Below are 288,358 nucleotides of genomic sequence, written 5' to 3' on the forward strand. Positions count from 1 at the left end.
AGTTCTCAAAAGAGAAATTATCTTTGGATTAAGAGTGACAAGATGTTTTGGAGAGTCAATGCAGAAAAATTGGTAGTGGAATCTGAGGTTCAAAAGGCCATTTAATGAAAAATAGATCTCACTAGAAAACCTAGCCAGGGACCAAAAATGAGTAAAAACTTTATATGAAATTTATTGACTGACATAGGAAATACATTCTTGAGAGAATAGGTGATTACTACAATGTTTTCGTTACCATGACTAGGGCCTCCCAAGTTAAAACATAATTGTCCAATCTTCAACTAAGCCAACTAAAATAAGGCTAATAAACTTGAGTGAGTTTGTAGGCTCCAAATTCAAATGAATGGACCTTTCAAATGACATTTAAAATCTAATTGTTTCCAAATAACATCAACACTCTAAACAATCCCCAGCATGCATCAGCCGAGCTAGGGAATATTTTGGGCTCGTTTTCTTTAAGGGTTCATTGTCGTTCATACTAATAATTTAGTCACAAATAAGCCAGTGACAAGCATGTTTCTTGCAGATTCTTCCTTGTATATCAATTGTGGTGGAGAGGGTGCAACCATCGAAGGGAAGTACTATGAACAAGATAATAGCACGTTACCTTTCTACATAAGTGACAATAAAAATTGGGCTTACAGTATTTCAGGAGACTTCATTACAAAATCTGCCAGTCCACAGGACTACATAAGGAACACGTCATGCAAAGATGTTTTGCCTGATGTATCTTTATATACAACCGCACGCTGTTCTCCTCTCTCACTCTATTACCATGGCCTTTGTTTACATAATGGCAATTACACAGTGAAACTTCACTTTGCTGAAATAGTATTCACAGGTCACGATGACTATAGCATGCTGGGGACCCGTGTATTTGATGTATATATTCAGGTAATAGGATCTACTTATAATTGAAAAACGGCACAATACTCTTGTTCTAGTGCCTTTATCATTAAAAGTTCTCATTGCAGGGTATCAGAGTACTGACGGATTTCAATATCAAAGAAGAAGCAATTGCAAAGGGGGAAAATGTATTGATTATGGATTTCAACACTATTGTCACAGACCGTCATCTAGAGATCCACTTCTATTGGGCTGGCAAAGGGTCCATATACGTCCCACCTTACATTTATGGACCTCTTATATCAGCTATTTCTATAACTTCTGGTAGAAGATAGTCTCTCTCTGACATTTTTTTATTGTCTGCTACGTAAATATTTGATCTCTTACTTTCCCTTTTCCTTTCATTCAGAAGCTAAACATGGCACAAAGTTATCTCCTGCAATTATAGCTGCAATCGCAATATCTGCAATCGTCATACCTCTTGTGATTTTGGCTATCATTTGGGAAATGGGCTGGCTGAGAAGTAAACAATATGGTGGGAACTTTTTGCACTTACTGATATGGCTACCCAACATTCCCACTATGCACTTAATGATAATTTTTGTTTATTTAACACATTTCCCTTGAAACAGAACTCCAGGGTTCAGAGCTTATAAAAAAATCTATTACCTTTCAACAACTTGCAAATGCTACTCAAAATTTCAGCCCTGCCAATGTGATTGGCAAAGGAGGTTCAGCAACAGTATACAAGGCATTCTTTCTTTTATGGAAGCTTACATCTTTTTAGCCTTTTTTTTGTTCATTTGTTTCAGATATTAGCCAAATGCATCGTTTCCCATGAATGCAGGCTGAATTGAAAGATGGGCTCGTACTGGCAGTGAAGAAACTTTATCAAAAGTCAATGCAAGGATCTCTTGAATTTTTGAGTGAAGTAACTGTCCTTACTTCCTTGAAACACGAAAATCTTGTCCAACTTTGGGGCTGGTGTTTAGGCGATGACCAACTCTTGCTAATTTATGAGTACATGGAAAACAATTCCCTCGCCCATGCTTTATTTGGTAATCTATAACAACCTCTCATGGATTGTTTAGGTGCCCCATGGTTTTTCCCCCATAAAACGTGATGAGTGGAGATTTGGTGATCAACAGATACAGGATCCAACTTGGTACGTGATTGGCAAACAAGGTATAAGATTTGCCTTGGAATAGCAAAGGGCTTAGCTTACCTCCATGGAGAATCAGAACGGAAGATTGTTCATAGGGATATCAAGGCCAGCAATGTTTTGCTTGACAGAAACCTCAATGCTAAGATATCTGATTTCGGATTGGCTAGGGCATATGACATGGAACACATACAAATGACCAAACTTGGCGGAACACAGTAAGTAAACAAATCCTCTTTTTACCACATCAATTTTACATTCGAGCATATCACTTTCATTGTGAAAAATGTAGTCTTACTACTAGCACTTCCCAATTTGGATGCAAGAGTTGTGATTCATGAATACTTCTAATATGGTTTGGTTGTTTCTAGGTTATTAGATATTTCCCCAATCTATTTTATATTGTAATTTTTGTTTTCTCTTGTAGTGGATACATGGCACCTGAGTATGCAATGCGGGGTATATTAACAGAAAAAATAGATGTTTACAGCTTTGGAGTTGTCACCCTAGAAATTGTTAGCGGGAAGAGTAATGCAGTTGAGCATCCAAATGAGGAGACGGAATTCCTTTTGGACAAGGTATTATATTATTAGCAACAAAATATGTTACCATGCTTCGGGATTTGTTAAGTTAATGCAAATGAGTTTCGCTCCCCCTCTACCTAATATATATATTTTCTTATCATGGGTATCCTCACCCTTTGGGTGAGATTAATCCCATGGCCACGCACACCGCCCCTTCGGAAAGTCCTACATGCAATTGGTTGAGTTGATGGTCAACCGGACCCTGGAGGGTGACCCCAAGGAATTCATTACTTCGTGGGGTTTCGAACACTTGACCTACCCTTCTTGAGGAGCTTATCAAGGCTTGGCTTGCCACTTGGCCAACCCCTTGCGGTAACTCTGCCTGATATGAAAACAGCACATCTCACTATATTATTGTAGATATATGAACCACTAATCGGATTATGTTATGGTGTGAGACTACAGGCCTACGTTTTGCGCAAGGAGGGGAAGCTTTTGAATTTGGTCGATGGAGCTGTTGTAGATGGACCGGGCTATTCAAAGGATCAAGCAAGCATGATGTTGGAATTAGCAATGATGTGCACCGATCAGTCCCCTACGCTCAGACCTACAATGTCTGAAGTGGTGACCATTCTTGAAGGCAAAAAAACTATAGTGGAGGTTTCTGCCGCTAAACAATCCATCTCAACCAATCCCCATGATAATCCTTCTCTCTCTACTGGAAAGCCCAGCACTTCCAAGGGTGGAGTTGTTGCATAGAGTGGGATGGAACTTAAGCTATTCCCTACTGATTTGGTTATATATGCACTTGGTGAATCAGCTAGTTGTGCTTGTATTTGTTTTGTGCTTTGATATCAGTTTGTTGTATCTGGTATTGGTAATGTAAGAATATATGGTACCTAAGCAGTTGTTTGTTAAATTGAACAAATAAGTATTCAAAGACTATAATTGTTGAAATTGTATAAGCATTGAATTTAAGTGCTGAGAATGTTGTCTGTCTACCTGTTTGAATAGTGTTGAACTGATTCAAATTAACTGCTAATTCAATCACACATAATGAAAAGAGCATAAATATAAAAGATAATATGTTTTGATATTCTAAATTACTTACATTATTCATTGTACTCAAATTTTAAATTACAAGATCATAACTTTCTCATTCAATTTTAAATCTGTTCATACAACACACACAATCTTCTCCGTCGTAGTAGCAATTGGAGCAACCCACTATCTTATTTCAAAGATGAAAGAACTTAATTTTTGGTGAATAATTTTCGATGGAAATGAATGATGGGTAATTATAAAAGCACCCCGCGAATTAATAAGGGCAACCCAATTATTTTTGTCTTATATAAGTTAAAATTTTTGGAATGAGCCGATTTTTGGTGTGGATGATCTAGTATCGTGGGAGTTGCTCCGTTCTTCCATTTTATTTTGAAATCCTTCTTTAATGAGTCTATATCCTCTTATTATTTTTTCTTTGCTTCCCTACCATCTTTTTTGTTAGTCAGGATCTAGAACGGTGTTATGTTCCTATTGCCCGTTTAGACTAAACACATTGGCTGCGTGCCATATAGAAAACGACTTCATTAGGTGACCAATGTGTTTTAAACTCCAACCCAAACGTGCCATAGATAAAGTTCCTATTCAATAGTAATGGGATACCTTACCCGATCCCAATTATTATTATTATTATTATTATTATTATTATTATTATTATTATTTTAGGATTATATGTTACATTATAAAGACCCACCATGCATCAATGAAGATGCCTTTAGGCTAACTTTCCATCACAGCCCTACTCAGGAAGGCCATGAATAGGTCCCTTGATTCTGTAACCATTTTGTGATAGTTGGTAGATCAAGAAATCTCAAGTTCTACAATACTTTTCTTGCATGAGTTTTGCACCCCAAATACACATTCGGTGTTTTTTAGTAGAAGACATGGGGTCAAGAGAGCAATAAAAAAGAAATAATAATAATAATAAGAGGGGAAAAAAAAAAAGACAAGAGGAAAGAGAGAGACAACTAGGAATAAATACTTGTTCTTGTCCCACTTCATTATCTCACTATACTTTAAGAAATCCTAAATTTACAATACTAAATTTGAATTGCAATCATGGTTTTATAAATAGCCCAAGACCAACTCAGTATCGTTCATGAACAAGATGAGACGTCAAAACTGAGATTTTATTTATTCTTCTTCAATTCTTTTTCTGCATTTTTTTTCCCTTTTTCTAGTTTACATTTTTGTAAATGACTTTAAAAAATTGCTTGACATCAAAATGAGGGGCAAAATCAAGTTATAAAACCATGATGTTTATTTGAATAAACTAGACTCACAAGCCTAATGGGAACAAGTTCAATGACACCATACATACAAATACGAAAGCAAGGTATTTATTAATATTAATAGTGGCAAAATATACAGATGAAAGGTATTTATGCAATTTTTTGTATAAAATTTTATCTAAAATCTTGGCCTCTAGATTAGGAGAGATTCTTCCTTCCTCAATTTCTCCTGAACAAGGTGCTTTTATTAAAGGTAGGAATATCCATGATAATATTGTGTTGGCTCATGAAGTGTTAGATGATCTTAATCTGAAAGCTAGAAGAAATAATGTGGCAATAAAGATCGACATGAAGAAAGCTTATGACAGGATTGAGTGGCCGTTCTTAAGGGTAGTCCTTTCCAAGATGGGGATTTCGGGAGAATTTTTTAAATTGATTAACAGGTGTTTGCAGAGTGTTTCTTATTCGGTGCTAGTCAATGGGTGCTCATATGGATTTTTCGGAGGTAGTTGTGGCCTAAGATAAGGAGATCCTTTATCTCCTAGCCTTTTCATCCTCGCGGAGGAGGCACTAAGTGTGAGGCTGAATCATTTAGTGCAATCAGGAAAAATGGAGAGATTTGAAGTTTCAAAAAAAGGGGTAGCCCCTAGTCACCTCTTATTTGCAGATGATTTGATCATTTTCTCTAAAGCCACTACGAAGTCTCTAAAAGCTATCAAAGATTTTTTGGAATCTTATGAAAAGGTTTCGGGTCAGCAAGTCAACTTAGAAAAGAGTTGTTTTTTTTGTGGCAGATCTTGTCAAGACAATTCTAGGTTTTCCAAAGGGCTCTTTACCAACCAATTACTTGGGTGTTCCACTGTTTACTGGAAGAGTTATGAGAGAAATGTGTGGGGGTTTGGTCTCCAAGATTTCGAGGAAGATGATGGGCTAGAAATCCAATCTTCTTTCAGAGGGTGGTCGTTTAACCTTGTTTTCTCATGTACTCGTCTCCATTCCAGTGTACCTTATCTCAATTCTACCCATTCCAAAGTATATTTCAGATTCTTTAGAGTCATGCTTTGCTAAGTTCTTTTGGGGCAGTGCAGAAGATAAGAGAAAAAACCATCTTCCCGCTTGGCATAAGTGTGCAAACCTAAGCTAGAAGGTGGGCTAGGTATTAAAACTCTTGTTGAGGTCCATAAAACGGGATTAATGAAAACTTGCTGGAGATTGACAAATGAGAAGGGTTGTGGATAGACTACCTCAAAAAGAAGTATGTTAAAGATGGAAATTGGTGGAATCCATAAAAAACAAGGGGCTCAAAGATTTGGAGAACTATTCGAAGTTATCTTCAACCAACAATTAGCCTTTCAAAAAGCTTGATTGGAGACGGTGCAACGACTTCTCTCTTTCTACACAACTGGAGAGGATCAATTCCGTTGATCCACTACTATTCAGATGAAAATAAAAAAATTTCAGTGAAGGAGGTATGGAGCCAAGAGGGCTGGAATGTCTCTAAACTTAGAGATCTAATTCAGGACGGCAATGATGTGGAAGAGATTCTTACTTCAAATATTCAACAAACTAGTTATGATAGAAAAATCTGGATGGTGTCAAATTCTGGCTTATTTTCATCCCGTTCGGCATGGGAATCATTGAGAGAAAGGGGTAATGTATCTCACATCTGCAAGGCAATCTGGAAGGCTCAGGTACCCACCAAGATGAAGACTTTGGCGTGGAAGATCTATCATAAAACATATCCGGTGGATCAAATTCGAAAAAAATGGGGATTATCCATGGCTTCAAGATGTCTGTATTGTGAAGCTAAGGAAGAATCCATTGAACACCTTTTCTTTCAATGTTCTTTTTCAATTAAGGTATGGAACTTTTTTAGTTGCCACTTTCTAGATGAGCAAGTCAGAATAATGATGCCTGGATTACTTATTAAATGGGCCTTATCGAAAAAATCTCAATTTGGAAGTGTCAAGGGAATGATTCCATGGGTCATATGCTGGAACATATGGATCACAAGGAATAGTTGTATCTTTGAGAGCAAGAAGCCTGTTGTCCAGGGAGTTATATATTGCTGTCTGAAATGGTTAAAGGAACTTGAGGAGCATCAAATTTTCAATTTTCCTTCCTCAGATGATGAAATTAGAAAGCTTCAAGACATTGGAATACATAAGAGATTGATTCCTCACCGACGTATTGTCAAAGTCTGCTGGGAAAAACAGCCTACTAGCTGGTTTAAACTTAATACTGATGGTGAGGCAAGAGGTTACCCAGGTCTTTCAGGAGGTGGTGCTGTTCTTCGCGATGAACAAGGAGAGCTTGTGGCAGCAGGACACTGGGTTTTCGGAGAAGCGACAAATAATATAATTGAAATCCGTGCTTTGTTAGCTGCATTGGAGAGCTTTGATTTACTTGGTAAAACAATTATTGTTGAAATGGATTCTGCTATCATAGTGAAGGGTCTTGCAAGTCAGGTTGTTTCTTGGAGACTTGACCAATCGGTGCATAAGGCTCAGACAATGCTTTCAAAAATTGAAGTTAGAGTTACTCATGTTTGGAGAGAGGCGAATGTTGTTGCAGACGCCCTTGCTGCTACAAAAGTCCATAGTCAACAGTCGTTGATGTTCATACGAGTAATGGAGTTACCTCTAAATGTAAAATGCTTACACTGGAGATAAGCTTGATTTGCCTCAATTCCGGCTTGTAAATCACCTTGCTTGCTTAGCAAAAAGAAAAAAAAGGGGGATGCCCCCATGAATTTACATGAGATGAAATGTAGCCATGGAGTGAGATTCATTAAATCACCAATTGAGGCTATTCTACTAGTCAAAGGTAGGTCCCCCATAGTATGATACTCTCGAGATAAACTCAATCAAGATGCAAGTGTTATTAGTGAATCCGCTATTAAATTGCCTTCTAACAAAACATGACAAATAGATCAAAAAGAATTTTCAAACAATCTAATCAAACTCTCATCCATTACTCCACACTCCAAGGATAAGGGTCTCCTTTAATTGGTTCCACTAGTAGCAAAGAATTTCAACTAGAGCTTGAATTTCTACCATATTATTCGATGCAAGACCAAAAAATACTAGCTGCCTACATTATTTTGCCATTTTCATCTCTGACAATGCGACCTCCTGAAAACCTCGTACTACCATGATCGAACAATCAACATTTTCTTTGATATAACCCAAAGCTGCATTAAACCAAAAAATTATTGTAGACCGCATTTGTTTTATGTGATCTCTCAAGTCTAATTTTTAGTAAAATATTTGTTTTTCCACCAATGAGCGTAGGGCCTTTCGATTCAGAGCTGGTTAATCTCTTTCAAATAAAAAAAAAAGGATGATCTAGGAATGACCCCCACATTTTACTGAATATTAGATATGATCAGGGCCTAGAAAGTCGTTTCAAAGGCTTGATTTATAGAGACTTTGGGAATAATTACATGTTAAATCCCCTAAGTAGACATAATGCATTCATAGTCCATGTTTATCATTGTTTTCGAATCATTTGCGGTTTTTGACTTAATTTTGATTATTTATTTATGGCAGGTTCAAAGCATAACGAATAAAAGGACAAAATGGAAATAAAGAGAGAGCACACCATAGTTAGGAGCCCAAAACCAAGACTCAGTCCAAGATCAAGGCCCATTAGAGCCGCGACACAATGAAGGGGTACGGTGGTTAAGGCGGTGTTTTACATCTCAAGATTGTTCCGACATGTCAAGTACGCAAAAGTGGACACAAAATAATTGGGATTTATTTTTGGATAATACTGAGACTTTAGATTTGTAAGAAACCCTAATCTGGCTCTATAAATAGAGATCATACCAGAGCCTTAAGAGATTTCTCTTTCCATCTCTCTCTTCTCTCCCCATTCTCATTTTTTAGCTTTTTAATTTTTAGTTTTTGTTCAAGCTTTGTAATCAGAGGGAGCTAATACTAAGTTTTGGAATAAGATCAATAAAAAAGCATATTCTCCTTAATCTCTTCTATTTTATTTATTGCTTTAATGTCTTCTTTTACGTCTCTTGCGATGATATTTAGCTAGACCTCCATTAAAGAGTTGAGGAGACCATGAGTAAGACAATCTTGTTTAGTTAATCTGTGTTGAGTTTTTGTGCTTCAAAGATTTACATGTGATAATGATTAGATGTTTGATCAGTAAATCCATCCAATGTTATTTTTATGGTTTTAAGTTAGATAAGTTCAAGTAAAATCATTCTCTGTTAAAAATGTGTAGATAGTTCTTTATGATTTTGTTATCTAAAAGTAATCACATCTACTTTGATTAATTATCCATACTTTTAAAGATTCAATCTTCCGATTCAACAACATTAAATTGTTGGTTGAATCGAGATAAAAATCTAGCATAGACAATTAAATAAAGTTGATTGTTCTTAGTGGATTCGACTAATCTAAATCTCTTTACATTGAGATCTCATCTATTGCTATTTTTACTGTTTTTAATTAGTTCAATCTTCACATATGAGTTTTAATTGGTTACTTTAGAATTTTATAATCAACGTTGTCTATGTGTATCGACTTACAATTTTGGAAGGGAAATATCCTTGAGTTCAGTCTTATATAGCATGTAGCAGATTAATGAAAAGTGATTGGTATGCCTATGTCTTTTCTTGCTAAGAGAGATTAGTGTTCAATAAGTAATAAGTGATCAAAGGAGATTTTAAACCTAAATCATGGTGTATATCAAGTGCAATGATTTCTTAATGTATCCTGAGGCAAATGATCTAGTTTCCTATAATGGATATGTTTGTTTTGCTAAAAATTTCGAATAACAATAAATGAATTGAGATGATAAATTTAGTAAAGAGTTAGGATCCCTATCTATGTAATTGATATCAGTATCTCTTTTATGTAATAGTGTGATATCAGTCTAATTTTCGGGATGTGCCCTATCTATGAAATAGACTTTGGATTGAACATTCAATGGACCACATATACAGCACACAAATACAGCAATTAAAAGAGGTATAAACTACTGCACACAAATACAGCAATTAACCCTCCAACACCACACATACACACACAAATACAGCAATTAAAAGAGGTATAAACTACTGCACATAATCATATATACAAATAAAAAACAAATGTGAAAATGTAATGACAAGTAGGAAATCACCAGTATGCCTCGTGGCTATAGGAAAGTGAACAAGGTATAAATCCAGATAGTCTAACAGAAATGCTTTAAACTAGCCTTGGTGATAATCAAAAGGTCCTCTCTTTTCACAAGGCCAGACTGAAATCCTTTAGCAAGTGCTTCTCCAACTTCTACTTCATTCTGGTAATCAGCTGTAAGTAGCAATGGTTTATCAGACTTGTTACTTCATGCAGAATACTCAAAATGTAAATGGAAGAAAGAAAATTATAAAACTACTGGATCAATGAATGAATCCCAATCAAAATAAGCCCCCCAATCATTCACAATTGACTGCATATTACCCATTGGGCATAAGTCAGATCTGAGTCATGTCGAAAAAACAAATCTTAGCTTAATCAGAATCAACAATGTCTCCTTATCACAAATTCACTTGCCCCACATCGATCTCGACTAATTGGCTAAAGGAATCAAATTTTTTGATCCAATGAATAACATAAAGGCCCATCTTATCAACCGAAATATTCTTACAATGCTTCAAAGATACTAAGTTAATGATAAAAAAGACCAAAATTTTTAATATAGTTACCAAATGTTCAAAGAAGTTGTTTCCTAAAATAGCAACTCTCACCAAGCTATGTATTTAGGGGACATGGATTGTGCTCCCAAACAGGGCCTTAAATTTAGATTTTCAGATGATAAAACTTCTATGGAGGCATACGTCACAAGATGACAATGAAACAGCTCTTAGCACTACCAGGGGTGTTGTTGCGTGGGCGTCTACAAATGCTTGTATGTGAACAGTTTCTAATGAGGGGTGTGGAGACAGCGAGGGGGTAATATATTAGTAACAAGGTCATGGTGAATCATTGTGCCAAGGCTAAGTGTAGTAACTGTGCTTCAGTGTGTGCATGTAAGATGTAGGAATGATACGAAACTAGTTTGATTGGATCACAAAAATAATAAAAGATAAAGAAAGATCAGAAAATGATTTCGTTTGAGAGAAATCGAACCTCCTTTAGACCAATTCAAGATGATCAATCTTCAAATCCAATTAGGACTTTATAATCTTCTCTAGATAATCTCTATTAAGTCTTAGTATAGATTTAAATACATAAAAAAGAGGTTGCTAAGTCTAACCCACTTTCCCGTACAATATAGGAATTAGTTTCCCATTAGATGAAGTAACTAATATTCTCCCACATATCTCACCCAGGTATGAGTCCTTCCCATGTTCAAAGTAATTACTCAAAGTAATGATCCCATGCAACACATCTAATTAATTACCTTATCCCATGCTAGAAATTATCTTATACATCTAATAGTGCACCCGAATTACATTACTCCAATTCATAAACATTTAGTAATATAACAAGGAAATTGACCATTTCATTAAGAGAGATGCCTCTAACGTGATATCTAGCCCTCTTTGATAATAATGTTGACTTAGAATATTCTAATCTTAGAGGTGCTATCACCTTTTCATATGGATTGTCTTGCACACTACATGCACAATGTGAAACTCGTACATCTTACATGTGTGATGAGGTACGTGTACAAGCAAGGTTTTCTATGCAATAAGGTGCAAGAGAGTGAGGAGGATAGAAGGGGGAATATTTGGAATTTCAATAGGTTGATTTCATTAAGGACGGAGTGTTAGTTTAGATGCTTTTTTAGTTTTTTTTTTTAATGAATCCATCTATCCTTTGACTTTTTTTTAGTTTTTATTGTATTTTTGTCAATCTGCCCTTTGGCAGTATGTTTTTATAAAAAAAAAACATAAAATAAAATTAAAAAAAGGTTTTTCAGCATGCTGTTAGCATGAACAACAACTTACTGGTTTAACTCGTTGGTGTGCCCCTAGTAGAAACTCAATTTTTAGTGTTAAACCCTTAATGCTTTCATATTGCTGGGAGGTGTGCCAGTAGCAGATCAGTTTTTTCATTTTTGCATCTCCTTCTCAAAAGAGAAAGAAGGACAGCAAAGAGGAAAGGACGTCTCCCTCTCTCTCTGTCTCTCTCTCTCACAAAAATAAACAAGAAAAAACAATGAATCTAGAAGTATTGAAGAAGAGATTGATGACCTTGTATTCAACCTGGATCAAACACAAACGAGATCTTTGGTCTGATTCAGACATTCTTCTGATCTGCACTCCTCCTTCTAATGATGATGATGATCTCTCTTTCCATCCGATTTCCTCTTCTTTCTACCAATGGTAGCTTGGATTCAATTTCCCTAACACGATCGCCATCTTCATGCGCAAAGAGATTCACTCTATCTCCACCAACAACTAAATCCCTCTCTTAAGAACCCTAATCAACTCTACCAAGGAATCAATCGGATCTCTCCTCACAATCCATCAAAAGCCCCAAGGAGATGTTAAGCGCGGGAAGGACGACTAGCTGCTGAGGTTTAAACCCTGGCCTAATGTTCTTGAAAGGAAAGTCATCAAAGAGTTGGAAGTTTGCTCGGTTCATGAACGGGTAAATGCTCATGGATCGCCGGTTTCCTCCAAACCGATGGTTTACCGTTAGAAGAAAAACATCTGAAAATGAGAGGGAAGAGGGAAATTCGCGCGCTTCGATTAGAAACTTTTAGACTGCAACAAGTGTTTTAAACGGTGAAGTGTAGTCGCGGATAAATTTATCCGCTGCAGAAAAACGCACCTACGTACTGCAGCAGAAATATAAATCCGCTGCTATAAATCGACATAATAGATCAGAAAGGGTAGAAAATTTCACTTTGTAGCTGCGGAACATACATTCCGCTGCTGTTATTCGATTTAAAAAAATTTTGATAAAGAGAAAAATCACTAAATTTTTTACATTAAAAAAAAAAAAATTTTGATTTTTAGTGGTGGATTTACTAATCCACTGCTATATTCAATTAAAAAATTTGATAACTTACCAGATATAATTTTTTAGTGACGGATATAATAATCCGCTGCTATATTCAATTTAAAAAAAAATATGATAAAAATACTCATTAAACATAATTTTTATATAAAAAAAATTGATTTTTTAGTGGCGGATATATTAATCCGCTGCTAGATTTAATTTTTTAAAAAAAAATACTAAAGAGAAGAACTCACTAAATATAATTTTTTATATAAAAAAAGGTTATTTTTTAGTGGCGGATATATTAATCCGCTGCTAGATTCAATTTTAAAAAAAATACTAAATAGAATAACTCACTAAATATAATTTTTTATATAAAAAAAGTTATTTTTTAGTGACGGATATAATAATCCACTGCTAGATTCAATTTTAAAAAAAATTACTAAAGAGAAGAACTTACTAAATATAACTTTTTATATAAAAAAATGTTATTTTGTAGTAGTGGATATATTAATCCGCTGCTATATGCACTGAATAAGTAGGAAGGATGAAGTGTGGATATGTGGGAGGTCCCTATAGCGGCGGATATAATTATCCGTTGCAAAAAAGTCTACCTATATAGGCAAATAATATTATCCGCTGCAAAAAATATATATATAACGTCGGATAAAATTATCCGCTGTTATAAACCGTCGCTGTATATAAAAAATGTTGTAGTGTAGATATCATCACTCGAAAAAGAAAAAAAAAAGCGCAAACGATCTCCTATTTCACTTCCAAATAACCTAACAGACCACAAAAGGAAGCACACTCCAACAAGTCATACTTTTATATCAATAAAAGTACGACAAACCCAATTTCTTTAGAGGTTTATGACCGAAGATGGGATGATTGAGATAAATATGCAAAATAGATGAAATCGATTAAATCTATTAAACATAATAAATCTAAAATTTGTGATTAGACCTAATAAGATGAAATCAAAAGGACTATTAACGATCTTCCTAACAAAGCATGATTTTAGCTTGAACTTATCTAAGCCTAAATCATCAAAATCAAGAAAAAGAAACTAGATTTGATGATCCCTACTTAGCAAGTTATCATCACAATTGAACAATGGAATACATATGCAAAACAAATTAACTATCTGAGATAATCTTGTTTAGGTTTTATCGACCTCTATATTTGAGGTTTAGCTAATGATCATTGCAATAATAAAAGAAAACGAAAAAAGAAAATAAGGACAAAAGGGATAGAGATAAAATTGAGAGATGTTTCTTTTATTAATCTTGGCCTGAAATTGGTATGAACTCCTTCTGTTTACAAAGCTTGAACAAAAATAAACTAAAAAAAGCCTTAAAATTAAAAATAAGATAAGTGAGGTAGAAGAAGAAAGAACAAAAGAAAAGTTAATCTTTTTAGCTTTGGTCTGGTCTGTATTTATAGACCTGGATTAGAGTCCTTTAGTGCACCTTTAGTGGTTCAATCATTTCTACTAGTTGTTTACAATTATGATTAGGCTCACATGAAATCCTAAACCCAAAGAATTGAAATCTAGCTATAAAAATAAAATCTAGAGAGCTTCAATTGGCACTGCACACTTGGTGCATTTCTCCACAAAAAATAAATGACAATCTCTAAAAATAGTTGATCTCTCCATATGAACCCGATTTCTCTATTACCAATTATTTTGAATTTGGAGATTCATTTTCAATATGATTATGAAGAAAACAACAAAGAAAATAAATAAATAAACCAAAAAACATCAAGATCTTTCAATAAGAATTCAAAGGAGAACAATACCAAAAATCACCACTCAAGGTTTTAATCCTAAACCTAAGTCCTGAAACCCTTATAGACCCCTAGCCTCTCCATTTCTCTCTCAAACCATAGAAGAATTGACTTAGTATAGAGTACAGCCCAATACCCAAATATATGAGTCAAGATTAAAGATAAATTAAGATTCAAATTGGAGATGGAGTGTAGTTCTAAACCCAATGGGATAGAGGTTGGCTACCACTATCCTAATAGAACGAAGAATAAAAAATAGCCCCTTTGCCCAAAGGAACACCGAAACACGGGACATGAGTTTAAGATACAACGCGGAGAAGGGATATATCCTCCTAAAGCGGAAACCTACTGATATGAACTCAAAAAAGATATTGGAGCTCACCAGCTCAGAAAGGAACCGTGGTGGGGGAACCGAGGCCCAAGAGAGACGAGAAAAAACTAGAAGAAAGTCCCATAAAACTAGCATACAAGAAAATGCTCAACATCAATAGCAATTCTTTATCAAACATGAGGAGAAACAAAATTTATGTTATAATCTTCTAGGAATAATATGGTCTAATGCGACTCGACTCAACATTAAACGACCCGACTGACCTAAATGTAGGTGATGTTTAGTGTCTTTAGTCAAATCTGATTGTTGTTGACTAGAGGCTAGTTTAAATGTAGTTTGTGAGAAGTCTCAAATACCCTTGAATATGAGATGAAATGACATTAATAATCCAAGACAAATTAATGAAATGTCGTTATATTAAAAAAATGAAGATTAAAATGGGTATGATCACGGTGTAAAGATTTTGTATTCTTTTAATCAGTATCAAGGTGTAGAGTTTTAGTTTTCTTCATTGAATCAATTCATCATTTAAGGTTTTGCTCATAAGTTTGGCTTCTTCACTGAATCAAATCATCTTTATAGGATTTTTTTTCGCAATTAATAGCGTTCATTGCAATCATGAAAAAATCAAGTTTAAAAATCTCATTTGCCATTAACTAGATCAAAATCATTTTCAACGAATCCATAAGAATTGATCCAATTTATTTTTTATCGAGTTTGGGTAGAGACCAAAGATCTCGATGATTAATCCATAAAAAAAACTCAAATGATAAGGAAATATATATCATTGATTTCTTCATGCTCATTCCATGTTCGAAGTATCCTTCGTACCAATAAGAATCTCTTCCTTGCATGATTTCTTCTTTATATAGATAGATAAAGGATCTATGAGGCAATTAATTAAAATTACATTTTGTGCAACGACTCTTCCTATTTGAAAGAAAAGGATCCCTTGATCATGTATCGCTCTTACATGGAATTGCAAATCTCAAGTTTGTCTATATAGAGCAGATCTAATTGTATTAAAGTTTATAATGGATTTCTTCTTTGTAATATTAATTGATAGAAGCCTCATTGTAAGTACTATGAGATCTCATGCATTAAAACCCATGGTTAACAACCCATATCCATTAGTATGCAACATTTTCTTTTTCAAGTGAAATCTCCCAATTTATGAAAGACGAAGCAGTGATTTCGTTGTTGTGGAAAACGAAGCCTTTGGATGGTAATGCATGTATTTGGTTTATTTAGACCTATTAGAATAGGAATCACATTTTGGAGAATATGAGTCGAATCAATAACAAAAATATTTTTAGTGTAACATCTTTCACAATTCCTGGACAGATAGTTCACTATTAGACTAAGTGATAAGTAATTTCACTCATTCACATACGGATCATGAATATTTGGAATCCATTTTATCCTAGGAGACATTGTTTTTTGCTAATTCGAATTAAAGGGTGATATCAATTCTATCTATTTTTAGTGTAATATACATAGTTTGCACATTTTTATAACCTCATGTCAAGTTCATCATTCCCATCATCAGTATCGTCAATATCAATATTATTCATAAGATAACACTTCTAGGCTTGTCGTCCAAAAACTTGTTCGAAAATATGGTTATGAAAGGATCATCGGAGTTTGTTGTTAGGTATTAGACCGAATATGATTATCCAATTCCTATTGACCATAAAGTAAAATACCCTTGTAGAGCTAGTGGAGCCAAAAAAAAATTTATGATATGGAAAAATTATTAGCACTACACAAGATTTGTGAATAAGTGATTGTTTGATAATGAGAAATCAATATCCTTCCCTATCACAAACATGATCTATTAAAGTCATCATTACGAAGTCCTCTTTATTAAAGGAAAAAAAAAAGTTCTATTAAAAAAAAAAAAAAAAAGCCGGACTGGTTGGAAAAGTCCTCTTTATTAAAGGAAAAAAAAAAGCCGTACAGGTTGGAAAAGTCCTCTTTATTAAAGGAAAAAAAAAAAGCCAGACTGGTTGGAAAAGCACACTTTATTAAAGGAAAAAAAAGAAGGGTAGGGTTTCGATCACTTGATGGGCTATGTGCATATAATAGCTTGGTTAGTTTTATGTAGACATTGGGTTTAAATACCAAGAAAATGACCAAATCAATGGCTGATAACGTTAATACAAAATGGGTCTAAAGGTATGGCTGATAACGTTAATGCAAAATGGGTCTAAACAAATGATGGTTTCCACTTTCCACAGACAATATATTATTATCTTATGAGATGTTGATATATTTTTATACCTGCTTATGTTATTTTATTTTGCCTTTTTATTTTATGAAAAAAAAAATGTATATGTTTATCTTCTTTGTTTTTCCACTTTTTTTTTTCCTGATAAGCAACCACTAACGTGTTACACTTTAGGGTAATATAGATATAATCTCTGAGTTTTGGGGAATATTTAAGATAGCCCTGTTTTCCAACTACAACAACCTTGACTGTAGTCATCTATGAGGGACTTATATAAAATGATCTAAATACCCTCTTCAACTACTAGCAAAATCGATATATTTGTTCATCCTCAAACTCCTCCATCGATTTAGCCCCTCATTTTCAACTTCACCAAAAAAATCTTATAAATTTTCTCACTAACGGTGTATTTGGATTGAGAGAAATGAAGAGAATAAATATTGTTTCTCCCCATCGTGTTTGATTTAATAGTACAAGAACATAAGTTTGGAGAGAAAAATTGATTCATTTTTCTCTTCACTTTTTTTCTTTTGACTCCCTCACTTAACAATCCAAACAAGAGTAGTAGAGAGAAACTCACTTTTTTTCTTTTCTTTTCACTTTGTTTCTCTCAATCCAAACACACTGAAAAGTCCATTAGTCGCAATCAATTCCCCAAGAATCCTATTTTATTTTGAAAGAGAATCCAAAGCTTTTTGCTTTATGAAAGAAAAATTAGAATGTGAAAAACGTGTAGCCTTGATCTATGGAGGGAATTTGTTCTCTTTTATTTGGACAATTTTACAAATAGAAGACAACGTTTACACTTCATTCCTATTCTGTGTTGTTTATGTAAGGAGCCAAGACTCCCTTCAAACCCCTTAGATGTGGAAGTAATCTCCAAAGAAGCACTCCCAAGTCCCATTTCCTTTGTGAGTTTTAATAGTTTTATTTTTTATGTTCCTTCTTAGCGTTTATTTCTAATCAATTTGAGTTTGGTTTTATTGATAGAAAGAGGTCTCAAAACATCCACTCCAGAGCAACACAAAAGTATGTGACAATATTTCAATTTCTTCCTTCGTATTTGTTTTTTTTGGTTTTTGATGTTGGCTTGGCTTTGTATCCCTAATGCACTAACCATAGCTCTAATCTCATCAGCTCATGTTATGCTAAGAACTTCTTATTTATTTATTTTTTGCTCAAATTTTCAAATTTATCTCATCAGCTCATGTTATTATAAGAACTTTTTTATTTTCAAACTTATCTCATCAGCTCATGTTATTATATCTCAACAAAATGAAATCCAATAACCAGTACACCAATGAATGAAACAACCACCTAGGACTCATGTTAATAAAAAAAATCTTCTAAATGAAAAATGGGATTGGCTAGTTGCAGATCACATAGTACCAATTTCACTCCAGCAATTAAAATTCCTCGTTACTCTCCATTAGTATGATTCCACTCCTTATTTTCATCAAATTATTCTTTTTATTTTTTATCGGGCTTTTTTGTCTTCTATATATAATCACTCGAAAAAAAAAAAAAGTAGCTCTCCATAAGGATAAAATGGGTTTAAAGGAAATCCTTGACTCCTTCTATGAGATACAACTTACGAATTTAAAAAAAAAAAAAAAAAAAAAAAAACCCTAAGAAACCACAAAAGGAAGCACACTCCAACAAGTCATACTTTTATATCAATAAAAGTATGAAAAATGAGACCATATTCTCGAACGGAGGATAGACAAGTGGTTGATGTATCACATAAACATTTGTGTAGGATAGGGTTGTTAATAAATTGGTTTCACATAGAACCTTGATTCTTCTATATAGCTAATCCTTCAAGAGAGAGTTTGGATTCGAATTAGATCCCTCGAATTTGTACAAAATCTTGCTTCCAAATCCAAGTGCTACATACTACTCATTGTTACTCCAACAAACACACTTGGATGTCATCCATATACATCTTCTACTCAAATTTTCAGTCATGAAATAAATGAGTGTCTTGGAAACCTATAGGAGTTCCCAACAATCCGCTCCCAAGGAACCTTGTCTCTTCTAAGAACCAACAATTCCCAAGCTATCTTCATGGAGAATAACCCCTTGGCATTCTTGGTCGAAACCACTCTATCAATGTTCGGCATCGGACAAAGATGATTCCGAAATACACAAAAAGCCGTCCTCATGCTCTCATTCCAAGGATTAGCTAACATCCACCCATCTTCACCTTTAAATTCAGAAACCATGGCATTGGCATGGCTATTAAATTGGGCCACAAGAAATGCCCCTCCAGCCAAAATTTAGTGGACGATCCATCACCGACAAACACCCTCGTATTTTTTGAAGCCTCTTCCTTCGCATGCATTTTACCCTTCCAAGCCCAAGATGCATTATTAGGAATTTAGCAAGACCAAATACCAGAATCCCCAACATAATGAGTTCTTACCCATCTACTCCAATGGGAATCATTTTTCACCACAATAAAAAATAACTTCATCATCCCAGTCATGTTCCACTCCCTTAGCCTCATTATGCAAGATCCCTCTCGGCGATAGGGATATAAACCCTACTCGGATTGATCATATGAAAAGGGGGATCTAACGAAGGACTCTGCCATAAGAAATGGGAGAATAAACACTCGGTCTCTTGGAAAACCAGTTTGGGGATGTTAGAAGGCGTAATTCAATAAACTTGATGGCCAGAAAGGACAGAACAGATAAGCTAAAGGGACCCTGCAAAAGAAAGAAGAACCAATTTTCAGCAGCCCTATATTCTTTTATGGACACGTTCAATCAAGGTATGACACAAAGGGTACCACATAAAAGAAGAGAAAAAAGGAAGTCCCTAATACTTTATTCCAATTGACCCTCCTTGAATCTCAAAGTCTCAAGAATGCTAAATTTTTATTTGAAGAAGAGGAACAGAAGAAAACTTGACTTTCTAGTCACTGACATGAAGGCCTGCCATAATCTGAACTCATTGAGGACCTTCCTATTATTTTTGGCCGAAGACAAACTACTTTTAGAGAAAAATAACACATCATCGGCAAATATGAGGTGCGAAATAAGAGGAACACCCCTCCTAGGTGCAACATCATGGAATCACCTGGAACAAAGAGCACTTGAACCAATGATCACCTCAATTCCATTCTAAGCAATATCAGCCGCAATGGAATTGTACAAAAATCGAGAATTCCTCTCTCCTTTGAGCCAGTGCACCCTCGATTTCTGACAAGTAAATTTCTCATCCACATCTATTCCCTTCAAGACTCTATCCTTTCTTGGACAGCAATGAAAGTATTTAGGATGCGCATTTGCACATCACGGAGCTTCCTCTCACCTTCAGATTTTCTAACATTAATTTTCCTGAATACACCTTTATTCCTCATCTAGATTACAATTTTCACAAATCTAAGCTTGGTCATGATTCTGAACATAGGATTCCCATAAACAAAGATGTTCCCAGCTTTCTCAATTACCTCTTTGGATCCTCGTTGACCAAGCCACATTGAAAAAGAAATTTAGCGGCTTGGGACCCCTTCCTTATCATCCATTGAATTCACACATATAGGGGCATGGTCAAAAATACCCCCAGGTAAATACCTTAGGATCCTCTTAGTTGTAATAGTCTCGTTACTCCAAGAAAAGAAAGGAATCACCATCTTCATTTTGCAAAGACCATTTCTATCAATATATTCATTTAACTCATTCATCAATTTTCGAGGCAAAGGGTGGTCATATATTTTTTCTTCATGGGAGTGCACCGTATTGAAATCTCAAGATAATAATCCAAGGAGATTGAGAATCATCCATCTTCAAGATATGTCTCCATAAAGATGCCCGATCTGAATAATTATTAGCGGCATACACCACTGAAATATGGAAAATAAATCCATTTCTAATACGGGTACCCTGCATAATCTAGTCTGACTTGAACAACTTCTCGAGCGTGTATTTTATTGAATTCCATCCAATACAAACACGACCATACTCATGGGAATTGATATTATCAACAAACTTCTGACTCCTACATATATTCTTTTGAAATGCAAAACTCAACTTTAGTTTCACAAAGGCCAAAGATATCTAAGTTCTGCTTTTCAATAATCTTGTTAACCGTCCTTTTTCTTATTTACGTGGTTTAATCACATATGTTCCAAGTTGCTATAGACATGACTAAGCTATAGCCATTTGAGAGGTTTCCTCATACAAATTGCTCATGGAACATGTTGTTCTTGAGGCCTGCTCTACTTGTTTTTTCTTCCTCTTCGATTTTCCCATTTGGTTTGAGTTTGCACTTGGATTAGAGGTAGAGGCTTAAATAGAGTTGGAGAATGCATCAGAAATGGAGTTTGGTTATTTTTTATTTTTTATTTTTTCAATTTCCATATTAACATCCTGATTCCCTTCCCACCCTCCTTCCAAATTTGATTTCTCATTAAATTCCAAAGCGAGGAATTAATTAGAAACTTCCAGCAGAGTTGTGAATAAAAGAATTACTAATCCATCAGAAATACCCCCCCCCCCCCCCTTGGATATTCACAATCTTAGCATTTTTAGATCCATCCAATATTGTCAACAACCTTAACCCAGTAATGCTCCATTCTTTAATCCTCTTCCCCTTATTTTGGAAAACTTCCAAGAAAGAATTATGGGGATTTAAAATTGCCAACTCCTTACCCAGAAGCACTATTTAGAAAATTTTCAAGCGTTTCAAAACTTTCCTCATTCACTTCTAATCCTGGAAAATCTGTAGTATCTTCAATAAGTAGGTGTCCCTATGAGATTGTTTTTATTGTCTTAGAGAGTCAGGTGTAGATCTAGGAAGATCTCCACCTTTGACCCTTAGCCCCTTTTGAAAGTAAATAAAATATGGTGAGAGCTCATAAGATATGCATGATATGTTCTCAAGGAACTTATAAATGGACTTAGAAAGGGAGATTGCTTCACATTGTGAAGTCTTACTCTCTACCTCCTTAAGCCACTAGAGAACAAAAAGCTAAACTAGGAATTTAAAGTGCTTAGAATGGAAAAGGAATTGAAACAACCACTGTACTTAAAATTAAATGCTTAATAGGAGCTTATTAAGGACTTAGAACTGAGAGATTATGGGATTACTCTCTACCACTTTAGGCCATTTAAACAAAAGAAAGGAAACTTCTGCATTACAAGAATCTAAAAGTGTTTGAAATTAAAGAATGGGAGGAGTTAAAATGGGGAAATTAGAGGGAATTTACTACGTTAAACAGAAATATAAACCTCTTCCCACCTCTGTATTCTTTTCCTTCTTCCTTCTTCTTCTTCTTGGTTAAAGCTTCAAAGATGTATGAGACAAGACTTGGATGGGGCTCTAGAAGACTTAAAGAAGAGAAAATGACAGAATTTTGGGTCTTAGACTTGCCTCTTTCAAAGGCCTTGGATGGGGTCTATTTATAGGCTCTAGGGAGACCTTTTGGGATAAACTTGTCCAATTTTCTTAATTGCCCAATATTCTATAGAAAACCAGAAAGAAAAACTTCAAATACCCTCCATCAAATTGTCCTTAATTGTCTTTTGCACATCTATGAGTCTTACCAATCTTGATGATCAAAGGGTAGAGGTGTCAAAGCACTCAAAGTTGTAGAGAGTTCTATTTGAGGGATAGGAGTGTCAAAATCATTGAGTCAAACTCTAGGGAACAAGCATCAATGGCATATAATTATGAATTTGGATTTTGGATTTTTTGGTCACTTACCTTGAAAGAGTCTCCGACAACTTGAGGATATAATGGTCTTTGTACACAAGTTCTAGAGAATTCTCTTGGTTGGGCAAAAAGGTCATGACCTCTTGAATTTATTTACAAAGAATCATATAGACTAGGCCTTGAATTATGGATTGAAAGAATGGGCTTAAGTGTAAATCCCCCTGATTGAGTCTCAACCAATTGGGGATACAAGGGTAATTGGCCACATGAGGGGATCAAATGAGACTTTGAGTCATAGTTGGTGGATTTGGAGAATTACAAGAATACCTTGGTGAAAATATTCGGAAAAGTCTAATGCAAGGGCATTGTCGGAGGTGGATAGGATTTACTTGAGGAAGAAGTTGGTTTAGAGAGTCATTTCCTCAAGCAAATCTTGAGCACACATGGGCTCATAATTTTCTAACCGAATTGGCTTTAGGTGAGTGAAGGCCAGAGCAAAAATACCTTACAAGTAGGTGAGTGGAAACTAGGGCAAAATTGGCCCGTACAACTACTAAGTAAAAGTCAGTATAAGAGATGGTGTTCGGTGCAAATTATCAATATAAATAAAGAACAAAATAATAAGCCTTGGCAAGCAAGGATCGATCCACAAAGATAACTTTGATCCACAGTTTTTGACTTAAAACGATGAAGATTTATAAGTAACTAAGAAAACCGAACTAACTTTAAATTAGCAAAAATGAACAAAAAAATAAAATCGCAATATAAAGAATTAACTCAGTCAAATCCACTACAAGCAAATAATCTCATCAGTTTATCAATGTTTATTTTTATCTCAATCCAACTAACAAAGCAAATGTGGTTAGATCGGAGAATGATTCTATTAGGTACAATTACAAACTCAGAAAATTGTTATTTAAGTTAATAAGATGAAATCAAATGATTAACATGATATTTCAATTAGCATGATTTAGCTTGAACTTATCTAAGTATAAACCATCAAACCATGAATAATCAAATCAAATCTGATGATCCCTACTTAATAAATCATTATCACAAATAAACATTGAAACACAGATATAAATTAATAAACTGATTACGATGATCTTGCTTATGACTTCATTGACCTCTCTAATGGAAGTTTAGCCACAGATCATCGCAAGAACCATAAAATCATAAATAAAAGAAAATAAGTGATTAGAGATGAGAAGGGGGAAATAATCTTCTTTTATTGATCTTGGTCTGAAACTACCAGTATCTCCTTCCAATTACAAATCTTGAATAGAAAATAAATTAAAAACCTAAAAACTGAAAAATAGAAGAAATGAGGTAGAAGAAGAAGATAGGAGATGATGACCTCAGAGGAGATGAGATTTGGCTATGGTCTAGTCTCTTATTTATAGAGATCAGATTAGGGTTCCTTTAGAATTCGGAACACTTTCATGTTTTACAAGGACTCTGAACCCTAACTTGCTAAGTTACAAATCACGCTGCCTTAACATTGCACAAATCTCGAAACAAAGTTCGCTAACATTACCGCACCGCCCAAGGTGTTCAATCCGTGGACTTGTCTTGGGTCTTGAATCGTAATGTATGTTTTTAATTGTCTTGGTTCATTCTTTTGAATCTCGCGACTTTGACCTATTACAAATAAATAATCATAATTAGTTCAAAAAGTCACAATTTATTCAAAAATAATAATAAACATGAACTGTCAACGTATTATGTCTATTTAGGGGATTTTAGGTATTATTCAACCTTAAAGTCTCTGTAAATAGGGTCCTAGAAACAACTTTCTGGGCCTTGATCAGATGGCCTGCTCTTTAGGTGACCAATGGCCAAGCAAGCTTATGCTTGGCCGTTAGTCTGCAAAGGGTAGGTTTAAATTAAAATTCTGATTATGCCTTGACTTGATCAAAACTCTCTCGAGTTCATCTTTTCCACTGGATTTGATTGAGCTCTCGGGCTTGTTCGGTGAAATTGGGGTGTTTATAAGTATGTTATGAACATTGTCTCGTTGATGATCACCTACCACTCCATTACTGTTCTGCAAATCCTTGATGGGAAATCCCGCATGGCCCTTAATCTTCCACATCCTTGTCATGTTGCCTTCATGCAAGAGAGATACAGTCCTTTACCCACTCAAAACTTCTTTGTTGATGATATCCTCAGGGATTGTTATAGAGCATGTCCCTCTATTGGATGGAAACTCAAATAAATCTCTATATATTCAGTCTTCACCTCCCATGAATAGATTTTCCATGATATCACCATCTGACTAGACGAGGATTCTCCCATGAGTAACTGGCTGGCAAAAGATCACATCACAACTAAAGAAAACATTTGGGAAAAGAGAAGAAATTGATTATCATCCTCTGAGTGGAGAGCAATGGAGTTAATAAAAACCGGATCTTACATAGTTAGGAAGGCAATGTTGAGTTTGTGTTATCTAACTCATATCCCAGGTGTCACGTGCTCATGTGTCATGCCCCCGTTCAACTTGTGACCCTCTTATATACATAGTTGATAGTTGTGCCTTCTCTTAACACCAATTGATTTTAGGTAGGGTTATGTAAAATTGAATCTATCCGAGAGAACAAAGAAACAACCCTATCACCACTTCCTCGATTTCACTCTCAGTTTCTCTCTATAGACAGAACTCAGAGGTTCAATCCATTAATACTCGACCTTTTACCTTTAGGCCAGCAGTTTAAGACTACAACAATTATATTCTATAAAGAATATAAGCATAAAGAATAGTGTCTGCAAGTCCAAAAATCCTCATTAAAAGAAAGAGCAAACATCTTCGCTTCCAAAATATCAAGAATTTCAATCGTAAGTCATAAATGCTGTTGCTCAAACTTTAAATCTCACTTTAGACAGGAAAGCAGTGTAGGAAGGATTTATGGTCATAAGGTCTCTTGTCCTTGGAGTGTTACTAATCACATGCATCCAAAGAAAACTGTGCCCATCAGGACTGTGACAATGATTTTTTTGTGAAATAAAAATCATTCACCATCAAAACTTGTTGAATCTCTTTGTTTAACACTCTTCTGTATAACGAGAAGTTGAAAACTACATCTATTTAACGACTTAACTGTTGGCTTTATTGCTTTGGCTAGAAATTTTACAGGAGAAAATGGCAGAGATGGTGACACAAGCAATAGTTGGAATACTCGTAGAAAATTTGTACACTTCCCTTTTCAAAGAAAGCCAGGACTTTCTTGATTTCCAGATTCATTTCAAGGATATGAAGAGAAAGCTTGATGTTATGCAGTCCTTTCTGACCGACGTACACAAACTTGAAAGGAGTCAACAGATCTACCACACTGTCAAGACGGCCTTGGCTAATCTTCGGGAGCTGATTTATGCTGCTGACGACATATTAGTTGATTGCCAAATTCGGGCTGATATTCGAAAAGATGCGACCATGTATTGCAGATTCTCTCCCAGCGAGATAGTTTTTCGCCATCGAAAAGGATACGAATTGAAGAAGATAAACAAGGAAATTGAGCAGGTGGAGAATGAATTGAGAACCTACCTTACTCCGATTTTAGGCCAAATAACTCAAAAGAGCGGGGAGGATAAATATGTGAGATGGAGTACACAAGATTTCGACCAATCTGAGATGATCGGTTTGACAGAAGATACAGAACAAATAAAACGGTGGATTCTCCCCATCAAAGAGGGACTACATCGTGTTGGAATTGTGGGGACTGGGGGTCTGGGCAAAACAACACTTGCCCAAAAGATCTTCAACGATACAGAAGTAGTCAGGCGCTTTCAAAAGAGGATTTGGGTCTCGGTATCTCAAACTTTTGATTTGAAAGAGCTCGTGAAGAACCTGTTGAAACAATTAGGAGAGAATGAAAGTGGATCTTCTATAGGTAACCTGCACAGAATTCAGGAGAGTCTCAAGGATAAGAATTATCTCATTGTCATGGATGATGTATGGAGCACTGATGGTTGGTGGGAACAGATATCAAGAAGCCTACCAAAAGGGGAGGGACGCAGTAGTAGCATCATAATCACAACAAGGAATGAAGAGGTTGCAAGAAGCATGGGAGCTGTTGAAGGACGGATTCATCGACCTAAATTTCTTGATGACAATGAAAGCTGGTTGTTGTTCTGCAAAGTTGCCTTTTCGATAAGCAAGGAAATGCGTGACGATCCCGAGTTTGAGATAGTTGGAAAGGAAATCCTGAAGAAATGTGGGGGCCTTCCATTAGCAATCAAGACAATAGGAGGGTTGTTGTCGATCAAAACACATTCCCTTGGTGAATGGAAGAAGATAAATGATAATTTTCGTGATTAGTTGGCGAAAGAAGGAGACTCTTCCTCAGTAATTGCTTCTCTGCAACTGAGCTATGATGAGCTTCCAGCTCATCTAAAACATTGTATATTGTGTTTCTCCATTTATCCCGAAGATTATGAGATCAGTGTTGAACAGTTGGTACATTGGTGGGCCGGAGAGAGTTTCGTCACCGGGAAGGACACAAAAACTGCAATAGAATTTGCCTTTGATAGCATATCAGAACTAATCAGCAGATGCCTTGTTGAAGTTGTCAGCAGGAGAGGCTACGATGGAAGAGTCTACACTTGCAAAATGCACGACATGGTACGAGATTTGATCATCAGAGTTGCAAAAGAAGAAGTATTCTGCAGCTTTGATAATGGATACAAGCAAAATTTCGATGAATGTTCCCGCCATTTGGGTTTTACAAGTGAAATAGATGTGAAATCATCAACAAATAACTCAAAGTTACGGGCCTTGTTAGTGATGACAAACTGTCAATTTCATTTCGACTTGCTTTCTGGACTGGGGATGGTAAAGTCCCTAAGGGTGTTGGATCTTTCACGCAATAAGCTAGAAGATGTTCGTATTGAGGATCTATTGAACTGGGTCATATCCCAGAAACGTCTAGCATATCTCAACCTCCAAGAAGTTGATGGCCTAAAGAAACTGCCACATTCCATCAGAAAGCTCCGGAACCTCCAGCTTTTGGTACTAACCAAATGTAAGAATCTAGAAAAGCTTCCCTCATCTATCACAACTTTACGAAAGTTGATTGTCCTGGACACAGGGAATTGCCCTTCTCTTCTTTACTTTCCCCAGGGAACAGGTAAGCTCTCCAATCTTCAAGTTCTGTCTGGATTCAAGCTATCAAGTGCAGGTAAAGATGGTTGTCGCCTCGGTGAGCTAAAGCGCTTGACCGAACTCAGAGTACTACGAATACACATCAGGGGAAAGGATGAAATTGAAGATGACGAACTGGGGGTCCTGTCGGAGCTCGATAAACTTCAAGTCTTATCTATTAACATCGAAGATAGTGAGGAAAAACAAAATCCGCCGAAGCTGGATAGGCTTTCTCCACCACCACATCTTCAAGAGTTGTATCTTCGGAACTGTCATGCAGATGCTACTCCAACATGGGTTAATCCCTCTTCCCTTCCCGAGCTTCAATATCTTCATATTGAGAAGGGAGAACTTCGTGGCATGAGTTCCAATTTCTGGGGTAGAAAGGAACAACCTTGGAAGATAGAAGGGCTGTGTTTGAAATACTTGCCTAGATTACAGGTGAAGTGGGAGACTGTGAAGACTATGATGTCTTTGCTAAGGTATGTGGAGATCAGCCATTGTCAAATGTTGCAGTCCTTCCCTTGTGAAGTTAATTATGTGGGGGTCTGGAAGAAGAAAGAAGCCATAGAGAATGAAAACGAAACGATTGAGGTGATGTGATAAATCAAGAGATACGCCGCAGCATCAGCATGACTTGAGAAGTCCACTGTCCTATTTATTATACGTGATACATATGTTTGTTGAATCTGTTTTACACATTTCGTTTGAGTTTATTGTGCTTGCTTTGTAGGACCAATAAGAGTAATGTGTTCATATTAGTAATTGCCTTGTAATGCATAGGGAAGCCATGTTGTGAATTGATATATAAACTATGAACTCCTTATGAGCTTCAGCATACTATATGATTTGTAGAAGGATCTCTTTAATCACAAAAGTCAATTTACTTACTATAGTTTTCAATTTTACCAAGGTTAACATCTTCTCCATCCATTCATCCCTCTTTATGGATAATCAGAATTTATAGGATAAGAATGGTCCATTTTGGATAACTATTTCCCTAAATATAAGCTAATGTCTCATCCCTAGTAGGTGTCCTTACTAAAGTGGCTGGCCTAACATGTATTTTATCTTGGTAGCACTTCAAAAAAATTGATTTATAGGAAAACACTATGACTAATGCTGAACTGACCTCAAGATTCTACCTCACATCACACATCTTGACATGAAAGTGTGTAGGAACCATAGATTCTTTTAGACTCATATCTCAATAAAAAGCATCTATGGTTCCTACACACTTTCATGTCAAGATGTGCGATATGAGGTCACTCCAACTCAACTCAGACACTATACCAATGAGAGAGAAAAAAAGAAAAAAAGAAAAAAAAAAGTGGTAGTTGAGTTGTCCATGGTGGAAGGTGTCAGTTAGCGTAGTTGGTAAAGTCTATTGGTGATGATACCATAGAATTGAGTTCAATTCCCGCCATCAGAGAGTTACTGATCTTGTTAAAAGTAGGCTCACCTATCAAAAAAAAATAAAACAATAATATTTTGCCCACATGTACAACAACAAAAATATGGACCTAGGTAATTAGCAATAATTGTTTTCTAAAGTAGTGTATATCTTTGATAATTCAACATTCATGATCTGCGTATATTACACTATTAGATTAAAATAAAATTTTAAAAGATGAAAATATGCAAAACCTTCTTCCAGGAAATGTCAAATCCAACTCCGATTACTTCACGCAGAGGTCAACTCCGCTTGAGTGGCCTCTTGTTTGGGTCTTCTTTGCTTAGGAGGAGCATTCTTCCGTTGTTCATACCTTCTATTCTTGTATTTTGAAACCACCCCCCCCCCCCCCCCCCCCCCCTCCTCTCTCTCTCTCTCTCTCTCTTTCTAGATTACTGTTTTTTTTGGGTTTAATATTTTATATGAGCTTAATCAATAATTGTAAACAACTGTTAAAATTATTTGAATTATAAGATTTGTAATGCTTAGATAATAATTAGCCAAATCTCTAATTGGAGTGTGATAAATAATTTAATAAATTTGGGATGTAATAAGTAAAAATTAGGGTGACAATAGGAACGAGTTCGAACTTCGATAATAAGAACCGTGTCTTCAACGCCTCTGGTGCAATTTAGCAAAAGCCACTTTCCTGGCTAAAACAGAACCAAATTTCCTCTCTTTTTTTTTTGTTTTTTTTTTTTGATAAATATGGCATTCAGATTTAAAATCAATCCTCTCTGTTTTTTTATTACTATAAAGAAAATGGACAGACACATACAAACTCTGTTAAATCGACTATCTTGCGCATCCATCACCATCGCCACCTCCACACTCATCTTTCTCCTCACCCAAACTCCAGATACCTGCATCACTGACTCAGATCCCAAGACCCAAATCCGATTCCCTAAATCATCCTGCGAGTCAATTCACCGTGAACTCGTCTCCGTCGAAAGGAAAAGCAAACGTATCTGGTCTACGAAAGATTGGCAAAAAAACGTCCTTTCTTTCACAGAATTCTTCCATGGAATCCAAAATCTAGGGTTTCTCACAAACCATTCGAAGATCCTCTGCGTCTCAGCTGGTGCTGATCAAGAAGTGATGGCGTTATCAAAGATGGGTGTGATCGATGTCACAGGTGTCGAACTCACGGATTCGCCTCCACTGGTTAGTAGAGCTGACCCTCATAATCTTCCGTTCTTTGATGGTGTTTTCGATTTAGGGTTTAGTGCTCATCTTGGTGAAGCGTTGTTTCCGAATCGGTTTGTTACCGAATTGGAAAGAACTGTTCGGATTGGTGGGGTTAGTGTTATTGTTGTTGAGGAATGTTCGGATGAAGAATTGGGTGAAATTAAGGGTTTGTTTAGTAGATCGAGTTTTGTTGGTGCACGTAATGTTACGTTGATTGGGTTGAAAATGACTCAGATTATAATGAGAAACAAAATCCCTCCTTGAATTACAACAATCTTGAATTAATTCTTCAAATTTAAGTTGACTATTTATTTTTATTATTTTTCACTCAAAACAGTGGTGATCCTGATAATTTAGATTCTCTACTGTTATTTGCAATCCACAATGGGGTTTATATAATTCCATATTAAGTTAAGAAAATTTAGTGAGAAGGGGAATGTTACAGAGATTAATCTTAATTCAGGAGTCCAAAAATTGGGGTGGAGCTACACGGATTCCGGGTTGATTCTAAACTAGGAATGTGTCTAGGGATATCAGTTGGTCTTGAGTCTCTTGACCCTCTTCATTAGGTTGTGGCTTACTGTCTTCCATTGCAAGTTTCATATCTAAGCCATGGTTTTAAAAATCATCCCAGGCTCGCTTGTGTCATCTTGGTATCATTTGTGAACAAGACAAGATCATATATCCGAGTTAACCCCTTTTCGTCTTATTTTGGGTTCATGGATCTAAAAATCATCCGTCTCGTCTGAGTTAACGTTATGATTGCTCAGTAACTTATCATGATTGTAGGCGACATTTGCATTTATACAAGTAATCTACCTTCCACTTTCAGCATTCATCTTAGGAATTATAAATGCCCTTTTTTCCTTCTTCCATTAAGAATGGTAAGAGAGGAGCCTTCCTAGTCACAACTCTAGATGATGAGCCCGAGTCCAAGTTTCATTTTGGTAGACAATTTTTATTTATTTATTTTTTCTTCTGAGTTGTATTTTAATTATTTTGTTTGTTAAAGTAACCCATAAATAGTGCCTCTTAGGGACAACACGTTACCATCACAATTAAACAATGGAATACATATGCAAAACAAATGAACTATTTGAGCTAATCTTGCTTAGGTTTTATTGACCTCTTTATCAAAGATCTAGCCAATGATCATTGCAAGAATAATAAAAGAAAACGTAAAAAGAAAATAAAGAAAGAGGGATAGAGATAAAATTGGGAGATGCTTCTTTTATTAATCTTGGCCTGAAATTAGTATGAACTCCTTTTGTTTACAAAGCTTGAACAAAAATAAACTAAAAAAGCCTTAAAATTGAAAATAAGAGAAGTGAGGTAGAAGAAGAAAGAACAAAAGAAAAGATGATCCTTTTTAGTTCTGGTTTGGTTTGTATTTGTAGACCCGGATTAGGGTCCTTAATTCGGAATGTCTCATACAACTCAGAGGAACAAAAACCCTAATTAATCACATAACTGATCAAGTCACCTTAACCGTGCACAAATTTCGAGGCATGATATGCCACCTTCACCATGCCGTGCCTTTAGTGGGCCCAATGGGCATGTTCTTGAGTCAGGGTCTTTGTCTTGGTTTCCCAATTGCAGTGCTCTCCTTCACTTTTCTTTTCTTCATTATTTTATTTCTCTTGTTTTCGGCTTGTCATGATTAATAAACCAAAATTAGGCCAAAAATCAAAATTAACATAAAAATGACAAATAATATGGACTATGAATATATCAACTCTAATTAAGGGGTTTAGCACAGAAATTATCCTAAAGTCTATATAATTAGGACTTTAAAATAGACTTTCTAGGCCCTGATCACCGATTGTTGCACTTGCCTAGAGCTGCTCTTCCCAACACTTTTGTTTAATAGATTATTCATCAAGTAAATCATCGATCCAATAGCGATACCCTTTTAAAGTATAATTGCAATTGTATTTGGAGACCCCAATGCCCATGAGTACGTAAAGGTTTTCCTCCATTTTGTTTTTTTTTCCCTTGCTCTTTTAGGGCCAAGAGGAAATGAAACAAAGATAGGACTCACATAAGATTGAAAGGAGATGAAAAGAGAGGGTTTAGGAGTTTCAAATGATAGGAAGGGAAGGAAAGAGAAAAGAGATTTGGATGTAATCGAAGAGAAAATGGAGGTATTTATATTTACATTTTCTAGGGCGCGCACAATTCCCAAGGCAAAAGCATTACTTTCTAAAATTAGGTGTTTGCTAATATGGTAAGAATCTAAATATCTTAGAGAGCAAGACATTTATGATGATAACATCAGTTATATACTTGCCCCATCTGGAAAGATATGCATTTGGGATGATTTTGGTTAAAATCTTCTTCTTTTATTACATTAATTTAGAGATATACGGGACAAGATATGAAATAAATGGAAAAGACTTTGAAGCGGTCGTCCCCCGCTTCAAGATTTTTAAGGAACCCGTCCCCTTTAGATTACACGTGGCATTTCTAAGGAGGTATTCTAAATATTGACAATGTAGAGGCGTAAAATAATTTCAAAATGCCACCTGTCTTGTAACGAAGAAGGTCTCTTCAAAATTTGAAGCAGGTTGACCGCTTCAAAGTCAGACTCGAAATAAATTCCTGCCTCATCAGAACTTTATTAGTGTATCTCATAGTTCATAATAAGATGTGATTTCACTTGTGTGGGACTCATGACATCATTGCACAAGAAATGCCCCTATGACATTTACATTCTTACCATATTTGAAGCGCCTCTTGTAGCAGGTTAGACACAAAATCTTATTGGTTCTAGCTAGCTGGATAATTATTACCACCAATAAAGTCTCATTGATATTGACCCAATAGATGGCCCACTTGTCTTTGCCCATGATCTATTGTTTGAAAAAAAAATTGCTTATGGGACTTCGTATAGACCTAAGCCTCATGACCAATGTTGCTCCCATGATAGAGACTACATCAAGTCTTTTTAAGGCCCAATAAAGGTTATTTTCTATGACCAAACTTATGGAGTCATCATTTAGTTTATTTTTTTGGTCTATTATAGACCACATTTTTCGGATTAAAGTCTGACAGGTTCTAGTCTAGCTTAAAATCATCTTGGCCCACAGAGGCTCACTCGAGTAGAGCTACTTGCTTTTCCAATTATTCTACATAATTGGATAAATGATTCGTCATCGTCCTTGTAGGAACCAAAAAAATCACACTTCTTGGGATTAGTAAAGTTGCCAAATCAAGGCATTCAGATCCATTCAACCTGATTCAAACCCATTATCTAAATGGTTCGAAAACCCAATGGGTCCGACCCATCAAAAACTCATACCTCAATCCGTTTGACTACAAAGAAATCCGACCCTTTCAATTGTTATTCACAATGAAGTTCGGTGATGCAAGATGATGAGGGGAGATAAGAAACTATGGGGGTTTAGGGAATTCTGGTTGGGGATTGGGTTAAGGATTTGGGCTAGGATGAGCTAAACCCAAAAGTAAAATGTATTGTTTTTACGACTAGATAGATGAAAAGGGTTAAAGGTTGAGAGAATGGAGAAAGGATTATGGATTGAGGTTTGTAGGTTGAGAGAATCGAGAATAAAGAATCAAGAAAGGGGTTTCAAGAATCAAGAATCAAGACTTTAAGCATTCAAGAATCGAGAAAATAAAAGAAAATCAAGAAAAGAGGTTTCTTGATGGATTTAAGAAACTCAGAAAACAATAAATAAAAAAAAAAAAATAGAAAGATAAGAAGAAGATAGAAAAACAGTATCTTGGAATCACATGAAGAATGGCGGAGAACTCACTTCACTCCATGAAAGAAATTTATTCTTCATTCATCAAAATCTTTATTGTTCATTAATAATAAAAAATCCTAGTACAATTTATATAAAGAAAATAAATTAATAATCTTAGTCAAACTAAAATACCAAATAAATAAGCCTAATTTTCGTAACTTTCTCTCTTAATTTTTTAACCCTAATAAAATTAAATAAAAGATAAATTAAAATTACTAAACTGCGCATAAATATTATACTAAGATCATGGACCAATAAAACATGAAAATAAGCCCCAAAAGACATAAAATTAAAACCTTAAAACAGATAACTAAATAAATATCTAATTTAAAATAATCTCAAACAATAAAATGATAAATCTTGACTCAAACAAGTGAAAATCTAAATAATTACAAATTTTCCATTGAAACCTTTGACCGTTGACTTGATTTCCATTTTGCATTATTTGGCCGCCTAAGGAGCTGGTTCCTTCAATCATTGTATAAGATGGTTCAACCTCCTTTAGGACTCCACCCATTCACTAATTGCATAAGATGGTTTGGCCTCCTTTCGGATCCAACCCCTTCACTCATTGTCATAAGGTGGTTCGGCCCCCTAAGGAGCTGACCCCTTCAATCATTATATAAGGTGGTTCGGCCTCTTTTAAGAGCCAACCCCTTCACTCATTGCATAAGGTGGTTCGACCTCTTTTAGGAGCCAACCCCTCACTTCTTGTCATAAGGTGGCTCGGCCTCCTAAGGAACCAACCCCTCCACCCGCGACCCCTTCACTCATTGCATAAGGTTGTTTGGCCTCACTTAGGAGCCAACCCCTTCACTTGTTTCACTAGGTAGTTCGGCCGACCCTTCATCCTAACGTACTCTATGCTAAAAGGTTCGGCCAACCCCTTATCTTAACGAGCTCCTTCACTACATGGTTCGGCCAATAATCCCCTTCACTACCTGGTTCGACCAATGAGCCCCTTCATTACATGGTTCGGCCAATGAGCCCTTTCAATATATGGCTAAGCCAATGTTCCCATTTACACTACCTGGTTCAACAACCCAAGCCAAGGAGAAACCCATGTAGTAACTAAAGAGGCAATCTTATGCCAAGCTACCCAAGTAGCACAAATTACACATGGTGCCCGAAGGAACCACGGTTACCTAACTTGACTGAGTCAACTTGAGAATTGAGTAGTAACCGAGTCAAGACGGTTACACATTTAGGATCATTCTGTATGTAAATTACAAGAATGATGAGGAGTGGGTCTTCATTGCATCAATGTATCATGGGCATTAATTTTCATAAATGCTAGACAACATGGGAGAGAGGTTATAACTGAGTTCATTACCTCCTTCAATGGGTCCAATCTGTAAATAAAGAGACTTCTCCCACTCAAGCCTCAAGGCACAACCCACACAAAATTGTCTTACTCTTGTTCTCTTTACTCTGCAATTTTCATCAAGTACTAACTTGATTGTTGGAGACTCCTTGGTCGGCACTACACTGGTGTCTTTTTAAGTTAAGGTGAAAGGAGAAGACAATCTAGAAAAGGAAGGTTCATTAGAGAAGACGATCGGAAATTTAGTTGATCATCAAAGAAGAGGGTCGGAGTGAAACATTTATTGTAACACATATCTCGAGGAGTGGGAAATCCAAAAAATACCCCACTATCCTATTCAGGCAAATACTATTTATGCTATTGGCAGCACATATTTGGCAAAAGTTCTTCAATGGCAACTCACCTAGAAGAATGAGGCCAACCATTAATATCAAAGATTCACCAACACAAGTGTGGCAATTTGCAAATGACGACTCTTCATAGATTCTTGATAGATATTGATTTTATCAAACTCATGTTAATCGTTGTGGGAGGGAGGGTGTTAAGAGTATGAAGCCATCAATAAGGTGTATTGCGATACACAATATCATATTAGAGATTAGGATAAGATTTAGATCCGATTATGATTATCCAATCTCATTGGTTAGGATTTCTTATGTTTTCTATATAAACCTTCATTGGGGTTATCAAATTTAATCATTTAAGGAAGTCGATTGATCTTCATTCTTCTTCAAAAGCAAGCCTTAGTATTAAGGAAGCGCTCCAGATAATGAATAGGAGCAAAATAAAAAGGATGCTAGCTAGTTCTTTGAACAATTGTAATACATATCCTTTGACATGTTAAACATCAAGATTCCTTTGTTTTCTGGTTTGTGACCATCCACAACAACTATGATAGCCAAAAAAAATAAAAAAATAATAATAATAGTAGTAATAACGAGAATAGATACAATAGAAACGAGTCATCAATCTTAACTTTGGTCCAATACTAGTCATGACAATTGCTGCGCCTGCCAAGCTAGAGTTGCTCCCCAAAACAATCCCAGTTAACACAATTTTTATCAGGTAATTCGTTGATCCGATAGCGATACCCTTTTAAAGTAGAACTACACCTGTGCATGGGGACCCCAACACTCCCAACTAGTATGTCAAGGTTTTTGTCAAAAAAAAAAAATTTCTATTGTTGTTTTTCGGCCAAAAAAGGAATCAGGCAAAGATGTGACTCATATAATACTGGAAGGAGATGAAAAGAAAGAGGTTTTAGGAGTTTCTAAGGAGGAGAAGATGACAAGAGAGATTTGGACATTGCCAGAGAGAAAAATGAAGTGAATCAGGACTTTCCTTCTGTGGAGTATAGGATTCGCTTGTGTATTAGGGCTCAAAGCTGTATAAACAAGTGTTTATATTTACATTTTCAAAAACACAACTTTAATTGCTTATGTATTTTTTTCAAAATAGTAGGTAGGGAGATTTATAACACCACACTGGAGATAAAACGATATCTAGAAGAAAGTATAATTGAATTTTTTTTTTTTTGCACATAGATTCCAGGATCCACCAATCTCATGTGCCCATGTGTATTGAATGGCATCCCCAATTTACAAAATTACCCTTGTTAGGCTTGATGTGGCACGTGCTAGAGAGTCTGAGCACTGTATGGAGAAATTCTGTGTGCAAAAAATCACCTCAATCATTCTAGTTTGACAGTAGTTCCCTCCCTCTCTTTGCAACAACTCAAGCATTTGATACGTCTTCCTTGGAAAGGTTCTGAAAATTAATTTGGGTAACATAATCTTCAAATGTATTATCCATAACGGATACAAACAAGTGATCGATGGATAAATAAAAAAATGTAGCATGCGTCATGCAGATCACCATATCAGACCACCAAACAAATACAAGCTCAAGCATCTAATGTCTTGACTAAATCAGGAACTAACTATATATGATATTAGTTCCATCCCTCTCTATGCAACAATCAATGCATTTGATATCCCATCCTTACAAGTACTTGGGTTTCCATTCGAAAGAGAAAATTAAGTTTCACCATGGTCGATTAGCACGGCAGAAACCTCCTCTACTGTTTTCTCACCTTCAAGAATTCTCACCACATTACTAATTCCAACATCATGCTTGCTTCTTCCTCTGAGTAGTCTTGTTCATGTACAACAATTTTGTTGACCAAAAATCAATGAGCCTCCCTTCCTTGCAGAATACATAGGCCTGTAGTCTCACATCATATATAGCATGCTTTGATTAGTCGTTAACGTATTAACAATAGCTTAGTGAGGTGTGCTGTTGTCATCTTAGTGTACTGGGGATCGAGTATGTAAAACTCTCTTAATTTAATTTGAATATTAGCTAAACGAATCCCGAAGCAAAATAGATTTTTCTAACAATACAGTACCTTGCCCAAAAAGAATTTGTTCTCGTTATTTGGATTCTCAATTGCAATACTTTTCCCGCTAACAATTTCTAGGATGACAACTACAAAGCTGTAGACATCTATTTTGTCCGTTATGATACCTCGTGTTACGTATTCAGGTGCCATAACTGCAGAAACCATAATTACATGAACAATAGATCGATTAGGTGCCATATATCCACTGCAGAAACCAAAATTACATGAACAATAGATCAATTAGGCTATATTGAAGAAAGACACCCAGAAATAACTAAATTACATGATTAGGTTGCTTCATGCATTGAGAATTATATTGTTTGTAAAATAGATGACTACATCTTAATATTGAAATGAAAGACTTGAATAAAACATTAATTTGGTAAGAGAGGATTTGGTAAAAAAACAGAAAAAAATTTAAATTTTTTTTTACCCACCTCCCAACGGAATTATTACTATTTTTAAACCGTTTAGGGGGGGAGGGGGTTTCAGAGTAAATATGAATGTTTTATTTTTATAAGTACCCCACAATGAATTTCATTTTTCACTACTCCAAATTCTCTCAAAATTCCCTCAATCTCTTTAATTTATTTTCATAATGTTGTACTAAATTCTCTAAGATTTTTATTAAATTAAGATTTATTTTCAATTAATTTGAGTATCAAGTGATCAATATTCTTCTATGTGGTAAGATCAAATCATCATCAAAGCGATCAAAATCAATTCTTCATCAAGTGATCAAGATCAAAGTAATCATCAAGTGATCAAATTTTTTCCATGTGGCAAGATCAATCGATCAAATGGACATTTGACATGATCAACCAATCAATAACAATCTCAAAAAATAGTCGATCTCTCCATACGAACCCGATTTCTCTATTACCAATTATTTTGAATTTGGAATTCATTTTCAATATGATTATAAAGAAAACAACAAAGAAAATAAAGAAACAAACCAAAAAACATCAAGATTTTTCACTAAGAATTCAAAGGAGAACAATATAAAAAATAATCACTTTAATCCTAAATCTAAGTCCTGAAACGCTTGTAGACCTCTAGCCTCTCCATTTCTCTCTCAAATCCTAGAAGAATTGACTTAGTATAGAGTACAGTCTAATACTCAAATATACAAGAGTGTAGATTAAAGATCAATTAAGATTCAAATTAGAGATGGAGTGTAGTTCTAAACCCAATGGGATAGTTGTTGGTTACCACTATCCTAATATAACTAGAAAATCACTTTCACAAGAAAACTCAATCCTAAAAGAAAGTCCTATAAAACTAGCATAGAAGACAATGCTCAACATCAATAGCAATTCTTTATCAAACATGAGGTGAAACAAAATTTATGTAATAATCTTCCAGGGATAATATGGTCTAATGCGCCTTGACTCAACATTAAACGACCCGACTGACCTAAATGTAGGTGATGTTTAGTGTCTTTGGTCAAATCTGATTGTTGTTGACTAGAGGCTAGTTTAAATGTAGTTTGTGAGAAGTCTCAAATACCCTTGAATATGAGATGAAATGACATTAATAATCCAAGACAAATTAATGAAATGTTGTTAGATTAAAAAAAATGAAGATTAAAATGGGTATGATCACGGTGTAAAGATTTTGTATTCTTTTAATCAGTATCAAGGTGTAGATTTTTAGTTTTCTTCATTGAATCAATTCATCATTTAGGGTTTTACTCATAAGTGTGGCTTCTTCACTGAATCAAATCATCTTTATAGGAATTTTTTTTCGCAATTAATAGCATTCATTGCAATCATGAAAAAATCAAGTTTAAAAATCTCATTTGCCATTAACTAGATAAAAATCATTTTCAACGAATCCATAAGAATTGATCCAATTTATTTTTTATCGAGTTCGGGTAGAGACCAAAGATCTCGATGATTAATCCATCAGAAAACTCAAATGATAAGGATATATATATCATTGATTTCTTCATGCTCGTTCCATGTTCGAAGTATCCTTCGTACCAATAAGAATCTCTTCCTTGCCTGATTTCTTCTTTATATAGATAGATATAGGATCTATGAGGTAATTAATTGAAATTACATTTTGTACAACAACTCTTCCTATTCGAAAGAAAAGGCTCCCTTGATCATGTATCGCTCTTACATGGAATTGCAAATCTCTAGTTTGTCAATATAGAGCAGATCAAATTGTATTAAAGTTTGTAATGGATTTCTTCTTTGTAATATTAATTGATAGAAGCCTCATTGGTAAGTACTATGAGATCTTGTGCATTAAAACCCATGGTTAACAACCCAAATCCACTAGTATGCAATATTTTCTTTTTCAGGTGAAATCTCCCAATTTATGAAAGAAGCGATTTTGTTGTTGTGGAAAAAGAAGCCTTTGGATGGTAATGCATGTATTTGGTTTATTTAGAACTATTAGAACAGGAACCACATTTTGGAGAATATGAGTCGAATCAATAACAAAAATATTTTTAGTGAAACATCTTTCACAATTTCTGGACAGATAGTTCACTACTAGACTAAGTGATAAGTAATTTCACTCATTCACATACGGATCAAGAACATTTGGAATCCATTTTATCCGAAGAGACATTGCTTTTACTAATTCGAATTGAAGGATGATATCAATTCAATCTATGTTTTAGTGTCATATACATAGTTTGCACATTTTTATAACCTCATATCAAGTTCATCATTCCTATAATCAGTATCGTCAATATCGATATTATTCATAAGATAACACTTTTAGGCTTGTCGTCCAAAAACTTGTTCAAAAATATGGTTATGAAAGGATCATCGGAACAGCTAGGTATTTGACCAAATATGATTGTCCAATTCTTATTGAACATAAACTAAAATACCCTTCTAAAATTATTAGTGGAGCAACAAAAAAAAAAAAAAAAACTATGAGATGGCAAAATTAGTAGCACCTCACAAGGTTTGTGAATAAGAGATTGTTTGATAATGAGAAATCAATATCCGTCTTTTTCGTAAATATGATCTATTAAACTCATAATTCGTTAGATGCATAAATGTCAACTATTTACAATAAGTAAATTAAGACCTATTGGTCCATCATTTGATGAGTCAAACTTAATAAAATTTGATGAATCTTTTTTTTTCCCCCTATCATTAAGGTGGAGAAATGAATCAAGAATTATCTTTCGATCTTCATCATCAATTGAATCAGGTGGATAACACTACATGAAAAAGGGGGTAAACTTGACATTAAGGTCTGTCGAAATTGCTTGGATTTAGTCAAATTTTACAGATCTTGGTGTCGAATTTACCACTTTTTCACGTAGTGTAATTCTAATATCACCAATTTCACAGTGGTATTCCTAAAATCAAATATGCTTTTTTCTTGCGATACTATAGCTATACACTCTAGGACAATTGATGGTTCTCTGCATAACTGAGTGCTTTTATTTAAAAGCACACTGTACTCCTTACGATGTGCTCTTTATTAAAGGAAAAAAAAAAAAAGCCGGACTGGTTAGGAAAGAGAGAGAGAGAAAGTATTTGTTATTAGGGTACAAAGTGTGAATTGTGAGATGCAATAGTTTGGCATAAAGCAATTATATATACCCCACATGTATAAAGCCATAAACCCCACCTGATCCTAAAATCCATTTTTTTTCCCTTTATTTAGAGGAAAATTTTGATATCCTATTAGACATAACCTGAAATATGCCTTTGTGGCCTAATCTTCTGAGTCCTCCTCCAGGGTTCAGTCTATCTCTCTTTCTTTTTTATTTTATTTTTGATATCGCAGGTATCCCCACCCTTTGGGTGGGACTAATCCCACGGTCACACGCACCGCCCCCTCGAAAATTCCTACACGTAATATTGAGTCAAGGGTCAACTGATCAACCGTGAAAAATGAACCCAAAGAATTCATACCTTTTTGGGTTACAATCACTTGACCTACCCTTCTTGATGGGCCTATGTGCATAATAGCTTGGTTAGGTATATGTAGACAATGGGTTTAAATACCAAGAAAATGATCAAATCAATGGCTGATAACGTTAATACATCCACTCAAAAATGGGTCTGAAGGTTTGAGGCCTAGAAAGTATTCCATGACATTAGGAGGCATGGAATTTTTCTGCTAAACAAATGATGGTTTCCACTAGGGGTACAATTTGGCTTGGTTCAAGGTCAAATTGGACTGAACTGCCATAGGTCGGTTCTAATAAATAAGAATCAAAATCAAACCAAATTCCATTGGAACCAAATCTACCCAAATCAAATTAAAGTCGGTTTGATTCTACAGATTGCCAATATTCTATAAATTATGAGTTATATTTTTTAACGAAAAAACAAACATAAAATTTCATACAATAAATCACAAATTTATCATAAAAAGTCATTAGTTTATCCATAAAAAATCACTAATCTATGTCCTAACTCTTAAAATAATTTATAATAATTATTATACACATATATATTTATTTATTGCATAGGGATTCGGTTCTATACAAACTTGATCTGATAACCAAATCAAATTGATTGGTTCTCCATTTTTGTAACCCGGATCCGAACCGCAAGTTATTCCAAACCGAATCAAGTCAACCCAAAGCTGTCGGTTTGGTTCGGTTTTAAGTTTGAACTCGATCAAGTTGCACCCTTAGTTTCCACAAACTATTAATATCTTATCAGATGTTGATATATTTTTACACCTTCTTATGTTATTTTATTTCACCTTTTTATATTATTACAAAAAAAAAAAAAAATGTATATGTTTATCTTCTTTGTGTTTCCACATTTTCTTTTCCTGATAAGCAATCATCAGGGTGTTAAACTTTAGGATAATATAGATATAACCTCTGAGTTTTGGTGAATATTTAAGATAGTCCTGTTTTCCAACTACGACACCCTTGACTGTAGTCATCTATGAGGGACTTATATAAAATGATCTAAATACCCTCTTCAACTACTAGCAAAATCGATATATTTGTTCATCCTCAAACTCCTCCATCAATTTAGCTCCTCATTTTTAACCTCTCACTAAAAGTCTTATGAATTTTCTCACTAACAGTGTGTTTGGGTTGAGAGAAATGAAGAGAAAAAATTAATTAAAAGAAAATAAAAGAAATATTGTTTCTCTCCACCATCTTTGATTTAACAGCACATGAACATAAGTTCGGAGAGAAAAAAAAAAGGGTAGAATTGTAATTTTAAATGTTTATCCTTCTGAAAAAAAAATTTTCCTCTTCAATTTGGGGAGAAAAGAAAAAGAAAAAAAATATATTGATTCATTTTTCTCTTCACTTTTTTTCTTTTCCATCCCCCACTTAACAATTCAAACAAGAGAAATGGAGAGAAACTCACTTTTTTTTCTTTTATTTTCACTTTGTTTCTCTCAATCCAAACACACTAAAAAGTCACAATCAACTCACCAAAAATCCTATTTTATTTTGAAGAAGTGAAGATAGAAGGAGAGAAAATCTTTATCATGAAGATAAGGTTAAAGATTGTAACACTGAAGTTGAACAAGGATGATTTTGTAATCAAGGCATTTAAGTCATTTTATTAATCTCTTAAAAGAACACCATGATCAAGGGGTATTTTATCAGTTTGAAAACATTGGTGTCTCAAATACTCATCAAAATCTGAGGGGGTGTCACTTCCTAAAGTATCCATCCCTTTATTTTATTTATATTTTAAAAAAAAATTTACTCGTCCATGAAAGAAGAGAATTAACAAGTCTACATGACAACTTTCCGTACAATAATCCTCGGCATCTTTCGAAGGAGTGTCCAAAGCTTATTGCTTTATGAAAGACAAATAAGAATGTCCGAAACTTGTAGCTTTGATCTATGGAGGGAATTCGTTCTCTTTTAATAAAGATATTTTCTTTTGTTACTTACAGCTAAGATTGACTTAAGCAATAGTTTAATATTTAATTTTTTATAAAATGGTGCAAATCATAAATAAAGGGATCAAAAAATGATTGGTGATAATATGACTCTCCCATTGAGACTGCCCTGACATGTGGTGTGTCAGACCCATGGACTTTATGCCTTGGGATACGCAACAATACATCTCCATATGCACAACCACACAGATTTTTGGGGATGTGCGGTTGTATATCCTGAGGCATAAAGTCTATGATTCTGGCCAACACAACGTCAAGGAGTCGATTGAGTATGCCACTTGGGGAGTCATATTACCACGACTCTTAAAAAATTGATAGGTCCACTAAACTTGACTAAAAGTTTGTGGGACTGTGAGTTGGATTAGTCTTTCTTAGAGGAATGTTGGCCCCATACTCTTGGAAAAAACTTTGAACCAGTTAATCTGCTTTAATCTGCTTCAAAATTTTGGATGAACCCTCCCCCTACATGGTATCTGGCTTGTCATGTTTTTGTGAATATTTGAGATATGTCTATATTTTGAAATTGGTACACACCCTTGGACATTACGGCCCTACTGGGTCACTACGTCATATTGCGGGATAAACGACTGTCTTGAACAGTCGTTTTTGACAAAAACGACTGCCGCTACAGTCGTTTGCACAGTCGTTTAAAAAGGAGTCGCGATTAGAAAGCGACTGCCGAAAAAAGTCGGGAAAAACGACGGCTTTGATCCGTCAAAAAGACCGTCGAAAAAAACGACGGCTTTGGGCAGTCGTTTTTATGAATTTATAATTAAAAAAAAAAATAATTTTTTGTTTGGTTCGCAGAAAACTGATAGCGTACTTCTGGCTGCAGTATTGTATTAAAATGCTACAGAACTTTGAAACGTTGACTGATGATTAAGTCAATAATGAAACTGAATCTAATTGATGTACCCATCATTTCCGATACGGATAGCACACAACAAAAAAAGAAACCTCCGTCCTAGAAATAGATAGAAGAACAGATACATTGATACACATCAACCTCTACTATACTCACACCATGGACTCTACAAAACCTCCTTCAGCCTTTATTTCCACGAACGGGAATTAGATCTCTTTAACAATAATAAGGGGTGAACACATATTAACACGAAACACGAATCACCGCCATCCCACATGCCATGGTTGACGATTCAACGCTATCAATAGGTACAATTTTACGATCGAAAATCTGTCACTCCATAGAAAAATAAATCCACCTGCACATAGAAAAAGTAAACTTGAAACATCACAATTGAAAAAATTGGATTGATCAACTAAGTGCACAAACAGAACCATCTACTAACAACAATACGAGTGGGTTCGATTTGAGCTTGCCAAAATGGTCCAACTTTGGTGCAGGGCATTGTAAATGATGTCAATGAAATATAAGTGTAGAATTTACATCTGTTAAGAGACTGTCCGAGTAATTAGAGGTTTTGTTCCTGTTGTTCTGTCTCCCGGCTACAATCTCTATCAAAAGTACCCCAAAGCTGTACACATCTGCCTTTTCTGTTAGCTGACCGTGGGCTGGATATTCGGGAGCCATATATCCACTGTAAATTAAATAAATAAAAAACCATATAGTCATCATAAACATAGTCCATTATATACACACATCAGACCTAAACACCTTCATGTAGATAGATTAGTTGTGGGCAGTTCTTGTCTAGGGGCATAAATATGTTATACGTGCATGTGTGCACATAGAACAAATGTTTGTGGAGAAAGAAATTTATCATTCCCCCAGGAGGTTGCATAGTTGCATGATGCTTTCTATGGAAGATGAATCACAAGGATGTTTAAGTTAGGAGTAGTTATAGAGATCAAATCATTCTAACAAACGAAAATTCACTTTACAACTATTCTAAAGGTATACATACTTACAGTGTTCCTGCAATTACAGTGCTGATGTGGCTTTTATCATCTTGGAAAGACCTTGCCAACCCAAAATCAGAAAGTTTAGCTCGAAACTTTGAATCCAATAGGATGTTACTGGATTTTATATCTCTATGAATGATTCTGATCTTTGAGTTCTCGTGCAGGTAGACCAAACCTTCTGTTGTGCCAATAATTATCTCAAATCTCTTCTCCCAGTTCAGTACTCTTCTTTTGTTTGGATCTATTGTAATTATGATAAAAAATTGAAAAGTTTCATTAGTCCTTCCATGCAAGAAACATTAATAATAATTTTTATTTACTTAAGAATCTAGCATAATAAGTAGACTCGGAGATGGGAAACGATAATCGTCCTTGTAGACTAGTAGATTGAGAGTACCCATGAAATTAGTAACTAGAGTTGCAGATTTGGAGGTCGAAATATGCAAAGTTCCAACTAAATAAGTCACCAAATTCATCGAAATTCCATTAACGCAAATCCTCTCAGCAAGTGCAGTACCTGTTCTAACAAAAAAACAGACAAAATTGTTAACTTTTTATGTGAAAAAAAAAAAAAAGACAAGAAGAGTGACACATTAATTAATATTTATAAACTAAAGAAACATACCTAAGATTAGGCCAACTGAAAGCCATCCTCCTGTTTTGGATCTGTCAACTGGATTTCCTCTGAAGAGAACCCATTAGCATGTTTTTTCATAATTACCTTCCTAGAGTTTTGTGGTGCAAAATGAGCCCCAATCCAACACCATCCACTCCTGCTCAAGTCAATTGACAATTAGAACCCAATAATGAAATCTCCTACTTACCCACACACACACATTTAATTAAATTAAATGTAAAGGAAGAACAAATAGAAAAATACAATCCATCTCTTGTCAATGAAAAACTAGCAGCTAACATCAGAGCCAACCAACTACTGGCCAGGCAACAATTACCAGGCAAAAAAAGAAGAACAGGAGAGTCTTTTATAGGACACCCACACTCAACAGGGCAAAACCACCTAAGTGGTCCACCATCAGGCCTAATCAATTCCTTTGCTATATCAAGATAATCTTTCACACTATAACTCCCATACTCATCATTCCACAACACATCCAAATGAAGTAGAAGACAATCTTCAAGTCGTTAAGTAAAATACCTTCCGCCCATGAGTTAAACGCATACGACCTCCAATGGTATGTCTTACCTCTTCAGTTTCAAGTTTCTCTGGAGTTACCTTTCAAACACAATTCCTCATTTTAAACCATTTTGTAACCCATTTGAAGAACCATTAAGTTTTGCAAGCTTGGCCATGCTAGGTACATCTTTAGAAATCAATGGGAACATCTGAAATTCACAAGCCAAAGCACACACAGAAGCCAGAATATAAGAATCAAATGCTGCCACGGACCCTTGAACTATCTGCCCAGTTAATTTCTTGGTTATGGAAGAGCGTTCGTGTGGCTTGCCATGCTCTATTACATGTTGTTACCAACACAAGCAATAAATCAATTGAAAGAACATGTGAACTATATTATTTTAAGCACAAGAAGCGATTTATGATGATTATATTCAACACTCACCCTCTTCTTATCAATTTCTGTTCTTACTTTCTCCATGAGCATTGCCAACACAGCAATGTGATCAAAGTCAAAAGACCCAATCTCGGTACCAGGACATTCCTCTGGTCTTGTTGCAAATATGACAATACTACACCATTGTTCAGCAAAAAGTTCATCATCAAGTAAAGCAAGTAAGAGATCTAATCGTGCACTAGTGGAGTCATTACTTCCATGCAAACACCATGGGACAAAATTTTCCTTGAAAACTTCCGAAAAATTCAATGGCTAAAAACAGGGCCTAAGCAAGCATTAGTGCATTCAAGCATTCATCTAGGCTAGGCACAAAAGTAAGTGTGAAATGATTACATCTTCACATATTGCAAACAAAAAATAATAAACATGTGTTCTTTCTTTTTGAACTATGACCTCTAAGTTGCCTTGAATGTTTCAGTAATGCCTCGAAATGTTTTGGTCGAGACTATTTCGATTTTTCTCCTGACTGAAGCATTGCTCCGGAACAAGGTTTTTAAACCTTGAATAGTAGTAATAGTAGTTGTATCAACAAACAAAAGGTTCACAGATCAAGCATAGAAGAGATGAGGATGCTGGAATAGATAAGTGGAATGACTAAAAATATATAAAATTAGAAATATATGCACTCATGAAATAAAATAGCAGGCTCGATATGTGATAAACTAAGAAAGAGTAGATACATCTGGTTTAGTCATACAAATAGAGCCAAACAGACTTTGCGCCTTACCAAAGATCTGATCAAAGGAAAAGCCTTTGTCACCATAGGTCCTGCTAAGAGCTCCAGAGGCCACGTTTCACCTTTCTGCATTGCATGTTGGTCTAGTAACAACAAAAAGTTCACAATCTGGCCAACATTCTCAGAGGGACTTTGAAAGTGCTCTGCTAGCTGAAATATCTCAAGACAGTTCTTCTAAAGTGTCGCACAAAAGGTGATGACCAAATCACGTTCCTTCAAAGAAGAGTTTGACAGAATCTCAATAATGCATTTTCCCAAATCTTGCATATAGCTCAAAGAGTACTTGATATTCTCCTTATATATTGTTCTCCCTTGAAAAGGTTGGATACTTTCCTCAGATGAGCCGCTAAACTTCCCAGAAACTACTACATTTTTATTTTTTGGGTTAGAAGGTAGTCATGCCACAATAACTTTACAAGGATATTGTCAATAAGACTGGCTTGAAAATGATAAACCCTGTCCATTCCATTAAAATATCTGCACATCAAGCAAGTGACCAAAAACAGAAATTCAAGAAATGAATGAAATGTACCAATAGTCCAATACTATAAGATGCAGAAAAATGTTATGTCTGCTAATTGCAAGATCAACAAAACACAGCAAGACATATATAGCATGGCATGAATAAATATGAGGTGAAAGCTTAGAAGATTCACACCTTGATGCACTATTTATTCCCCAAAGAAAACATTCTTTGAAGGCCTTGAAAAATGCCAGTCGATCCCCATCAGAGGAGTGGGATGGGTTCCTTCCTTCCCATAGGTTCTGGAAGAAATTCAGAAAGAAGTGCTCTCCATCTATTGCTTTAGGAGGTATGGTATCTAAGAACAGAACTAACCATAATGAGAATCCCTTTAAAATTACATATTTTACCTGACCAAAACCTGCATTCATGAAAGCATTAACAAAGGTTGCTGCTAAGTTCTGCCTTGCTGAATCAACACTTGCACCAGCACTTGCTCGGCCATCAATCAAATGCACCTAAGAAAACAAAATGTAAATAAATCATGCAAAGAATTAACCCACACATGCACACCCTCCCATGCACCCACACTCGCCTATGGCTTGTGCATCCACATGTCACCTCTATATAAAATATTAAAACATCCTAAACATATTTACATTTTGAGCAGTAATAAACTAAGTCTCTGGTGACTATTCTGCAATGGATGCAAGTTACAGATGCTTCTCAATTCAAAAAGAACCATACAAAATATATAACCTCTGAATAAAATAGATAAACCAAAAAGGAGAAAAAAAATTTAGAAAGAAAAAAAAAAGAACAAGAAGTATCAGGTCATTATATCAATACTTTAGCTATCTAAAAATTAATCCAAGAAAGGAAAAAAAAATGAAAACCAGAACAAGGCCCCAAATACTAAAGTGCGATTTTAAATCAATACTTTAGCTATCTAAACAGTAATCTAAGAAAGGAAAAAAAAATAAAAACCAGAACAAAGCCCCAAATACTAAAGTGCGATTTTAAATCAATACTTTAGCTATCTAAACAGTAATCCAAAAAAGGAAAAAAAATTAAACCAGATATAAAGCTCCACCAATAGAGAAATAAGCAAACTAGACCTTAAATCCAATCTGAGTGCGCAAACCCTAGATCTGATTTCAATTTCAGATTCGTAGATTTGAGATGCATCTGGGAGCGAGTTCACAAACCCTAGATCTTGGATGCTGCAGAGAGAGAGTGCATGCTAGAGAAAAATATAAAGAGAAAGAGATCGAGAGAATTTGAGAGAGAGTACGAGAGAGGGAGAGAGCGAGAGTGTGATCGAGAGATTTGAGAGAGATAGAGATGAGTGCGAGAGAGCGAGAGTGTGATCGAGAGATTTGAGAGAGACAGAGATGAGAGACAGACGCAGATCGAGCAGAGAGAGAGAGTTGATATAATACAGTTCATATAACTAATAAGTCGTATGTGAGTAAAAACGACGATTAAACGACTGCTAATAGCTGTCGCGATTTACGACAGTCTTTTACAGTCGTTTTTAACCCAATTGTGGAGTCGCGAAAAAAGGAATATGACGTAGTGGGTACACGACAAATCATTTACATTTACAAATGTTTTGCAATACAAATGGTTTACGATGAATGATTTGCTATTGCTTGATAACTATTGAAAAATCTCTTGCCAATCTTTTTTTTGTGATTGATTGATCTTTATAATAAAAAGTTTCTTCGTGATTTTACAAATGATTTGCTTTCAAACACAAAGGCAGTAGTGTTCCTCCAAAACTTTTAAATGACAGCTTTAAAGTCAGACTCCACACAATAACTCTCTTAAGGGTAAAGGCACATGACCTAAAAAACTAGAGGGATTTTCTTTTCGTCCCTGCATTTTGTGTATATTTGATATACCTCTCCACATTTTTGAGCTAATGGCATACCTTTTAATCTCAATCTTCTTTAATATACTAATGAAAGATGATATACAAAACCTTGATTTTTCTTTCTAAAATGAATCATTTTCAATCTTTTTTAGTACAATAGTGGTAATGATAGTAACTTGGGGCAGATTTACAGTGGGGGCACTTACCCCCACAAGAATTTTCAAATTCTATAGATTAGTGAGCTATTGCGACAAATTTTAACGGTGGTTAAAAAATTTGTCAATAGTGACAAAAAACTTAACCACTCGTAGTTGCACCTACAATTATTATTTTTCACTCTTAATTATCCCCACAAAATTTTATCTACTCTTGATTGTCCCCACATGGGCAAAGTGACATGGTGACAATGTGATAATTACAATGATCGTCCCAATGAATATGATGGCATTGAGATCATTATTTTTTATTTTATTTTTTATCATTAGTTGATAAGAGAAGATCGAGTAGGGGTGCACATTGGATTGGGTAAATCCGAGAACCGAACTAATCCGAAGCCTTTTGGATTGAATTGGTTCGGATTGAGTATAGCTTGGTTCGGGTGCGGATTGTATATAAAAAAATCCGATTGATTTGGTTCAGTTCCAAATTAGGGGTATAATGGAACTGAACCAATCCGATAACCGAACTAATCTGAAGTATATATATATGGGGACGGTTCAGCAGCCCTAAAGTTTGCCAAGTTTGGTGTCAAACATTTTTCAAAATATGAGTTAGAAGCTTTGGAATGAGCTGATTTTTTGTGAGGATGATCTCTATGATGAGGAGATCATCCTCACCAAAAATCAGCCTATTCCAAAACTTCTAACCCCATCAAAAGTGATTTACAAAAATTGGTCGGTCCACGATTCTTCAACTTGTAAATTAGGGTTAGAAGTTTCAAAATGGGCTGATTTTTTGTGAGGATGATCTCTTCACCGTAGAGATCTTCCTCACAAAAAATCAGCCTATTCCAAAATTTCTAATCCCATCAAAAATAATATACAAAAAATGTTTGGCACAAAACTTGACAAACTTTAGGGCTGCCGAACCGCTCCCTATATATATATGTGTTTATTTATTTAAAAATAAAAGCCTTTCTTAGTTTCGTTCTTCTATTATCTATTTCTCTCTTCTTCAACTTCATCTTCTCTATATTTTTCTAACAAAAATTCATTAAAAAAAATGTACACAAATCTCTCTCTCAACTCTCAAATGGATTAACCCATTTATAAAAAAAACTTTTTTTAAAAGTTTGATTCCTTGTTTGTTTTTTTTAGAACCTTTATACTATGTTTGTTAGATAAAATATATTAGACGAACCTAGACTTAGATTCGTTAATCTACCAGTTATGGATTATTTTCCTCACTAATCCATCCAAAATATCAATTTTAAAATTGTAATTTTTTTTTTTAGTTTCATTGAACTTCCTCTAATATTCAATTTATATAAATTTTAGTCAAAATTTAATCATAGAATCATTTTCATTTTAAAAATAGGCATTATTTATGATTTGATCCAAAGGATTCCTCTTTTGAAAAAAAAAATTAGTTTTTCTATTTTGAAAGTATTAGAACCGAGAATCGATCCGAACCAATCCAAACTAAAGTTGGTTTGGATTGGTTCGGTTCTATAGGATAATTGGATTGGTTCGGTTTCAAATTTTTAAAACCGATTATATTTGGTTCGATTCTAATTTTATAAAAATCTGAATCAATCCGAACCATGTGCACCCCTAAGATCGAGGACAAGAGGTTCATGCATGCCGTAAGGGTATTTAAAATATTTGTCAAAATATGAAGGAGTATGTCATCATCATCACTGTCATCTAACAATTGCCTATCATCATCAAGATATTCCAGAAGTTGAACGACTGATTTTAAGAAAGAAACCTCAGGGATTTTAGATCATTTTTCACTAGTCTATAAGAGAAGACCAATGTCAATAGACATATCACAGATTTAAAAATATACAAGATTACCTCCAATAATCATAAAATTAAAAATTCAGAGACAGAAACAAATCCCACTTTTTTTCTCTCTCTCTCTCTCTTTCTCTCTCTCTCTCTCGTGACCAATGGTGACGGAGCAATACGAACCTCTTTTTCATAAAAAAAAAAAAGAGCTTTAGTCTTTTCCACGTGTCACTGGAGACAAAAGCAACCAACTCATCTTAGAATATAATAACTACACTTTGCTTCCTCCTATGACGAGTCGACAGACGGTACAGAGTACGGCTTCTCAGAGAGAGAGAGAGAGAGAGTGAGTCATGGAAAAACTTCCTTCCACCCCTTGTTTTCTTCTTTTCTTACTTGTCCTCCTCTCGCTTAGTGTACTCCTAGCTCAGAGACCTCCTGCTTTGGCGCTGCTGCCAAATATAGAAGGTAATAAAACAGTATACTTATCATAATTCTCTATGATTGGTAATCAATCAATCAGTAGCTGATTTTGAGTTTAATTAGAGCTATTTGCTTCATCATACTTAGGTGCTGTTTGTTAAACTGAAAAAAATAAGTGCTGAATAGTATTAAGCGCTGAAACTTAGAAGCGCTGAATTTAAGTGTTGAAAAAGTTGTTTGTTTAGATGCTGAATCATGTTTGTTACACATTGCTGAAACTGATAAATTGTCTTTGTTACCCTTACAATCATATTATACATTGTTTACATGTTTCAAATGCTTATTTATTATCAAACACAATAAAATATATTATTTCTTATAAAATTTAAATATAATTTATTTTTAAATAATAAATAGTACTCAAATCTTCAATTTATAAATAATAATTTCTATTTATAAAAGCCCACAAATTTCAAATTAAAAATAATAATGTCATACAAGTCACCAAAATTTGAATCAACTTTAAAAGAACTTAATTGTGGATGAATAATTTTCGATGGAAATGAATGATGTGTAATTATAAAAGCACCCTATGAATTAATAAGGGCAACCCATTATAGCCATTTTTTGTTTTGTTTTATATGGATTAAAGTTTTTGGAATGAGCAAATTTTTAGTGAGAATGGTTTATATGGTCTAGAGATCATCCTCACCAAAAATCAACCTATTTTGAAACTTCTAACTCGTAAAAATAGTTTTTTTTTTTTTTTTAAAAGGGACAATTTACGGTTCTTGAACTTGTTTTGATAGGGTTAGAAGTTTCAAGATGTGCTGATTTTTTGTGAGGATGATCTCCTCATTGTAGAGATCATCCTCACCAAAAATCAACTCATTCCAAAACTTTTAACCCATATAAGACAAAATAATTTAGCTATGGTGTGGGTTTATTAATTTTTGGGTTGTTTATATACTTATCTATGGGATATAAGAGGTAATATCCTTTTAAGAATATGGGCATACTTGTCCATGCTCAAAAAAACAAAGGGCATACTTGTCCGTGTTGAAAAAAGCGAAGTGCTTACCGCTTCAGCACTTTTTTTCAGCATCAAAATAGTGCTGAATTTTTTTCACTTATTTTCAGCAATAAGCACGAGTAAACAAACGCGCTATTTTGACAAAAGTGCTGAATTTAATTTTTTTCAGCAATAAGCGCTGAAAAATAGCGCAAACAAACACCGCCTTAGACTCACCAAGTATTTGGGTCCACTAAAAGGTGGGCCAAACCACAATTCAAAAAATGGACAACCTAAGTTGCTGAGCCCACTCCACACGATTGTTCGATGGGAAAACAATTTGAAACTTCACCGAAGCGGGAGCAGATCCTCTGTAGTTCAGTCTCCCCGCAATTCTCTGAATTTAGAATTGACGGTTGAGGGAGAGTCAATACATAAAATCTCATTCTTTAAAAATAATAATAATAATAATAATTAGAATTCAAGGACTGTCCACTTTCAAAGTCTTATTGGGCTTAAAAGTTTATCATTTTTCTTTAAAAAAAAAAATTAGATCTGATCTAGGACATGATGGTTATATGATAGAAATGTTAGATTTTCTTTTCAACATGTTTATTTCCATTATTTAACAGTTACTATGGGGAAATTGTACCACAGAGGATCCGCTCCCCACCAAAGCTAAACTTCTCTCAATATTTGTAAATAATTTAATATTTATCATATTTTAAGAAAAATGTTACAGTAACTTCCCACGACATTGCACTGACATGGAGGTGTATTTGAAACCATAGATGCTTTTCTGTGCCGATAAGGTGTATAATACACTTTGAAAATTTCACGTGTGGCACATGTTGAAAAAATCTAAATTAACAAAACATCCTCAAATTCTTATTTCAAATGTGCATTTAATGCATCTTAACGTGTGGCACATGTTAACAAAATCCATATTAAAGTGTTATAGATTGGGGGCCTGTATGCTCTTAACTGTGATGATAATCAATATTTCTGTTATGTGGAAATTCTGGACGGTAAATGCTCACATCGCCTTAAGTTTTCAAATGCAAGTGTCTTGAGATTATTCCGATGATGACCAAAGAAATGGCATCGTCTGTAACCGTGATACTTATACTACAGGGGTTTGCCGATAGAACTGTATGATCTCTCTCTCTCTCTCTCTCTCTCTCTCTCTCTCTCTCTCAACTTCTTCAAGCAATAATCTAATGATAACTTGACACTCCCATGTGACATACTCAAAATACTCTCTTAATGTACAATGTGTCACACTCGTAGATTTTCTTTCATGGGAATACATAATTGTATAAATTTATGAAAATGTGAAGTTGTGTATCTCAAGGTATAAAATCTATGATTCTAGCACATGTCACGTCTAGAGTATATATTGAACATGTCATGTGGAGAATCAGACTTGTATTTTTTTTCCCCTATTAAACCATCGTTAGAGTGTTAGAGTGTTACACTTCTAAGATAAAATCCTAATAGTATATATAACCTTTGAATTTGATGAATATTTAAGGTAGCCCTCTTTTCCAACTATGACACCCTTGACTGTAGTCATCTATGAGGGACTTATATAAAATGATCTAAATACCCTCTTCAACTACTAGCAAAATTAATATATTTGTTCATCCTCAAACTCCTCCATTGATTTAGCCCCTCATTTTCAACCTCTCACCAAAAGCCTTATGAATTTTCTTAGTAACGGTGTGTTTGGATTGAAAGAAATGAAGAGAAGAAATTCATTAAAATAAAATAAAATAAAATAAATATTGTTTCTTTACACTGTGTTTGATTTAACAGTACAAGAACATAAGTTCAGAGAGAGAAAAGGGAAGAATTGTAATTTTAAATATTTTATTCTTATGAATTTTTCTTTTTCTCTTCGATTTAAGGATTAAAAAGAAAAAAGAAAAAAAAAATTGATTCATTTTTCTCTTCACGTTTTTTCTTTTCACTCTCCCACTTAACAATCCAAACAAAAGAAGTGGAGAGAAACTCACTTATTTTCTTTTTTTTTCACTTTGGTTCTCTCAATCTAAACACACTGAAAAGTCCATTAGTTGCAATCAATTCTCCAAAAATCCTATTTTATTTTGAAGGATTGAAGGTCAAAGGAGAGAAAATCTTTATCATGAAGATAAGGTTAAAGATTATAACACTTAAAGTTGAACAAGGAGGATTTTGAAATAAAGGCAATTAAGTCATTTTATTAATCTATTAAAACAACCCCAAGGGGTATTTTATCAATTTGAAAACATGGGTATCTCAAATAGTCATCAAAATCAGAGGGGTGTCACTTCCTAAAGTATTCACCCCTTTATTTTATTTAACAATATCTACATGACAACTTGCCGTACAATAATCCTTCGCTTCATTCGAAAGAGAGTCCAAAGCTTATTGCTTTATAAAAGAAAAATAAGAAAGTTCGAAACTTGTAGCTTTCATCTATGGAGGGAATTCGCTTTCTTTCAATAAAGATATTTTCTTTGGCTCTACTTACAGCTAAGATTGAGTTAAACAATAGTTTAATATTTATTTTTTTATAAGAATAATGATGAATGCATGCGGTCTTGGTGCGGTTGGGTATAAGGCTGATGTGGCAAGGGCACATAATTACACATCTTTTTCTTGTATATCCCGATGAAAACAACCTATGGTTCTATGTCCTTGCCATGTCGGCTGCATACGTACCAAGACCGTGTGTATTCATCACGACTCTTTTTATAAAACAGAAATCATTAAAAAATTCATTAAAAAATTGATAGATCCACTTAACCTGGTTAAAAGTTTGTGGGACAATTGAGTTGGATTAGTTTTTGTTGGAGGAATGTTGGCCCCATTTTGGAAATTTACTTTGAAATGGCTGACCTGCTTCAAAATTTTGGAGGAACCGTCCCCCTACATGGCATTTGGTCCGTCAAGTTTTTGTGAATATTTGAAATACGTCTATATTTTCAAATTGATACACACCCTTGACACTACGCCCTACTTGGTACACCACAAAACATTTGCATTTGCAAATATTTTGCAATGCAAATGGTTTGTGATGAATGATTTACTATTGTTTGGTAATCATTGGGAAATCTCTTGTGAATAATTTTTTATGATTGGTTGATTTTTACAATAAAAAAATTCATTGTGATTTTTCAAATGATTTGCCGTACTTTTTATGTCACAAATTATTTGCTCAAATTTCTTAATCAAGAATTTAGGTGATTTTAGCAAAGTTTTTAATTACAATGCAAATTGTGCATTGTGTAACCAAACACTAGTAAAATTGATTTTAGAAAATCATTTGCATTCGCAAATGATTTGCAACAACCAAGCAGGGTATACGTGACATTGAATTTGCTTGGATTTAGTCAAATTTGACAGACCTTGACAATGAATTCATCTCTTTTTTTCACATTTCTCTTATCAATTAAGAAAAAAATTGTCTAAAAACCTTTGATTTTTGTTCTCAAAACATTAATCTTCAACCTCTTGATGACTCGGATGGTGATGATGATCATGATGAGGGGATTGAGATTGTTTTTCATTAGCCTATAAGAGTGGACCGAGGTCAAAGGAGTATGTAATCATTTTAAAAACATAAGGAGGTAACTCAAATATTCACAAAAGCATAGAGGGCGAGTCCAATGCGGACTCCACGCAATAACTCTATCCAGGGTAACCTAAGAAACAAGTGGGATTTTGTTTTAGTCCCTGCATTTTGTGTATATTTAATATATCTCTCCACATTTTTGAATTAATGACATATCTCTTAATCACAATCTTCTTTAATAGACTAATGAAAGATGATTTACCCAACCTTGATTTTCTTCCTAAAATGAATCATTTTCAATCATTTTTAGTACAATAATGGCAATGACGATTGTGACAATGTGATGATTACAATGATCAAGACAATGAATACGATGATGATGGCATTGACGTCATTTTCTTTTTATCTTTAGTTTATGAAAGAAGATTGAGGTCGAGAGGTTCATGCAGTAACGTATATAAAATATTTGTCAAAATATAAAGGGGTATATCATCATCACATTCAAGAGGTTGAATGACTGATTTTAAGGAAGAAACCTTAGGGATTTAAGATCATTTTTCATTAGTTTATATGAGATTTACTTGACAGACCTAACTATTGCATATTTATTACAAAAACTCCGTTGCAGTTCTGACAACTCCAATGAACCTTGCTTTATGAAGTTTGTTACCCACCAAATCTCATTTTATCAAGTTTGTTACAGATAAAACCCTGGAGTGGGGATTCATATCATAATATTCAAATTTATGTCGTTAATTTGTTACTTAACATACCTTAGAGTGGATTATAGCCACATCAATTTAAAGTAGATAAAATTTTAAAGTTATGTTGGACGATAAAATTATATTTTTATAGATCGATCATTTCAAATGAGGGTTAATCTTGTCATTCAAAATATAATGTGCATTGTTGGGCAAGTTCCAGCAATATAAAAAATAATCAATTTATGATTTTATCTGAACTTTGAATATAAATTTAACTCGTAAAAAGAGATGATTAATAACAATGCTCTAAGGTTTGAGTCACATTTTAATCTCAATGGTTTGTCTTATATTTAGCTTGACATTTATTTTTTTCATTCTCACAAGCGACCAAACGATTAACAAATTCATGTCTTTTCCTTCGACAGTGATTTTTCTAATAAGAAGCTTAATGGTTCGATACCAAACACCTTGGGAGATCTGTCACACCTCCCTCACTTGTAAATCCTTACTAAAAAATTTTGTGTGGTATTATTCTCTTTGATCAATTTTACTATTTCATATAAACATAGATTTTACTCTAATTTACAGGGATCTTCATGGTAGCAACTTGTGTGGCCCCATACCTGACAGCTTCGCTAGTCTAACATCCTTGGAGTATCTGTAAGTCTTTCTCATTTTATATATACATAATAGTGAGTTCTAAAATTAGTATTATTTAAAATTATGATTAATTAATAATCCACCCATTGGTTGTCTAAGTGGTAAGGGCGAGCACGTGAAGTGTGAGTTAGGCGCACGTCACCGGTTTGATTCCCCTCTTGAGTTTTTCTCATGATTTAACTGGGGGACTATGACGATAGGTTGTTGTGGTAGTCTTCCTCGAGATTAGTCGTGGTGCGAGCAAAATGGTCCGGACACTCGATTAGTAAATATATATATATTATAATTAATTGAAGACATTATTTTAAAAATTCAATTCAAATAGATAATTTAGATTTATTACGTGTTGTGTTGTTTAATGTAATGCAAGGACTTCCCGTAATTTGAAAAAAAAAAAAAAAATAGTAACTATTGTGGATTCACTTTGTCGTCCATTCTGAATTTTTTTTTTCTATTTGTCCCTTGTGATTATAATAATAGTAAAGATAATGTAATGTAAGGGCATTTTTATCAATAATTCTACTCATACAAGAATAGAATTAGGAATGCCAGTCATCAATCACAAGTGTATTCATGTGATTGGTGGATCCTGGATTTCTGTGAGCTCTGTTAGAAAGAAAAAATCGGCATTTGGTTATTATGTTAATTGACCCAAAACGTGTGCCACGAGTCATTTTGTAGCCGAGAATGGGGGCACGAAATTATATTCCAATTGTGTATAAGGTAAAAGATTGTGTGAAAGCATGGTTTTAAAAAAATTATAAATCAAGTGATAAAGTCATTACAAATCTCCCATCCCATTTTCTAGGATCACTAGCCTGATATTTTGAAAATCTGGACAAAATTTATGATAACTAGGCTGAGTCAATTGATTTTGTATACAATACCATTGGAAACTATAATTATCTTTTTTTTTTTCACATTTTATCTACAAAGAAATTGTACCTCATCCATAAATGAGAGGTATGATCATCTTTTAAAATTGATTTATCATGACTATATCAACAAAAGATTATGTATAAAATTTAAGTATGAGTTTAATAGTTAAATAGAAATGACTAATAATAATGCTTGCAAGGTTGAGTCACATTCCAATCTCAATGGAGCATCTTACATTGAGCTTTAACATTTGTATTCTCACAAGTGACCAGATATGGACTAACGATTAACAACGTCATGTCTTTTACTTTGACAAGGACCTCTCTAATTACAAGCTCAGTGGTTCGATACCTGACACCTTGGGAGATCTATCACAGCTAGAGTGGCAATCTTAACACAACTTGTGAATATACAGTTGGCAATGGGTCAGATAATACCTGTCTACCCGACTCATCTAACCAGAATAAATTGGATATGACCAACATTTTTCTACCCGATTAAGAATTTAGGTAATATTATCTGATACCCATTTATCTAAAAGTTTTGTAGGGTTAGGTATGAACATACCTCATATCCTAATTGATTATCCATTTACCAGAGGGAAAAATTATAATTTTACATTATATATATAAATAATTACGATTTTTATTATGTAATTTTTTTTCATTAAAGTAAAAAAAAAAAAAAGTTCAAGATAGAAGGTAAAATTTTGGGTGACCCAAGAGTCAGGTATAGTTATCCTCCTAAAACTTGGGTAAAATTCCAGATTTGGGTATTACTCTAAAACTCAGGTAAGAAATAGGGTATCAGTATGTGTATTTCAATTCAGGTATGGAGTCGATAGAGGCCTTATTTGACTCATTGCTAGCCACATGAACATGACTCGAAAACGATACGAAATTATTGGGTTTGAATCAAAATAGTGCCAACTCATCTAACACGATTATTAAATGGGTCGGGTCTGGGTTAGAGGCATTAACCCGTTTAACTTTTTTTGACATATTTAATTATTTTGTCATTAATGTATAGTTTTAATTATATCAATAATTATTTTTTTTTTAAAAATTTGAATGACCTATTTTCAGTCGTAAAACTTGGTTTATGTTCTATGATACTTAATTTATATTGGTAGATATTGATTTATGTTGCGCGACATTATTTTTAGTAATGATATTTTATTTTTTGAGTGGAAATGAAACTTATTTTTTTTCAATAAAAATTAGAATTTTATTAAACAAATTGGGTCAGTCCATGTATACTATTTATAAATGGGTTGGGTTTGTACATGTTCCAATTTGCTTAGTTGGTAAAAATTTTAGCTGATGATATTATAGACTTGGGTTTAAATTCTGCCAACACCGAGTTATTGAACTCATTAAAAACAGTCTTATTGATCCCAAGAAAAAAACAAGGATTGGGTTTAGGTTTAAGTTTGTGACACGATTATTAAATAGATTTTTTTTTATGCAATATCATACTCTTTGATTATATATATAATTGATTATTTGTAAATGTAGAAAACAGCTTGGTTTGAAATCTGATGTATTTTAAACCCTATAGGAAAGGGTTTTTACACACTTGATCCTGATTTTTTAATTTATATTTCATATAATCATGGTTTTACCTTAATCCAGTGACTTCTTGTCTCAGACCATACCTGACAGTTTGGGTAGCCTAAGCTCCTTAACATACATGTACGTCCTTCTGAGCTTACATACCAACTGGGTGGCACATCTGTTTGCAAATGCGTTACAACAAATTGTGTCATTGAAGATTATAATATTATCTTTGTAATTAATTTAAATACTTATTTTAGAAATTTCAAAGAAAAAGTCTAACTTAATAACATGATGTGTTGTTTAATGTAATGCAAAAACTTTTGAGATTTGAAAAATTAACTAATGTAGGTTTTATATGAACCATACTCGCTCTTTCTCGTTGCAATAGGGATAAAGATATAATGTCATACAATTATACATATATGAGACGGATCATGGGATAAGTAAAAATATATGTAAAAACAATGTAATAAAAGTAAAATTTCAAAATATGGGTTAGAAGCTTCAGATTGAGCTGATTTTTTGTGATGATGGTCTCTATGATGAGAAGATCATTCTAAAAAAAAATCAGTTCAAACTGAAATTTCTAACCCCATCAAAAGTGATTTAGAATGTGAATAGTCGATTTTTTTACCAATAATTTGTAAATCACTTTTGATGGATCGTGGACCATCAATTGTTTTGTAAATCATTTTTTATGGGGTTGGAAGTTTCGAAATAAGTTGATTTTTGGTGAGGATGATCTCTATGGTGAGGAGATCATCCTTATAAAAAAATCAGTTTATTCCGAAATTTCTAACCCATATAAGACAAAAATCATTGTCATAGATTTTGTCACAATTATTGTCCCATGAACTATACCTTTTATATATATATATGGTGGCATTTAGAGCACTTAAACATTGTGCCAAACATTTTTTCAATGTATGGGTTAGAAGTTGCGGAATGAGTTGATTTTTGGTGAGGATTGTAGACACCCCAATTTGAATGGACCCCCACTTAAAAAGGCCCAAAAATATCATATTTTCAATAAAAATCATTAACGGGCCTAAAAAGTCCAAATCGACAAAATTCATCATTTTTTATCAATTCATAGGTTCCTAAAACCCCTAAAGGTCTAAAGGACCCACTCAAAAGACTTTGCATACCCCCAACTTCATCGTTTCACTCCCGAAACACAAAATACCTAATTTTCAATCAAATTCACCAACGAGCCTAAAAAATCCAATTTGTCAACACGTAACATTTTGACCAATCTAAGGATTCCTAAAATCCCTAAAAAGATGAATAAAATTAATGAGACTTTGGATACCCACCACCTTCCCTACCCTTCACCGTTCCGCTCCCAAATTGAAAAATACCCTAAACCCGTTTAGGGCTCACAAGCCCTCAACTCTCCTTATCCAACCCAACCTAAACCTAATTTTATATTATCCAAACCCTAAAATTCACATACCCTAAAAAATCCATCATAAATAAATCCTACCCAATTCCAAATAACTCAAAACGCTTCCTAAAACTCAAGCCCAATACACTAAAGCCCACAAACCTTTATTCATATTAAATCCACATTCACACTCATAACCTTAACCCACAAACCATAATCCATATCAACCAATCACCATCTTGATCACTAAATAAGACACATGTCATTACTCTAACTCACCTCCCTCATCCAACTACCTACTCTCATCACCTTTCTCTAACAATCCATCTACCCACATCACTTTTCTCCAAAAATCATCTCAACCCATACTCTTTCCTAACCTACCCACCTCACATTTCTCTAACAAAACTAACCACCCACATTACAATTCATACCCCCTAGTCCATCACCTTTCTTTAAACACCCTCACCAACTCACATCACAACCCACACCTCCCCTCATCATTTCTTACAAAATCACTCTCACAAACCTAACCCACACCCATATTCTTCAATCAAACACCCATTCTCACCAATCAACTCATCTAATCACCTCACCTCCCCAACCCTTTTTACACATGTCATCATCTCCTTAACCCTCTCAAATTCAATCAACCAACCCTTTACACAACTCATTTTCCTAATCTAAACACCTCATCTCTTCAACCTACCTAACACTCAATTAACAAACCCCTCCCTTACACCCCCTATTCTCCCTATTTCACATCACTCATCTCACCTCACCAAACACTCCACCCAAATGATTGGGTAAGATTCAAACCATTTGGATCTAAACATTACCATTTTCACTCATTACACAACTACCCTTATCCCAACTCTAAATTTTATACCTCCTACCTTCAAAACCTATGTCATTCTTTATTCTTCCAACACTTCACCCTATTATATCCCTCAAATAACCACCCAATACCTATAAATACCCCCCTTATATTTCAAAATGGATACCAAGTCTTACATTAAAAATCTTTCCTCAACTCTTTTCTATTGTCATTATCACTCTATCATATTAATCTAAAAGAAATATACTCTCATATTCCAACAATAACTCAAAGAAGAACATATAAAAGAAGAAGAATGAAGAAAGGGTCTCAAGGTGGGTCAAAAGAATTCATACCCCCCCCCCTTTCTCTCTCTATCCTCTCTATAGCCCTCTTCTACTATCTCCTCATCTCTTTAATTTCTTTTTAGAAAGACAAAATGTAATGTTCCCCCTCCCTTATCTCCAATAGATCAGACTTCGATTCGGTTGAAAGTATAGAGGTTGTAACTATTTTCAAAACAAAATCGATTTTTGGACCTTTTAAATCTTTTTTAGGCAATCAATTTTTGGGTCCTTCTCTACTTATGAGAATGAATCCATAACCATCGCTAACACTTTTCAAAATGTGTTATTCCCAAGGCTAAGGATTTATAAGGATCATCTCTTTCAATGAAATGATCTTATAATCAAGCCAAAAATAAATCTCTGCTTAAAGTACAAGTTATCGACACGTTGCACTTTATTTTGACTTTACATTTTCAATTAAAATGATCGAGTTACGTTGAGGTTACCACTACTTGGTGGGGAGAAAAAGATGCCTAACATCTTTCATTTTCTCCAATCGAACCGTTTACCCTGATTTCAAGGTTGATTGGTACCTTATCCATCGAGAGTTTCTAAACGCCAAAAATGACACTCTTCCTATAATGTACATCGGGTGACCATTCACACCTTCTTACAATATGAATGGTGACGACTTCAAACCTTTATGGAGGTGGCACTTGTAATCGAGAATCACGTATCTACAAGGATGATCTCTATGATGAGGAGATCCTCCTCACAAAAAATTAGTCCATTCCGAAACTTTTAACCCTATCAAAAGTGGTTTACAAAAAAATAAATAGTCAATGATACTTCAACTTGTAAACTAGGGTTAAAAGTTTTGGAATGAGCTAATTTTTGGTGAGGATGTTCTCTTCACCATATAAATCATCTCATTCCGAAACTTCTAATCCCTATTTTGAAAAATGTTTGGCTCTCTTTAGGGCTTCCGAATGCCTCCCATATATATATATGGGTTAGAAGTTTCAGAATGAGCTAATTTTTTAAGGATAATCTCTATGATGTAGAGATTACCTTCACCAAAAATCAATCCATTCTGAAACTTCTAACCCCATCAAAATTAGTTTACAAAACTAGAACGATTTACGATTCTTCAACTTGTAAAATAGGCTTAGAAGTTTTAGAATGAACTAATTTTTGGTGAGGATGATCTCTTCACCATAGAGATCATCCTTACAGAAAAACAGCTCATTTCAAAGCTTCTAACCCCTATTTTGAAAAATGTTTGGCACAATGTTTAGCTCTCTTTAGGGCCTCCGAACGCTTCCCTACATATATATATATATATATGGGTCCCGTTTGACACCTTACGTGTTTTATCCTACATGGGTTAGAAATTTTGGAATAGGCTAATTTTTTGTGAGAATGATCTCTATGGTGAGGAGATCATTATCACAAAAAAATTAACCCATTCCAAAACTTCTAATCCCATCAAAAATGAGTTACAAAAAATGGACGGTCCACGATTTTTCAACTTGTAAACATGGGGCTAGAAATTTCGGAATGGGTTGATTTTTGGTGAGGAAGATCTTCTAACCGTAGATATAATCTTCACCAAAAATCAACCCATTCCAAAACTTCTAACCCTATCAAAAGTGGTATACAAAAATCGAAAGATCCACGATTCTTCATTTTGTAAATTAAGGCTACAAGTTTCAGAATGAGTTGATTTTTGGTGAGGATTATCTTTTCATCATAGAGATCATCCTCACAAAAAATCAGCCTATATATATATATGGGAAATGTTCGGCACCCTACTCTTTACCCTACGTGTTTTGTCCTATATGGGTTAGAAGTTTTGGAATGGACTGATTTTTGGTGAGGATCTTCTAACCTCATGTTTACAAGTTGAAACATTATGGATCGTCCTTTTTTTGTAAACCATTTTTGATGGGTTTAGAAGTTTTGAAATAGGCTGATTTTTGGTGAGGATGATCTCCTCACCATAGAGATCATCCTCACCAAAATCAGCTTAATCCAAAATTTCTAACCCATGTAGGACAAAACACGTAGGGTAAAGCATAGGGTGTCGAACGGGACAATATATATGGGGAGGGTTCGGAGGCCCTAAAGAGAGCCAAATATTTTGCAAAACATTTTTCAAAACATGGGTTAGAAGTTTTGGAATGGACTGATTTTTGTGAGGATGATCTCTATGATGAAAAAGATCATCTTCACCAAAAATCAACTCATTTCGAAACTTGTAACCTTAATTTACAAGTTGAAGAATCGTGGATCGTTCAATTTTTGTATACCACTTTTGATAGGGTTAAAAGTTTCAGAACGGGCTGATTTTTTGTGAGGATGATTTTGTCATCATAGAGATCCTCTTCACAAAAAATGAGTCAATTCCGGAACTTCTAACCCATGTTTTGAAAAATGTTTGGCACAATGTTTGACTCTCTTTAGGGCCTTCGAACGCCACCATATATACATATATATGGGTCTCGTTCGGCACCCTACATTTTATCCTATGCTTTACCATACGTGTTTTATCCTACATGGGTTAAAAGTTTTAGAATGGGCTGATTTTTGGTGATGATGATCTCTATGGTGAGGAGATCATCCTTAGAGATCATCATCACAAAAAATCAGCCCATTCCAAAACTTTTAATCCCATCAACAATGGTTTACAAAAAATGGACGGTCCACGATTTTTCAACTTGTAAACATGGGGTTAGAAATTTCGAAATGGGCTGTTTTTTGGTTGGGAGGATCTTGTAACCGTAGAGATCATCCTCACAAAAAATTAGCCCATTCCAAAACTTCTAACCCATTTAGGACAAAACACATAAGACAAAGCGTAGGATAAAATTTTTAACCATAGAGATCATCCTCACCACGTAGGATAAAATGGACGGTCCATGATTTTTCAACTTGTAAACATGGGGCTAGAAATTTTGAAATGGGCTGATTTTTGGTAAGGATGATTTCCTCACAAAAAATCAGCCTATTCTAGAACTTCTAACCCATGCAGAACAAAACATGTAGGGTAAAGCGTAGGGTGTTGAACGGGACCCATATATATATATATATATAGGGTCCCGTTCGGCACCAAACATTTTGCCCAACAATCTGCCCAACATGTTTTGTCTTACATGGGTTAGAAGTTTTGGAATATGCTGATTTTTGGTGAGGACTATCTCTATGGTGAGAAGATCATCATTAAACATCAGCCCATTCCAAAACTTCTAACCCCATCACAAATGATTTACAAAAAATGGACGATCTATAATTTTTCAACTTGTAAACATGGGGTTAGAAATTTTGGAATGGGCTGATTTTTGGTGATGATGATCTCCTCACCATAGAGATCATCCTCGCTAAAAATCAGCCCATTCCAAAACTTCCAACCCATGTTGGACAAAACATGTTGGGCAAAATGTTGGGTGCTGAACATTTCCCATATATATATATATATATATATATATATATATATATGGGTCCCGTTCAGCAACAAACATTTTGGCAAAACATTTTTCAAAACATGGGTTAGAGGTTTTGGAATAGGCTGATTTTTGGTGAGGATGATCTCTATGGTGAGGAGATCATCATCACCAAAAATCAGCCTATTCCAAAATTTCTAACCCCATGTTTACAAGTTGAAAAATTATAGATCGTCCATTTTTTGTAAATCATTTGTGATGGGGTTAGAAGTTTTGGAATGGGCTGATGTTTGATGATGATCTCCTCACCATAGAGATAGTCCTCACCAAAAATCAGCATATTCCAAAACTTCTAACCCATGTTTTGAAAAATGTTTGTTGCTGAACATTTCCCTATATATATATCACAGAGACAAGATGACTTATGTGAGACCACTCTCGTCCATGAATAGATAATGTGAGACCACTCTTGTCCATGAACAAAACAAGTGTCAAACCAAGATTTGAAACCATTGTTTGGAAACAACGTAATAATGGGTAGAGTAATTTGTTAACCATTCCATTCTAATTGAAATTAATGTATAATTAATGAATTTGTTAATAAAATATCAGTGATTTTGCTTTATCAACGATCACATTGGTAATTTATTAACGAATTCATTGATTATAAAAGTGCCGAATTCATTGTAAAAAGCTTGTTTTGAGAATTAAAATGAACAGTGCACCGAAACTGGAATTTGAACATAAGTTGCCCTCGTTTTTGGAAAACCCTAATTTAAAGAGGATTGGTATGTTGTAAGTAAAGGTTGGTATGGCAATACAAATTTCTTTAAATGAAACCCCTCTTTTCCCGCCACAGGGATTTGAGATACAACTACCTTGAAGGTTCCATACCACCAACATTTGGGAAATTGACGTTTCTCCAAATACTGTAAGTAGCGTCTCCTTCCAATGCTAATCTGCGCCATTTGCGATTATTTTCCTAATTGCGCCTACTCGGCAAATATTTGGTTTCATTTGCAGGATCCTCGAAGTAAATCGGTTAAACGGATCAATTCCAGATGAATTGGGAGACATCTCCTCTCTCACATATTTGTAACATCTGTTCAACACTTGAAAAAACGCTTCATTAATTCTCTAATTTTGTTTCAAACTCACAAATTGTCATTTTTTTTTTGAAACCCTTAGTGATGTTGGGGAGAACCAACTTGGAGGAAATCTTCCATCAGCACTCGGAAACCTAAAGAATCTTACAACAGTGTAAGAAAAAAAAATTTCTTCAAAATTCTAGTAAGTCTTTGATCTTTTGCTTCTAGAATGTAGTTAGCTTGCCAAGATAATTTGATTCAGTTGTTGAAATGAGCTTGATTCGATAATTGCAGTGCTGCAAATGGAAACAATTTGAGTGGTTCGATACCTACTTTCATCAAGAATTGGACAAAACTTAGATATCTGTAAGCTTCTATTTTGACATAATTTGGACCTTTTTAGTTTTAAAATCAAGGATGATTTACCAAAATTGGGAAATTCCTGTTCTAATGAACTATTTACTTTAATTCCAAAAATGGTAAACTGACATTTATGATCAACATTTTATTTGGTTGACATTTATGAGATATTTACATACTAAGACAAATTTTACCATCTACGTAAATGTTGTAGTGAATTTACCTTTATGCCCCTTCATTTTCAAAATGTTTTTTGCAGTATTTTAAAATCAAAGGGGTATAAAGGTAAATTCACCAAATTTTTTTACATAGTTGGTAAAATTTGTCTTAGTATGTAAATATCTCAAGAACCTATATAGTTAGGTAACTTGACCAAAAGTTTTATCTGTTTCTGTAATATGTATTTTCAGCTCGAGGTAAAATGGGTTAGAGTTGTAATAATGTTGAGTGTGATTTTGGAAATCCCGCATTCTCATTGGTCCACACGTATTGAAAAACATACCAACGTGATCTAATATGGGTAATTTAGTTATTTCAGAATTCCTTTCAATTCACGTGGACCAATGAGAATTTGGGGTCTCCAAAGATGAATTCATTAATTGCTGGTCTTGTAGAATATTATACAAGTGAAAATACTTTAGAGAGGATGATTAGATTGTGTGTTACACTTCACAGGTTACTCATTGGAAATCATTTTGAAGGGCCTTTGCCATCAGAAATTTCTAAATTGACAGGACTGCAAAAACTGTTAAGTGCAGTTGTTTTTCTGGGCATGGCATAGAAACTCCTTTTTCATTGTATCACTAATCGATTTTGAAATGTACCAGGTTCGTTAGTGACTTAAATGGCAACAAGTATTTCTCTTTGTCACTTTTGTCAGGATTATCAGAGTTGACATTACTGTGAGAGTTCCAATTCATCATGCAATTATTCTATTTATCATGGGCATTCCATTTAAATAAATAAAAATATATATTTATGCCGGGCATGGGTCTAAATCATCCACAAAAATTTCTTATTTGATACATTCCAATTTATCAAATATCTTTTCTCCCAGTAATGATGTGTGCTCTGTTTATATAAGTTTACCTTGCATACTTTTTTGAACTAAATATTTGATAATACATCTCTTTGCGTATCAAAGCAATATTACAATTTGATGGGGATTAGTGTGTCCAAAACACGTAATGTTGGTGTTCGATAGTGACTCAGGTTTTGTGTGTTCAAGCTTTAGAAGCATCACATATTTCATTAATGCACTTACCAATTCTCTCACTTGCCAACTGTTGCTGCAGAATATTGAGGAATTGCTCAGTAACTGGTGCAATCCCTGAAGAAATTGACACAAAATTATTAAAACATCTGTAAGTCCTCTCCAATAAAATACTCATTTTTATGCTTTCTTGTGTGAATTGTCTGTTCCTTAATTCAAACTCTTAGCTGTTAGGGTATTTTGATACTTCAGATTCATTGGCACCACTCATAGATGAAAGATTTAATCTATATATGATCAGTAAAAAGATTGCTCCAATCTTTTGGGAATTGGGAACTTAATCGTCTTCTGACACCAATATGTCCTCAAGTATCTTTCTATAAGACATTGATTTTACATTTTACAAGATTACTGATTGGTGTAGATCAGTTCAGTTACCTTGTTAAGATTTAGTTATCGCAAGTCCATAGCTATAATAAGATCATGAAGATTGTCACTAGGTATTGGAGGGCCAATATCCTTACCTCCACAATGCAACTTGTGGCACCTTGGGATACGATTGTATCTCATTCTCGTTTCACTGACAGATATTGAGCCAGTCGATGAATTCCAACTAGACTCCCATCCCACCAATGAAACTTCTAGGGATATTCTTAAAAATAAACCTTTATCCCGAGTATCATCTGAGACTCCCTGACCGGAGTGACAATAGTGTGCTTCCCTTGAGAAGCCTACTCTGATGACGAAGGGACCTCTTTGCCAACAATTGACATGGCTAATCTCACGCATTGGGAACACAACCAAAGCACAAAACTCGAGGATGTGAGACAACCTGTCAGTAAGTTATGATTCCTACAGGTTGAAATTAATTAAAACAAGGGAGGCCAACACACTAAAATGGGGTAGTATTAAATGCAAAGGAAGATTGGACTCCCTTGTGAACTCCGTTAATTTATTGAATTGTAGATTGACTTGATTTTCGAAGTGAAACCAACCAGAGGAGATTAAACTTCAGAGGGTCGAGGATTTGGGAACCTAACTAGGGTCTGCTTGATTGGTATCTTTGGTCTAAACAGAACATAGACTTTGGGGGAACTTCTTTTGATGACTTTGTTTTTAGATGGAACTCTTTATGTAATTCTTGAAGTTTTATCTTTATCTTTTCTTTTTTTATTTTGTTGCTCGTTGTGAGGCCTCCTCAGCCTCCTTGTACTCTTTTCCCCTTTATCAATAGATTATACTTATCAAAAAAAAAAAAACTAGGGTCTGCTTGATTGGTGGGAGTTGTTTTTCAAGGGAATAAGAAATCCTTTGGAAAATGGTCATGGGAAAATCAATTCCATTATTTGATTGCTCCTAGGAAAATATCAAAAAGAGAGTTCATGTTTACATAGTTTTATAACTTGTTGAGTGAACTTCATGTTTGGTCAAGTCGACCCGGCTTGGTTGGAATATCATGGTGACTCGGCCCCATAATTCAATGGAACCAACTTGCCAACTTTGCTTGGCAATCATCAAGTCAATCGATTGAGTCAGCTCAAAAATGCACCTAGACAGGTGAAACACTCGACATTCATAAAATAAACTAGTTCCACCAGAGATTATTAAAGAAAACCTGATAAGCAATTGCAAATGATTCCTAGGCTAAGTTACAATCCTATAGGTCTACTCCCAAATATTAAAATGAGGGATCTTAAGGAAGATAGCATGTTATATTGACAAAAAAATCAAGAAAAAAAAGGAATGGAGAAGAAGATCAATAAAGGGGAGAAGATGAAGAGTAGGGATTATTACCTTGGAATCACACCAAGAAAAGTAATTCTACCCAAGAATCACATTACGAAGAGCCATGAATTCACACCACACATCCAATCTCTAGAAAACCTTTAAGTTTTTATTCAGTATCTCATAATAATAAAAATCTATAATAATGTCTTTACACTATTTATAGAAGACTCAAAACCCTAATCTAATATAAGTCATTAATCAATATAACAAGACCTATTGGCTAAGAATTAAACTTAAATATAACAAAACCAAAAAATGTCATCTATGTCCCAATCCTGTAATATCTCCTGTGAATTTTCAACATATGAAAACTCACTAGAAAGACATGATATAGTAGCCAAATTGCTCCTAAACATCTATACTATGACCATGGACTAAAACAACATAAAAAATAAGCCTAAACACTAAACATAATCACTAAAACAGAACCTCATAAGAATAAAACTAAATAAAGCAATAAAATTTAATTAATCATTCAATGGAAAGGCTCATAATCTCAGATGTCCTCATCAGAATTTGGAGGTTGATTGATTACAACTTCGATCTTACAGATCAGCTTCACTCTTTCAACAATAATACCAATTACTCTTTTCTTGCAAATGTTTATCTTTTTTTATAATGGTTTTTTACTGGATGCTTGGTATCTTCTCTTGCAGTGACTTGAGCTTTAACAACTTGACAGGAGAAATCCCAAAAAGTCTTCACAATGTAAATTTCTTGTAAGTGGCTATGGGAAAAGGTCACGTAATTGTAATTAATCATTACTTGTCATTTGTTGAGTCAGTTAAAACTGATAAAAGAGGAGTGTTTTCTGTTCAGGTACCTCACAAGAAATAATTTAAGTGGACGAATCCCTGAGTGGGTCCCAGGTTCAAATGCAAACTATCTGTATGTAATTTTTATTTTTATTTTTGATATTTTAATTTCTCTCTAGCTTTGTGAATAGCATTCTCATTATATGTTATTTAGTAGTGTTTGGAGCATTTTGATAAGGTTGACAAGTTGGACTTACTATAGATTGCCTCTAGTTACTGCATGTTATCCACTGATTAGTTTGGAGTTTTTATTATTAAAATTGATTTATTTTTAATAGATTGGAGTTTTTATTTCCTTTGTCAAGTAACTATTATATATTCATTGTTAATGAGTACAAGAGTTAGGGAAGAAAGTTCCTATGTATAATGAGTATCTATGTACACTTGTTGTTCCAAGAAAATCTGCTACTCTGTTGTCCTCTCTTTGAGAAGCTCTTTCTCGTGTTGGCTCAAAATAAATTGCGACCAAGGAGATGTATGCATTTCACTCTAATCACACAAACTCACTGATATACCTATCTTCTTGTTGGCATGGTCAAACATTTAAAAGCTCGATTAGTGGTGAAATGACATACTTAGTCTTATAGAGTTGATTATTCCAAGAAGTGTTTTTCTATTTCCTAGTTTAATCTATTTGACTTATTGTATCCGTTGCTATTAATCTTTCTTGGCGTCCTTACCAACTTGATGTGAAGAATGTATTTTTTCATGGTGATTTGCATGAGAGAAATTTGTACTGACCAATCTCCAGTGATTGCATGTTACGTGGCAATAGTTGCTGGGTTACTCCATACCTTCTCTTTAACAGCTGATGTTTAAAAATTCAACTTGTATAAATTTGTTTCACTTCTCTTCCACATCAACTCTGGTGTGTTGTTGATTTCACGTGCTTTTGTGCTATTATTATATCTTAATATGCAATTTCTGCATAGAAGGAATACTAGAGTTTACGGTGATTTTGTAAAGTTTCCCTTTGACAGGAATATTCCTATTTTCTTCTTCATTATTTTATTAAATTCTTATCTTGCAGGGATTTTTCATACAATAATTTCACAACTGTACCTTCACAGCTGACTAACAAGTCATACATGTGAGAAAAATGCATCAAGCATGTTCTTTTGTGCTCTGTAATTTCTAATTTATTATGAATTTGTCATATATGAATTCTCCTTTATATTCTTCAGGAACTCCTTTGCATGCTGCGGTCAAAATGAATCTTTTGGGTAAGCTCTAAGTCTTTTTTGTTGCATTTTTTTTCATTTTGATTAGTTGAAAAGGGTTCTTACTCATTTTGAAGCTATACAAGTTCAGTGTTTTTAATAAATGTACCTCTCTTTGTAGATTTTCTCCGTTGCAAATCATGAATGAGCAGTGTCCTGGTAAAATGTCGAACTGTAAGTTTATTGTTCTAGAATCCATGCCTCAATGATTATTTTTACATTCAGCCAAGTTTTCTGTTAAAAATGACATTACCAAAGCAAAATTGCTGTCACACAGTATTATTTGGAAGCACAATGCTGTTTGCATTACATTAATTGTGTAGTCCTAACTGAATCTCCTTTCTTATGAAGGCCCATGTGAGACTGCCATAAGTATAAGATCTACATTCTTCCTAGGTTTATAGCCATGTACTACTTCAAATGGACTCATGCCTGTGGTTATATTATTGGAGCTATTATATGCAAACTCATCTATGGACAGTAATGAATCACACGATCTAACATTCTCTCCTATTAGACGCCTCAATAAATTTCCTATTGATATTGACAATCTCAGTTTGACCATCCGTCTGTGGGTGATACACGTTGAAAATTGGAGCGTAGTCCCCATCATGTGCCACAGTGTCTTCCAAAAATAACTCATGAATCAAACATCCTGGTCAGACACTATAGTCCTTGGCAACCCATGCAAATGAACTACTTCCTCAATGAAAATCTTTGCTATGTTAGATGCATTGGAGCCTTAAAACAAGCAATGACGTGAACCATTTTCAGGAAACGATCCACTATCACAAATATGGAATCGTGCTTCTAAATAGTCTTTGGGAGGCCTAGCACAAAATCCATGTTGATGTCTTGCCACGTGGAACGTAGCACTGGCGAAGGGGTATACAAGCCCGTGTTTTGCTTCTTTTGTTTTTCCAGCTGACATGTCCTACATTGCCCTATAATCTTAACTACAGCTTGCTTGAGACTTGGTCAATAGACACGATCCTCAATGAGGGCCATGGTCTTGTCTTGGCCAGAATGATTGGCTGCTCCACCTGTGTGGAGTTCTCAAAAGAGAAATTATCTTTGGATTAAGAGTGACAAGATGTTTTGGAGAGTCAATGCAGAAAAATTGGTAGTGGAATCTGAGGTTCAAAAGGCCATTTAATGAAAAATAGATCTCAGTACAAAACCTAGCCAGGGACCAAAAATGAGTAAAAACTTTATTGAAATTTATTGGCTGACATAGGAAATACATTCTTGAGAGAATAGGTGATTACTACAATGTTTTCATTACCATGACTAGCGCCTCCCTAGTTAAAACATAATTGTACAATCTTCAACTAAGCCAACTAAAATAAGGCTAATAAACTTGAGTGAGTTTGTAGGCTCCAAATTCAAATGAATGGACCTTTCAAATGGAATTTAAAATCTAATTGTATCCAAATAACATCGACACTGTAAAAAATCCCCAGCATGCATCTGCTGAGCTAGGGAATATTTTGGGCTCATTTTCTTTAAAGGTTCATTGTTCGTTCATAATAATAATAATAATAATAATAATAATAATAATAATAAAGGTATTTAGTCACAAATAAGCCAGTGACAAGCATGTTTCTTGCAGATTCTTCCTTGTATATCAATTGTGGTGGAGAGGGTGCAACCATTGATGGGAAGTACTATGAACAAGATAATAGCACGTTACCTTTCTACATAAGTCCGAATAATAGTTGGGCTTACAGTATTTCAGGAGACTTCATTTCAAAATCTGACAGTCCACGACACTACATAAGGAACTTGTCATGCGTAAATGTTTTGCCTGATGCATCTTCATATACAATCGCATGCAGTTCTTGTTGGAATTTAGAGGGTTGAATTGGAAAACCCTTTAATATTCATTTAATTGCAACCATATGGAAAATTAATCTATTAACCATAGGGTATTTAAATCCCATGTTTGCTTTATGCTTTATACTTTATGCTTTATGCTTTTTACTTTATTGCTTTTAGTTTAATTGATAGTTTTGGTTTTGCCTTGAGTAATTTTAGTCCCACATCGACTAGGAGAAGAATTGATTTGCAATTCTTAAGTAGTTGTGCTTCTAATAGCTTTAAAGTGGATAGAAGTAGTGGGCGGGCTCACGGGGGTCCAAGAGGAAAACCCATAGTTCTAGTTGGAATTTGGATCCACCGGTCCGAAAACCTTAATGCGTGTGCGCACGTACGACGTGCGCGCAGGGGGGGTGCAAAATCTAGGATTTACACCTCACGTGGGTACGCGCAAAGGCCCATTTTTGCTTTAATTATCAAGGCCCAAGCCCAATTTTATTTCAAAATTCTAGACGTTTTTTAAATTTAAATTTTGTTTTGAACCAGTGTGTGTACAATCATTTTCTCTTTTATTTATATCAATTGTTTAGTCGATTTAAACTACTTGATTTTCTCTGCTATTATATATTCTCGAATTATCATTAATTTATTATTCGTTGTGAGAGCACACAACATCGTTGAGTTCGAAGTTACGTTCCAATTTAGAGTACCCTTTTGGATATGTGGGTTGTTGAATCTTGCAGAACGAACGCCTACAGGCTATGGTACCGTAGCAGGGGCGAATTTCGTTTTAGGACAGTGCTTTGTGCACACCTCAACCATTTCTTTTTAGGTAATATTTTTCTTTTACATTCAATTTCGAAATTAAGATTTGTTCTAACTTCTTCTCTATTTATCATAAGAAATCAGTATTTAGAAACAACAGTTCTCCTCTCTCACTCGTTTACCATGGCCTTTGTGTACGTAATGGCAATTACACAGTAAAACTTCACTTTGCTGAAATAGTATTCAGAGACCGAGATGACTATAGCATGCTGGGGACCCGTGTATTTGATGTATATATTCAGGTAATAGGATCTCCTTATAATTGAAAAACGGCACAATACCCTTGTTCTATTGCCTTTATTATAAAAAGTTCTCATTGCAGGGTATCAGAGTACTGAAGGATTTCAATATCAAAGAAGAAGCAAAGGGGCAAAAAGTATCGATTAAGGAATTCAATGCTACTGTCACAGACCATCATCTAGAGATCCACTTCTACTGGGCTGGCAAAGGGTCCATACTCGTTCCACCTAGAATTTATGGACCTCTTTTATCAGCGATTTCTATAACTTCTGGTAGAAGATAGTCTCTCCCCGACATTTTTTTATTGTCTGTTACCTAAATATTTGATCTCTTACTTCCCTTTTCCTTTCATTCAGACGCAAAACATGGCAAAAAGTTATCTCCTGCAATTATAGCTGCAATCGCAATAGCTGCAATCATCATACCTCTTGTGATTTTGGCTGTCATTTGGAAAATGGGCTGGCTGAGACATAAACAATTACCCAAACATGGTGAGAATTTTATGCACTTACTGATATGGCTACCCACTCACATTCCCACCATGCACTTAATGATAATTTTTGTTTATTTAACACATTTCCCTTGAAACAGAACTCCAGGGTCCAGAGCTCATAAAAAAATCTATTACCTTTCAACAACTGGCAGATGCTACTCAAAATTTCAGCCCTGCCAATGTGATTGGCTAAGGAGGTTCAGCGACAGTATACAAGGCATTCTTTCTCTTATGGAAGCTTACATCTTTTTAGCCTTTTTTTTTTTTTTTTCATTTGTTTCATATATTGGCCAAATGCATTGTTTCCCATGAATGCAGGCTGAATTGAAAGATGGGCTCGTACTGGCAGTGAAGAAACTTTATCAAAAGTCAATGCAAGGAACTCGTGAATTTATGAGTGAAGTAACTTTCCTTACTTCCTTGAAACACGACAATCTTGTTCGACTTTGGGGCTGGTGTTTAGGAGATGACCAACTCTTGCTAATTTACGAGTACATGGAAAACAATTCCCTCGCCCATGCTTTATTTGGTAATCTTTAACAACCTCTCATGGATTGTTTAGGTGCCCCATGTTTTTTCCCCCATAACGCGTGATGAGTGGAGACTTGGTGATCAACAGGTACAGGATCCAACTTGGTATGTAATTGGCAAACAAGGTATAAGATTTGCCATGGAATAGCAAAGGGCTTAGCTTACTTCCATGGAGAATCAGAACTGAAGATTGTTCATAGGGATATCAAGCCCAGCAATGTTTTGCTTGACAGAAACCTCAATGCTAAGATATCTGATTTCGGATTGGCTAGGGCATATGACGAGGAACACACACAAATGACCAAACTTGGCGGAACACAGTAAGTAAACAAATCCTCTTTTTACCACATCAATTTTACATCTGAGCATATCACTTTCATTGTGAAAATGTAGTCTTAGTAGCACTTCCCAATTTGGATGCAAGAGTTGTGATTCATGAATACTTCTAATATGGTTTGGTTGTTTCTAGGTTATTAGATATTTCCCCAATCTATTTTATATTGTAATTTTTGTTTTCTCTGGTAGTGGATACATGGCACCTGAGTATGCAATGCGGGCATATTAACAGAAAAAATAGATGTTTACAGCTTTGGAGTCGTCACCCTAGAAATTGTTAGCGGGAAGAGTAATGCAGTTGAGCATCCGAATGAGGAGACGGAATTCCTTTTGGACAAGGTATTATATTATTAGCAACAAAATATATATATATTTGCTTATCATGGGCATCCCCATCCTTTGGGTGAGATTAATTCCATGGCCACACACACCACCCCTTCGGAAAGTCTTACATGCAATTGGTTGAGTCGAGGGTCAACCGGACCTTGGAGGGTGGCCCCAAGGAATTCATTGCTTCGTGGGGTTTCAAACACTTGACCTACCCTTCTTGAGGAGCTTATCAAGGCTTTGCTTGCCACTAGCCCAACCCCTTGGGGTTACTCTGCCTAATATGAAAACAACACATCTGACTATATTATTGTAGATATATGAACCACTAATCAGATTATGTTATGGTGTGAGACTACAGGCCTACGTTTTGCGCAAGGAGGGGAAGCTTTTGGATTTGGTCGATGGAGCTGTTGTAGATGGACCGGGCTATTCAGAGGATCAAGCAAGCATGATGTTGGAATTAGCAATGATGTGCACCGATCAGTCCCCTACGCTCAGACCTACAATGTCTGAAGTGGTGACCATTCTTGAAGGCCAAAAAACTATAGAGGAGGTTTCTGCCGCTAAACAATCCATCTCGACCAATCCCCGTGATAATCCTTCTCTATCTACTGGAAAGCCCAGCACTTCTAAGGGTGGAATAACTAATGCCGGAGTTGTTGCATAGAGAGGGATGGAACTTAAGCTCTTCCCTACTTGTTTACCGATTTGGTTATATATGTACTTGGTGAACCAGCTAGTTGTGCTTGTATTTGTTTTGTGGTTTGATATCTGTTTGTTGTATCTAGTATTGGTAATGTATGAATATATGGTATCTTAGGGTCGTTTGTTAAATTGAACAAATAAGTGTTGAAAGATTATAATTGTTGAAATTGTATAAACGTTGATTTTAAGTGTTGAGAATGTTGTTTGTTTACCTGTTTGAATAGTGTTGAACTGATTCAAATTAAATATTGTAACCACAAAATATTGTTTGTTAGTTACTGCTGAAAGCTGATAAAATGACTATATTATCCTTTTCAATCACAATATACTCTATTTAACTGCTAATTCAATCACACATAATAATAAGAGCATAAATGGAAAAGATGATATGTTTTGATATTTTAAATTACATACACAATTTATTGTACCAAAATTTTAAATTATAAAATAATAATTTTCTCATCCAATTTTAAATCTGTTCATACAACACGCATGATCTTCTCTCTCATAGGAGCAATTGGAGTAGTCCATTAGCTTATTTCAAAGATGAAAGAACTTAATTTTGGGTGAATAATTTTTATGGAAATGAATGATGGGTAATTATAAAAGCACCCTACAAATTAATAAAGGCAACCCACACCATAGCCAATTATTTTTGTCTTATATAGGTTAAATTTTTTGGAATGAGCCAATTTTTGGTGAGGATGATCTATATGGTCTGGACATCATCCTCACAAAAAATCAGCCCATTTCAAAACTTCTAATCCTATCAAAACTGGTTTCCAAAAAAAAAAAAGGACGATTTACGATTCTTGAACTTGTTTTGATGGGGTTAGAAGTTTTGAGATGGGCTGATTTTTGACGAGGATGATCTCCTCATCATAGAGATCATTCTCACCAAAAATCAACTCATTCAGAAACTTTTAACCCATAATAGACAAAACAATTCGGCTACGGTGTGGGTTGCCCTTATTAATTTGTGGGGTGCCTATATAAATACTCATGAAGGATAGATGGGGACATGAGAGGTAATATATTTTTAAACATAAGGGCATGCTTGTCCGTGCAAAAAAAAAAAAAAACCAGCGTTTACCGATTCAACAAAAAAATTAAGTGAGCCAACTTCACTTAATTTTTTTCACTTATTTTTCAATCGTAAGTGTCGAAAATATAGAGTAAACAAACATGTTGATTTATTAATAAGTGCTGAATTATTTTCTTTCAGCATTAAATGCTGAAAATAAGACAGACAGCCCTAAGTTTTATGTAAATGCTTCTACTTTTTCCCTTCGTTTCTTGTAGGTGTTAGATTTATTTTCTTTCTTTTTGGCTCCACCATTAGATAGTTCAGTAAGTTAAATCTAGTTAAATAATCCTAGCTGTCGGATTCTTCACATCCTTCTAAATGATAGGAAACATCCAATGTTCACTTGAGAAAATTTCTTTGAATTGAATGGAAGGATCATTGGATTAGGTCGGTTTTTTTATACTGTGCTGAATAGCTTGTATTTTTTTGTCCAAAATGACAGCCCTAATTTGACATCTTGTTTTAAGGATTTGGGGTTGGCTAAAACGAAACAATGAAATTAAATATGATGTTTGGAACTAATTACTATTCTTTTTTTAATGATCACTGCACCTTTTCATTTCTTCTCCACCAACTCCAAGATATTTAGTCATCGTTTCTACTCCGATTGAAAAAAAAAGCTCTAAAGGGACTTCCTATGATGACTATAGTGATCGACTACTAAACAAAGGTTGATTGTCCTAGTATCGTGGGGGTTGGTCGTTTCTTCCATTTTATTTTGAAATCCTTCATCAATGAGTCTATATCCTCTTATTATTTTTGCTTTGCCTCCCTCCCACTTTTTTTATTTTTTATTTTACCTTTTTGAGTTGGGTTCCAAAACAGTGTTATGTTCCTATTAGTCGTTTAGACTAAACACATTGGCTGCATGCCATATAGAAAACGGCTTAGTTTCGTTCAAGTTTCTTGTGCTTGCTTTGTAGGACCAGTAAGAGTGATGTGTTTATGTTAGTAATTGCTTTGTAACGTATTGAGAAGCCACGCTGTGAATAGATACTTAAACTATGAAGCAGTACTCTTTATGAGCTTCAGCATACTATATGATTTTGTAGAAGGATCTCTTTGATCTCCAAAAGTCAATTTACTTAGTATATTTTTTAATGAGCTCTGGTGTAGATGATAATGATTATTAAACTTTGTCTACGGTTGGATCAATAAAAGCTGGTTGCATAATACTCTAAAAGAGCTTTTTTACGCTAGCCGCCACCCAAGATTAATACTAAGGATAACATCTTCTCCATCCATTAATCACTCTTTATGGATAATCAGAATTTACAGGATAAAAATGGTCCATTTTGGATTTACTATTTCCATAAATATAAGATAATGTCTCATCCCTAGTAGGTGTCCTTACTAAAGTGGCTGGCCTAACATACCCACCCTTGATTTCCAGGAAAACACTATGACTACTGGTGAAGTGGCCTCAAGATTGTACCTCATATCGCACATCTTGATGTGAAAGTGTGTAGGAGCCATAGATTCTTTTTGCTCAGGAGAGCATTCTTCCATTGTTCATACCTTCTATTCTTGTATTTTGATCGCACATCTTGATGTGAAAGTGCGTAGGAGCCATAGATTCTTTTTGCTCAGGAGAGCATTCTTCCATTGTTCATACCTTCTATTCTTGTATTTTGATCCACTCCTTTGCTTTGGCTGATCAGTGGGATACTTGCATGGAATTATCTCGCCCATTAATATATGAATCGTGATAATCTAATTTACCCACGTGACCTACTCAATCCACACCCCTGACATGACATATTCAGAAATTGTAGATGTACCCTCCTCAGGATACAAAACTGCACTTCCACATAAGGCAGATCTACAGTTTCAAACATGTCACATCAGGGGTGTCCATTGAGTATGCCACATGGGTAAGTCAAATTACCACGGCTCTTAATATATTTATCTCCTGAAAAGAAGAAAGATATAGGAATGAAAAGAAAGCCACAAAGCGCTACAAAGTTCTAAATGTGAATAAATTTATTTCGGTATTTATGTAAATGGTAAATGATTGACAATAAATACAAGTTGGGGTGCCAATAAAATCTCTCTCTCTCTCTCTCTCTCTCTCTCTCTCTAAATTTCTTGCCTAATCATAATTGTAATGCTTAGATAATAATTAGCCAAATCTTAAATTGGGATGTGATAAACAATTAAAGAAATTTGGGATGTAATAAGTAAAAATTAGGGTGACTATAGCAGCACTCTAAAAAAAATTCCAACAACGCCGCAATAGGGTCTAGTAAGAACCATGTCTTCAACGCCTCCGACTCCCCAAATCTTCCTGCGAGTCAACTCACCGTGAACTCGTCTCCGTCGAAAGGAAAAACAAACGTATCTGGTCTACGAAAGATTGGCAAAAAAAGGTCCTCTCTTTCACAGAATTCTTTCATGGAATCCAAAATCTAGGGTTTCTCACAAACCATTCGAAGATCCTCTGCGTCTCAGCTGGTGCTGGTCAAGAAGTAATGGCGTTATCAAAGATGGGTGTGATCGATGTCACAGGTGTCGAACTCATGGATTTGCCTCCACTGGCTAGTAGAGCTGATCCTCATAATCTTCCGTTCTTTGATGGTGTTTTCGATTTAGGGTTTAGTGCTCATCTTGGTGAAGCGTCTCCGAATCGGTTTGTTGCCGAATTGGAAAGAACGGTTCGGATTGGTGGGGTTAGTGTTACTGTTGTTGAGGAATGTTCGGATGAAGAATTGGGTGAAATTAAGGGTCTGTTTAGTGGATCGAGTTTTGTTGGTGCACGTAATGTCACGTAGATTGGGTTGAAAATGACTCAGATTATAATGAGAAATAAAATCCCTCCTTGAACTACAACAATCTTGAATTAATTCTTGAAATTTAAGTTAACTATTCTTTGTTATTTTTATTATTTTTCACTCAAAACAGTGGTGATCCTGACAATTTAGATTCTCTACTGGTATAGTATGCTACTGTTATTTGCAATCCACAATGGGGTTTGTATAATTCCATATTAATTTAAGAAAATTTAGTGAGAAGGGGCATGTTACAGAGATTAATCTTAATTCAAGAGTCCAAAAATTGGGGAGGAGCTACACGGATTCCGGGTTAATTCTGAACTAGGAATATGTTTTGGGATATGAGTTGGTCTTGAGTCTCTTAACCCTCTTCGTTAGGTTTTAGCTTAGTGTCTTCCATTGCAAGTTTCATATCTAAGCCATGGTTTTAAAAATCATCCTAGACAAAGATGGCTCGCTTGTGCCATCTTAATATCATTTGTGAACGAGACAAGATCATATATCCGAGTTAATCCCTCTTCCTCTTCTTTTGGGTTCATGGATCCAAAAATAAACCGTCTCGTCTGAGATAACGTTATGATTGCTCATGAACGAGACAAGATAGTTTTTCAAGATTGAAAACCATGGTTCAAATGAACTCGTTAAAGAATAACTTATCGTGATTGTAGGCAACATTCACATTTATACAAGCAATCCACCTTTCACTCTCAGCATTCATCTTAGGAATTATAAATGTCCTAACTAGAGATCTAAAGAGTTATCTTTATGATGGTAGTAGCCTTCTGCCCTTTTTTCCTTCTTCCATTAAGAATGGTAAGAGAGGAGCCTTCCCAGTCACAACTCTAGATGATGAGCCTGAGTTCAAGTTTCATTTTGGTTGGCACTTTTTATTTATTTATTTTATCTTTTAAGTTGTATTTTAATTATTTTATTTGTTAAAGTAACCCATAAATGGTGCCTTTTAGGGACAACACAAATTTACTTGGTTTGATCTTCATCAGAAATTTTCTGCAACAATATTATTATATCTCAAGAAACCTCAAATTCCATTACACTTGCAACAAATTGTTGTAAAAGATGTGTTGATTTATTCCCTAACTTGAATTTTTTGGGTGTATCTTGTAGCCGAGGGTGTGTGGGCCTTCGGATGTCATATATATTCCAAGTTCATATTGTATTTTCATAGTTTTCATCAATAAAGAACTATCATCGCCTCCCAGTGGATGTAGGCAATTTTACCAAATCACGTAAATCTCTTGAGTTCTTTGTTTTTTCTGTTTTTAATATTCATAGTTTGTCAATCTTGATCGGTCGTTGGGAGTTTTTCCACAACAAGATGACAGTGAGCCCTAATCTTGTTAATGTCACAACCAAAATTGTTTAAACAATAAAACATAAAGGTTAAAGGCGGGCATCGAAAAATCTTAGAAGATCCTTCTAAACCTCAAAGAAGAATTCTACTTGAGCTTGTGAAAAAGCACTCTACATAATAATATAATTGGTAGCTTTGATGGAGGATATTAGTTGGAGACAAAAGTCTAAAATTAAATGGTTGAAAGAAGGGGATAATAATACGGAGTTTTTTTTCATAAAAAGACTAATTTTCAAAGAAGAAGCAACCATATCTCTAATTTTTCAATCAACAGGTCTTTGGTGGAAGGGGATGAGGAGATTAGGGAAGGAGTGGTTAAATACTAAAAGGAGCTTTATAGGGAACAAGAGAGCATAAGACCCCATCCCGCTAATTTGGATTTCAATATGCTATGCCAGGAAGACAATGAGTGGTTAGAAAGACCTATGAAGGAATAAGATGTGAGATCTATTATTTCTTCCATGAGTGGGGACAAGGCCCCTGAGCCAGACGAGTTTACTGTGGCTTTTTCAAACATTGTAGGGATATTGTTTCTAAGGATTTATAGAGGTGGTTAAAGAGTTGCAAGGGAACAATTGCTTGGATTACGGGTTGAACAGTACCTTTGTGGCTTGATTCCCAAAAGAGTAGATGTGGATAATCTTCGGGGCTTTTGGCCTATTAGCTTGGTGAGCTCGGTTTACAAAATCATTTCGAAGGTTTTAGCCTTGAACAGTACCTTTTTGCTTCATATTGCTTCTAACTAGTTAAGAATAAAAATAAAATATTTAAAAAACATTTACAAAATAAAGATCAGATTCGTCGAAATCCTAATCGGATTTTGTCAAAAACTGGATCAAACTATTGTCCTCAGTAGCAGCGTCAATTTATTCATCGCAGTTTACCACAATAAAAATAAAGAATAAAATAATTACACCTTGGTAAGCCTTGACAAAGACAACAAAGATTCTCGATTCTAACTTAAAACGATTAAGTATAAAAGCAACTAATAAAATTGATTTGAATCAAACTAAATCTAAACTTTTGCAAAAATAAATAAAAAAATAATATCGCAATGTAAAGGATTAGATCGGGCGAATCCACCAAAAACAAATCATCTCAATAGTTTATTTGTTTCTTTATCTCGATCTGATCAATAATCTAATGTGTTTGATCGGAAGATTAAATTTGTTAAACATAATAAATCTAAAATTTGTGATTAGACCTAATAAGATGAAATCGAAAGGACTATTTACAGTCTCCCTAACAAAGCATGATTTTAGCTTGAACTTATCTAAGCCTAAATCATCAAAATCAGGAAAAGGAAACCATATCTGATGATCCCTACTTAACAAGTTATCATCACAATTAAACAATGGAATACATATGCAAAACAAATTAACTATCTAAGATAATCTTGTTTAGGTTTTATCAGCCTCTTTATCAGAGGTCTAGCTAATGATCATTGCAAGAATAATAAAAGAAAACGTAAAAAGAAAATAAGGACAAAAGGGATAGAGGTAAAATTGAGAGATGCTTCTTTCATTAATCTTGGCCTGAAACTGGTATGAACTCTTTCTGTTTACAAAGCTTGAACAAAAATAAACTAAAAAAGCCTTAAAACTAAAAATAAGAGAAGTGTGGTCTGGTCTGTATTTATAGACCCGGTTTAGAGTCCTTAATTTGGAATGTCTCATACAACTTAAAGGAACAAAAATCCTAATTAATCGCGTAACTGATCAAGTGGCCTTAACCTTGCACGAATCTCGAGGCATGATATGCCACCTCTACCATGCCACCCAAGGGGTTCATCGTGCCGCGCCTTTAGTGGACCTAATGGGTCTGTTATTGAGTTTGGATCTTGTAGACATCTCATTTTCGCACTCACCTGATTAATCAACTCATCAACCCGATTACAACAGTTCCCAATGATGGATGAATATTCTAATGTTTTTGTTTGTTACTAGATATGTTCAGAAATTCAAATGAGGTATCTCAAGCGAACAAAACTTTAGAAACTACGTTATGTTAGGAAAATATGACTCAAAAACATATAAATCATCATTTTTAGATAAAAAGAAGCTTTACAAGAAAAATCATTTAAAAAATGATCAAATTACCAAAATATCCCTAATATCAAAACATCCCTAGAGCTTACATTACGCTTAGGAAAACCATTTTGAACACATAAAACAACAAACTAAAATCAAATAAATCGTTTCGCCAATTTTCACAAAATTTGATAAAATTACAAACATACCCTCATATGGTCCATGACCATTTCATGCCAAAAATTCATAAGTGACACAAACCGATATTTCTATTGAATTCCTTATGAAAAACTGATTTCAAAACATCTCAAAACAACCTCGGAACTCAAAAGACCTCTTTGAAGGCAAAACGGTAATTTTTCAACCCTAAAAATTTAAAATTTTGAAATTAAATAATTAAAATATTAATTAACTTAAAGCGAAATCTTAATAAATTGAATTAAAAAATTTAAACAATTAAAACCAATTAATTAAGCCCATAGGCCAAATTTTAAGTAGGGGCCCACCTGACATTTATTAAAAAACCCCTCCATCTAGGGGTTCAAATAATTAAAGATATAATTATGAGGGTTCTTCAAAAAACTTAAAAAATATTATTTTATTGTATGTAAGAATGGAGACCTTAATTTAAAACCCTAATTAAACAACCTAATCTTATCTAAAAGAAACCAAGTTAAACTAAAAAGCTTCCAAAAAACTCTATAAATAGGAGCTTCCATAACCCAATCTCGCAAGTCAAAATTAGCCCTAGGAAAGAGAGGTCAGAAATTTCCTTTAACCTTCCCAAAATCTCAAATTTGAAGTCCCAACTCCCTACCTAACATTCAAACCCTAGTTTCTGCTTAAAAACACTTAGAAATCCTCCAAAAACACCTACAAATTTTTTAAAAAATATCTAAAAAAATCAGAAAATACTCATATCTAGGAAGAAGATACCTCAACTTGGAGATCAGGAACAAATCTATTGACGGAGAAAAAATAAGAAAACTCATACGAAGATGTTCTCTGCCAACTCTAAGGAAATCAATTATCGCAATCACTCAGGTAAAAAATAGTTTTTATTTATTTTTTTAGGTCTTTTTAGCAATATGATTTTTTTTTTAGGAAAGTAGATACCAGCGTTTGCTGGGCGGGGTTGGTGCCTAATACCTTCCAATCCCGTAACGTGATCCCCGGACCCGCTCTTTTTATAGACTAGTGTTTTATATCTATTTAGAGTCAATGTTTCGGTTCCTAGACCATAATAACTAGGTAGCAACTGCTAAATTCTAAAAAAGCAGATTCGCATCCCGCGGATCAAGGGCGCTTTCAGTAACGACTCCACCGGGGACTTTGAGGATCAAACTTGAAAAATCCCAAATATTGGGACATTGCCAAATCGACTTAGTTTTTTTTTATTATTTACTTTGATTTATTTTATTTATTTATTTTTATTTTTTTGTGGCTTGATAGTGGATCGTTTGTTTGGATTTTATTATTGTATTTTTGTTTGTTTTTATTATTATCCAATTGAGGTCATCTTTTGATGACCCTAAACAATGAAAGATTCAAAGTGACATATGAATTGAGGATGAAATGATGGTGGTTGGGATAAGAGTCATGAATTAAAAAAAAAAAATTGGGATGAAAAATTAACACGTAGTCATGGGTGGCGAGTTGTGAAAATAAATTATTTGTATGTGATGCATTAAGAAAAAAAAAATTATCTTTTTTAATGTTGTTCGTGATGAGGAGACAATTCCAAGAAAAAAATCACAAAAATAAAAAAAAATAAAAAATAATAATAATTTGTATGCGTGGTGTGTTGTTAGCAGAAAATGATTTTTTTTTAATTTTCATCTTCTTCTCATATAATTATTTGTAAGTGATGCATTAAGAAACAAAAAAAAAATTGTCTTTTTTAATGTTGTTCGTGATGAGGAGAGAAATCCCACAAAAAAAAAAATTATGCATGGTGTACCGTTAGCGGAAAACAAGTTTTTTATTTTAATCTTCCTCTCATATAATTATTTGTAAGTGATACATTAAGAAACAAAAAAAAAAAAAAAAAAATGTCTTTTTTAATGTTGTTGATGATGAGGAGAGAATTCCAAGAAAAAATCGTAAAAAATGGTGTGCCAATAGCGAAATACGTTTTTTTTATACTATTTTTATCTTCTTTTCCAATGAGAAAAAAAGAGAGAAAAAGAAGATAAACGTCTCTACCCTCTTCATCTCTCTCTCTCTCTCTCTCTATCCTCTCTCTCCCTCTCAATCTAAATCAATTAAAAAAAAAAATCTCCAATGCTTCTCTTTCTGGTATTCCAAAGCTCTATTTTATCTAGATTGCTATTTGAATCGGTGTCATCGTGGCTGAATAAATTTTTTTCAAGAAATGTTCGATCTGTTTATTATCGTTGTTCGATTCAAAATCTAGTTTCCCAAGAGGAAGACAAAAATGTATAAATCATTGATCTCGACCTCTGTATCATCAGAAGTAGTTGGATGTCCAGTTTGTATCATAAAAGATCATCATTGTATAGTTTGGTTTAGATCAATCTCTGTTTTTGGAGGATCCTTTTTATTTTTTTGTTTTTTTTAGATTCAAGAAGAATAGTTTAGAAGAAGGAGAAGGAATCGGCCTAATTTCCTTAAGTTTGTATCACTGATTTTCTCGATCTGATCTCAAATTGAGTGCTGCAATGATGGCACAGATTGTTTGGACACCGATCGACGTTGTAAATTAAAGATAACATGGCCATGATTGATGAACTTCTCTGGTACTATCTCCTTAACATGGATTGAGTTTTAGATGAACTGGAAGAGGCGTTACTTGTATCTGATTTCACAATTAAATTGTGAAAATTTTGCAGAAGGATATATTAGGTGGGAAGCTTAAATCAAAATGTGAGATGAAGAATGCCTTGAAGAAGTTGGTGTTTGATTTGTTGACTAAAACTGAACTCCAACTTGGATTCAGGAAACTAGTTATAATAATTGTAGGTGTGAATGGAGGCAGGAACTTCTTTATGAATGCTTAATAGCATCACTAACCTAGTGAGATTTAATTCTTACTAAGGGTCTTTAGGCTCACCACATGACACCCCGAACCACGTTTCAAGGCCACAGGTTCATGGAGGACGAAATTCTTAGCGCGTTTTTTTTTTTTTTTTTAAAGGGGGGGCATAAAACTTGATGAAAGTTGCTGTTATTAACAAACCAATTTTTACTTGTAATGCACCTATCTATATGTAAACGGCTATTTTATTTTCAAAAAGATTGGTGTGTTGTAAGTAAACAATGTGTGTGCCAATAGTGGTACATGGAAATGACAAGCATTGATTTTTTTCAGTTTCCCCGAGGGAACATTCTTTCGGGATGTGATCATAATTTCATCTTGGAGGTATGCTATTTTCATCTTCGTGGATATAGTTGATTGTAGGAAAAGTGCAAACTACATACTAGATTACATTTCCAGCTACATTACTTTAAATATGATATAAATTTATTAAATACTGTTTACTTTAAATATGGTGCAAATAACGAGTGTAGCTTAGCTATCCAAGAAAAGGTAATAAATTACACTGCAAATGCGGTTTTCTTATGGGAAGTAGTTTTTGACGCCATAATATTAACATGGACTCAGACAAAGTAAGATTTTTGTTTCCTCTGGTTGGAGTTGAGAATCTTGCCTCCATTCATATATTTATCTAAAGGCCTTTTTTCTTATATATGAGGATTTACTTCCCATAGTTGAAAATCTTCCTTTGCAGATGCTTTTCATTGCCAAGATACTGATGAATCTTCTCTTAATATTTTATGTACAAGGTAGGCTGATGAGTATGACGATTCTTTCCTTCAATTATCACCTTACATTGCTGTTACAACAAATGTGGAATGGGAGCATGTTGATTTCTGTCAAGATGAGGCTTGATGGTTCATGAACACTTAACGTTGTTAGACCAAAATTTACATTGTAGGACTGTTCACCCTTTATTTAGACTGATTCACTCTTTTTCTATTTAATAAGGAGGTAGTAAAAAATTCATTAAATTTCTAAAGAAGATCACGATGGGTGGACATCTCATTTTATGTGGGGATAGGTATATTTTTCTTAATGTTTTGTTATCACACTATATATGCATGTTGCAAAGTGTCTAATGATTTCCTAGGAGCCAACTGAGTATGGTCTTGTTATTTGCACATCACAAGAAGTAACAATGTTTTGGTTTCAACTTCTGTTTAGAATTGAGGGATACTCTTCTCATTGTAGCGGTATTATATATTATTCTCTACTCTTTTACTTTGGGTTACTCAAACATGAAATTCATTTACTTTCTTTGTGACATAGGATTATATTTGTTTTTTAACTTGAGGGGGTGGTTTATTTATAGAATAGACTTGTAATGTTTTAAACATCTCTTCAATCTCTCACTTAAGAGCTTTAGAATCTTTGGGATTCATAGTTGAAGACTTTCTTTTCTTACTTGAAACTAGATATTGAGTTATGGAACTGTTGGCACTTTCAGAGTGAGTGCTGAAAAGCACCAAGGACATCCAGTTACCTGGACTACAGAAGACAGGGAAAAGTTCTCAAGAAACCAGGGTTACATTTCCTTCTTGTGCCCATCTCAAAACCAAAAGCAAGCCATTATTTATGAAATTCAGAGAAGGAGGATGGCTAAAATACCCTAATTATAAATAAATAATGCCAAATACAACTTCCAGAACATGAAAAGCATTGGCAATATAAATTACAATTTTGTATTATGCTGTCAATCACACACCGTGCCTGTGAAGCATACTTCCCTTGGTATCTGAACAAAACAAAGGATGATATAGAAAGAATTCTAACAATTCTTCTATGAAGAATTTGTGTATGAGCTCTAGTAGCTGTTTATTGAGTCCTATAATGTTTCCTATTCCCTGTTACTCAATTTTCTATAACATCTTAGTAGCACTCTTAATTTTTTTTTATTTATTATCATCTATTGGGAAAGTTTTATTTGTTGCAAATCTAATATTAGTGAGTTTTTTCACCATTATTTCCTTATTTCAGTCCCAATGTTTCTAAGACATGGATCGAATGTTAGATTGCTAAGAACTAATCTTTGGTCTAGTTGAGCTGACCAAAGATGTGTCCAGTCCCACTTTCCTCGATTTTCATGAGTGGAAAAAGTCATTTTTTCCCCTTAATTTCCAGTTTTAAAACATACGACCACCACCACCCTTGTACAGGTGGCAATCCTTGAGCATGCCACTGTACCAATTTTGTCTGCTTCAGTGGACTATAGGCACACTTATTTGCTAACCATTTATCACATTAAAATTATGATATTGAGAGTTTAAATTGAACTTCAGAAACATTGAATGGATCTCTTTCAGCTTCTAATTTAATAATTTTTTGAAGGGATGTCATAGTGAAGGTGCATGTAGTTTGCTGAGTCACACAAAGGTGACAAATGTAAAGAAAGGAAAAGAAAATTTGCCTTTAAATTGAATTTTATTGAATTAGAAGATGTAGCTTTCTACAAAAGATTTCCTACAATCATGCTAATCTATTCTAGGTAATCTAAGTATAAAAGGCAATTAAACAAATATACAACCAATACAATACATCTGTCAATGAGTGTAAGGAAACTAAACAGATATACAACTAATGCAATATATTTTTCAATGAATGACTGGATATCATTGACCTTCTCAACACTCCCCCTCAAGTTGGAGAGTGAATGTCAAGAACTCCCAACTTGCACATTATGTTGAGAAAGCTTCCTTTCCCAATGGCATTGTGAACACATCCGCAAGCTGATTTGTTGAAGCAACATGTTTGGTTACAATTGAACCATCTTGTATTTTGTCACGGATAAAATGACAATCCATCTCTATATGTCTGGTTCTTTCATGGAAAACGGGATTGACTGCTATATGTAAGGCAGCTGTGTTATCACAATATAACAATACTGGCTTCGGATGCAATATTCTCAAATCTGTCAATAATGAGCGCAACCAAGATAATTCACAACATGTACTTGTCATGGCTCTATATTCGACTTCTGCTGAAGAGAGAGATACGGTTTTCTACCTCTTTGTCCGCCAAGAAATAAGAGAAGATCCCAGAAAAACACAATACCCCGTAGTGGATCTACGAGATACTGGACAACCAGCCCAATCCGAATCAGAGAAAGCTCACAAAGATAAATCATTCTGAGAAGGGAAAAACAAACCTTGTCCTGGACTGCTTTTCAAATAACGCAACACGCGCAAGGCAGCTCCCATGTGTGGTTTGCGTAGTGCATGCATGAATCTACTTAACACATGAACTGAGTAGGTGATATCCGACCGGGTAATAGTCAAATAAATTAGGCGTTCAACAAGTCGCCTATACTGAGATGGATCTTTAAGCAATTCACCTAAATCCAAAAGCTTTATGTTTTGGTCCATGGGAAAGTTCACAGGTTTAGCACCCAAAAATCCACCATCTTTTAAAATTTCCAAAGTATATTTTCGTTGCGAGATGGAAATACCTTTCTTTGACCGAGAAACTTCGATACCCAGAAAATACTTCAAATCACCCAAATCTTTAATTCGAAAATGACTGTGCAAAAATTTCTTGAGAGCTAATATGACATTGATATCATTACCCGTAATAAGAATGTCATCAACATATATCAACAAAGCTGTAAAAGATTTGCCTTTTCGACATGTGAATAACGAGTAATGTGCTTTGGATTGAACAAATCCAGCAGCTTGGATAGCTGTAGAGAACTTGGCAAACCATTGTCGGGAAGCTTGTTTTAAGCCATATAACGACTTGTGAAGGTGACACACTAGATTCTCCCCCTGTCGCCGAAGACCAGGAGGTGGAGACATATAAATTTCTTCATGGAGATCACCATGAAGAAAAGCGTTGTTGACATCAAGTTGGTGAAGAGACCAATTCTGAGTAGCTGCTAAAGCCAATAAACAACGAACAGTAATCATTTTAGTCGTGGGGGAAAAGGTGTCATGGTAATCTATACCTTCCAGCTGTGTGTAACCTTTCGCAACCAAACGAGCTTTTAAACGCTCAATAGTGCCATCCGAGTGTCGTTTGATTTTATAGACCCAACGAAAACCAATAGGCTTTTTACCAAGAGAAAGAGAAGTGAAGGACCAAGTGTGGTTGGTTTCTAAAGCGACTAATTCAAATTGCATTGCTTCTTGCCAATGGGAATGAAAAACTGCTTCGGTATAAGATGTAGGCTCAATATCTTGACTGACAACAGTAGTAAAAGAGTAATGTTGTGGTGAGTAACGATGATAAAAGATAAAATTGCAAAGGGGATATCGCGTACCTTTTTGTGGACCTGATGACAAATGCGACAAATGGTTGGGAGACGTTACTTGATTGCAAACATAATCACGTAAAGCCATAGGAGGGTGATGAGGTCGTTGAGAACGGCGTAAAATGGGTTCAGGAGGAGGCTAACATGTGATGGCTGAAGAGAAACTGGATTCGGTGGTGAGGGTTGTTGGACGGGAGAAATTGTTTCTGGTAGTGGGGTTTGTTGGACTAGTGGGGAAGGATCAGATATAGAAAGAGGAATCACAGGGGCTGAATTTGAGGAAGTTGATAGAATGGACTCATAAGGAAAAATAGTTTCATGAAAAATAACATCACGGCTGGTGAACATTTGATGAATGGCAAGGTCATAAAGCTTGTAAGCTTTCTGACAAACTGGATAACCAATAAAAATACAACGTTTGCCTTGAGGAGCGAATTTATGGGGGACGTACACATCAGTAGCATATGCAAGACACCCAAAAACTCGAAGATGGGAATAAGAAGGAAGCTTGCCATAGAGTCGTTCAAAAGGAGTTTGGCGAGAAAGGAGTGGTGTGGGCAAACGGTAAATTATGTGAACAGCAGTGGAAACACATTCTGCCCAAAAATATAAAGGAAGGTGGGCTTGAAAACGAAAAGCTTTAGCTGACTCAAGAATATGGCGATGTTTGCGCTCTACGACCCCATTTTGTTGAGGAGTATAGACACAAGAATGTTGATAAGTGGTCCCTTTTTGTTTAAAAAATTCCCGCATAGAGAAGAATTCTCTTCCATTATCAACCCGAATGTTGGCTATAGAAACATGGAATTGTGTTTGGACAAATGAGAAAAAATTGGTAAGTAAGTGTTGTGTTTCACTTTTGTGATGCATAAAGAATACCCATGTGAACCTAGAATAATCATCCACAATAGTCAAAAAATATTTTGCACCAGAAAGAGAGGTAATTTTATAGGGGCCCCAAATGTCACAATGAATTAATTCAAAAGGTCGAACAGACGAAATTGAACTAACAGAAAATGGAAGTCGACTTTGTTTTGCAAGTGTACAAACATCACAAGCATTATTGGACTGAGAAAGGAAATTTAACAAATGTTTTGCCATAAAATCTAATCTAGAAGAAGACAAATGCCCCAATCGACGATGCCACAGAGCGGTGGAAGAGGCAACTTGAGAATTTGGTGAAAGGCAAGAAGTGGCTGTTGCGGATGGAGTTTGAGGTTTTGGCTTCTCTGATGCTAATGCAACCAAGTAATAAAGTCCGTCTCATTGTTCACCCAAACCAATCATCGTCCTCATGATCAAGTCTTGCAAAATACAACAATGAGGGAAAAAAGTTACTGAACAATTGAGATCTCTGGTAACTCAACGCACATACATTAAATCCACCTTAAAAGATGGTACACCAAGCACATTTTTTTAAAGTAACAGCAGAATTCAAGGGTAAATTCCCAATGGATGTAATTGGGGCCTGTTCTCCACTTGGAATAGCAACTAGTGGCAAAAGGGTGTTCTTACTGCTGTTGATAAGTAAAGTTGGAGATGAAGTAATGTGGTCTGTTGCACCACTGTCGATAATTTATTGATGGAAGCGCAACAATGTTTGTAACCAACCTAAGGAAGCATTAGCAACATTAGCTTTAGGATTGGTGGATTGTGTTATCTCTTTACCCTGCATGATAGATAAGATTTGCTGGATTTGCAAATCAGAGAGTCCATTTGTCACCGACGACACTTCTTGCATTATTGGACCCTCCTTGACATTGTTGACTGAAGACTGATGGCTATTATTGCGCTTAAAATGAGTGCTTCCTTGATTGGGCCTGTTTGATGCATGTTTAGGGTGTTCTGGTGGGTACCCATTCAGCTTCCAACATGTTTCTCGCACATGATGGTCACGGTCACAATAAGAGCAATGCAAAGGTTTTCGATTAGATGAGTTGGAACGGGAAGAAGAACCTTGTCCATGTCGAACAGCCAGAGCCACTGGTTCGAACAATCATGGTTGAGTTTTCCGTCATTTCACGTGCAGCCCCCAGGCTTCGCTGCTTCTCTTCTTGTACAATGGAAGAGTAAGCCTTGGCAACATTAGGTAGTGGATTCATCAATAGAATTTGCCCTCGGATTGCACTGTAGGACTCATTGAGTCCCATAAGAAATTGCATCAATCTGCGTCTCTTATGGTCTGCCCCACAAGAGCAAACAGTGTCATTATAGGATCCTAGTTCATCCCATAATTTTTTCAGCCTTGTGTAATAAGCCGCAACAGTCATCTGATCTTGAGCAAGACAAGCAATATCCCTCTCAATCTGAAAAATATGAGAGGCATTACTTTGAGAAAAACGATCCCGAAGGTCTTCCCATATTTCTTAGGCGGTGGTCGAAAAAATGACGCTGTCTGCAAGATCCTGTGTGAGTGAATTGAGAATCCAAAAGAGGATCATATCGTTGCATTTTTTCCACGAAGCATAGTCGTCTGGTTTGGCTGTGGCAGATGGTATTGTGGTGGTACTGTCTATGTAGCCTAACTTGGATTTGGCGTTCAATGAAATCGTCATAGCTCTACACCATGTCGAATAATTATCCCCATTAAGGGGTTTGGAAACAAGCACCATTCCTGGATGATCAGAATGGTGGAGAAAATATGGATTGGCAACATCAAGCATGCCTCTATTCAAAGGTTGCTGGTTTGCCATGATAATGGAAAACAGAGATAAAAAGAAGGCAAAAGAAAGAGGGCAGAAAGTTAGGGTATCATTCCCTGCTCTGATACCATGAAAGGAAAGGAAAAGAAAATTTGCCTTTGAATTGAATTTTATTGAATTAGAAGATGTAGCTTTATACAAAAGATTTCCTACAATCATGCTAATCTATTCTAAGTAATCTAAGTATAAAAGGCAACTAAACAAATATACAACCAATACAATATATCTGTCAATGAGTGTATAAGGAAACTAAACAGATATACAACTAATGTAATATATTTGTCAATGAATGGCTGGATATCATTGACCTTCTCAACAACAAATGTATCAGACCATGCACCATTGGAGCAGAATTCACAACTATCCAATGCTGGCTACAGAGTAACCACTTATGGAATTTCAAATTTAATGAATGGAATTTCAAATTTAATGAATGGCATGCATCATCAATTCGTACAAACTCACAAGGCGGTACTGACTATCTACTGGTAATTTCTTTTTCTGTGTATTTCTTTCTCTGAATGATGAGTGAGAGCTGAAAGCCTCTTATATATTCCCAATGAAAAAAATTGATACAAACTGGACGAACCCGATGTATGGTAGTCTATTGTTTTTGGAGAATGTTCCCTTTTTCACTTGTTCCCCATCTTTGCCAAAGGCAAACAGCCAGCCCCCATGTTATTCAGCGTGGGGAGCCTGCATGACAAGAGCAGGCATGGTGCATGGGACCAACCACTTCTTTTTCTCGCCACGCCAGCCACTTCATTCAATCATATGTTCTATTCCGGGACAAGTCCGATTACTTGTTTTTCTTTCTAGTTCAATTGGGGACTTTCTTTCTTAAAAGGCCGGCTTATTACGCCGCTTACTTACCTAACGTATACGCTTCGCTACGCTTACTCACTTTCTTTCAAGACAAAGAGGATAGCGCGCTTCTTACACTACCACTTCTAAGAGACCACTCTTCCACTTTGAAAGCGCAACAGCTAACCGGTTGCTTGGTACCAAGTGGTTGGTTGGCTAAGAATCAGAAGCAAAAAGCAACTAAGCTTTAGATTTGCTTTAGCTGCCGCTTTCTTTCATAACAGAGCCGGGAATAACGGCTGGCATAGAAGTCTCTCGCACGCAAGGAGATGCTGCTGCTGGATGTCACGGTTCTGGGGCGCCATGATGTGTCTAAAATATAGACAATTATTAATTTCCTGCAGAATCACATGTGGTGTCTAGTGTCAAACATCAGCCTACAAATACCCGGAGTTCACAATGTCCTCAATTCCTTAGCAGTAAGTAAAATACTTCCCTAAGTTTCTCAATTTTCATTTTTCTTAATGAAAATAAAATTCAATTCTTCTGGTAAATTTAATTATATTATGTAGCACAACTTCTAGGTTCACAATATTTTCACTCTTTAGTTTTGCAAACTTTGCCGACCTCAATTTTGTGGTATAAGCTTTGATGATGACGACTTTAGTTGGGCTAACGTGCCCTTTTAATCCTTATAACCACTAAGAATAAGTCTACTTTCCATGGATCTATGTTATAGTCATTTTTGTTATTCTGAATTGAGTAATGGCTGCCGTTAGAGCACTGATTAATGATGGAAGTCCAACTAATGAATTAATCAACTGTATTTAATGTTATTTTTTTAGTTTTTTGATGAATGATTGAAGCCAAAGATGACCATATAGGGATACTGGTAGGACACTAGAACGGAAAACTATGGTACATTTAGTTCAGAAATGTTTGGAGATGAAAATGCCATTCACTTCTCCATTATTAATTGTATTGATTGAATGTTTCAGTTGATGAATATTGTATTTTAGTTCCTTTCTTGTACCAAATTTTTGAACCACTATTTGTGCTTAATGTAATGATCCTTTTTTTAAATTATAAATCCAGAAAAAACGACTATAATTAACAGTCGTTTTTGTTGACTGCCTAAAACAATCGTTTTTACTGACATTTATCGTCAATCACAAATTAAACGCGACTCTTTTTAAAACGACTGTCCTAAATAGTCATTTATTGCGCAGTATGACATAGTGGAGGAGAGGCTCAACAATTTTATTTCCCTGACCAGTTTGACTTATTTTATAGAATCGTGTTAATCTGATTACGCCATGTGGCACACTCAATCAATTCTCCTGGCGTGACATGTTTAGGATCGTAGATTTGTACGCCTCAGGATACACAATTGCACTTCCCCATAAAAGTGAATCCTGAGGGAATCGTGTATCCCATCGATTCCTGAATTTGTCACATCAGGAGACTCGATTGAGTGTGCTACGTGGGGTAGTTAGCTTTATAACAACTCTATTTCCAATCAAGCTCAATATTGCCTCTTAACTTTATAGAGCTGTTATAACGCTATTGGCACCTCAATCAAGCTCATAACAAGTAAAAGTTTGGGTGCCAAAAGCAACTCTCATTATGTATCATGCCCCAATTAAAGATTGAAACAGACTTTTCAAATATTACCAAGGTTCGGCTGAAATTATAATCTCAACATTACAAAACATTAATTATAAAAGTGGTTCAAACATCTGTAGTAGTTGTTTACAATTATGATTAGGCTCACATGAAATCCCAAACCCAAAGAATTGAAATCTAGCTATAAAAATAAATAAATAAAATCGAGAGAGTTTTGATTGGCACCACACACTTGGTGCATTTCTCCACAAAAAATAAAAAAACAATCTCTAAAAATAGTCGATCTCTCCATACGAACACAATTTCTATCACCAATTGTTTTGAATTTAAAGATTCCTTTTCAATATGATTACGAAGAAAACAACAAAGAAAATAAAGAAACAAACTAAAAAACACTAAGATCCTTCACTAAGAATTCAAAGGAGAACAATACCAAAAATAACCACTCAAGGTTTTAATCCCAAACCTAAGTCTTGAACCCCTAACCTCTCCACTTCTCTTTTAAACCTTAGAAGAATTGACTTAGTATAGAATACAGCCCAATACCCAAATATATAAGAGTGAAGATCAAAGATTAACTAGGATTCAAATCAGAGATGAAGTGTGATTCTAAACCCAATGGGATAGTGGTTGGTTACCACTATCCTAATATAACTAGAAAATCACTTCCACAAGAAAACTCAATCCTAAAAGAAAGTCCCATAAAACTAGCATACAAGACAAGGGAAGCACATAGAGGGGCACCAGTTCTTTCTAACAGTGATATATGGGCATAATGATAAGTAAGAAAGGAAAAGGGTATGGAGAGAGCTAGAATGCATAGCAGACCACATTGATAGCCCTCGGCTAGTTATGTGAGATTTCAATTCAATTACCTCAGCTGGGGAGAATATAGGGGGGAGGAGAGTGATGAGGGCTGATGTGCATGACCTGAAGGAGTGCCTCCAGAAGACATGCCTCATGGACCTTAAAGCTAAGGGATGTCATCTTACCTGGTGCAATAAACAAGACAGCAGAAGGATTCTTTCTAAACTCGATAGAGTTATGACCAACATCAATTGGCTGGAAGCATTTGAGAGTTCTGAAGCTGAGTTCCACCCATCAGGGATTTCAGATCATAGTCCTATGTCAGTGTCTCTTGGAGATAAGGAAAAGTCGAGGCTGAGACCCTTCAAGTTTTTCAATTTCTGGGCTGAGGATAGAAACTTCCTTGATATAGTGGGTAAAAGTTGGGAGGAAGTTGTGAGAGGCAACTCAATGTACAGAGTTGTTCTCAAACTCAAAAGGCTAAAATCCACATTAAAGTCATGGAGTTCTCACCATTTTGGGAAAGACAAGAAGACTTCTATGAAAGCTTATGAGCAGCTAAAGAGGGTCCAAAAAGAAGTTCAAGAGCAGCCTTTGAACCAGGAGCTCGCTGAACAAGAGAGAAGAATAGCTAAGAGCTACAATGAGATAGTTAGAAGAGAAGAAGCAGCAACTAGACAGCAATCAAGAGTGAACTGGCTTAAGCTTGGTGACTCTAACACAGCTTTCTTCCATAAGTCTTTGGTAGCTAGAAGAGCGAGAAACAGAATATCATCTAAAGATAGAAATGGAGATCAAGTGGAGGGAAATGAAGACATAGAGAAAAATATTATTGGGTATTATAAAAATTTGTTTGGAACCAGATCGGCTAGCTCCATAGACAACCATGAGTTGCAGCTGAAGCAAATTGATGAAGCCTCGGAAAATGAGCTTATCAAACCTGTGACCGAAGAGGAAATCAGATTAGCTATGTTCTCCATGGATGGAGACAAAGCCCCTGGCCCTGACGGATACTCTACTACCTTCTTCCAGAAGTCTTGGGACATAGTCAAAAGCGACATGGTGGCTACTATCAAGTATTATTTTCAGAGGGGGAAGCTGGTAAGGGAAGTAAATGCTACAACAGTAACCCTTGTCCCTAAAATTGATAGGCCTACGTCTCTAGAAGAGTACAGACCCATTGCATGTTGCAATGTGATATACAAGTGCATTTCCAAGATCCTAGCCAATAGACTCAAAAACACTCTAAATGAGATAGTGAGCCCAACCCAATCAACATTCATCCAAGGGAGGTCAATCAGAGACAACCTAATGCTTTCCCACAAATTGGTTAGAAACTTTCATAGAATGAAAAAACCCCCCAGATGTGTTGCAAAGGTCGACTTGAAGAAGGCTTACGATTCAGTTGCTTGGGAGGCAATCATCCACTGCTTGGAGCTGATGAAATTCCCAGAGAATTTTATAGCTTGGATATGGGGGTGCATCTCATCCCCTATGTACTCGATAGCTATTAACGGAAGCTTGAAAGGATACTTCCCAGGCAAGAGAGGGATCCGTCAAGGGGACCCTTTATCCCCCTACTTGTTTGTGCTCGTCATGGAGCTGCTTTCAGCCAAACTGCAAGATATGACCAATAAAGGGAAGTTGGAGTTGATGGACAAATGCAAAGACCCCAAAGTTAGCCACTTGATTTTCGCTGATGACCTGATGTTATTCTTCAAAGGCAATATCATATCTGCAATTGCTATTAAAGAAGTTTTGGAATGGTTCAACATCACAGGGCTGAAAATGAACTTGAATAAAAGCAAGCTTTATTGTACTAGGATTGGCAGCCAAGTAAGAGAGAGAATTTCCACTACCATTCAAATCGCTGAAGCTACTCTTCCTGTCAAGTATCTTGGTTTGCCCCTCATTTCAACAAGACTCAAGGTTGTTGATTGCGAGCCTATTGTTAGCAAGATAACTAGTAGGATCAAGTCTTGGAAAGCCCATTTTCTCTCTTTTGCAGGAAGGATGGAATTCATCAAATCAGTGATATGCAGTATGCAAATCTATTGGTTTAGTATTCTAATGCTCCCCAAGAAGGTGCTGAAAGAAATTGAAAGAATATGTGCTAGCTTCCTATAGGCAGGGTCGAAAATGGGAAACAAAATGCATTGTGTGAGCTGGAAGAGAATGGCTAGGGGAAGAGAAGAAGGGGGGTTGGGATTTCATGACCTCGGTCTTCAAAACAAAGCGGGTATTGCTAGACAAGTTTGGGATATTGCCTCGAACAGGAAAAGCATATAGGTGGAATGGATCCATAAAAATCTGATAAAAGAAAACCACTTCTGGACTATGAGTATCCCAGGTAATGCGTCGTGGATGTGGAAAAAGTTGTTACAGATGAGAGAGGCCTCCAAAGACATGATCACTCATAGAATCGGTGATGGCAGCAACACCTTTATATGGCATGACCCTTGGACTACTGAGGGAGTAATACAACAAGGGAACTCCTATGACACCAGACTTCACAGTGAGGCCAGGGTTAGCAATTTGGTTAGAGGAGGCGAGTGGCACCTTCCAGCCCACCTAGCTACCTCGTTAGGAGGGATATAGGATCAGATCAAAGTTATGGATCTCGACTGCTCGGAGTCAGACAGAGTCATCTGGACAGTTGATCCTAAAGGTACTTATTCTATGAAATTTGCATACAAAGCTCTTAAAGAGCCCATACCTCAAGTTAGATGGCACACCTTGGTATGGTTCCCTAACAACATCAAACGGCATAGCACCACTGCATGGTTTTGCCTAAGCAAGGGTCTGAAAACTCAAGACATGCTCAAGGCTAGAGGGGTCATTCAAAACTCGTGTTGCTGCTTCTGTAGAAACCATCCTGAATCAGAGGATCACTTATTTTTGGGATGTAATTTCTCCCACGACTTGTGGCAAAGAATGCTAAGAAGATCCAACATATCCCAGTCAAATAAAAACTGGAGAGAAGAGGTCGAATGGGCATGCAACAATTTCAAAGGTAAAACTCTTCATGCGGTCACTAAAAAATTGGCATTCAATGCCTTCATACACCATGTGTGGGCTGAGCGATGTAGGAGGATCTTCCAAAACAGCTACAACCCCTCTGAGCTTGTAGAGACTATGATAGTCAGAGATGTTCAAATGAGACTTCAAAGCATCGCAGCCTCTGCGGAAGACAACCCTTCTACTAGAGTCTTTATGGACTCATGGAACTTAAGCCCTCAATATATGGTTAGAGTGCCTCTGAAATGCATATGGACTAAGCCTCCGGAGCACTGGTTTGTACTTAACACCGATGGGTCTCTAAAAGGTGACAGGGGAGGAGAAGGGGCTATTATCAGAGACAGCGATGGCAAGATAGTGAAAGCTTTAGTGGAGCAAAACCAAGGAGAGACAATCTTATACCATGAGCTTCAAGCAATCCTGAAGGGGATGACAATGGCGGAAGAGGAAAACATCAAAGTGCTAGAGATCATAACCGACTCTAAAGTGGCTATCGAATGCATTAAGGGAGAGAGAACAATCCCTTGGAGAGAGGAAAGACTTGTTAAAGCCATTTGTAGACACCCCAATTTGAACGGGCCCAAACTCGAAAGAGCCCAAAAATACAGACTTTTCAATAAAAATTGCCAACGGGCCTCAAAAGCCCAAACCAATCGGAATATGACTTTTTTTGACAAATCAAAACCTCTAACACCTCTCAATGGGTTAGTAGGTCCACCAAAAAGATTTGGCACGCTCCCATTTACCGCACTCCATTCAAAATGTCGATTTTTCGACAAAATTGGCCAACGGGCTTCAAAAGCCCAAATCACTAAAAAGTGATGTTTTAATTAAACCGAGGCCCCTGAGACCTCTCAATGGTCTAAAGGACCCACCAAAGGGGTTTGACCTATCCTCTATTTGTCTAAACCATCACCACTCCGCCTTTGTATCTAAGAATACCCGAATGTTCGATAAAATTCTCCAACAGGCCTAAAAAGCCCGATTTGCCAACACGTGGCATTTTGATTAATTCAATAAATTCAAAAATCTCAAAAAATTAATAAATTAAAAAAATGTGAGACTTGGGATGCCTTCCACCGCTCCATCTCCGAATCCAAAAAATTCTAAACCCACCTAAGGCTCACAAACCCTCAATTCTTCAAAATCCACTTTTCTCACATCCCCCCTAGCCTAAACTCAATCTCACATCACCTAAAAATCTAATACCAACCTACACCCTCAAAATCCATTCCAAAATAACCCCCAACAAATTCCTAAAATTCAAATCCATTTCATAACCCAAGCCCAAAACACTCCAAAGCCCCTAAACCCAAATCTATATCCAATTCATATCCAACCCACAACCCTAACCTATCAACCACTACCCACATCAACCAATCGCCATCTTGATAATCAAAGATGACAAATGTCATCACCCCATCTCACCTCCCTCACCTAACTACCTACCCCATTAATTTACTTTAAATCCCATCTACCCACACATCAACCCATCACATTTTCTCTCAAATCAAGCACATCAGCCCATCACATTTTCTCTCAAATCAAACACATCTACCCACACCCCTAACCTATACCTCCCCTAATCTACCATCATCATTCCCTACAAAACCCACATCTACAACCTAAACCTACACCATCCTCTCAAGTCAAACACTCAACCTCTCCCATCAACCTATCTCAACCCTTCATTTTCACCCACTTTGACACATGGCATCATCTCCCTCACCCTCCCAAAATATCATCAACCACCTATTTAAATCCTTTATTCCCTTAAATCAAATACCATTTAATCACAACCACCATCTTAAACTCACTTCACCAAATACTCCACCCAAATGGGTTGGGTAGAATCCAAACCATTTGGGTCAAAACTCACCCATTTAAACCCCATTCCCTAAATACGCTCTAATCTCCTCTAAATTACACTCACTTCTCTCTCAAACTCATAATCATTCTATCATTTTTCTTCACTTCACTCCATTATATCCCTAAAATAACTCCTCAACATCTATAAATACCCTCCTCCTCTTCCCAAAAATAGCCCCCAACTCTTACTACTAACCACTATTACCAATTCTCTCACACTAATCCTCCCCAAGTCTCACAAAAAAAAATCACATACTACACTCATCTCTCTCATCATCTCTTCTCTACTCCTTCAACCAAAAAAGAGTTGTATTTTCTTAAAATACTAAGGACTCAAGAATACTCAAAGAAGAAGAAAAGAAGAAATAAGATACAAGGTGGGTGCAACAAAAATAATCCCCATCTCTTCTACACCCTCTCTCCCTCCCTCTTCTATCATCCCCCTCCTCTCTTCTCAAGGCAAAGGTTTATAAGGATCATCCCCTTCAATGGGATGATCCTATAACCAAGCTAAAAATAAATCCCTATTTAGGGTACAAATGCACAACACGTGGCACTTTATTTTTCATATTTTTTAAATCAAAATGATCGAGTTGAGTTGAGGTTACCACTATTTAGTAGGGAGAAAATGGTGCCTTACACCTTCAATTTTCTCTAACCGAGCCGTTTACCCCGAATCTCAAGGCTCGATTAGTTCCTATCCATCGAGAGTCACTAAATGCCAAAAATGTCACATTTTCTAAAAAATGCACATCGGGTGACCATTCACACCCACTTACAAAAATGAATGGTGGCGACTCCAAACCATTGTAGATGTGGTCATCGTAATGACGAAATCACGTGTCTACACCATTAAGACGAAAGGGAGCCACTTCCAAAACTGCCGACTTTCTTGCTTCACTCCTTCATTCTTCAGGTAGAGTTATTCTTGAGCATAGGGACCTCCCACAGAGGTTGGTAGACATTATATGTAAGGATGCTTCTGGGCATGCCTATGATAGGTTGTAATCTTGCTTTTTCTGGTTGGGGGTCTGCCTAACCCCCCATTAATCGACAAAAAAAAAAAAAAACATCAATAGCAATTCTTTATCAAACATGAGGGGAAACAAAATTTATGTTATAGTTTTCTAGGGATTAATAAGTCTTTTAGAGATGCATTTTTTGTGGGAAATCCATAGTATCTCAAGAATCTAATTGATTGAGAGTCACAAACCATGGGTTGATGCTAGTGTGGGATCAACACTCCATACACCTTGCCAACCTAGCACTTTGGCAAGACCAACTATCTTTGTTCTATTAAAAGTGGTGTATCTTTATATATATATATATATGAGAGAGATTATATAAGGTTTTAGGTATTTTTCATATATTGGTATAGTTTGAATGTGCATGTTTTTATGTTGTACTCAATTATTCCTTTGCTACATTTTTTATCCATTTGGGAGCCACCCCTCCCCCCCCCAAAACAAGGGTGTAAAAAATGGATCGGAGTTGACACGAAATTCAATTGAAAACCAAATTTAGCGGGTTTGGATGCTTGGAGTCGATACATATATATATATATATATATATATATAAAGGGTCCAATATGGTCTAATGCCCCTCCACTCAACATTTAAACGACCTGACCTGACTGACCTAAATGTAGGTGATGTTTACTGTCTTTGATCAAATCTAATTGTCATCGACTAGAGGTTAGTTTAAATGTAGTTTGTGAGTAGTCTCAAACCACCTTTAATATAAGATGAAATGACATTAATAATCCAAGACAAATTAATGAAATGTCGTTAGATTAAAAAAATGAAGATTAAAATGGGTGTGATCACAGTGTAAAGAATTTTTTTTTTTTTAATCAGTATCAAGGTGTAGAGTTTTAGTTTTCTTCATTGAATCAATTCATCATTTAGGGTTTTGCTTATAAGTTTGGCTTCTTCACTGAATCAAATCATCTTTATAGGATTTTTTTTTGCAATTAACAGTGTTCATTGCAATCATGAAAAAATCAAGTTTAAAAATCTCATTTGCTATTAACTAGATCAAAATCATTTTCAACGAATCCATAAGATTTGATCCAATTTATTTTTTATCGAGTTTAGGTAGAGACCAAAGATCTCGATAATTAATCCATCAGAAAAACTCAAATGATAAGGAAATATATATCATCGATTTCTTCATGCTCGTTCCATGTTCGAAGTATCCTTCGTACCAATAAGAATATCTTCCTTGCATGATTTCTTCTTTATATAGATAGATATAGGATCTATGAGACAATTAATTAAAATTACATTTTATGCAACAACTCTTCCTATTCGAAAGAAAAGGATCCCTTGATCATGATCGCTCTTACATGGAATTGCAAATCTCAAGTTTGTCTATATAGAGCAGATCTAATTGTATTAAAGTTTATAATGGATTTCTTCTTTATAATATTAATTGATAGAAGCCTCATTGGTAAGTACTACGAGATCTCATGCATTAAAACCCATGGTTAACAACCCAAATCCATTAGTATGTAACATTTTCTTTTTCAAGTGAAATCTCCCAATTTATGAAAGAACAAAGGAGTGATTTCGTTGTTGTGGAAAAAGAAGCCTTCAAATATTAATGCATGTATTTGATTTATTTAGAACTATTAGAATAGGAACCACATTTTAGAGAATATGAGTCGAATCAATAACAAAAATATTTTTAGTGAAACATCTTTCACAATTCCTAAACAGATAGTTCACTGTTAGACTAAGTGATAAGTAATTTCACTCATTTACATATGGATCATGAATATTTGGAATCCACTTTATACAAGGAGACATTGCTTTTGCTAATTCAAATTGGAGGATGATATCAATTCAATCTATTTTTAGTGTCATATACATAGTTTGCACATTCTTATATCTTCATATCAAGTTCATCATTCCCATCATCAGTATCGTCAATATCGATATTATTCATAAGATAACACTTCTAGGCTTGTCGTTCAAAAACTCGTTCGAAAATGTGGTTATGAAAGGATCATTGGAATTGTTGCTAGGTATTTGACCAAATATGATTGTCCAATTCCTACCGAACATAAACTAAAATACCCTTCTAAGGCTAGTTGAGCCAATATATATATATATATATATATATATATATATATATATATATATATATATATATAGGGTCAGGTTCAAGGGCCATGTGAGAAAACATGTGAGAAAACTTTCGTTTTTCAAAATAAGGGTTAGAGGTTTTGGATTGAGCTGATTTTTTGCAAGGATGGTCACTATGATGAGAAGATCATCCTCACAAAAAATCAGCTCAATCAGAAACTTCTAAATCCATCAAAAGTGATTTACAAATTAATGATAAAAATTGATAAAAAATCGACGATCCACATTCTAAATCACTTTTAATGGGGTTAGAAGTTTTAGATTGGGCTGATTTTTTTTTTTTTGGATGATCTTCCCATCATAGAGATCATCCTCACAAAAAATCAGCTCAATCCAAAATTTCTAACCCATATTTTAAAATTTTATTTACCGTCGAAAGTTTTCTCACATGTTTTCTCACATGGCCCTTGAACCTGACCCATATATATATATATATATATGGAAAAATTATTAGCACCACACAAGGTTTCTGAATAAGTGATTGTCTGATAATGAGAAATCAATATCCATCTTTATCGTAAACATGATCTATTAAACTCATAATTATGGTGTCCTCTTTATTAAAGGAAAAAAAAGCCGGACTGATTGGAGAGAAAGAGAGAGAGAGAGAGAATGTTTGTAATTAGGGTACAAAGTGTGAATTGTGAGATGCAATGGTTTGGCATAAAGCAATTATATATACCCCGCATGTATAAAGCCATAAACCGCACCTGATCCCAAAATCCTTTTTTTTTCCTTTATTTAGAGGAAAATTTTGATATCCTGTCAGAGATAAAACGTTTGATGTATCTACCTGAAATATGCCTTTGTGGCCTAATCTTTTTTAATCCTCCTCAATGGTTCAGTCTATCTCTCTATCTTCTTCTTCTTCATTTTTTCTTTTTTTTTTTTTCTTTTTTTTTAATATCGTATCCCCACCCTTCGGGTGGGATTAATCCCACGGTCATACATACTGCTCCCTTGAAAAATCCTACGTGCAATAAGTTGAGTCAAGGGTCAATTGATCGACCTGGAAAGTGAGCTTAAAGAATTCATACCTTTGTGGGGTTTTGATCACTTGACCTACCCTTCTTGATGGGCCTATGTGCATATAATAGCTTGGTTAGTTCTATGTAGACATTGGGTTTAAACACCAAGAAAATGACCAAATCAATGGCTGATAACGTTAATACATCCACTCAAAAATGGTTCTAAAGGTTTGAGGCCTAGAAAGTATTCCACGACATTAGGAGGCTTAGAATTTTTCTGCCAAACAAATGATGGTTTCCACTTTCCAGACTATTATTATCTTATGAGATGTTGATATATTTTTACACCTTCTTATGTTATTAGGGTGTTACACTTTAGGATAATATAGATATAACCTCTAAGTTTTGGTGAATATTTAAGATAGCCCTGTTTTCCAACTACGCCACCCAGCCTTGACTGTAGTCGTTTATGAGGGACTTATATTAAATGATCTAAATACCCTCTTCAACTACTAGCAAAATTGATATATTTGTTCATCCTCAAACTCCTCCATCAATTTAGCCCCTCATTTTCAACCTCTCACCAAAAAGCCTTATAAATTTTCTCACTAACGGTGTGTTTGGATTGAGAGAAATGAAGAGAAGAAATTCATTAAAAGAAAAGAAAATAAAAGAAATATTATTTCTCTCCATCGTGTTTGATTTAACAGTACAAGAACATAAATTTGGAGAGAAAAAAAAGGGTAGAATTGTTATTTTAAATATTTTATTCTTATGAACATTTCTTTTTCTCTCCGATTTGGGGAAAAAAAATTGGTTCATTTTTCTCTTTTCTCATGCCCCCACTTAACATTCCAAGCAAGAGAAGTGGATAGAAACTCACTTCTTTTTCTTTTCTTTTCACTTTATTTCTCTCAATCCAAACACACTGAAAAATCCATTAGTCGTAATCAATTCCCCAAGATTCCCATTTTATTTTGAAAGAGAGTCCAAAGCTTATTGCTTTATGAAAGAAAAATAAGAATGTTCGAAACGTGTAGCTTTGATCTATGGAGGGAATTTGCTCTCTTTTAATAAAGATATTTTCTCTGGTTCTACTTACAGCTAAGATTGAGTTAAACAATAGTTTAATATTTATTTTTTTATAAAATGGTGGAAATCATCAACAAACTGATTAAAAAATGAGTGGTGATAATATGACTCCCCCGTGGCATACTCAATCGCAACTCCTTGACATGGGGTGTGCCAGAACCATGGATTTTATGCCTCGGGATACACAATAAACATCCCCATATGCACAACTACACAGATTTTTTAGGATGTGCAGTTGTGTATCCCAAGGCATAAAGTCCATGGTTCTAGCAAACACCACGTCAGGGAGTCACCATTGAGTATGCCACATGGGGAGTCATATTATCATGACTCCTAAAAAGTTGGATTAGTCTTCGTTAGAGGAATGCTGGCCCCATTCTCTTGGAATGGCTAATCCGCTTCAAAATTTTGGATGAACCCTCCCCCTACATGGCATCTAGCATGCTTGAGATGTGTCTATATTTTGAAATTGATTGATCTGCTTACTACACTACAAAGCATTTACATTTGCAAATGTTTTGCAAAACAAATGATTTGCAATGAATGATTTACTATTGTTTGGTAACCATTGAAAAATCTCTAGCGAATCTTTTTTTTGTGATTGATTGATATTTATAATAAAAAAAATTATCGTGATTTGGCAAATGATTTGCTTCCAAATATTAAGCTAGTAGTATTCCTCTAAAACTTTTAAGTGATAGCTTTAAAGTCGGACTCCACACAATAACTCTCTTCAGGTAAAGGCACGTAACCTAAAAAAAACAAGTGGGATTTTGTTTTCGTCCCTACATTTTGTGTATATTTGATATACCTGTCCACATTTTTGAACTAATGACATACCTTTTAATCTCAGTCTTCTTTAATAGATTAATGAAAGATGATATAGAAAACCTTGATTTTTCTTTCTAAAATGAGTAATTTTCAATCTTTTTTAGTACGATAATGGTAATGACAATGACTTGGGGCAGATTTACAGTGGGGACACTTAACCCCCCCCCCCCCCCCCCCCCCTCCCCCCCACACACACACACACGAATTTTCAAATTCTATGGATTGGTGAGCTATTGCTAAAATTTTTAACGGTGGTTAAAAAATTTGCCACTATTGTCACCACATTATTTTTTCTACTTGTAGTTGCACCCACAATTATTATTTTTCTCTCTTAGTTGTCCCCACAAAATTGTCCATTCTTGGTTGCCCCCACATGGGCAAAATCCTAACTTCGCCCTCATAGTGACATGGTGACAATTAGGGGTGCAACTTGGTTCGGGTTGCTTCGATTTAGAGTAAAATCAGAATCGAACCGACCAAGATCGTTCCATTATATGAGAACCAGAACCGAACCGAATTAGTTTAAAACCGAACCAATCCAAATCGACCTTAATTCGGTTTGGTTCGGTTCGATTCCATGGGTTGCTAAGAAATTCCCTCATTTCTGATCGAAGAGGAGAACTTCCATCATCTCTCCCATCGTAAAATTGTTTTACAACTTAAGAGAGAGAGAGATGGAGATGAACCGTCGCTGACGACGTAGTTAGAGGCAACTTATAGTCGCAGGTTGCAGCCACAAGACGAGAGAGATAAAGAGATGAATTGCCGTCGCAGATAGAGAGAGAAAGGAAGAGGCACCGGCAGCCGCAGGCCCAGGTCACAAAGAGAGAGGCACCGACAGCCGTAGGCCCAGGTAGCAAGTAGCAGAGAGAGAGAGAGAAGCACCGAGTCGCAGGTCTCAAAGAGAGAGAGAGACCATTGTAGGTCGCCCCGTCGCAGGGGGGATCGATCGTAGGTCTTAGGGAGGAACCGATCGTAGAGACGAGAGAGAGAGAGAGAGTAAACAGGAAAGGGTTTTAAAAAAAATTATATTTATATTTTAAAATTCTATTTTGGTTCGATTCTCAGTTTGGTTCGGTTATTTACAAACCCTAAACCGAAAATCGAACCGAACTTATAGGTTCTTAATTTTTTTTAATCCGAACCAACCCAATCCAAAATTCACAGATTGGTTCGATTCTCGGTTTGAACCGAATTAAGTTGCACCCCTAGTGACAATGTGATGATTACAATGATCATGCCAATGAATATGATGGCATTGAAGTCGTGTTTTTATTTTTTTATTTTTTTATCATTAGTTTATTAAAGAAGATTGAGGTCCAGAGGTTCATGCATGCCATATGGGTATTTAAAATATTTGTCAAAATATGAAGGAGTATGTCATCATCATCATTGTCATCTAATAATTGCCCATCATCATCATCATCATATTCAAGAGGTTGAATGATTGGTTTTTAGGAAAAAACCTGTTAGATCGGATCACAAAAAATAATAAAAAAGATTGAAATTGATCTCATTCGAGGGAGATCGGATCTCCTAAGCCACCAATTCAAAATGATGAATCTCCAATCCAACTAAGAATTAAATATCTTTTCTCTGCATATTTTCATTAAGATCAAAATGAATTTAAATATAAGAGAAAATAAAACTACTTATTTTTACACTCTTAAACTAACTACTCTAAATTATTCACTCATACTCATTCAAAGAATTACCTCATAACACACCCATGTAGTCTCAACCTCCCACTCACAAAGGGTTATTTACCTATATAATAGTAACACCCTAAACTATCCTACTCACCTTTCTTCTAATAAGTATATAACAAAACCTCAGGGATTTTAGATCATTTTTCATTAGTCTATAAGAGAAGACCATCGTCAATAGACATATCACTAATTTAAAAATATCCAACGTTACCTCCAATAACTATAAAATTAATAATTCAGAGACGTGAAACAAATCTCACTTTTTCTCTCTCTCTCTCACTTTATCACGTGACCAATGATGACCTCACGTTGAATGATCGATGGTGAGGGCAGCAATACAAATCTCTTGTTCATAAAAAAAATAAAAATAAAAAGAACTTTAATCTTTTCCACGTGTCACTATTTCATTGATCAACGAGACAAAAGCAACCAACTCATTTTAGTATATAACTGCACTTTGCTCCTTCCTCTGAGAAGTCAGATTCATAAAAAATAAAAAATAAAAAGAACTTTAATCTTTTCCACGTGTCACTATTTCATTGACCAACGAGACAAAAGCAACCAACTCATTTTTGTATATAACTGCACTTTGCTCCTTCCTCTGAGAAGTCAGACAGACGATACAGAGTACGGTTTGTAACAGCTACAAAGAAGAGAGTCATGGAAAAACTTCCTTCCACCCCTTTTACACTTATTCTCTTACTTGTGCTCCTGTCGTCGATTAGTGTACTCCAAGCTCAGTGGCTGCCAATTATAGAAGGTAATAAAACAGTATACTTATCATAATTCTCTATTATTGGTAACCAATCAATCAGTTACTGATTTTGAGTTTAATTAGAGACAGTTAAGGGTTTTAATAACATGTGCTCTAAATACACTTTGAAAATTTCATGTGTGACACATGTTAACAAAATCCATATTAAAACGTTATAGATTGATTGGGTTATGTATGCTTTTAATTGTGATGATAATTAATATTTCTGTTACGTGGAAATTCTGGACAGTGATTGCTCTTAATGCCGTCGCCTTACGTTCTCAAACGCAAGTGTCTCAATATTACGACCGTTACGCCTGCAACATCAGTAGTGACCAAAACATTGGCATCCTCTGTAACTGCGCTGCAGGGACTTGCCACGTGATAGAACTGTATGATCTCTCTCTCAACTTCTTCAACCAATAATCTAACACCACGTGTCTTATTTTAGATCATGTGGTTCTTTAAGTCATTGATCACCTTTCTTCTTTTTTTTTATGGGGTCCCACTAACCTTACTTGCTTAGCAAGATTTCAACTCTTACGGAGCGTCATTGAATGCACCTTGTGACATCCAAAAACACGATCTAATATCACGTGGTTGTAGAGGACAAAATTCTAAACTATGAACATTACAAAAATTATTATTTTTCATTGTTGAATTTGGGAGTTCTGTGAAAGTTCAATAATCGTCCATTCTCAAAACTTAGGATCAAATCTTTTTTTTTAATATGAGTTTCATGGAATCTAGAAGGTTATAGTGTTGAATTGCCAGTGTAAGTAGTAATCCATTTGAGCTCAACAACTCCTAATAAGAGTTAAACAATATTATACCCCTTGAAGGAGGATTTTCAGATCAAGGCATTTAGGTCATTTTAGTTTATCAGTTTGAAAACATGGCTATTTCAAATACTCATCAAAATCAGAGGGACATCGCTGCCTAAAGTATCCATCCCTTTATTTTATTTATATTTGAAAATAAAAAATAAAAAATAGACAATTTAACGATAAAATACCTTTTCTTCATGACATTAATCCTCCATCTTTGCCAAAGAGAGTCCAAAACTTATTGCTTTACGAAAGAAAAGTAAGAATGTTCAAAACTTGTAGCTTTGATCTATGGAGGGAATTCACTCTCTTTTAATAAAAATATTTTCTTTCGCTTCGGTCTACTTACAGCTAAGATTGAGTGAAAAAATAGTTTAATATTTTTTTTTTATAATAAGAATAATGATGAATGCATGCGGTCTTGGTGCGGTTGGGTACAAGGCAGACCTGGCAAGTGTACAAAACCTCACATCTTTTTCTTGTGTATCTCGATGAAAACAATCTACGGTTTTGTGTCCTTGCCACGTCAACCGTGTACCAAGACCATGTGCATTCATCACGACTCTTTTTATAAAATGGAAATCATCAATAAATTCATTAAAAAATTGATAGATCCACTCAACTTGGTTAAAAGTTTGTGGGACTATTGAGATGGATTAGTTTTTGTTGGAGGAATGTTGGCCCCATTTTGGAAATTTACTTTGAAATGGCTGACCCGCTTCAAAATTTTGGAGGAACCGTCCCCCTACATGGCATCTGGCCCCTCAAGTGTTTGTGAATATTTGAGATAAGTCTATATTTTCAAATTGGTACACACCGTTGACACTACGGCCCTACTTGGTACACTACAAAACATTTGCATTTGTGATGCAAATGGTTTGTGATGAATGATTTACTATTGCTTGGTAATCATTGGGAAATTTCTTGTGAATCATTTTTAATGATTGATTTATATTTGCAATAAAAAATTTCATTGTGATTTTTCAAATGATTTGTGGTAATTTTTATGTCATAAATCATTTGCTCAAATTTCTTAATCAAGAATTTAGTTGATTTTTGCAAAGTTTTTACAATGCAAATCTTGCATTGTGTAACCAACCATTAGTAAAATTGATTTTAGAAAATTATTTGTATTTGCAAATGATTTATAGCAATCAAGTAGGGTACACGTGACATTGAATTTGCTTGGATTTAGTCAAATTTGATGGACCTTGACAGTGAATTTACCTCTTTTTTTTTTCATGTAGTGTTACCTTGGACTTCTCTTATCAATTAAGGAAGAAATTATCAAAAAACCTTTGATTTTTGTTCTCAAAACATTAATCTTCAACCTTTTAGATATGATGATAGTGGTGATGATGAAAAAAAAATGATGATCTTGATGGCTTGGATGGTGATGATGATCATGATGAGGGGATTGAGGCTGTTTTTCATTAGCCTATGAAAGTGGACCGAGGTCAAAGGAGTATGTCATCATTTTAAAAACATAAGGAGGTAACTCAAATATTCACAAAAGCATTGAGGGCGAGTTCAATGTGGACACCACGCAATAACTCTCTTCAGGGTAAAGGCACGCAGCCTAAAAAACAAGTGGTATTTTGTTTTAGCCCCTACATTTTGTGTATATTTGATATACCTCACCACATTTTTGAACTAATAACATATCTCTCGATCACTGTAGACTAATGAAAGATGATTTACCCAACCTTCATTTTCTTTCTAAAATGAGTGATCAATCATTTTTAATACAATAATGACAATGACAGTGGTGACAATGTGATGATTACATGACAATGATGGCATTGACATCATTTTTTCTGTTTTTTCTTTTTTTATCATTAGTTTATTAAAGAAGATTGAGGCCAAGAGGTTCATGCGACAGCGTATTTAAAATATTTATCAAAATATAAAGGGTACATCATCATCATCACATTCAAGAGGTTGAATCACTGATTTTAAGGAAGAAACCTTAGGAATTTAAGATCATTTTTCATTTGTTTATATGAGATTTACTTGACAGACTTAACTATTGCATATTTATTATACAAATTCTGTTAGAGTTCTGACAATTCTAAGAGAATCTTACTTGATGAAATTTGTTACTAACCAAACCTCATGTTATCAAGTTTGTTACTGATAAACCTCTAGGGTAGGGATCCACGTCATAATATTCAAATTTATGTCGTTAATTTGTTACTTAACATACTGTGAAGTAGATTATAACCACATTAATTTTAAAGTACATAAAATTTTAAAATTATCATTCAGCATTGATGGATGATAAAATTATATTTTTATAGATCGATCCTTTCAAATGAGAGATAATCTTGTCATTCAAAATATAATGTGCATTGTTAGGCATGTTCCAGCAATAATGATAGTCATAAAAAATAATCAATTTTATGGTTTTATATGGACTTTGAATATATATTTAACACCTAAAAAGAGATGATTAATAACAATGCTTTACGGTTTGAGTCACATTTTAATATCAATGTTGTGTCTTATAGTTAGCTTGACATTTTTTTTTTTTCATTCTCACAAGCGACCAAAAGATTAACAAAATCATGTCTTTTGCTTCGACAGAGATCTTTCTAATAAGAAGCTTAATGGTTCGATACCAAACATCTTGGGAAATTTGTCATACCTTCAAAGCTTGTAAATCCTTACTATTTTTTTTTGTGTGATATTATTCTCTTTGATTAATTTTACTATTTCATATAAACATGGATTTTACTCTAATTTACAGGGATCTTCATAGTAACTACTTGTATGGCCCCATACCTAAAAGCTTGGGTAATCTAAGATCCTTGACGTATCTGTAAGTCTTTCTCATTTTATATATACATAATAGTGAGAGTCATGTGCATTTCCACGAGTTCCAAAATTAGTATTATTTAAAATTATGATTGATTTAAGAAATTATTTTAAAAATTCAATTCAAATAGATAGTTTAGATTTATTACGTGTTGTGTTGTTTAATGTAATGCAAGGGCTTCCCGTAATTTGAAAAAATAAAAATAAAAAGTAACTATTATGGGATCACTTAGATAGTTGTTCTTGTCGTCCCTTCTGAATTTTTTTTTTTCCTAAATGTCCCTTCTGATTATAATAATAGAAAAGATAATGTAATACAAGGGCTAATGTAATACAAGGGCTTTTTTGTCAACAACTCAACTCATACAAGGATAGAATTGTCTTTACAACAAAATGTGCAATTCAAAATAATAATGAAAAGGTACGTTTTGTAATTTTAAAATATTAATTATGCGGAGATGTCAAGCTCCATCAAATTTAGCCCTTTTTCCACAAGGGTAGTTTTATAATTAATAAGGGTAATTTGATAAATTAGGAATGCCATCCATCAATAACATGTGTACAAGTGATTGATGAATCCTGGATTTCTGTGAGCTTTGTTAGAAAAAAACAAAAAATCGGCATTTAGTTATTATGTTAATGGACCCAAAACGTGTGGGGGCACGAAATTCATATTCCAATTTTTTATAAGGTAAAAGATGGTGTGAAAGCATGGTTTAAAAAAAATTATAAATCAAGAGATATAGTCATTATAAATCTCCCATCCCATTTTCTAGGATGACTAGTCTGATATTTTAAAATTCTCGACAAAATTTATGAAAACTAGGCTGAGTCAATTGATTTTCTATCTAATACCATTGGAAACTATAATTATCTGTTTTTTTTTTTTTTCACATTTTATCTATAAAGAAATTGTACCTCATTCATAAATGAGAGGTATGATCATCTTTTAAAATTGATTTATCATGACTATATCAACAAAAGATTATGTATAAAATTTAAATATGAGTTTAATAGTTAAATAGAAATGACTAATAATAATGCTTGTAAGGTTGAATCACATTCCAATCCCAATGGAACGTCTTATATTGAGCTTAACATTTTTCACTCTCATAAGTGACCAGATATGGACTAACGATTAACAATGTCATGTCTTTTGCTTTGACAATGACCTCTCTAATTACAAGCTCAACGATTTGATACCTTACACCTTAGGAGATCTTTCATAGCTAGGGTGGAAATCTTAACATGACCCATGAATATACAGTTGGTAATGGATTGGATAATACCCATCTACCCGACTCATCATAGACTTGGATTCAAATCCTGCCAGCACCAAGTTACTGAACTCATTAAAAATAGGCTTATTGATCCCAAGAAAATAAAACAAGGGTTGAGTTTAGATTTAAGTTTTTGACTTATAGAGTACAATACTCTTTGATTATATATATATATATATAATTGATTATTTGTACAGTAGAAGACAGCTTGGTTAGAAATCCGATGTATTTTAAACCCTATAGGAAAGGGTTTTTACATACTTGATCCTGATTTTTTAATTTATATTTCATATAATCATGATTTTACCCTGATTTACAGGGATCTTTCCTATAACTTCTTGTCTCAGACTATACCTGACAGTTTGGGTAGCCTAAGCAACTTGACATATATGTAAGTCCTTCTCAGCTTAAATACACTAGTGGGGGCACATCTGTTTGCAAATACGTTACACAAATTTGTATTATTGAAGATTAATATTGTCTTTATAATTAATTTAAATACTTATTTTAGAAATTTCAAAGAAATAGTCTAACTGTGTTGTTTAATGTAATGCAAAAACTTTTGAGATTTGAAAATTATATGGGTTTTACATAAACCATACTCACTCTTTCTTGTTACAATAGGGATAATGATATAATGTAATACAATTATATATGTATATATATATATATATATATATATATATATATATATATATATATGAGACGGATCATGTGACGTATAAAAATATATGTAAAAACAATGTAATAAAAATAATTTTTCAAAATATGGGTTAGAAGCTTCGAATTGAGCTGATTTTTTGTGAGGATGGTCTCTATGATGAGAAGATCACCTTATAAAAAAAAAAATCAGTCCAATCTAAAACTTCTAACCCCATCAAAAGTAATTTAAAATGCGGACTGTCAATTTTTTACCAATAATTTGTAAATCATTTTTTATGGATTTAAAATTTTCAGATTGAGCTGATTTTTTGTGAGGATGATCATAAATATCATTCTCACAAAAAAATCAACTAAATTCGAAACTTCTAATCCATATTTTGAAAAATCATTGTTTTTTACATATGTCCCATGATCTGCCCCCTATATATATATATATATATATATATATAGGGGTGGTTCAATGAAAAAAAATTGTGAGGAAATATATGATAATAATTTTTTTGTAAGTCACTTTTGGTGTGGTTAGAAGTTTCGAAATAGGCTGGTTTTTGATGAGTTGATATTCCTCACCAAAAATCAGCCCATTCCAAAATTTCTAACCCTAATTTACAAGTTGAAGAATCGTGGACTATCAATTATTTTGTAAACCATTTTTTATGGGGTTGGAAACTTTGGAATGAACTGATTTTTGGTGATGATGATCTCTATGGTGAGGAGATCATCCTCATAAAAAATCAGCCTATTCTAAAGTTTCTAACCCATATAAGACAAAAGTCATTGTCATAAATTTTGTCACAATTATTGTCCCATGAACTATACCCTATATATATATATGGTGGTATTCGGAAATCTTAAAGAGAGTCAAATATTTTTTCAATGTATAGGTTAGAAGTTTCGGAATGAGCTGATTTTTTGTGAGGATGATCTATTCACCATAGAGATCATCCCCTCCCCCCCCCCCCCCCCCTCCGAAAAAAAAAAATTCATCCCATTTCGAAACTTCTATCCCCTATTTTGAAAAATGCTTGGTATAATGTTTGGCTCTTTTTAGGGCCTTTGAACGCTTCTCATATTATATATATAAATTGAGTTAAATGATTTATCTCGTTCGAGACAAGATGACTCATCTAAGACAACTCACTCTCATCTATGAACAAAACAAGACGTCAAACCAAGATTTGAAACCATTGTTTGGAAACAATGGAATGAAGGGTATAGTCATTTGTTAACCATTCCATTCTAATTGAAATTTATTATAAAATCTTTGGTATTTTATCACCGAATTCATTGATTATAAAAGTGTAGAATTAATTGTAAAAGCATGTTTTGAGAATTAAAAGGAACAGTGTACCGAAACTAGAATTTGAATGTACGTTGCCCACGATTTTTTTTGGAAAAATCCTTAATTTAAAGAGGATTATTATGTTGTAAGTAAAAGTTGGTGCGGCAATACAATTTCTTTAAATGAAACCCCTCTCTTTTCCCGCCACAGGGATTTGAGATACAACTACCTTGAAGGTTCCATACCACCAACATTTGGGAAATTGACGCGTCTCCAAACACTGTAAGTAGCGTCTCCTTCCAACGCTAATCTGCGCCATTTGCAAATATTTTCCTAATTGCGCCTACTCGGCAAATATTTGGTTTCATTTGCAGGAGCCTCTCTGTAAATCGGTTAAACGAATCAATCCCAGATGAATTGGGAGACATCTCCTCTCTCACATATTTGTAACCATCTGTTCAACACTTGAAAAAACGTCTCATTAATTCTCTAATTTTGTTTCAAACTCACAAATTGTCATTTTTTTTTAAACCCTAAGTAATGTTTTGGAGAACCAACTTGGAGGAAATCTTCCATCAGCACTCGGAAACCTAAAGAATCTTACAACACTGTAAGAAAGATTTTTTTTCTTCTTCAAAATTCTAGTAATTTTAATTGATTGGTTTTATTTTATATGATTTTTCTTATATACGAGATTGTAGGTATCTTTCGGATAACAATTTTATTGGAGAATTGCCGCCGAGTTTCAGAAATCTTATAAGTCTGGAAACCTTGTAAGTCTTTGATCTTTTGCTTCTAGAATGTAGTTAGCTTGCCAAGATAATTTGATTCAGTTGTTGAATTGAGCTTGATTTGATAATTGCAGTGCTGCAAATGGAAACAATTTGAGTGGTTTGATACCTACTTTCATTGAGAATTGGACACAACTTAGATATCTGTAAGCTTCTATTTTGACATAATTTGGACCTTTTTAGTTTTAAAATCAAGGATGATTTACCAAAATTGTGAAATTCCCGTTCTAATGAACTATTTACTTTAATTCCAAAAATGGTTAACTGCCATTTATGATCAACATTTTATTTGGTTGTCAGTGCTCGATGCACTTCGTAAATCAACAATCCATCCAAAATGGGTTGTTTTGGTAAGGATGTTTTATGGCATCATATAAAAGTTTTGGTTAAATTATGTAACCAGATACGATTTTGATTTTGAAATATTTACGTAGACGGAAAAATTTTACCTTCTAGGTAACAAAAAATTAAAAAAATAAAAATTGTAGTGAATTTACCTTTATGCCCCTTCCTCTTTTAAAAAAAATTTGCATAACTGGTATTTTAAAATCAAATGGGTATAAAGGTACATTCACCACAAATTTTTGCGTAGATGGTAAAATTTTTCTTAGTATGTAAATATCTCAAAAACCTATATAGTTAGGTAACTTGACCAAAAGTTTTATCTGTTTCTGTAATATGTATTTTCACCTCAAGGTAAAATAGCTTAGAGTTGTGTTAATATTGCGTGCCATTTTGGAAATCCCACATTCTCATTGGTCCACATGTATTGAAAAACATACCAACGTGATTTTATATTGGTATTTTAGTTATTTCAGAATTCCTTTCAATTCACGTGGACCAATGAGAATTTGGGGTCTCCAAAAATGAATTCGTTAAATGCTGGTCTTGTAGAATATTATACAAGTGAAAATGCTTTAGAAAGGATGATTAGATTGTGTGTTACACTTTACCCGTCCCAGGTCATTCACTGGAAATCATTTTGAAGGGCCTTTGCCGTCAGAAATTTCTAAATTGAAACAACTGCGAAAACTGTAAGTGCTGTTGTGTTTCATGCTGTGATTTTTGCATGGCATAGAAACTCCTTTTTCATTATTATATCACTAATCGATTTTGAAATGTACCAGGTTCGTTAGTGACTTAAGCGGCAACAAGAATTTCTCTTTGCCACAATTGACAGGATTATCAAACTTGACATTACTGTGAGAGTTCCAACTCATCATGCAATAATTCTATTTATCACAGGCATTCCAATAAATAAATAAAAATATTTATAATGGGCATGGGTCTAAATCATCCACAAAAATTTCTTATTGGATACATTCCAATTTATCAAATATCTTTTCTCCCAGTAATGATGTGTGCTCTGTTTATATAAGTCTAGTATAGACCAATTTATGGTTTATCTTACCTTGCATACTTTTTTGAACTAAATATATATTTGATAACACATCTCTTTGCATATCAAAGCAATATTACAATTTGATGGGGATTAATGTGTCCAACACGTAATGTTGGTGTTTGATAGTGACTCAGGTTATGTATGTTCAAGCTTTAGAAGCATCACAATTTCATTAATGCACTTACCAATTCTCTCACTCGCCAACTGTTGCTGCAGAATATTGAGGAATTGCTCAGTAACTGGTGCAATCCCTGAAGAAATTGGCACAACATCATTATACTATCTGTAAGTCCTCTCCAATAAAATACTCATTTTTATGCTTTCTTATGTGAATTTTCTGTTCCTTAATTCAATCTCTTAGCTGTTAGGGTATTTTGATACTTCAGATTCATTGGCACCACTCTAGATGACAGATTTAATCTATATATGATCAGTAAAAAGATTGCTCTTTTGGAAATTGGGAACTTAATCGTCTTCTGACACTAATATGTCCTCAAGTATCTTTCTATAAGACATTGATTTTACATTTTACAAGATTACTGATTGGTGTAGATCAGTTCAGTTACCTTGTTAAGATTTAGTTATTGAAAGTCCATAGCTATAATAAGATCATGAAGATTGTCACAAGGAATTGGAGGGCCAATATCCTTAGTTTCTCTCAGGATCTTTTTTTTAAAGGTCTGTTGAATGATGTTTTCTGAATTTTGGAGTATTGCATGTGAGTGCCTTTTTTATTTTTTTTTGAAAATGTGTTTACTATGGATAAATGTTGTTCATGGATAGTCTCATCAGGAGCCAAAAGGGTCCCACCTCCACAATGCAACTTGTGGCACCTTGGGATATGATTGTATCTCATTCTCATCTCACTGACAGACATGGAACCAGTCGATGAATTCCAACTAGACTCCCATCCCACTCCTCATGAAACTTCTAGGGATAGTCTGAAAAATGAACCTTTATCCTGAGTATCATCTGAGACTCCCTGACCAGAGTGACAATGGTGTGCTTCCCCAGAGAGGCCTACTCTGATGACGAAGGGACCTCTTTGCCAACAATTGCCATGGTTAATCTCACGCATTGGGAACACGAACAGGGCACAAAACTTGAGGATGTGAGACAACCTGTCAGTAAGTTATGATTCCTACAGGTTGAAATTAATTAAAACGAGGGAGGCCAACACACTAAAATGAGGTAGTATTAAATGCAAAGGAAGATTGGACTCCCTTGTGAACTCCGTTAATCTATTGAATTGTAGATTGACTTGATTTTCAAAGTGAAATCACTGGTACACCAGAGGAGATTGAACTTCAGAGGATCGAGGATTTGGGAACCTAACTAGGGACTGCTTGATTGGTGGGAGTTGTTTTTCAAGGGAATAAGAAATCCTTAGGACAATTATGTGACCTTTTATAATGGGTTTTTACTGGATGCTTGGTATCTTCTCTTGCAGTGACTTGAGCTTTAACGATTTGACAGGAGAAATCCCAAAAAGTCTTGAGAATGTAAATTTCTTGTAAGTGGCTATGGGAAAAGTTCACGTAATTGTAAATAATCATGACTTGTCATATGTTGAGTCAGTTAAAACTGATGAAAGAGGAGTGTTTTCTGTTCAGGTACCTCACAAGAAATAATTTAAGTGGACGAATTCCTGAGTGGGTCTCACGTTCAGATGCAAACTATCTGTAAGTAATTTTTTTTTTTTTATATTTTAATTTCTCTCTAGCTTTGTGGATAGCCTTCTCATTATATGTTATTTAGGAGTGTTTGTAGCATTTTGATAAGGTTGACAAGTTGGATTTACCATAGATTGCCTCTAGTTAATGCATGATATCCACTGATTAGTTTGGAGTTTTTATTATTAAAATTTATTTATTTTTAGTAGATTGCAGTTTTTATTTCCTTTGACAAGTAACTATTATATATTCATTGTTAATGAGTACAAGAGTTAGGGAAGAAAGTTCCTATATATAATGAGTATCTATGTACACTTGTTGTTCCAAGAAAATCTGCTACTCTGTTGTCCTCACTTTGAGAAGCTCTTTCTCGTGCTGGCTCAAAATAAATTGCGACCAAGGAGATGTATGCATTTCACTCTAATCACACGAACTCACTGATATACCTATTTTTACAAATGTACTGTTGAATGCCAATGGATCTACACCATTAAGTATCACTTTATGGCATGGTCTAACATTTAAAAGCTTGATTAGTGGTGAAATGACATACTTAGTCTTATAGAGTTGATTATTCCAAGATGTGTTTTTCTATTTCCTAGTTTAATCTATTTGACTTATTGTATCCTTTGCTATTTATCTTTCTTGGCATCATTACCAACTTGATGTGAAGAATGTATTTTTTCATGGTGACTTGCATGAGAAAATTTTGTATTGACCAATCTCCAGTGATTACATGCTACGTGGCAATAGTTGCTGGGTTTCTCCATTCCTTCTCTTCAATAGCTGATTTTTAAAAATTCAACTTGTATAAATTTGTTTCACTTCTCTTCCACATCAACTCTGGCGTGTTGTTGATTGCACTTGTTTTTTGTGCTATTATTATATCTTAATATGCAATTTCTGCATAGAAGGAATACTATAGTTTATGGTGATTTTGTAAAGTTTCCCTTTTACAGGTGATACTTTTATAAAGAAATATTCCTATTTTCTTCTTCATTATTTTATTAAGTTGTTATCTTGCAGGGATTTTTCATACAATAATTTCACAACTGAACCTTCACAGCCAACTAACAAGACATGCATGTGAGAAAAATGCATCAAGCATATTCTTTTGTGCTTTGTAATTTCTATTTTATTATGAATTTTTCATATATGAATTCTCCTTTATATTCTTCAGGAACTCCTTTGCACGCTGCGGTCACAATGAATCTTTTAGGTAAGCTCTAAGTCTTTTTTGTTGTATTTTTTATGTTTCATTTTGATTAGTTGAAAAGGGTTCTTACTCATTTTGAAGATATATAAGTTCAATGCGTTTAATAAATGTACTTCTCTTTGTAGATCTCCATTGCAAATCATGAATGAGCAGTGTCCTGGTAAAATGTCAAAGTGTAAGTTTATTGTTCTAGAATCCATGCCTCAGATTATTTTTACATTCAGCCAAGTTTTCTGTTAAAAATGACATTGCCAAAGCAAAATTGCTGTCACACAGTATTGTTTGGAAGCACAATGCTGTTTGCATTACATTAATTGTGTAGTCCTAACTGAATCTCCTTTCTTATGAAGGCCTATTTGAAACTGACATAGGTACAAGATCTACACGCTTCCTAGGTTTATAGCCATGTACTACTTCAAATGGACTCATGCCTGTGGTCATATTCTTGGAGCTATTATATGCAAACTCATCTATGGACAGTAATGATTCACATGATCTAACATGCTCTCCTATTAGACACCTCAATAAATTTCCTAGTGATATTGACAATCTCAGTTTGACCATCCATCCGTGGGTGATATACAGATGAAAATTGGAGCCTAGTGCCCATCATGAGCCACAGTGTCTTCCAAAAATAACTCATGAATCAAACAACCCGGTCAGACACTATGGTCCTTGGCAACCCATGTAAATGAACTACTTCCTCAATGAAAATCTTTGCTATGTTAGATGCATTGAAGCCTTAGAACAAGCAATGAAGTGAACCATTTTCGAGAAACGATCCACTACCACAAATATGTAATCGTGCTTCTAAATAGTATTTGGGAGGCCGAGCACAAAATCCATGTTGATGTCTTGCCACGTGGAACATAGCACTGGCGAAGGGGTATACAAACCCATATTTTGCTTCTTTTGTTTTTCCAGCTGACATGTCCTACATTGCCCTATAATCTTAGCTACAGCTCGCTTGAGACATGGTCAATAGACACGATCCTCAATGAGGGCCATAGTCTTGTCTTGGCCAGAATGATCGGCTGGAGTTCTCAAAAGAGAAATTATCTTTGGATTAAGAGTGACAAGATGTTTTGGAGAGTCAATGCAGAAAAATTGGTAGTGGAATCTGAGGTTCAAAAGGCCATTTAATGAAAAATAGATCTCACTAGAAAACCTAGCCAGGGACCAAAAATGAGTAAAAACTTTATATGAAATTTATTGACTGACATAGGAAATACATTCTTGAGAGAATGGGTGATTACTACAATGTTTTCATTACCGTGACTAGGGCCTCCCAAGTTAAAACATAATTGTCCAATCTTCAACTAAGCCAACTAAAATAAGGCTAATAAACTTGAGTGAGTTTGTAGGCTCCAAATTCGAATGAATGTACCTTCCAAATGACATCTAAAATCTAATTGTTTCCAAATAACATCAACACTCTAAACAATCCCCAGCGTTCATCAGCCAAGCTAGGGAATATTTTGGGCTTGTTTTCTTTAAGGGTTCATTGTTCGTTCATAATAATAATAATAATAAAAGTATTTAATCACAAATAAGCCAGTGACAAGCATGTTTCTTGCAGATTCTTCCTTGTATATCAATTGTGGTGGAGAGGGTGCAACCATCGAAGGGAAGTACTATGATCAAGATAATAGCACGTTACCTTTCTACATAAGTGACAATAAAAATTGGGCTTACAGTATTTCAGGAGACTTCATTTCAAAATCTTCCAGTCCACAGGACTACATAAGGAACACATCATGCAGAGATGTTTTGCCTGATGTATCTTTATATACAACTGCACGCTGTTCTCCTCTCTCACTCTATTACCATGGCCTTTGTTTACATAATGGCAATTACACAGTGAAACTTCACTTTGCTGAAATAGTATTCACAGGTCACGATGACTATAGCATGCTGGGGACCCGTGTATTTGATGTATATATTCAGGTAATAGGATCTCCTTATAATTGAAAAACGGCACAATACCCTTGTTCTGGTGCCTTTATCGTAAAAAGTTCTCATTGCAGGGTATCAGAGTACTGACAGATTTCAATATCAAAGAAGAAGCAAAGGGGGCAAAAGTATTGATTAAGAATTTCAACGCTACTGTCACAGACCGTCATCTAGAGATCCACTTCTATTGGGCTGGCAAAGGGTCCATATTCATTCCACCTTATATTTATGGACCTCTTATATCAGCTATTTCTATAACTTCTGGTAGAAGATAGTCTCTCTCTGACATTTTTTTATTGTCTGTTACGTAAATATTTGATCTCTTACTTTCCCTTTTCCTTTCATTCAGAAACTAAACATGGCACAAAGTTATCTCCTGCAATTATAGCTGCAATCGCAATATCTGCAATTGTCATACCTCTTGTGATTTTGGCTATCATTTGGAAAATGGGCTGGCTGAGACGTAAACAATTACCCAAATATGGTGGGAACTTTTTGCACTTACTGATATGGCTACCCACTCAGATTCCTACTATGCACTTACTGATATGGCTACCCACTCACATTCCCACTATGCACTTAATGATAATTTTTGTTTATTTAACATATTTCCCTTGAAACAGAACTCCAGGGTCCACAGCTCATAAATAAATCTATTACCTTTCAACAACTAGCAGATGCTACTCAAAATTTCAGCCATGCCAAGGAGATTGGCAAAGGAGGTTCAGCGACAGTATACAAGGCATTCTTTCTTTTATGGAAGCTTACATCTTTTTAGCCTTTTTTTTTCTTTTCATTTGTTTCATATATTAGCCAAATGCATTGTTTCCCATGAATGCAGGCCGAATTGAAAGATGGGCTCGTACTGGCAGTGAAGAAACTTTATCAAAAGTCAATGCAAGGAACTCGTGAATTTATGAGTGAAGTAACTTTCCTTACTTCCTTGAAACACGACAATCTTGTTCAACTTTGGGGCTGGTGTTTAGGAGATGACCAACTCTTGCTAATTTACGAGTACATGGAAAACAATTCCCTCGCCCATGCTTTATTTGGTAATCTATAACAACCTCTCATGGATTGTTTAGGTGCCCCATGTTTTTCCCCCATAACGCGTGATGAGTGGAGACTTGGTGATCAACAGGTACAGGATCCAACTTGGTATGTAACTGGCAAACAAGGTATAAGATTTGCCATGGAATAGCAAAGGGCTTAGCTTACCTCCATGGAGAATCACAACAGAAGATTGTTCATAGGGATATCAAGGCCAGCAATGTTTTGCTTGACAGAAACCTCAATGCAAAGATATCTGATTTCGGATTGGCTAGGGCATATGACGTGGAAAACACACAAATGACCAAAATTGGCGGAACACAGTAAGTAAACAAATCCTCTTTTTACCACATCAATTTTACATTCGAGCATATCACTTTCATTGTGAAAATTTAGTCTTACTAGCACTTCCCAATTTGAATGCAAGAGTTTTGATTCAGGAATACATCTAATATGGTTTGGTTGTTTCTAGGTTATTAGATATTTCCCCAATCTATTTTATATTGTAATTTTTGTTTCCTCTTGTAGTGGATACATGGCACCTGAGTATGCAATGCGGGGCATATTAACAGAAAAAATAGATGTTTACAGCTTTGGAGTCGTCACCCTAGAAATTGTTAGCGGGAAGAGTAATGCAGTTGAGCATCCGAATGAGGAGACGGAATTCCTTTTGGATAAGGTATTATATTATTAGCAACAAATTATGTTACCATGCTTCAGGATTTGTTAAGTTAATGCAAATGAGTTTCACTACCCCTCTACCTAATATATATATTTTCTTATCATGGGTATCCTCACCCTTCGGGTGAGATTAATCCCATGGCCACGCGCACCGCCCCTTAGGAAAGTCCTACATGCAATTGCTTGAGTCAAGGGTCAACCGGACCCTGGAGGGTGGCCCCAAGGAATTCATTACTTCGTGGGGTTTCGAACACTTGGCCTACCCTTTTTGAGGAGCTTATCAAGGCTTGGCTTGCCACTTGGCCAACCCCTCGGGGTTACTCTGCCTAATATGAAAACAGCACATCTCACTATATTATTGTAGATATATGAACCACTAATCGGATTATGTTATGGTGTGAGACTACAGGCCTACGTTTTGCGCAAGGAGGGGAAGCTTTTGGATTTGGTCGATGGAGCTGTTGTAGATGGACCGGGCTATTCAGAGGATCAAGCAAGCATGATGTTGGAATTAGCAATGATGTGCACCGATCAGTCCCCTACGCTCAGACCTACAATGTCTGAAGTGGTGACCATTCTTGAAGGCAAAAAAACTATAGCGGAGGTTTCTGCCGCTAAACAATCCTCCTCAACCAATCCCCATGATAATCCTTCTCTCTCTACTGGAAAGCCCAGCACTTCCAAGGGTGGAGTTGTTGCATAGAGTGGGATGGAACTTAAGCTCTTCCCTACTGATTTGGTTATATATGCACTTGGTGAATCAGCTAGTTGTGCTTGTATTTGTTTTGTGTGTTGATATCTGTTTGTTGTATCTGGTATTGGTAACGTAAGAATATATGGTACCTAAGCGGTCATTTGTTAAATTGAATAAATAAGTATTGAAAGACTATAATTGTTGAAATTGTATAAGCGTTGAATGTCAGTGTTTAGAATGTTGTCTGTTTACCTGTTTGAATAGTGTTGAACTGATTCAAATTAAATATTGTAACCACAAAATATTGTTGGTTAGTTACTGCTAAAAGCTGATAAAATGACTATATTACCCTTTTCAATCACAATATACTTTATTTGATTATTTTAACTGCTAATTCAATCACACACAATGTAAAGAACATAATTATAAAAGATAATATGTTTTGATATTCTAAATTATGTACATAATTCATTGTACCCAAATTTTAAATTACAAGATCATAACTTTCTCATCCAATTTTAAATCTATTCATACAACACGCACGATCTTCTCTCTCGTAGTAGCAATTGGAGCATTCCACTATCTTATTTCAAAGATGAAAGAATTTAATTTTGGGTGAATAATTTTCGATGGAAATGAATGATGGGTAATTATAAAAGCACCCCGCGAATTAATAAGGGCAACCCAATTATTTTTGTCTTATATAGGTTAAAATATTTGGAATGAGCCAATTTTTGGTGTGGATGATCTAGTATCATGGGAGTTGCTCCTTTCTTCCATTTTATTTTGAAATCCTTCTTTAATGAGTCTATATCCTCTTATTATTTTTGCTTTGCTTCCCTACCACCTTTTTTTTTTTTTCAGTTAGCATCTAGAACGGTGTTATGTTCCTATTGCCCGCTTAGACTAAACACATTGGCTGCGTGCCATATAGAAAACGACTTCGTTAGGTGACCAATGTGTTTTAAACTCTAACCCAAACGTGCCATAGATAAAGTTCCTATTCAATAGTAATGGGATACCTTACCCAATCCCAATTATTATTATTATTATTATTATTATTATTTTAAGATTATATGTTACATTCTAAAGACCCACCATGCATCAATGAAGATGCCTTTAGGCCAACTTTCCAACACAGCCCTACTCAGAATGGTCATGAATAGGTCTCTTGATTCTGTAACCATTTCGTGTTAGTTGGTAGATCAAGAAATCTCAAGTTCCACAATACTTTTCTTGCATGAGTTTTGCACCCCAAATGCACAATCGGTGTTTTTTGGTAGAAGCCAATGGGGTCAAGAGAGAAATAAAAAAGAAAAAATAATAATAATAAGAGGAAAAAAAAAAAAGAGAGGAAAGGGAGAGACAGCTAGGAATAAATACTTGTTCTTGTCCCACTTCATTATCTTACTATACTTTAAGAAATCCAATACTAAATTTGAATTGCAATCATGGTTTTATAAAGAGCCCGAGACCAACTTAGTATCGTTCATGAACAAGAAAAGATGTCAAAACCGATATTTTATTTATTCTTCTTCAGTTCTTTTTCTGCATATTTTTTTCCCTTTTTCTAGTTTACATTTTTGTAAATGACTTTAAAAAATTGCTTGAGATCAAAATGAGGGGCAAAATCAAGCTATAAAACCATGATGTTTATTTGAATAAACTTGACTCACAAGCCTAATGGGAACAAGTTCAACAACACTATACATACAAATACGAAAGCAAGGTATTTATTAATATTAATAGTGGCAAAATATAAAGATGAAAGGGGGACGCCCCCATGGATTTACATGAGATGAAATGTAGCCATGGAGTGAGATTCATTAATTCACCAATCTAAGCTATTCTAATAATTGAAGGTATAGTAGGTCCCCCATAGTATGATACTCTCGAGATAAACTCAATCAAGACGCAAGAGTTATTAGTGAATCCGCTATTGAATTGCCTTCTATCAAAAACATGACAAATAGATCAAAAAGAATTTTCAAACAATCAAATCAAACTCTCGTCCACTACTCCACACTCCAAGGATAAGGGTCTCCTTTAATTGGTTCCACTAGTAGCAAAGAATTTCAACTAGAGCTCGATATTCTTCCACATTATTCGATGTAAGACCAAAAAATACTAGCTGCCTACATTATTTTGCCATTTTCATCTCTGACAATGTGACCTCCTGAAAACCTCATATTACTATGATCGAACAATCAACATTTTCTTTGATATAACCCGGAGCTAGCTGCATTAAACCAAAAAATTGTTGTAGACCGCATTTGTTTTATGTGATCTCTCAAGTCCAATTTTTAGTAAAGTATTTGTTTCTCCACCACTGAGCCTAGGGCCTTTCCTTTCAGAGCGGGTTAATTTCCTTCAAATAAAAGAAATAGGATAATCTAGAAATGACCCCCACATTTTACTGAATATTAGAGATGATCAAGGCATAGAAAGTCGTTTCAAAAGTCCGATTTATAGACTTTGAGAATAATTACATGTTCAATCCCCTAATTAGACATAATGCATTTATAGTCCATGTTTATCATTGTTTTCGAATCATTAGTGATTTTTGACTTAATTTTGGTTATTTATTATGGCAGGTTCAAAGCATGACGAATAAAAGGACAAAATGGAAATAAAGAGAGAGCACATTGTAGTCAGGAGCCCACAACCAAGACTCAATCCAAGATCTAAGGCCCATTAGAGTCATGGCACAATGAATGGGTAAGGCGGCTAAGGTGATGGATTACATCTCAAGATTGTTCCGACATGTCTAGTATGCAAAAGTGGATGCAATATAATTAGGATTTTGTTTTGGATAATACTGAGACTTTAGATTTGTGAGAAACCCTAATCTGGCTCTATAAATAGGGATCATACTAGAGCCAAAAGAGATTTCTCTTTCCATCTCACTCTTCTCTCCCCATTCGCAGTTTTTAGCCTTTTAATTTTTAGTTTATGTTCAAGCTTTGTAATCAGAGGGAGCAACTGCCGAGTTTTAGAATAAGATCAATAAAAAAACATATTCTCCTTAATCTCTTCTATTTTATTAATTGCTTTAATGTCTTCTTTTACGTCTCTTGCGGTGATATTTAGCTAGACCTCCATTAGAGAGTTGAGGAGGCCATGAGTAAGACAATATTGTTTAGTTAATTTGTGTTGAGTTTTTGTGCTTTAAAGATTTACATGTGATAATGATTAGATGTTTAAGTAGTAAATCCTATCGTATGTTATTTTTATGGTTTTAACTTAGATAAATTCAAGTAAAATCATCTTCTATTAAGAATGAGTAGATAGTTTTTTTATGATTTTGTTATCTAAAAGTAATCACATCTATTTTAATTAATTATCTGTACTTTTAAAGATTCAATCTTTCGATTCAACAACATTAAATTGTTAGTTGGATCGAGATAAAAATCAAGCACAAACAATTAAATAAAGTTAATTGTTCTTGGTAGATTCGACTAATCTAAATCTCTTTACATTGAGATCCCATCTCTTGCTATTTTTACTGTTTTTAATTAGTTCAATCTTCATAAATGAGTTTTAATTGGTTACTTTCAATTCTGATCGTTTTAAGTTAGAATTTTGGAATCAACGTTGTCTTTGTGTATCGACTCTTGTTTGCTAAGATTTTTATTATTTTGTTCCCTGTTATTTTATGTGATAATTTGTGACAAACAAGATATATCCCCTATATTCTGAAACTAATGACATGCATCCCTTGACCTTAGTCTTCAAAATAGACTTAGGAGAAAAGACTCAAGTGCCCTCATCTTCAACCTCTAGCAAAAATTTCAGATTTTTCTTCTCAAAACTAGTCATTTTCTAGTTCTCCAACCTCTATGATATGGATACCAAAATTTATCTTCAATTCATCGTTTTCAACCAAGGACTAACCCCTTACACAAAGCCATAGATTTTTCTACCCAGAATCCCATCATTTTAATTTTTCAAAAATTATTATTTATTTTTTCTTTCAAAAATCAATTATCTTCAAGCTATTCGACCTCTGGGGTAACTTTAATTTATTCATCCATCAATTTCTACCTTGCCTCCTTTATAGAAAATCCTACATTTTTCTATAAAAAAAAATCATCATTTTATACTTTCTCAAAAAATTGTATCTTGCCTTGAGATTTAAAGGTTGAAGACTTGACGAGGATTCAAAAATTTTATCCAAAAAGGTAAAGGTGATTGCTTTTTAAAGGAAAAATATGGGTTTTTGACTAGATAGAAGTTGAGGATTATGGGATTTGATTCATTTCCGTTTAGTCTATTTAGAAGACTGAGGGCAGGGGATGCATATCAGGGGGTATCTCTAATATTTTGCTAAACATTTTGGGTCTAAATCACCCTAAAAAATAATATTGGACCCCATTGCCAAGGCTTCATAATTGTGGAAAATGAATTTGTTTCGACATAACCACATACTTGGTCAAATTTATGAACAAACTCGTTGCATCACCAAGTTGACCTGGATGACTTTTCGAGCAAGTTCAAAATGAGTTTGAGGACTGGGTCAACTTGAAATTGGTAGAGCCACATTGACTCAATTGAGTTTTGAGCAGACTCAACGAGTTAACATAGGGTCACTATTGACTATATCAATGATATTTGCACTTTTTGGTCAACTGACCTCATGGAATTTTGCCACTCACCGTGATGAATCTTAGAAAAAAAAAAAAAAAAAAAAAAAAAAAAAAAGCAGCCCTTGTAGGCTTATATTATAAGGTAAATTCTTAAATAATTACAAAAATTTTTGATATTTTTAAAATATTACTAATGTTGACAAAATAATCACACAATTTGATAATATTTTGTCAACATTTACCCTATATTATATGATGCTTTGAATGTTGAAGAAAATAAAATTTTGGGGCCATTTTCAAAGATTAATAGATAAATTCTTGATTAATTTATTGATTCGCGGATTTAATCGGCTACTCCTTTCTTTGGACAATTTTACAAATTTTTGACAAAATTTCGAGAATTTTGTGACCATGTTCAGATTCATAATCTGGATCAAGGAAACGTGTACCAATTAAATAGAAGACAATGTTTACACTTCATTCCTATTCTGTGTTGTTTATGTAGGGAGCCAAGACTCCCTTTCTGTGTTACCACTCCAAGAATACATTCCATCTAATTGATTTAAAGTCTTCAATCCCTCAGAAATGGAAGTAATCTCCAAAGAAGCACTCCCAAGTCCCAAGTCCCAAGTCCCATCTCCTCTGTGAGTTTTAATAGTTTTATTTTTTATTTTCCTTCTTAGCGTTTATTTCTAATCAATTTGAGTTTGGTTTTTTTGATAGAAAGAGGTCTCAAAACATCCACTCCAGAGCAACACAAGAGTATGTGACAATATTTCAATTTCTTCCTTTGTTTTATTGGTTTTTGATGTTGGCTTTATATCCCTAATGCACTAACCATAGCTCTAATCTTATCAGCTCATGTTATTCTAAGAACTTTTTATTTATTTTTTGCTCAATTTTTCAAATTTATCTCATCAGCTCATGTTATTATAACAACTTTTTTATCACATATACATTTGTGTAGGATAGGGCTGTTAATAAATTGGTTTCACATAGAACCTTGATTCTGCTATATAGCTAATCCTTCAAGAGTGAGTTTGGATTTGAATTAGATCCCTCAACTTATCAGATCATCTTCTTATTGTATCTCAATATTTCAATCCAAATCCGGTCCAATGATAACTGGGTCAAGTTCGGATTAGATCAAATCTGATTAGATATTTGGGAACAAAACGTGGTTGATCCATACCCGATCCAATGCGTTTTTAGATCATATCCTTCAAAAAACCAAAAACCTCAATCTAGACTCTTAAGTTATCAGACCCTAGCAGATTAGATTTTGGGTATGACATGATACATTGACAATGCTTGTTACAAGGTGTTAACTTGGATACGTTGGTAGGGTTTGTAGAGTTTTTTTCTTTTTCGGAATCGGCAAGCTTGGGGTAAAGGGACCCCACTCTTAATTTAAACCCAAAATAGAAAGCTACATTGTCATGTAATTACAATACACATCTTCCAAAGAAATCATCGGCACAATTAGCTCCCCTGCAATAAAATTCTACAGAGCATTTTTGAAACTAACTGCATAATTTCCAAATTTCACGAGCAGAAAAACACATACTTCCATGATAATTTTTCTCTCTCCATTAATGCTCTTAGCACCGTAGGTTGAATCTGAGGAGATAATAACTCTGTTTATCCCTCACATATGAGCATACTTCAGCACTTCAAACTATTATCTGAAGCTCTATTGAAATAATACCATTCTTTGTGGAATTGCCAAACACACCAAATCCGGAATTACCGATTGAATCCCTCCCAATAAAACCGAACCCAGCCCCTGAACCATACATATTCATCTGTGTTGATTTTTATCACTACTTAAAGGGTATCCATAAGAAAGACTTTCTTGGACAGTTAACCTGATTGCATTTACAATTTCATTGATATAAAACTTCAATATCTCTTCTACTTATATCCTTTCGGATGTCAAATCCATAAAAAACCACTCAGATGTCTTCTAAAATAACCTGAAATAGATATCTCTTCTGCATCATCTTATCATCGAAGATGTGTCTATTTCGTTACCTCTAAATGTGATAAAATAATAAGCTGAAAATGTAAAGCAAAGCATTTCATGATATATAGAAGTCGACAACATCTTCTTGGAAATAAACTACGCATCTTCTAAGGAAAAACCAACCCAGTGACTCCATATGGACTCATTAAGCACAACTTTCCAGACAAGCTTCATAGGGCCTTTATTCAAATCCCTGAACCCTTCTATTAAGTATTCTCAGGTTATTATTTTGTTGGTGGAAACTTTGTATAGAGTTCAAGGGCTTCTTTTTCGAAGAGTTAGTTTATAGATGCAAGTTTTGTTCTGGTCTAGTTAGTTCTTGTTTTGTTGTGAGGTTGGTCACCTCGACCGCCTTTGTACTTTCTCTACTCTTTGAATATATAACTGAATACCACTAGGGACTGACTTATTGAGCTCCAAACAACCTGCAAAAGATAACATATGAGATTTCTATCGTTGACACAAAGGATTAAACATCCTAGAGGAAACTGGAGAAAAACCAAGATAAGATAGGAAGGCTCCCTCATTGAGATTTACGTCTTTATTCTAACAAGAGTCACTAAAATAAATTCTATTTTTTTCAATGTTTGCATGAAGCTAAGACATTGGAAAACGCAACCAAAAGATTATGCGGACTTGAACCATACAATTCTTCATTTTTGCAGAAAACTAGAACATCATGGGCAAAAAAGTAAATGGAAAATAGGAGGAATTCCTAGCTTATAAGGGACACGAATAGCATCACTAAAGATCTTCTTCTCTAAGATACAAAAGAAAGCTTCCATAACACTAGTGAATAAATATGGAGCAAAAGATCCCCTTACTGAAGCCCACCGTAAGACAAAAAAAAAAAAAAAAGAACAATGATTAGATTCATTAATATTAACTGAAAATTTAGGAGTAGCGATACCCTCCATAACCCAAGTATCCAAGAATGACTGCGTTCAATTTGGAAAAGTAGAGACTCGAAAATCCCAACGAACTTTATACAAGAACTTACAAAAAGATATTGGCCTAAATTTAACGAAAGAAGATGCATTAGAATCTTTTGAGATTAGGGAGATAAATTTGGCATGACTTCATTAAGTAGTTTCCCATGGTGAAAAAAATTCTTCATTGTCCCAAAAAAATTCTGCACAAAAGCCATCCAGACAATTGCTTTACATCTAGGGTAACCGAATATCGCATTTTTTATCTTTTCCTAAGAATAGGATTCGATAGAAAATGTCATTGCTCTTCAGAGATAAAGTTTATGAAAGGAATACTACAGCAAGAGACAGATGAAATTACTAGCTCGTCCCAAGCTTTGCAAAAAAATCAACCACCCTATTCGCCTCTCCAATAAAATGCAAGATCACATGACATGAACCGACTTCTTTTCTCTCTCATCTTATGAACCAATGTCTCATACTTCCAAGATGACTCAATTTCCATTAGGATGCTCTCAATAGCATAAGAAGAATCATTGAGTGTAAGAATCCTTTGGAAATTTCTGGCCATTGTAAACTTGAGAGCCTCTTCAATGGCCCGCAACACAGTTATCACAACGTCTTCTCCTTTGCTCCTATCCCACACACCAAACAGAAATTCCCCCCGATGATCTCACCCAATGAAACTAATGCCAACTCCCTCACTAGAAATAGACCCATCCGTGTTTATCTAGATCACACCCTTATCTGGACTCTTCCAAAAGACCAATCTCAGAACTTTGATTTGGAATAAATCGAACAGTTCCAAGCTTTGAAAAATCAATGCAAAATCAAGAACTATCCTTGTCAATCTCTACACTCTCAAAAAGAGCCCAAATCACATCCACAATCATCCCTATTAAAAACTGATTTATGAGTGCACAAATTATCCTATTGCAGTCACTCCAAAGATAGTAAATTGATGTGCAAAACCTAGCACATGGGATATCTTTATTATTATAATGAGATAAGGCACAGTATAAGTGGTTCGGCACCAAGATTTGAGTGGTCATAGATAATCTTATTAGGAAAATGAACTCCATATAGAAAAGATAGTTCTTCAAATATAGATCTCGTTCTAATGCTGAATTTGAACAAAATCTTGCTTCCAAATCCAAGTGCTACATGAAAAACTTCTTGTTTATTGCAAGCCATGAAATAAATGAATGTCTTGGAAACCTATTGGAGTTCCCAACAATCCGCTCCCAAGGAACTTTGTCTCTTCTAAGAACCAACAATTCCCAAGCTATCTTCATGGAGAATAACCCTTGGCATTCTTCGTCGAAACCACTCTATCAATGTTCGTCATTGAACAAAGATGATTCCGAAATACACAAAAAGCCGTCCTCATGCTCTCATTCCAAGGATTAGCTAACATCCACCCATCTTCACCTTTAAATTTAGAAACCATGGCATTGGCATGGCTATTAAATTTGGCCACAAGAAATGCCCCTCCAGCCAAATTTTAGTGGACAATCCATCACCAACAAACACCCTCGTATTTTTTGAAGCCTCTTCCTTCGCATGCATTATACCCTTCCAAGCCCAAGATGCATTATTAGGAATTTAGCAAGGCCAAATACCAGAATCCCCAACATAATGAGTTCTTGCCCATCTACTCCAATGGGAATCATTTTTCACCACAATAAAAAATAACTTCATCATCCAGCCATGTTCCACTCCCTTAACCTCATTATGCAAGATCCCTTTCGGTGATAGGGATGCAAACCCTACTCGAATTGATCATATGACAAGGGGGATCTAACGAAGGACTCTGCCATAAGAAACGGGAGAATAAACACTCGGTCTCTTGGAAAACCAGTTTGGGGATGTTAGAAGGCGAGATTCAATAAACTTGATGGCCAGAAAGGACAGAACAGATAAGCTAAAGGGACCCTGCTAAAGATAGAAAAACCAACTTTCAGCCCTATATTCTTTTATGGACACATTCAATCAAGGTATAACACAAAGGGTACTACATAAAAGAAGATCAAAGAAGAAGTGCCTAATACTTTATTACAATTGCCCTCCTTGAATCTCAATGCCTCGAGAATGCTAAATTTTTATTTGAAGAAGAGGAACTAAAAAAAACTTGACTTTCTAGTCACTGACATGAAGGCCTGACATAATATGAACTCATTGAGGACCTTCCTATTATTTTTGGCCAAAGACAAACTACTTTCAGAGAAAAATAACACATCATGTGCAAACATGAGGTGCAACATAAGAGGAACACCCCTCCTAGGTGCAACATCATGGAATCACCTGGAACAAAGCGCCCCTCGAACCAATGAGCACCTCAATTCCATTCTAAGCAATATTAGCCACAATGGAATTGTACAAAATCGAGAATTCCTCTCCTTTGATCCAGTGCACCCTCGATTTCTGGCAAGTAAATTTCTCATCCAAATCTAGTCCCTTCAAGACTCTATTCTTTCTTGGACAGCAATAGAAGTATTTAGGATGCGCATTTGCACATCACTGAGCTTCCTTTCAGCTTCAGATTTTCTAACATTAATTTTCCTGAATACACCTTTATTCCACATCTTGATTACAATTTTCACAAATCTAAGCTTGGTCATGATTCTGAACATAGGATTCCCATAAACAAAGATGTTCCCAGCTTTCTCAATCACCTCCTTGGATCCTTGTTGACCAAGCCACATTGAAATTTTTTTTTAATGGCTTGGGTCCCCTTCCTTATCATCCACCGAATTCACACATATAGGGGCATGGTCAAAAATACCCCCGAGTAAATACCTAAGGATCCTCTTAGTTGCAATAGTCTCGTTACTCCAAGAAAAGAAAGGAATCACCATCTTCATTTTGCAAAGACCATTTCTATCAATATATTCATTTAACTCACTCATCAATTTTCGAGGCAAAGGGTGGTCATATATTTTTTCTTCATAGGAGTACACCGTATTGAAATCTCAAGACAATAATCCAAGGAGAGTGAGAATCATCCATCTTCAAGATATGTCTCCATAAAGATGCTCGATCTGAATAATTATTAGCGGCATACACCACTGAAATATGGAAAATAAATCCATTTCTAATACGGGTACCATGCATAATCTAGTCTGACTTGAACAACTTCTCGAGCTTGAATTTTATTGGATTCCATCCAATACAAACACGACCATACTCATGGGAATTGATATTGTCAACAAAATTCTGACTCCTACATATATTCTTTTGAAATGCAAAAATCAACTTTAGTTTCGCAAAGGCCAAAGATATCTAAGTTTTGCTTTTCAATAATCTTCTTAACCGTCATTTTTCTTATTTACGTGGTTTAATCACATATGTTCCAAGCTGCTATAGACATGACTAAGCTATAGCCATTTGAGAGGTATCCTCATACAAATTGCTCATGGAATGTGTTGTTCTTGAGGCCTGCTCAACTTGTTTTTTCTTCCTCTTCGATTTTCCCATTTGGTTTGAGTTTGCACTTGAATTAGACGTAGAGGCTTAAATAGAGTTGGAGAATGCATCATAAATGGAGTTTGGTTTTTTTTTTTTTTTTTTTTCAATTTCCATATTAGCATCCTGATTCCCATCCTACCCTCCTTCCAAATTTGATTTCTCATCAAATTCCAAAACAAGGAATTAATTAGAAACTTCCAGCAGACCTGTGAATAACAGAATAATTAATCCATCAGAAATACACCACCCCCCCGTTGGATATTCACAATCCTAGCATTTTCAGATTCATCCAATATTGTCAAAACCCTTAACCCTTGTTTTGGAAAACTTCCAAGAAAGAATTATGGGGACTTAAAATTGCCAACTCCTTACCCAGAGCACTATTTAGAAATTTGTCAAGCGTTTCAAAACTTTCCTCATTCAATTCTAATCCTGGAAAATCTGTAGTATCTTCAATAAGTATGTGTCATTATGGGACTGTTTTGATTGGCTTAGAGAGTTAAGTGTAGATCTAGGAAGATCTCCATCTTTGACCCTTAGCCCCTTTTGAAAGTAGGTGAGAGCTCATAGTGTATGCATGATATATTTCCAAAGAACTTATTAATGGATTTAGAAAGGGGAGATTGCTTCATATTGTAAAGTCTTACTCTCTACCTCCTTGAGCCATTAGAGAACAAGAAGCTAAATTAGGAATTGAAACAATCACTATACTTTAAATTAAATGATTAATAGGAGCTTATTAAGGACTTAGAAAGGGGAGATTATGGGATTACTCTCTAGCTCCTCATGCCATTTAAACAAAAGAAAGGAAACTTCTACATTACAAGAATCTAAAAGTGTTTGAATTAAAGAATTGGAGGAGCTAGAAAGGGGGGAATTAGAGGGAATTTACTACATAAAACAGAAGTATAAACCTCTTCTTGCCTCTGTATTCTTTTCCTTCTTCTTGGTTAAAGCTTCAAGGAGGTATGAGACAAGACTTGAACGGGGCTCTAAAAGACTTTAAGAAGAGAAAATGACAGAATTTTGGGTCTTAGACTTGCCTCCTTCAAAGGCCTTGGATGGGGTCTCTATTTATAGGCTCTAGGGACACCTTTGGGGATAAACTTGTCCAATTTTCTTAATTGCTCAATATTCTATAGAAAACCATAAAGAAAAACTTCAAATACCCTCCTTCAAATTGTCCTTGATTGTCTTTTGCACATCTATGAGTCTTACCAATCTTGATGATCAAAAGGTAGAGGTGTCAAAGCACTCAAAGCCCAAGAGAGTTCTATTTGAGGGATAGGAGTGTCAAAATCGGTGAGTCAAACTCTAGGGAACAAGCATAAATGGCATGTAATTATGGATTTTTTGGTCACTTACCTTGAAAGAGTCTCCGACAACTTGAGGATATAAAGGTCTTTGCACACAAATTATAGAGAATTCTCTTGGTTGGGCAAAAGGGTCATGACCTCTTGAATTTATTTACAAAGAATCATATAGACTAGGCCTTGAATTATGGATTGAAACAATGGGCTTAAGTGTAAATTCCCCTAATTGAGTCTCAACCAATTGAGGATACAAAGGTAATTGGCCACATGAGGGGACCAAATGAGACTTAGAGTCAAAGTTGGAGGATTTGGAAAATTACAAGAAAACCTTGGTGACAATATTTGGAGAAGTCTAATGCAAGGGCATTGTGGGAGGTGGATAGGATTTACTTGAGGAAGAAGCCAGTTTAGAGAGTCATTTCCTCAAGCAAATCTTGAGCACACATGGGCTCATAATTGTCTAACCGAATTGGCTTTAGGTGAGTGAAGTCCAGAGCAAATATACCTTGCAAGTAGGTGAGTGGAAACTAAGGTAAAATTGGTCCGTACAACTACCAAGTAAAAGTCAGTACAAGAGATGGTGTTTGGTACATATTATCAATATAAATAAAGAACAAAATAATAAGCCTTGGCATGCAAGGATCGATCCACAAAGATGACGTTGATCCACAATTTTTTACTTAAAAAGATGAATATTTATAAGTAATTAAGAAAACTGAACTAACTTTAAATTAGCAAAAATAAACAAAAACTAAAATCGCAATATAAAGAATTAGATTGGTCAAATCCATTACAAGCAAATAATCTCATTAGCTTATCAATGTTTGTTTTTATCTCAATCCAACTAACAAAGCTAATGTTGTTGGATTGGAGAATGATTCTATTAGGCACAATTACAAACTCAAAAAATTGTGATTTAAGTTAATAAGATAAAATCAAAAGATTAACATGATATTCCAATTAGCCTGATTTAGTTTAAACTTATCTAAGTATAAACCATCAAACTATGAATAATCAAATCAGATCTGATGAATCATTATTATCATAGATAAACATTGAAACACAGATATAAACTAATTAACTGATTACAATGATCTTGCTCATGGCTTCATTGATCTCTCTAATGGAAATCTAACCACAGATCATTGCAAGAACCATAAAATCAAAAATAAAAGAAAATAAGTGATTAAAGATGAAAACGGGGAAATAATATTCTTTTATTGATCTTGATCTGAAACTACTAGTATCTCCTTCCAATTACAAATTTTGAATAGAAAATAAATTAAAAACCTAAAAACTGAAAAATAGAAGAAATGAAGTAGAAGAAGAAGATAGGAGAGGATGACCTCAGAGGAGATGAGATTTGACTATGGTCTAGTCTCTTATTTATAGAGATCAGCTTAGGGTTCCTTTAAAATTTTGAACACTTTAATGTTTTACATGGACTCTGAACCCTAACTTGCTAAATTACAAATCACGCAACCTCAACATTGCACAAATCTCGAAACAAAGTTCACTGACACCACCGCACCGCCCAAGGTGTTCGATCCATGGACTTGTCTTGGGTCTTGAATCGTAATGTATGTTTTTCATTGTCTTGGTTCATCCTTTTGAATCTCGCGACTTTGGCCTATCTCAAATAAATAATCATAATTAGTTCAAAAATTCACAATTTAATAAAAAATAATAATAAATATGAACTGTCAACGTATTATGTCTATTTAAGGGATTTTATGTATTATTCAACCTTAAAGTCTCTGTAAATAGGACCCTAGAAACAACTTTTCGGGCCTTGATCAGATGGCCTGCCCTTTAGGTAACCAATGGCCAGGCAAGCTTATGCTTGGCCGTTAGTCTGCAAAGGGCAGGCTTAAATTAAAATTCTGATTATGCCTTGACTTGATCAAAACTCTCTCGAGTTCATCTTTTCCACTGGATTTGATTGAGCTCTCAAGCTTGTTCGGTCAAATTGGGGTGTCTATAAGTATGTTATGAAAATTGTCTCATTAATGATCACCTACCACTCCATCACTGTTCTACTAATCCTTGATGGGAAATCTCACATCGTCGATGTCCTCTACCCCATTACATTTAGCCTTCTCCTTTATCCTCCACACTTGATTGCCAATTTTTCTTTTTATCTCCGACGATTTCTTTTTAGAATGATCAAAAGAAGAACCACCTTTACACACTCTAGGCTTCCATTCATAGACATCACTCTGGATATGACATGATTTGTTTTTCCTTTCAAGATCAATAATATCTGGAAAAGAACATTCAGTCCCGTCTTCAATGCAATATCTCCCAAAGGTTAACCTTGATCTATGCGTCATAAACTCATCAGAATGCATCAACTTCCCTATCATGCTACCAATCATCCCTAGGTACGCTGATGACTAGATGTGAAACGGAAATTGGGGAAGCCGAACCCATGTTAGAATAAAAAAGACCATATCTCTTGATGGTTTAGACTCTGGGAATCCTTTATAAAGAGTACATTGTGGTCCACCAATTGTCCATACCCCATACCACAAGATTCAAGACCATTTCATAATCCTCGGTCACATTTAAGTTGGATAGAAAAAAGCCCTTCATCAATCAACATCACATCCACATGGCCCTTAATCTTCCACATCCTTGCCATGTTGCCTTCATGCAAAAGAGATAGTCTTTTACCCACTCAAAGCTTCTTTGTTGATGATATCCTCAGGGATTGTTATAGAGCATGTCCCTCCATTGGGTGAAAACTCAAACAAATCTCTATATGTTCAGTCTCCACCTCCCATGAATAGATTTTCCATGATATCACCATCTGACTAGACGAGGATTCTCCCATGAGTAACTGGCTGGCAAAAGATCACATCACAACTAAAGAAATCATTTGGGAAAAGAGAAGAAACTGATTGTCATCCCCTGAGTGGAGAGCAATGGAGTTATTAAAAACCGGATCTTACATAGTTAGGAAGGTAATGTTGAGTTTGTGTTATCTACCTCTGCTCCTGGGTGTCATGTGCTCATGTGTCATTCCCCCGTTCAACCTGTGACCCTCTTATATACATAGTTGATAGTTGTGCCTTCTCTTAACACCAATTGGTTTTAGGTAGGGTTATGTAAAATCGAATCTATCCAAGAGAACAAAGAAACAACCCTATCACCGCTTCCTCGATTTCACTCTCAGTTTCTCTCTATAGACAGAACTCAGAGGTTCAATCCATTAATACTCGACCTTTTACCTTTAGGCCAGGAGTTTAAGACTACAACAACTATATTCTATAAAGAATAGTGTCTGCAGAGTCTAAAAATCCTCATTAAAAGAAAGAGCAAACATCTTTGCTTCCAAAATAACAAGAATTTCAATTGTAAGTCATAAATGCTATTGCTCAAACTTTAAATCTCACTTTAGACAGGAAAGCAGTACTAAGGATTATGGTCATAAGGTCTTTTGTCCTTAAAGTGTTACTAATCACATATGCATCCAAAGAAAACTGTGCCCATCATTCACCTTGGACTGTGACAATGATTTTTTGTGAAATAAAAATCATTCACCTTCAAAACTTGTCGAATCTCTTTATCGAACACTCTTCTGTATAACGAGAAGTTGAAAACTACATCTATTTAACGACTTAACTGTTGGCTTTATTGCTTTGGCTAGATTTTACAGGAGAAAATGGCAGAAGCAATAGTTGAAATACTCGTAGAAAATTTGTATACTTCCCTTCTCAAAGAAAGCCAGGACTTTCTTGATTTCCAGATTCATTTCAGCTATATGAAGAGAAAGCTTGAAGTTATGAAGTCCTTTATGACCGACATACACAAACTTGAAAGGAGTCAACAGATCTACCACACTGTCAAGACGACCCTGGCTAATCTTCGGGAGCTGGTTTATGCTGCTGACGACATATTAGTAGATTGCCAAATTCGGGCTGATATTCGAAAAGATGCAACCATGTATTGCAGATTCTCTCCCAGTGAGATAGTTTTTCGCCATCGAAAAGGATATGAATTGAAGGAGATCAACAAGGAAATTGAGCAGGTGGAGAATGAATTGAGAACCTACTTCACTCCGATGTTAGGCCAAATAACTCAAAAGAGCCGGGAAGAAAGTTATAAATATATGAGATGGAGTACACAAGATTTCGACCAGTCTGAGATAATCGGTTTGACAGAAGATACAGAAAAAATAAAACGGTGGATTCTCCCCATCAAAGACGAACTATATCGTGTTGGAATTGTGGGGACTGGGGGTTTGGGCAAAACAACACTTGCCCAAAGGATCTTCAATGATAAAAAAGTAGTTAGGCGCTTTCAGAAGAGGATTTGGGTCTCGGTATCTCAAACTTTTGATTTGAAAGAGATCGTGAAGAACGTGTTGAAACAATTAGGAGAGAATGAAAGTGGATCTTCTATAGGTGACCTCCTGCACAGAATTCAGGGAACTCTCAAGGATAAGAATTATCTCATTGTCATGGATGATGTATGGAGCACTGATGGCTGGTGGGAGCATATATCAAGAAGCCTTCCAAAAGGGGAGGGATGCAGCAGTAGCATCATAATCACAACAAGGAATGAAGAGGTTGCAAGAAGCATGGGAGCTGTTGAAGGACGGATTCACCGACCTAAATTTCTTGATGACAATGAAAGCTGGTTGTTGTTCTGCAAAGTTGCCTTTTCGATAAGCAAGGAAATGCGTGACGATCCCCAGTTTGAGATAGTTGGAAAGGAAATCCTGAAGAAATGTGGGGGCCTTCCATTAGCAATCAAGACAATAGGAGGGTTGTTGTCGACCAAAACACATTCCCTTGGTGAGTGGAAAAAGATAAATGATAATTTTCGTGATAAGTTGGCAAAGGAAGGAGACTATTCCTCAGTAATTGCTTCTCTGCAACTGAGCTATGATGAGCTTCCAGCTCATCTAAAACATTGTATACTGTGTTTCTCCATTTATCCCGAAGATTATGAGATCAGTGTTGAACAGTTGGTCCATTGGTGGGTCGGAGAGAGTTTCATCACCGGGAAGGACACAAAAACTGCAATAGAATTTGCCTCTGATAGCATGTCAGAACTGATCAGCAGATGCCTAGTTGAAGTTGTGAGCAGGAGAGGCTATGATGGAAGAGTCTACACTTGCAAAATGCACGACATGGTACGGGATTTGATCATCAGAGTTGCGAAAGAAGAAGTATTCTGCAGCTTTGATAATGGAAACAAGCAAAATTTCGATGAATGTTCCCGCCATTTGGGTTTTACAAGTGAAATAGATGTGAAATCATCAACAAATAACTCAAAGTTACGGGCCTTGTTAGTGATGACAAACTGTCAATTTCGTTTCAACCACCTTTCTGGACTGGGGATGGTAAAGTCCCTAAGGGTGTTGGATCTTTCACGCAATAAGCTAGAAGACGTTCATATTGAGGATCTATTGAACTGGATCATATCCCAAAAACGTCTAGCATATCTCAACCTCCAAGAAGTAGGTGGCCTAAAGAAACTGCCGAATTCCATCAGAAAGCTCCGGAACCTCCAGCTTTTGGTACTAACCAAATGTAATAATCTGGAAAAGCTTCCCTCATCTATCACAACTTTACGAAAGTTGATTGTCTTGGACATAGGGAATTGCCCTTCTCTTCATTACTTTCCCCAGGGAACAGGTAAGCTGTCCAATCTTCAAGTTCTATCTGGATTCAAGCTATCAAGTGCAGGTAAAGATGGTTGTCGCCTCGGTGAGCTAAAGCGCTTGACCCAACTCAGAGTATTACGAATACACATCAGGGGAAAGGATGAAATTGAAGATGACGAACTGGGGGTCCTGTCGGAGCTCGATAAACTTCAAGTCTTATCTATTAACATGGAAGATAGTGAGGAAAAACAGAATCCGCCGAAGCTGGATAGGCTTTCTCCACCACCACATCTTCAAGAGTTGTATCTTCGGAACTATCATGCAGCTGCTACTCCAACATGGGTTAATCCCTCTTCCCTTCCCGAGCTTCAATATCTTCATATTGAGAAGGGAGAACTTCGCTGCATGAGTTCCAAATTCTGGGGTAGCAAGGAACAACCTTGGAAAATCGAAGGGCTGTGTTTGAAATACTTGCCAAGATTACAGGTGGAGTGGGAGACTGTGAAGACTATGATGTCTTTGCTAAGGTATGTGGAGATCAGCCATTGTCAAATGTTGCAGTCCTTCCCTTGTGAAGTTAATTATGTGGGGGTCTGGAAGAAGAAAGAAGCCATAGAGAATGAAGACGAAACGATTGAGGTGACGTGACAAATCAAGAGATACGCCACAGCATCAGCATGACTTGAGAAGTCCACTATCCTATTTGTTATACATTACAGACAATAAACAGCATCATCACTTGTGAATATCCCATGCAATTTGTACATTCTGGTTGTAAATACATGTGAATATACATGATACATATGTTCGTTGAATATGTTTTACACATTTCATTCGAGTTTCTTGTGCTTGCTTTGTAGGACCACTAAGAATAATGCGTTTATGTTAGTAATTGCCTTGTAATGTATTGGGAAGCCATGTTGTGAATGGATATATAGACTATGAAGCAATACTCCTTATGAGCTTCAGCATACTATATGATTTTGTAGAAGGATCTCTTTGATCTCAAAAGTCAATTTACTTAGTATATTTTTCAATTTACTAAGGATAACATCTTCTCCATCCATTCATCCTTCTTTATGGATAATCAGAATTTATAGGATAAAAATGGTCCATTTTGGATAACTATTTCCATAAATATAAGCTAATGTCTCATCCCTAGTAGGTGTCCTTACTAAAGTGGCTTGCCTAACATGTATTTTATCTTGGTATCACTTTAAAGCCATTGATTTCTAGGAAAACACTGTGACTAATGCTGAATTGACCTCAAGATTGTACCTCGCATCGCACATCTTTACATGAAAGTGTGTAGGAACAATAGATTCTTTTTTACTCCTATCTCAATAAAAAGCATCTATGGTTCCTACACACTTTCATGTCAAAATGTGCGATATGAGGTCACTACAGCCCAACTCTGACACTATACCAATGAGTGAAAAAAAGAAGTGGTAGTTGAGTTGTCCATGGCGGAAGGTGTAAACTAGTGTAATTGGTAAAATCTATTGGGGATGATATCATAGAATTAGGTTCAATTCCCACCATCAGAGAGTTACTGATCTCATTAAAAGCAGGCTCACCTATCAAAAAAATAAAATAATAATAATAATAATAATAATAATTTGCCCAGCATGTACAACAACAAAAATATGGACCTAAGTAATTAGTAATAATAGTTTGGTAAAGTACCGCATATCTTTGATAATTCAACGTTAATGATCTGCATATATAACACTGCTAGGTTAAAATAAAATTTTAAAAGATGAAAATATGCAAAACTTCCTTCAGGAAAATGTCAAATCCAACTCCGATTACCTCACGTAGAGGTCAACTCCACCTGAGTGGCCTCTTGTTTGCGTTTTCTTTGCTCAGGAGGAGCATTCTTCCATAGTTCATACCTTCTATTATTGTATTTTGATCCCCTCCTTTGCTTTGGTTGATAAGTGGGACACTTGCATGGAATTATCTCCCCCATTAATATATGAATCGTGATAATCTGACTTACCCACGTGACATACTCAATCAACACCCCTGACGTGACATATTCAGAAATTGTGGATTGCCCTCCTCAAGATATAGAATTGTGCTTCCCCATAAAGGAGGGCAGATTTATAGTTTTGAACATGTCACGGTAGGGGTGTTGATTGAGTGTGCTAAGTGGGTAAGTCAAATTATCACAACTCTTAGGATATTTATCTCCTGACAAGAAGGAAGAAATGGGAATGAAAAGAAAGCCCATTACAGCAGCATAAAGTTCAAAATGTGAATAAATTTATTTCGGTATTTACGTAAGTGGTAAATGGTTGACAATAAGTAAAAGTTGGGGTGCCAATAAAATATATCTCACTCTCTCTCTCTCTTTCTAGATTTCTATTTTTTTGGGTTTAATATTTTATATGAGTCTAATCGTGATTGTAAACAACTGTTAACATTATTTGGACTATAAGACTTGTAATGCTTAGATAATGATTAGCCAAATCTCTAATTGGGGTGTGATACATAATTCAAGAAATTTGGAGTGTAATAAATAACAATGATTTGAACTTCGAACCTTCAGAAATAAGTCTTCAACGCCTCCGGTGCAATTTAGCAAAAGCCACTTCCCTGCCTAAAACAGAACCAAATTTCCTCTCTTTTTTACTTATTTATTATTATTATAAAGAAAATGGACAGACACATACAAACTCTGTTAAATCGACTATCTTGCGCATCCATCACCATCGCCACCTTCACACTCATCTTCCTCCTCACCCAAACTCCAGACACCTGCATCACTGACTCAGATCCCAAGACCCAAATCCGATTCTCCAAATCATCCTGCGAGTCAACTCACCGTGAACTAGTCTCTTTCGAAAGGAAAAACAAACGTATCTGGTCTACGAAAGATTGGCAAAAAAAGGTCCTCTCTTTCACAGAATTCTTCCATGGAATCCAAAATCTAGGGTTTCTCACAAACCATTGGAAAATCCTCTGCGTCTCAGCTGGTGCTGGTCAAGAAGTAATGGCGTTATCAAAGATGGGTGTGATCGATGTCACAGGTGTCGAACTCATGGATTCGCCTCCACTGGTTAGTAGAGCTGATCCTCATAATCTTCCGTTCTTCGGTGGTGTTTTCGATTTAGGGTTCAGTGCTCATCTTGGTGAAGGGTTGTTTCCGAATCGGTTTGTTGCCGAATTGGAAAGAGCGGTTCGGATTGGTGGGGTTCAGACCTCTTTATCAGAGGTCTAGCCAATGATCATTGCAAGAATAATAAAAGAAAAGGTAAAAAGAAAATAAGGAAAGAAGGGATAGAGGTAAAATTGAGAGATGCTTCTTTTATTAATCTTGGCCTGAAATTAGTATGAACTCCTTCTGTTTACAAAGCTTGAACAAAAATAAACTAAAAAAAAAAACCTTAAAACTGAAGGCCTGAAATTAGTATGAACTCCTTCTGTTTACAAAGCTTGAACAAAAAAAAACTAAAAAAAAAAACCTTAAAACTGAAAATAAGAGAAGTAAGGTAGAAGAAGAGAGAACAAAAGAAAAGATTATCTTTTTTTAACTCTGGTCTGGTTTGTATTTGTAGACCCGGATTAGGGTCCTTAATTCGGAATGTCTCATACAACTTAGAGGAACAAAAACCCTAATTAATCACGTAACTGATCAAGTCGCCTTAACCTTGCACGAATCTCGAGGCATGATATGCCACCTTCACCATGCCGCCCAAGGGGTTCCCTGTGCCGCGCCTTTAGTGGGCCCAATGGGCCTGTTCTTGAGTCTGGGTCTTTGTCTTGGTTTCCCAGTTGCTGTGCTCTCCTTCACTTTGCTTTTCTTCGTTCTTTTATTTCTCCTGTCTTTGACCTATCATGATTAATAAATCAAAATTAGGCCAAAAATCAAAATTAATCTAAGTTATATAGTTATTTGTAGTTTATAAGTTATGTAGGTGTATATTTATAAGGTATGTAATTTATATGTATGTGAATATAAGTTATATTATATATATATATACATATATGTATGTATGTTTGTAAATGTGAATTATTATAATATATGTTTATAAATCTGAGTTATTATAATATATAAATAGTTAAAAAGCTTAAAACAATAAGCCTCTTGGCTTGTTAGTAAGGAATTGTGGTGTGTCTTCATTTGTATTTGTATAAAAGATCTTTAGTTCAACTCCTTATAAAACCACTTTTTATAAACTTAAACAAATATATCAAAAAATTGGTTTACCCGAAAATTTACACATATAAACTTGAACCCAAAATTGACTCAAAAGAATCGGTTTGGTCAAAATTTCGGTAGAACCCTCTTCCTAGGGTTACACGTGGCAGGTGTGAAATAAATACAAAAACCTACGTGTCTTGTTGGATGGGCATTGTTGGGACTAGACAAGACAAGATATATAACACAACGTTTGGTATCAAAAGAACTTCAAATCCACAAAGAAGAGAAGAAAGTATTTCAAAATGCTATTAGAAAAGGATACAGAAGGAGAAGCACAACTTCAACCCAAAATTAGGAATCTTAAGATTAGTAGATGAGAGTTCACTAAAAGTGATTCTTTCCTTGGGATTCCTCTTAGTGTGTCAAGGAAGGAAGTAGTCTTGCCTAGCTGCCTTTATTCGTGGGGATGCTTGCAACTTTCAAAGGCATCTTAATTTCATTGGATATATTATATATACATACTATAATTCATATTCGTATAATTTAAAAAATAATAATAATTCATATTCGTATAAGCTTGAGTACTTAATCTGTATTAATTTGTAAAAATCATAAGTATTAGCCTTTTAGGATAACTTATAGTAAGCAAATCATGATGCTCAGTTTTAATGAATTGGTGAATAATTTTTTTTTAGTGTAGTTCTGTTCAATTCTTTCTAGAGTCATGTTTTTGTTCTAACATTTGTGCATTTGCATCTGCTTTCGAAGATTATTTGATTGTGTTTTATAGAAGAATTTAGACAATAACACAAGTCCTCTGTTTGATGGACATGACCTCGATCTAACACTATCAGTGAATGAGAAGATGGGAAATAGTTCATATATATTTGGTGTTTCTTTGGGTATTGAGGGCGACCCTATGAACTGAAATATTTCCTTCATACCTATTTTGGTTGGTATGTTTAATGTGGTTATTGACAATGATCGTTATGGGATTTATGACTCGTCACTTCATTTCCAAGTTATAGCTGGTATTATATTACCTTAACGAACATGATAAGAATTGGTTTATTTACTTCATAGTGTTTGGGATTTTTCTTTTCAAATGCTTCTTTTTTATTACTATAATATAATTCATTCAAGTTGTTTATTTGCATATTTTGATAACGTTTACAGTTTTATCTCATTCATAAGAGATTCCCTTCAACGTAATAGAAGTTTATTCTCTAGTATAGATTATAACGAGGCTTTGTTGTTTCTATATATGATGCATCATATTTACATCTTTCAAAAATATATGGTCTTGACTAGTCAATTCATCATCATTTATGCTTTATCCCTACTATTGGTAGTCGGAAACATGAATATGATTTCTCCGTTCAGCTCAATCTAGAGCCATATCCTTGGTAATGCTACGAGTTTTCGTGTCATTTCTTACTACATCAATCCACTTCAATTTTGGTTTTCATGTCACCCTTTCAAAGCCCTCAACTTGAAGCAAAGCACTCAGTGGTGCTGACATTGGTTCTTAGTTTACATGTCCAAACCACAATGGACCAGTTTGTATTTCCTTTAGGAGCTATTTCCAGACCCTACAAGACATTTTTTATAGAAGAAGTTTGCACTTTTTGTTCGTGTATCGAGTTTTGTTACAAAAATGGAGAACTGATCAATTTGGTTTGGTTCTCGGATCAAGCTTGTATAGAACCGAACCAAACCGAGAACCAAATCCTTATGCAATAAATAAATATATATGTATATAATAATTATTATGAATTATTTTAGGAGTTGGGACATAGATTAATGATCTTTCATGGATAAACTAATGACTTTTTATGCATAGATTAGTGATTTTTTGTGTGAAATTTTATGTTTATTATATGTTTGTTTGTTCATTAAAAAATGCTACTTACAATTTATAGAATATTGGCAAGCCATCGAACTGAACCAAACCAAACCTACTTCACTCCGGTTTGGGTTGTTTTGGTTCCAATGGAATTTGGTTCAGTTCTGGTTCTTATTTAGTCTAACCGACCCATGTCATTTCGATTCCAATTTGAGCTCAAACCGAACCAGGTGATACAACTCAAAACTTATGGGACATGTAAATCCACACAATTGCACAAGTATTAAAAGAAAAAGGTTAAAGGAATAAAAATCAAAAGATTCACAAGCTTAGTGAGACCTTCACCAAGTGTCAAAATTCCTTACAAGTCAAAACATATTTTCTTCTTTAGAAGAACCGCGTGGACATGCATCTCAAGTATCAATGCAGAAAAAAAAGAATGGATTTGCACGCATAAAGTTTCTTTGATATTATCTAATTTCTTAACACTTAAAGTTTTGTTGTTAAACGTATTTTCACGGGAAAATGCTGACCATTTTTTATTTCACTCCTTTATAATTTCTTGCCTTTCTGTGTACTGAATTATTCCTTTATACTTTCTGGAATTCTGTTTTGTTTTACAAAATTGAGAGGAATTAATATTTGATGTTGTTAATGGTACATGGAAATGACAAGCATTGATTTTTTTCAGTTTCCAGCAGGGAACATTCTTTCGGGATGTGGTCATAATTTCATCTTGGAGGTATGCTATTTTCGTGGATATAGTTGATTGTAGGAAAAGTGCAAACTACATACTCTTACATTTCCAGTTACATTACTTTAAATATGATATAAATTTATTAAATACTGTTTACTTTAAATATGGTGCAAATAACGAGTCCAGCTTAGCTATCCAAGGAAAGGTAAGAAATTACACTGCAAATGCGGTTTTCTTATGGGAAGTAGTTTTTGACGCCGTAATATTAACATGGACTCAAATAAAGATTTTTGTTTCTTCTGGTTGGAGTTGAGAATCTTGCCTCCGTTCATATATTTATCTAAAGGCCTTTTTTCTTATATATGAGGACTTACTTCCCATAGTTGAAAATCTTCCTTTGCAGATAGCATTTCATTGCCAAGATACTGATGAATCTTCTCTTAATATTTTCTGTACAGGTAGGCTGATGAATATGGTGATTCTTTCCTTCGATTATCACCTTACATTGCTGTTATAACAAATGTGGAATGGGAGCATGTTGATTTCTTTCAAGACGAGGTTTGATGGTTCATTAGCACTTCACGTTGTTAGACCAAAATTTACATTGTAGGACTGTTCACACTTTATTTAGACTGATTCACTATTTTTCTATTTAATAAGGAGGCAGTCAAAAATTCATTCAAGAGGTTTCTAAAGAAGATCAGGATGGGTGGACATCTCATTTTATGTGGGGATAGGGATATTTTTCTTAATGTTTTGTTATCACACTATATATGCCTGTTGCAAAGTGTCTAATGATTTCCTAGGAGCCAACTGAGTATGGTCTTAGTATTTGCGCATCACAATAAGTAACGATGTTTTGGTTTCAACTTCTGTTTAGAATCGAGGGATACTCTTCTCGTTGTAGCGGTATTATATATTATTCTCTACTCTTTTACTTTGGGTTACTCAACATGAAATTCATTTACTTTCTTTGTGACATAGGATTATCTTTGTTTCTTTATACAATAGACTTGTAATGTTCTAAAAATCTCTTCAAGCTCTCAGTTAAGAGCTTTAGAAACTTCGGGATTCATATTTGAAGACTTTCTTTTCTTACATGAAACTAGATATTGAGTTATGGAACTGTTGGCACTTTCAGAGTGAGTGCTGAAAAGCACCAAGGACATCCAGTTACCTGGACTACAGAAGACAGGGAAAAGTTCTCAAGAAACCAGGATTAGATTTCCTTCTTGTGCCCATCTCAAAACCAAAAGCAAGCCATTATTCATGAAATTCATAGAAGGGGAATGTCTACAATACCCTAATTATGAATAAATAATGCCAAATACAACTTCCAGAAAACATGAAAAGCATTGGCAATATAAATTACAATTTTGTATTATGCTGTAAATCACACACTGTGCCTGTGAAGCATACTTCCCTTGGTATCTGAACAAAACAAAGGATGATATAAAAATTGTTAGAATTCTTTTTATATCATCCTTTGTTTTACAGCTACAGAGTAACCACTTATGGAATTTCAAATTTAATGAATGGCATGCATCATCAATTCATACAAACTCACGAGGCGGTACTGACTATCTACTGGTAATTTCTTTTTCTGTGTATTTCTTTCTCTGAATGATGAGTGAGAGCTAAAAACCTCATATATTCCCAATGTGAAAAATTGTTACAAACTGGAAGAACCCGATGTATGGTATTGTATTGTTTTTGGAGAATGTTCCCTTTGTTCACTTGTGTGTCTAAAATATAGACAATTATTAATTTCCTGCAGAATGACGTGGGGTGTCTAGTGTCAAACATCTGCCTACAAATACCCCGGAGTTCACAATGTCCTCAATTCCTTAGCAGTAAGTAAAATACTTCCCTAAGTTTCTCAATTTTCATTTTTCTTAATGAAAATAAAATTCAATTCTTCTGGTAAATTTAATTATATTATGTAGACGCAACTTGTAAGTTCACAACATTTTCACTCTTTAGTTTTGCAAACTTAGCCGACCTCAATTTTGTGGTATAAGTTTTGATGATGACGACTTTAGTTGGACTAACGTGCCCTTTTAATCCTTATAACCACTAAGAATAAGTCAACTTTCCATGGATCTATGTTATAGTCATTTTTGTTATTCTGAATTGAGTAATAGCTGCTGCTAGAGCACTGATTAATGATGGAAGTCCAACTAATGAATTAATCAACTGTATTTAATGTTATATTTTTAGTTTTTTGATGAATGATTGAAGCCAAAGATGACCATATAGGGATACTGGTAGGACACTAGAACGGAAAACTGTGGTACATTTATCGTCAATCACAAATTAAATGTGACTCTTTGTAAAACGACTGTCCTGAACAGTCGTTTATTGCGCAGTATGACGTAGTGGAGGAGAGGCTCAACAATTTTATTTCCCTGACCAGTTTGACATATTTTATAGAATCGTGCTAATCTGATTACCCCATGTGGCACACTCAATCAATTCTCCTGACGTGACATGTTCAGGATGATAGATTTGTACGCCTCGGGATACACAATTGCACTTCTCCATAAAAGTGAATCCTGAGGGAATCATGTATCCCAAGGCATATATAGATCTACAATTCCTGAATTTGTCACATCAGGAGACTTGATTGAGTGTGCTATGTGGGGTAGTCAGCTTATCACGACTCTATTTCCAATCAAGCTCAATATTGCCTCTTAACTTTATAGAGCTGTTATAATGCTATTGGCACCTCAATCAAGCTCATAACAAGTAAAAGTTTGGGTGCCAAAAGCATTTGTCACACCTCAATTAAAGATTAAAACAGACTTTTCAAATAGTACCAAGGTTCAGCTCAAATTATAATCTCAACATTACAAAACATTAATTATATAAGTGGTTCAAACATTTCTAATAGTTAACAATTGTGATTAGGCTCACATGAAATCTCAAACCCAAAGAATTGATATCTAGCTATAAAAATAAATAAATAAAATCGAGAGAGTTTTGATTGGTACCACACACTTCGTGCATTTCTCCACAAAAAACAAAAAACAATCTCTAAAAATAGTCGATCTCTCCATACAAACACTATTTCTCTATCACCAATTGTTCTGAATTTGGAGATTCCTTTTTAATATGATTACAAAGAAAATAAAGAAACAAACTAAAAAACACCAAGATCCTTCACTAAGAAGTCAAAGGAGACCAATACCAAAAATAACCACTTAAGGTTTTAATCCCAAACCTAAGTCCAGAACCCCTAAACTCTCTGTTTTCTCTTTTAAACCTTAGAAGAATTGACTTGGTGTAGAGTACAGCTGAATACCCAAATATATAACAGTGAAGATCAAAGATTAACTAGGATTCAAATTAGAGATTAAGTGTGATTCTAAATCCAATGGGATAGTGGTTGGTTACTACTATCCTAATATAACTAGAAAATCACTTCCACAAGAAAACTCAATCCTAAAAGAAAGTCCCATAAAACTAGCATACAAGACAACACTCAACATCAATAGCAATTCTTTATCAAACATGAGGGGAAACAAAATTTATGTTATAGTCTTCTAGGGATTAATAAGTTTTTTAGAGATGCATTTTTTTTCGGAAATCCATAGTATCTCAAGAATCTGATTGATTGAGTCACAAACCATGGGTTGATGCTAGTGTGGGATCAACACTCCACACACCTTGCCAACCTAGCACTTTGGCATGACCAACTATCTTTGTTCTATTAAAAGTGGTGTATCTTTATATACATATAGAGATTATATAAGGTTTTAAGTATTTTTCATATATTGCTATAGTTTGAATGTGCATGTTTTTATGTTGTACTCAATTATTCCTTTGATACATTTTTTATCCATTTGGGAACCCCCCCCCCCCCCCCCCCCCCCCCCAAAACAAGGGTGTAAAAAAATGGATCGGAGTTGACACGAAATTCAATTGAAAACCAAATTTAACGGATTTGGATGCTTGGAGTATCTATATATATATATATATATATATATATATATATATATGAAAAGGGTCCAATATGGTCTAATGCCCCTCCACTCAACATTTAAACGACCTGACCCGACTGACCTAAATGTAGGTGATGTTTACTGTCTTTGATCAAATCTGATTGTCGTTGACTAGAGGCTAGTTTAAATGTAGTTTGTGAGAAGTCTCAAATACCCTGGAATATAAGATGAAATGACATTAATAATCCATGACAAATTAATGAATTGTTGTTAGATTAAAAAAATGAAGATTAAAATGGGTATGATCACAGTGTAAAGATTTTTTTTTCTTTTAATCAGTATCAAGGTGTAGAGTTTTAGTTTTCTTCATTGAATCAATTCATCATTTAGGGTTTTGCTCATAAGTTTGGCTTCTTCACTGAATCAAATCATCTTTTATAGGAATTTTTTTTCACAATTAACAGCGTTCATCGCAATCATGAAAAAATCAATTTTAAAAATCTCATTTGCCATTAACTAGATCAAAATCATTTTCAACGAATTCATAAGAATTGATACAATTTATTTTTTATCGAGTTCGGGTAGAGACCAAAGATCTCGATGATTAATCCATCAGAAAAACTCAAATGATAAGGAAATGTATATATCATTGATTGCTTCATGCTCGTTCCATGTTTGAAGTATCCTTCGTACCAATAAGAATCTCTTCCTTGCATAATTTCTTCTTTATATAGATAGATGTAGGATCTATGAGGCAATTAATTAAAATTACATTTTGTGCAACAACTCTTCCTATTCGAAAGAAAAGGATCCCTTGATTATGTATCGCTCTTACATGGAATTGCAAATCTCAAGTTTGTCTATATAGAGCAGATCTAATTGTATTAAAGTTTATAATGGATTTCTACTTTGTAATATTAATTGATAGAAGCCTCATTGGTAAGTACGAGATCTCATGCATTAAAACCCATGGTTAACAACCCAAATCCATTAGTATGCAACATTTTCTTTTTCAAGTGAAATCTCCCAATTTATGAAAGAACGAAGAAGTGATTTCGTTGTTGTGGGAAAAGAAGCCTTTGGATGGTAATGCATGTATTTGGTTTATTTAGAACTATTAGAATAGGAACCACATTTTGGAGAATATGAGTCGAATCCTTCACAATTCCTGGATGGATAGTTCACTATTAGACTAAGGTGGTGTTTGTTTGCGCTATTTTTCAGCGTTTATTGTTGAAAAATAATAAATTCAGCACTTTTTGTTAAAATAGTATGTTTGTTTACTCCATATTTTCAGTGCTTATGGTTGAAAATAAGTGAAAAAAATTCAGCACTATTTTGATACTGAAAAAAAGTGTTGAAGCTTTGCTTTTTTTGACACGAACAAGTATACTCTTCATTTTTTGGGCATGGACAAGTATGCCTTTATACTTAAAAGGATGTTACCTCTTATATCCCATGGATAAGTCTATAAACACCCCACAAATTAATAAACCCACACCATGGTCAAATTGTTGTCTTATATGAGTTAAAAGTTTTGGAATAAGTTGATTTTTGGTGTGGATGATCTCTACAATAAGGAGATCATCCTCACCAAAAATCAGCCCATCACGAAACTTCTAACCCCATCAAAACAAGTTCAAGACTCGTAAATCGTCAATTTTTTTTTTTTAACTGGTTTTGACGTAGTTAAAAGTTTTGGAATGAGTTGATTTTTTGTGAGTATGATCTTTAGACCATATAGATCATCCTTACCAAAAATTGGTTCATTCTAAAAACTTTAACCCATATAAGACAAAAAAAATTGGCTATGGTGTGGTTTGCCCTTATTAATTCGTGGGGTGCTTTTATAATTACACATCTTTCATTTTCATCGAAAATTATTTTCCAAAATTAAGTTCTTTCAATGTTGATATCAAATTTTGGTGACTTGTATGACATTATTATTTTTAATTTGAAATTTGTGGGTTTTTATAAATAAAAATTATTATTTATAAATTGAAAATTTGAGTATTACTTATTATTTAAAAATGAATTGTATTTTAATTTTATAAGAAATAATATATTTTATTGTATTTAATAAGAATTAGGCATTTGAAACATGCAAACAATGTATAATATGATTGTAAAGATTAAAATACAATTTACTAATTTCAGCAATGTGTAACAAACATGATTCTACGTCTAAACAAACTACTTTTTCAACACCTAAATTCAGTGCTTAATGCTATTTAGCACTTATTTTTTCAATTTAACAAACAATACCTAAGTGATAAGTAATTTCACTTCACATACGGATCATGAATATTTGGAATCTATTTTGTTCCAGGAGACATTGTTTTTGTTAATTCAAATTGAAGGGTGATATCAATTTAATCTATTTTTAGTGTCATATACATAGTTAGCACATTTTTTATAACCTCATATCAAGTTCATCATTCCCATAGTAAGTATCGTCAATATCGGTATTATTCATAAGATAACACTTCTAGGCTTGTCGTCCAAAAAATTGTTCGAAAATATGGTTATGAAAGGATCATCGGAGTTTGTTATTAGGTATTTGACCAAATATGATTGTCCAATTCCTATTGACCATAAACTAGCAAGGGTTAGTGGTTAAAAAAAAAAAAAAAATTATGAGATGGAAAAATTATTAGCACCATACAAGATTTGTGAATAAGTGATTGTCTGATAATGAGAAATCAATATCCGTCCTTATCGCGAACATGATCTATTAAACTCATAATTAGGAAGTCTTCTTTATTAAAGGAAAAAAAGCTTCCACTTTATTAAAGGAAAAAAGCCGGACTGGTTGGAAAGGTCCTCTTTATTAAAGAAAGAAAAAAAAAAAAAAAAAAAGCTGGACTTGATTGGAAAAGTCCTCTTACATCCTCTTTATTAAAGGGAAAAAAATAAGCCGGACTGGTGGGACTAATCCCACGGTCACACACACCACCCCCTTGTTGATATAGTTTTACACCTTCTTATGTTATTTTATTTTGCCTTTTTATTTAATTTAAAAAAAAAATGTATATGTTTATCTTCTTTGTTTTTCCACTTTTTTTTTTTTTTTTTCCTGATAAGCAATCATTAGGGTGTTACACTTTAGGGTAATATAGATGTAATCTCTGAGTTTTGGGGAATATTTAAGATAGCCCTGTTTTCCAACTACAACACCCTTTACTGTAGTCATCTAGGATGGACTTATATAAAATGATCTAAATACCCTCTTCAACTACTAGCAAAATAGATATATTTGTTCATCCTCATACTCCTCCATCGATTTAGCCCCTCATTTTCAACCTCACCAAAAAAATCTTATAAATTTTCTCACTAACGGTGTGTTTGGATTGAGAGAAATGAAGAGAAGAAATTCATTAAAAGAAAAGAAAAGAAAATAAATATTGTCTCTCTCCGTCATGTTTGATTTAATAGTACAAGAACATAAGTTCTAAGAGAAAAAAAAAAAGGGTAGAGTTGTAATTTTAAATATTTTTATCCTAATGAACTTTTCTTTTTCTCTCAAATTTTGGGAGAAAAAAAATTGATCATTTTTCTCTTCACTTTTTTTCTTTTCACTCCCTCACTTAACAATCCAAACAAGAGTAGTGGAGAGAAACTCACTTTTTTTTTTTTTTTTTTTTCTTATCACTTTGTTTCTCTCAATCCAAACACACTGAAAAGTCCATTAGTCGCAATCAATTCCCCAATAATCCTATCTTATTTTGAAAGAGAGTCCAAAGCTTGTTGCTTTATGAAAGAAAAATAAGAATGTGTGAAACGTGTAGCCTCGATCTATGGAGGGAATTTGTTCTCTTTTAACAAAGATATTTTCTCTGGTTCTACTTACTACTAAGATTGAGTTAAACAATAGTTTAATATTTTTTTTATATTATAAAATGGTGGAAATCATCAACAAACTGATTAAAAAATGAGTGGTAATGATATGCCTCAACCCCCCCCCCCCCCACGTGGCATACTCAATCACAACTCGTTGGCATGGGTGTGCCAGAACCATGGACTTTATGCCTTGGGATACACAACAGCACATCTCCATATGCATAACTATACAGACTTTTGGGGATGTGCAATTGTGTATCACGGGGCATAAAGTCCATGGTTCTAGCAAACACCATGTCAAGGAGTCACAATTGAGTATGCCATGTGGGGAGTCATATTATCACAACTCTTAAAATATTGATAGGTCCACTAAAATACTAAAAGTTTGTGGGACCATGAGTTGGATTAGTCTTTGTTAGAGGAATGTTGGCCCCATACTCTTGGAAAAAACATTGAAACGGCTAATCAGCTTCAAAATTTTGGATGAACCCTCCCTCTACATGGCATCTAGTCCATCGTGTTTTCGTGAATATTTGAGATGTGTCTATATTTTGAAATTGGTACACACCCTTTGACACTACGGACATGCTTAGTACACTACAAATCATTTACATTTGCAAATGTTTTACAACACAAATGGTTTGCGATGAATAATTTACTATTGCTTGGTAACCATTGAAAAATCTCTTGCGAATCTTTTTATTTTTTTTGTGATTGATTGATATTTATAATAATAAAAATTATTGTGATTTTTTTGCAAATGATTTGCTTTCAAATATTAAGGTATCCACACAATAGCTCTCTTCAGGGAAAAGGCACGTAACCTAAAAAAATAAGTGGGATTTTGTTTTTGTCCCTATATTTTGTGTATATTTGATATACCTCTCCACATTTTTGAACTAATGACATACCTTTTAATCTCAGTCTTCTTTAATAGATTAATGAAAGATGATATAGAAAACCTTGATTTTTCTTTCTAAAATGAGTAATTTTCAATCTTTTTTAGTATGATAATGGTAATGACAGTGGCTTGGGGAAGATTTACAGTGGGGGCACTTACCCCCCACACACAAGAATTTTCAAATTCTATGGATTGGTGAGCTAGTGTTACAAATTTTAACGGTGGTTAAAAAATTTGCCACCATTGTCCCCACATTATTATTTTTCACTATTAGTTGTCGCCACAAAATTTTGTCCATTCTTGGTTGCCCCCCACATGGGCAAAATCCTAACTTCACTCTCATAGTGACATGGTGACAATGTGATGATTACAATGATCATGCCAATGAATATGATGGCATTGAGATTGTGTTTTTTATTTTTTTTTTAACTTTATTAAAGAAGATTGAGGTCAAGGGGTTCATGCATGCCACATGGGTATTTAAAATATTTGTCAAAATATGAAAGAGTATGTCATCATCATCACTGTCATCTAACAATTGCCCATCATCATCATCATATTCAAGAGGTTGAATGACTGATTTTAAGGAAGAAACCTATTACGTGTTTACTTAAATTGAATCACAAAAATAATAAGAAAAAAAAAAAGATTAAGATTGATCTTGTTCGAGGGAGATCGGACCTCCTAAACCACCAATTCAAGATGGTGAATCTCCAATCCAACTAAAGACTAAGTATCTTTTCTCTGCACATTTTCTTTAAGATCAAAATGAATTTAAATACAAGAGAAAATAAAACTACCTATTTTCCTACTCTTAAACTAATTACTCTGAACTACCCACTCATACTCTTTCAAAGAACTATCTCATAACACACTCACGTAATCTCAACCTCCCACTCACAAAGGGTTATGGTCCCATATAATAGAAACACCTTAAACTATCCTACTCACCTTTCTTTCATATAAGCACATAACAAAATCTCAGGAATTTTAGATCATTTTTCATTAGTCTATAAGAGAAGACCGTTGTCAATAGACATATCACTAATTTAAAAATATCCAAGGTTACCTCCAATAATTATAAAATTAAAAATTTAGAGATGAGAAACAATGATGACCTCTCTCTCTCACTCAAGTGACCAATGATGACCTCACGTTGAATGATTGTTGGTGAGGACAGCAATATGAATCTCTTGTTCATAAAATAAAATAAAAAAAAGCAAAGAAAAAGGAAAGAACTTTAGTCTTTTCCACGTGTCACTATTTCATTCATCATGGAGACAAAATCAACCAACTCATTTGAGCATATAACTGTACTTTCTATGTGTTTGGATAGAGTTTCTTGACGACTTCTGCTCTTGCGGGGAATTAGCAAATTTTTGGATAGGTTTTTGCTCTTGGGCGGAGAGGTTTTTGTTTTTGTAAGGAGAGGTTTTTTGCTCTTTATTGAGAAGTTCCAAGAACCTGCTCTTTTGTGGAGAAGTTTTTTATTCTTGAGGGGAGAAATTGAGCTTTTGCTCTTGCGCGGAGAGGTGTATCCGCACAGGGCTTTTACTTCCTTCCTCTAAGGAGCCGACAGACGATACAGAGTACTGCTTGTGACAGCAACAGAGAAGAGAGTAATGGAAAACTTCCTTCCACCCCTTTTTCTCTTCTTCTCTTACTTGTCGTCATGTCGCTTAGTGTACTCCAAGCTAAGCTGCTGCCATCTATAGAAGGTAATAAAACACTACACTTATCATAGTTCTCTATGATTGGTAACCAATCAGTAACTGATTTTGAGTTTAATTAGAGCCATTTGCTTCATCATACTTAACTCACCAAGTATTTGGGTCCACCAAAAGGTGGGCCAAACCACAATTCAAAAATAGGACAACCTAAATGGCTGAGCCGACTCCACTCGATTATTCCATTGGAAAACAATGAAAAGCATCTTTAAATACACTCCAACAATTTGCTCCAAAAGACTAATTTTGTCCATGAAAATTTCAAGTGAAAAGCATCTTAACAGTTAAGGGTTTTAATAACATGTGCTCTAAATACACTTTGAAAATTTCGTGTGGCACATGTTAACAAAATCCATATTAAAATGTTATAGATTGATTGGGTTCTGTATGCTCAAACTGGACAGTTTATGCTCTTGATTGTGATGATACTTAATATTTCTGTTATGTGGAAATTCTGGACAGTGAATGCTCTTAATGACATCGCCTTACTTTTTCGACCGCAGCACCTGATTCAACTTTACGACCCTTCCGCCTGCAACATCAGTAGTGACCAAAACATTGGCATCCTCTGTGACTGTACAACATGGACTTGCCACGTGATAAAACTGTATGATCTCTCTTTCTCTCAACTTCTTCAACCAATAATCTAACACCACGTGTCCTATTATGATCATGTGGTGCTTTAAGTAATTGATCACCCTTTTTTTATGGGGGTCCGACTAGCTTTACTAGCTTAGCAAGATTTCAACTCTTACTAAGGGTCATTGAGTGCACCTTGTGACATCCAAAAACATAATCTAATATCACACGGTTGTAGAGGACAAAATTCTATGAACATTACAAGAATTATTATTTTTCATTGTTGAATTTGGGAGTTCTGTGAAAGTTTAACAGTCGTCCATTCTCAAAACCTTGGATCAACTCTTGTTTTTTTTTTTTTTAATATGGGTTTCATGAAATCTAGAAGGTTCTAGTGTTGAATTGCCAATGTAGTAGTAATCCATTTGAGCTCAACAACTCCTAGTAAGAGTTAAACAATATTATACCCCTTGAAGGAGGATTTTCAGATCAAGGCATTTAGGTCATTTTATTTTATCAATTTGAAAATATGGCTATTTCTAATACTCATCAAAATCAGAGTTCACTACCTAAAGTATCCATCCCTTTATTTTATTTATATTTGAAAAAAAAAATAGACAATTTAACGATAAAATACCTTTTCTAAATGACATGCAACTTTCCTAACAATAATCCTCCATCTTTGTCAAAGAGAGTCCAAAACTTATTGCTTTATGAAAGAAAAATAAGAATGTTCGAAACTTGTAGCTTTGATCTATGGAGGGAATTCACTCTCTTTTAATAAAAATATTTTCTTTCACTTAGGTCTACTTACAGCTAAGATTGAGAGAAAAAATAGTTTAATCTTTTTTATTATTATAAGAATAATGATAAATGCATGCGGTCTTAGTGCGGTTGGGTACAAGGTTGACATGGCAAGGGCACAAAATCGCACATCTTTTTTCTTGTGAATCTCGATGAATACAATCTACGGTTTTGTGTCCTTGCCACATCAATCGCGTACCAAGACCGCGTGCATTCATCACGACTCTTTTTATAAAATGGAAATCATTAATAAATTGATTAAAAAATTGATAGATCCACTCAACTTGGTTAAAAGTTTGTGGGACTAGTGAGATGGATTAGTTTTTGTTGGAATGTTGGCCCCATTTTGGAAATTTACTTTGAAATGGCTGACCCGCTTCAAAATTTTGGAGGAACTGTCCCCCTACATGGCATCTGGCCCCTCAAGTTTTTGTGAATATTTGAGATACGTCTATGTTTTCAAATTGATACACACCCTTGATACTACGGCCCTATTTGGTACATTACAAAACATTTGCATTTGTAATGCAAATGGTTTGTGATGAATGATTTACTATTACTTGGTAATCATTGGGAAATCTCTTGTGAATCTTTTTTTTATGATTGATTGATCTTTACAATAAAAAATTTCATTGTGATTTTTCAAATGATTTGCGGTACTTTTTATGTCGCAAATCATTTGCTCAAATTTCTTAATCAAGAATTTAGTTTATTTTTGCAAAGTTTTTACAATGCAAATCTTGCATTGTGTAACCAAACACTAGAAAAATTGATTTTAGAAAATCATTTGTATTTGCAAATGATTTACAACAACCAAGCAGGGTATACGTGACATTGAATTTGCTTAGATTTAGCCAAATTTGATGGACCTTGACAATAAATTTACCTCTTTTTTTCATGTAATGTTACCTTGGGCTTCTCTTATCAATTAAGGAAAAAATTATCAAAAAACCTTTGATTTTTGTTATCAAAACATTAATCTTTAACCTCTTAGATATGATGATAATGGTGATGATGAAAAAGAAATGATGATCTTGATGACTCGGATTGAGGCTGTTTTTCATTAGCCTATAAAAATGGACCGAGGTCAAAGGAGTATGTCATCATTTTAAAAACACAAGGAGGTAACTCAAATATTCACAAAAGCATAGAGGGCGAGTTCAATGCGGACTCCACGCAATAACTCTCTTCAGGGTAAAGGCACGTAACCTAAACAACAAGTGGTATTTTGTTTTAGTCCCTGCATTTTGTGTATATTTGATATACTTCTCCACATTTTTGAACTAATAACATATCGATCTCTTGATCACAGTCTTCTTTAATAGACTAATGAAAGATGATTTACCCAGCCTTCATTTTCTTTCTAAAATGGCAACGACAGTGGTGACAATGTGATGATTACAATGACCGTGACAATGATGGCATTGACATCATTTTTTTTATATTACCATTAATTTATTAAAGAAGATTGAGGTCAAGAGGTTCATGACGCAGGGTATTTAAAATATTTATCAAAATATAAAGGGGTACATCATCATCATCACATTCAAGAGGTTGAATCACTGATTTTAAGGAAGAAACCTTAGGGATTTAAGATCATTTTTCATTAGTTTATATGAGATTTACTTGGTAGATCTAACTATTGCATATTTATTACAAAAATTCTATTGGAGTTCTGACAACTCTAAGGAAACCTTACTTTATGAAATTTGTTATCCATCAAATCTCATTTTATCAAATTTGTTACTAATAAAACCCTAGAGTGGGGATCCATGTCATAATATTCAAATTTATGTCATTAATTTGTTACTTAACATACCGTGGAGTGGACTATAACCACATCAATTTAAAGTAGATAAAATTTTAAAGTTATTGTCCAGCATTGTTGGATGATAAAATTATATTTTTATGGATCGACCCTTTCAAATGAGGGATAATCTTGTCTTTCAAAATATAATGTGCATTGTTGGGCCTGTTCCAGCAATAATGATAGTCCTAAAAATATAATCAATTTATGGTTTTATACGAACTTTGAATATAAATTTAACACCTAAAAAGACACGATTAATAACAATGCTCTACGGTTTGAGTCACATTTTAATATCAATGGTGTGTCTTATAATTAGCTTGACATTTTTTTTTTCATTCTCACAAGCGATCAAAAGATTGACAAAATCATGTCTTTTGCTTCAACAGTTATCTTTCTAGGAAAAAGCTTAATGGTTCGATACCAGAAACCTTGGGAAATCTATCATACCTTCGTCACTTGTAAATCCTTGCTAAATTTTTTTCAATTTTGTTTGGTATTATTCTCTTTGATCAATTTTACTATTTCATATAAACATGGATTTTACTCTAATTTACAGGGATCTTCATGATAACCAGTTTTCTGGCCCCATACCTGGCAGCGTCACTACTCTAACATCCTTGGAGTATCTGTAAGTCTTTCTCATTTTATATATACACGTAATAGTGAGAGTCATGTGCATTTCCACATGAGTTCCAAAATTAGTATTATTTAAAATTATGATTAATTTAAAATTCAATTCAAACAGATAGTTTAGATTTATTACGTGTTGTCTTGTGTTGTTTAATGTAATGCAAGGGCTTCTCCTTCTGATTATAATAATAGTAAGATAATGTAATGCAAAGGCATTTTTGTCAACAATTCAACTCATACAAGAATAGAATTGTCTTTACAACAAGAATAGTAAGATAGTGTTTAAAAGGAGGGCATTTGCTAGCTGGCGCAGTTCTGAGTTTTTCTTATGGGCATTTAGGAGTGCTTATTTGCTAGGATGACGAGCCCGATATTTTGAAAATCTCGATAAAATTTATGAAAAACTAGGCTGAGTCAATTGATTTTGTATCTAATACCATTGGAAACTATAATTATCTTCTTTTTTCTTATCTTTTTTTCACATTTTATCTACAAAGAAATTGTACCTCATCCATAAATGAGAGAGGTATGATCATCTTTTAAAATTGATTGATCATGACTATATCAACAAAAGATTATGTATAAAATTTAAATATGAGTTTAATAGTTAAATAGAAATGACAAATAATAATGCTTGTAAGGTTGAATCACATTCCAATCTCAATGGAGCAACTTATATTGAGTTTTAACATTTTTTATTCTCACAAGTGACCAGATATGGACTAACGATTAACAATGTCATGTCTTTTGCTTTGACAATGACCTCTCTAATTACAAGCTCGGTGATTCGATGCTTGACACCTTGGGATATCTATCATAGCTAGAGTGGCAATCTTAACACGACCCATGAATATGCGGTTAGTAATGGGTTGGATAATACCTGTCTACCCGACTCATCTAACCCGAATAAATTAGATATGACCAACGTTTTTCTACCCAATTAAGAAATCGGGTAATATTATCCGATACCCGTTTATCCAAAAGTTTTGTAGGGTTGGATATGAATATACCTCATATCCTAACTGATTATCAATTTATCTGAGGGAAAATTTATAATTTTACATTTTATATGTAAATAATTATATTTTTTATTATATAAATTTTTTCATTAAAGTAAAAAAAATAAAATTCAGGATAGAGGGTAAAATTTTGGGTGACCCAAGAGTCAGGTATGGTTATCCTCCTAAAACTTAGGTAAAATTTCAGATTTGGGTATTACCCTAAAATTCAAGTAAAAAATAGGGTATTGGGGTGTGTATTTCAATTCGGGTATGGAGTTAATAGAGGCCTTACTCGGCCTATTGCCAGTCCTACGTGAACATGACTCGAAAATGACATGAAAATAATGGGTTTGAGTCAAAATAGTGCAATCCATCTAACACGATTATTAAATGGGCTGGGTCCCGGTTAGGAGGCGTTAACCCATTAATAATTATTTAAAAAAAAAAATTAAATTACCTATTTTTGATCGTAAAACTTAGTTTTTGTTCTATGATAATTTATGTTGGTAGATATTGATTTATGGTTGTGCGACATTATTTTTAGTAATGGTAGTTTAATTTTCGGGTGGAAATGAAATTTATTTTTTTCAATAAAAATTAGAATTTTGTTAAACAGATTGGGTCAGTCCATGTATGACTATTTATAAATGAGTTGGGTTTGTACATGTGCCAGTTAGCTTAGTTGGGTTTGTAAATGGGTTGGCTTTGGTAATGATATCATAGACTTGGGTTCAAGTCCTACCAACACCGAGTTACTAAACCCATTAAAAACAGGCTTATTGATCTCAAGAAAATAAAACAAGAGTTGGATTTAGATTTAAGTTTTTAACGAATGCAGTACCTTACTCTTTGATTATATATATATATAATTGATTATTAATTTGTACATGTAGAAAACAGCTTGGTTAGAAATCCAATGTATTTTAAACCCTACAAGAAAGGGTTTTTACATACTTGATCCTGATTTTTAATTATATTTCATATAATCGTGGTTTTACCCTAATTTACAGGGATCTTTCCTATAACTTCTTGTCTCAGACTATACCTGACAGTTTGGGTAGCCTAAGCAACTTGACATATACGTAAGTCCTTCTCAGCTTATATACACTAGTGAGTGGCACATCTGTTTGCAAATGCGTTACAAAAATTTGTATTATTGAAGATTAATATTGTCTTTATAATTAATTTAAATACTTATTTTAGAAATTTCAAAGAAATAGTCTAACTTAACATGATGTGTTGTTTAATGTAGTGGAAAAACTTTTGAGATTTGAAAAATTATATGGGTTTTACATAAACCATACCCACTCTTTCTTGTTACAATAGGGATAAAGATTTAATGTAATACAATTATATATATGTAGGGGCGGTTCATGGGACATATGTAAAATCATATGCAAAAACAATGGTTTTTCAAAATATGGGTTAGAGCTTTTGGATTGAGCTGATTTTTTGCGAGGATGGTCAATATGATGAGAAGATCATCCTCACAAAAAATCAGCTCAATCTGAAATTTCTAAATCCATCAAAATTGATTTACAAATTATTGGCCAAAAAATCGACGGTCCACATTCTAAATCACTTTTAATAGGGTTAGAAGTTTCAGATTGAATTGAATTTTTTTTTTTTTTTTTTCAGATGATCTTTCTATCATAGAGATCATCCTCACAAAAAATCAGTTCAATCCGAAACTTCTAACCCATATTTTGAAAATTTATTAATGTTACATTGTTTTTTCATATGTCTCTTGATCCGTTCCCACATATATATATAGGTGGCGGTACAAGGGCCATCTGAGAAGACAAAGGAAAAAACTTTCGTTTTTCAAAATAAGAGTTAGAGGTTTTGGATTGAGCTGATTTTTTGCAAGGATGGTCATTATGATGAAAAGATCATCCTCACAAAAAATCAGCTCAATCAGAAACTTCTAAATCCATCAAAAGTGATTTACAAATTAGTGATAAAAATTGGTAAAAAATCGACGGTCCACATTCTAAATCACTTTTAATGGGGTTAGAAGTTTCAGATTGGGCTGATTTTTTTTTTTTTTTTGGATGATCTTCCCATCATAGAGATCATCCTCACAAAAAATCAGCTCAATCCAAAATTTCTAACCCATAGTTTAAAATTTTATTAAAAACGAAAGTTTTTACATATGTTTTCTCATATGGCCCTTGAACCTGACCCATATATATATATATGGGAAATGTTCAGCAACAAACATTTTGGCAAAACATTTTTCAAAACATGGGTTAGAGGTTTTGGAATGGGCTGATTTTTGGTGAGGATGATCTCTACGGTGAGGAGATCATCATCACCAAAAATTAGCCCATTCCAAAACTTCTAACCCCATCAACAAATGGTTTATGGGCTGATTTTTGTTGAGGATGATCTCCTCACCGTAGAGATCATCCTCACCAAAAATCAGCCCATTCCAAAACCTCTAACCCATGTTTTGAAAAATGTTTTGCCAAAATGTTTGTTGCTGAACGGGACCCATATATATAGGGTGGGGTTCCTACGACTCTCATTACGACTCACATTGCGACACAATGCTTGTCTTATATGGGCAAAAATGTTTGGAATGGATTGATTTTTTGTGAGAATGATCTCTGTGATGAGGGGATCATCCTTGCAAAAAATCATCCCATTCCAAAACTCTAACCCCATCAAAATTGATTTACAAAAATTGGATGGTCTAAAATTTTTCAACTTGTAAAAATGGGGCTAGAAGTTTCAAAATGAGGTGATTTTTTGTGAGGATGATCTCCCCACCATAGAGATCATCCTCACAAAAAAATCAGTTCATTCCAAACATATTTTCCCATATAAGACAAAACACTGTGTCGCAATGTGAGTTGTAATGGGGGTCTACGAAACCCGACCCATATATATAGGGTGGGGTTCCGTAGACACATAAAGCTACTTATAAAGCTACAACGTTTTTGTTTTATATGGTTAAAAAGGTTTGGAATGGGCTGATTTTTTGTGAGAATGATCTCTGTGGTGAGGGGATCATCCTTGGAAAAAATCATTCCATTCCAAAACTTCTAACCCCATCAAAAGTGATTTACAAAAATTGGGCGATCTAAAATTTTTCAACTTGTAAACATGGGGCTAGAAGTTTCATGATGGTATGATTTTTGGCAAGGATGATCTCCTCACTATAGAGATCATCCTCACAAAAATCAACCCATTCCAAACATTTTTGCCCATATAAGACAAAACATGTTGTAGCTTTATAAGTAGCTTTATGTGTATACGGATCCTAATCCATATATATATATATGGGAACGGATCAAGGGACATATGAAAAAACAATGGATTTTCAAAATATGGGTTAGAGGTTTTGGATTGAGCTGATTTTTTGCGAGGATGGTCACTATGATGAGAAAGATCATCCTCACAAAATATCAGCTCAATTTGAAATTTCTAAATCCATCAAAAGTGATTTACAAATTATTGGCAAAAATTGACAAAAAATCAATGATCCAAATTCTAAATCACTTTTAATGGGGGTTAGAAGTTTCAGATTGGACTAATTTTTTTTTTTTCGGATGATCTTCCCATCATAGAGATCATCCTCACAAAAAATCAGCTCAATCCCAAACTTCAAACCCATATTTTGAAAATTTATTTAATGCTACATTGTTTTTACATATGTCCCTTGATCCATTCCCATATATATATATATATATATATATATATGAAACAGATCATGGGACGTGTAAAAATATATGTAAAAACAATGTAATAAAAATAATTTTTCAAAATATGGGTTAGAAGCTTCAAATTGAGCTGATTTTTTGTGAGGATGGTCTCTATGATGAGAAGATCACTTAAAAAAAATTCAATCAAATTTGAAACTTCTAACCCCATCAAAAGTGATTTAGAATGCAGATCGTCAATTTTTTACCTATAATTTATAAACCACTTTTGATGGACTTAAAAATTTCAAATTGAGCTGATTTTTTGTGAAGGTGATCATAAAGACCACTCCCACAAAAAAAAAATCAACTCAATCTAAAACTTCTAATCCATATTTTGAAAAACCAATGTTTTTACATGTCTCATGATCCGCCCCATATATATATATATATATATATATGGGTCCCGTTCAGCACCCTAAGCTTTACCACACACTTTAACAAACGTGTTTTGTCTTACATGGGTTAGAAGTTTTGGAATGGGCTGATTTTTGGTGAGGATGATCTCTATGGTGAGGAGATCATCCTCACCAAAAATCAGCTCATTCCAAAACTTCTAACCCCATCAAAAATGGTTTACAAAAAATGGACGGTCCACGATTTTTCAACGTGTAAACATGGGGCTAAACATTTCGGAATGGGCTGATTTTTGGGGAGGATAATCTTCTAATCATAGAGATCATCCTCACCAAAAATCAGCCCATTCCAAAACTTCTAACCCATGTAGGACAAAAAACGTTTGTTAAAGTGTGTGGTAAAACTTAGGGTGCTGAACATTTCCCTATATATATATAGGGAATGGGCTGATTTTTGGCGAGGATGATCTCTACGATGAGGAGATCATCATCACCAAAAATCAGCCCATTTCAAAACTTCTAACCCCATAAAAAATTATTTATAAAAATTGGACGGTCCACGTAGAGATCACCCTCACCAAAAATCAGCCCATTCCAAAACTTCTAACCTATGTAGGACAAAAATGGTTGGCTAAAATGTTGGCTAAAATGTTTGGTGCTAAACGGAACCCATATATATATATAGGGATGGTTCAATGGACAATAATTGTGAGAAAATTTATGACAATGATTTTTTGTAAATCACTTTTGATGTGGTTAGAAGTTTCGAAATAGGTTGGTTTTTGGTGAGTTGATACTCCTCACCAAAAATCAGCCCATTCCAAAATTTCTAACCCCAATTTACAAGTTGAAGAATCTTAGACCATCAATTATTTTGTAAACCTTTTTTTATAGGATTGGAAGTTTTGGAATGAATTAATTTTTGATGAGGATGATCTCTATGGTGAGGAGATCATCCTCATAAAAAAATCGGCCTATTCTGAAACTTCTAACCCATATAAGACAAAAATCATTATCATAAATTTTGTCATAATTATTGTCTCATGAACTATACCCTACATATATATATATGGTGGCATTCGGAAGTCCTAAAGAGAGCCAAATATTTTTTCAATGTATAGGTTAGAAGTCTCGGAATGGGTTGATTTTTTGTGAGGATGATATTTATGATGAGGAGATTGTCTTCACAAAAAAAACAACACATTATGAAACTTCTAACCCCATCAAAAGTGGTTTAAAAAAATTGAATGGTCCATGATACTTCAACTTATAAACTAGGGTTAAAAGTTTCGAATGAGCTGATTTTTTGTGAGGGTGATTTATTCACCATAGAGATCATACTCACAAAAAATCATCCCATTTTGAAACTTCTATCCACTATTTTGAAAACTGCTTGGTACAATGTTTGACTCTCTTTAAAGCCTTTGAATGCTTCCCATATTATATATATATAAATTGAGTTAAATGACTTATCTTGTTCAAGACAAGGTGATTCATCTAAGACAACTCACTGTCGTCCATGAACAAAACGAGTGTCAAACCAAGATTTGAAACCATTGTTTGGAAACAATGTAATGATGGGTAGAGTAATTTGTTAACCATCCCATTCTAATTGAAATTTATTTATAATTAATGAATTCGTTAATAAAATACCAGTGATTATGCTTTGTCAATGATCACATTGGTAATTTAAAACAAATTCACTGATTATAAAAGTGCTGAATTCATTGTAAAAAACATGTTTTGAGAATTAAAATGAACAGTGCACCGAAACTGGAATTTGAACATAAGTTCCACACGTTTTTGGAAAACCATTGGTATGTTGTAAGGAAAAGTTGGCGTGGCAGTACAATTTCTTTAAATGAAACCCCTCTATTTTCCCGCCACAGGGATTTGGGTTACAACTACCTTGAAGGTTCCATACCACCAACATTTGGGAAATTGAAGCTTCTCCAAACACTGTAAGTAGCGTCTCCTTCCAATGCTAATCTGCGCCATTTGCGAATATTTTCCTAATTGCGCCTACTCGGCAAATATTTGGTTTCATTTGCAGGATCCTCCAAGTAAATCGGTTAAATGGATCAATCCCAGATGAATTGGGAGACATCTCCTCTCTCACATATTTGTAACCATCTGTTCAACACTTGAAAAAACGCCTCATTAATTCTCTAATTTTGTTTCAAACTCACAAATTGTCATTTTTTTTTAACCCTAAGTGATGTTGGGGATAACCAACTTGGAGGAAATCTTCCATCAGCACTCGGAAACCTAAAGAATCTTACAACACTGTAAGAAAGATTTTTTTTTACTTCAAAATTCTAGTAATTTTAATTGATTGGTTTTATTTTATATGATTTTTCTTATACACGAGATTGCAGGTATCTTTCGGAAAACAATTTTATTGGAGAATTGCCGCTGAGTTTCGGAAATCTTAAAAGTCTGAAAACCTTGTAAGTCTTTGATCTTTTGCTTCTAGAATGTAGTTAGCTTGCCAAGATAATATTGATTCAGTTGTTGAAATGAGTTTGATTCGATAATTGCAGTTCTGCATATGGAAACAATTTGAATGGTTCGATACCTCCTTTCATTGGAAATTGGACACGACTTGGATCTCTGTAAGCTTCTATTTTGACATAATTTGGACCTTTTTAGTTTTAAAATCAAGGATGATTTACGAAAATTGTGAAATTCCCGTTCTAATGAACTATTTACTTTAATTCTGCCATTTATGATCAACATTTTATTTGGTTCAGTGCTCAATGCACTTTGTAAATCTACAATCCATCCAAAATGGGTTGTTTTGGTAAGGATGTTTTATGGCATCATATAAAAGTTTTGGTCAAATTATGTAATAGATACGATTTTGAAATATTTACAGAGCCTGAAAATTTTTACCTTCTATTTAAAATAAATAAATAAATAATTGTAGTGAATTTACCTTTATGCCCTTATATATATATATATATATATTTAAAATTTTGCATAATTGGTATTTTAAAATCAAAGGGGTATAAAGGTAAATTCACCACAAATTTTTTACGTAGATGGTAAAATAAACCTATATAGCTAGGTAATTTGACCAAAAGTTTTATCTGTTTCTGTAATATGTATTTTCACCTCAAGGTAAAATAGCTTAGAGTTGTGTTAATATGGGTATTTTAGTTATTTCAGAATTCCTTTCAATTCACGTGGACCAATGAGAATTCGGTGTCTCCAAAAATGAATTCGTTAAATGCTGGTCTTATAGAATATTATACAAGTGAAAATGCTTTAGAAAGGATGATTAGATTGTGTGTTACACTTCACTGGTCACAGGTTACTTGTTGGAAATCATTTTGAAGGGCCTTTGCCGTCAGAAATTTCTAAATTGAAACGACTGCGACTACTGTAAGTGCTGTTGTGTTTGATGCTGTGATTTTTGCATGGCATAGAAACTCCTTTTTCATTATTATATCACTAATCGATTTTGAAATGTACCAGGCTCGTTAGTGACTTAAACGGCAACAAGAATTTCTCTTTGTCACTATTGTCAGGATTATCAGAGTTGACATTACTGTGAGAGTTCCAATTCATTATGCAATTATTCTATTTATAACAGGAGGCATTCCATTTAAATAAATAAATAAATAAAAATATTTATGCCGGGCATAGGTCTAAATCATCCAGAAAATTTTCTTAATTATTTGATACATTCCAATTTCTCCCGGTAATGATGTGTGCTCTGTTTATATAAGTCTAGTATAGACCAATAATTTATGGTTATCTTACCTTGCATACTTTTTTGAACTAAATATATATTAGATAACACATCTCTTTGTGTATCAAAGCAATATTACAATTTGATGGGGCTAACTGTGTCCAACACGTAATGTTGGTGCTCGATAGGGACTTAGGTTATGTATGTTCAAGCTTTAGAATCATCACATATTTCATTAATGCACTTACCAATTCTCTCAGTTGTCAACTGTTGCTGCAGAGTATTGAGGAATTGCTCAGTTACTGGTAAAATCCCCGAAGAAATTGGCACAGAATCATTATACGATCTGTAAGTCCTCTCCAATAAAATACTCATTTTTATGCTTTCTTATGTGAATTTTCTGTTCCTTAATTCAATCACTTAGGCCCCGTTTGATTCAGCTGCCTAAATCTGCTGTCAGCTTCTGTTGTCAGAATCTGTTGTCAGAATCTGCTGTCAGAAGCTGAAACACTGAAAAGCTTGTTTGTTACAGCTTCGTGAAAGTGCTGTGATGTTGACCAGAATCTGGTAATTATTGTTTGATACAGTTTTTATAATCTGCTGTTTAGGGTAAAATGACCAGAATACCTTTAAGGTTGATGGAACACTCAAAATGCATAAAAATTACCAGAATACCCTTATAAATATATAATTACACTAAATATATATAAATATAATAAAATTATATAAAACTTTTAAAAATAATTTTATTAATTTTAAAATATTTATAATTCAAAAAAAAATTATAGAAAATTTTATAATTCTACAGAAATTTCGGCAGCATCTCCTCTTAAAAATGGACATATGAAATTTTCCTGATAAACAAAATACCTACATAATACGCAATTCAACATTTACATTACATCATATATACATAACATATCCACATCACATCATATATACATAACACATCCACATAACTTCTAATTTACATTCCAACATCATTTAAACATAATAATCATAGTTAATATAATAAGTAAAATTGAAATAAATAAAAACATGAAAAATATACATCCAACAAATGCATAAAAAATATATTTTTCATTCTTCTTATTTGACTCTGTTACTTTATCTTGAGGAACATTATCATTGATAATGTCAACTTCATCTGCCTACACAAAAGACCCTGCATGTCTCTATAAAGTAAAATAACACATGAATTAATATCAGTCTCACCAAATATAAATATGCACCCAATATTAATATCAATATCATATTACCTGCCAAGATGGATACCTATAAAACATCCTCCCATAATTTTCTTTTATTTTAGCTGTGATTAATGTCATCACTCGACCACATGAACAACATGGTGGATACGTATAATTTGCCATCAATGCTATTCATCATACACAAAGAACATAAATAAATAAGCATAGAATCTTCGAAATATAATTAAAAACATTATAATCTTTATTCCAACATCGACTAACAGTATTTATAATTACAATACAAAGTAAAAAAAATTTAATATGAAAATGCATCAATGATTGCCAGTAAAAATGACATCAGCTATTGAATCCCTATGCATTTTCATTGTTTGTTGACTCTGAAAACCTACTGATGGGGGAACTGGATACTCTTGATCAATGATCCTGTCTTCTTCCTCTTCCATTGCCCCTTCTTCCTCGAATCGAATAAATTCATCGGCAATCGCATGTTTTCTGATAAAATTGTGCAATGCCATGCAGGCCACAACAATATTTCGTTGTTTGTCCAAATTATAGGAAAGCATCATCTTCAAGATAGGCCATTTTGCCTTCAAAACCCCAAAGGTTCGTTCGATCACATTCCGAAGTGAATGTAAATGATTGAACATTTCTTGTCGATCATTTGCCCATGACCTCCGATAGTCTTATTGATGGTATCGAACATCTCGGTAAGGTACGAGATAACCTTCCATGAGCGGATACCCAGCATCTACCAGATAGTATTTACCTATTATCCAAAAAAAATTTATATTGCCTAATCTTGAATATAAATATATATAATTGACAAACTTTTAAATATAGACCTGGTGGAGGATATGGAAAATTTAAATTGGGAGTATTCAATGTCTCAAGGAAGACCCGTGAATCATTAGCCGATCATTCACAACCAACCACCACATGAGTGAACAACATGTCAAACGAACATGTTGCCATTATATTTTGCGTGAGTCCCTTATGTCCTCGATATTGCATTTGGTCTGTTATTGGTACAAATGCAGTAACATGTGTTCTGTCTATCGCTCCAATACAATCCTACATATTTTTTAATTATATTAATATATAAACATTAATAAAATAAATATATTTAAAGTGTGTATATGAGAAATTACCTTAAAATATAGCAAAAAACGAGGATTGTTACGGATGTGCAGAGAGACTTCATTGAGGTCGGGAGGTACAATCAAGGACATTGACAAGTTCACAATCGCCAAAAGAACTATGTTGAAATACTTGTTAACCATTTCAAGTGAATGAACAAAACGATCTGCAATTACTCTTTGTCCTTGATTATGTCCTATTATCAATAAGAACATCGCTACTTGTTCCTGAATAGTAATATATCGTTGCATTTTTAGCTGACCCCATTCCTCAAAAATAGAACATAGATTCACAAATACATGGCTTTCCATTCTAAACAATGCGTGGCACATCGTATTATCATTCAGTATTTTTCGCACAAAATCAATCCCCTTGAACGGACAATTACTATGTTCCTCCCTATCTAAGACATTCGCACAATAAAATAAAGAACCTAGGATGGCTCCTCTCGTGCCTAAATTTAAAACACTTGACCCAACAGTATTATTGGTATCATCATTTGAATCCATGGTATCAGCAGTATCAATAGTATTTGTGCTATCAACATCTGAATCCATTTGACCTGTTTATGGATCCATATTAGTTGTATATACACCCAACTTACAATACACAATAAAATGATATCCACCACATATAAGAAAACTCATTATCCACAATATTAATCACAATAAACATCCAATAGTGCAAATAATATCCATCTATAGGAAAATACAATATGTCTAACAAAAATTAACATATCCATCTAACATAGTATATTACATCATATTAATGTAAAAAGTAACTAATGTACATTGCACCCTATAGGTGCATCATCAAACCGACATAAATATAAAAGTAACCAAGTATATTGCACCCTATAGGTGCATCCCAAAACCAACATAATATAAAAATAACATGAAAAAATGTCTAATAATCTCTCCCAGCTAGATAATCAGTCATCTCACTCTCCAACCACCTAAGACAAATATCTGTTGATCGTAACCCACAAAAAATCTCTCTGAATTGCTTGTTTTTCATAAACATCTTTAACGCAAAATAATAGAGATCACTGTTGGGGGTTATCTCTGTTAGCTGGTCTAAGAGGTCGATTGACTCTTGAATAGTGCCTTTCTTAACAGATGTCTGATTGATAGAAGCAGATGTCTGATTGTTAACTGCATCTACGAGCTTCACCAATGATTAGCCAATTAGCATAGCAAGAGTCATCTTCTGCCTACGACCCTGAGATTGTAGAGTATCGCCACTTCTGCGTCAAACAGGATCTGTGGGTGGGGGTACAGTAGCGGTAGCATCATCAGGAGTAAAGTCTAGAGGTGTCTGAGACTCTGGGGGCAAGGTTTCCATGACATCTTTTAAATCATTCCCAAGATTATCTGGTTGGTTTACTGATGTAGATGGCATTGTACCAGATGCAGGCGACCACATCCGGCTACTAGTAGCATATGTGCCTCCAAAGATTACATCTAATTGCTTCGCAAACATCAAAGGCTTCGATCGAAATATTACATATTTTGGATGATGCTTTAAAAAATAAAAATTCTAAATTATATATAAAAGAAATAAAAAATTTTAAATAAATGAAATAAATAAGTAAAAAAAATATATACCTCTAACCACCCATCCCACCAATCTTCACTTGCATCTAATATACCCGTCTCAACATTATAAGAGACGCCAGTATTTGTACAAATCTTATTCCAACGTCCCCAAAGTCCTTTTTGTCTATCCCACTTATTTTTCATTTGCCCTCTATCATAATAAACGCCAGTTATCCTTTTAAACTCTTTCACCAATGTTTCATATCCGATCTTATCAAGTACTTTATGTGGTCTCCTCCCCTTTTTAACTAATTCATAGCATATCTCGACCCAAACTTCATGTTGTTTGGGTGTTCAATCTGCTTTCGCACTTTTTGAATTGTTATCTTCCATCTGTCAATGGTAATAACAACAGTAGAGCATGGAACAAAACATGTCATATTCTACTTCAATCTCATCATCAATCTTTTGTAAAATCTTTAATTCACAAACAAAAAAAATAACGAAATAAGTAAGAACAATAAAAATACTATTTTCAGTCCCACGGTGATGGATCCCATATATATTTTGATTTTTGCACAATGTATAATCAAAGAGAGAAACCAGGAGGCAATGTCAGACTATCTTATAGATAGCCGGAAGAATGCACAGTTCTCAATCCCACGGTAAGGGATCCCTGTGTTCTCAATCTTTGACTGTACAAAGTACAGTAATTGATGTGTGTGTGTGCGTGTGTAAGATAAAGAAAAGCATTCATGATTCAAATATTCAAACTTTAAAATTCAATTAGTTGCGATTCAGTTCAAACTTAAAAAAAACCATTACAATTCTATAACATCTAACAAACATGATTGAAATATTCAAACTTTAAAACTTGGTGAGACTGCCACTAAGGACTCTTTTGCTCAAAGCTAAAATCCAATCCTTACTCGAGCAAACCTTACATTATGAATCATGCTACCATTATGAATCCAGCCCTTATTGGAATTTTAAAAACTCTTGAAGCTAACCATTATAATGCATGAGTATTTAATTCAACCATGAATATGTAAATAATAAACACACCCACATAATAAACCCTTAAGAAACTCAAACCCTACTAAGTGATAGACACACCCATATGTAAATAATGCTACCATTAATAATAAACACACCCATATGAAATTTCCATGTTTATAGGTTTAGAAAAATCAAACCCAATTAAATAAAATTGATAAAAAAAAATTCTGAAACTTGCACAAAACTATAATCAATTAGACCCTAAAATTGATAAAAATAAAATTCTGAAATTTCCATGTTTAGATGGTTAGAAAAATCGAACCAAATTGACAAAAAAAAAATTCTGAAATTTGCTTAAATAACAAAACTATAATCACGTAGACCCTAAAATTGATAATTTTTTTTTTGAAATTTCCATGTTTATAGGGTTAGAAAAATCAAACCAAATTAAATAAAATTGATGAAAAAAAATTATGAAATTTGCACAAAACTATAATCAATTATACCCTAAAATTGATATAAAAAAAATTCTGATCCATGTTTAGATGATTAGAAAAATCGAATCAAATTGAATAAAATTGATAAAAAAAAAATTATGAAATTTGTTTAAATAACAAAATTATAATCAACTAGACCCTAAAATTGGTAAAAAAATTTCAAAAATTTCAATGTTTATAGGGTTATAAAAATGGAACCAAAAATCTCGTTTGAAGCAACTGTTTGTCGAGGGAGAAGAGATGAAATTTGCACAAAATAATAGTCACAACTATAATCAAAGTAGCCCCTAAAATTAAAAAAAGAAAAATCAGAAACTTCCATGTTTATAGGGTTAGAAAAATCGAACTACAAGTCCGGTTTGATTCCGCTGTTTGTCGAGAGAGATGAGATGAAGTGGAACTCGGCTACACGTAGATCTGTACGTGGCTCGACAGAGAGAGAGAGTGCTTCGCTACAGAGAGATTTGTGCAAGATCGAGGCCGAACAACCGTGCGCAGCTGTGTGAGAGACCGTGAGATAGAGAGAGAGAGGTGTGATAGAGAGAGCGAGAGAGAGAGAGGTGAGATCGAGAGAGAGAGAGGCGAGATTGAGAGAGATCTGTCGAAGGTTATGTCGAAGAGAATAGAGTAAAGGGGTAGGGGCAAAATCGTATTTTCACCTCAACCGTTTATTCGGTGTTTTATTCCCCCGCAAACGCGATTACAAAAGCGTCTCAATTGAGCTTCTCTAATTTGCGTTTCCAAACGCAATTACGAAACGCAGATTTTAAACGCCGTTTTTAACAAACGGTAATTACGAGTGGAACTGCAGCTTTTCACCACAAACGCAATGAAAGCCGCGTTTTAAAGCGGTAACAAACAGCCACTTAGCTAGCTGTGTTGGGGTATTTTGATACTTCAGATTCAATGGCACCACTCTAGATGAAAGATTTAATCTATATATGATCAGTAAAAAAGATTACTCCAATCTTTTGGAAATTGGGAAATTAATCGTCTTCTAACACCAATATGTCCTCAAGTATCTTAATTTCTTTAAGACATTGATTTTACATTTTACAAGATTACTGATTGGTGTAGATCATTTCAGTTACCTTTTTAAGATTTAGTTATCGAAAGTCCATAGCTATAATAAGATCATGAAGATTGTCACGAGGTATTGGAGGGCCAATATCCTTACCTCCACAATGCAACTTGTGGCACCTCAGGATACGATTGTATCACATTCTCGTCTCACTTACAGATATTGAGCAAGTCAATGAATTCCAACTAGACTCCCATCCCACTCATGAAACTTGTAGGGATATTCCGAAAAATAAACCTCTATCCTGAGTATCGTTTGAGACTCCCTGACCGAAGTGACAATAGTGTGCTTCCCCAGAGAAGCCTACTCTTGATGATGAAGGGACCTCTTTGCCAACAATTGACATGGCTAATCTCATGCATTGGGAATACAAACAGAACGCAAAACTCGAGGATGTGAGACAACCTGTTAGTAAGTTATGATTCCTACAGGTTGAAATTAATTAAAACGAGGGTGGCCAACACACTAAAATGGGGTAGTATTAAATGCAAAGGAAGATTTGACTCCCTTGTGAACTCCGATAATTTATTGAATTGTAGATGGACTTGATTTTCAAAATTAAACCATTCAGAGGGGATTAAACTTTAGAGGATTTGAGAACCTAACTAGGGTCTGCTTGATTGGTGGGAGTTGTTTTTCAAGGGAATACGAAATCCTTAGGAAAACGATCATGGGAAAATCAATTCCATTATTTGATTACTCCTAGAAAAATATCAAAAAGAGAGTTCATGTTTACATGGTTTTATAACTTGCTAAGCAAACTTCATGTTCTGTCAAGTCAACTCGGCTTGGTTGGAATATCAAGGTGACTCGGCCCCATAATTAATGGAACCAACTTGCCAACTTTGCTTGGCAATCATCAAGTCAATCGATTGACTCAGCTCAAAAATGCACATAGACTGGTGAAACACTCGACATTCATAAAATAAACTAGTTCCACCAGAGATTATTATAGAAAACCTGATAAGCAATTACAAATGATTCCTAGGCTAAGTTACAATCCTACAGGTCTACTCCCAAAGATTAAAATGATGGATCTTAAGGAAGATATCATGTTATATTGTAGACACCCCATTTTTGCATCCGCCTGATTAATCAAGTCGTCAACCCGATCGCAAAGGTTCCTAATGATGGATGTCTATTCCAATGCTTTATTTTGTTACCAGATATGTTTCAGAAATCCGGATGAGGTATCTCGAACTGACAAAACTTAGAAACCACGCTACGCTAGGAAAACACGACCCCAGAAACATAGAAATCATCATCTTGCAAACCAAAAAGAAGCTTCACGATAAAAATCACTAAAAATGATTAAATTATCAAAATACCCCTAACCTCAAAACAACCTTAGAGCCTACATTACGCTTAGGAAAATCCGTTCAAACACATAAAACAACAAATCGAAACCAAGTAAACCACTTCGCCAATTTTCACAAAATTTGACAAAATTACGAAAATACCCCTCATAAAGTTCACGATCATTTCATATAAAAAACTTCATAAATGACAAAAACCAACATTCCCATTGAATTCCTTACGAAAAACTGATTCCAAAACATCCTGGAACATTGAAAAATGACTTAAAACGTAAAAAATCCTCTCCGAGGGCAAAACGGTAATTTCACAATTTTCATAATTAAAAAATTCGAAATTAATAAATAAAACATTAAATAATTAAAGTGAAACATTAATGAAATTAATTTAAAAAGTTGAACCTAAAAAATCGATTAATTGGACTCTCAGGCAAAATTGTTGAGGGTTCGTGGGATATTTCTTTAAGGACCCCTCCATTTGGGGGTACAAAGAATTAAAGATATAATAGAAGGGGGTTCTCCAAAAATTAAAAGTAAATCAAGCAAGACTGAAGTCAGGGTATTAAAGTCAATCAAGTGAGACTGAAGTCAAAATTAAAGTCAATCAAGCAAGATTGAAGTCAAGGTACTAATCGAGTCAATCTCATAAGACTAAGGTCAAAACCCTAAATCAAAATCCTAATCTAAATTAATGTAGACACCCCATTTTTGCACTCGCCTGATTAATTAACTCGTCAACCCGATCGCAATGATTCCCAATGATGGATGTGTATTCCGTTGCTTTATTTTGTTACCAGATATGTTTCAGAAATCCGGATGAGGTATCTCGAACTGAAAAAACCTTAGAAACCACGCTACGCTAGGAAAACACAACCCCAGAAACATAGAAATCATCATCTTGCAGACCAAAAAGAAGCTTCACGATAAAAATCACTAAAAATTGAACAAATTACCAAAATACCCCTAACCTCAAAACAACCTTAGAGCCTACGTTACGCTTAGGAAAACCCATTCGAACACATAAAATAACAAATCGAAACCAAATAAATCATTTCGCCAATTTTAACAGAATTTGACAAAATTACGAAAATGCCCCTCATAAAGTTCACAACCATTTCACACAAAAAATTTTCATAAATGACACAAACCAACATTCTCATTGAATTCCTTACAAAAAACTGATTCTAAAACATCCTGGAACATTAAAAACTGACTTAAAACGTGAAAAGTCCTCTCCGGGGGTAAAACGGTAATTTCACAATTTTCATAATTAAAAAATTCGAAATTAATAAATAAAACATTAAATAATTAAATTTAAACATTAATAAAATTAATTTAAAAATTTAAACCTAAAAAATCGATTAATCGGGCTCTCAGGCAAAATCGTTGAGGGTTCGTGGGATATTTCTTTAAGGACCCCTCCATTTGGGGGTCCAAAGAATTAAAGAAATAATGGAAGAGGGTTCTCCAAAAATTAAAAGTAAATCAAGCAAGACTGAAGTCAAGGTATTAAAGTCAATTAAGTGAGACTGAAGTCAAAATTAAAGTCAATTAAGCAAGACTGAAGTCAAGATATTAAAAGTCAATCAATTAAGACTAAAGTCAAAACATTAAAAGTCAATCAAATAAGACCAAAAGTCATAATAGAATTCTAATTAAATAATAACTCTATCTAATAGAGTTCTAACTTAAAAACAATTCTACCTAAAACAATTTGAATTAAAACATGATTCTACCTAAAACAATTCTAATTAAAACACAATTCTACCTAAAACAATTTTAACTAAAACACAACTCTAATTAAAAGATCTCTAATTAAACACTAACTCTATCCAAATCAACCCCTAAAAACATCTATAAATAGAGGTGCTCACACCCTATTTTCGTATAAAATCATAAACCCTAAGAGAAGTAGGTCTAGAAGCTCCCCTAGCCCCCCATAAACCCTAGTTTTGGAGCCCCAACTCCTTAGCTAACATCCCTCCTTCAATTTTAGTCTAGAAAACACCCAAAAGCCTTCTAAAAACACCCCCAAATCCACAACGAACTTGAAGGGTTCAGATTCAAAAACAAGGAGATACCTTGCCTCGGAGATCCGAAGTCAAATCCGGAAACAGAACGAAGCAAGGGAGCACGGTACAAGGAGCTCTTTTTGTCAGATCTGAGGGAACCAAGTCCTTGCCATCGGAAAGGTAAATTTTTATTTTTATTTATTTTTTTATCTAGGTTTTAGCAATGTAATTTACTTGGGAATTTAGTAGAGATCGGCTTTGGCCGGGCGGGGTTGGTGCCTAACACCTTCCAACCCCGTAACTTGATCCCCGAATTCAGATTTTTTATGGTAGATTAGTTCTTTTTATCCATGTTAGAGTCAGTATGGTTCCTAGACCACAATAACTAGGTGGCGACTCCCAAACCTCAAGGGTCAAAAGCGGATCCGCGCACCCCGCGGATCGAGGGCGCTTTCAATTAATCAAGTCAATCTCATAAGACTAAGGTCAAAACCCTAAATCCAAACCCTAATCTAAAACTAATCAAGTCAATCTCATAAGACTAAAGTCAAAACCCTAAAATCCTAAAGACTAAGTCAAAACCCTAATTGAAACCCTAAAAGAAACCCTAATCAAACCCTAAATACTTCTAAAAACTTTATAAATAGGAGCCTCCACACCCTATTTTCGTATCAAAGAAAAAACCCTAGAAAAAGTAGGTGAAGAAGCCCCCACAACCCCTCCAAAACCCTTATTTTGGAGCCTCAACTCCTTCCCTAACACCCCTACTCCGATTTTAGCCTAAAAAACACCCAAAAACCTTTCAAAAACACCCCAAAAATCCACCACAAATTCAAAGCATCCAGATCCAAGAAAGAGACACCTTGCCTCGGAGATCAGAAATCAGATCCGGAGACAAAGCGAAGCAAGGAGTACGGTACAAGGAACTGTTTTTCAGATCTGAGGGAATAGTACTTTTGCAGATCGAAGGTAAGATTTTTTATTATTTTTTAAATCTAGGTTTTATCATTAGCGATGTAGTTATATTTGGTATAAGTAGAGACCGGCATTGGCCGGGCGGGGTTGGTGCCTAACACCTTCCGACCCCGTAACATGATCTCCGGATTCAGATTTCTATAGTAGATTAGTTCCTTTTTATCCATTTTAGAGTCAGTTTGGTTCCTAGACCACAATAACTAGGTGGCGACTCCCAAACCTCAAGGGTCAAAAGCGGATCCGCGCACCCCGCGGATCGAGGGCGCTTTCAGTGGCGACTCCGCTGGGGACTATTGAGGATCAAACTTGAAAAACCCCAAGTATGGGAACATTGCTATTTAGACCTGTTTTTTTTTATTTTCTGTGTTGTTTATTTGATTCGTTTATTTATTTTATTTATTTATTTATATTTTTGGATTGTGTTACATTCTCTTGGTATGATTTGGATTAAGTTTTGAGCATGTTATTGTGGAATATTATTTGATTTAGGGTCATTTGGGATGACCCTAAATAATGCAGGATTACCCAAAATAATGCAGGATATCGGGGGGTTAAAGACATGAAAATGAGAATGGTTGATAACCCATTTTTATTTGAGATATCTTGTATTAGCCTCTATTAACATCATTTGATTTGATTTTGAACACTGAATGAAAGTTGGGACAGCAACGTTAAAACGTTTTTACAGAACATTCTGGTGAGAACTAAGTCTGGACACCTATTACTAAAATGTAGATCTCATCGAGTAGATTAATTTAGAACTTGAGTTCACTCGATTTCGTTATCGAGAGCCTTAGATATCATCGATGCAAGTTCAGATTGTATTTTCCTAATTCACAGAAAATCTGAATTTATCTAATGTTGGCACAATTAATGTTCTTGAGAGTGAGCTCATCTCAACCATTGTCATTCTATCATCAATGTAACACCTATTGGAATCTCGATTTATTTTGGATCACCTAAAAGTGATCATTAATTGGACTTTAAAAATTATAAAAATTGTGCCTATTACGATGATTAGATCTAATTAATTATTATAGGCCCTTATTTATTAATTGATTTGCTAATTGATGAATGCTAGAGATGTGCACGTTTAAAGCTTGAATTAAACCATATGAGTATGTTCCTGATCGATGTTTGCTTGCACTTGTATGATTTAATATCCTCTCTTGATTGGCTTGATTGGGCCATGGGCCCATTTGTTTGAAAAGGCCCCGGGCACACCCCACCCTACTTTGCACACACCACATGCACGTTTACCGTTTTACTCACTTACACGTCCCATTTAGCCAACGTGGCACTAGTGCGTGGCCCGGTCTCTTCGGAGATGCGACGTCATTCATGAAACCCACAACTCCAGTCACGTACCTTAGGGTATATCGAACTGGGGCATCAATACCGTCTGATCAGGTGATTCTGAGAGACATATTGATGCACCCAGGCTGGGGTGACCTGAGCCTTTGTCCTATTGTAAGCCACACAGTCACATGTCCCGATTGCCAACGTAGTACTAGTACGTGGTCGGTCCCCTCGTGGGATGCCAAACCATTTATGAAAGCTACAACTCTTGACTCGTACCCGTAGGTATAAAAGGTAATCTAAGTATATCAATTGCACTTCTTGGTCAAAACCGGTGCCTAAGCAAGATCTTGCCCCGCTGTACCCTACTGTACGAGGGGGATAGACTACGTCTATTCTAGACGAGAGGTATTTAAGTGGGCCCTTGCTTAGCATTGTGCGCCACCTCTCAACTGGAGATCAAACTGGCTGTTTTTGGCTTCAGAGAAGTGAGTTGAGGTTTTAGATTATCACCTATACGGTATATCAAACCAAGTCACCACGTATCGAGAGGTATATAGGTGTGTTTGGGCAAGGGTGGCTAGATAAAAAAATGCATTGCACGTAGTAAACCTAGAGTCTAGAAGCCTTCCTATAGGTCACGACCCGAATTGACTATGGGTGTTCCTGGGTTGCTTTATTCAATCCAACCAACAGGTAGGTGGGCGGACCGATCCAGAATAATCAAACAAAACCCGCAATATCGGTCCTACCCAATCGGTGAAATGTACCGATTAATTTGAATCACTTAAACCAGTTGACCCAATGGACAAATTGATCAAACTGATCAATACCAAATCAGTTGGACTAATTGGTTTCATTTTTAAAGATCCAGACCACTTTATCTAGAAAGATTCGATCTTAAGATCAAATTAATTTATCTGATCAAAGGTTCAATCCTAATCAGGGGTAGACCCGCATCTAACCTTTCTCACTTTCTTGGTCACTATAGACTTATGGTGCATTTGGATTCGATTTTCCGTCAGACTTGGGCTATTTTATATCAAAACTTTAATCATGTGGTTAAGAGTCAAACCTTTAGAGTCAATGGTTAACCTTGGTTTACTTCCAATCAGGTGATAATTGGTCCTAAACGTTCTAAACCTCCATCTGTACCACTTTGGGTACGTGAAAAGAGTCGTCTTTCTAGAGTACCATTGCCACAAAAAGGAACGAGTACCATGGATGAAGCTGCGCTCCGTCAGATTTTAGAATCTTTTCAAGCACAGATTATTGCCTCTGTCCAAACACAAATTGAATCCCTGAAAATTGAAAAGGGAAAAGATAAAGCTATAGAACCTCAAGATGTGTTTGACCTCGTTGAAAACCAAGAAGATGATCAGTTACATGTTGACCCTGTCCTAGCTCATCGAATAACTCAAGTTGAAACTGCTTTGAAGAACATCAAAGACCCTGATGATCTTACTCTTGGATTAGGGTCAATGACCTTGTTTCCCACGGTCCGTCTACCAGAAAAGTTCACAATGCCAGATATGGAGAAGTTTGACGGTATTGGATGCCCTAGGACTCACTTAAAAGTATATGTCGGCATAATGCAATCTCAGGGTCTAAATGAAGAACAGATGGCTCAACTTTTTCAAAGAACCCTGACAGGTCCTGCACTACGCTGGTTAATGTCATTGGACTCATCTCGGGTAAGAACATGGCATGAATTGATGAAAGAGTTTATTGGTCGATATTCATTCAACACGGATATTGAACTCACAAGAAGAGATTTAGAAACTACTAAACAAAAACCTGGGGAAACTTTCACTGAGTTCATTGCTCGATGGAGAGCTAAAGCCGCTCAACTGTGGGACCGACCTCAAGAGAAGGAACAAGTTAAGATTATCCTCAGGAATCTCACTCCAAATTATGCCAAGTACTTGATGCCTCAGTACCTTCCTACTTTTCAATCCCTCCTTGAGGCTGGAAATCAAGTTGAGGATGCCTACTCTTCGGGACTTTTTGGTAACTCGTCTGAGTCAAAACCCAAACATTTCAAGCCTAATGTCAATTCCTTACAAGTGGCCAACACCTCCTTCGCACTATCTCCTCAAGCTACTCAACCTTCACAAACTAAGCCTAGAAGACAGTTTGCCAATCTTGGAATGTCCCTTAGTGTTGCTTATCAAAAATTGATGAAAAGGGGATTGTTGACGCCTTTACAACCTAAGCATTTGCCTAATCCTCTTCCTCCAAACATGGATAATGGGCAATTCTGTGAATTCCATCAAATGCCTGGTCATGTTCTTGACAGGTGTATTACTCTCAGACATGCTATCCAAGACCTTATTGAGCAAGGAAAAGTCACCATACCCACTCCTACTACTCCAAATGTTAAGACTAACCCTTTGCCTACTTTTCAAAATCAACCCCCTCCTACTCTGAACCTAATATCCATATCCAAACCCGAATCAATTGATCCAATTTCCTTCATTCACCCAATGGGTCTTAACAGTGCATTCGCTCCATGCTAGAATGAGCACAACTACCCTAAGGCAGCGACAGAACTGAAGAACAGGGAAATTATTGAAACAACGGATTGTCGCGCATATGACAGAAGCTTGAATCAAAATATGAAGAGATAGTAAAAGCAGGCAAGTTCAAGTCATCCATCGAAGATAACCGAAGTGGCATAGACTCTAGATTTGTGTCCCTCTATTCATAATGATGTCGTCTTTTAAGTTTTCTTAGTTTTTTTTAGCTTCAATTGCGTCAGTCTTTGAATTCAGTTAGCCATCTTTATTTTTGGGTTTTAGTAAGGTTTGTCAGTTTGTGTTCTTTTTTATTCTAATAAAGAAGCTTTTGATTATCATGTGTGCAATAATGATGTGAACATAAAATCTAACATGAGAAATGACTTAAAGCTCACTAATCAAATTTGATAAATATTGGAATTAAAGAGTACACTCAAGAAGTGCAAATTGGTGATATATTATCCTCAAGAGAACATGAGAGAATAGTAAACTTACTTGAGAAATTCAACAATATTTCTTGCATGATCTCATAAGGATATATGGATGAATTACACAAAAACATAGATCAAGTCAAGAGTGATTTCAAAGTCAAAGATGATATAGCTGAAAGCATCAACAAAGATGCTAAGACTTACAAGTGGATCTACCATGTTTTTCACTCAAGTGAAGAAAGTTCTCATTCATAAAAGAATATGAGATTTCTTTTGAAGTTTGGAAATAGTTGAACGAGTCAATGTCAAATACAAAGAACTCAGTATCACTCAACTCCGTAGAAGAAGATTGAAGATTACTCCTTCTCAGAAGAAGACTGAAGAATATTCATTCTCTAAAAGAAAATCTTAGTTGACAGAGTAATCCAGATATCGAATTCCTAAAATTTTGACCAAGTTAAGCAGCATTCACAAAAGGAGGCCTTCTTTGGTTGAACCATTTTCCTGTCTTACCAAGAAAAAGAAAACCTTCTTTAGCCCCTTGCAGCCTCTAAAAAAATCAAATAGCCTATTTCTTTCTAAACCACACCAACCAACCTTGGGAGGGAATCTTAGTATGAACTACGTTTTGACCTGATCCCAAAAGGAAAAAAATATTTGGGGTACGTAGGCAACCTGAGAAGTTACTTCAGGCCCGGTCATTAAAAGAAAAATGTATTCTCTTAAGGAAAATGTCATCCAAAAGAAAAATCTACTATTGAAATGTTCAAAAGAAAAGAATGCCAAACTAAGGGCATTAGAAAAAAGAATCAAAAGAATTGACAAAAAGAAAAGAATGCCAAACTAGGGGCATTTAGAAAAAAAAATCAAAATAATTGATAGAAAAGAGAGAATATCAAACTAGGGGCATTTTGGGAAGTTGAGCCTTATATCTTTTCTTTCTAAACCATATCCTAAGCCCACCTATTAAGTCCTCCTGAAGGCTAATTGACTCGGTTAAGGTGCAGGAAACTGAGAAATTGTCGATTTGGTTACACAAGATCATCAAGAAAAAAAAGAGAAGCCCGCTAAGTCGAAAACCTGAAAAGGCGGCTTAGGCAAAATTTAGGGCATAACCATAAAAAAGAAAGCCTGTTAGGTTGAAAACCTGAAAAGGCGACCTAGGCAAAAATCAAGGTATCATCAGAAAAAGAAAGAGCAAAGCCCGCTAGATTGAAAACCTGAAGAGGCGATCTAGGCAAAAATTAGGGCATCATCAAATGGGAGGAAAGGTCCCGTCAAGAAGAAAAATTCAGAAGGAAGCTTGTGCAGAAACTGCAGAACCATTCAAGCCACGATATTTGTCTTTTAGCCAAGAGCTCACATCCGACAAAGACAATATTGAAGTCGAAAAAAATCAGAAGTCATCTTGAACATTGTAGGATCTTCAAAAGTATGTTTACTTGTTCAAGTGTTCGGTAATGGAAGATGTAGAATCATCAACCACTTTGAAGAGGAAGATCTTTTATTCTAATATTTATCAAGATTTTTTAAGTCCAGCTCAAGCATTTTTCAAAAGAAATTCGAAAGAAAATGATCAATTCTTTATTGCACATATGATAATCTTAAGAGTCTTAAATTTAAGAGAATGTCAGTTCTTCTATCTATCATACATCAGAGTCCATATTTTTCAAGCGTAATCCATTCCATCAGTCTCGTAGTCAAGTCCCAATTAAAGCCAACCTTGAAACTAGGGGCATTTTTGAAGGTCATTTAATTCCAAAGTTTTTGTTCTTAATCACATGATAAAAAGAAAATCATACAAAAGCTTAAAAGTCCGGCGAAACCCAATGATAATTACGAATCCAGATACATGATAAGCCAATAAAGGCCTGATCTTTCAAACTTTGAGCTCGATTTTGAATCATATAATCAATTAATAGGATTGTTTAAGTTCCTATAAATCTAAGCCCGAGAAACGTGGCTTAGTAAGTTCAAGTCCGAGAAACGAGACTCCAACTTTTTTGAATCATAGAATGAATGGGCTTGTTGAAGTGCCTATAAACCTAAGTTCGAGTCCGAGAAACGAGACTCCAACTTGTTGAATCATAGAATGAATAGGCTTTTTGAAGTGCCTATAAACCTAAGTTCGAGTCCGAGAAACGAGACTCCAACTTGTTGAATCATAGAATGAATAGGCTTTTTGAAGTGCCTACAAACCTAAGTTCGAGTCCGAGAAACGAGACTCCAACTTGTTGAATCATAGAATGAATAGGCTTTTTGAAGTGCCTACAAACCTAAGTTCGAGTCCGAGAAACGAGACTCCAACTTGTTGAATCATAGAATGAATATGCTTTTTGAAGTGCCTACAAACCTAAGTTCGAGTCCGAGAAACGAGACTCCAACTTGTTGAATCATAAAATGAATAGGCTTTTTGAAGTGCCTACAAACCTAAGTTCGAGTCCGAGAAACGAGACTCCAACTTTTTGAATCATAGAATGAATAGGCTTTTTGAAGTGCCTACAAACCTAAGTTCGAGTCCGAGAAACGAGACTCCAATTTTTGAATCATAGAATGAATAGGCTTTTTGAAGTGCCTACAAACCTAAGTTCGAGTCCGAGAAATGAGACTCCAACTTTTAGAATGAATAGGCTTTTTGAAGTGCCTACAAACCTAAGTTCGAGTCCGAGAAACGAGACTCCAACTTTTTGAATAATATATAGGCTTTTTGAAGTGCCTATAAACCTAAGTTCGAGTCCGAGAAATGAGACTCCAACGTTTTGAATCATAGGCTTTTTTGAAGTGCCTATTAACCTTAGTTCGAGTTCGAGAAACGAGACTTCAATTTTAATAGGATTGTTTAAGTTCCTGCAAACCTTAGCAAGAGTCCGAGAAACGAGACTCCAACTTTGTTTGAAATCATATTGAATTAATAGGATTGTTTAAGTTCCTTAGCCTGAGAAGCTTGGCTACAATAGGCTCCAGTCCGATAAATGAGACTCAAACTTTTTCAAACTCTAAAAAGAATTTCAAATAGGATTTAACGCAGTTCCTACAATGTTATAACTCCAATTACCTTTGTTAAACCTTGCTATGATTGTTTTCGTTGCATAAGTGCATCTCAATTTTGAATCATTATTGTCAGTGAGAGAAGATCTCTAGGACCTGGCACATTTTTACTTAGTTTCACACAGCATCACACCATTGCACACACGTGCACTTTTGCATCAGTCAGGGAGAATCTTCTAAAATTCGAGGATCTGACATCGTCAGTGAAAGCTCATGCTTGAGGACCTGACAACCTTTTAGTTCGAGGAGAGTTTTACGCTCAAGGATCCGAACACCCTGACGAATTGCTAAATCAGGCTGCAAAATGAACTGTCACTAGCTTTGGCATTCGGATATCGCACTATCTACCAAAATAGATTTGCTATCTAGTTTGCTTCAACCCTCTGCCAAAGATGGGCATCTGTAGACACCCCATTTTTGCACTCGCCTGATTAATCAACTCGTCAACCCGATCGCAATGATTCCCAATGATGGATGTGTATTCCGTTGCTTTATTTTGTTACCAGATATGTTTCAGAAATCCGGATGAGGTATCTCGAACTGAAAAAACCTTAGAAACCACGCTACGCTAGGAAAACACAACCCCAGAAACATAGAAATCATCATCTTGCAGACCAAAAAGAAGCTTCACGATAAAAATCACTAAAAATTGAACAAATTACCAAAATACCCCTAACCTCAAAACAACCTTAGAGCCTACGTTACGCTTAGGAAAACCCATTCGAACACATAAAATAACAAATCGAAACCAAATAAATCATTTCGCCAATTTTAACAGAATTTGACAAAATTACGAAAATGCCCCTCATAAAGTTCACAACCATTTCACACAAAAAATTTTCATAAATGACACAAACCAACATTCTCATTGAATTCCTTACAAAAAACTGATTCTAAAACATCCTGGAACATTAAAAACTGACTTAAAACGTGAAAAGTCCTCTCCGGGGGTAAAACGGTAATTTCACAATTTTCATAATTAAAAAATTCGAAATTAATAAATAAAACATTAAATAATTAAATTTAAACATTAATAAAATTAATTTAAAAATTTAAACCTAAAAAATCGATTAATCGGGCTCTCAGGCAAAATCGTTGAGGGTTCGTGGGATATTTCTTTAAGGACCCCTCCATTTGGGGGTCCAAAGAATTAAAGAAATAATGGAAGAGGGTTCTCCAAAAATTAAAAGTAAATCAAGCAAGACTGAAGTCAAGGTATTAAAGTCAATTAAGTGAGACTGAAGTCAAAATTAAAGTCAATTAAGCAAGACTGAAGTCAAGATATTAAAAGTCAATCAATTAAGACTAAAGTCAAAACATTAAAAGTCAATCAAATAAGACCAAAAGTCATAATAGAATTCTAATTAAATAATAACTCTATCTAATAGAGTTCTAACTTAAAAACAATTCTACCTAAAACAATTTGAATTAAAACATGATTCTACCTAAAACAATTCTAATTAAAACACAATTCTACCTAAAACAATTTTAACTAAAACACAACTCTAATTAAAAGATCTCTAATTAAACACTAACTCTATCCAAATCAACCCCTAAAAACATCTATAAATAGAGGTGCTCACACCCTATTTTCGTATAAAATCATAAACCCTAAGAGAAGTAGGTCTAGAAGCTCCCCTAGCCCCCCATAAACCCTAGTTTTGGAGCCCCAACTCCTTAGCTAACATCCCTCCTTCAATTTTAGTCTAGAAAACACCCAAAAGCTTTCTAAAAACACCCCCAAATCCACAACGAACTTGAAGGGTTCAGATTCAAAAACAAGGAGATACCTTGCCTCGGAGATCCGAAGTCAAATCCGGAAACAGAACGAAGCAAGGGAGCACGGTACAAGGAGCTCTTTTTGTCAGATCTGAGGGAACCAAGTCCTTGCCATCGGAAAGGTAAATTTTTATTTTTATTTATTTTTTTATCTAGGTTTTAGCAATGTAATTTACTTGGGAATTTAGTAGAGATCGGCTTTGGCCGGGCGGGGTTGGTGCCTAACACCTTCCAACCCCGTAACTTGATCCCCGAATTCAGATTTTTTATGGTAGATTAGTTCTTTTTATCCATGTTAGAGTCAGTATGGTTCCTAGACCACAATAACTAGGTGGCGACTCCCAAACCTCAAGGGTCAAAAGCGGATCCGCGCACCCCGCGGATCGAGGGCGCTTTCAATTAATCAAGTCAATCTCATAAGACTAAGGTCAAAACCCTAAATCCAAACCCTAATCTAAAACTAATCAAGTCAATCTCATAAGACTAAAGTCAAAACCCTAAAATCCTAAAGACTAAGTCAAAACCCTAATTGAAACCCTAAAAGAAACCCTAATCAAACCCTAAATACTTCTAAAAACTTTATAAATAGGAGCCTCCACACCCTATTTTCGTATCAAAGAAAAAACCCTAGAAAAAGTAGGTGAAGAAGCCCCCACAACCCCTCCAAAACCCTTATTTTGGAGCCTCAACTCCTTCCCTAACACCCCTACTCCGATTTTAGCCTAAAAAACACCCAAAAACCTTTCAAAAACACCCCAAAAATCCACCACAAATTCAAAGCATCCAGATCCAAGAAAGAGACACCTTGCCTCGGAGATCAGAAATCAGATCCGGAGACAAAGCGAAGCAAGGAGTACGGTACAAGGAACTGTTTTTCAGATCTGAGGGAATAGTACTTTTGCAGATCGAAGGTAAGGTTTTTTATTATTTTTTAAATCTAGGTTTTATCATTAGCGATGTAGTTATATTTGGTATAAGTAGAGACCGGCATTGGCCGGGCGGGGTTGGTGCCTAACACCTTCCGACCCCGTAACATGATCTCCGGATTCAGATTTCTATAGTAGATTAGTTCCTTTTTATCCATTTTAGAGTCAGTTTGGTTCCTAGACCACAATAACTAGGTGGCGACTCCCAAACCTCAAGGGTCAAAAGCGGATCCGCGCACCCCGCGGATCGAGGGCGCTTTCAGTGGCGACTCCGCTGGGGACTATTGAGGATCAAACTTGAAAAACCCCAAGTATGGGAACATTGCTATTTAGACCTGTTTTTTTTTATTTTCTGTGTTGTTTATTTGATTCGTTTATTTATTTTATTTATTTATTTATATTTTTGGATTGTGTTACATTCTCTTGGTATGATTTGGATTAAGTTTTGAGCATGTTATTGTGGAATATTATTTGATTTAGGGTCATTTGGGATGACCCTAAATAATGCAGGATTACCCAAAATAATGCAGGATATCGGGGGGTTAAAGACATGAAAATGAGAATGGTTGATAACCCATTTTTATTTGAGATATCTTGTATTAGCCTCTATTAACATCATTTGATTTGATTTTGAACACTTTGATTCGGTATATTATCCTTGTGATTTAATCAAGTTCATTTAGGGTGACCCTAAATAATATGAGATTTCAAGATGGAAGGTTTTATTGAAGATAGGATAACGGTTGTCGGATCACGAAGTTTATTTTTAATTTTTTTTTAAATGTTTTCTTTTTTTTTATTTTTATTTATTTATTTATTTATTTATTTTTTCGCCGATCTATCTTTTGGCGATAGCATTTTCTTTTTCAAATTTCCATTATTTTGTTTTTTTCTTTCTTCTAGTGTCGATTTGTATTTTGAAAAAAATTTAGGGGGTGTCAAACTGTTTTTGGTAGTAATACGTTTTTTTTTTTAAAAAGTGTTTTTTATGGCATGTGGGCGTGTGACAGCAAGCAAGTAAAAGAAATAAAAGAAAAGAAAAGAAGGTTAGGTTGTTTTTGAGTTTCTGCCAACAGCAACACATATTTTTCAAGGTGGTGTGCCTCTAACAGAAATACGTTTTTAATTGCCGAACCCTTAAAGGTGGTGCGCTGTTAGGTCTTTTTTATTTTTTTTATTATTTCTTTTATTATCTTCTTCCCCAAATGTGTTTTAACAAAAAAAAAAAAAAACAGCAAGAAAGAGAGAGAACGTCTCTCTCCTTCTTCTCTCCCTCTCTCTCTCCCTCTCAATCTAAATCGTTTAGAAAAATAAAACAAAAAAAAGGAGAAAGAACAGAAAATAAAGATTTGCCTACTGATCAGTCCATCATCACCTGCACTTCATCTCCTTTGTCAACCAAGCCAGCCATTAATGTCCTCCATCACCTCTGTTTTACAACACCCAACCAAATACACCATCTCTCTCTTACTCTCTCTCTCTGGCCGTCTCTTTCACGTTGCCTGTTACGCTTCAAGATAAAAAAAATCCAATTCATTCTAGCTGTGATCTTCATTCCGAGATCTCAAAATACGGTGGTGCAATATTTCATTCAAAATCTCAGATTCTTTTTCTTTAGTAGAACGATTTCTTTTTCTCGCTAAAAATTAGAAAATCGTTGGATCTGGTTTTCTACTTGGTCACTATTGTCGTTTTCTTTGATGGAATGACGTTTAATAGAGATTATGTGGTTTGTTGGAGAGATGGAGGTTTGGAGATTTTGAGAGAAAATTGGGTTTTTAATTCTGTCTAACATTTGTTGAGAAGAAGGGATGCGAGTTTTGACGCTGTATAGGATTGGTAACCACTTATATGATGTTTTATTAGTTTAAATCAGAGAAATACGCTGCCAAGAGGTTGATCCATTCAGCACCTCCAATGAAAGATGAAGAATTGTTTTTGCTGTAATTTCTATTTTGCTGTTTGATGTTACAAAGAGCATAGCAACACTTAAATAAATGAAAAATAAAAGGGATTTGTTGTAAGTGTTGCTTGTTTGGCAGCAACAAATAAGTGATGTGCTGGTAGCATATTAAGAAAGGACCAGGAAATTGAGTTGTGTGAGTTTTTGTGGTGGTAGTAATATAAAAAAACGTGGGTTGTGGGTGTTGGTAGCAAACAGAAAAAACATAGCAAAAAGGTGAGGCTATCCTCACCAATTTAGTAAGATTTCAAATCTTGCTAACGGTCTTTGACCTCCCCACGTGGCAACAACACATTTTTTAAAAAAAAATTATTTTTTGAAAATTTGTTTGGCATATTTATTGTTATTTGGATATTTAAAAAAAAAAAAAAAAAACAAAAGTGTCATTGACTTCATCACGTGGTACTCGAGTGATTCAATGCCACGTGCTTGTGGCGGATGAAAATCTAAGAATTTTAAAAAGAAAAAATATTTGAGAAAATTCTTAAAAATTGATTTTTATTTTTGAATCTTGATTTAAAATTTGATTTCATAGTCACTCATTTTCAAAATCTTGGATCAAAGCTAAAAAATATAATGTAAATTTTATAGTCGGATCCAAATTTTTTCAATCAAAATCTATAAGATTGTGACATTGGATTGTTGACATGATGACCCACGTGGCATAATGACCCTTAGTAATTTTGAAATCTTATTATGTTAGTCAAGCTAGTTTGGTCCTCACCCAAAGTGATTTTTGTTTGGATCATAAAAAATTGGTATTGTTCATTTTTTTTGAAAAAATAAAAAAGATTCATCATTACTCCACAATTACCATTCTATCCTCAATTTTTCTTTGAAGTTTCAAATTATTTTGGGTCACCCCAAAATCACCTTTGATTAGATCATAAAAAAAAAAATCCATTTGATTTGGATTAAAAAATTGTGTGCTTGTTTCAATATTGGATTAGATCAGTTATTCCATGTTATATTCATTGATTGATTTACCATGATATGTGTATATTTGATCATGATCAATTCTTCCTTTGCCGTTTGATGCTATTGATTTAATGTGTTATGCTTGCTCTTGTCATATGCATTTATTCAATCTTTGATAATTTGATTGGTATGATCTATACTTAATGTCATTAATGCTTGAATATATGTTGTGCTTCGATCAAGCCTATGGACCCATTTATCTAAAAAGGCCCCGGGCACACCCCACCCTGTTTTGCACACACCACATGCACGTTTACCGCTTTACTCACTTACACGTCCCATTTAGCCAACGTGGCACTAGTGCGTGGCCCGATCTCTTCGGAGACGCGACGTCATTCATGAAACTCACAACTCCAGTCACGTACCTTAGGGTATATCAAACTGGGGGCATCAATACCATCTGATCAGGTGATTCTGAGAAGTATGTTGATGCACCCAGGCTGGAGCGACCTGAGCCTTTGACCTATTGTGAGCCACACAGTCACATGTCCCGATTGCCAACGTAGTACTAGTACGTGGTCGGTCCCCTCGTGGGATGCCAAACTATTTATGAAAGCTACAACCCTTGACTCGTACCCGTAGGTATAAAAGATAGTCTAAGTATATCAATTGCACTTCTTGGTCAAAACCGGTGCCTAAGCAAGATCTTGTCTCGCTGTACCCTACTGTACGAGGGGGATAGACAGCGTCTATTCTAGACGAGAGGTATTTAAGTGGGCCCTTGCTCAGCATTGTGCGCCACCTCTCAACTGGAGATCAAACTGGCTGTTTTTTGCTTCAGAGAAGTGAATTGAGGTTTTAGATTATCACCTATACGGTATATCAAACCAAGTCACCACGTATCGAAAGGTATATAGGTGTGCTTGGGCAAGGGTGGCCAGATAAAAATGTATTGCACGTAGTAAGCTTAGAGTCTAGAAACCTTCCTAGTAGGTCACGACTCGAACTTATCGTGGGTGTTCCCGGGTTGCTTTATTTAATCCAACCAAAAGGTAAGTGGGTGGACCGGTCCACACTACTTCAATCAAACTCGCAATATCGGTCCAACCCAATAAACTTAATTGACGAGACATACTGGTCAATATCAAGTTAAACCAATTAGTACCACTGGTAAATGGATCTTATGGATCAACATATGGACCGGTTGAACTAATTGGCTTAAAAATATTCGATGAAGTGATGCAAGTGAAATATTCAAATCCATTGGGTCGAACCGACCCAAACTCAAATGGGAACATGGTCCCAATCACCTTGCATTAGCTAGTTTAATTCAATGGACTGAATATTTCATACTTAACAAGATCAGTAAATCATATTCATGTAATATTTCTTGATCGAAATATTTCATTGATTAGAGATTTTGAATCTAGGGGTTAACTTAACCCATGCTATCAAGAGAAACCTCTATTAAAAGTTTAGGGTCCGTAACTAGTAATCCACCTTTGATGGGGTTTTCAGGATTATCATTGCGCCCAAACTCAAGCGTCCACCTCCTAGTTGGAGTCGTAGGTCCAGTCGGTTAGAACGAGCTATAGTACCAAGTCAGCAAACAGAGATGGCTTCAGAATCTGAACTTACAGAGATCCGTAAGATCTTGGCAACCTTTGCCAACGATATCAACAGTATAAAAGGCAAAGTGGAAATGTTAGAACAGACCTCGGAATCAACGGGCAATCCCCTAAATGATCCAAATGGAAAGAAGGTAGAAGAGAGACGCCCACGTGAAGTCTTTGAACTCGACGGAGATGAAGAATATGTTGATGAGAACCCAATGTTAGCTAACAAAATGTCTCAGTTAGAATCAGCTATGAAGAGTATAAAGGGTATCGATGAAATTGCAGTAGGCATTGAAGCTTTGAACCGCATTCCCAGAATTCATTTGCCAGATAAGTTTGTAATGCCGGAAATGGATAAGTTTAGTGGTATAGGGTGTGCAAAAACACATCTTAAGGTGTATGTTACTAACATGCGTACTATGGGACTTAGCGATGAACATATGACATTGTTGTTTCAGAGAACTTTATCAGGATCAGCACTACGCTGGCTAATGTCTCAAGATCCAGTTATTGTGGGCACCTGGGAGAGCAAGTCAAAGGCTTTCTGGCATCAGTACAAGTACAGTACCGAGATTGAGACCTCAAGAAGGGACTTGGAGTCAACCAAACAGAAGAATGGGGAAACATTTACTGACTTCATCGGTCGTTGGAGGGCCAAGGCTGCACAAATGTGGGATAGACCTTCAGAGAAAGAACAAGTGGCTATTATCTTAAAAAACCTCTCGCAAGGGTATGCCCGACATCTAGTCTCCCAATACCTTCCTACATTCGAGTCTCTATTACAAGCTGGTAGCCAATTGGAAGATGCTTTTGCTTCCGGAATCCTTTCAAATCCTTCGGACAACAAGTTCAAAAAGCCTTTCACCAATTCCAAGTCTAGCGCTGATCACGCCTATGTAGCCCATACGACTACTACACCCGTCCAATCTACTATCTTGCCTAGTAACCAAGTTAATCAACCTCGACCGCGTAGGAAATTCACCAATCTTGGTATGCCTTTGAGCATTGTCTTTCAAAAACTATTAAGTAAAGGGCTCATTGCACCTCTCCAACCTCGACCTTTACCAAATCCATTCCCCACTTCTCACAATCCCAACTTATTTTGTGAGTTTCACCAAAATCCTGGTCATCTTACTGATCGTTGTGTCGCTCTTCGTCATACAGTTCAAGACCTCATCGACGCCAAAAAAGTTACTGTCCCTGCCCCTGAGCAGCCGAATGTTACTACCAACCCTCTACCCAGTTATCAACCTCCTCAGACTTTGAACATGGTATCCAATACTCAACTCTCGTTTGACCCAATCCTTCTCATCCAATCAGTCAATCATAAACCTCCTAGCCCTCCTCTTACCAAAGTGATGGTCCCTAATGAGGTTTTCACCACCAAATGCAGTCTTGGCCAAGAGAGAAGAAGTAAGTCTGAAGAATGCAAAGAATCTGAAGACTCAGTCCAATCGCTTGGAAATAGTTTCTCTAGTCCTCAATTTGTAATCAAGCCCATTGTGGGTAATTGTCTTTAGTTGTTTATGAGTCTTGAGTCCAGTTCTTTCTATCAATTCAGTAATCAAGTCTGTCTTTTTATTTCTTATTTTGTTCTAGTCAAGTTAGTTTTTCGAGTCTGCAATGGTGTCAGTCGCCCCATCTAAATTTGATTGAATAAAGAAATTTTTTGAATACCTCAAGCGCATTAAAGAATTAACTAATAATCTAGCTTCAAAGATATATTTTTCTCCTGAACAAGAAGATAAGAGTCGGGCTCAAGAAAGCAAAGGTCATTGACCTCGGAACAGAAATAAATTCCTAAAGAGATTCAAATAGAAACCATCTTATCCCTAGAGGAACACGAGAGGATAATGAATTTACTCAGAAATTTCAAAAGACTTGTTCATGTGATCATATGAGGGTATGTTAGGTACAAGCTTGGGTGTTGTTCAACATGGAATAGATACTCATTTATATTGATGGAATCAAAGAAGATGTTATAAAATGTATCAGCACTATCCTTACTACATCTTGAGTTTCAAATCACATATTATCAATCGATATGGGGGTACCTGTTGAACTGATCTCTGATAATGGGTCGTACTTCAAAGCATAAATCATTACTCTATGTTTAAAGTTGAAGATCCGGAAGTACAAATCATCCCCCTACCGTCCTCAGATCAATGGAACGGTTGAAGCAGTTAGTAAGAGTCTCAAGACTATCATCAGGAAAATGTGTCAATCACATCGAGATTGGTCAGAAAAATTATCATTCACGCTATGGACATATCGAACTTCAATTCGATCATCTAGTGGAGCTACTCCCTACTCCTTAGTGTATGGCATGGAAGCAGTCTTGCTAGTTGAAATGAAAATTTTGTCTCTCAGGGTCTTGTTGAAAAATCATTTGTTAGAAACAGATTGGGTTCGTCAACAGTATGAAGAAATAAATTTGATCGAAGAAAATGAGTTAAAGCCCTATATCACGTGCAAGCTTATCAAAGAAGAGTTGCCCGTGCATTTGATAAAAAGATCAAGGTTCGTCATTTACAAGTCGGGGATTTAGTACTAAAAGAGAATCGGGCACTTATCTTTGACCCTAGAGGGAAGTTCAAACCAAATTGGGGAGGTCCGTACATCATCAAGGAGATACTACCAGGAAAAGCTGTCAGGCTTCAAGATCATGATGGAATCGAGTTACCAGAATCAACCAACCTTGACCAAATCAAACGGTACTACATTTAAGGAGGCCATTTTTGGCCGAATCAATTTTCCTATTACCTAATTCTTTATCTCCTTTCTCAACCCCTTTGCAGCCTGTTCAAAAAGAGAAAATTGTGCCTTTTATTTCTTAGCCTGATCACCTAACCTAGGGGAGGGAAAAATCCGAACTACGTTTTGGTCTGATCCCAAAAATTTGGGGTACGTAGGCAACTTGAGAAGTTACTTCAGGCCTTACCACACCAAAATAAAAAATAGATTCCCCGATGAAGAAAAAATCTAAAAAGAAAAAATTCAAAAGAATAAAAAAAAAAAAAAAAAAAAAAAAGTTCAAATGAAATGCCACACAAGGGGCATTTGGGTTTTTGAGCCTCAAAATCCCTTTCGTTTTATGCCTAGTCCCAAGCCTACCTATAAAAGTCCTCCTAAGTACCGTACGAGAAGTCAAGGAAGATAGCAAAGCATGATCAGACAGCAACTCCAGAAGTTTAGAGGAGAAGAAAAAGATAAAAAATGATGAAGCCTGCTAAGTTGAAAACCCGAAAAGGGCGACTTAGGCAAAAATTAAGGCAAGCTCGCAAGGTTGAAAATCTGAAAGGACAACTTTGACAACAATCAGAGCAAAGAAAAAAAGAAAAGAGCTCGCTAGATCGAAAACCTAAAAAGGCGATCTAGGCAAAAGCTAGAGCATGCTCGCTAGATTGAAAACCTGGATAGGCAATCTAGGCAAAACTTAGAGCTATCAAAAAATAAAAGAAAATCTCCGTTGAGAAGCTGAAAAGGTAGCCCGAGCCGAAATATCAGAAGTTCGAATGATCAAGTTTCAATACCCAGTTTGAACCAAATATAGACTCAGTGGATACAAGTATCTCGTCTATGATTGATCTGAAGAGTTTCATGTCCCTAAGCGAACCGACGGGGAGAAAGAACAAATTCTATGATGAATTTCAGAAAGAAATATTTTGTTCCAATTTCTTTGAGCTTGACTCAAAATCTTCAATATAAAAAATCAAAATTAAAAGTTAAACCTTTATTGCGCTTGCGGTAATCAAGGATTTCAAACTTTCATAACAAGGGCACTTCCTTTTTTCTAAAGAGTACAGTTTCCCCCTTACACTAGGGGCATGTATTTTCAAATTATGTTCAATTATCCCCAGTACAATATTCCTTGTCAAACTAGGGGCATTTTTGTTCTGATGCCTGGTCAATTTCAACCCCAAAGGATAAGGTTAACTTTGAATTAAAGGTTACCCTCTTGATAACAATTTTGAAAACTCCTCAAATTCAAAGAGAGTTAAAATGTTTACCGGACCTTCATAAAATCCAACTTTTTATTAAAAAAAAAAAAAAAAAAAAAAAAAATCAAATGCGAGGTTAATCCCCCGTTTGTTCCTTCAAAGCTTAGTTCATTATTCTTGCACCCTGGGCAGGTAGAATAGAACTTCCTAAAAAAGAAAAAATTAGTTCATTACTCTTTCACTCCGAGTAGGTAGAGTAGAACTTCCAAAAAAAATTTAGTTCATTACTCTTTCACCCTGGGCAGGTAGAGTAGGACTTCCCAAACAAAAATAGTTCATTACTCTTTCACTCCAGGTAGGTAGAGTAGAACTTCCCAAAAAAAAAATTTAGTGCATTACTCTTTCACCCTGGGCAGGTAGAGTAGGACTCCCAAAACAATTAGTTCATTACTCTTTCACTCCGAGTAGGTAGAGTAGAACTTCCAAAAAAAAAAATTTAGTTCATTACTCTTTCACCCTGGGCAGGTAGAGTAGGACTCCCAAAACAATTAGTTCATTACTCTTTCACTCCGAGTAGGTAGAGTAGAACTTCCCAAAATAATTAATTCATTACTTTTTCACCCTGGGCAGGTAGAGTAGGATTCCCAAAACAATTAGTTCATTACTCTTTCACTCCGAGTAGGTAGAGTAGAACTTCCCAAAATAATTAGTTCATTACTCTTTCACCCTGGGCAGGTAGAGTAGGACTCTCAAAAAGCTTGGTTCATTACTCTTTCACTCCGAGTAGGTAGAGTAGAACTTTAAAAAAAAAATTAGTTCATTACTCTTTCACCCTGGGCAGGTAGAGTAGGACTCCTAAAAAATTAGTTCATTACTCTTTCACTCCGAGTAGGTAGAGTAGAACTTCCCAAAAAAAAATTAGTTCATTACTCTTTCACCCTGGGCAGGTAGAGTAAGACTTCTAAAAAGCTTAGTTCATTACTCTTTCACTCTGGGTAGGTAGAGTAGAACTTTCCAAAAAAATTTAGTTCATTACTCTTTCACTCCGAGTAGGTAGAGTAGAGTAGAACTTTCCAAACAAAAAATTAGTTCATTACTCTTTCACCCTGGGCAGGTAGAGTAGGACTCCTAAAAAATTAGTTCATTACTCTTTCACCCTAGGCAGATAGAGTAGGACTTCTAAAAAGCTTAGTTCATTACTCTTTCACTCCGAGTAGGTAGAGTAGAACTTCCAAAAAAAAAAAACAAAAATAGTTCATTACTCTTTCACTCCAGGTAGGTAGAGTAGAAATTCCCAAAAAAAAAATTTAGTGCATTACTCTTTCACTCTGAGTAGGTAGAATAAGCCTCTCAAAAAAAATATAAATTTATTACTCTTTCACCTAGAGTAGGTAGAGTAGGACATTTAACTTTCTCCCAACTTTTGCTCAGATTTGTCTCAAATATCATTCAAATTTTCTCGAATTTTGTTTTACTCAGATTTTACTCAATTTCACACAGTGCACACACTTGCACTTTTTAGTCAGGGAGAATTCTCTAAAATTCAAGGATCTGACACTGTCAGTGAGAGCTCTCGCTCAAGGACCTGACAATCTTTTAATTCGGGGAGAGCTTTACCCTCAATGATCCGAATACCCCGACGAATTGTTAAATCAGGCTGCAAAATGAACTGTCACTAGCTTTGGCATTCGGATATCGCACTAATCTACCAAAATAGATTTGCTATCTAGTTTGCTTCAACCCTCTGCCAAAGAGGGGCATCTGTAGACACCCCATTTTTGCATCCGCCTGATTAATCAAGTCGTCAACCCGATCGCAAAGGTTCCCAATGATGGATGTCTATTCCAATGCTTTATTTTGTTACCAGATATGTTTCAGAAATCCGGATGAGGTATCTCAAACTGACAAAACTTAGAAACCACGCTACGCTAGGAAAACACGACCCCAGAAACATAGAAATCATCATCTTGCAAACCAAAAAGAAGCTTCACGATAAAAATCACTAAAAATGATTAAATTATCAAAATACCCCTAACCTCAAAACAACCTTAGAGCCTACATTACGCTTAGGAAAATCCGTTCAAACACATAAAACAACAAATCGAAACCAAGTAAACCACTTCGCCAATTTTCACAAAATTTGACAAAATTACGAAAATACCCCTCATAAAGTTCACGATCATTTCATATAAAAAACTTCATAAATGACAAAAACCAACATTCCCATTGAATTCCTTACGAAAAACTGATTCCAAAACATCCTGGAACATTGAAAAATGACTTAAAACGTAAAAAATCCTCTCCGAGGGCAAAACGGTAATTTCACAATTTTCATAATTAAAAAATTCGAAATTAATAAATAAAACATTAAATAATTAAAGTGAAACATTAATGAAATTAATTTAAAAAGTTGAACCTAAAAAATCGATTAATTGGACTCTCAGGCAAAATTGTTGAGGGTTCGTGGGATATTTCTTTAAGGACCCCTCCATTTGGGGGTCCAAAGAATTAAAGATATAATAGAAGGGGGTTCTCCAAAAATTAAAAGTAAATCAAGCAAGACTGAAGTCAAGGTATTAAAGTCAATCAAGTGAGACTGAAGTCAAAATTAAAGTCAATCAAGCAAGACTGAAGTCAAGGTACTAATCGAGTCAATCTCATAAGACTAAGGTCAAAACCCTAAATCAAAATCCTAATCTAAATTAATCAAGTCAATCTCATAAGACTAAGGTCAAAACCCTAAATCCAAACCCTAATCTAAAACTAATCAAGTCAATCTCATAAGACTAAAGTCAAAACCCTAAAATCCTAAAGACTAAATCAAAACCCTAATTGAAACCCTAAAAGAAACCCTAATCAAACCCTAAATGCTTCTAAAAACTTTATAAATAGGAGCCTCCACACCCTATTTTCGTATCAAAGAAAAAACCCTAGAAAAAGTAGGTGAAGAAGCCCCCACAACCCCTCCAAAACTCTTATTTTGGAGCCACAACTCCTTCCCTAACACCCCTACTCCGATTTTAGCCTAAAAAACACCCAAAAACCTTTCAAAAACACCCCAAAAATTCACCACAAATTCAAAGCATCCAGATCCAAGAAAGAGACACCTTGCCTCGGAGATCAGAAATCAGATCCGGAGACAAAGCGAAGCAAGGAGTACGGTACAAGGAACTGTTTTTCAGATCTGAGGGAATAGTACTTTTGCAGATCGAAGGTAAGGTTTTTTATTATTTTTTAAATCTAGGTTTTATCATTAGCGATGTAGTTATATTTGGTATAAGTAGAGACCGGCATTGGCCGGGCGGGGTTGGTGCCTAACACCTTCCAACCCCGTAACATGATATCCGGATTCAGATTTCTATAGTAGATTAGTTCCTTTTTATCCATTTTAGAGTCAGTTTGGTTCCTAGACCACAATAACTAGGTGGCGACTCCCAAACCTCAAGGGTCAAAAGCGGATCCGCGCACCCCGCGGATCGAAGGCGCTTTCATTTATTGACAAAAAAATCAAGAAAAAAAAAGGAATGGAGAAGATCAATAAAGGGGAGAAGATGAAGAATAAGGATTATTACCTTTGAATCACACTAAGAAAAGAAATTCTACCCAAAAATTGCATTACTAAAAGCCATGAGTTCACACCACACATCCAATCTCTAGAAAACCTTTAAGTTTTTATTCAGTATCTCATAATAATAAAAATCTATAATAATGTCTTTACACTATTTATAGAAGACTCGAAACTTTAATCTAATATAAGTCATTAATCAATATAACAAGACCTATTGGCTAAGAATTAAACTTAAATATAACAAAACAAAAAAATGTCATCTATGTCCCAATCCTGTAATATCTCGTGTGAATTTTCAACATATGAAAGCTCACTAGAAAGACATGATATAGTAGCCAAATTGTTCCTAAACGTCTATACTATAACCATGGACTAAAACAACATAAAAAAATAAGCCTAAACACTAAACATACTCACTAAAACAGAGCCGCATAAGAATAAAACTAAATAAAGCAATAAAATCTAATTAATCATTCAATGGAAAGGCTCATAATCTCAGATGTCCTCATCAGAATTTGGATGTTGATTGATTACAACTTCGATCTTACAGATCAGCTTCACTCTTTCAACAATAATACCAATTACTCTTTTCTTGCAAATGTTTATCTTTTTTTATAATGGTTTTTTACTGGATGCTTGGTATCTTCTCTTGCAGTGACTTGAGCTTTAACGATTTGACAGGAGAAATCCCAAAAAGTCTTCAGAATGTAACTTTCTTGTAAGTGGCTATGGGAAAAAGGTCACGTAATTGTAATTAATCATTACTTGTCATATGTTGAGTCAGTTAAAACTGATAAAAGAGGAGTGTTTTCTGTTCAGGTACCTCACAAGAAATAATTTAAGTGGACGAATCCCTGAGTGGGTCTCACGTTCAGATGCAAAATATCTGTATGTAATTTTTATTTTTATTTTTGATATTTCAATCTCTCTAGTTTTGTGGATAGCATTCTCATTATATGTTATTTAGGAGTGTTTGTAGCATTTTGATAAGGTTGACAAGTTGGACTTACTATAGATTGCCTCTAGTTAATGCATGTTATCCACTGATTAGTTTGGAGTTTTTATTATTAAAATTTATTTATTTTTAGTAGATTGGAGTTTTTATTTCCTTTGACAAGTAACTATTATATGTTCATTGTTAATGAGTACAAAAGTTAGGGAAGAAAGTTCCTATGTATAATGAGTATCTATCTACACTTGTTGTTCCAAGAAAATCTGCTACTCGGTTGTCCTCTCTTTGAGAAGCTCTTTCTCGTGTTGGCTCAAAATAAATTGCGACCAAGGAAATGTATGCATTTCACTCTAGTCACACGAACTCACTGATATACTTATTTTTACAAATGTACTGTTGAATGCCAATGGATCTAGACCATTAAGTATTTTCTTGATTCCTTTGCTATTTATCTTTCTTGGCGTCCTTACCAACTTGACGTGAAGAATGTAGTTTTTCATGGTGACTTGCATGAGAAAATTTTGTATTGAGCAATCTCCAGTGATTACATGCTACGTGGCAATAGTTGCTGGGTTACTACATACCTTCTCTTTAACAGCTGATTTTTAAAAATTCAACTTGTATAAATTTGTTTCACTTCTCTTCCACACCAACTCTGGTGTGTTGTTGATTTCACTTGTTTTTGTGCTATTATTATATCTTAATATGCAATTCCTGCATAGAAGGAATACTAGAGTTTACGGTGATTTTGTAAAGTTTCCCTTTTACAGGTGATACTTTTATAAAGAAATATTCCTATTTTCTTCTTCATTATTTTATTAAGTTGTTATCTTGCAGGGATTTTTCGTATAATAATTTCACAACTATACCTTCACAGCCGACTAACAAGTCATACATGTGAGAAAAATGCATCAAGCATGTTCTTTTGTGCTTTGTAATTTCTATTTTATTATGAATTTGTCATATATGAATTCCCCTTCATATTCTTCAGGAACTACTTTGCATGCTGCAGTCACAATGAATCTTTTGAGTAAGCTCTAAGTCTTTTTGGAAAATGAAAATTGGAAAATTCGACATAAAAATTTGACGGGCCAAGGCCCATGAATTTTAGAAAATGAATTTTGACGGTCCAAAATTCTTGATGTTCCCAGATTTGACGGCTTAGAGCTGTCGAATTTCTCTCATCCTTCATTAATTTGACAGTTTCGGGCCGTTAAAAAAAAAATTCGACAATGAAAAATTCGACACCAATTTGACCTCTTGGTCCGTCGAATTTTATGAAATTTGACAGCTCAAAGCCGTCAAATTTGGGCTTTTTTCACATTGTGCCAGTGCTTTTAATAAATGTACTTCTCTTTGTAGATTTTCTCCATTGCAAATCATGAATGAGCAGTGTCCTGGTAAAATATCGAAGTGTAAGTTTATTGTTCTAGAATCCATGCCTCAAAGATTATTTTTACATTCAGCCAAGTTTTCTGTTAAAAATCACATTACCAAAGCAAAATTGCTGTCACACAGTATTATTTGGAAGCACAATGCTGTTTGCATTACATTAATTGTGTAGTCTTAACTGAATCTCCTTCCTTATGAAGGCCTATTTGAGACTGCCATAGGTATAAGATCTACATGCTTCCTAGTTTATAGCCATGTACTACTTAAAATGGACTCATGCTTGTGGTTATATTATTGGAGCTATTATATGTAAACTCATCTATGGACAGTAATGATTCACATAATCTAACATGCTCTCCTATTAGACACCTCAATAAATTTTCTAGTGATATTGACAATCTCAGTTTGACCATCCGTTTGTGGGTGGTACACAAATGAAAAATGGAGCCTAGTGCCCATCATGAGCCACAGTGTCTTCCAAAAATACTCATGAATCAAACATCCCAATCAAATACCATGGTCTTTGGCAAGCCATGTAAACAAACTACTTCCTCAATGAAAATCTTTGCTATGTTAGATGCATTGAAGCCTTAGAACAAGCAATGAAGTGAACCATTTTCGATAAACGATCCACTACCACAAATATGTACTTCTAAATAGTCTTTGGGAGGCCGAGCACGAAATCCATGTTGATGTCTTGCCACGTGGAACGTAGCACTGTCGAAGGGGTATACAAACCCGTATTTTGCTTCTTTTGTTTTTCTAGCTGACATGTCCTACATTGCCCTATTATCTTAGCTATAGCTCGCTTGAGACATGGTCAATAGACACGAGGGCCATAGTCTTGTCTTGGCCAGAATGATCGACTGCCCCACCTACATGGAGTTCTCAAAAGACAAATTATCTTTGGATTAAGAGTGACGAAGATGTTTTGGAGAGTCAATGCAGAAAAATTGGTAGTGGAATCTGAGGTTCAAAAGGCCATTTAATGAAAAATAGATCTCACTAGAAAACCTAGCCAGGGACCAAAAATGAGTAAAAACTTTATATGAAATTTATTGACTGACATAGGAAATACATTCTTGACAGAATAGGTGATTACTAAAATGTTTTCATTACCATAACTAGGGCCTCCCAAGTTAAAACATAATTGTCCAATCTTCAACTAAGCCAACTAAAATAAGGCTAATAAACTTGAGTGAGTTTGTAGGGCTCCAAATTCGAATGAATGGACCTTTCAAATCTAGTTGTTTCCAAATACCGAGCTAGGTAATATTTTGGGCTCGTTTTCTTTAAGGTTCATTGTTCGTTTATAATAATAATAATTAAAAAAGTATTTAGTTACAAATAAGCCAGTGACAAGCATGTTTCTTGCAGATTCTTCCTTGTTTATCAATTGTGGTGGAGAGGGTGCAAACATTGAAGGGAAGTACTATGAACAAGATAATAGCACGTTACCTTTCTACGTAAGTCCCAATAAGAATTGGGCTTACAGTATTTCAGGAGACTTCTTTACAAAATCTTTCAGTCCACAGGACTACATAAGGAACTCGTCATGCAGAGATGTTTTGCCTGATGCATCTTTATATACAACCGCACGCTGTTCTCCTCTCTCACTCGATTACCATGGCCTTTGTTTACATAATGGCAATTACACAGTGAAACTTCACTTTGCTGAAATAGTATTCACAGGTCACGATGACTATAGCATGCTGGGAACCCGTGTATTTGATGTATATATTCAGGTAATAGGATCTCCTTATAATTGAAAAACGGCACAATACCTTTGTTCTAGTGCCTTTATCATAAAAAGTTCTCATTGCAGGGTATCAGAGTACTGAAGGATTTCAATATCAAAGAAGAAGAAGCAAAGGGGAAAAATGTGTCGGCTATGGAATTCAATGCCACTGTCACAGACCGTCATCTAGAGATCCACTTCTACTGGGCTGGCAAAGGGTCCATATACGTCCCACCTGGATTTTATGGACCTCTTATATCAGCTATTTCTGTAACTTCTGGTAGAAGTCTCTCTCTGACATTTTTTTTTTATTGTCTGTTACGTAGATATTTGATCTCTTACTTTCCCTTTTCCTTTCATTCAGGCGCTAAACATGGCAAAAAGTTATCTCCTGCAAGTATAGCTGCAATTGTAATATCTGCAATCGTCATACTTCTTGTGATTTTGGCTATCATTTGGAAAATGGGCTGGCGTAAACAATTACCCAAATATGGTGAGAACTTTTTGCACTTACTGATATGGCTACCCACTCACATTCCCACTATGCACTTGATGATAATTTTTGTTTATTTAACACATTTCCCTTGAAACAGAACTCCAGGGTTCAGAGCTTATAAAAAATTCTATTACCTTTCAACAACTAGCAGATGCTACTCAAAATTTCAGCCCTGCCAATGTGATTGGCAAAGGAGGTTCAGCGACAGTATACAAGGCATTCTTTCTTTTATGGAAGCTTACATCTTTTTAGCCTTTTTTTTTTTTCTTTTCATTTGTTTCATATATTAGCCAAATGCATCGTTTCCCATGAATGCAGGCTGAATTGAAAGATGGGCTCGTACTGGCAGTGAAGAAACTTTATCAAAAGTCAATACAAGGAACTCGTGAATTTATGAGTGAAGTAACTTTCCTTACTTCCTTGAAACACGAAAATCTTGTTCAACTTTGGGGCTGGTGTTTAGGAGATGACCAACTCTTGCTAATTTATGAGTACATGGAAAACAATTCCCTCGCCCATGCTTTATTTGGTAATCTATAACAACCTCTCATGGATTTTTTAGGTGCCCCATGTTTTTTCTCCCATAAAGCGTGATGAGTGGAGATTTGGTGATCAACAGGTACAGGATCCAACTTGGTATGTAATTGGCAAACAATGTATAAGATTTGCCTTGGAATAGCAAAGGGCTTAGCTTACCTCCATGGAGAATCAGAACCGAAGATTATTCATAGGGATATCAAGGCCAGTAATGTTTTGCTTGACAGAAACCTCAATGCAAAGATATCTGATTTCGGATTGGCTAGGGCATATGACGTGGAAAACACACAAATGACCAAAATTGGCGGAACACAGTAAGTGAACAAATCCTCTTTTTACCACATCAATTTTACATTCGAGCATATCACTCTCATTTTGAAAATTAAGTCTTACTATCACTTCCCAATTTGGATGCAAGAGTTTTGATTCATGAATACTTCTAATATGGTTTGATTGTTTCTAGGTTATTAGATATTTCCCCAATCTATTTTATATTGTAATTTTTGTTTTCTCTTGTAGTGGATACATGGCACCTGAGTATGCAATGCGGGGTATATTATCAGAAAAAATAGATGTTTACAGCTTTGGAGTCGTCACCCTAGAAATTGTTAGCGGGAAGAGTAATGCAGTTGAGCATCCGAATGAGGAGACGGAATTCCTTTTGGACAAGGTATTATATTATTAGCAACAAAATATGTAACCATGCTTCAGGATTTGTGAAGTTAATGCAAATGAGTTTCACTCCCCCTCTACCTAATATATATATTTTCTTATCATGGGTATCCTCACCCTTCAGGTGAGATTAATCCCATGGCCACACGCACCGCCCCTTCGGAAAGTCCTACATGCAATTGGTTGAGTCGAGGGTCAACCGGACCCTGGAGGGTGGCCCCAAGGAATTCATTACTTTGTGGGGTTTCGAACACTTGACCTACTCTTCTTGAGGAGCTTATCAAGGCTTGGCTTTCTACTTGGCCAACCCCTTGGGGTCACTCTGCCTTATATGAAAACAGCACATCTCACTATATTATTGTAGATATATGAACCACTAATCTGATTATGTTATGGTGTGAGACTACAGGCCTACGTTTTGCGCAAGGAGGGGAAGCTTTTGAATTTGGTTGATGGAGCTGTTGTAGACGGACCGGACTATTCAGAGGATCAAGCAAGCATGATGTTGGAATTAGCAATGATGTGCACCGATCAGTCCCCTACGCTCAGACCTACAATGTCTGAAGTGGTGAGCATTCTTGAAGGCAAAAAAACTATAGCGGAGGTTTCTGCTGCTAAACAATCCATCTCAACCAATCCCCGTGATAATCCTTCTCTCTCTACTGGAAAGCCCAGCACTTCCAAGGGTGGAGTTGTTGCATAGAGTGGGATGGAACTTAAACTATTCCCTATTGATTTGGTTATATATGCACTTGGTATCAGCTAGTTGTGCTTGTATTTGTTTTGTGCTTTGATATCTGTTTGTTGTATCTGGTATTGGTAACGTAAGAATATATGGTACCTAAGCAGTCGTTTGTTAAATTGAACAAATAAGTATTCAAAGACTATTATTGTTGAAATTGTATAAGCATTGAATTTAAGTGCTGAGAATGTTGTCTGTTTACCTGTTTGAATAGTGTCGAACTGATTCAAATTAAATATTGTATCCACAAAATATTGTCGGTTAGTTACTGCTAAAAGCTGATAAAATGACCATATTACCCTTTTCAATCACAATATACTCCATTTGATTATTTTAACTGCTAATTCAATCACACATAATGAAAAGAGCATAAATTCAAAAGATAATATGTTTTGATATTCTAAATTACATACATAATTCATTGTACTCAAATTTTAAATTACAAGATCATAATTCATTGTACTACAATCTTCTCTGTCGTAATAGCAATTGGAGCAACCCACTATCTTATTTCAAAGATGAAAGAACTTAATTTTGGGTGAATAATTTTCGATGGAAATGAATGATGGGTAATTATAAAAGCACCCCGCGAATTAATAAGGGCAACCCAATTATTTTTTGTCTTATATAAGTTAAATTTTTTGGAATGAGCCGATATTTGGTGTGGATGATTTAGTATCGTGGGAGTTGCTCCTTCCATTTTATTTTGAAATCCTTCTTTAATGACTCTATATCCTCTTATTATTTTTGTTTTGCTTCCCTACCACCTTTTTTTTTAATAGTCCGGATCTAGAATGGTGTCATGTTCCTATTGCCCATTTAGACTAAACACATTGGCTGCGTGCCATATAGAAAACGACTTCATTAGGTGACCAATGTGTTTTAAACTCCAACCCAAATGTGCCATGGATAGAGTTCATGTTCAATAGTAATAGATACCTTACCCAATCCCAATTATTATTATTTATTATTTTAAGATCATATGTTACATTATAAAGACCCACCATGCATCAATGAAGATGCCTTTAGGCTAACTCTCCTTCACAGCCTTACTCAGGAAGGCCATGAATAGGTCCCTTGATTCTGTAACCATTTTATGGTAGTTGGTAGATCAAGAAATCTCATGTTCTACGATACTTTTCTTGCATGAGTTTTGCACCCCAAATACACATTCGGTGTTTTTTTAGTAGAAAAAAATGGGGTCCAGAGAGAAACAAAAAAGATAAAATAATAATAATAAGAGAGGAAAAAAAACAAAGACAAGAGGAAAGGGAGAGACAGCTAGGAATAAATACTTGTTCTTGTCCCACTTCATTATCTTACTATACTTTAAGAAATCCTAAATTTACAATACTTAATTTGAATTGCAATCATGGTTTTATAAATAGCCCAAGACCAACTCAGTATCGTTCATGAACAAGATGAGACGTCAAAACTGAGATTTTATTTATTCTTCTTCCGTTCTTTTTCTGCATTTTTTTTCCCTTTTTCTAGTTTACATTTTTGTAAATGACTTTAAAAAATTGCTTGACATCAAAATGAGGGGCAAAATCAAGCTATAAAACCATGATGTTTATTTGAATAAACTAGACTCACAAACCTAATGTGCCAATGAAGATCGACATGAAGAAAGCTTATGATAGGATTGAGTTGCCATTCTTAAGGGTAGTCCTTTCCAAGATGAGATTTTCGGAGAATTTTTGAAATTGATTAACAAGTGCTTGCAGAGTGTTTCTTATGGATTTTTCGAAGGTAGTCGTGGCCTAAGAGAAGGAGATCCTTTATCTCCTAGCCTTTTTATCCTCGCGGAGGAGGCACTAAGTGTGGGGCTGAATCATTTAGTGCAATCAGGAAAAATGGAGAGATTTGCAAACGATTTGATCATTTTCTCTAAAGCCACTACGATGTCTCTAAAAGCTATCAAAGATTTTTTGGAATCTTATGAAAAGGCTTCGGGTCAGCAAGTCAACTTAGAAAAGAATTGTTTTTTGTGGCAGATCACGTGGAAGGGAGGAGAATAGATCTTGTCAAGACAATTCTAGGTTTTTCAAAGGGCTCTTTACCAACCAATTACTTGAGTGTTCCACTGTTTACTGGAAGAGTTACGAGAGAAATGTGTAGGGGTTTGGTCTCCAAGATTTCGAGGAAGATGATGGGCTAGAAGTCCAAACTTCTTTCAGAGGGTGGTCGTTTAATCTTGCTTTCTCATGTACTCACCTCCATTCCAGTGCACCGTATCTTAATTCCACCCATTCCAAAGTATATTTCAGATTCTTTAGAGTCATGCTTTGCTAAGTTCTTTTGGGGTAGTGCAGAGGGTAAGAGAAAAAACCATTTTGTCGCTTGGCATAAGTGTGCAAACCTAAACTAGAAGGTGGGCTAGGTATTAAAACTCTTGCTGAGGTCCATAAAACGGGATTAATGAAAACTTGCTGGAGATTGACAAATGAGAAAAGGGTTGTGGATAGACTACCTAAAAAAGAAGTATGTTAAGGATGAAAATTGGTGGAATCCGTAAAAAACGAGGGGCTCAAAGATTTGGAGAACTATTCGAAGTTATCTTCAACCAATAATAAGCCTTTCAAAAAGGTTGATTGGAGACGGTGCAACGACTTCTTTCTTTCTACACAATTGGAGAGGATCAATTCCGTTGATCGACTACTATTCGGATGAAAATAAAAAAAATTACAGTGAAGGAGGTATGGAGTCAAGAGGGTTGGAATGTCTCTAAACTTAGAGATCTAATTCAGGACGGCAATGTTGTAGAAGAGATTCTTGCTTCAAACATTCAGCAAACTAGTTATGATAGAACAATCTGTAAGACTCAGGTACCCACCAAGATGAAGACTTTGGCCGTAGGTCACAAATCGTAAATCGTTGGCCGCAGATCTCTGGTCGTAGGTCGTAAATTGTTGGCCGTAGGTCACAAATCGCAGGTCGCAGCTGCAGAGAGAGAGAGAGAGAGATGAGTGGTGTCATTCGATGGTAGTCGGCGGTAGTTGCAGCCGTAGAGATGAGAGAGATAGAGACGAGAAAGGGTTAGGTTTGAAAAAAATTTACATTTTACTTTTATAAATACTATGTGGGTTCGGTTTTCGGTTTGATTCGATTATTTACAAACATGGAATCGAAAATTTAACCGAACTCATCGGTTGGTTCTTATTTTCTTTCATCCGAAATCAAATCGCACTTAATTAAAATCGAACTAACCCAATTCAAAATTCACGGATTAATTCAATTCTCAATTTGAATCGAATTAAATTGCACCTCTAATAAATCATTGTGTGGCAAAACATTTGCAAATGTAAATTATTTGTAATGTACTAAGCAGTGCGTGGTGTCAAAGGGGGTGTACCAATTTCAAGATATAGACACATCTCAAATATTCACAAAAACATGACAGGCTAGATGCCATTTAGGTGGAGGATTCATCCAAAATTTTGAAGCGGAGCAGTCGTTCCAAGAGTATGGGGCCAGCATTCCTTTAACAAAGACTAATCCAACTCATGGTCCCACAAACTTTTAGTCAATTCTAATGGACCTATCAATTTTTTAGGAGTCATGATAATATGACTCCCCACGTGGCATACTCAATCACGACTCCCTGACGTGGTTTTTGTCAAAATCATGGATTTTATGCCTCAGGATACACAACTGCACATCCCCAAAAATCTGTGTAGTTGTGCATATAAGGATGTGCTGTTATGTATCCCGAGGCATAAAATTCATGGTTTTGGCACACCCCACATTAAAGAGTCGCGATTGAGTATACCACGTGGGGGAGTCATATTATTACCATTAATTTTTTAATCAGTTTGTTGATGATTTCCACCATTTTATAAAAAAATAAATATTAAATTATTGTTTAACTCAATCTCAGCTGTAAGTAGAACCAAAGAAAATATCTTTATTAAAAGAGAACAAATTCCCTCCATGGATCAAACCTACAAGTTTCGAACATTCTTATCTGTCTTTCGTAAAGCAATAAGCTTTGGACACTCTTTCAAAAGACTCGGAGGATTATTGTACGGAAAGTTGTGATGTAGATGAGGTATTTTATTGTTAAATTCTCTTCTTTGATAGATTATGTTTTTTTTTCTTTAATTTTTTTTTAAAATATAAATAAAATAAAGGGATCGATACTTTAGGAAGTGACACCCCTCAGATTTTGATGAGTATTTGAGACACCAATGTTTTCAAACTGATAAAATACCCGTTGATCGTGGTGTTCTTTTAAGAGATTCATAAAATGACTTAAATGCCTTGATTTCAAAATCCTCCTTGTTCAACTTTAAGTGTTATAATCTTTAACCTTATCTTCATGATAACGATTTTCTCTCCTTTGACCTTCAATCCTTCAACAAAAAAAAATAAAATAGGATTCTTGGGGAATTGATTGCAACTAATGGACTTTTCAGTGTGTTTGGATTGAGAGAAACAAAGTGGAAAAAAAAAAGTTAGTTTCTCTCCACTTCTCTAGTTTGGATTGTTAAAGTGGGGGGTGAAAAGAAAAAAAGTGAAGAGAAAAATGAATCAATTTTTTTTTTCTCCTCAAATCGGAGAGAAAAAGAAAAGTTCATGAGGATAAAAATATTTAAAATTATAATTCTACCCTTTTTTCTCTCCGAACTTATGTTGTTGTATTGTTAAATTAAACACGATGGAGAGAAACAATATTTCTTTTATTTTATTTTCTTTAAATGAATTTCTTCTCTTCATTTCTCTCAATCCAAACACACCATTAGTGAGAAAATTTGTAAGGCTTTTGGTGAGAGGTTGAAAATGAGAGTCTAAATCGATGGAGGAGTTTGAGGATGAACAAATATATCGATTTAGCTAGTAGTTGAAGAGGGTATTTAGATCATTTTATATAAGTCCCTCATAGATGACTACAGTCAAGGGTGTCTTAGTTGGAAAATTGTGGAAAAACAAAGAAGATAAACATATACATTAAAAAAAAATAATAATAATAAAATAAAAAGGCAAAATAAAATAACATAAGGTGTAAAAATATGTCAGCATCTCATAATTGTATACCTCCTAATGTCATAGACCCATTTTTGAGTGGATGTATTAACGTTATCAGCCATTGATTTGGTCATTTTCTTGGTATTTAAACCTAATGTCTACATATAACTAACCAAGCCATTATATGCACATAGGCCCATCAAGAAAGGTAGGTCAAGTGATCGAAACCCCACAAAGGTATGCATTCTTTGGACTCACGGTCAGTTGACCCTTGACTCAACCTATTGCACTTAGGACTTTTCAAGGGGGAGGTGCATGTGACCGTGGGATTAGCCCAACCTGAAGGGTGGGGATACCATAAAATAAAATAAAGAAGATAGAGAGATAGACTGAACCATGGAGGAGGATTCAAAAGATTAGGCCACAAAGGCATATTTCAGGTAGACACATCAAACGTTTTATGTCTCATAGGATATCAAATTTTTCCTCTAAATAAAGGAAGAAAAATAGGATTTTAGGATCAGGTGTGGTTTATGGCTTTATACATGCGGGGTATATGTAATTGCTTTATGCCAAATTATTGCATCTGATCACAATTCACACTTTGTACCCTAATAACAAACAGTCTCTCTCTCTCTCTCTCTCTCTCTCTCCAATCAGTCCGGCTTTTTTTTTTTTCCTTTACTAAAGAGGACATCATAATTATGAGTTTGATAAATCGCCTTTACGAATATTGATTTCTCAGTATCGGACAATCACTTATTCAAAAACTTTGTAATGGGTGCTAATGATTTTTCCATCTCATAATTTTTTGTTTTTGGTTCCACTAGCCCTACAAGGGTATTTTAGTTTATGTTCAATAGGAATTGAACAATCATATTTGATCAAATACCTAACAATAAACTCCTATGATCCTTTCATAATCATATTTTTGAACGAGTTTTTGGATGGCAAGCCTAGAAGTGTTATCTTATGAATAATATCAATATTGACAATACTGATGATGGGAATGATGAACTTGATATGATGAAGTTATAAAAATGTGCAAATTATGTATATGACGCTAAAAATAGATTGAATTGATATCATCCTTCAATTTAAATTAGCAAAACCTAATAGTGAACTATTTGTCTAGGAATTGTGAAAGACGTTTCACTAAAAATATTTTGTTATGGATTCGACTCATATTCTCCAAAATGTGGCTCCTATTCTAATAGTTCTAAATAAACCAAATACATGCATTAATATTTGAAGGCTTCTTTTTCCACAACAACAAAATCACTTCTTTGTTCTTTCATTCTTTCATAAATTGGAAGATTTCACTTGAAAAAGAAATGTTACATACTAAAGGATTTGGGTCGTTAACAATGGGTTTTAATGCATGAGATCTCGTATACTTACTAATAAGGTTTCTATCAATTAATATTACAAAGAAGAAATCCATTATACACTTTAATACAATTAGATTTGCTCTATATATAGACAAAATTGAGATTTGCAATTCCATGTAAGAACGATCATGGTCAAGGAATCCTTTTCTTTCAAATAGGAAGAGTTGTTGCACAAAATGTAATTTTAAATAATTGCCTCATAGATCCTATATCTATCTATATAAAGAAGAAATCATGCAAGGAAGAGATTCTTATTGGTATGAAGGATACTTCGAATGTGGAACAAGCATGAAGAAATCAATGATATATATATTTTCTTATCATTTCAGTTTTTCTAATTTATTAATCATCGAGATCTTTAGTCTCTACCCAAACTCGATAAAAAATAAATTGGATCAATTCTTATGGATTCGTTGAAAATGATTTTGATCTAGGTAATGGCAAATGAGTTTCTTAAACTTGATTTTTTCATGATTGCAATGAACCCTATTAATTGCGGGAAAAAAAATCCTAGAAAGATGATTTGATTCAGTGAAGAAGCCAAACTTATGGGCAAAACCCTAAATGATGAATTGATTCAATGGAGAAAACTAAAACTCAACACCTTGATACTGATTAAAAGAAAAAAAATCTTTACACCGTGATCATACCCATTTAAATCTTCATTTTTTTAATCTAACGACATTTCATTAATTTGTCTTGGATTATTAATGTCATTTCATCTCATATTCAAGGGCATGTGAGACTTCTCACAAACTACATTTAAACTAGCCTCTAGTCAACAACAATCAGATTTGACCAAAGACACTAAACATCACCTACATTTAGGTCAGTCACGTCGTTTACTGTTGAGTTGAGGGTCATTAGACCATACTATCACTAGAAGACTATAACATAAATTTTGTTTCCCCTCATGTTTGATAAAAAATTGCTATTGATGTTGAGCATCGTCTTGTATGCTAGTTTTATGGACTTTCTATTGGGATTGAGTTTTCTTGTGAAAGTGATTTTCTAGTTATATTAGGATAGTGGTAACCAACCACTATCCCATTGGGTTTAGAACACACTCCATCTCTAATTTGAATCCTAATTGAGCTTTAATCTTCACTCTTATATATTTGGGTATTGGGCTGTACTCTATACTAAGTCAATTCTTCTAGGGTTTTGAGAGAGAAATAGAGAGGCTAAGGGCTTACAAGCATGGTTTTTAAACTCGGTATCGCATCTCGTCTCGTTCAGCTCTGATACCGAGTCGTCTCGGACGAGTTTTCTGATATGTTTGAGACATCTCGTGAGATAACTCAAAAAATTGAACGTGAGACATAAGACTCGGTCAAAAAATGACTTTGTGAGTTGGTCTCGTTCTACTCTGGCACCGAGTTAACTCGGGCGATACGTCTCGGTCTCGGACAAGTTTAAAAACCATGTTTACAAGGGTTTCAGAACTTAGGTTTGGGATTAAAATCTTGAGTGGTTGTTTTTGATATTATTCTACTTTGAATTCTTAGTGAAAGATTTTGATGTTTTTTGGTTTGTTTCTTTATTTTCTTTGTTGTTTTCTTCATAATCTTATTGAAAAGGAATCTCTAAATTCAAAACAATTGGTAATAGAAAAATCAGATTCGTATGGAGAGATCAATTATTTTTAGAGATTGCTTTCTATTTTTTGTGTAGAAATGCACCAAGTGTGTGGTGCCAATCAAAGCTCTCTCGATTTTATTTATTTATTTTTATAGCTAGATTTTAATTCTTTGGCTTTAAGATTCCTTGTGAGCCTAATCATAATTCTAAAAAACTACTAGAAATGTTTGAATCACTTTTATAATTAATGTTGAGATTATAATTTGAGCTGAACCTTGGTAATATATGAGAAGTCTGTTTAATCTTTAATTGGGGTGTGATAAATAATGAGAGCTGCTTTTTGGCACCCAAACTTTTACTTGTTACGAGCTTGATTGAGGTGCCAATAGCATTATGACAGCTCTCTAAAGTCAAGAGGCAATATTGAGCTTGATTGGAAATAGAGTCGTGATAAGTTGACTACCCCACGTAGCACACTCAATCAACTCTCTTGATGTGACAAGTTCAAGAATCGTAGATGTATATGCCTGGGGATACATGGTTCCCTCGGGATTCACTTTTATGGGGAAGTGAAGTTGTGTAAACCGAGGTGTACAAACCTATGATCCCGAACATGTCACGTCAAGAAAGTTGATTGAGTGTGCCACGTGGGGTAGTCAGATTATCACAATTCTATACAATATATCAAGCAGGTCAGGGAAATAAAATTGTTGAGCCTCTCCTCCACTATGTCATAATGCGCAATACATGACTATCCAGGACAGTCGTTTTAAAAAGATTCGGATTTAATTTGTGACTGACGATAAATGTCGGCTAAAATGACTATTTTAGACAATCGGTAAAAATGACTGTTAATGATAGTCGTTTTTTTCTGGATTTATAATAAAAAAAATCTTATTTTTCTAGATTTATAATTTGAAAAAGAGATCATTACATTCAAGTGGCTCAAAAATTTAGTACAAGAAAATAACTAAAATACGAGATTCATCACCGAAACATTCAATCAATACAATTAATAATGGAGAAGTGAATGACATTTTCATCCCCAATCATTTTTGAATTAAATTTACCATAGTTTTCCATTCTAGTGTTCTACGAATATCCCTATATGGTCATCTTTGGTTTCAATCATTCATTAAAAAACTAAAAGAAATAACATTAAATACAGTAGATTAATTCATTAGTTGGGCTTCATCATTAATCAGTACTCTGAGAGCAGCCGTTACCTGCAATTCAGAATTACAAAAATGACTATAACAATGATCCATGGAAAGTTTACTTATTCATAGTGGTTATAAGGATTAAAAGGGCACGTTAGCCCAACTAAAGTCATCATCATCAAAGCTTATACCACAAAATTGAGGTCGGCTAAGTTTGCAAAACTAAATAGTGAAAATATTGTGAACCTAGAAGTTGTGTCTACATAATATAATTAAATTTACCTGAAGAATTGAATTTTATTTTCATTAAGAAAAAAGAAAATTGAGAAACTTAGGGATGTATTTTATTTACTGCTAAGGGATTGAGGACATTGTGAACTCTGGGTATTGATGTCTGACAATGGACACCCCATGTGATTCTGCTGGAAATTATTATTGAGAGTTCAATTTAAAGTCTCAATATCATAATTTTAATGTGATAAATAGTTAGCAAATAAGAAACATTGAATGGATCTCTTTCAGCTTCTAATTCAATAATTTGCTAATCATTTATTACATTAAAATTATGATATTGAGACTTTAAATTGAACTTCAGAAACATTGAATGGATCTCTTTCAACTTCTAATTCAATAATTTTTTGAAAGGATGTCATAGTGAAGGTGCATGTATTTGGCTGAGTCACACAATGGTGACAAATGTATCAGACCATGTACCATTGGAGCAGAATTCATAACTATCCAATAATGGTTACAGAGTAACCACTTATGGAATTTCAAATTTAATGAATGACATGCATCATCAATTCGTACAAACTCACGATGCGGTACTGATTATCTACTCGTAATTTCTTTTTCTGTGTATTTCTTTCTCTAAATGATGAGTGAGAGCCAAAAACCTCTTATATCTTCCCAATGAAAAAAAATTGATACAAACTGGACGAACCCGATGTATGGTAGTCTGTATTGTTTGTGGAGAATGTTCCTTTTTTCACTTGTGTGTCTAAAATATAGACAATTATTAATTTCCTGCAGAATCACATGGGGTGTCTAAATATAGTTTGTGAGAAGTCTCAAATACCCTTGAATATAAGATGAAATGACATTAATAATCCAAGACAAATTAATGAAATGTCGTTAGATTAAAAAAATGAAGATTAAAATAGGTATGATCACAGTGTAAAGATTTTTTTTTTTCTTTTAATCAGCATCAAGGTGTAGAGTTTTAGTTTTTCATTTAGGGTTTTGCTCATAAGTTTGGCTTCTTCACTGAATCAAATCATCTTTATAGGATTTTTTTTTCACAATTAACAGCGTTCATTGCAATCGTGAAAAAATCAAGTTTAAAAATCTCATTTGTCATTAACTAGATCAAAATCATTTTCAATGAATTCATAAGAATTGATCCAATTTATTTTTTATCGAGTTCGGGTAGAAACCAAAGATCTCGATGATTAATCCATCAGAAAAACTCAAATGATAAGGAAATATATATCATTGATTTCTTCATGCTTGTCCCATGTTCGAAGTATCCTTCATACTATTAAGAATCTCTTCCTTGTATGATTTCTTCTTTATATAGATAGATATAGGATTTATGAGGCAATTAATTAAAATTACATTTTGTGCAATAACTCTTCCTATTCGAAAGAAAAGGATCCCTTGATCATGTATCGCTCTTACATGGAATTGCAAATCTCAAGTTTGTCTATATAGAGGAGATCTAATTGTATTAAAGTTTATAATGGATTTCTTCTTTGTAATATTAATTGATAGAACCCTCATAAGTACTACGAGATCTCATGCATTAAAACCCATGGTTAACAACCCAAATCCATTAGTATGCAACATTTTCTTTTTCAAGTGAAATCTCCCAATTTATGAAAGAACGAATAAGTGATTTCGTTATTGTGGAAAAAGAAGCTTTTGGATGGTAATGCATGTATTTGGTTTATTTAGAACTATTAGAATAGGAACCACATTTTGGAGAATAGGAGTTGAATCAATAACAAAAATATTTTTAGTGAAACATCTTTCACAATCCCTGGACAGATAGATCATTATTAGACTAAGTGATAAGTAATTTCACTCATTCACATACGGATCATATTTGGAATCCATTTTATCCCAAGAGACATTGTTTTTGCTAATTCGAATTGAAGGGTGATATCAATTTAATCTATTTTTAGTGTCATATACATAGCACATTTTTATAACCTCATATCAAGTTCATCATTCCCATCGTAAGTATTGTCAATATCGATATTATTCATAAGATAACACTTTTAGGCTTGTCGCCCAAAAACTTGTTCGAAAATATGGTTATGAAAGAATCATCGGAGTTTGTTGTTAGGTATTTTACCAAATATGATTGTCCAATTCCTATTGACCATAAACTAAAATACCCTTGTAGGGCTAGTGAGTTAAAAAAAAAAAAAAAAAAAATTTCGAGATGGAAAATTTATTAGTACCATACAAGATTTGTGAATAAGTGATTGTCTGATAATGAAAAATTAATATCTGTCTTTTTTGCAAACATGATCTATTAAACTCATAATTAAGAAGTCCTCTTTATTAAAGGAAAAAAAAAGCTTCCACTTTATTAAAGGAAAAAAGTCGGACTGGTTGGAAAAGTCCTTTTTATTAAAGGAAAAAAAAGTTGGACTGGATGGAAAAGTCCTCTTACATCCTCTTTATTAAAGGGGAAAAAAAAACGTTTGATGTGTCTACCTGAAATATGCCTTTGTGGCCTAATCTTTTGAATCCTCCTCCATAGTTCAGTCTCTCTCTTTCCCTTTTTTTTTTTTTTTTTTTTTTTATCGGATTGCCACCCCTCCGGTGGGACTAATCCCATGGTCACCCGCACCCCCCCCCCCCCCCCCCCCCCCCTTAATTATGAGGGTAATATAGATGTAATCTCTGAGTATTGGGGAATATTTAAGATAGTCCTGTTTTCCAACAACACCACCCTTTACTGTAGTGGTCTAGGAGGGACTTACATAAAATGGTCTAAATACCCTCTTCAACTACTAGCAAAATCGATATATTTGATCATCCTCAAACTCCTCCATCGATTTAGCCCCTCATTTTCAACCTCACCAAAAAAATCTTATAAATTTTCTCACTAATAGTGTGTTTGGATTGAGAGAAATGAAGAGAAAAAAATCATTAAGATAGAATAAATATTGTTTCTCTCCATTGTTTTTTATTTAATAGTACAAGAACATAAGGTTGGAGAGAAAAAAAAGGGTAAAATTATAATTTTAAATAATTTTATCCTAATGAACTTTTCTTTTTCTCTCAGAATTTGGGGGAAAAAAATTGATTCATTTTTCTCTTCACTTTTTTTCTTTTCACTCCCTCACTTAACAATCCAAACACTAGTGGTGGAGAGAAACTCACTTATTTTTTCTTTTCTTATCACTTTGTTCCTCTCAATCCAAACACACTGAAAAGTCCATTAGTGGCAATCAATTCCCCAAGAATCCTATTTTATTTGGACAATTTTATAAATAGAAGACAACGTTTAAAGAGTACATTCCATCTAATTGATTTAAAGTCTTCAAACTCCTTAGATGTGGAAGTAATCTCCAAAGAAGCACTACCCAAGTCCCAAGTCCCAAGTCCCAAGTCCCATCTCCTTGTGAGTTGTAGTAGTTTTATTTTTTTATTTTCCTTCTTAACGTTTATTCTAATCAATTTTAGTTTGGTTTTATTGATAGAAAGAGATCTCAAAACATCCACTCCAGGGCAACACAAGAGTATGTGATAATATTTCAATTTCTTCCTTTGTTTTTTGGGTTTTTGATGTTGCCTTTATATCCCTAATGCACTAACCATAGCTCTAATCTCATCAGCTCATGTTATTCTAAGAACTTTTTATTTATTTATTTTTTACTCAATTTTTCAAATTTATCTCATCAGCTCATGTTATTATAAGAACTTTTTTATTTTCAAACTTATCTCATCAGCTCATGTTATTATATCTCAACAAAAAGAAATCCAATAACCAATACACCGATGAACAAAACAACGACATAGTACCAATTTAACTCCAGCAATTAAAATTCCTCGTTACTCTCCATGAGTATGATTCCACTCCTTATTTTCATCAAATTATTCTTTTTATTTTTTGTCAGGCTTTTTTGTCTTCTAGATATAATCACTCGAAAAAAAAAAAAAAAAAGTAGCCCTCCATAAGGATAAAATAGGTTGAAGGAAATCCTTGACTCCTTTTATGAGGTACAACTTACGAATTTAAAAAAAAAATTGGTATTTTCTTTTGGAATATAGTACAACAAACAACTTGGTCCCGAAGTAAATTCTTTGAACTAAATAAATCCTATGTCCATAATCAAATCATGTAGATTATTCTCCTTGTCAAATGATCTCCTATTTCAATAAAAGTATGAAAAATGAGACCATATTCTTGAACAGAGGATAGACAAGTGGTTGATGTATCACATAAACATTTGTGTAGGATAGGGCTGTTAATAAATTGGTTTCACATAGAACCTTGATTCTTCTATATAGCTAATCCTTCAAGAGTGAGTTTGGATTCGAATTAGATCCCTCAACTTATCAGATCATCTTCTTATTGTATCTCAATATTTCGATCCAAATCCGGTCCAATGATAACTGAGTCAAGTTTGGATTAGATCAAATCTGATTAGATATTTGGGAACAAAACATGGTTGATCCATACCCGAACCAATGCGTTTTTAGATCAAATCCTTAAAAAAAACCAAAAACCTCAATCCAGACTCTTAAGTTATCAGACCCTAGCAGATTAGATTTTGGGTATGACATGATACATAAACAATGCTTGTTACAAGGTGTTAACTTGGCTACGTTGGTAGGGTTCGTAGAGTTTTTTTCTTTTTCGGAATCGGCAAGCTTGGTGTAAAGGGACCCCACCCTTCCGGAATTACCGATTGAATCCCTCCCATTAAAACCGAACCCAGCCCCTGACCATACATATTCATCTGTGTTGATTTTCATCACTACTTAAAGGGTTATCCATAAGAAAGATTTTCTTGGACGGTTAACCTGATTGCATTTACTATTTCATCGATATAAAACTTCAATATCTCTGCTACTTAAATCCTTTCGGATGTCAAATCCATAAAAAACCACTCAGATGTCTTCTAAAATAACCTGAAATAGATATCTCTTCTGCGTCATCTTATCATCGAAGAAGTGTCTATTTCGTTACCTCTAAATGTGATAAAAATAATAAGCTGAAAATGTAAAGCAAAACATTTCATGGTATATAGAAGTCAACAACATCTTCTTGGAAATAAACTACGCATCTTCTAAGGAAAAACCAACCCAGTGACTCCATATGGACTCATTAAGCACAACTTTCCAGACAAGCTTCATAAGGCCTTTATTCAAATCCCTGAACTCTTCCATTAAGTATTCTCGGGTTATTATTTTGTTGGTGGAAACTTTGTATAGAGTTCAAGGGCTTCTTTTTCGAAGAGTTAGTTTATAGATGCAAGTTTTGTTGTGGTCTAGTTAGTTCTTGTTTTGTTGTGAGGTTGGTCACCTCGACCGCCTTTGTACTTTCTCTACTCTTTGAATATATAACTGAATACCACTAGGGACTGACTTATTGAGCTCCAAACAACCTGCAAAAGATAACATATGAGATTTCTATAGTTGACACAAAGGATTAAACATCCTAGAGGAAACTGGAGAAAGACCAAGATAAGATAGGAAGGCTCCCTCATTGAGATTTACGTCTTTATTGTAACAAGAGTCACTAAAATAGCTCTATTTTTTTCAATGTTTGCATGAAGCTAAGACATTGGAAAACACAACCAAAAGATTATGCGGACTTGAACCATACAATTCTTTATTTTTGCAGAAAACTAGAACATCATGGGCAAAAAAGTAAATGGAAAATAGGAGGAATTCCTAACTTATGAGGGACACGAATAGCATCACTAAAGATCTTCTCTAAGATACAAAAGAAAGCTTCCATAACACCAGTGAATAAATATGGAGCAAAAGATCCCCTTACTGAAGCCCACCGTAAGACAAAAAAAAAAAAAAAAAAACAATGATTAGATTCATTAATATTAACTGAAAATTTAGGAGTAGCGATACCCTCCATAACCCAAGTATCCAAGAACGACTGCGTTCAATTTGGAAAAGTAGAGACTCTAGAAAATCCCAACGAACTTTATACAAGAGCTTACAAAAAGATATTGGCCTAAATTTAACGAAAGAAGATGCATTAGAATCTTTTGAGATTAGGGAGATAAATTTGGCATGACTTTATTAAGTAGTTTCCCATGGTGAAAAAAATTCTTCATTGTCCAAAAAAAATTCTGCACAAAAGCCATCCAGACAATTGCTTTACATCTAGGAGAACCGAATATCACATTTTTTATCTTTTCCTGAGAATAGGATTTGATAGAAAATGTCATTGCTCTTCAGAGATAAAGTTTATGAAAGGAATACTACAGCAAGAGACAGATGAAATTACTACCTCGTCCCAAGCTTCGCAAAAAAATCAACCACCCTATTCACCTCTCCAATAAAATGCAAAATCACATGACATGAACCACTTCTTTTCTCTCTGATCTTATGAACCAATGTCTCATACTTCCAAGATGACTCAATTTCCATTAGGATGCTCTCAATAGCATAAGAAGAATCATTGAGTATAAGAATCCTTTGGAAATTTCTGGCCATTGTAAACTTGAGAGCCTCTTCAATGGCCCTCAACACAGTTATCACAACGTCTTCTCCTTTGCTCCTATCCCACACACCAAACAGAAATTCCTCCCGATGATCTCACCCAATGAAACTAATGCCAACTCCCTCACTAGAAACAGACCCATCCGTGTTTATCTAGATCACACCCTTATCTGGACTCTTCCAAAAGACCAATCTCACAACTTTGATTTGGAATCCCTATTAAAAACTGATTCATGAGTGCACAAATTATCCTATTGCAGTCACTCCAAAGATAGTAAATTAATGTGCAAAACCTAGCACATGGGATATCTTTATTATTATAATGAGATAAGGCACAGTACAAGTGGTTCGGCACCAAGATTTGAGTGGTCATAGATAATCTTATTAGGAAAATGAGCTCCATATAGAAAAGATAGTTCTTCAAATATAGATCTCGTTCGAATGCTGAATTTGAACAAAATCTTGCTTCCAAATCCAAGTGCTACATACTACTCATTGGTACTCCAACAAACACACCTGGATGTCATCCATATACATCTTCTACTCAAATTTTCAGCCATGAAAAGCTTCTTGTTTATTGCAAGCCATGAAATAAATGAATGTCTTGGAAACCTATAGGAGTTCCCAACAATCCGCTCCCAAGGAACTTTGTCTCTTCTAAGAACCAACAATTCCCAAGCTATCTTCATGGAGAATAACCCCTTGGCATTCTTCGTCGAAACCACTCTATCAATGTTCGTCATTGAACAAAGATGATTCCGAAATACACAAAAAGCCGTCCTCATGCTCTCATTTCAAGGATTAGCTAACATCCACCCATCTTCACCTTTAAATTCAGAAACCATGGCATTGGCATGGCTATTAAATTTGGCCACAAGAAATGCCCCTGCAGCCAAAATTTAGTGGATGATCCATCACCAACAAACACCCTCGTATTTTTTGAAGCCTCTTCCTTCGCATGTATAGCCTTCCAAGCCCAAGATGCATTATTAGGAATTTAGCAAGACCAAATACCAGAATCCCCAACATAATGAGTTCTTGCCCATCTACTCCAATGGGAATCATTTTTCACCACAATAAAAAATAACTTCATCATCCAGCCATGTTCCACTCCCTTAGCCTCATTATGCAAGATCCCTTTCGGTGATAGGGATGCAAACCCTACTCGAATTGATCATAGGAAAAGGGGGATCTAATGAAGGACTCTGCCATAAGAAACGGGAGAATAAACACTCGGTCTCTTGGAAAACCAGTTTGGGAATGTTAGAAGGCGAGATTCAATAAACTTGATGGCCAGAAAGGACAGAACAGATAAGCTAAAGGGACCCTGCTAAAGATAGAAAAACCAACTTTCAGCCTTATATTCTTTTATGGACACATTCAATCAAGGTATGACACAAAGGGTACTACATAAAAGAAGAGCAAAGAGGAAGTCCCTAATACTTTATTACAATTGACCCTCCTTGAATCTCAATGCCTCGAGAATGCTAAATTTTTATTTGAAGAAGGGAACTAAAAAGAACTTGACTTTCTAGTCACTGACATGAAAGCCTGACATAATATGAACTCATTGAGGACCTTCCTATTATTTTTGGCCGAAGACAGACTACTTTTAGAGAAAAATAACACATCATCTGCAAACATCGGTGCAACATAAGAGGAACACCCCTCCTAGGTGCAACATCATGGAATCACCTGGAACAAAGAGCTCCTCGAACCAATGATCACCTCAATTCCATTCTAAGCAATATCAGCCACAATGGAATTGTACAAAATCGAGAATTCCTTTCTCCTTTGAGCCAGTGCACCCTCGATTTTTGGCAAGTAAATTTCTCATCCACATTTATTCCCTTCAAGACTCTATCCTTTCTTGGACAGCAATGGAAGTATTTAGGATGCGCATTTGCACATCACGGAGCTTCCTTTCAGCTTCAGATTTTCTAACATTAATTTTCCTGAATACACCTTTATTCCACATCTTGATTACAATTTTCACAAATCTAAGCTTGGTCATGATTCTGAACATAGGATTCCCATAAACAAAGATGTTCCCAGCTTTCTCAATCACCTCCTTGGATCCTTGTTGACCAAGCCACATTGAAAAAAAAATTTAATGTCTTGGGCCCCCTTCCTTATCATCCACTAAATTCACACATATAGGGGCATGGTAAAAAATACCCCCGGGTAAATACCTAAGGTTCCTCTTAGTTGCAATAGTCTCGTTACTCCAAGAAAAGAAAGGAATCACCATCTTCATTTTGCAAAGACCATTTCTATCAATATATTCATTTAACTCACTCATCAATTTTCAAGGCAAAGGGTGGTCATATATTTTTTCTTCATAGGAGTGCACTGTATTGAAATCTCAAGATAATAATCCAAGGAGAGTGAGAATCATTCATCTTCAAGATATGTCTCCATAAAGATGCCCGATCTGAATAATTATTAGCGGCATACACCACTGAAATATGGAAAATAAATCCATTTCTAATACGGGTACCATGCATGATGTAGTCTGACTTGAACAACTTCTCGAGCTTGAATTTTATTGGATTCCATCCAATACAAACACGACCATACTCATGGGAATTGATATTGTCAACAAAATTCTGACTCCTACATATATTCTTTTGAAATGCAAAAATCAACTTTAGTTTCGCAAAGGCCAAAGATATCTAAGTTCTGCTTTTCAATAATCTTCTTAACCATCATTTTTCTTATTTACGTGGTTTAATCACATATGTTCCAAGCTGCTATAGACATGACTAAGCTATAGCCATTTGAGAGGTATCCTCATACAAATTGCTCATGGAATGTGTTGTTCTTGAGGCTTGTTCAACTTGTTTTTTCTTCCTCTTCGATTTTCCCATTTGCTTTGAGTTTGCACTTGAATTAGAGGTAGAGGCTTAAATAGAGTTGGAGAATGCATCAAAAATGGAGTTTGGATTTTTTTTTTCAATTTCCATATTAGCATCCTGATTCCCATCCTACCCTCCTTCCAAATTTGATTTCTCATTAAATTCCAAAGCAAGGGATAAATTAGAAACTTCCAGCAGACCTGTGAATAAAAGAATAATTAATCCATCATAAATACACCCCCCCCCCCCCCCCCCCCCCGGTTGGATATTCACAATCCTAGCATTTTCAGATTCATCCAATATTGTCAGCACCCTTAACCCTTGTTTTGGAAAACTTCCAAGAAAGAATTATGAGGACTTAAAATTGCCAACTCCTTACCCAGAGCACTATTTAGAAATTTGTCAAGCGTTTCAAAACTTTCCTCATTTACTTCTAATCCTGGAAAATCTATAGTATCTTCAATAAGTATGTGTCACTATGGGACTATTTTTATTGACTTAGAGAGTTAGGTGTAGATCTAGGAAGATCTCCATGTTTGACCCTTAGCCCTTTTTGAAAGTAGGTGAGAGCTCATAGTGTATGCATGATATGTTTCCAAGGAACTTATTAATGGACTTAGAAAAGGGAAATTGCTTTATATTGTAAAGTCTTACTCTCTACCTCCTTAAGCCATTAGAGAACAAGAAGCTAAATTAGAAATTTAAAGTGCTTAGAATGGAAAAGGAATTGAAACAATCACTTTACTTTAAATTAAATGCTTAATAGGAGCTTATTAAGGACTTAGAAAGGGAGATTATGGGATTACTCTCTACCTCCTCATGCCATTTAAACAAAAGAAAGGAAACTTCTACATTACAAGAATCTAAAAGTGTTTGAATTAAAGAATGGGAGGAGTTAGAAAGGGGGGAATTAGAGGGAATTTACTACATAAAACAGAAATATAAACCTCTTCCCACCTCTATATTCTTTTCCTTCTTCTTGGTTAAAGCTTCAAGGAAGTATGAGACAAGACTTGAACGGGGCTCTAAAAGACTTTAAGAAGAGAAAATGACAGAATTTTGGGTCTTAGACTTGCCTCATTCAAAGGCCTTGGATGGGGTCTCTATTTATAGGCTCTAGGGAGACCTTTGGGGATAAACTTGTCCAATTTTCTTAATTGCCCAATATTCTATAGAAAACCACAAAGAAAAACTTCAAATACCCTCCATCAAATTGTCCTTGATTGTCTTTTGCACATCTACGAGTCTTACCAATCGTGATGATCAAAGGGTAGAGGTGTCATAGCACTCAAAGCCCTAAAGAGTTCTATTTGCGGGATAAGAGTGTCAAAATCGTTGAGTCAAACTCTAGGGAACAAGCATCAATGGCATGCAATTATGGATTTTTTGGTCACTTACCTTGAAAGAGCCTCCGACAACTTGAGGATATAAAGGTTTTTGTACACAAATTCTAGAGAATTCTCTTGGTTGAGAAAAAGGGTCATGACCTCTTGAATTTATTTACAAAGAATCATATAGACTAGGCCTTGAATTATGGATTGAAAGAATGGGCTTAAGTGTAAATCCCCTTAATTGAGTCTCAACCAATTGAGGATACAAGGGTAATTGGCCACATGTGGGGATCAAATGAGACTTAGACTCAAAGTTGGAGGCTTTGGAAAATTACAAGAAAACCTTGGTGAAAATATTTGGAGAAGTCTAATGCAAGGGCATTGTGGGAGGTGGATAGGATTTACTTGAGGAAGAAGCCAGTTTAGAGAGTCATTTCCTCAAGCAAATCTTGACCACACATGGGCTCATAATTGCCTAACCGAATTGGCTTTAGGTGAGTGAAGTCCAAAGCAAATATACCTTGCAAGTAGGTGAGTGGAAACAAAGGTAAAATTGGCCCGTACAACTACCAAGTAAAAGTCAGTACAAGAGATGTTGTTTGGTGCATATTATCAATATAAATAAAGAACAAAATAATAAGCCTTGGCAAGCAAGATTGATCCACAATTTTTGACTTAAAAAGATGAAGGTTTAGCAAAAATAAACAAAAATTAAAATCGCGATATAAAGAATTAGATTAATCAAATCCACTACAAGCAAATAATCTCATTAGCTTATCAATGTTTATTTTTATCTCAATCCAACTAACAAAGCTAATGTTGTTGGATTGGAGAATGATTCTATTAGGCACAATTACAAACTCAGAAAATTGTGATTTAAGTTAATAAAATGAAATCAAAAGATTAACATGATATTCCAATTAGCCTGATTTAGCTTAAACTTATCTAAGTATAAACCATCAAACCATGAATAATCAAATCAGATCTGATGAATCATTATTATCATAGATAAACATTGAAATACAGATATAAACTAATAAACCGATTACGATGATCTTGCTCATGGCTTCATTAATCTCTCTAATGGAAGTTTAGCTACAGATCATCGCAAGAACCATAAAATCAGAAATAAAAGAAAATAAGTGATTAGAGATGAAAAGGGGGAAATAATATTCTTTTATTGATCTTGATCTGGAACTACTAGTATCTCCTTCCAATTACAAATCTTGAATAGAAAAGAAATTAAAAACCTAAAAACTTAAAAATAGAAGAAATGAGGTAAAAGAAGAAGATAGGAGAGGATGACCTCAAAGGAGATGAGATTTGACTATGGTCTGGTATCTTATTTATAGAGATCAGCTTAGGGTTCCTTTAAAATTCTGAACACTTTCTGAACCCTAACTTGCTAAGTTACAAATCACGCAGCCTCAACATTGCACGAATCTCAAAATAAAGTTCGCTGAATCTCAAAATAATAAACATGAACTGTCAACGTATTATGTCTATTTAAGGGATTTTATGTATTATTCAACCTTAAAGTCTCTGTAAATCGGACCCTAGAAACAACTTTCTGGGCCTTGATTAGATGGCCTACCCTTTAGGTGACCAATGGCCAGGCAAGCTTATGCTTGTGGTCCACCAATTGTCCATATTCCATACCACAAGATTCAAGACCATTTCATAATCCTCGGTCACATTTAAGTTGGATAGATTAAAGCCCTTCATCAATCAACATCACATCCACATGGCCCTTAATCTTCCACATCCTTGTCATGTTGCCTTCATGCAAGAGAGATAGTCTTTTACCCACTCAAAGCTTTTTTGTTGATGATATCCTCAGGGATTGTTATAGAGCATGTCCCTCTATTGGATGAAAACTCAAACAAATCTCTATATGTAGTCTCCACCTCCCATGAATAGATTTTCCATGATATCACCATCTGACTAGACGAGGATTCTCCCATGAGTAACTGGCTGGCAAAAGATCACATCACAACTAAAGAAATCATTTGGGAAAAGAGAAGAAACTGATTGTCATCCCCTGAGCGGAGAGCAATGGAGTTATTAAAAACCGGATCTTACATAGTTAGGAAGGTAATGTTGAGTTTGTGTTATCTACCTCAGCTCCCGGGTGTCACGTGCTCATGTGTCATGCCCCCGTTCAACCTGTGACCCTCTTATATACATAGTTGATAGTTGTGCCTTCTCTTAACACCAATTGGTTTTAGGTAGGGTTATGTAAAATCGAATCTATCCAACAGAACAAAGAAACAACCCTATCACCACTTCCTCGATTTCACTCTCAGTTTCTCTCTGTAGACAGAACTCAGAGGTTCAATCCATTAATACTCGACCTTTTACCTTTAGGCCAGGAGTTTAAGACTACAACAATTATATTCTATAAAGAATATAAGTATAAAGAATGGTGTCTGCAGAGTCTAAAAATCCTCATTAAAAGAAAGAGCAAACATCTTTGCTTCCAAAATATCAAGAATTTCAATTTTAAGTCATAAATGCTATTGCTGAAACTTTAAATCTCACTTTAGACAGGAAAGCAATGTACTAAGGATTATGGTCATAAGGTCTCTTGTCCTTGGAGTGTTACTAATCACATATGCATCCAAAGAAAACTGTGCCCATCAGGACTGTGACAATGATTTTTTGTGAAATAAAAATCATTCACCTTCAAAACTTGTTGAATCTTTTTATCTAACACTCTTCTGTATAATGAGAAGTTGAAAACTACATCTATTTAACTGTTGGCTTTATTGCTTTGGTTAGAAATTTTACAGGAGAAAATGACAGACGCAATAGTTGGAATACTCGTACAAAATTTGTATACTTCCCTTCTCAAAGAAAGCCATGACTTTCTTGATTTCCAGATTCATTTCAGGGATATGAAGAGAAAGCTTGAAGTTTTGAAGTCCTTTCTAACTGATGTACACAAACTTGAAAGGAGTCAACAGATCTACCACACTGTCAAGACGACCCTGGCTAATCTTCGGGAGCTGGTTTATGCTGCTGACGACATATTAGTAGATTGCCAAATTCGGGCTGATATTCGAAAAGATGCAACCATGTATTGCAGATTCTCTCCCAGTGAGATAGTTTTTCGCCATCGAAAAGGATACGAATTGAAGGAGATCAACAAGGAAATTGAGCAGGTGGAGAATGAATTGAGAACCTACTTCACTCCGATGTTAGGCCAAATAACTCAAAAGAGCTGGGAAGAAAGTTATAAATATGTGAGATGGAGTACACAAGATTTCGACCAGTCTGAGATAATCGGTTTGACAGAAGATACAGAAAAAATAAAACGGTGGATTCTCCCCATCAAAGGCGAACTATATCATGTTGGAATTGTGGGGACTGGGGGTTTGGGCAAAACAACACTTGCCCAAAGGATCTTCAATGATAAAAAAGTAGTCAGGCGCTTTCAGAAGAGGATTTGGGTCTCGGTATCTCAAACTTTTGATTTGAAAGAGATCATGAAGAACATGTTGAAACAATTAGGAGAGAATGAAAGTGGATCTTCTATAGGTGACCTCCTGCACAGAATTCAGGAAACTCTCAAGGATAAGAATTATCTCATTGTCATGGATGATGTATGGAGCACTGATGGCTGGTGGGAACAGATATCAAGAAGCCTACCAAAAGGGGAGGGACGCAGCAGTAGCATCATAATCACAACAAGGAATGAAGAGGTTGCAAGAAGCATGGGAGCTGTTGAAGGACGGATTCATCGACCTAAATTTCTTGATGACAATGAAAGCTGGTTGTTGTTCTGCAAAGTTGCCTTTTCGATAAGCAAGGAAATGCGTGACGATCCCCAGTTTGAAATAGTTGGAAAGGAAATCCTGAAGAAATGTGGGGGCCTTCCATTAGCAATCAAGACAATAGGAGGGTTGTTGTCGACCAAAACACATTCCCTTGGTGAGTGGAAAAAGATAAATGATAATTTTCGTGATAAGTTGGCAAAGGAAGGAGACTATTCCTCAGTAATTGCTTCTCTGCAACTGAGCTATGATGAGCTTCCAGCTCATCTAAAACATTGTATACTGTGTTTCTCCATTTATCCCGAAGATTATGAGATCAGTGTTGAACAGTTGGTACATTGGTGGGTCGGAGAGAGTTTTGTCACCGGGAAGGACACAAAAACTGCAATAGAATTTGCCTCTGATAGCATATCAGAATTGATAAGCAGATGCTTAGTTGAAGTTGTGAGCAGGAGAGGCTACGATGGAAGAGTCTACACTTGCAAAATGCACGACATGGTACGGGATTTGATCATCAGAGTTGCGAAAGACGAAGAATTCTGCAGCTTTGATAATGGAAACAAGCAAAATTTCGATGAATGTTCCCGCCATTTGGGTTTTACAAGTAAAATAGATGTGAAATCACCGACAAATAACTCAAAGTTACGGGCCTTGTTAGTGATGACAAACTGTCAATTTCGTTTCAACTGGCTTACTGGATTGGGGATGGTAAAGTCCCTAAGGGTGTTGGATCTTTCACTCAATAAGCTAGAAGATGTTCGTATTGAGGATCTATTGAACTGGATCATATCCCAAAAACGTCTAGCATATCTCAACCTCCAAGAAGTTGGTGGCCTAAAGAAACTGCCGAATTCCATCAGAAAGCTCCGGAACCTCCAGCTTTTGGTACTAACCAATTGTAATAATCTAGAAAAGCTTCCCTCATCTATCACAACTTTACGAAAGTTGATTGTCCTGGACACAGGGAATTGCCCTTCTCTTCTTTACTTTCCCCAGGGAACAGGTAAGCTCTCCAATCTTCAAGTTCTGTCTGGATTCAAGCTATCAAGTGCAGGTAAAGATGGTTGTCGCTTCGGTGAGCTAAAGCACTTGACCCAACTCAGAGTACTACGAATACACATCAGGGGAAAGGATGAAATTGAAGATGACGAACTGGATGTCCTGTCGGAGCTTGATAAACTTCAAGTCTTAGCTATTGACACGGAAGATAGTGAGGAAAAACAGAATCGGCCGAAGCTGGATAGGCTTTCTCCACCACCACATCTTCAAGAGTTGTATCTTCGAAACTATCATGCAGCTGCTACTCCAACATGGGTTAATCCCTCTTCCCTTCCCGAGCTTCAATATCTGCATATTGAGAAGGGAGAACTTCGTCGCATGAGTTCCAATTTCTGGGGTAGAAAGGAACAACCTTGGAAAATAGAAGGGCTGTGTTTGAAATACTTGCCAAGATTACAGGTGGAGTGGGAGACTGTGAAGACTATGATGTCTTTGCTAAGGTATGTGGAGATCAGCCATTGTCAAATGTTGCAGTCCTTCCCTTGTGAAGTTAATTATGTGGGGGTCTGGAAGAAGAAAGAAGCTATAGAGAATGAAGACGAAACGATTGAGGTGATGTGATAAATCAAGAGAAACGCTGCAGCATCAGCATGACTTGAAAGTCCACAATCCTATTTATTATACGTGATACATATGTTTGTTGGAATCTGTTTTACACATTTCGTTTGAGTTTATTGCGCTTGCTTTGTAGGACCAGTAAGAGTAATGTGTTCATGTTAGTAATTGCCTTGTAATGCATTGGGAAGCCATGTTGTGAATTGATATATAAACTATGAAGCAGTAGTCCTTATGAGCTTCAGCATACTATATGATTTTGTAGAAGGATCTCTTTGATCTCAAAAGTCAATTTACTTAGTATATTTTTCAATTTTACTAAGGATAACATCTTCTCCATCCATTCATCCCTCTTTATGGATAATCAGAATTTATAGGATAAAAATGGTCCATTTTGGATAACTATTTCCCTAAATATAAGCTAATGTCTCATCCCTAGTAGGTGTCCTTACTAAAGTGGCTGGCCAAACATGTATTTTATCTTGGTAGCACTTGAAAACCATTAATTTCTAGGAAAACACTATGACTAATGCTGAATTGACCTCAAGATTGAACCTCACATTACACATCTTGACATGAAAGTGTGTAGGAACCATAGATTCTTTTTGACTCATAGCTCAATAAAAAGCATCTATGGTTCCTACACACTTTCATGTCAAGATGTGCGATATGAGGTCACTCTAGCCCAACTCAGACACTATACCAATGAGAGAAAAAAAAGTGGTAATTGAGTTGTCCATGGTGGAAGGTGTCAGCTAGTGTAATTGGTAAAGTCTATTGGTGATGATACCATAAAATTGAGTTCAATTCCCTCCATCAGAGAGTTACTGATCTTGTTAAAAGCAAGCTCACATATCAAAAAAATAAAATAATAATAATAATAATTTGCCCAGCATGTACAACAACAAAAATATGGACTTAGGTAATTAGTAATAATTGTTTGGTAAAGTACCATATATCTTTTATAATTCAACGTTAATGATCTGCATATATAACACTATTAGATTAAAATAAAATTTTAAAAGATGAAAATATGCAAAACTTTCTTCCAGGAAATGTCAAATCCAACTCTGATTACTTCACACAGAGGTCAACTCCGCCTAAGTGGCCTCTTGTTTGGGTCTTCTTTGCTCAGGAGGAGCATTATTCTGTCGTTCATACCTTCTACTCTTGTATTTAGATCCCCTCCTTTGCTTTGGTTGATAGTGGGATACTTGCATGGAATTATCTCCACCATTAATATATGAATTGTGATCATCTGACTTACCCATGCAACATACTCAATCAACACCTCCAACGTGACATATTCAAAAATCATAGATGTGCCCTTCTCAAGATACAAAATTGCCCTTCCCCATAAAAGAGGGCAGATCTACAATTCCAAACATGTCACGTCAAGGGTTTGAGTATGCCACGTGGGTAAGTCAAATAATCATGACTCTTAATATATTTATCTCTTGAAAGAAGAAACAAATGGGAATGAAAAGAAAACCCATTATAGCAGCGTAAAGTTCTAAACGTGAATAAATTTATTTTGGCATTTATGTAAATGGAAAATGGTTGACAATAAGTAAAAGTTGGGGTGCCAATAAAATATATATATCTCTCTCTCTATTACTATTTTTTTTGGGTTTAATATCAATTGTTAAAATTATTTGAACTATAGGATTTGTAATGCTTAGATAATAATTAGCCAAATCTCTAATTGGGGTCTGATAAATACTTTAAGAAATTTGGGGTGTAATAAATAAAAATTAGGGTGGCAATAGCGGTACTCTTACAACGTCAAGGTCTAGTAAGTAATTGGAACCCGAGTTTGAACTTTGAACTTCGAACCTTCAGAAATAAGAACCATGTCTTCAACGCCTGCAGTGCAATTTAGCAAAAGCCACTTTCCTGCCTAAAACAGAACCAAATTTCCTCTCTTTTTTTTTTTTTTTAAATTATAAAGAAAATGGACAGACACATACAAACTCTGCTAAATCGACTATCTTGCGCATCCATCACCATCGCCACCTTCACACTCATCTTTCTCCTCACCCAAACTCCAGATACCTGCATCACTGACTCAGATCCCAAGACCCAAATCCGATTCCCCAAATCATCCTGCGAGTCAACTCACCGTGAACTCGTCTCCATCGAAAGGAAAAACAAACGTATCTGGTCTACGAAAGATTGGCAAAAAAAGGTCCTTTCTTTCACAGAATTCTTCCATGGAATCCAAAATCTAGGGTTTCTCACAAACCATTCGAAGATCCTCTGCGTCTCAGCTGGTGCTGGTCAAGAAGTAATGGCGTTATCAAAGATGGGTGTGATCGATGTCACAGGTGTCGAACTCATGGATTCGCCTCCACTGGTTAGTAGAGCTGACCCTCATAATCTTCCGTTCTTTGATGGTGTTTTCGATTTAGGGTTTAGTGCTCATCTTGGTGAAGCGTTGTTTCCGAATCGATTTGTTGCCGAATTGGAAAGAACGGTTCGGATTGGTGGGGTTAGTGTTATTGTTGTTGAGGAATGTTCGGATGAAGAATTGGGTGAAATTAAGGGTTTGTTTAGTAGATCGAGTTTTGTTGGTGCACGTAATGTTACGTTGATTGGGTTGAAATTGACTCAGATTATAATGAGAAATAAAATCCCTCCTTGAATTACAACAATCTTGAATTAATTCTTGAAATTTAAGTTGACTATTTATTTTTATTATTTTTCACTCAAAACAGTGGTGATCCTGATAATTTAGATTCTCTACTGTTATTTGCAATCCGCAATGGGGTTTATATAATTCCATATTAAGTTAAGAAAATTTAGTGAGAAGGGGAATGTTACAGAGATTAATCTTAATTCAGGAGTCCAAAAATTGGGGTGGAGCTACACGGATTCTGGGTTAATTCTAAACTGGGAATGTGTTTAGGGATATCAGTTGGTCTTGAGTCTCTTGACCCTCTTCATTAGGTTGTGGCTTACTGTCTTCCATTGCAAGTTTCATATGTAAGCCATGGTCATCCCAGACAGAGATGGCTTGCTTGTGTCATCTTGGTATCATTTGTGAACACAACAAGATCATATATCCGAGTTAACCCCTTTTCCTCTTATTTTGGATTCATGGATCTAAAAATCGTCCGTCTCGTCTGAGTTAACATTATGATTGCTCAGTAACTTATCCGAGATGGCTTGCTTATTTTGTTTTCTCTGTTTTTAATATTCATAGTTTATCAATCTTGATCGGTCGTTGGGAGTTTTTCCACAACAAGATGACGGTGAGCTCTAATCTTGTTAATGTCACGACCAAAATTGTTTAAACAATGAAATAGAGAGGTTAGAGGCGGGCATTGGAAAATCTCAGAAGATCCTTCTAAACCTCAAAGAAGAATTCTACTTGAGCTTGTGAAGAAGCACTCTACATAATACTATAATTGATAGCTTTGATGGAGGAGATTAGTTGGAGACAAAAGTCTAAAATTAAATGGTTGAAAGAAGGGGATAATAATATGGAATTTTTTCATAATATGACTAATTTTCATAGAAGAAGCAACCATATATCTAATTTTTCAATCAACGGGTCTTTGGTGGAAGGGGAGGAGGAGATTAGGGAAGGAGTGGTTAAATACTAAAAGGAGCTTTATGGGGAACAAGAGAGCATAAGACCCCTCCCCGATAATTTGGAGTTCAATATGCTATGCCAGGAAAACAATGAGTGGTTGCAAAGACCTATTGAGGAAGTAGAGGTGAGATATATTATTTCTTCCATGTGTAGGGACAAGGCCCCTTAGCCATATGAGTTTACCGTGGCTTTTTCAAACATTGTTGGGATATTGTTTCTAAGGATTTTATAAAGGTAGTTACGGGTTGAACAGTACCTTTGTGGCTTTGATCCTCAAAAGAGTAGGTGTGGATAATCTTCGGGGCTTTAGGCCTATTAGCTTGGTGAGCGTGGTTTACAAAATCATTTCGAAGGTTCTAGCCTTGAACACACTTTTTTTGCTTCATATTGCTTCTGACTAGTTAAGAATAAAAATTTTTTTTTAAAAAAATTACAAAATAAAAATCAGATTCGTTGAAACCCTAATCATTTTTTATCAAAAATTGGATCAAATCGTTGTCCTTGACAGCGGCACCAATTTCTTCGTCGTAGTTTACCACAATAAAAATAAAGAATAAAACAATAACACCTTGATAATTAGGGGTTGATCTACAAAGACAACAAAGATTCTAGATTCTAACTTAACACGATTAAGTATAAAATCAACTAATAAAACTGATTTGAATCAAACTAAATCTAAACTTTTGCTAAAATAAGTAGAAAAATAATATCGCAATGTAAATGATTAGATTCGGTCGAATCCAAAAAAAACAAGTCATCTCAATAGTTTATTTGTTTCTTTATCTCGATCTGATCAGCAATCTAACGTGTTGGATCGGAAGATTAAATCTGTTAAACATAATAAATCTAAAATATGTGATTAGACCTAATAAGATGAAATCAAAAGACTATTTACGGTCTCCCTAACAAAGCATGATTTTAGCTTGAACTTATCTAAAGCCTAAATCATCAAAATCAGGAAAAAGAAACTAGATTTGATGATCCCTACTTAACACGATATCATCACAGTTAAACAATGGAATACATATGCAAAACAAATTAACTATCTGAGCTAATCTTGCTTAGGTTTTCTCGACCTTTTTATCAAAGGTCTAGCCAATGATCATTGCAAGAATAATAAAAGAAAGCGTAAAAGGAAAATAAAGAAAGAAAGGATAGAGATAAAATTGAGAGATGCTTCTTTTATTAATCTTGGCCTGAAATTAGTATGAACTCTTTCTGTTTACAAAACTTGAACAAAAATAAACTAAAAAAGCCTTAAAATTGAAAATAAGACAAGTGAGGTAGAAGAAGAAAGAATAGAAGAAAAGATGATCTTTTTTAGCTCTGGTTTGGTTTGTATTTATAGACCCGGATTAGGGTCCTTAATTCGGAATGTCTCATACAACTCAGAGGAACAAAAACCCTAATTAATCACGTAATTGATCAAGTCACCTTAACCTTGCACGAATCTCGAGGCATGATATGCCACCTTCACCATGTCGTGCCTTTAGATGGTCCAATGGGCATGTTCTTGAGTCTAGGTCTTTGTCTTGGTTTCCCAATTGCATTGCTCTCCTTCACTATGCTTTTCTTCATTAGTTTATTTCTCCTGTTTTTGGCCTGTCATGATTAATAAACCAAAATTAGGCCAAAAATCAAAATTAACATAAAAATGACAAATAATATGGACTATGAATATATCAACTCTAATTAGGGGGTTTAGCATAGAATTTATCCTAAAGTTTCTATATTTAGGACTTTAAAATAGACTTTCTAGGCCCTGATCACCGATTGTTGCACTTGCTTAGAGCTGCTTTTCCCAATAGTTTTGTTTAATAGAATATTCATGAGGTAAATCATCGATCCAATAGCAATACCCTTTTAAAGTATAATTGCAATTGTATTTGGAGACCCCAATGCCCATGAGTACGTAAAGGTTTTCCTCCATTTTGTTTTTTTTCCCCTTGCTCTTTTAGGGCCAAAAGGAAATGAAACAAAGATAGGACTCACATAAGATTGAAAGGAGATGAAAAGAGAGGTTTAGGAGTTTCAAATGATAGGAAGGGAAGGAAAGATAAAATAGATTTGGATGTCATCTAAGAGAAAATGGAGGTATTTATATTTACATTTTCTAGGGCGCGCACAATTCCCAAGGCAAAAGCATTACTTTCTAAAATTAGGTGTTTGCTAATGTGGTAAGAATCTAAATATCGTAGAGAGCAAGACATTTATGATGATAACATCAGTTATATACTTGCCCCATCTGGAAAGATATGCATTTGGGATGATTTGGGTTAAAAATCTTCTTCTTTTATTACATTAATTGAGAGATATACGGGACAAGATATGAAATAAATGGAAAAGACTTTGAAGCGGCCATCCCCCGCTTCAAGATTTTTAAGGAACCCTCCCCTTTGGATTACACGTGGCATTTCTAAGGAGGTATTCTAATTACTGACAATGTAGAGGTGTAAAATAATTTCAAAATGCCACCTGTCTTGGAACGAAGAGGCTCTCTTCAAACTTTGAAGCGGGTTGGCCGCTTCAAAGTCAAGTCTCGAAATAAATTCCTGCCTCATCAGAACTTTATTAGTGTGTCTCGTAGTTCATAATAAGATGTGATTTCACTTGTGTGGGACTCATGACATCATTGCACGAGTCATGCCTCTATGACATTTACATTCTTACCATATTTGAAGCGCCTCATGTAGCAAGTTAGACACAAAATCTTATTAGTTCTAGCTAGCTGGATAATTATTACCACCAATAAAGTCTCGTTGATATTGACCCAATAGATGGCCCACTTGTCTTTGCCCATGATCTATTGTTTGAAAAAAAATTGCTTATGGGACTTCGTAAAGCCCTAAGTCTCATGACCAATGTTGCTCCCATGATAGAGACTACATCAAGTCTTTTTAAGGCCCAATAGAGGTTATTATCAATGACCGAACTTATGGAGCTGTCATTTAGTTTATTTTTTTGGTCTATTATAGACCACATTTTTCGGATTAAAGTCTGATAGGTTTTAGTTTAGCCTAAAATCATCTTGGCCCACTAAGGCTCACTCGAGTAGAGCTACTTGCTTTTCCAATTCTTCTTCATAATTGGATAAATGATTCGTCATCATCCTTGTAGGAACCAAAAAAATCACACTTCTTGGGATTTGTAAAGTTGTCAAATCAAGGCATTCGGATTCATTCAACCTAATTCAAACCCATTATCTAAATGGTTCGAAAACCCAATGGGTCCAACCCATCAAAAACTCATACCTCAACCGGTTTGACTACAAAGAGATCCAACCCTTTCAATTGTTATTCACAAGGAGGTTCGGTGATATAGGACGATGAGGGGAGATAAGAAACTATGGGGGTTTAGGGAATTCTAGTTGGGGATTGGATTAAGGATTTGAGCTAGGATGAGCTAAACCTGAAAGTAAAATATATTGTTTTTCTTTCGCAATTATGACTAGATAGATGAAAAGGATTAAAGGTTGAAAAAATAGAGAAAAGATTATAGATTGAGATTTGTAGGTTGAGAGAATCAAGAATAAAGAATCAAGAAAGGGGTTTCAAGAATCAAGAATCAAGACTTTAAGAATTCAAGAATCGAGAAAATAATAGAAAATCAAGAAAAGAGGTTTCTTGATGGATTTAAGAAACTCAAAAAACAATAAATAAAAAAAATAGAAAGATAAGAAGAAGATAGAAAAGATAGTATCTTGGAATCACACGAAGAATGGCGGAGAACTCATTTCACTCCATGAAAGAAATTTATTCTTCATTCATCAAAATCTTCGTTGTTCATTAATAAAAATAATCCTAGTACAATTTATATAAAGAAAAATAAATCAATAATCTTAGTCAAACTAAAATACCAAATAAATAAACCTAATTTTCGTAACTTTTTCTCTTAATTTTTTAACCCTAATAAAATTAAATAAAAGATAAATTAAAGTTACTAAACTGCACATAAATATTATACTAAAATCATGGACCAATAAAACATGAAAATAAGCCCCAAACGACATAAAATTAAAGCCTTAAAACAGATAACTAAATAAATAACTAATTTAAAATAATCTCAAATGATAAAATGATAAATCTTGACTCAAATAAGTGAAAATCTAAATAATTACAAATTTTCCATCGAAACTTTTGACCGTTGACTTGATTTCCATTCTGCATTATTTGGCGGCCTAAGAAGCCGGCTCCTTCAATCGTTATATAAGATGGTTCAGGCTCCTTTAGGACTCCACCCATTTACTAATTTCATAAGTTGGTTCGGCCTCCTTTAGGATCCAACACTTTCACTCATTGTCCTAAGGTGGTTCGGCCCCCTAAGGAGTTGACCCCTTCAATCGTTATATAAGGTGGTTCGGCTTCTTTTAAGAGCCAACCCCTTCATTCATTGCATAAGGTGGTTCGACCTCTTTTAGGAGCCAACCCCTCACTTGTTGTCATAAGGTGGTTCGGCCTCCTAAGGAACTAACCCCTCCACTCGCGACCCCTTCACTCATTGCATATGGTTGTTTGGCCTCACTTAGGAGCCAACCCCTTCACTCGTTTCACTGGGTAGTTTGGCCGACACTTCATCCTAACGTACTCTATGCTAAGAGGTTCGGCCAACCCCTCATCTTAACGAACCCCTTCACTACATGGTTCGGCCAATAATCCCCTTCACTACATGGTTTGACCAATGAGCCCCTTCATTACATGGTTCGGCCAATGAGCCCTTTCAGTATATGGCTAGGCCAATGTGCCCATTTACACTACCTGGTTCAACAACCCAAGCCAAGGAGAAACCCATGTAATAACTTAAGAGGCAATCTTATGCCAAGCTACCCAAGTAGCACAAATTACACATGATGCCTGAAGGAACCACGGTTACCTAACTTAACTAAGTCAACTTGAGAACTAAGTAGTAACCGAGTCAAGACGATTACGGATTTAGGACCACTCTTTATGTAAGTTACAAGAATGATGAGGAGTAGGTCTTCATTGTCATCAATGTATCATGGGCATTAATTTTCATAAATGCTAGACAACATGAGAGAGAGGTTACAACTGAGTTCATTACCTCCTTCAATGGGTCCAATCTATAAATAAAGAGACTTCTCCCACTCAAGCCTCAAGGTACAACCCACACAAAATTGTCTTACTCTTGTTCTCGTTACTCTGCAATTTTCATCAAGTACTAACTTGATGGCTGGAGACTCCTTGGCCGGCATTACACTGGTGTCTTTTCAGGTTAAGACGAAAGGAAAAGGCAATCCAGAAAAAGAAGGTTCATTGGAGAAGACGATCGGAAATTTAGAAGATCATCAAAGAAGAGGGTCGGAGTGAAACATTAATTTTAACACGTATCTCGAGGAGAGGGAGATCCGAAAAATCCCCCACTATCCAATTTAGGCAAATATTGTCTATGCGATCGGCAGCACATATTTGGCAAAAGAAGTTCTTCAATGGCAACTCACCTAGAAGAATGAGGCCAACCATTAATATCAAAGATTCACCAACACAAGTGTGGCAATTTGCAAATGACGACTCTTCATAGATTCTTGATAGATATTGATTTTATCAAACTCATGTTAATCGTTGAGGGAGGGTGTTAAGAGTATGAAGCCATAAATAAGGTGTATTGCGATACACCATATCATATTAGAGATTAGGATAAGATTTAGTTCCGATTATGATTATCCAATCTCATTGGTTAGGATTTCTTATGTTTTCTATATAAACCTTCATTGGGGTTATCAAATTTAATCATTTAAGGAAGTCGATTGATCTTCATTCTTCTTCAAAAGCAAGCCTTAGTATTAAGGAAGCACTCCAGATAATGAATAGGAGCAAAATAAAAAGGATGCTAGCTAGTTCTTTGAACAATTGTAATGCATATCCTTTGTCATGTTAAACATCAAGATTCCTTTGGTTTCTGGTTTGTGACCATCCACAATAACTATGATAGCCAAAAAAAATAAAAAATAAAAAATAATAATAGTAGTAATAACAAGAATAGATACAATAGAAACAAGTCATCCATCGTTGTAGCTAGTGCTACAATCTTAACTTTGGTCCAATACTTGTCATGACAATTGCTGCGCCTGCCTAGCTAGAGTTGCTCCCCCAAACAATCCCAATTAACTCAATTTTTATCAGGTAATTCGTTGATCCGATAGCGATACCCTTTTAAAGTATAACTACAACTGTACATGGAGACCCCAACACTCCCAACTAGTATGTTAAGGTTTTCGTCAAATTTTTTATTTTTTTTTCTATTGTTCTTTTTCGGCCAAAAAAGGAATCAAGCAAAGATGTGACTCATATAATACTGGAAGGAGATGAAAAGAAAGAGGTTTTAGGAGTTTCTAAGGAGAGGGGGGAGGGATGAAAAGAGAGATTTGGACATTGCCAGAGAGAAAATGAAGTGAATCAGGACTTTCCTTTTGTAGAGTATAGGATTTGCTTGTGTATTAGGGCTCAAAGCTGTATAAACAAGTGTTTATATTTACATTTTCAAAAACACTACTTTAAGTGCTTATGTATTTTTTTCAAAATAGTAGGTAGGGAGATTTATAACACCACACTGTAGATAAAACGATATCTAGAAGAAAGTATAATTGAAAAAATTTTTTTGCTCATAGATTCCAGGATCCACCAATCTCATGTGCCCATGTGTATTGAATGGCATCTCCAATTTACAAAATTACCCTCGTTAGGCTTGATGTGGCACATGCTAGAGAGTCTGAGCACTGTAAGGAGAAATTCTGTGAGCAAAAAATCACCTCAATCATTATAGTTTGACACTAGTTCCCTCCCTCTCTTTGCAAAAACTCAAGCATTTGATACGTCATCCTTGGAAAGGTTCTGAAAATTAATTTGGGTAACATAATCTTCAAATGTATTATCCATAACGGATACAAACAAGTGATCGATGGATAACTAAAAAAATGTAGCATGCATTATGCAGATCACCATATCAGACCACCAAACAAATACAAGCTCAAGCATTTAATGTCTTTGACTAAATCAGGAACAAACTATATATGATATTAGTTCCATCCCTCTCTATGCAACAACCAATGCATTTGATATCCCATCCTTACAAGTACTTGGGTTTCCATTAGAGAGAGAAAATTAAGGTTCACCATGGTCGAATAGCACGGCAGAAACCTCTACTGTTTTCTCACCTTCAAGAATTCTCACCACATTGCTAATTCCAACAGCATGCTTGCTTGTTCCTCTGAGTAGTCTTGTTCATATACAACAATTTCGTTGACGAAATCAATGATCCTCCCTTCCTTGCAGAATACATAGGTCTGTAGTCTCACATCATATATAGCATGCTTTGATTAGTCGTTAACGTATTAACAATAGCTTAGTGAGGTGTGCTGTTGTCATCTTAGTGTACAGGGGATCGAGTATGTAAAACTCTCTTAATTTAATTTGCATATTAGCTAAACAAATCCTGAAGCGAAATAGAATTTGCTAACAATATAGTACCTTGTCCAAAAGGAATTCATTCTCGTCATTTGGATTCTCGATTCCAATATTTTTCCCACTTAACAATTTCTAGGATGACAACTCCAAAGCTGTAGACATCTATTTTGTCTGTTATGATACCTCGTGTTACATACTCAGGTGCCATATATCCACTGCAGAAACCAAAATTACATGAACAATAGATCGATTAGGATATATTGAATAAAGACACCTAGAAATAGCTAAATTACATGATTAGGTTGCATCATGCTTGAGAATTATATTGTTTGTAAAATAGATGACTACATCTTAATGTTGAAATGTAATACTTGAATAAAACATTAATTTGGTAAGAGAGGATTTGGTTGTTTTCTGTAAGCAAAACATCGCTGGCCTTGATATCCCCATGAACTATCTTTACGTCCCATCCACCGTGGATGTAAGCTAAGCCATTTGCTATTCCAAGGCAAATCTTATACCTTGTTTGCCAATTAAGTAACAAATTGGATCATTGACCTGTACTTGATAACCCAATCTCTAGTCATTTTATTTTGTGGAGAGGAAAGAAGTACCATAGTGTATCTAAATGATTTACTTAATTAGAGGCAAATAAAGAGGGTTGGAGTGAATTATTTTTTTCCATGTACTCATATATTAACAAGAGTAGGTCATCTCCTATGCACCAGCCCAAAAGTCGGATAATATTTTTGTGTTTTGATGTAGAAAGACTTAAGGGCAGTTACTTCATTTATAAGTTGATGGGCTCCTTCCACTGAATTTTTGGAAAGCTTCTTCACTACTATTACATTCCCATCTTGTATATATATATATATAAAGCAATTAAGGGAAAATGACAAAGAGATTTAGGTTTCAATACTAGAAAGAGTACCTTGTAAACTCTTCCTGGACTGCCATTGCCAATATCCTTTTCAGGGCTGAAATTTTGAGTAGCTTCTACTATTTGTTGAAAATTGGCAGATCCGTTTTGGTGCTTTGGGCCCTGAAGCTCTGTTTCAAGGGAGAAAGTGTTAAGAGTCAGGATGGTCTGACTAACTTAGTAAGATTTGAAATCTTACAAAGGGTTGTGAGCTCACTTTGTGGCATCTAAAATTATGATTCGATGTCACAAGGATGTAAAGGACAAAATTTTAAGAAATTTGAAAATAAATTTAAAACAGAAAGTTATTTTTCATAGTTGCATTTTAATTTTAAATTTAAGAGTCCGGTAGGCATCCATTGTCAACACCTTGGATGAAGCTCAAAACAGAGTTTATTTATTTATTATTATTTGAGTTTTTCAGTGAAATCTAGAAGGCGGTCATGTTAGATTGCCAATGTGTTAATCCAAGTGGCCCACCGACTCTTAAAAACATTTGAAAACTCACTAAGGGAAGTGTTTTTCAAGTGCATTCAACATTGTGCTGATGTGGAGGTGTGCTAAGAGCTATAGATGCTTCACTCCAAGTCACAGGTCTAGCATTGTTCAAAGAGCCTTGTAGGAGTAACATTATGGGGGACATTTCTAATGTGGACGCTTTTCACACTCACAATGTTACTTCAGTATCATCCTTGTAAAAAATAGGGATAATGACTCGAAAGACCTATTTTTTTGAAAATATGTACCAAAAAGTCTTCTTAAAAAATATGGGCTTTTTAATACTTATTTTTATCAAATATTAGTCTAGAAAGGATTTTTGTCAGAAAAATGTCATAATTATCCTTTCAACTAATTTTGAGATTTAAAGAAATTTATTTATTTGAAAATATTGGAAGTAATCCTATATTTTAAAATTAATGACATGCCCCTTAACTATGTTCATCTTTTATATAACAATTAAAAAAATATCTAAATAAAAATTCTTGTTGTCTTCTCAAAATCAATGATTTTTAACTAACATTGATGATGATGATGATGATGGAGATGAGTATGGTAATCATCATCATTAAATTAATTTAATCTATTATATTAGATTTATTAAAAATATAAATAATTAAAATATTATTTTAAAACTCAACTTGATTATTCATCAAATTGATTCAACTAAAAAGTTAGCAAATCTATTTAAATAAGTCAAATAAAATTATATTGAATTTCTAAATAGATTTTAATAAATAAAAATATTTATTATTTTATTTTCAAAAAAATATTAATAACCAAATTAATTGATCAAGTTTTTTATTTCACTCACATTTTTAAATTAAATCACTTTTATAAAGTTGTTAAAATGATATTTTAGGTATTTTTATTTTTTAAAATCTTCATAGGTGAATATTTTATAAAATGAGATTTAAATGGTTCATATTCATCTTAAGGGATTAATTAGTACATATTTTCATTTTCAATAAAGAGTCCCTCACAATCATTGTCCCTTAAAAAAAAAAAAATGGGGTCGTCTTAACATGTGTCAGTGTAGATTCCAATTTTCAAAGTGTTGTGTATTTATTGCAATTTCACTTAGAGCACACGTTAACAAAACCCCAAAATATAATTGCAAGAATTTTACAATTCAAATATGATGATATATATATATCATTAATTACGGTGCTCAAGGACTACTTCTCTCCATGATTATAGCGTCCCAGCCATCTCATTTAACAAAACGTAAGCCTAAATTAACCACAAGTGGGATATTTTATGTAAGGAGTCATCCCTTTTTTAAAATTATATTATTGAGGAGACGAAGGTAAAGGCTTAGCATTACATATTTTTAATCACGGATTGATTCCTGTTTCATATTGTACTCATAAGATTATACCGACCTGATTTTTGATAAGTCATGATGTTAATCTCAGATGAAATAAGAGTTTTTTTTTTTTCCCCCATATATGTGAATTAGAAAAATAGGAACAATGAGGAAAAAAAAAGTGAAGTAGAAGAAAATGAATGACATCTCTTCTCATGCATTCACAAATAATTAATACTGAGATGATTAGGTCATGATTTTCAAAAGAATCGGTGATAATATGATTTGCCAAGTGGCATACTCAAATGACTCCATGACGTGACAAGTTCAAGTACCGTAGATTTATATGTCTTGGGATACATGATTGTAGATTCCCATAAAAAAGTGTATCCCGAGATGTACAAATCTATGGTTCTCAAACTTATTCATGTCATGGAGTCATTTGAGTTTGCCACCTAGTGAGTCATATTATCAAGACTCTTTTCAAAAGGCATGGGCACAAATGCACCAAATCTTCAAAGTTAATGTGGTTTGTGCTTTCTTGAAGACCCAAAGATTGGTTAATGAGTATTAGGAAAACTTGCTTAATGGACTCTGAATTAGGGATTTCTTGCCAATTTACTAACCTAGATATATATATATACACAACACTTTGGCTCTTAAACGCTACCTATATGTATCAACTCAAGCTTTCTTCGAGGATATGCTTTGAGGATGTTCTAACAACTCCGACAATTTTCTCCTCATTCGCTTGTTGGCCTCCACATGCACTATAGTGACACCGTTTTTCTTAACACAAAGATCACAAGAAGTAAGTCACTTTGTTAGTTTACATGAATATCATCACTTAGAGAATTAAGATTTCACGATAAATTATAAAAACGAGATTATAAAGGGAAAAAAATCACTTGCAAGGGATGAAACTCTCTAAAGAAACAAGTCAGGACCATGGCCCTTGGGTGAAAAGCTCTAAAGCCCTCGAGAAAAATCCCTTGCTTGGGTAGGCCATTATCAAACATAATGTCCTTTCAAATTGTATGCATAATTATACCTTGTCATCATATTATTGTTGTTTATTTGTTCAAAGTAATGTAAGATTTTTCTTCTTTGTGAATTGGACATTTTTTTTTTCTTTTTTCCCACTTTAGTTTAAAAAAAGAGAAACCGTAGAATTTATTTGGCATTGTGACTCACTTAGCTTTAAAATTTTCAATTTTTGGTAGTTGGTGTGAAATTTTAGTTGTCAGTGAGCATTATCGATCATGAATTAAGCCATGATTTTGAAGGTCAGTAATGATCAGAGATCACAAGGTAAATCATTAGTATACTTTAACTGTTCCTTATAATTATCAATATTGTTGTAATGATAAGATACGTAGATGGCTGAGAGGTAAGTTAGATGTATATAATTGGTTTGATATATTTTAAATGTATGGGCAGGATAATGGAAATCATATATGTTGTTTGGTGTGGATAATCATATAGAGCACAATTTTTTATTTTATTTTTGCTAAATATATAGAGCACATAATTAAAAAACTTGTTAATTGGATGACACAGCAGGGATATAGAACACAAAATTTAAAAGTTAAAAAAAAAAAAAAAAAAAAAAAAAAAAAAAGGATAAATTTTCATTGTTGAATTTGAATTCTATATTTGGGCATTCAAGGACTGCCCATTTCCAAAGCATTTGATCTAGCAAAAAAAAAAAATATATTCTTTCATTAATTGTTGAAATTATTATTTTTACATTCTTTTAAATTTGATCTTGGCCATGAACTCTAAAGCTGTGTTATTTGACTAAAGTAATCCAAGTGTACCCATAGTCTTAGTAAGGGTGATGAGAGTAATCATTTATTCCTTGTTATCTGAATGGGGAGAAGACCTTATACCCCTGTTAGGCCCTCAATTGAGTCTGTTACGGCTCGATTCAACATCCCCGATTCTGTAACTACTTCTAACAATTATGACCCCAGACCCTTAGAACAATGGGAAGAGGGAGTCGGCTTCTTGCTGGCCTACAAATTCTACTAAGTCCTCTGGATGAGGAGATCATCCTCACAAAAAATTAACCCATTCTGAAATTTCTAACCTCAATTTACAAGTTGAAAAATCGTGAAGCATTCATTTTTACCATTAGTTTACCATGAGGAAATCATCCTCACCAAAGATCAGTACATTCCGAAACTTCTAACCCCAATCAAAAGTGATTTACAAAAATCGAACGGTCTATGGTTAGAAGTTTCAGAATGAGCTGATTTTTGTTGTGGATGATCTCTACACCATAGAAATCATCTTCTAAAAAAATCTGCCCATTCCGAAACTTCTAATCCCTATTTTGAAAAATGTTTGGCTCTCTTAAAGACTTTCTGAACGCTTCCCATATATGTATGTAGTAGTGTTCGACAGTCAAACGTTAACAAGGGCGGAGCTCTACGTAGCACAATAAAATACAAGATATTTACACAACAGAAATTTCATTATAAGTGTCTTATGTGATTCCAATTAAGAAAAGTTATTGCGTGTGAATATGATTTAAGCATTGGAACTCCTTTAGAAGGTACCACACTAGTGCCCTAGAATAGGAGATTAGACTAATCGTGTTGAATATCTCCAAATGTCGGATTGACCAAAAATTCCCATGTCATATCCATCTAGAAGGATGATTCTAGTTAAAGATCATTTTTTTCCACATGTATGTTGCCGATGAGATGAAGAACTACGTAGCGATGGTCTACATTAAAGAGATGATGGGTCACATGCCTAAATGTTAAAATTGTTTAACCCAAATGAGATGTTGATTGGTTTAGGCTAGACCTAAACTTGTTGCATTTTAATACAAAATGATCAAATTGGTCTGGCAATGGACCAATAAACAGAGTCAATATGGGTTCGATCATGGGTTTGCTCTTTAACCATGACCTCTATTAGACCATAAAATGGGCTCAATAATGGGGCTCATCATTGCCCAATGAGGCTTAGAGCTTTTTAAGGTCCGTAAACAAGCTTTGGGATATATGCGACACATAAACCAAAAAAAAAAAAAAAACAAACCCAGTTCTAGGCCTACACTAGTGATTAAGGGTTTTTGTGTAAGCTCTTGGGCTTCGAGGTTGGGCTCTTGGTTTAAAATACCTGGAACAAGATAAAGGTGTGATAATCTAAGGGGCCTGATATAATGCAGATTTGGGCCTGAATATAGCTGGGTTTTGTGTCCTAGGTCCATTTTTTACAACTTAAAACTTGACCATATAACACGAGAAAGAATAAATCAGTCATGGAAAATATGTTACCATACAACTCACTGTAATGAGGTGTACATTGACATGATCATATATTATTCTGCAGAATATTACGATAAGGTTCACAATTTAATTGTAATTTATATTTTTTTCATTTATTATCTATTCCAAATTTATTAAAGTTCATGTAATTTCATAAAAATAATGAATGGAATTCAATTTTTACTTGGTATCAGAGCCATAAATTTTTTAATACCAAGACTCTGAATTTTTATGCATATTTCACCTGCCACAACCATCATCACCTATTTCCATGATATAGTGTGGAAAACCTCTTCATCAATCTCAAGAAATCATTAACATTCTCTCTAATTCATTATTAAAATTCCACTCCTTATGTTCTGATAATTACTAACCTTTTAATGGGCATGAAAATATTTACTATAATAATAATTCATTTGATGAACATAGTCATTTGGTAAACCATAGAATTAGACATCTTTACAAGGAAATCCATATTATTGATTTTTTTTTTTTTTTTTTTTTGGGATCGGTAAGCTTAGTTTGCAAGGATCCCTCCCTTTTATTTAAAATGATTATTTTCGAATATAACTACAAGATAGATCATCAATAATAATATTCTTAAACTCTTGGGGATGAAGGTACTATCTTCCATTATAATTAAAAAAAAAAAAACAAAAAAAATCCCTTCCAGAAGACCACAGAATGATCAAAGAGTAACTATTTTATTAAAAAATTCTTGGTCATATTTACATTATTTTTTTTTTTTTTTGAGAAAGGGAAGGTTGTTGTTGGGTAGAAGAACAAGGGGAATTTTTCACTTTTAATAGTGAAAAGTGATGGAATCTCTGACCTCATGGGTTGTGTTTATGACTCATGACGTTTTAACAACCCATCAGTCTATGGTGAGAAAGATAAGAACTGAAGAAGAATATGAATGTGTGTGGATGGAGTTGGTGGCCATATTAATTTATCAAGTGTGCTTCAATCAAAGATAATTGTTTTCCCCTGAGAGACAACTTCTAGTGAGAGGGAGCCTAGTCTAGCCTACTAATTTTGTCAACTTCTAAGTTTTATAGGTTATAAGTGTGTCACAACGGCCCCCAACAAGATAACCATCAAAATTAACAATGATAATTTGTAAACTTTTCGAAAGACAAGTATCTAATTAGTAAAACACTTAGGCTTAGATCATGTGCCAACTAGGTAGTGGACATTGAGCTAACATACGTTTTAAAATATGTCAAATACACATTAGTTTAAATTAATTGAGTTTTAGTCAGTTGGTTGTATCTAAAAAAAACTTAATGATATGTAGCTTGCAAACCTTGGCAGGAATTTCGGCTATGTGTGTGTGTGTGTGTTTTTTTCTTGAACAAGTTGACATGTGTGAAAATAAAAACATAATAACAAAAAAAGATGACAAATGAATAAATACCATGATTAATGTGGTTCAGTAATGTGCCTATGTCCGTAGATCAAATTAGGAATAATCATTATTTTCTCTTGAGTTTCATAGTCTTAAAGATCTTTATTTATAAAATTGAGAGTTGCACAAAAACGTATTTATTTTTTCAAAATAGAAATCCTTTAAGAAAATATTATATAATATCCTTTTTGGAACCCTAAAAAATTTGGGCTGAGGGTTTTGTGATTGCACCCTGAGAGGGGATGCTGCCCCCTTCACCGTCGTCCACTGAACAGACAATAGAAACCCCCGATAAGGGCAGTGTTTCCTACACCCCCGCAACTTTGCGTAGCACTAATAGAATACAAGACATCTCATACACAAGACCATGGGCATCCAAATTATCTGTCAGCGCAATCCCCATTATTTGGAATCTGATTCAGATTCATACTTTTGGGTATCATTAATAATTGATTTGAGTCTTGATATGACATTGTATAAGGCTTTCATTCGTCACCTACAAGAAATGTTGATTCTCTTCTGGACTTGATCAATAAGCATATTATTTTGGGGCATATTTGGTTGGGATTGTTGGCTTCTGAATCCAGATTTTGGATTATAGAAACAAATTTTCAGAATATGAGATCTCAAAATCAAACTATCATTTTACAGACCATGTCTTTTCTATAGTCGTGATATGAAATATTGTATACCTGAGCATAGAAAATTCATTTGAGTGCAATAATGCAAGAAATATTCAAAAGTTCATAATAAATGAGTCCAACTTTATATCTGATTTTAGTTGAGCTGTTCTGATTCTGATTCTGATTACAGGAGAATCATTTTCATAAACACAACCAAAAAAGAAAAGGACATAGATTGGATTCTAGAATCCAAAGCAAATGCACCCTTAACATAATAATACCCAGGTTCAATCAATTTATTCACACCTTTGAAAATTATTATGTTATGAAGTTACAACATCACTATCTGGCCCAATAAAAGATAGAGATTCTCAAATAAAATCTAATTTGAAAGGATTTGATAAGAAGATAATATTAATTTAAATGTGATTCCATGAAATCCGCATCTTGGGTCTAAGAAGTCGACATGGTCATGATGTTTTACATATTTTAATCAGTCACAAACGTATCATTTTCAATTCTCACTAGTGGCTCACCACCTTAATGTATCACTCTATTATTGATAAATATTCATGTTTTTCTTGTTGATATTTTCTCTAACATAACACTTAAGACATCTCCAGAATATTAGAATTGTTGTTGTGGAAACATAGATGAGGTGACATGTAACTTGGCTATTGATTGGAGAGAAAATAACAAATGATTCAGGATAACGTATGTGACACACTATGTGAAAACTAGAAAATTTGACCAAAAAATTCAACGGGGCAAGACTCATGAATTTTAAAAATCAAATTTCAATGACCCAAGGCCATTGCAATTTTGATGTTCGTAAGATTCGATGGCTTAGAGTCATTGACTTTCTCCCATTCTCCATTAATTTGACAGTTTTGACTCATTAAAAAAAAATAAATAAATAAAAATTTGACTCCTTAATCCGTTGAATATGACGTTTTTTTCACATTGTGACCATGTGGTACGTTATGGTTAGAGTTTAAAAGACATCGGACTTCTAACCAAACCGTTTTATACATGTCACACAGTCCAATGTGATTAATCTTTAACCAAAAAAGTGCATGTAGATTCTGCATGTTGCCCTAGGAACAGGACATCGTTTTGGATCTCAATTAAGAAAAAAGACTTTTCTCTCTAGCGGTCTAGCCTTAGCCCATAGTTGAGATTTTACATCAATAGTTAGGTTTTGAGGTAAAACACGGATATCCGAGAGTTTGGTTTTAATTTTCCATGGATTAACACACATTTTCTTAGGGATGCATTTTTTCTCGGGAGTTCGTTCACATTGGAGGATAGCCTCAATACTAGCATTTAATATAAATTAGAGCCATGATAATATGACTCGCCAGGTGACATACTCAAATGACTTCATGACATGATAAGTTATGGTACCGTAGATCTGAACACTTGGAGATACACAATTGCACTTTCCCATAAAAAGTGTATCCCAAGAGACATACAAATCTATAGTTCCAAAACTTGCCCACATCATTAAGTCATTTGAATATACCACCCGACGGGTCATATGACGAGGACTGTATAAATTATCCTCATTACGATGTAAACTACTACCATGCCTTTCGTCAAATCTCAAACAACCCTGGCTCTCCTCCGAGGGCCCGGCAGGGAGACACAGGTGGTATTCCTCACGTGTGGGTGGGATCACAAGATCAGTCAAAGTCAACATTCTAAATGACCCACACGTGCTCATGTCCAGTGCCATTTCACATCAATTGAAGCCACGTGTGAGGTGACATCGAAGTGTGTTTCCCTAACCACCCAAGTTGGTGCCGTAACCTTTCCTCGAACGTGACAGTTCACGTGAACATTGGCCAAAGGCCAGTCCTTGGACGAATGGCACATCTGATTATTTAATTTAATGCGTGGTTTCTGTTATTAAAATCACTCTCTATGTGATTTCTGACTTCAATCTGACTAAGACGCCAAATAAAGCCATGTCCTTTTCTTTTGTAGCTCTCACTCAAAAGCTTTCACCATAAATCAAGAGATTATCTTTGAATTTCTTCAACAAAAAAAAAAAAAAATGTTTTAAGTATTTCTAGTAAGAGTTATCTATTTCCATCTAACTTTCATATTTTCATTGATTTCTAGTGGGGTCTATTTGGTTCATGGAATTATACTCCTGATAGTTGGTGGGGTTCATTTTGATGTCAGGAGTGAAATATATACACGTATCCTACAAAAAATCAAAGAAACATCAAAGTTGTTTTTTTCTTTTCCCTTATGGACAAGTGAGAATTGGTCAATAACTAGTTGGTGAAGGCAAGTTGAATTTAGACGTCGTATCAACACTCATAGATTATAACCAACTTAAGAAACTAATCACTTTACCATCAAGTGAAGGGAGCGGATCGAATGTGGTACTTCTTTCTTATAGTTCCCTATAGTGAATTTTTCAGAATTAAGATAAAGTCCCTTTAAAAATCATTACCATCTCAATCATCTAGATTTCATAGCATAGATCAGATTTGAGAAAAAAAAATCCAAAAGAAAAAAAAATGAAGTTGTGGTACAATGACTTCCCCTCGTGACATATTCAAATTACTCTCCTGATGTGGCATGTGTTAAAACCACAGATTGTGTGCTTCGGGATACACATCTGCATAAAATCTACGGGGATATGTGTAAAATCTATTGTTCTAGCATACATGCCGCATCAAGAGAGTATTTTGAGTATGTCACGTGGGGGAGTCAAGAAAATCATTACTCAAAAAAAAGGAAAAATCAATGGTTTGAAAATAGATGGTCACTAAAATCTCAAATATTAATATTGAGTATTTGCTATTTTGATGACATGGAAAACCTCAACCAACAACTGTCCAAATTTACTACGAAGAACTATAAGAAAAATGTACTATAGAGGATCCTCTCCCCAAACAAAGATAGTTAAAATATGTTTAGTGTTGGCACCATGAATCTCAAGGTGTAGGAGGTGTTTTAATATCACAAATAAAAGGTCTTTCCTTTAAATTATAAGATCCAATCATAGTATTAGGAAATAACAAATTCCAATTGGGTTGACCAATGTCAAGTGGTCCGAGAGGTAATTATAAATAATAATAAAAAACAAGAAATAGTTTGTTTAAATTACCTTCTTTTGCAAAGTTGCAAGTCTTAAGGTCGCATTGAGTATAATTATAAGTTGAGCCGTCTATAACAAAGTTGAGTTAATCAGATTTCAATCATAGTGAAGAGTTTAGAGTCGAATTGATGCTTTAAAAATCTAAACTTGACTGTCCTCTCAAAATCGAAAATCTACCACTACAAATGATAGATGGAACGTGTCATGCTGATTGCTTCCAATCTTTTTGTCATTGTTGACAAGTGTCACTCATGTAGTTTGTACTCTTATACTAATATCACTAGTTTACCTCAATTAATGGGTATGTGGACTTCCATTTAGTTTCTCCTAGTTTACTTCCTTTGCCAGTTGAATGTTTTCCTTAGAAGCAATCTAATCAGAATCCAACAAATAAAGTTGAAGTTGTAGAAGTCATTTTCAAGCATCAATGTGCAAATTTCTTATCCAAGTTGGATCCTGAATTATCTAATGTGATTAGATGGGTAGAGGTTGTTAATGTTTCATTGGTTCTTCAATCTAATTGAAAGAGATTGAACTTGTAATTTTGAAAGAATTTCCTAATATGGAGTGAGAACCCATCAGCCTCAACATTGAGAAGAAAAAAAAAAGAATAATTTAACATTCGCTAATGCTGGAGTGGATTTAAAATTGACAGTGATTCACATTTTTCTGACATGGATGTGTGTACGTAATCATAGATGCTTTTCATGGAGATTCAAGTGAAAAGCATATACGATTATGTGCGCACTTCGACATCCGTAAAGTGTGAATATATGTCAATGTTAAAGTCACTTCAGCACAACTCCGTAACATTTTAACATTTTTTTTAGAAAAATAAGACTTTAATAGGGAGAACATATATGGAGAAAGGGTTCTATTTAAAGAACATGCCCTAAAAGAAGATGGAAAGAGATTCTAAGAATTTCAAGAGAGATGAAGAGAACATAGAGAGGTTTCTTTTTTTTCTTCTAAAGAAGATATTCCAAAGGAATAAAAAATAGGTTGTAACGATTCTAAAAAGAATAAATATAGAAAGAAGTAAATAGAATAGAAAATGATTCAAACTTCCGAACATTGCTCTTCAATCAAATTATGGTTGATCAATTTGGATGACCAATCAAGAAATATTATTTTTCTCACATAAAATTTTTAACTCTCTCTCTCTCTCTCTCTCTCTCTCTCATATTCTTGAAGAAAAAATGGTGGTCTTTAATATTATCACATACCAACATATAATTAGATAAATAATTAAGGGGTCGACTTTCTTTGTTTTTTATTTTTTTCACTATTCCCTAATGTCTTGAATCCAAAAAGAGAGAGGCCTTGGGAGAAAGAACAAGGCCAAAAAGAAAAAAAACAAAATAAAACAAAAATTAACATTATTTAGATGAAGACTTCAATAGAAAATCTCAAAAATTATAGAGTAAAAGATTTTCCAAAGCACAAACTTTTCTTTATACATGAGGCCTAATATGGATAAATATTCTAACCATGAATCTCAAACGTAATTCATTAAAAGTAAAAGCCATTTGTTTTAACTAATAATATTTCTGTGAACATCACTTTATCAAATATAAAAAATTTAAAAATATATATATATATATATATATTAAATTAAAGGAAAAAAATGAAAAGTGGTTTTGTTTTTCTCATTGGGCTAAAATATTGGTGGAGTGATATTAAAAGTGGAGAAATAAATACATCTTTTAAACCCACGGACTCATATGCTGCCAGTTGTAATCCGCTAGTCCTGAAAAGAACCCTGCACTGTAGCTGGAGGTAACCCCATCAAAAATTGAAATTAAGGCAAAGGTGGGCCCAGGAGAGAAGGAAGGGAACAGCACGTCAGATATCAAAGATAAAGAGGGGCCGACAAAGACAGACCCCCACGTGGATTGCTATCCCCCAATTGATGTGGGTCCACCATCAGATCACCTAGACGCCTTACACGTCATTATATTTTATCAAACAAATTGCATACGTCAGGTCAACGCATTTCATCCACGTGGCGAAAACAAATATTGGTCCCCGTCTCATGATCCGGATTCTACGCTTCCGCGGATCGCACTTGCATGGGCTGTGGGTCCCACTTTGGAATCCATGGAATGGGGCAAAGTTGATACGTGTGTTTGTCTCCAACCTATGAAATCGTACTCGGCGATTAATGGCGACTTGGACATGGAGATGATGATGCAGTGTTTCGCACTCTTATCATGCGAAATACTTTATTGCATCATTTACTATTTAAACTTAATTATTTTTAGCCTAATTATAGGAACTATAGGACTAATCTAACTTCCATATTTTATAAATGAAAATTACTTATATATGTTAAATTTTTTACTATTTAAAGTTTGAGATGAGAAAAATTAGAAACAAATACCAATAAAATAAAATAAATATTTTTTTGGGATAATTTTGAGTGAAATAATCTACTAAAATTCCAAAGCCAATGTAAATATGTCGCCAAGACGATTATAATCATGATTCAAAGAATACAATTTGGGAAATGAATTCTAATCACACTATCTCAAAAAGGGGTAAATTTGTCAAGGCCTGTCAAATTTGACTAAATCTAATCAAATTCGATGAATCTTGACATTGAATTTATCCATTTTTCAAGTATTGTATTACATTGACACAAAAAGTTACCAAACACGGAGAAATTTAATCTCAAAAGGAATTATTGGCTACTAAACTATCATTAGTTCTCCGAACTTGTTCTCTGTTCTATCTACCGTTGGGGGTAGGTACCCCATCTATAGTTTGATTGCATACTCAGAGCATTTGTGCTTATAACTTTGTTACTTCGATCACACATAAGTCGGCTCAAATAATTAATCCATGAAATGTTGTATATTGGGTGTTCAATGATCTGCCTGAGTAATAATAAGTTTCTAATATTAAATATATACACACTAATTTAAGAAGCATCAAAGATTAAGGAAAGATAAATGCAAGAAAATCAAAAAACCTATGAGACAAGTTTTATCAAATAATTTTGAAAGAATTATTTTATTAGATAAAATTGGAAAATTTATAATTAGATTTTCTATAAAAGAGGTTTTTTTTTTTTCTAAGAAAGATGTTCTCAAAATATCTAATAAATTTTATCTTAGAGCATCAGTGATATTCCTACAAGATACGAGTTAAATAGTTAAACTAATCCCCAACAGCTCCACATGAGATAATAGAATATTGAAGGAATTGATTGCTAACCGATTTTTTTTAAGGATTTTTTTGTTACATATTCACATTCTAAGAGTGCAATTACAGCATAGATTTCTTACATCACTTGAAATTCTAAACCAAATTACTATTAATGGTCAAATTAATTAATTTTGGGAACTCTGGAATAGGATATTCAACAACAATCTTAATTTTCATGTAGATTGATTTATTTTCTCTTTTTTCCCAAATATGTGTATGATTAATTATTGGGTCAATTTTAATCTATGGGAGCCACTACTTAATAATAAAAATTTGAGTAATGATTTTCTGACTCCTCCATGTGGCATACTCAAAATACTCTCATGATGTGGCATGTGTTAGAATCATAAATCATTTTCCCTTGGGACACGTAACTGTACATATTTATGGGGATGTGTAGATGTATGTCACGAAGGATAAAATCTATGGTTCTCGTTCATGTCACTTCGGGAGAGTATTTTGAGTATGCCACATGGGGGAGTAAGATAATCATGACTTTTTTTTTTTACTAGACAAACTACTTAAAATGTTAATTCCCTAATGGTTAGAAAACTATTAATTGAGTATTAAGTTTCAACTAGGGAACTCAAAAGTAGAGTTCTATCAAATTCTTTTGACTCAAACAACTAAGAAATTACATGTGATGTGCATAAATTGAGATAAAAAAAAATATTGATCTCGCACATTGGTTGGCACGATTGGGAGAGGGAAGTAGGTTCACTCTCAAATCCAGATTTTGCTTTCTTTCATTGAATCCCAATAGTTCTGATTGATAATTCAAGCCAATCTCAAGTAACTTTTTCTAACCAAATTATTTTAGTCTAAATCTGATTTAATTTGAATTGATATAAAACAATATGTAAAATGATCAAAATTAATCATTTCGAACCAACATCTTTAATATGGATTTTTTCCACATTTCAAAGAGATTTTCTTCATGATCATTACTCTTTTACCTCTATTGAGTTGCTTGTACCATATGTACTACTATGACATGCTCAAGGTAGAGAAACTATTTTTTAAGAGTTTCAAATTTAATTTTGTGGAAAAATGCATAACTTGGCCTTCAATAGTTTCTACTTTTATAACCTAATGGAAATGAGTGCATGTATAACATGCTAGCTATTAATCTAGAAAGGAGTCCTCTTAATAAAATCTCATCTAAACCTCATGCTCTATGTCAGACAATTGATTTCTCAGGGCCGGCCTTCCTTTAATTAATAGAGTATGGCTTAATTGATTGATCGCGACTGTGATGGGATTTGTCAACCCCTTCGCTAAGTGGTCATCTTTCAGTAGAGATTGCATAATCTCTTGTTTAGTTAGAGATCACACGCTACTCTCCCGATGTTTTGAATGAGCATCATCTCTACTTTTTATAGTGGGGAGTTGGCTTTTGTTTGTAAAGACAACTATCGTTTGTGAAAACAATGGGTCGTCCAAAAAAGGAGGCAAAATTTAGTCAGCTCCTAGAACAATGAATCTACATTCAATCATATTGCAAGAAGATATATATTGCAACTAAGTAGCCTTTTTCCTGATTTTAATAAAGGGTAGAGCTCCTTGTCAACTAGTCAGATTATGATAAAAGAAATATATTTTAGAACTCCATACTATTCAAAATGTCAATCAAGTTAGGTCAAATCAATTACTAGCAATTTGATTTGATGGAGTCAATACAAAGATTTTCAATAATTTAAAATTTAAAATATTTTGTTTTAGATATTGCAGACAGGTTTGGATTAGCTCAATGATTTGCTCCGGGGAAGAGGTGAAGTTGCAATGTTATTAAAAAAAGCTGAAGAAATATGTATATGGTTGGGAATCAATTCAAAGTAATACTATAAGAATTGATCTTGGATCATATTGGTGTTTAGGAACCATTTCGAGATTTTAAAAATATCAGAATACCATATATACTAAAGGAAAGGAAGGATGGAAAAATAAAGCAGATTGGGTATAGATAGGATTTTTGTCTATAGGGATTGCTAAAGTAGTAATTTATTATATTTTTAAGTGCGAGATATTAAGAAAAAAAGAAATTTTATGGTCTAAAGTAACTCTCCAAAAGAGTTGGGAGCTTGGAATGCCCATTAGTGGAGAAATGAGGTTCAAGCTCTCTTGGGGAGGTGGAAGCTAGTATGCAAACAACTTGAGAAACTCATTTCATAGCTAATCTAAGCAACTACACATCTAATTTGGTGGAGATTGATTTTTGACTCAAGTTAAAGACTTGGTAATTATTTTTAAAGTATTAAATTCTTATAGGAAGCAATGCAATAAGGTGTATTGTGATACACTCAATCATATTTTAGGATTAGATTAAATAGCTTGATAAAAAGATCGAATTATATTAGATTATGATTATTAGACATGTAAACATTTCCCACAATTTTTATATAAACCCTCTGAGGGTTACTTTATTTTATTGTTAAGAACAAAATTAAATTTTGTAAATTTTACTTGGTATCAAAATTCAAGCTCTACTGAGCACACCAATCTTGGTATGCCAACATTTCATCAATGATGTGTGGTGACACTATTACGAAATCTCATCAATTAATCCATTCTCTTTTCATTTATGTTCACATCCTACTCATCCCCAACCTCGCTAAAAGGGAATGATCTATTAGTATTACAATTTTTGCATGAGAAGAAGAAAAAGATAATAGAATCAAGGAAAAAGGGGAAGAGTGGATACTTCCCTCTTATGTTCTATCGCCTCAAGCAATTCTTGGTTGGTTTGTCCCTTTAGGCAGGTGGGTTCCAACACATAGAGCATTGGGAGCTTTCCCTAGCATCATTCTATAATGCACAAAAGATGAAACTTGGGCTTGCAACTCTTCACTGTCAATGGATATTGTAATCACGGTAGTGATGTGAGGTCTTTACCAAAGCTTATCTCTTATGTTCCATTCAGAGGATGTTTGAGGTCTTGATCAACATTTTTCTCTTATGTTCCATTAAGAAATTGTTTATTGACCTCCTATTCTTTTATGATTTCTATTTTTCATAACAACGAACATTGTTAGATAATCGAGCCACACAATCAAATCGAATGTTGTTGGAAGAGATCATAAATAATCTGATCTAATGACCACCACCAACTCCAATAAACATATGACGAGTGAGATGAAATAGATGATGATAGATTCATAGACTATGACAATAGACACTTTTTGACAAATTACAAATATAAAAAAAAAAGCATGATGTTTTATTTGATATTAAATATAATCAATCATGCGTTCCTTATTAAAAAAAACATACAATTGTGAAAATATCTTAAAGTACCATAGGATTAATATAATAAGGTATATTAGTAATCACATAATTATATTTTCAAATTAGATAAAATAGTTAGAGATTAAAATAAGATTAAATTGTAATTACTTCGATATGGTTAAAGATTTACTATCTTTTCTGTATAAACCCTTTTAGTTAGAGATTAAAATAAGATTAAATTGTAATTACTTAGGTATGGTTAAAGATTTACTATCTTTTCATCATAAACCCTTTTAGGATTCCTATAATTTATTATCAAGAATAAACTTAATTCAAACTTTCAAAATTTCAAAATTACCTTGAAATCCAATCGAATAGAGTCAACCCGGCGAGTTCTAAATCTGTGAATTAGGTTTTCATTTATACACTCTAGCCGACTATCTTCCGAGGAATTGACTTGCAAGGATGGAGGGGTCCTTTCTTGCCTTACAAATAAACTCCACAACTAAATTAGTGGGACTTTCCTGTTATCAAATGAGGTTGTTAAGCTGTTAAATCAACATACACCCACATGTCTTCCAAAATCGTAAGTTATTGAGGAAATAAAAAAAGTTGCTAAATCGTGGGTAACACGTGGCCAGTTTCTATTGATATAACATCTTAATATTTTTATTAGTTAACATCAAATCCTTACTGAAAATAAATTGATATATAAAACATAAATGGGGAACCATAAAGTAGAAAAAGACGTATAGTATTATTATACTACAGTACTGTACAGTATGCCTTATCAAGATCAGACCCTCTCTCTTTTTCTTTCTCTGGTTTATTATCTGATAAGAACTGGTGTTGATGTCTCTCTCTTATTAAAGTTATCTGTCTCTCTGTGAAGGCTTTTTTTTTTGTTTGTTTTTGTTTTGGGGGGGAAGGTTGTCTTTGAATCTGTCCATCTCTCTTTTTCTGTGTCTCTCTGAAACTTGTAGAACTCTTCCTCGACATGATCATCAACATGTTTTAAATAATCTTTGTTCTTTTGTTCCTTACAATTAGAGGAAACAAGCAACAGTTCTCACATCGAACTTGTCTTCTCTTTATTCAAGATATCTGAAGCCCATCTGACACATATTGTCTCTTGATCGGAATTTCTATATATACCGGAAAGTTGTCAGTTTCCCGGCATGGATTGATTACCGGAGAGGAAATAATAAAAAGTGGGTTGGATTCTTCTCTCCCTTGATATGTTGAAATTAATATATTTTTATTTCAAGAATTAAAGTCTGTATAATTAATTAGAATTTTCCATATACCTCCCTTAATAATTAGGAATATTTTAAAAACTTTAGTAGAATCCTTGAACATTGGACCTTGACTAAAAAGTCTTGATTCTGTACAACTGGGGGTTGGGTAGCCACCTCACTCCCTATTCTCTTGTGCATCATTTGGAAGTGTTTCTATTAAGGAATTTGTTTGACCCAACTAATATAAAAAATAAACAGATAGATCAATGTCTAATATCAATAGTTTTGTAAATTGGCAATGCCCTCAATACATCCCGTTTAGTGTGATTGGTTAATCAGATTGATTTTCCTGTGAGACAACTTTTTCTTATGCCAATCAGACAAAGAGGAGAGAAACTTGTGGGCCGGGTAAGAGGTGGACTGAAATAGTTTTGCTAATTAACTCCTTGGGTGCACATGATCATGTCACAAATGTAAAATCCTAAATTATAGGGAGGTAGGCCAAATATGATACATTATATACGGAGGTAAGTAAAAATATCTGCTTAAAAAACAATGCTCAATGGAACAAAAATATAATTGGAGGTATTTCTAATTTCCTATAAACTTGCAAACAAAAAAAGAAAAAAGGAGAGAATCTTGGGTGGGTTAGTTTTATATTGAATTTATTATTGTCCCTTAGATATTGGTGGGCTGAATTCGAGGCTAAATTTTATAAAAAATAAATAAAATGAAGTGGAGATTTAATTAAGTGAAAATAAATAAATTAAAAAACTCCATTGAAACAGGAACTGTTTTTGTACACAGCTAATTGAAACTCTAGATGGGTAATCTAAAACTGGAGAATTTTTCTCTCACCAAGCTGATCACATAAACAGCCACGTTTGCTTCAAATTCCATGAAAACTACAAACACAAATAACTTACATTCCTCTCTCATTGTCACAATTTCTCTCTTAATTTCTTCAGTTTTGATTGCGCCATTGCCTATGACCCGGTACCCATTTCGGGCATTTTGGACTGAAATAATTCGAAAGAACCTTCGCGTTAAGAAGTTCAACAATTGGAGCAAATTTCACGCATCGAGGCGTCTTGTATTGGTTTATGGAAGCACCACGGCTTATCGCATAATCCATGAGTTTATCGAACGTCCCATTCTCGACTATCTTTATCTCAAGAGGCCCAATCGATTTATCCGAGACACGCCCTTGTCGATACACGCTGTTGAGTGATTCTTCAATGGCAAGGCAACAATCCTCGAAAACAGATGGAGGAATTGGAGTTGCACCAACGAGACGAAGCTCCCAATAGAGCACATAGTGGCCTGGGATATTTAATGTGTCCGCATAACTTGTGTACTCGACTAGAGTGGCGTCGAATGGCACGAGATGGTTCACAGCATTCTTCACAGCATTTTGCAACTCGACCTCATCGGTTTTATCGGAATCGATGCTTAGAACGACGTTCTTTCGACATACAAAGTTGAATTGAGGGGCCTTATTCTTGAATCCCGCGACTCGGAGCACATCACCCACTCTATATCGATAAAGTCCTGTAAAAATCGATAATTGAATTAGGAACTATGAACACAAAATTATTAAATCGAATATATTATTGAAATTTCGTTTAGTTGATCAATTCTTACCAGCATAAGTAGTGACAACGAGCTCATATTCTTGTCCAAGCTTAACATCAACAAGATCGACGAGTTCTTGTTGTTCCCTCTCGTTCAACGATCTAGGAACCGAGATCGAATTTGTTACTCCATTGTTCCTATGCACAGGCAAGAACTCGAAATAGGCCATGGTGGGAATGAGTGTGTAGGAGACATCACTAGGCTTACAAAGGGGTTTAAGGTTCAAGCCGAAGTAACACTCGGACGACGCGTACATCGTGCAAACAAGTGGGAGGCCATTACTATAATAATCAAGAGTAGGAATGTACTGAGACATGGTCCCCGTGACGATAACATCGATATACTTAGTATTGGGCCATAACCTTGTTATAATCCCTTGCCATGATTCCCTACTACATTCGATCTCGATAAATTCCGCAAGTTTTGGATCAGGTTTGAGTATCTTCAAGACGGCTTCTCTAACCGATGGGTCGGTAATTTGGGGGTCAATTGTACCATTTCGGATGTCGTTGGAAAGAAGGGTCCAATGTTTTTCGAGAAATCGGATTGCCCGAATGAAACCTGAAGCGAAAACCGCTCCAACTCGAAGAACTTCTTTGTTTTGATAAAGGCCACAAAGCAATTGAGAGTACATGCTTTGGTATGAATCAGAGCAGAGAATTGTTTCATTTGGGCTTGTGTAGTTGGTGTAGGGATCATAAGGCCTTTCTTTAAAATGTGAGCTTTTGTAATAGCTTGTTAGAACTGGACGAGCTACTAGGCCTCCTGGAGTCTTAGCTTCAGATTTTATAAACAAGAAGTACATTCCTTTGCCTTGTTCTAAACCAGGAACATGTTGGTTCATCACAGGCATCAGAAGGCTGTAAAGTAATGATCGCCTCTTGAGTTCTTCTTCGATAGTTGGCATTAATTTCCTCTCTCCAGCCGAAGTCCCCGAACTGTAACATAAATTACAAACCAATATTTAATATTTAAAAATCTAAATCTTAAAGATATGTGATGAGATACATGTATTGTTGTTGTAATTGTAAAGCGAAACTCATGCACATTATTATATTTGAAGGATACCCACCTAGTAAGAAACTCGGAAATGGGTTGCCCACAAAGAATAGGAGAGGAATCGCCATTGGCGATACGATTTATATCGGGTTGAAGATCCTCATAACTAATGACAGGCATGATCTTCTTGAAATCCTCGCGGTTTGTTCGCCCGTTAAGCCCATGTCGCTTCAAGTACTCGACATGGGCACTACGAGAGAGGATTTCAGCGAGAACTCGCTTTTGAACTTCATCAGCGTTAGTCGTAACATCTTCGATAAATTGAAGCGCCTTCTTGTTCATATCGAAGATGTAATCCGTCGTAACGGATGACTTCTTAGGAGGTTCTGGCATGGTTTCAATAACAAGAGAGCTTTAACAAGAGAAAGCCTTACAAGTATGAAGAGAGGAAGAGAGGAAGAGAGTTTGTGTCTGTGTGGAAATTGTTGGGGAGAATGGGCATATATATATAGAAGAAGTAAGGGGTGGGTACAGTATACCACACCACCAAACCGTTGTAAACAAACAGTATTATCATTGAAGGGTATTTTAGTAATTTCATTTTGAATATCTTTTCCATTTTTACTTTGCTACGCTAACTAAACTAATCCATTTTTTAATTAAAATTTTCTTAGTTTAGCTTTGGAAAATGAGGTGGTGTACACACGTTTGTGTGTGCTTGTCGTACAAGGAAAACCGGGAAACCGTTTGGATTCCACCCTCTCAAGGTGTGTAAAGGGCAGAACAGAAGTAATAATGAAAAAGAGAAAGGTTAGTATGACCGGAAATATCCGGTAAACACGCAGTAAGTACACCGGGTACATGCATGCATGTACCGCGGATGTCCTAAAAAGAACCGGCAACAACTTCCGTAATCCTGTTACATTGTGTTCCTTTCCCGGTAATAATCTCAACGGGGTTCCGCTTCGTTTTTTTAAAAGAAATCAATTTCTCGTTATATGTTCTTGATTTATATCGTGATAAATTGGTTAAAATTGAAAATCTCATCAATATCTCGATATGTTGGACGGTAGGAGTTACTTGTATGAAACTTCTATCAGGTCTGCCAGCTGCCTAACTATCTGTAACCGACACGTGTAATAATAGTTACTTCTTGCCTTCACGTATTTGTTAGTGAGACTAAGAGAAAGTGGGACTCTCTAGAATTTTATTTCCTCGGCAAAAACTCGTTTATTTTGCGGTGTAAGAATGAAACTATCGTGTAAGGAGCAAAGTTACAAAGTTATTCACCTCCCATCAGAACCACCGTCTATCATGATTATGTGGGCTATGACCAAATTGTTTGTTGATGATCATGGTCATTGTATGGAGAATAAGGGGAAGCGCTGAATAATTTTTAGACTATCCTCAAGATAGAAGAGGAAAGGTAGACCGTTCTCTCGTGTTCTTTAACGAGATTACGATACGTTTTTGAAAGAGCAAAAGAAGGAATAGGCTCCCTAATGGGAGCTAGATGAGGGATGTATTTGCACACATTCTCGAGAACCCTAATGAGATCATGCGCTACTTTAAAAAAGACTTTAGACATCACTTTTTAATGATATCTATAAAAGAAGTGATGTCTATTCTTCAATGACAAAGTGCAGGTAAAAAAGCGGTTTTTAGACGTCAATTAAAAAAAATGATATTTAAAGATCAAATATAAATCAATGTCAAAAGTTCTACACTTTTGTGTGATCCCTCCACCCCCACAAAAAAGGCACTTTAAATTTAAAATTTGATGTTTTTTTTATATATTTAAAATGATGTCTAAAGTCCTTTTCTCTAGTAAATGATCATCCGAGAATATAAGTTTTGGAGGAAATGTGTGAGTTGCTTAAAATGTAAAAGACTACGAAAATCTGGAGCATACAATCTTGGTATCCTTAATAATAGTATAAAAAAATAGGAAACAATTTAGGAATCCACTTGTTAGAATGTAGGAGAAGAAAAAGGTAAATCTATAAACAAGACCGACAATTCTTAACACACCCATGAACACGATTTGAAAATGTATGCTATAGCAAACGCTTTAGCTAATTTTGCTCTTCAAAGCTCAGTTTCTTCAAAATGTTTGGATGTCTATTGCCTACTTATAAATGTAAATTAAGAAGTGTTATTGGGAAGACCTTCAGAGCCTTCCCTTCGAAAGAGTTGTAACTTAAGGGTCTTTCCCTTGTAAATTTTCATTTTAATACAAAATTTGCTCTTCTAGAAGAAAAAAAAAATGTTTGTTTATGAGTTATACGTGCATGTCAACCTAAACATGGTGACATAACCCAATCCGTTCATCAAACAGGTTGCATAGTCATATGATGGTTCCCAATAAATGGATCAGGTTCATGTTGGATAAGTTTTCAAAATATAGTTACATCGACACCCCTACTTAACAATGGCATACTTTGTAAATCAAACTTTGACTTTGAAATTGGAGTCTCTTTGTTAGGCACTACATTGGTGCTCATAATTTTGTCCAAATTATGAATCATCATCCCAAAGTCCAAATTGTTGCATGGCCATTAGGATAAAAAATTCAAAAAATCTCAAAGATTATCAATTGTTTAAAACTTGAGATGTGTTTGTCCAAGTACATAGAATTTGATGCACCTTTTTCAATAAACTACAATTGCTACTTTTAGTCAAAGGGATGGATATGGAAAATGTCAAAATAAGAAGCAGTGTAAGAGAAGTTCATCAAATAATAATTACTTGCACGTCTCCCTCCATTTACTTATTCTTTCCACGTTTATATGAGAGTTGAGATGGTTAGAGCCTTAATACCTATCACACTATCTTTCCAAATTTAAGTATACCTTTCCAAATTGGAATAAACAAATAGAATCCCAAAGGTCCTTTGATTTTTATGTCCCTTCAAAAAAAGAACAAAACAGGACATTCTACATTTTTTCCAAGGTTGGGAACATTTCAAAGATGGCTGAAAAAAAAGCAACAAAGCAGCAAACTATATTGTTTAAAATGTTTTTTCTTATGTACAATTGTAATTTTTCTTTATTTACAATTCAATATAAAGAGCTTTTATTTGCACACCAACCTTTTCAGATTAAATGATTTAGTACTGGAAAATGCTGAAATGACAAAAAGTATTTACTATGATTCTTACAAGTTTGACGTGGCATGTGCACATAATTATAGATGTATTTACTTGCGATACAAGTAAAAATCATCTACGGTTATGTATGCATGTCCACGTCAGAATTGTGAGAATCACAGTAAATCTTGTGTCACCCCATCATGACTCTTTAGTACCATGCCGATAGTCATTCTTTATTTCTTTAATTTTTATTTTTTATGGTACCCAAATGTTTTTTTTTCGCCTAGAAAATAGTTGAACCACTATTTCTTCTTCTCCAAATATTATATTTCAAGAAAGAGAAATGGATGAAGTTTTTGGACAATTTCACTTATTGAGAACCTTTAAAATCTCAATTTTGTAAAGACAATTTTTTTGTTCGAAACAAAAATGAAATTTTAAAATTAAAGATTTCGTATGATTTTTTCTAAATTCATATTTATTTTCTTTTTCTTTTTCTTTTCTCTGTTTCTCATTTTCCTTCCCTTAAACTTTTTAGGATTTTTTTCTTTTAGATATTTCCTAGAAATCCTAGAAGACTTAGGTTTCATTGTATAATTTACATTAATTTGTGTGTTTATGTAAAGTTTGATGTGGCAATATAAGTTCCCTAAATATAATGGGTTGGATTCATCTTTCAAAAAACAAACCCATGTTCTTGGTTTTGTAATACAAGTTATAGTAACTCATGAGGGTTAGAAGACAAACACCCTTATACAAGGGAGCTTAACTTGGGAAAATGGAGCTCGTGGATGATAAATGAAAAATATATGAATGGCGAAGAAATTGAGAGGAAAAAACAATCCAAAAGCATCGTATGAGAGATACTTTTAGAGGGAAGAACATACGAATTAAAACACTATTACAATAAATAAATAAAAAAGGATATTTAGGTCGGTTTTACAATAAGTGTGTGCAGAGGAGATGGTCTAGATAGAAGTAGGTTAATGAGTTGGCAAAAGTTGGAAAAAATTTCACTCATCATTGACATCTAAATGGAAAGACATAAAAACAAAAGTACCTAACAAAAAAAGTAGATATGGACATCCAACTACATACATTTTGAGGACATCTCTTATATTTATAGAAGTCCATGTAAGATAAGATGAGAGATTAAGTGTGGATGAACCTTCTAAGAACTAAAATCTATTTTATAGATACAAGAAACCTACAAACACTTCATGTGCCCTTTCACACTACAGTGTGAATGTACAATATGAGTAATAAAACGTACATCTTAGAAATATTATAAACACCAATTTTTTTTTTTTTTTTTTAAATCACCCTCTTGAAATAATGCCAAGTAATAATCTCTCCATTGACCATAGATCAATAGCTTAATGTGCTTATAAGCCCATCAACAAGACTTAATCTCTGTGAAAAGGGTTTAGGTTCCATTTACTCAAAAAATATGACGAGAAATAAGAAATGATCTTGACCATGTAAACTGTGGAGATCATTTTTGTCCTTAACTGAGATTGAGACATGCGTGTGTCCCCAAAATAAGTAATTATGCCAGAAAGTACCAATCCAAATCTATATGAATTTTGAGGGATTAATATGAACTATAAAGATCTCTAATTATTCTAAGCATAGAGACAAGAAAGGGTACCCAACCCTGTTCCTACCAGTTCAGAATCCCCTAGTAGGCAAGAAACTAACTCAATCAGCACAGTATGAACCGTGCGCCCAAACGAGAATATTGGGGCATCACTCTTATGGTAGAGCAGACCACTGAGTAGGCTCGGTTTGTAATAGAACCTTATTACCCACAAAACAAGTGTGGACTAACTCGTAACTTGGTAGAGCACCTAACTCAGCCTAAGAGTCCCCAACATAATAAGACAAGGAATTTAAGGAGATCTAAGCTCTCCCTTACAACAAATCTCAAAAGATATCGTGTCAAAACAGAGAGTAGACATGGCATTCTCTGACTAAACTATCCACAAATGGTAAAAATCACCAACTCCACATTTATTGAACTGACTACTAAGACAGTACTAATCTAACTCAAATATTAGCATTAATAGGGGCGTGGGCATTGTGCACAAGAGAAAAGTCAGAACCTCCATCTCACTCAACAAATAACTGGCAATACACCTGAAAAAGTTACATGGGGACACATGTCCTGGAATTTGGCTATAAGATCCCATTTCAATGACTAAGAGAGGGTTCAAAACTTGAATTATCATAAATTTTCATCTCTCTAAAACTCATTAGTCATCATCTTCTCCAACTCTTTCATCACTTATTTCATTGTTTGCTGACTTAAACTTCGAAAGGCCTTGGGTAAGTAATACATCGGGGTCTTATCATTTTCTCATTCTCACCTTTTATTGTTCAAGCTACCTCAAAAGAAAATAGACCAGCAAAATCAACCTCATCAGAGGAAGAAGACCATTAGTCATCAAAAGATAATTCTCATCTCGATGAGTGAAAGTCCGAAAAGACCTCCACATAAACACAAAATTCAATAAAATTGAAAATTATACTTGAGATAAGTATAATCAAGGTTTGTCTTATAAGGATACACATAAAATCTCATTCGTAGGATGTTGTATTTACATAGAGGGGATCAAGTGCTATTTCTTGAGTTAATATAATCCGACCCTTATTAAAAATACTAAAATACTTGCAATAAAAGCTTTTATTTTTCACTTGTAGACATAACGAAGGCTATGGGTTTTTGCCTTTTTTACAAGATAGTTTGGTCTTTTACTCAAGTTATTTAAGTATCTAACGTTGTTGACTAATAGCCAAGGGTTGTATTACTAAATTAGCTAGACAAGTATAAGAAAATTATACTGATCGGCGATTTTTTTCTAAGAAGTAAAAGAACAGAACGCCACGTTAACACAGAATCACAATCGGATCACCGAAAGCGTCCCAAACTGAGCAAAGGAAAAAAAAAAAAGAGAAGTTGGTGGGTAAAACTATAAAGACTTCCAAAGAGTGACGTCATCAACACCTCAGCAAACAGTCCCTCACTCCATCTCTTGACACGTGGTCACTCCCCGCATCTGTCGCCGCTTGTCTTCCTCTACCTCTCTCATTGACCTAAGAAATCAATAGAAAATCTTCCTGGGACGTCACGTGTCACAAACCTATTCGTCAAAAAATTTGTTTTAATTTTGTCGTTGACTAGTCCACTAAGATCAAGACCGTTGACAAAGAAATGGACGGGTAAGATTCGTCGAGTGGGGGGACAGAATGAGAGAAATGGCGGGAAAAAGAGAAGAGATTATTATATAAATTGATTTTTTTGGTTGGAAAAAAGGGACCGTTGCTTCGCGGGAAAAAATATGAGCGCACCAATGCGGGTGCAAGTGGTGGAGGGGGTCGCTTTGTGCTTGGCGAAGAGTGTGGGTGTGGGGTTGGGAATGTTTACGTGAGAATGTGTGTATTTGGGGAGACATTGACAGAGGTGCTTATCCTTTGACCGTTGACTTTGACCAGCATTTTAGACTCCCGAGGTAGAGAAGAAATAGATTGATTAGTTTTTACTATTAAAGAAAGAAAACTTATCTCCCCAAATCCCTGCACTTCTCCCTTGTTTCCCGTAATCCCCATCTCCCTACTGTGCTTTCTCTTTTTAATATTTAAATATTGTTAATCCCTACTACTCCCCTCTCTCTCTCTCTCTCTCTCATTTTACATTTCTAAGGATATATTTACCAACAATCACTTGTTTTTCTAATATTATCTTGAATAACGTTGAATGACCTAAAAGATTGACCTCATTTCACACTTAGCTGACGTGGAGGTGTATGAATCTTAAATACTTTTCATCAAGATACAAGTGAATCTATGATTATGTGTGCACCTCCATGTTAGAAAAGTGAGAAATGAAGTCAATATTGAGGTCACACCACTACTCTAATAATCTTTTATTTTAAGAAATTATATTGCCACACCAACTTTTGCAAACACCACTTCAAGATGTGTGTTAAATCTTTAGTGATTTACCTATAAATTGGGGTGGCATCAGAAAAACTTGGTTTGACAATAAAATATCTCTATATTTTTATGGTGGGTAAGCTGGACTTGGAACACACAATCTCAAAGGTATGTTGGATTAACAAGCCTCTTTACTTTACTAGCTTTCAATTACTCTAATGTTTGAAAGTTCAAGGGGTATTTTTTATGTCTAAATGGAACCACTTTACGTTTTTAAAAAAATAGTGTAACCCCTACGCTACATTTAGTTTTATATATCTACGCACATTATCAAATTAATTAATCATGATATATATAGGCACAAAAATCTTTTTCTACTTATGGTTGAATTTTTTTTTTGTAGGGAGATACTAATGTTCAAGACTTCATTAAGATGTTAGCAACTTCAAAAATTCTAGTCTCATAAATTTTTCAAAACATTAATCTTTTTTTTCTTAAATTTTTGAAAAAAAGAATCTTAATTTATCATCTAGTATAAAAAATAGGGATTATTTTGTTATCATTCAATGGTATTTTTAATAACAAATTTTTTTAAAAAAACTTTTATAATATTTACCAAATTATCAAAGTATAATAAGAGTAAAAACCTTATTTTGTACTAAAAGAAATAGGAATATTATTTAAGGTAGTCATGGAGAACATATGGTTGAGGAGATTACTAAAGTCCCCTGGATGTCTCGTTGGTCAGCACTCCCCTCGTTTATTTATCTGTAAAATATTTTTCATGCAATTGCATACATTCCATTAGCAACATGAGAGCTACAAAAGATACGAAAATAAAATGTTTCATGCCTCTGTTACGTCGGCACATGTGGTAGATAATAAAAATCAATTTTGCATCCAATGGGCTGAGAACCGATCAAAAGATGCTCCCAGGACGTGAGGGGCAATCATTCCAAAGATCTTGCAGCACGTGCACACAACTAGTTCTTGTTAGATTTCAATCCTTTTAGTGATCTTCAGAAAAAGTTTTGCCCCACTAAAAAGAATGTAAGCTTTCGATTTTGTTAATTGTTTCTTTAATGGTTTAGTTAGTCAAAAACCTTCAGATGGTCCCTAATCTTATGTGGCCATTTGCTGGTACTGTGGAAAGTAATGCTAGTGATAGTAGTAACATGCAGACATTTATTTAATGTGTTAGCGAATGAATGGTTGCCGGATCGTTAGGGCAGGATCTTGCATGAGGGGTGACATTATGTTGTAAACATGATTACTTTAAGTAATTTAATCAAATCATTAATTTGATCTTAGTTTTAACTATCTATTTAACATCAAAACTTGTGTAAATGGTAATTTATTCATTTAGAACATGCAACCTCTCCTATTACTGTCTTTGAATTCTTCGAAATCTAGTCCTAGTAAGAGAACCCATCTTTCAATGCTTTGGATCTTGTGTTTGATTCGTTGTCTCTTTTAGTATGAAACCCTGATTTTTAGATGTTTCGCTTAGGAGTGCAACTGGTTCGGTATGATTCAGATTGGGGGAAATTGGAAGCCAACCAACATAGGTCGGTTCCACAAAGTAAGAACCAGAACTGAGCCAAATGTGAATCAGAAATCAAATCGGCTTGGTTCTATGGGTTGCCAATATCTTATAAACCTCATTGAAAGCAAATATTTTTCTTAAAAATAAATAAATAGTATGAAATTCCATATAATAAGTCATTAATCTATCCATAAAAAATCAATAACTTATTCATATACAAATGGGGAATAATGACATTCAAGATCTCATGGGGATATTAGAATTCTTCATCACGTTTTTTTTAATAATACCCTTACATATTTTGTCCTTTGGTGAAAAAGACATGGGTATCTATCATTTTCCATAATAAATGTTTATTTGTATTGATTTTTTTATTTTTTATTTTTGAAGATTATGGGAGGGTAGGCAAACCCCCAATCAGAAAACACAAACAACTACATCATGTCATAGGCGTGCTTATTGGCATCCTTACTTACAATTCTTTGCAATTCAATAGGCAGATTCATAGGGCGTAACATGTTAGTACTTAGGGAGTTGAGGAAGGAAGCAAGATAATCCGCGGCTTGATTGCACTCCCTATAGCAGAAGAAGAACTCAATGCTTTGGAATTGGGCAGCTGCAGTCTTGATAGCTTTTATAATCTTTTCTTCTCTCCATGGAGCTATTGTTTTCCCTTTTGTGCAATCTATGCCCACTTTAGTGTTAGCCCTTACCTTCAAGTTGTTAATGCTCAATTAGGCATCCATGTTGATTCCTTTGAGAATTATCTTCTCACCATAGAAACCATCTTCACAAACAATCAATTCAATCCAAAACTTTTAAGTTATATAGGACAAAATTTTTGTCATTCTAAGATTGTCAATTGAATACTCCATATATATACGGGGAGCGTTCAGGGGACAACATTATGAAAACAATGTTAGGAGATATATATATATAGCTTAAAAGTTTTGGATTGAACTGATTGTTTGTGAGGATGGTCTCTATGGTGAGGAGATAATCCTTATAAAAAATCAACTCAATCTGAAACTTCTAACCCCATCAAAATTGTTTTACAAATTAACGATAAAAAATTGACTATCCACAATTCTAAACCACTTTTGATGGGGTTAAAAGTTTTAGATTAGACTGATTTTTTTGGTTGTAATGATGATCTTCTTACCATAGTGATCATTCTTTCAAAAAAATCAGCCCAATCCAAAACTTTTAAATCATATAAGACAAATTTATCTCCTAACATTATCTCCCTAGCATTGCATGTTGAAAGCTACCCTATATTTATTTTGCAACCAATTATTTGGCCATCGTGTTTTATTTTATATGGGATAGAAGTTTCAAAATGAGCTGATTTTTCGTGGTGATGGTCTCTATGATGAGGATATCATACTCACCAAAAATCAACATATTTAAAAACTTCTAGCCTCATCAAAAGTAATTTATAAAAAAATTGGTCAGTCTACAACTCTTCAACTTATAAACAAGGGTTAGAAGTTTTGGAACAGACTGATTTTTTGTGAGAATGATCTCCTCATCATAGAGATCATCCTCACAAAAAATCAAGTCATTCCATGTAAGACAAAATATATTGGCCAAATAGTTGATTACCAAACAAGATCCATAGATATACATTTATATATGATAAAATATAACTATAGAGTTTAAAGTTGCTATAATTTTGTGGGGGATAAACATCCCATCAAACTATAGTTTTTCTACATCCATTTCCCCCATCTAACTTTACCATATTTCTTTTTAACCCATTTTAATATTTTTCCTCTTTTACTTCAGCCAAATTGATCGGTTCTCCAATTTCTTAACTCATAATCGAATGACAAATTATTCCAAACTAAAGATAACAAACCCAAAGCTATTGGTTCTTACCTAAACCAGACCAAGTTTCACCCCTAGTTCACTTAAACCAGTGTCGACAGCCACAACAACAAAAGTTCTAATATCTTGCATTCATGGAGGTAGGGATTTCAACTTTATTATTTTATAAAACCCTAAGTTGTGGCATTGTTAGATAAATCGTTTCACACCTTCTTAGGTGAGCAAATAGACAATAAGAATTTTAATAAAGCAATATAATATATTTACAAAGGGAAAATGAAAAGAGTAAACGCTAGAAATGTCTTATGTCATTATTATTAAACTATCTCTAATTATGAATTATTCTCTGTATTATTGAACTATCTTATCGATTTTTATATGACAAAATTACACAAGAGTATAGCCCTGCTCTTTTATTTATTTATTTTTGCTTGGCAAGCGGGGAGATGGTGTTTAACAAAGGTGAGGTGGGTTCAACGGAATTTGAACCTAGGTCATGGGATGAAAAAAAACTTCTCACTGACTTTTTCCTCATAGTGCTCACATGATCACGAAAATGACTAAATAAAAAATACACAATCTTGACCATGAAAGTACAAAATCCTTTGGTCTAGACTCTTCTTTGAGATAATTGATTCAATAGAAAATATATTATCGGTATACATAAAAATCTTGACCTTTGGATTTTACATTATCATGTATATTTTCTTGAGTCAGCGAATATTACCCCCCATCTTTGAGATAATTGATTCAATAGAAAATATATTATCGGTATACATAAAAATCTTGACCTTTGGATTTTGCATTATCATGTATATTTTCTTGAGTCAGCGAATATTACCCCCCCCCCCCCCCCCCCCCCCATGTACTCTATGTGGACTATCGTAATTATATGTTGAATCAATCGAAATGCTTTCTTTGTCACGGTATCAAAGTGAATCTTCTAACTACTTTTATGATCAACTGATCCTCGATCTTGGTACACCATCTTTCCATCAGTGATGCACCCACCATCGGTGGACCCCCCACAAGTATATTCCACACAGTGGAACATCAAACACATGGTTAAGACTGACGTGTACAGACACATGCATATACTTGTGCATGGAGCTCTTAGAGTAATTCAGACATGTGCATGCACATACATATTGCCATAGAAGCGTATAGGCAAGCAATAACTTGGTACTTGTACTATTTTCCAGACATGGCCATGCATGCTTGGTACGACTATCTATCAAAGATTAAACCTATCTATCTTTATCGATGCTATCATGCCATGTCTTCCACTTTCTGCAGTATTAGAGTACACACACAACTTCAATACTACAACGTGGAATCGTTATCAGCTTTAAATATCCAACAAAATAATCAAAACCCACTAAGAGGAAGCTTCAACAGCAACGACTTCTTTATAGATGTGATGTTTATAAGCTGTTGCATTTCATTAGGGTTTGATCCAAGATCATCCCTTGTGGAGGAAAGTCCTTGTCTATGATTTACTCTTTTGTCAGGATAAATTGTCACAATGACTTTAGCCTCTCAACGTGCTCTTTGTTATCCTTCACTTTTTTATCTTTCACTTTCATGGATAAGATTTCATCCCATTTGAGAGATGGGGGACTCACCTCACTTTCCGGGGTTATGGTACCTTTTTGTCCTGGTTGGTGATTATAGATGTTGGCACTGTGCCTCTATCTGCTCACTGTTACTACAGTCTTGTCAAATCAATTCTTCTAACATTAGGGCTACTGTTCATGTCGTGGGCAATCATCCTTGCCTTATAAAAGAAGGAAGAATTACTTAAAAGATATACCCTCTTTTCTTTTTCTTCTTTTTCTTTTTTTTTTTCTTTTTTTTATTATTATTTTTACATAAATGAATTTCATTAAAATACACACAGCCGGCCAAGATGACCAATCAAGCAAAACCGAAACAAAGAGAACTACTCAATAACTAAACTACACACCCTATCCCAATTGCCTATGAAATCCTCGAAAAATACTCCTAAAATCCTTCAAAACCTTCGACCAATAGAAAAAGGTCCAAAATGGACAAAATTATTTTCTTACAATCCTTAGCCAACTCATTGAAAGTATGACTATTACACTCCTTCCAAATACTCCAACATATTGCAAACAAAGTGAAACTCCACAACAACCTCTTTGCACTTAAGACTTGATCACCAAGGAAGAACTAAGAAACAAAGAGATCCTTGACCATTTCGAACAAGCAAGTTGAAACACCAAACAAACTTAAGAAGTGTGTCCACATCTTTGAAGTAAACCTACAATAGATTAGTATATGATCCACCGATTCCCCCTCACAAGCACAACAAACAACCATTAACCCTACACATACCCCTCCTTATCAGGAAATCGAAAGTCTGAATCCTCTCAAGCACCGTTGTCAAAGTCAAAAAAACAACCTTTGTAGGAACCTTAGGGCGCAAATAAAATACACACTTATCATAAATAAGCTTTCATTGCTATATCAGGGGCTTTGTTCACTTTGTTTGGAAAAGCACAATATTTTAGTATGGGTAGTAATAGTAAAAATTTTCTATTTTCCATTACTCATTTCACAAGCTTCATTGCTACATTAGGGCGTTATTTAGTTAAGTATAATTTTTAGTAGGGATAGTAATAATAGAAAATTTTCATTTCATAATTGATATTGTAACTTTCTCTAGTACACATCACTACTAAGAGTTCATAGAGCTTTTGGAAGGTCAACTAATTACTAAAGTTTGTCCACCCAAATGCATTTTAGTTTTTTTTTATTTGCTAAATAAGATCTAACACTATAGTTTTAGCCAACTAGAAACCCATGAAAGTATTAAACAATTTTATAATTTAACTGTTGAGAAAAAACAAAAAAGAATGTGAGAGAAAGTATTCATGGAAGGAAAAACATTATAATCAATGTTTTAAAATTGAACTGATGATGGACCAAATATTCTTCAAATTGGTCAAATCCTGGTTCAATTTAATTGGAATAATGTTTGTTTATTAAAGAAATTAAGAATATGCATTCATTTCCTATACATAATCTTCATTATGTAAACGTAATATATCCAATAGTTGGGATTTTGTGCACCCTAATAATACATATCCGAATGTAATGTATCTCGAGGATAATTACTAGCCATTAAATTTTGTTTACACGATCCATATCATGTGTTACTTCTTGAGTCAATGGAACCCAACCCATTAATAAAAGGATAATGTTCACAAAAATCAATAGTTCATTAGCTGAACTGATTTTATTTAAAAATCTGGTTAAACCTGGTTGGTCCAGTGGTTGGGCCTGATTTTTAAAACATAATTGTAATATGGTGCATGAGATAGACGAAATCACTACCATATATAATATCTACACTAGATACATTTTTTTTCCAATTAGTTGAAACCTGGTTTTATTAAGTACCATTACATGGTGCTGGTTGGAATTGAACCAGGTCTGTATATAGTATCATTGCCCATAGACTTTCCCAACTAAGTTTCTCATCCTAAAATTGTTAATTGATTATTATAAATTAGGATATACTACATTATATTTCTTAATTTTAGTATATTTTATGATCCTCTTTATGAACTGTTAATCTCCATGCAGGGTTATCCTATTACATTTAATTCCCTTTAGGTATCTCATAAAACAAGAATTGTCTAGTTGACCCTAGATTTTTTTTTTTTTTTTTTTGGATAGGGCTATTAAGATCATAATGTCAACGTTGTGATACCATTTGGCAGTTGTGTCCTTTTTCTTAATATTATTTTCAAAATCAAGCAATGAATTATTTTTATTTATTTATTTTTCCAAGCAAAGAAAGGAATTATATTAATTGACTTGATGTACAAGGATCATTTCAACACACTATTATTTTTTAATTTTGATACTTCTATAACTTCAAAATTCTGAAATTAGTGAGACCTCGTTTGATCCCCAATCTTAGTTTTATAAACAACATGTGACAAATCTAAAGGACTTCTTAATA

At 34.8% G+C, this 288,358-nt stretch overlaps 7 protein-coding genes, 4 long non-coding RNA genes and 4 pseudogenes across 28 annotated transcripts in view; 10 read left to right on the forward strand and 5 right to left on the reverse strand.

The window, feature by feature from the left end:
• LOC147392069 (putative LRR receptor-like serine/threonine-protein kinase At1g53440) overlaps positions 1-3,560 on the forward strand; it is a 20,001-nt gene extending 16,441 nt beyond the window's left edge. Inside the window, exons 19-26 of the mRNA XM_086460081.1 lie at positions 527-894; positions 975-1,170; positions 1,256-1,381; positions 1,479-1,597; positions 1,694-1,904; positions 1,995-2,226; positions 2,436-2,586; positions 2,998-3,560. Coding sequence (XP_086316207.1) covers positions 527-894; positions 975-1,170; positions 1,256-1,381; positions 1,479-1,597; positions 1,694-1,904; positions 1,995-2,226; positions 2,436-2,586; positions 2,998-3,291 — 1,697 coding nt within the window. The 3' untranslated portion in view covers positions 3,292-3,560. The remainder of the gene's footprint in view (positions 1-526; positions 895-974; positions 1,171-1,255; positions 1,382-1,478; positions 1,598-1,693; positions 1,905-1,994; positions 2,227-2,435; positions 2,587-2,997) is intronic.
• A 6,307-nt stretch (positions 3,561-9,867) lies between these two features.
• Positions 9,868-12,680, reverse strand: LOC147392070 (uncharacterized). The gene is made up of 2 exons (XR_015182501.1): positions 12,031-12,680; positions 9,868-10,141 (listed from the first exon to the last, which is right to left on the reverse strand). It is a non-coding gene; the product is annotated as an uncharacterized LOC147392070 (long non-coding RNA).
• An 11,314-nt stretch (positions 12,681-23,994) lies between these two features.
• LOC147392071 (uncharacterized) lies at positions 23,995-81,835 on the reverse strand. Of its 2 annotated transcripts, none has more exons than XR_015183274.1 (2): positions 81,642-81,835; positions 23,995-24,438 (listed from the first exon to the last, which is right to left on the reverse strand). It is a non-coding gene; the product is annotated as an uncharacterized LOC147392071 (long non-coding RNA). The 2 variants fall into 2 exon arrangements; XR_015183275.1 differs by lacking the exon at positions 81,642-81,835 and adding an exon at positions 81,462-81,566.
• Positions 25,752-28,772, forward strand: LOC147392072 (disease resistance RPP13-like protein 4 pseudogene; annotated as a pseudogene).
• Positions 44,571-50,053, reverse strand: LOC147392073 (cysteine-rich receptor-like protein kinase 2). Of its 9 annotated transcripts, XM_086458842.1 has the most exons (9): positions 49,732-50,052; positions 49,024-49,131; positions 48,809-48,915; positions 48,142-48,627; positions 46,448-46,595; positions 46,220-46,344; positions 45,829-46,063; positions 45,347-45,497; positions 44,579-45,161 (listed from the first exon to the last, which is right to left on the reverse strand). In XM_086458842.1, exons 5-9 carry the CDS (start codon positions 46,471-46,473, stop codon positions 45,120-45,122), a joined length of 579 nt encoding a protein of 192 aa, XP_086314968.1. In that variant the 5' UTR covers positions 46,474-46,595; positions 48,142-48,627; positions 48,809-48,915; positions 49,024-49,131; positions 49,732-50,052; the 3' UTR covers positions 44,579-45,119. The 9 variants fall into 9 exon arrangements, 8 of the variants coding, with proteins under 8 accessions (XP_086314976.1, XP_086314971.1, XP_086314970.1 ...); XR_015182913.1 differs by having other exon boundaries at positions 44,571-45,161; positions 45,249-45,497; positions 48,809-49,131; positions 49,732-50,053; XM_086458850.1 differs by having other exon boundaries at positions 44,577-45,161; positions 46,220-46,339; positions 48,809-49,131; positions 49,732-50,051.
• LOC147392074 (uncharacterized) lies at positions 67,912-76,759 on the forward strand. The gene is made up of 12 exons (XM_086460084.1): positions 67,912-68,108; positions 68,201-68,272; positions 68,366-68,437; positions 68,560-68,631; positions 69,921-69,989; positions 72,283-72,345; positions 72,446-72,514; positions 73,472-73,531; positions 73,626-73,664; positions 73,783-73,835; positions 75,274-76,546; positions 76,627-76,759. The coding sequence occupies exons 1-11, from the start codon at positions 68,011-68,013 to the stop codon at positions 75,522-75,524; spliced, it is 918 nt and encodes a 305-aa protein (XP_086316210.1). The 5' UTR covers positions 67,912-68,010; the 3' UTR covers positions 75,525-76,546; positions 76,627-76,759.
• LOC147392075 (putative LRR receptor-like serine/threonine-protein kinase At1g53430) lies at positions 76,511-79,146 on the forward strand (annotated as a pseudogene). The gene is made up of 8 exons (XR_015182600.1): positions 76,511-76,546; positions 76,627-76,816; positions 76,901-77,035; positions 77,136-77,218; positions 77,356-77,566; positions 77,657-77,888; positions 78,094-78,243; positions 78,593-79,146. The product of XR_015182600.1 is annotated as a putative LRR receptor-like serine/threonine-protein kinase At1g53430 (transcript).
• Positions 81,836-90,228: 8,393 nt separating the features above from the next.
• LOC147392076 (putative LRR receptor-like serine/threonine-protein kinase At1g53430) lies at positions 90,229-216,506 on the forward strand. Of its 7 annotated transcripts, none has more exons than XM_086460074.1 (29): positions 149,487-150,167; positions 153,791-153,841; positions 154,259-154,354; positions 155,574-155,649; positions 164,671-164,815; positions 167,788-167,859; positions 167,958-168,029; positions 170,043-170,114; positions 174,985-175,056; positions 175,149-175,220; positions 175,312-175,383; positions 175,474-175,545; positions 175,639-175,710; positions 176,411-176,482; positions 176,576-176,650; positions 177,072-177,140; positions 210,219-210,281; positions 210,383-210,451; positions 211,353-211,412; positions 211,507-211,545; positions 211,878-211,930; positions 213,285-213,652; positions 213,733-213,925; positions 214,010-214,138; positions 214,239-214,357; positions 214,460-214,670; positions 214,761-214,992; positions 215,198-215,348; positions 215,760-216,504. In XM_086460074.1, the coding sequence occupies exons 1-29, from the start codon at positions 149,766-149,768 to the stop codon at positions 216,051-216,053; spliced, it is 3,543 nt and encodes a 1,180-aa protein (XP_086316200.1). In that variant the 5' UTR covers positions 149,487-149,765; the 3' UTR covers positions 216,054-216,504. The 7 variants fall into 7 exon arrangements, with proteins under 7 accessions (XP_086316204.1, XP_086316206.1, XP_086316200.1 ...); XM_086460077.1 differs by having other exon boundaries at positions 150,028-150,362; positions 215,760-216,506; XM_086460078.1 differs by lacking the exons at positions 149,487-150,167; positions 153,791-153,841; positions 154,259-154,354; positions 155,574-155,649 and adding exons at positions 90,229-90,281; positions 90,708-90,784; positions 97,417-97,491 and having other exon boundaries at positions 215,760-216,506.
• Positions 112,714-116,321, forward strand: LOC147392077 (uncharacterized). Its single transcript, XR_015183276.1, has 3 exons — positions 112,714-112,841; positions 113,086-113,227; positions 116,249-116,321. It is a non-coding gene; the product is annotated as an uncharacterized LOC147392077 (long non-coding RNA).
• Positions 116,418-129,415, forward strand: LOC147392078 (putative LRR receptor-like serine/threonine-protein kinase At1g53440). The gene is made up of 23 exons (XM_086460082.1): positions 116,418-116,483; positions 118,079-118,150; positions 119,915-119,986; positions 120,079-120,150; positions 120,243-120,314; positions 120,406-120,477; positions 120,570-120,641; positions 121,458-121,529; positions 121,623-121,697; positions 122,114-122,182; positions 123,348-123,410; positions 123,511-123,579; positions 124,597-124,656; positions 124,751-124,789; positions 124,912-124,961; positions 126,366-126,733; positions 126,814-127,003; positions 127,089-127,223; positions 127,363-127,481; positions 127,581-127,791; positions 127,881-128,112; positions 128,318-128,468; positions 128,880-129,415. Coding segments are annotated over exons 2-23 (2,559 nt in total). The 5' UTR covers positions 116,418-116,483; positions 118,079-118,148; the 3' UTR covers positions 129,174-129,415.
• On the forward strand, positions 145,154-147,929 carry LOC147392079 (disease resistance RPP13-like protein 4 pseudogene; annotated as a pseudogene).
• LOC147392080 (uncharacterized) lies at positions 147,999-149,789 on the reverse strand. The gene is made up of 3 exons (XR_015183273.1): positions 149,652-149,789; positions 148,916-149,299; positions 147,999-148,820 (listed from the first exon to the last, which is right to left on the reverse strand). It is a non-coding gene; the product is annotated as an uncharacterized LOC147392080 (long non-coding RNA).
• Positions 216,507-228,911: 12,405 nt separating the features above from the next.
• On the forward strand, positions 228,912-241,728 carry LOC147392081 (disease resistance RPP13-like protein 4 pseudogene; annotated as a pseudogene). Its single transcript, XR_015182573.1, has 2 exons — positions 228,912-228,950; positions 238,871-241,728. The product of XR_015182573.1 is annotated as a disease resistance RPP13-like protein 4 pseudogene (transcript).
• A 1,705-nt stretch (positions 241,729-243,433) lies between these two features.
• LOC147392082 (S-adenosyl-L-methionine-dependent methyltransferases superfamily protein) lies at positions 243,434-244,123 on the forward strand. Its single transcript, XM_086459142.1, has one exon. It carries the CDS (start codon positions 243,434-243,436, stop codon positions 244,121-244,123), a length of 690 nt encoding a protein of 229 aa, XP_086315268.1.
• A 27,956-nt stretch (positions 244,124-272,079) lies between these two features.
• LOC147392083 (indole-3-acetic acid-amido synthetase GH3.6-like) lies at positions 272,080-274,447 on the reverse strand. The gene is made up of 3 exons (XM_086459687.1): positions 274,035-274,447; positions 272,972-273,900; positions 272,080-272,878 (listed from the first exon to the last, which is right to left on the reverse strand). The coding sequence occupies exons 1-3, from the start codon at positions 274,352-274,354 to the stop codon at positions 272,292-272,294; spliced, it is 1,836 nt and encodes a 611-aa protein (XP_086315813.1). The 5' UTR covers positions 274,355-274,447; the 3' UTR covers positions 272,080-272,291.
• Between the last annotated feature and the right edge of the window lie 13,911 nt (positions 274,448-288,358).

This window comes from Akebia trifoliata, chromosome 11, assembly GCF_017979445.1.
Source record: "Akebia trifoliata isolate Shusen 1 chromosome 11, ASM1797944v1, whole genome shotgun sequence".
Taxonomy (NCBI): Eukaryota; Viridiplantae; Streptophyta; class Magnoliopsida; order Ranunculales; family Lardizabalaceae; genus Akebia; species Akebia trifoliata.

Coding starts and splice junctions, on each gene's coding strand:
- LOC147392073 (XM_086458849.1), bottom strand. CDS start 46,473: ATGGCTTTCAGTTGGCCTAATCTTAG. Junction 45,498..45,828: donor ACTGTAATTGCAGGAACACT/GTAAGTATGTAT, acceptor TTTAATTTACAG/TGGATATATGGCTCCCGAAT. Junction 45,162..45,346: donor CGGACAGTCTCTTAACAGAT/GTAAATTCTACA, acceptor TTCTATGTGCAG/GTGGATTTATTTTTCTATGG.
- LOC147392074 (XM_086460084.1), top strand. CDS start 68,011: ATGAAACCCCTCTTTTCCCGCCACAGGGATTTGAGATACAACTACCTT. Junction 68,109..68,200: donor TTGACGTTTCTCCAAATACT/GTAAGTAGCGTC, acceptor TTTCATTTGCAG/GATCCTCGAAGTAAATCGGT. Junction 72,515..73,471: donor GGTTCAAATGCAAACTATCT/GTATGTAATTTT, acceptor CTTATCTTGCAG/GGATTTTTCATACAATAATT.
- LOC147392078 (XM_086460082.1), top strand. Junction 122,183..123,347: donor ACAACATCATTATACTATCT/GTAAGTCCTCTC, acceptor CTTCTCTTGCAG/TGACTTGAGCTTTAACGATT. Junction 127,224..127,362: donor TAAACAATTACCCAAATATG/GTGGGAACTTTT, acceptor CCCTTGAAACAG/AACTCCAGGGTCCACAGCTC.
- LOC147392076 (XM_086460074.1), top strand. CDS start 149,766: ATGGACAGACACATACAAACTCTGTTAAATCGACTATCTTGCGCATCC. Junction 153,842..154,258: donor GTCATAATTTCATCTTGGAG/GTATGCTATTTT, acceptor CTGTACAGGTAG/GCTGATGAATATGGTGATTC. Junction 210,452..211,352: donor CGTTCAGATGCAAAATATCT/GTATGTAATTTT, acceptor GTTATCTTGCAG/GGATTTTTCGTATAATAATT.
- LOC147392082 (XM_086459142.1), top strand. CDS start 243,434: ATGGACAGACACATACAAACTCTGCTAAATCGACTATCTTGCGCATCC.
- LOC147392083 (XM_086459687.1), bottom strand. CDS start 274,354: ATGCCAGAACCTCCTAAGAAGTCATCCGTTACGACGGATTACATCTTC. Junction 273,901..274,034: donor ATTTCCGAGTTTCTTACTAG/GTGGGTATCCTT, acceptor TTTATGTTACAG/TTCGGGGACTTCGGCTGGAG. Junction 272,879..272,971: donor CGTTGTCACTACTTATGCTG/GTAAGAATTGAT, acceptor CGATTTTTACAG/GACTTTATCGATATAGAGTG.